This window comes from Sceloporus occidentalis, unplaced genomic scaffold (assembly GCF_023333645.1).
Source record: "Sceloporus occidentalis isolate IW3139 unplaced genomic scaffold, rSceOcc1.0.p SCAF_1, whole genome shotgun sequence".
Lineage (NCBI taxonomy): Eukaryota > Metazoa > Chordata > Lepidosauria > Squamata > Phrynosomatidae > Sceloporus > Sceloporus occidentalis.
Window position 1 is genome coordinate 213998205 of NW_028316981.1, and position 278076 is coordinate 214276280.

The 278076-nt window shown below is 41.6% G+C and overlaps 3 protein-coding genes and 1 pseudogene across 4 annotated transcripts; 2 read left to right on the forward strand and 2 right to left on the reverse strand.

Annotated features, from left to right (window-relative positions):
* The first annotated feature begins 13560 nt into the window (after nucleotides 1–13560).
* Nucleotides 13561–117538, forward strand: LOC149323362 (poly [ADP-ribose] polymerase tankyrase-1). The gene is made up of 27 exons (XM_089488838.1): nucleotides 13561–14232; nucleotides 24683–24907; nucleotides 26960–27055; nucleotides 45027–45063; nucleotides 45720–45795; nucleotides 64740–64834; nucleotides 66313–66379; nucleotides 67616–67802; nucleotides 72849–72970; nucleotides 74571–74662; nucleotides 74764–74842; nucleotides 76902–77073; nucleotides 87834–87913; nucleotides 88652–88797; nucleotides 90713–90878; nucleotides 97515–97734; nucleotides 97905–98014; nucleotides 99038–99226; nucleotides 100008–100245; nucleotides 101609–101691; nucleotides 104208–104328; nucleotides 105412–105509; nucleotides 106685–106759; nucleotides 107414–107519; nucleotides 108512–108698; nucleotides 109450–109606; nucleotides 110817–117538. Exons 1-27 carry the CDS (start codon nucleotides 13725–13727, stop codon nucleotides 110901–110903), a joined length of 3819 nt encoding a protein of 1272 aa, XP_089344964.1. The 5' UTR covers nucleotides 13561–13724; the 3' UTR covers nucleotides 110904–117538.
* A 2118-nt stretch (nucleotides 117539–119656) lies between these two features.
* LOC149323363 (dual specificity protein phosphatase 4-like) lies at nucleotides 119657–132494 on the reverse strand. Its single transcript, XM_089540110.1, has 4 exons — nucleotides 132077–132494; nucleotides 125069–125199; nucleotides 122762–122981; nucleotides 119657–120696 (listed from the first exon to the last, which is right to left on the reverse strand). The coding sequence occupies exons 1-4, from the start codon at nucleotides 132492–132494 to the stop codon at nucleotides 120311–120313; spliced, it is 1155 nt and encodes a 384-aa protein (XP_089396236.1). The 3' UTR covers nucleotides 119657–120310.
* Nucleotides 132495–163762: 31268 nt separating this feature from the next.
* LOC149323364 (speedy protein 1-B pseudogene) lies at nucleotides 163763–164370 on the reverse strand (annotated as a pseudogene).
* Nucleotides 164371–182373: 18003 nt separating this feature from the next.
* LRRC14B (leucine rich repeat containing 14B) lies at nucleotides 182374–189747 on the forward strand. Of its 2 annotated transcripts, XM_089511007.1 has the most exons (3): nucleotides 182374–183361; nucleotides 184010–184060; nucleotides 187484–189747. In XM_089511007.1, exons 1-3 carry the CDS (start codon nucleotides 182457–182459, stop codon nucleotides 188127–188129), a joined length of 1602 nt encoding a protein of 533 aa, XP_089367133.1. In that variant the 5' UTR covers nucleotides 182374–182456; the 3' UTR covers nucleotides 188130–189747. The 2 variants fall into 2 exon arrangements, with proteins under 2 accessions (XP_089367133.1, XP_089367142.1); XM_089511016.1 differs by lacking the exon at nucleotides 184010–184060.
* The last annotated feature ends 88329 nt before the right edge of the window (nucleotides 189748–278076 follow it).

A 278076-nucleotide genomic window follows, 5' to 3' on the forward strand; every position in this document is an offset into this window, starting at 1 on the left:
AAAAAACTTGCACAAGCAGCACGTAAATGGGACCCGTGATCTGCGATGTCTCTACACTAATGCACAGAGCATGGGAAATAAGCAGGATGAACTCGAACTCCTAGTACAACAAAGCAAATATGATATAATAGGCATCACTGAAACATGGTGGGATGAGTCTTATAATTGGAATGTGGAAATAGAGGGGTATAACCTTTTCAAGAGAAATAGGACAAACAGGAAAGGAGGAGGAATAGCACTATATGTCAGAGATATTTACACCAGTGAAGAGATCCAGGACATCAATACTGGCAGCCAGGTGGAGAGCATGTGGATAAAAATTAAAGGGGAGGGAAACAACAAGGATATTATTGTGGGAGTCTACTACAGACCCCCAAGTCAGACTGAGGAATTGGATGATGCCTTTCTAGAACAGATGACCACTGTGGGCGGGGCTGGCGCCGCAGGCTGCATGTTGGGCTCAGAAAGGGGAAGTTCTGACCCACGTGCCAAACAAACTCCCCAGGAGCACGCTTTTGCTGCAACAGTGTTTAATTCCCAACAAACTATTCTTCCCTTCTGCCCAAGTATATAACAACAAACAAAGTAAACAAGTCAACCAAGGTGTTTCCAAGTCCTGAAGTTCAAGACCTTAGCTTTAGGTCTCTCCGACCCCGGCGTCTCCTGGGGCGCTCCTCCTCTGTCCAGCGGAGTGCTTTTCTAGCGGCTCCCAGTCGGCCTTGTCCCGGTCTTGTGGAGGAGGGCCAATCTCCCACTTCTCCCCTTTAGGGTCCCACCATTCGTCCTCGAGGTCCCTGCTGGGGGGTCCTTTCCACACCTCCTCGTCCAAGTAGGCAAAATCCCCTTCCGTACAAGGATGCCTTAACTCCACCTCCTGGTGGGGTCCCCTCCTTCGGAAGCCGGGCTGGGCTTGCAGGGAGACCGGGACCCCGTCCCTCCCTGGACTTCTCTTTACCTCCACTGCCCCTCTCTCGTCCGCAACTCCCCGACCTCCTCTTCCGCGGTGTATCCCTCTCCCCGAGCGCCACTCTCCCTTCTCTTTTATCCCCCTCTCAGGGCACCTTGGCTCCTCCTTCTCTAGCTCCGCCTCCTCACCAGTTCCTCCCTCCTTTCCCACCTGGCTCACTTCCGCCCCCTCAGCTCTCCCTGTCTGAGGGCTCCCCTCACTACATACACACACTCAGAAAGGAAAGATGTAGTAGTGATGGGTGACTTCAACTATCCTGATATTTGCTGGAAGTCAAACTCAGCCAAATCCTCAAGGTCTAGTAAATTCCTCACTTGCCTGGAAGACAATTTCATTGTCCAAAAGGTGGAAGAGGCAACAAAGGGGTCAGCTATTTTAGATCTGATCCTAACCAACAAGGATGACTTGGTTAATGGGGTGCAAGTGGTGGGATCATTAGGTGGAAGTGACCATGTTCTCCTGGAGTTTGTTATACAGTGGAAAGGAGAAGCCAGGCATAGTCAAACACACATTCTAGACTTTAGGAGAGCGGATTTCAGCAAACTTAGAGAAGTATTGAGGGAGATCCCGTGGTCAGAAATACTAAAAGGGAAGGGAGTTCAGGCTGGATGGGAATTTCTCAAAAGGGAGATACTGAAGGCACAATTTCAAACAGTTCCAATGTGGAAGAAAAATGGGAGAAGTCTCAAGAAACCAGGATGGATGACTAAGGAACTTTCAACCGAGCTAAGTTTGAAATGGAACATGTATAAGAAATGGGAAAAGGGGGAAATCACGAAAAAGGAATTCAAAGAAATAGCAGGCATGTGTAGGGGTAAAGTCAGAAAAGCTAAAGCGCAGAATGAACTCAGGCTTGCTAGAGAGGTTAAAGACAACAAAAAGGGTTTTTTTGGATATGTCCGCAGCAAGAGTAAGAAGAAGGAAATGGTAGGGCCACTGCGTGCAGAAGATGGCAAAATGTTAACAGGGGACAGAGAAAAGGCAGAATTACTCAACACCTTCTTTGCCTCAGTCTTCTCAAAAAAGGAAAAGGGTGCTCAACCTGAGGATAATGGAGCAGAGGACAGAATAGGGGAATTTCAGCACAGAATAAGTAAAGAGACAGTAGAGGAACACGTTGTTAATCTAAATGAATTTAAGTCTCCGGGACCAGATGAACTCCATCCAAGGATATTAAAAGAACTGGCAAATGTAATATCGGAGCCATTGGCAATAATCTTTGAAAACTCCTGGAGAACAGGAGAGATCCCAGCAGACTGGCGAAGGGCAAACGTTGTCCCCATCTTCAAAAAGGGGAAAAAAGAGGATCCCAACAATTATCGTCCAGTTAGTCTGACATCAATACCAGGAAAGATTCTGGAGCAGATCATTAAACAAAGAGTCTGTGAAAATCTAGATGACAATTCCATAATCACAAAAACTCAACATGGGCTTCAGAGAAACAAGTCATGCCAGACAAATCTAATCTCTTTCTTTGATAAAATTACCAGCTTGGTAGATGAAGGGAATGCTGTGGATATAGTATATCTTGATTTCAGTAAGGCCTTTGACAAGGTTTCCCATGACATTCTTGCATACAAGCTTGTAAAATGTGGGCTAGACAAAGGAACTGTTAAATGGATCTGTAATTGGTTGACCGGCCGAACCCAAAGGGTGCTCAACAATGGCTCCTTTTCATCCTGGAGAGAAGTGACCAGTGGGGTCCCACAGGGCTCTGTCCTGGGCCCAGTGCTATTCAACATCTTTATCAATGACCTGGATGACAGAATTGGGAGCATACTTATCAAATTTGCAGATGACACCAAATTAGGAGGAATAGCTAATACCCCAGAGGACAGGACCAAGATTCAAAATAATCTGAATAGACTAGAAAGCTGGGCCACAGCTAACAAAATGAAATTCAACACAGAGAAATGTAAGGTATTGCACTTAGGGCGGAAAAATAAAATGCACAGATATAGGATGGGGGACACCTGGCTGAATGAAACTACGTGTGAAAGGGATCTAGGAGTCCAAGTAGACCACAAGTTGAACATGAGTGAACAGTGTGATGCGGCAGCTAAAAAGGCCAATGCTATTTTAGGCTGCATCAATAGAAGTATAGTGTCTAGATCAAGAGAAGTAATAGTGCCACTGTATTCTGCTCTGGTCAGGCCCCACCTAGAATACTGTGTCCAGTTCTGGGCGCCACAATTCAGAAAGGACATTGAGAAACTGGAGCGTGTCCAAAGGAGGGCGACAAAAATGGTGAAGGGTCTGGAAACCATGCCCTATGAGGAACGACTTAGGGAGCTGGGGATGTTTAGCCTGGAGAAAAGAAGGTTAAGAGGTGATATGATAGCCCTGTTTAAATATTTGAAAGGATGTCATATTGAGGAGGGAGCAAGCTTGTTTTCTGCTGCTCCAGAGAACAGGACCCGGAACAATGGATGCAAGCTACAGGAAAAGAGATTCCACCTGAACATTAGGAGGAACTTCCTGACAGTAAGGGCTGTTCGACAGTGGAATGCACTTCCTCGGAAGGTGATAGAGTCTCCTTCCTTAGAGGTCTTTAAACAGAGGCTGGATGGCCATCTGTCAGGGATTCTTTGATTTGGATTTCCTGCATGGCAGGGGGTTGGACTGGATGGCCCTAGTGGTCTCTTCCAACTCTATGATTCTATGATTCTATGGATTTGCATGATGGCTACACCTGTTAAAAAGTCAGGTATAGCTTAAAAAACCAATCTGTATTCTGTAGTTTCTATGGTATATCATTTTCACTGGAAAACGCTGCTTCTGTTCTGGTTGATCAGAGAGCCAGCTTGGCGTAGTGCTTTGAGTGTTGAACTATGACTCTGGAGACCAGAGTTCGAATCCCAGCTTGGCCATGGAAGCCCACTGGGTGACCATGAGCAAGTCACACTTTCTCAGCCTCAGAGTATGGCAGTGGCAAACCTCTGAAGAAACTTGCCAAGAAAACCCCATGATAGGGTCGCCTTAGGGTCACCATATGACAGAAATGACTTGAAGGCACACAACAGCAAATACATCTGTGCCTCTCTGACCACTACATTAGTACTACTGTTGAGTCCACAGACATGGGCCTGTTACAGACAGCCAAAATAAAGCTGCTTCGAGTCACAGTGGAGGTATGGTGTTTCAATGATGCATGCGTCCTAAGAGTCCAGAAGTTGCACCAAAGCCACACTCCAGCCCTAAGGACTGGAGTGTGGCTTTGGTGTGGGTTCTGGACTCTTAGGACGCATGCATCATTGAAACACCATACCTCCACTGTGACTCAAAGCAGCTTTATTTTGGCTGTCTGTAACAGGCCATGGTGTCTGTGGTGGCAGCAATGATTTAAGGGAGGTAGTATCTAGTTGTGAGAGTCCAAGGAGAGTGAGTCTCACACAGAAACCATGAGGACACTTAGAAGGTCCACACAAGTAGTGTTGGCAGCAGTGGGACAAGTGGAGATCCCCTTTGGTACCATAGTGGTGTGATAAGTAGAAGTCTTCATATTAGTCCATGGCCGAGTGTCCACTTTGGATGTGAAACAAAAACTCCTTGCATGTAAAAGTCACCTTGACACAGAGAGTAGCGGGGAGGGAGTGCTCGGTTAACATCCTTCTTTAAGACTGTTGGGTTGTATAATCATTCATATATATATATCACCACAGGTGATATACATATAGGCCTAAACTATAATATAAACAGCAGATATTATTTTACAGTATCCCATAGTTTCTTGGCTTGAGATATGGTGTGCATGCCTGAGAATAGTTGACTAGGGGAAGGGGGGAAGGGTCTGAGCAGAAAATCACTGAATGGAAAAACTGAGGCACATGCAGAAACAGAGATTCTCTCAGACAAAGCTGTGCCACTGTTTAGAAATGCTGCAGGGACTCTGACACACAGCAGAAAGGAAAGGAAAGGATTGTCTGAGCTTTGGCTGTGCCTACACTTAAGGAATGCCTCCGATTGCCAATTCAATATTTACCTTACTGTAATACCCATAGGCCCCACTGTGCTCCACCCTGTGTAAACAGCTAGCAAGGGCCAGCCTCTCCACTTTTGAAACTGCTAGGTATAGAATATAACTACCATTGTAATTGCCTCCCTTGGGTGGAGAAGGAATGTGTCAGGGGACCAAAGAACAACTGCTGAATGACTGGGGAGTTAGTTGGGGGTTAAGGTAGGGAGATCCCGCATGAAAAGTAATAAGAGGATCCCATGCTTTGGTGTTAAGGACCAGAGGCGTGGGGAGAAAACCCGACTCATGGTTCACGAATGGTCACCAGAGGTCTGGGGTTCATAGCTTTGAGAAGGTGCCTTTCAAACATTAGTGAAGGCAATTCAGCACAAACACTGCTAAGGAACGACTGGCTGTGTCCTCCCTCGAGAAATAATCCAGGTTGACACCACTTTAACTGTCATGACTCAGTGCTATGGCATTCTGAGAACTGTATGTCCTGGAGAGGGAGGACCCACGGGCTTGATCCAAGCATGGCAGGGGGCAAGGGGGACCCCCAGGGATTGCTGGCAAGGTTGGGGGGGACCTCCAGGGGTCCTTGCCATGTTTGGATCGCTGGATCCAGGCACGGCAGGGGGTGAGGGGAACCCTGGGAGATCCTGTCCAGACCCCTGCCACACTTGAATCGCTGGATCCAAGCATGGCAGAAGACAAGGGGGACCCCCAGGGGAAGTGGACTGGGGACTGGGGAACAGAACATGCAATGTGGAAGTTGGTGGAGGGAGCCAGGATTAGGAGGAGGAGGACAGGGGAGACTTATATATATATATATATATATATAATATTATAAATCCATATATATCAAAATTAATTGCAAAATCGATAGAATGGCTTATCAGCAACTTGTCTTTGCAAGTAGTTGCTTTGCTAATCTATCAATTTTGCGATTAATTTTATTTTAAAAAAAAGAACCCAAAAAGACAGCACTGGTGTGTGTGTGTGTGTGTGTGTGTGACATCTCTGGGGATGGATATCACACACCCCTCTGCCATTTGTCCCTCCCTCTGAAAGAATCAATTCCAATCTGACATTCCCAGTTACTGGAAGTGCATTGGAATCGATTCCTTGCAAAAGAACCTCAAAATAACTGCAACCAAAATAGCTTGGGTTTTTTGTGTTTGCTCCGCTTTCTTCCTACTGGAATCAATCAAATAAGGATTGGAATCAATCTCCAGTGGGAACTAGGGGCATATACACTGAATCAGGATTTGGAGCTTATCATAGTGTGAACGACCCCAAAGAAACCATCACTCCTTTTACAACCATTGCTTGTATTGAAACCATCACTTCCTTTATAGCCTATATTCAGATGTAAGCACCTTCACTTCTGTAGCCACAAAGCAACGTTATAAATCCACCTGTTGTTTTGTTAACTGCCATCAAATTGACTTCGATTTACGACAGCCCTGTGAATCAGAGACCTGTAAATCAGTCTGTCAGCAGCAACTCTGCTCAGGTCTTGCAGACTGAGGGCTGTGGCTTCCTAGATTGAGTCTATTCACCTGTAATGGAGGTCTTCCTCTTTTCCTACTGCCTTCAACTTTGGCAAGCTTTTTTCTTGCCTTTTCTAGTGAATCATCTTTTTTTATAGTATGTCCAAAATATGGCAGTTTCAGTTCAGTCATCATGACTTCTAGGGAGAGTTGAAACTTGATTTGCTCTAGGAGTCATTTATTTGTCTTTTTAACAGTCCTTGACATTCACAGAAGTCTCCTCCAGCACCACATTTCAAATGAGTTAATTCTCTTCGTATCACCTTTCTTCACTGTCTAGCTTTCACAACTATACACAGAAACTGGAAATAAAGTGGCATGGACAATCCTGACTTTGGTATTAAATGATATATCTCCAGACCTGAGGGTCTTGTCTAGCTCTTCCAAGTATTCTTTTGATTTCTTGACTCCACTCTCCATTAAGGCTGATGACTGTGTCAAGGAATAGGAAGTCTTTCTCTATCTCTTCATTGTCTGCTTTAAAGTTATGTAAATCGCCTATGGCCATATTTTTTGTACCGTAAAACTGCCTTTGCACTTTCTTTCTTGTCTTTCTTCAGTAGTTGTTCCAATTGTTTGCTATTTTCTGTTAGTAGTATGGTGTAATCCAAAACAGCATTGGGAAAATTCATCATGATATGGGTTGAACAATTTCATGTAAAGTTCAAGAAAGAAATGTCAATTTATCTTCACATTTCTAGTTAGTAATTTTGAGTAAGAACTATTTTGCAGAGATGCCACAAATGTACACACTTCTGAAAAACTTACATTTACGTTTTTCAGCATAAGATCCTATGATCTAAAATCGTCTTTTGCTGACCTTTTGGCTACGTTGCCTTCCCTGCATTCTGGCCAGTCTTACGTATCATTTTTTCCCTTCTCATTGCAGAGCTACAGAACTGAGTGCTGGATTTGTAAGATGTCCCCGGGCCTCTTGCGCTACGAAGGTCACTTGAAATTAAAGGGGGAAAACAGACTGTCTTCATTGAAGAAGCTGAATTCCAGCCCATACACTGCTGGTCAGGGAGAGAAAAGCAACCTTGGAGGCTTTTGCATTCTGAAGTCCCACATCTTGACTTTCTGTCACTTTTGTGTACCTAACCCTGGGCACCAGACTGCTTAACAGAGAGGTATCAAATTCCCTTCTGCCTTTCAATTAAATAAGATGTCGGCTGCTTGGAAAATTCTCAGACGAAGCTTTTCTGGGCTGTATTTGATCTGTCCAGGAATGTTTCTTGTGTAGACACTTTAAACCAACTCTCATTTTCAAATTTCTATAAATATCCGTAGAAAGAGCAGTTTCAAACTGAAGTCCACTTGGCTTGCCGAGCCACATGTAGTATTGGATCCCATAAAATAAATTAGTACACACACACACACACACACAGGTTGGCTGTTGGTTGTTCTAAAAATGCATATCAACATCATTGGGATAATAATAGTTTATCTCCTATTATCATCAAACTAATTGAGAAGGACTTGAAAGGGAGGTTTTTCAGGATTTTTTATATTACCCTTTTGTTAGGGTTGCCATGTTTTCTGGAAAGATAGGTCAACAGGTTGATCTGTAAGAATTGTTGTTGTTGACTACTGTTGAGTCAAACCTGACTCATGGCGACCCTGTGGATAACACATCTCCAAGACTCCCTGTCCTCTGCTGCTCTGCTTAGTTCCTGTAAATTCATGCCTATGACCTCCCTAATAGTCTATTGATCTAGTGTGAATAAATCAGGGGTCAGCAACCTCCGGCCCGCGGGCTGGATCCGGCCCCCGGAGGCCTTCGTTGCGGCCCCCGGGGGCAGTTGCCGCCGCCGCCTGATGAAAAAATAACGGCGCCCAGAGCGGCAAAAAGCCGCGCTGGGCACCGCCATTTTTTCGCCCAAAATGGTGCTGAAGTCTTGCGCAACCTTCTTTGAGGTCGCGTGAGAGTTCAGCGCCATTTTTTCGCCCAAAATGGCGGTGCCCAGAGGCGAAGTCTCGTGCGACCTCAAACAAGGTCGCGCAAGACTTCGGCCTCCAGGAGGCCCGATGCCGTCGCTGGCGCCCTCAAAGAGGGCTCCGACGGCCGCATCGGGCCTCTGGAAGGCCCGCTGAATCCGTCGAAGCCCTGTTCGAGGGCTCCGGCGACGGAATCGGGCCTCCTGGAGGCCCAATGCCGTTGCTGGCCCCCTTGAACAGGGCTCAGATGGCCGCATCAGGCCTCTGGAAGGCCCAATGCCGCCGTCGCAGCCCTATTCGAGGGCTCTGGCAGCGGCAGCGGGCCTCCTGGAGGCCCGATGCCATTGGTGGCGCCCTCCAACAGGGCTGCAGCGGCGGCAGCGGACCTCCAGGAGGCCAGGTGCCGTCACTGGGGTCCTCCAAGAGGCTTTTTTGCCAGCTTCTGACAGGGCCTGGGGCCCCGTCAGGGGCCTGAAAAGATGGGGAGGCCTGGCCCCCGGAGGGTGAAAGCTCCACCCCTGGCATGTGGTCCCGCCCTGGAGGGTGGAAGCTCCACCCCCGGCATGCAGCCCCGCCTGCGGAGGGTGGAAGCTCCACCCCCGGCTTTGGCCAGCGACGGCATCGGGCCTCCAGGAGGCCCGATGCCGTCGCCGGGGTCCTCGAATAGGGCTCCGACAGCTTCAGCGGGCCTTCCAGAGGCCCGATGCGGCCGTCTGAGCCCTCTTTGAGGGCGCCAGCGACGGCATCGGGCCTCTAGGAGGCCCGATGCCGTCGCCGGGGCCTTCGAACAGGGCTCCGATGGCTTCAGCGGGCTTTCCAGAGGCCCGATGCGGCCGTCGGAGCCCTATTCAAGGGCTCCGGTGGCCGCATCGGTCCTCCTGGAGGCCAAAGTCTCGTGCGACTTTGTTTGAGGTCGCGCGAGACTTCGCCTCTGGGCGCCGCCATTTTGGGCGAAAAAATGGCAGCACCCAGAGTGGCAAAAAGCCGCTCTGGGCGCCGCCATTTTTTCGCCCAAAATGGTGCCGAACTCTCGCGCGACCTCAAAGAAGGTCGTGCGAGACTTCGGCGCCATTTTGGGCGAAAAATGGCGGCGCCCAGCGCAGCTTTTTGCCACTCTGGGCGTCGTTATTTTTTCGCCCGGCGGCAGCGGCAAACACCCCCGGGGGCCGCAACAAAGGCCTCCAGGGGCCAGATCCGGCCCGCGGGCCGGAGGTTGCCGACCCCTGATCTAGAACTTTATATAATCCTCTCTTCTTGTAATTTACATGACTGTCCAATTCTTTATTCAGACGTTGTTTCTTTTTAGTGTGACTATGCAAATAATCTCACTTGCACTTTCCAGTTTTGTTATTCACACTGTTTTATTCTTGGAACTGCATCTCTCTGCATCTCTGCAAGTTCGGTTGCTCACATGTGTCAGCACTGCGAATAAAGATGGAGTTGATGATGCGGATGTATTCGAAACACTTTCAAAGCATGCAGAGTTTTATCCCGGGATCTAACTGCATCAGTTATTCACACAGTCGGCAATACAAATCTTTCAGAAAAAACACCCCAAGATCAATTATTCTGGGTTTTGTGGGGTTTGGGCAGCCCCCCCCCCCAAAAAAAACTTAATCAGATACGTTCAAAATGCATGAAACAACAAAGATTCAACCCGTATTCCACCAGGATTATTTTCACCATCGGGATAATCCCTGTTTACAACTGAATTAAGATGAGGACAAAGGGGAAAGTAGGAGAGAGAAAGAAACTTGCCAAGAAAATCCGATGATAGGATAGTGATAAGTCGGAAACGACTTGAAGGCACATTACAACAACACACAGCAGAAACAAAATTTCGACAATGCCACTAGATGGCCATCAGGAATCTAGACTGACTGTCATCTTAATATAAGAAAGTATGTCAACAAGAGAATTAGGACAAGTGGCATATCATTAGATACTATTCAAAGAGGAGATTGGTGATGGCTGCATCTGCACTGCAGAAATAATCCGGTTTGACCCCACTTTAACTGCCATGGCTCAATGCTATGGCATTCTGGGAATTGCAGTTTGTTGAGGCACCAGATCAGAGCATGGAGAGAACCAGACCTTGAAAATGACAGACTAAAATTAATGTCATGACCGGTTTTTGTTTGTTTGTTTGTTTTCATAAAAAGGGGTAATCTTATTACTTGAAAATGTCTTTATTTTAAAAAGAAGCAAACAAAAGACAAGAAAGATGAAGGTAGGTTAAGGAGAAAGGATTAAGAACTTGAAGGCTCTGGTTGACCAAACAGAGATCAGAAAATGGAGCAAGGCTGCCTCCCTGTGGTTACCAAAGTAGCAGAATTACAGTGGCATCCCAATCGACATTTGATACCGATGTGCCCCAACTTCTTTGGCTGCATCCACACTGCAGAAATAATCCTAAATAGTCCTTCTCACAATCCCTGTACACTGGATCAATATTTTCATAGAATTATCCAACTGTGCTGGAGGAAATACAACTAGGTTAGAGGAGAATTTTTAAAAAGAAGACAACTGAGTTGAGAAAGGATAGAGAGCAAAAAAGTATATGTGTCAAATTCAAGCGGAAATTGAATACATGTTTGGAGTCACTGATCTACTTTTCTCAAGGTTTTATTAATATTTATATATAATAAGATATATAACAACTATATACAGATGCATGTATAATCACAATGTTTTTCTTTTTTATTATAATTATTTGCAATTATATATATACACACACACACACATATCCTAAAAGTATAATAAATAGTTGAACCATTTAAAAAGTTACACCCAAGACAGATAACTGTAGTGTATTGTTGGTCCTCCATATCCAGAGATTCTTTATCCATGGATTTAAGCATTTGTGGTTTGAAAATGTTCAAAGAACATATAAATCCCCAAAAGCAAACTTTGATTTTGCCATTTTATTTAAGGGATACCAATTTATTGTGCCATTGTATATGCAGTCAGCTCTCCACATTTGCGGCTTTGACTTTTGCAGATCTGATTATTCATGGATTTGATTAATATGTTCTTTCTAGAAATCTCTAGGTTTTCCAGTGTGACTCTGTCGTCAGGGTGTTTGTATGTCGTCCAGCGCAATTCTATGGTCAATCTCTGGCAGATGTTGACTACAGAGTTACACTGGAGGACCAGATATTCCTACTAGAGAGATGCTCTCTCAGCTAAAAATATAGCATTTTTTAACATTTGCGGTTTTTCTACTTTTACAGGGGTCCTGCAGGTCTAACCCTAGCGAATGTGGAGGGTCCACTGTAATGGGACTTGAAGGTCCACTGTATTTTGGTATTTGGTGTGTGTGTGTGTGTGTGTGTGTGTGTGTGATGGAACGGATACCAAGGGCCCACTGTATTTTGTATAGGGCTTCCTCTGAAACATCAAGTACTGTAATACAAAATGCAGCACTTCTTTAGTCATGTAGATATATGGCCTTCCATTGTGTTGATAATACTGATTTTTAAAACCTTAACCCATTGAACAGACTTCACTCACGTGTGCTGTGCACATCGGATGTTGTGTGGGGTTCAACAACAGTGATCTTGGTGGGCAAGAGGAATGGCACCCCACCTTCACATTTGTGGTGCCCAGGCAGGAAGACATGAGAGATTCAGCTGGTCCTCTCTCCATTTCACTGCTGGTGAAATATATCCAGGGTGAACAGAAGTCTTAACTGAAAAGGACACTGCGAAACGTAGGACCTTCAAGAAAAATATAGGACACTGCAAAACAAAAGCTAGAAATACTCATACAAATATTTCATGCTTCTTAGTGATGCTCAAAATGGAGGATATTTTGGAATTCTTCCTGGACAGAAGATTGAAACATAGGACATGTCCTGGAAAAGGAGGGTGTCTGGTCACCCTGAATATAACCCTTTTGTGGAGAATTCAAAGACATAGCCTGAAAATTAGTCTGGAAAGGGATCTCCTAGCATCTTTGAGACTATCTGGAAAAGTTGGTAGCATGAGCTTCAGTAGACTTAAGCCTGCTCCCAAATCCATCTGAGGAAGTAGGTTCAAGTCTAGGAAAGCTTGTGCTGCCAGCTCCTTTCTTTCATTTAGTCTCAAAGGTGCTACAAGATCCCTCTGCAGACTGATTTTCCAGACTAATTTACAGAATCCCACAGCATGGAGCAAAGGGAATTAAAGCAGTGCCAAACTGGATCATTTAATGCGACGCAATCCTGGGAACTGTAATTATGTGAGACATTTAGCCTTCTCTCTCAGAGACCTCATGCCATAACAAACTACAACTCCCAGAACCCTACAGCATTGAACTATGGCGGTGCCAAGCTGGATCGCTTAATGTGATGGAATCATGGGAACTGTATTTTGTGAAACCTTTAGCCTTCTCTGTCAGAGGACTCTGTTGCCACAACAAGCTACAACTCCCAGAATCCCACAGCATGCAGCCATGACAGATAAAGCAGTGCCAAACTGAATTATTTAACAGAATGGAACTCTGGGAACTGTAGTTTTCTGTGACATTGAACCTTCTCTGTCAGAAGAACTCTTTAATCCGCCTCAGGCTGCTGCTCCAGCCAAAACCTTTCACTTAACTAAGGTCCAAAACACACTGCAGAAATAATCCAGTTTGAGACCGCTTTAATTGCCCTGGCTCAGTGTTAGGGAACCCTGGGGACTGTAGTTTGCTGTGGCACCAGAGCTCTTCCTGACAGAGGAAGCTAAATGCCTCACAACACTACACTTCCCAGGATTCCTTAGCACTGAGCCAGGGCAGTTACAGCAGTCTCAAACTGGGTTATTTCTGCAGTCTGATTTGGACCTAACTCCCTCAGAGTAGATTCCTGTACTTATACTCTTATCATATAATATTGTATTATAAAATATTATATTATGATATAACATTATATTATTATAATGTTATTATACTCTCATAGCATTGCTAGTCCACTTTCTGGCTGCCTCCTGTTGCATGCCGGTATTTGTAGTCCAATGAGGCCTGGGGCCTCTGCGGCTGAGCGTTCCAAACGCGCCGTTCCCTAAACCACAAATCCCAGGATGCAACGGGTCGGAAGCAGAGCGGCGCTGTTAAAGAGCGTAGTGCCGTAATCTCCTCAGAAAGACACTGACACAGAGAGAGAGAGAGAGAGAGAGTGTAGGGGGGCAAGCAGAGACGCCACGGGGTTTCCAAGCCCTGGCAAACCAAGGGCGAGCTTCCCTTCCTTTGCGTCGCCTTCAGGACGTATGACGTCAGCTCCGGAGAAGCCGGCCTCTGATTGGCTGCGGGGAGCGGAAGCGAGGGCGGGCGCCCTGCCGTTGACGCAGTGATGGGAACCCAGTCTCCCAGGGGCTGGGAAATGGCGGCGGTGCCGTCGTCGTCGAGGCGCTCCCAACAACAACAATCGTCTCCGCCTCGGAGCCCCAGCCTCGCCGCCCCTCAGCCCCGGCCTCCTCTCTCCGGGCCTGAGGGCGCCGCCACCGCCAACGGAGGGCTCTTCTCCCCGGAGGGCGAGGCCTCAGGGCCGCCTCCGCCGGCCAACAGCAGCAGCAGCAGCAGCTCCGCTTCTTCTTCGTCCTCCTCGTCTTCCTCCTCCGCTGCCTCCCCTGAGAGCCCCGAGGCGCCCCCTGCTGCCGCCGCCGCCGCCTCCGCTCCCCCTCCGCCGCCTCCCCCTCCGCCGCCTCCTGCTCCTCCGGTGGGGAGCGGGGCCTTCCGGGAGCTGCTGGAGGCCTGCCGCAATGGGGACGTCACCCGGGTGAGGCGCCTGGTGGACGCCGCCAACGTCAACGCCAAGGACATGGCCGGGAGGAAGTCCACCCCGCTCCACTTCGCCGCAGGTGGGCGGCGCCACCTTTGTTTGTGGACACACTGATATACGTGTGTGTGTGTGTTATACGCACAATGTGTGTATACTTATACACACACACACACACAATGTATGTACTGTATATGTAAAAGTGTGTATATACACACACACAAATGTGTGAATATTTATACGTGTGTGTGTGTGTATATATATATATATACAGTGGTACCCCGGGATACGAATTCACCGCGTTACGAAATTTCCGGGGTACGAAAAAGTTAGATTTAAAAAAACTGTTCCGGGTTACGAAGGATTTTTCGGGTTACGAAAATCTTTTCGGCGCAAAATTCAAAGCGCGGCTAGCGGCTAGCGGCTTTCCAGCGGCTTTTCGGGTTGCAAAATGTATCGGGTTACGAACGGCGCCGCGGAACGAATTAAATTTGTAACCCGAGGTAGCACTGTATAGTGTATGTATATGTACATGTGTGTATATGTATAGTGTGTGTATATATACATATAGAAACTCGTTTATATAGTGTACGTATATGTACGTGTGTGTATGTATATACATACACAAACGTGTGTGCATATATATATATATATATATACACATATGTATACAGGGTATGTATATATACATGTGTGTGTGTGAAAGAGAGAGGGAATGTGTGTCATATCTATCTTGAGTATAAATGGGAGAACACGTCTGAAAGGGCCCCAGGCTTAACATCAATAAGGCCTTGCTGTTAGAGAGTAAGGATTGGTTCAGAGGAGGGGTTTGGGCTTTTAAAAATTGCCTTCCTCTGAGGCTGAGAGAGTGTGACTTGCCTGTTGTTGTTGTTGTTTGACTTCAAGATATTTCTGACTTAGGGAGACCCTATAATATATCATGGGATTTGCTTGGCAAGGTTTGTTGGGAGGCATTTGTGCCCTTGCCTTCCCCAGAGGCTGAGAGAGTGTGATTTGCCCTTTATTTACTTACTTGGTGTGTTGTATTTATTTACCACCCCCCCCCCCCCAAATGCTACCACAAAGGCTGTCAGGGAAGCATAGGCATTTTGAATTAGACTTAAGATCTAAAAAAGGGCATGATCCAAAAGGAGAAAGGAATGGCGGTGGGGAAGAGGACAAAGTCCGGCAGGTCCTGCCAGTCCTTCTTTCCTTCTTCGCCCCCATGGTAGTCTCGCCTTGGGGTCACCAGAAGTTAGAAACCACTTGAAGGCATAAAGCAGCAACAACAATGTACTTGGGGTGAGGCCTAAATATCTTCAAGGCCCCAGATTTTGGAAACTAAGCAGGGTCAGCCCTTGAATGGGAGACCACCAAGTGCTGTATGCTATATTTCAGGGGATGAACCTGGCAAAACCATCTCTGAGCGTCCCTTGTCTAAGAAAACCCTTTGAAATTAATGGGGTCACCATAAGTCACTTGCAACTTGGAGGCACATAGACACACAGTGGCTTTGGGGATAGGCAAATAGGTCTATGATATGCACCAATGTGAAGACATTCCCTATTCTGGACTGCTTCTGGAACTACTGTTTTATTATAGCTTTATAACACTGTCTCTGCCTCAGGGGAAGGCAATGGCAATCCTCCTCTGAACAAATCTTGCCAAGAAAACTCCATCATAGGGCAGACAAAATTTGGGAATCGTTTGAAGGCACACAACAACAACAACATATAAAATGGCAAAATCAAGGATTGTGTTTTTGGAATGTATGTCTTTCTGGAATGGCCTTGGCTGGTTGAATCTGTGGATAAGGGATCCTTGAATGCGGAGAGCTGACTGTACTAATTCTCCCCTGTCTTTGCAGGGAATAGCAGGGGAGCCTAGGTCTTTGCCTCTGCCCAGTTGCTAACCTTCCTGCCGTGCCCTGGGAGGGGACACTGGCAAGGGAGGCTTAGTTGTGGCTGTGCTGGAGAGGAAGAGGTTTCCTCAGGCCTTTTCTCAATGCTCAGGGTGAGAGTCTCCTGATTGAGAATGGGAAGTTAATGGTGCCCTCCTACGAATGGCTGGCACTACTTTTTGTTTCCTTTTCCATTCTCCCCAGGGGGCCACAGTGGGGACAGTTGAACCTATTTGAGGCCATTTGCCAAACAAGTATGCAAGGGGGAGGGTTAGCTGTGGCTACTGGTTGGAGGAACAGCTACTATCTCTGCTTCCTGTGGAACAGCAGGGGAGACTGGGCCTTTTGTTGCTGTTGTTGTGTGCCTTCAAGTCATTTCTGACATATGGCGAGGGAGTATACCATTGCCTACCTTTGAGGCTGAGCACATGTGAATTGTACAAGGCTTTATGGCTGAGCTGGGAATCAGATCTCCAGATCAAAGATATAGCTGTGTTAGTCTGCAGAATCAGTATGTAGAGAGATCTTGCAGCACCTTTGAGACCAACTGAAATATGTTGGCAGCATTAGCATTTGTAAACTTCAGTCTAGTTTTTCAGATGCATTGAAATCTTGCTACAAACTGGTCTCCAAAGTCATAGTCCAACACTGGCTCTTTGCAAGACTTAAATGTTGCCTCTGTCCAGTTGTTCACCTTCTTACAGTGCCATGCAAGGGGCAGTTGGTGAAGACTTGACTCACTGGGGCTCTCCATAGAGAATGGCCATTTCTGCATACTAGATACAAATAAAGTTAGGGAAAGAGGCATGTGGCTGAAGACCCTTTAAAGGTGAGAGAAGTGAATGGTCACTTAAATGCATTTTCTCTTTCTCTGGGTGTCAACCTGAGGAGAGTTGGACTCCACAAAGTAGGTTAGGCAGGAGGTAGAAGGGGCTCTTGGTATCTGCTGGGCTTTGGTTCCAGGATTCTCCACACACACACACTAAAGTCTGTGTGATGTTGAAGTCCTATTAAGTACAATGAAGAACAAGAAAAAGATGTCAGGTTAAAGTTTCTGTAACAGTTCCTAGTATGTTGATATTAAGAGGTTAATCATTTAGAACAGGCCGGCACAACTTGGCAGTAGGTAGGGACCAACATTAAAGTAGGCTAAACGTAGGCCTACAGATAGTTTTTTTTAAATATTAATGCCCTCCTCCTCTGCCCAGCCCTCTCCTCAAGAGAAAGCCAAGCGGTGGAGGAACCTTGTCTGTCCTCCTCCTCCGCCCAGACTTCTCCTTGAAAGAAGACCGTGTGGTGGAGGAAACTTGAGAGGCAAGTGTTTGCCCCTCTTCCTCATTTGCTGTTTGGCCTTCTCAGAAGAAAGCCAGGAAGCCTTGCAGGTAGGGTTGCCATAAGGTAGGACCTCCAAACCGGGACAAATGTAGGGCCACATTTTCAAATGTAGGACACGTTTTTTTAAAAAAGGAGGACACATGAAAAAATTGATATATATTTTTTAAATGTTAATATAAATGCATGTTTCTTAGGCATGCTCAAAATGGAGGACATTTTGGCATTATTCCTAGACAGAAGGCTGAAATGTACTTCTCTTTCTGGCCAAACACCCCCCCCCCCCCCCAAATTCTACAAGAACATTTCCCACTCCCAAGCAGGCATAGCATTTGCAAGATCACAGGCAGTCCCTTGTGCCATTGAAAACTACATTTCCCACTTCCAAGCCTTCTTAGGAATTCCCTCCTTCCTCCTTTTCCTTGCCCCCTCCAACCCCCCCAAACCCCTCGCCCCCTCTTTTTCCCAGGTATGTCTCAACTTAGGAGGGATTTATGGGACAGATCCAAAGCCTTTTTCCTTTTCTAATGGGGGCAAAGCCTTGAGAAGCCCTGGACCCCTGAGAAGAAGAGGAGGGGGGCTTAGAGAGAGGAAGAAAGAGAAAAAGAAGAGGAGGAGGGGGAAGAAAGGAAGAAAAAGGAGAGGAGGAAGATGAGGGGAAGAGGAGGAGGAGAAAAAAAACGGAATAACAAGAAGAAGAGAAGGAGGGGAAAGAGAAAGAGAAAGAGGGGAAGAACAAAAAGCAACTTGCCTGCAAAGCCCTCTCCGCTTGGAATTTGGAGCATCATGCCCAAATAAGGAAGCAGAGGGCTGGCCAATAGAGGCAGGGCAGTGCAGCAGACCCCGCTCCTGCTGGTTTCAGTCGTGCTGCTGCTCCAGACAAGCTGCATAGGCAGCATGCTATAGAAGGCAGGCAGCAGCCCTGGGAGCCCAGAGTTGGGCAGCCACCCGGGAATGGGGGCGGGGGTGGGGCGGGACCGGGCACGCCCCCCAGGGGGTGGGAAAGTCCCGCCCACCACCGTGAAATGGCAACCCTACTTGCAGGGTGAGCACTTGCCTGTCCTCCTCCTCCACCCAACCTTTTCCTTGGGAGAAAGCAGAGCAGCAAAGGAGCCCTGCAGGGCAATGTTCACCCGTCCCCATCCTCCACCGTAACCTGGCCTTCTCCTTGGGAGAAAGCTAGGCAGCATAGGATCCTTGAGGGACAAGTGTTTGCTTGCCCTTCTCCTTCACCACCTGGCCTTCTACGTGAGAGAAAGCTGGACAGCAGAGGATCCTTGAGGGGCAAGTGTTTGCCTGCCTTCCACCTCTGCTGCCTGGCCTTCTCCTTAGGAGAAGGCGTGGCAATGGAGGAACCTTGAAGTCATTCCACATTCTTGTGGGCCACCCAAAATCCTTTGGCGAGCTGCATGTGGCCCTGGGGCCGTATGTTGTGCAGGCCTGATTTAGAAGATGGGGAGCTTTGTGTGAATAAATGTTTCTTCAGAATTTGTTATGTTGTGTTGGGCTGGTGGGTGATTAACATAAATGAAGCAGGAGAGTCCCATTATTCTGCTTTGCACCATGAAATGGGACTGTTTAATGATAATAATAATAATAATAATAATAATAATAATAATATGTTTTATTTATAGACCGCTATTCCGCAATGATCATAGCGGTGTACAGTAAAAATTGCAATACAATACAAGGTGACAGTTAAAGGAGGGAGAAGTCTCATCCTTCAGGCTGTCCTTGATGTTGCTGGGTCTGCCTGATCACTCCCTCTGAGGCCAAGATGACAGTTGAAGGAGGGAGGAGCCTATTCCTTCAGGCAGTCCCTGATGTTGCTGGGTCTGCCTGATCGCTCCCTCTGAGGCCAAGATGACAGTTGAGGAGGGAGGAGCCTGTTTACTGTAGGCTTGGCCTATTGAGAAAGGAAGAAGCAGACTAATAAAAAATTGAAGGTATCTTAATGGAAAGGGATGGTGGCATCATTTGGCCTTGGTATGGAAGGTAGATTTCCTGTTTTACTCTTGAGATAAAAGGAAATCTTATTTGCTTGGAAGAATCTCACTCCTGATTCTAGGGTTGGTGTACAAGCTTTTCCATGAATGGTCTAACAATGTTTATCAGGATTATCAAAGGTACTGTATATACTAGGCTATGAGTCGACCTCATGTATAGGTTGAGCGAACGTTTTAGGGCCAGAATGATGGATTTTGATATGACCTGTGGATAAGGGTGAAAGGGGCATGTAACAAAGCATGTAAAGGGCAAAGCAAAAGTAAATAATGCCAAAGAAATAAAAGATTATGGCAGGTAATAACTCTTACGTGCCCATGCTAAATACTGGATTAGAGGAAGTGGGAGCTATGATAAATGGTCACTGTATGATACGTGAGGGAGGTGACTAGGTCCAGATGGGGCTAAGGAAACGCACAGATGTCAGAAAGGATGCAAATGCAAAATAAAGAAAAAATGGTGACTACATTAGCAGTAATTACAGCCTTTAATTTGATACCTTTGCCTGATTTTAACCCAGAAAAACTGACATACACAAACGTCTCATTCAGGTCCTTCAAAGATAAGAGCCATCTTGGTGTTCCTTTGAGAAGACATGCCAAGGGTCTGCCACTGCTGCCATTTTCTTGCTCTGGCATTCAAAAATATCAAAAGTGTTATTGCAACAGAGAGAGTAGAGAAGGTCCATGTTTCTTTTAGGTGCTTCTGGAATGGACAAGCACTCACTTTTCACCATTACCCAGAGAAGGGGGTGGTTCCTTTTTTGATAAGAGCTAAGGTACAGTGTAGGAGCCAGCGTAGTGTGGAGGCTTGAACATTGGACTGTGACTCTGAAGAGCAAGGTTCAATCCCCCACTTGACCATGAAAACCCACTGGGTGACCTTGGACAAGTCAGCCCTCAGCCTCAGAGGATGGCAATGGCAAAAACCCTCTGAAGAAACTTTCCAAGAAAACCCTGTGATAGTGTCACCATAAGTGGAAACAACTTGAAGGCAAACAACACACAAGGTACAGTATTTACCCATGAATAAGGTGACCCAGGATTTTGGGTCACTTTTTAGACTAACATTTCTAGACTTATACATGGGTATACTGTATATAGTACTGTATATATTAAACCCTATGAATAGGGCCACTGTTTTGGAAATAACTTGAAGGCACACAACAACTCACATATTGGTCTAGAAATTTTAGTTTAAAAATTGATTTAAAAAACCTTTAGTTGACTTACCCATGGCTCAGTGTAATTACTGTACTTTAATTCTTATAAATAAAGGAACCATCCCCTGGCATAAAGCAAAGCAAGAGTGTAATCTGTCCTGGATTACACTCTTATCTCTCCTCTGCTCTCTCATCCAGCCAGCATTTATGGTGAACGCAGACATTTATGCCTGCCTGAAGTTAGTAAGTTCTTTGGCCTTGTTTTCCTTTGCTTCGTCCTTTACATCTTTTCTTACAAGCTCCTTGGTTTTACCCTCGACTTATCCATGGGTCATATTATAATCCATCATTTTGGCCCCCAAACCTGCCTTCAACATATACGTGAGGTTGGCTTATAGTTGAGTACATACAGTAAATCAGTTCTTTTATTAGGCTAGGCTTTTGTAGTATGTATGGTTTCTCCTATCAGTGTATTTCTGAGGAGATGAATACACTCAAATGTTTAAGATGAGGTCTTCAACTACTACATTTTGACAGTTTGCATTTCTTCCTGTGTCTCAAGTGTGTATGATTTAGTTTTATTTAGTATACATTTAAGCTCTAGATTTTTGGCCATGGGTGACCAAGAATTGCATGAAGATGAATATGGGGGTTGGTGTTCCAAATGAAAGAATATGGTGGGTAGGTGTACAAAATGTTGGTAACCAGCAGGTTGTTATAAGGAAGATACCTATTCTGCATAAAAATACAGCTCACCATCATATCTCTACTATTTACCTGAAAGGGAATAAGAAAGTTGCAGGCTTCTACGTTTTGGAGAGTCATTTGGAAAACTGGAAAATATAACATCGTAGATCAGGAGAGAGTAACAGGCAAGATGCATGCTGCTTTTGGCTATCTGTTACCCACATTTGCTACCACCAAAACACTAAAATGGTTGTCCACCATGTTGGCAAAACCACAGAAATGAAACATAGGGATGGCAGTTAGTTTGTTTTTGTAAACACTTCCAAAAAGGAATATGTTCTGCCCTCATACTTTTTGGGATTCTGTAGTACAGGAGGGAGTGTCCCCAAACCAGAAAGAATATTAAATTCTGGCAGCAGTTGTAGAAATCTTGGTGGCAGACACTGGAAGACCAGTGCAGGTCACCTCTGAAAACTGCTCACTTGTTGTAGGGTCTCCTTTGGAATCGTAGTTGGCATTAGCCTAGACCAGAACAGGATTTGTACAGCCTTCCAGTTACTTTTGAACTTCAATTTTCAGGATGCTTTGCCATTGGCTGTACTGGCTAGTGTTGCTGAGAGATGCAGTCCAACAGCATCTATGACTTTCATCCAGTCATAGAAACTTGTAAAAGTTTGCATATTCAGGATGTAAAAATGTATGTAATGGTAGTTTTTAGAGCATGATTTGTTCTCAGAGATCTTGAGAGTGAGATGAGAAAATGCCTGTGTTCTATATGGTATATTATCCGGTGCAGCATGGCAGTAGAATCTACTAGTCTTGCACCTAAGGAGGTCATAATCATTATTGTAACCCGGGCTGGATAAAAATGGATTACAGTGGGGGCCCTTGGTTCTAACACACACGGAACCCCATGGATATCAATATCTGTGGATGTTCAATTAAAATGGTCTCTCTTATATAAAATGGCAAAATTATGGTTTGCTTTTCAGAATTTGTATATTTTGAATATTTTTTAAGATGTGGATGCTTGAATTCATGAAAAAAGAATCCAGGTTACGGAGGGCCAACTGTACAGTACAATCCCTGTATCCGTGGGATCGGTAACCACAGTTTTACTTACCCATGCCCAGAAAAAAGGTGTTTCTAGCTGTCTGGACATCTTCCAGTGCAACTCTGTGGTTAAAAAAATACAATTAAAAATACTAATTACAGTCTGACCCCTGCATTTGTGGGATCAGTAACCACAGTTTCACTTAACTGTACCCAGAAATTAGCTATCTCTAGGCATCTGAAGGTCCTCCAGTGTGACTCTGTGGTCAACCTCTGCTGGAAATACAGCATATGCTGTTAACAGTGGTTTCCACTTACCTGTGGCCACCATGGGAATGGATGCCCCACAGCAGGGGTCGGCCCGCGGAGGCCTGGCGGCTGGCCCCTGCCTCCTGTTGCCGCTGCTGCCGCCGCCGCAGCAGCCACCCGTCACGGCATTTCGCCGCTCTGGGCGCCGCCATTTTGGGCGGCAAAATGGCGGCGAAGTCTCGCGCGACCTCCCTCGAGGTTGCGCGAGACTTCGCGGCCATTTTAGGTGAAAAAATGGCGGCGCCCAGAGCGGCCTCTGGGGCTATGGGCGCCGCCATTTTTTTCACCCAAAATGGCGGTGCCCAGAGCGGCGAAAAGCCGCGATGGGCGGCAGCGGCGGCGGGCCTTTGAGAGGCCCGCTACCGTCTCTGGGGCCCTCCAGCAGGGCTCCGAAGGCGGCAGGGGGCCTCTGGGGGGCCCGCTGCCGTCCCTGGGGCCCTCCAGGAGGGCTCCGAGGGCGGCAGGGGGCCTCTGGGGGGCCGCTGCCGTCCCTGGGGCCCTCCAGGAGGGCTCTGAGGGCGGCAGGGGGCCTCTGGGGGCCCCGCTGCCGTCCCTGGGGCCCTCCAGGAGGGCTCCGAGGGCGGCAGGGGGCCTCTGGGGGGCCTGCTGCCGTCCCTGGGGCCCTCCAGGAGGGCTCCCAGGGCGGCAGGACGCCTCTGGGGGGCCCTTTGCCATCCCTGGGGCCCTCCAGTAGGGCTCCGAGGGCGGCAGGGGGCCTCTGGGGGGCCCTTTGCCATCCCTGGGGCCCTCCAGGAGGGCTCCGAGGGACGGCAGGGGGCCTCTGGGAGGCCTGGTGCTGTCGCTGGGGCCCTCCAGGGGGCCCTCCAGCGCTGGTGGCCCCCACCAGCTTTTTTGCCGGTCTCTGACGGGGCCTGGGGCCCCGTCAGGGGCCAGCAAAGGTGGGAAGGCCTGGCCCCCGGAGGGTGGAAGCTCCGCCCCCGGCACGCAGCCCCGTCCCGGAGGGTGGAAGCTCCACCCCCGGCACACGGCCCCGCCCCGGAGGGTGGAAGCTCCACCCCCGGCTTCGGCCCCCCAGTCGCCTGAGGGACACCAACCCGGCCCCCGGCTCAAAAAGGTTGCCTACCTCTGCCCCACAGATACTGGTGTCTGAGTGTAGATTTTTTTAATTGTTTTTAAAATACATAAATTTCATTGCTCTTATTTTTAAAAATTGCAGTTACAGCATATACTTGACTATAGGTCGACCTCTTGTATAAGTCGAGGGCAGGCTTTGGTGCCAAAATTAGGGATTTTGCCACAACCCTTGGATAAGTCAAGTAAAACTTCCAGGCCCCTTCAGTGTGCGTGTATGTATGCGCCCAGCAAGAGGGACTCTAATTGAAGTTTTGCGTTTCAACGTTTCAGTTTTGTAGTTTTTTGTGGGTTTTTCAGGCACATTTGAATCTCTGTGTTTTCTTTTAAAAAGAAGATGTGCTGTGTTCCTGATGATCCCCTGCTTTTTGCCCTGTTAAAATATTCTTGCAGGATTTCATTAGGATTGTGGGAAGAAAGAAAGGCTTGAAAACAAATCCCTCCTGGTGCAAATTGTGACACCCCCCCCCCCCCCCGTTGCTCTTTTTTTTAAAAAAAAAACACCCTAACAACTACTGATTGAAATGTAAAGGCTTTAAATACAATAGATAGTTTAATCTTTCCTGTGCAGGGATGCAGGGATTAGTACAAAATAGTTTACCAGCAGGATACTAGCAATAAGACTTCTCTTTATGTTGTTGTGTGCATTCAGGTTTTTGGGATTTATAGTGACTTTAAGGCGAACCTTGACCAGTTTTGGGGGAAGGGGACATTTCTTCCCCTGAGGTTGAGAGAGTGTGACTTGCCCAAGGTCACCCAGTAGGTTTACGTGGCTGAGCCAGGATTCGTATGTGGTCTCCAGAGTCCTAGTCCAACACTCAAGCCACTACTCTACACTGGCTCTCAGTCTCTCTTCTCTTTATGAAAATGCCTTTTTCTGTCTTGGTTTTCTGTATTCCGGTGTATTATAGACCATATGGAATATATGAATTGTACTTTGTTCCAGTAGTTGTGTGTGTTTTTTTACTTAGCAAAATTTACTTATTTTTGCAGGTTTTGGAAGAAAGGATGTAGTGGAACATTTATTACAGACAGGAGCCAATGTCCATGCTCGTGATGATGGTGGCCTGATTCCTCTTCATAATGCCTGTTCCTTTGGCCATGCTGAAGTAGTTAGCCTCTTGCTGTGTCAGGGTGCAGATCCAAATGCCAGAGACAACTGGAACTATACTCCTCTGCATGAAGCTGCTATCAAAGGCAAAATAGATGTTTGTATTGGTAAGTGTATCTTTGTTAAAGTATTTTAAAATGTTAAAGGTTTGATAGAACACATTGTTGGGAAATAATAAAAATAGATACAGTGCGCCCACGCTATATACGCCATTTGAGCGTATGTGTTCAAGCCGCGCAGGAATGCGTGGAGTGGGACAGTGTGTCCCATTCAGATGAATGCGGCACGCACCCGTGGTGTGTTCCTGCACCGCCATTCACACGAGCCCCATTCAAATGAATGGGGCTCCAGCATAGGCGGAATTTGCCTTACACTGGGGGGGGGGGGGGAGGTGTCCGGAACGGATCCACCGTGTAAGGCAAGGTTCCACTGCACCAAGTAAAAGTACATTCCAGATCACATTCAGATATACCACTATAAAATATGTACATATCTTTTAATGTCAGTTTGTTTACTTTAACAGTTAGCCTGGTCTGGGGAATTTTACCTTTTCAATTAAAATTTAATTAAAATTGTGATAGTTAGTTAGGGTCCCTCCCCCTCAGATGTAAGACTTTGGGTCCAAAACACACTGCAGAAATAATCCAGTTTGAGACCACTTTAACTGCCCTGGCTCAGTGCTAGTGAATCCTGAGAATGGTAGTGTATTGAGACACCAGAGCTCTCTGACAGAGAAGGCTAAATATCTCACAAAACTTCAGTGCCCAAAATTCCCTAACATTGAGCCAAGGTGGTTAAAGCAGTCTCAAACTGGATGATTTCTGCAGTGTGCTTAGGACCTCAGTCTTGTCTTGAAACCAAAGGAAAGGATAATCCATTTCTATGAAGAGTAATACCAACTTTACTATTGGGTTGAAAAACAATTCAGTCTGTTGAGTAAACATACTAAATTTTGTTGTTATAAAAACATTTCCTTTACATTTAGCCAGGTTTTTATTGACTTGCCTTTAAGCTCATTATCACATTTTGGTAGGTGATTGTGTAACGAAAAGTTTTTAAAAGGCATTGGGCAAGACTGAGGTAACACATTCAGGATCCTTCTGAATGGGAGTGTGGCAGGGGAATTTCAGTATTCTCTACTGCCCTCTCAACTTACTATAGCAGCCTTGGCCAAAGGAAGGAGTGAAATGGTGGGTATTAAGTATGAAAAGAAATTAATCTTAAATTTTGTCCCTTTATGGTCCCTTTATTTGTCTAATATTGCAGCAGACAACCATTTGTTCCTGTTCTTTTTAAAATGGTAAAAGATAGCAATTCTTTACTTGTGTTATGAAACCCTCAGAAGTCTAGTCTTCTGTGGTCCTTGTGTGTTTTATGTTCTCATCTCTTTGTAGAGGTTTTGTTAGTATTTTTCTATACCCTAAAGATGAAGAAGGTTGAGGGAAGGAGAATGATTTTCACTTTATGGGATTTTCAAAAAGTAAGTGATGCAGCTGTAGACTGTGTGTTGTGAAAGTACATGGCTGCCTGCTAGAATAAAACATTGCATAATACCCTGCATAACACTGCAGTTTGAATTCTGAGAATTAAATAGCATGCAGTATTTTGTCTAGATGGGTGATGGCTCATATATGAAGCAAAATAAAATTCAGTGTGTTTAGAGATCCAGAGTCAGAAGGACTTTGTATGGTTTCTCTGGATCTGTATTATGTTAATTTTAAGCAACAGACCTCCTTGACCTCACCTTTGTTCCATAGCAAGTTACCACAGAAACAGATATTTCAGAAGCATTTACAGGAGATAGGATATATGCACCTAACTAGGGTGTGTTGGTAATCAGGATTAGTTGTTTGGATATGTAAAACTGTTTGCAGTTTTACAATACCCATAAGCATACTGGTGGATTGTTTTGCATGCTAGAAACATCTTTATGAGGCTGGTCTGTACTGTGTCAGGGGCAATGGGCTGCTGTCCACAAGGAGACATGTTAATAGCTGAAAATTCCCTTGAACAAAAGGAGCACTTTGAAGTATGGCCTTTATTTTTTTTTTAAAGGCAATATATTCCTTTTTTCAAAATTTAGTTAATGTGTGTGTTTGGGGCAAGCATTCGTATTTTATATGCCAGAGGTTTGAGAGCTGTTTCTTTTTCTTACATAGTACTGCTGCAGCATGGAGCTGATCCAAATATTCGGAACACAGATGGAAAATCTGCCTTGGATCTTGCAGATCCTTCGGCAAAAGCTGTACTTACAGGTGAGAAATACCTGGGTTATGGTTTTTTCAGCATGTGCAATCAACCTCTTACATTTCTCTGTCTAGTTTTTCTTCAATAAAAATAGCAGCAGTATATATGTATATATATTGTTGATTGAATATGGGACTAATTGATGGCCAAGTGTAAATGAGCTGCATATTGTACATATTTTAAGGTAGTGAATAGCATTCTCCTACTACTTTGCAGTTTTGTGTTACTGGCTTAATTGCATGCACACACACGCACACACACACACACATCCCTATTCTGATGTGGAAAAGATGCAGTAACAATATCTGAATGGTTTCTCTGCATCTGTATTATGTTAATTTTATAGAAAGCATTTTAATCCTTTACAGTGCAATTAATTATGGGTAATACTACAGAATAGATAACATGTCTAAAGGATGCATGCTATAATTTGAAGGTTAATGAATTTATTAATTATCTATATGTTCTCAGAGGGTCTGAGAAAGAGGTATATCTTGCATGAAGCTAAAACCTATATAATGATTTGTTATAATAAAAAATGATTAATTTCCTAAAAGAAATTGCTAAAACTAAAACCTATAATAAACCATAATATATAAAACCTATACTTTGGGTTATTTCATGAAGTCGCTATTGTTCTCAAAAAGTTCTTACTGCATTAAATGCTTTACCTTTCTCTTCTTTCTTCATTTACAAACGTGCAAAAATACCCAAGACTTACATATTAGAAATGAGAGACAGCCTTTTGTACATGCAAGACAGATATTATAGTTTACTTAAACTCTTTTTTATAAGTTGACTCGTGTCTTCAGCAGAATGAATCACCGATAATCTTTTTTCTTATTTAAGTGCAGGTAAGTATGCAGCCCTAAAATTGAACAGGTGCAGTCATAGAGAGACAGTCCTAGAGGTGATATAGGATAAATTGTACAGATTTCTCTACTTTGACAAATAATTCTGTTCTAGAGCTTCACATCCTAGAATTGGAGAAGGTGCAGAAAATGGCAATCAAAATGATAAAGAGTGTGGAGTATCCATATGAGAGAACATTACAACTTTGGGAGCTTTTAAGGAGCTTTCTCATTCTCTCATAATACTAGACTCTGTGGTAATCCAATGAGGCTCTTGATTTATTTAATTTATATTCTCCTTTCCTCCAGTGCAGCTCACAGTATAAGTTAAAACATAATATAGCTGTAACAATTGATAATATAAAAATTACAAGTAAATAATCATTAAAACATTTATTTAAAGCATTTTAAAAGATCATTAAAAATAATGATGAAAAATACAGCACGTTCCAATTAAGAGATCTTTAGCAACAACAAGTCAACAGTCAAAAGGCCTGGATAAACAAAGATCTTTGCCTGCTAGCAGAAAGTGGGAAGGGGACCCTCTTCTAAGGGTCTCAGAACTCGGGCAAGTTCATATCAGAAGATATGGTCTAGACCCAAGCAATTCAGGGCTAAGTCATAGCCAGCATTTTGAGTTGTTTCTGTAAATGATTTAGGAACCTCTGAAGCTGTTTTCAACAAGACAGTTTTCTGTAACCACTCTCAGTCTGACTGGCAGCATTATGTACTCACCACAGTCTCTGAACAGTTTCCAAAAGCAGCCCCCCATAAACCATATTAACAATAAACCAGGATGTAATCAAGGAATATTTCATTATGTCCAGCTCTCACATCTCAAGGAATCAACACAGTTGATGCACTAGCCTGAACTGTTTGAACAAATTCTTAGTCACTGCAGACATTTGAGCCTCAAGGTTAATTGTTGACTCCAAAAATATAAGTTAAGTAAGTAAGTAAAATTTTATTTATATACCGCCTTTCTCAGACCAAGGCGGTTTCCAACATTCCACATAACAATATAAAATCACAGAAAACATAGCATTAAAACCTTATATAATAAAAACAATAAAACAATTAAAACCACCACTCATGCCAGCCTAACATGCTGACAAAGGGGGCGAGGAGAGAATCCACGTTATGAACTTGGCCTTTCACGCCGGACAGAGAATACAACCCCATCCTGCACAGGTTGTATCTCCATTCCTTCAAAATGGTGGGAGGCTCTGGACAGATAAAAAGAATTACACAGTATATGGAATACAGTGATGGCTGCCAACATGGATGGCTTTAAAAACAGATTAGGTAAATTCATGGATTATAAGGCCACTAGTGGTTACTAGTCATGCTGGCTATCTATAGCATCCAGTATTAAGGCCGAATGTCTCTCAACAGCAGTTACTGTAGAATATGAAAAGGAGATTGTTACCATAGTTTGTGTCCCCTTGGGGGCTCCTCTTAGATATCTAATTGGCCACTATGGGACTAGCTAGGCCTTGGTGTGATCCAGCAAGGCTCTTCTTGTGTTCTTGTGTAATTTTAATAAGACACACTTGTTCTATATATTCATGCACTTATTTGTCTGCCTCTGAAAACTTCTCTGCACCAGGAATTTCCAAATTTAACATTTTACAGACTGTGGTATCTTTCAAAATGGAGTGCTTAACCAGAATTCTCCTATTGCCATCACATCATTTTTTATTTCAGTCTGTCTTACATTGCATTATATATACAGCTGCATAGTTTGACTCAACTATCAACCTATTGGGTACAAAACCTTTTGAAAGGTTGAAGTTAAAAGAAACTGAATTCTGACAAGATGGAGGCTGTATGGATTGCTGATGTCTGATCTGTGAACTGGTTGAGCAACCTGTTCTGAGTGGGAAGGAAGAAAGGACCCTGCTTGGGGAAAAAATTACTACAGTAGGCCCTTGGGATCTGCAGGAATTCTGTTCCAGCCCTAGCTCCATGGATTGGAAAAACATGGATGACTGCACATCATATTATTATATGGTGATGATATGACATGCTAAAGTGTGTATGCTCATGGTTTGTGGACCAAAACCATGATGAAACTACTCCCCTAAGTCCCATTTAATATCGTAGATTCAGAGCCCACATTTCCAGAAGACTTACTGTATTCCTGCTCCATCACAGACAACACAAATTGGTGAAGGTCTGGATGCTTGTGTTAAAAAGACAGCCACGTGGTAGTATTTAAAGTAAGGGCTGGGAAAGTGCAGGTTGCATGTCATTTGTGGCCTCCCAAAGCTATTCCTTTCCTGGTTAAACAAAAGGCTCTCCTGGACTTGTTTGAGGGCCAAAAATTCCACCCCCATGTCTCCTAGAGATCATGGAACATGTGTGAATATTTTTTTTACAGGTTTTGACAAGAGTGTGGCTCTCTTTTGTCCAGCAAGAGTCATGTAGTTGTCCACCTCTAGTTAGGTTTTACCTGGTTTATTAAGGAATGGGGTTTCTTTTGGTTGCATTAGATTAACATGGCTAGCTGTGGAATGTCTGTGTTAAACTTGTTAAAAATGTGGAATTACCTCCATGGAAGGCTTGGTTGCCCCTCCCCCCCCCCTTTCTCTTTCTTTCAACAGAGAGACAAAGACCCATTTATTTAGAGAGGACTTTGGCTCTTAGTTCATGTGGCAGAACATTTTTAATGGGATGTGCCATGGTTTTACCTTTTTTGGTTGTTATTTTGTGTCTTCAAGTCATTTCTAACTTATGGCGACCCTGATGCAAACCTATAATGGGGTTTTCTTTGGAGGGAGTTTGCCATTGTCATCCTTTTGAGGCTGAAAGAGTGTGACAAGGAGTGGGTTTCCATGGCTGAGCAAGGATTTGAACCCTGCTCTCCAGCATCATCATCCAGCACTCAAACCACTACACCACACTGGCTCACTTTGGTTTTAAATGTATTTTAAATTGTTTTTCTGCTTTTAAAGAATTGTCTAATTGTTTTTAAACTTTTGTATTATTAAGATTTTCAATGTATTTTGTTTTAATTTGTAAGCTGCCTTGAGTCTTGTGTCAGGCGAAATAAATAAATTAAATAAATAAATACAATAACCATAAAGATCTGGAGGACTGCTTCCTGCCTAGTCAAGTCCAGCACAGAAAGCAGACGTACAGTATGTTTGCTTTGCGGAGAGCAAGACGATGGGAGAAACAAGAGGAGCCTATTCCACTTGTGGAATTTGTACCTCCTAAGGCAGTGATGGGGAACCTTTTACAGACCGAGTGCCCAAACTGCAACCCAGACCCCACGTATTTATTGCAAAGTGCCACGGTCCTCTGGCTTTCTAGTAAGAAACTCTGTCCTAGGGCGACAACATGTGTGCCCACAGAGAGGGCTCTGAGTGCCATCTTTTGAGAATACAGCTTACAGCTCTTAGTAATTATTTTAACAAGCAGTAAATAACTGATTGCAACACGCTTTAAGCAAATAGTGATGGGGTTGAGCAGTTTGGGGAATTACAAAGACAAATGCAGCCCTTCAGCCTCAGTTACAGATTGTCAGGCAAATCATGTGTCCTGTATATTTGCCATCACAGTTCTATGCAACTAGATGGTAGCAAGATTTGTATGCAGAGCTTTGGAGTTTCTACACCAAATCTTAAACTCTGAGTCTTCTGTTTTTCTGTTTGACTGATTCCTTCATAAATGGTAAATATATATTAATTAGTACAGTCGGCCCTCCGGATCCACAGATTGAACCATCCACAGCTTGAAAATATATATATTTTTAAAAATCCAAAAAGTAAACTTTTTGCTATTTTACATAGGAGAGCCATTTTACTACATCCACTGTATGTAGGGTTGCCATAAGTCAGGACCTCCAAACCAGGACAAATGTAGGACAACAGTTTCAAATGTAGGATGTGTGTTTTTTAAATGGAGGACATGCAAAAAAAATTTGATGATTTTTTCAAAAATGTTAATATAAACGCATGTTTCTTATGCATGATCAAAATGGAGGACATTTTGGCATTTTTCCTAGACAGATGGCAGAAACGTACTTCCCTTTCTGGCCAAATAATAATAATAAAAATAGCAAAAAATAAAATCAAAAACAAGGGAAACTTGGATATTAATAACAATAAAAATAGCAAAAAATAAAATCAAAAACAAGGGAAACTTGGATATTAATAACAATAAATATTAACCAAAAATAATTAAAAAAATACATTCAAACTACTGCACCACACTGACTCTCTTAAACAGGCTTGCCCTGAATAAATAAATAAAAAAGGGAGACCTGAAATGGCCACTCACCTCCCCTTCTCCTGCTGCTCCTGCTCCTTTTTCTCTTTGTATTTGGCACCAGAGCCCTTTCCCCTCCCTCTGGCTCAGAGTCTGCTCCGCCTCCTCCTCCTCCTCTGCTGAGCCTCCGCCTCCTTAAGGGGACCAGGCCCCTTTGGAGGCTGGCGCGCGGCCAGGGCCCAGCCACACAAGCGGGCTGATTGCGCGCTTCCACCGGCCGGGCACAGAGGAGGAGGAGGAGGAGGTGGGTGGCCAGCCGGGCCCCATGAGCGGCCGCGCACAGCCATGTAAAAGGAGCGCACGGAGGAGGAGGAGGCGGCAGAGGGCCCGCTGGCTGCATGACTGGCCGTGTGCGGCCATTCTGAAGCAGCGCGCGAGGGCGGAGAAGGAGGAGGAGACAGAGGAGGATGGGGGGAAGTGGGTGGCCGCTGGCTGCATGAGCAGCCGCGGCCATTAGGAGGGCACGTGGGGGAGCGGAGGAGGAGAAGGAGGGTGGCTGTGGGCGGGGCAAACCCTGCTTTTGGAACTAGACCGGGACCGGGACCGGGCCAGGACCCCCAAAAGCGGGATTGCCCCGCCTGCAGGCGGGATATGGCATCCCTAACTGTATGGGACTTGAACATCCACAGATTTTGGTGTTCATGGGGGGTTCTGGAACCAAACCCCGGCGGATATCAAGGATCCACTATAATATATTCATTTGATTAAGTATAACAATTTGTACGCTGCTCTGATAGCCTTGGCTGAAGAGCGGTGTATAAGTAAATAAATATTATTATTATAAAATATAAGTATAAAATGATAGATTCTTCATAGTCGGTGCCTATGAATTGTGATTCTGCCTTCACAGGCCTGTTTGTATGTACATTCCAAACTGAACTTGAGGTTAATTAAGAAAAAACAGAAAACATGTTTATTAATTGTCAGGTTTTTTGGTCTGTTAATCTGTAAATCTGTAATTCGTACAGCCTCATCTTCCCAGAGTGCTGTTGATTATTGTCTTCCTTCTGCCCCTGTCCATGCGAAATATAGTATCTGCTGTTTAATATACAGTAGATTGTTAGAACATTTTTATTGACCAACTAGAAAATTACATTCAAGATCATTAGATCAGCTGTAAATCATGTGCTATATTTGGCTTCATAGTCACAAATTGTTTTATGCTATATACAGGCAATGGCTATTGCCATATGTTTCAAAAATAGTTTATTATTCACATGACAAGTTTAGTATCAATGGAGAAGGGGATTTTTTTAACACATCTGTTCAGAAAATGGTATCTGTTTTAGTATTGTTCAGTAGAATCTACATAAAAGAATCTAAATGCTTAAATTTGCAAAATATTTTGTTTCTGTAAGTTTTGATTTGCTAAAGGTAGATGCCCCTATTTGCACTAGACTATTCGGTAGTGTAGAAATGCAATAGAAGTATTATGTTAGGGTCCTTCAAGGCTTAATCATCAGAGGCTTTCCAGTGTCTCAGGACTATCTGTTCAGTTTCTTAATGCTCAGTTCTTTTAACTGAAATCCAATTAAGCTAATAGTTGTAAGGGCTTTTGTTGATGAAATAATGTGAATTTTAAAACTATAGTTTTTTGTGGGTTTTTCGGGCTATGTGGCCATGTTCTAGAAGAGTTTATTCCTGAGGTTTCACCGGCATCTGTGGCTGGCATCTTCAGATGCTGGCGAAACCTCAGGGATAAACTCTTCTAGAACATGGCCACATAGCCCAAAAAACCTACAGAAAACTATGGATACTGGCCATGAAAGCCTTTGACTTCAATATTAAAACTGTTTGGATTCTCAAGACTGGAAATCTAGCATTGTCCTTTTAGCAGTAGCCCATCACAACCGATTAGCAGGCACAAAATTGATAGCCAGAACTTATTGAGGGACCTTCCACACTATACAGTGGGGCCCTTGCTTTACGCGGGGGATTTGTTCCGGACCCCCCCTCCCCCGCGTAAAGCAAAATGTACTTATGCTCGAGCCCCATTATATCCAATGGGGCTCGAGCTCGTCCTGTGGCTGCACGCACACTCCCCGGTCACGCGCACCTTTCGCGAGCCCCATTGGATATAATGGGGCTCGTGCTTTTTGTGCAGCCATGTGCACATGCCACGCATTTCCCCCTTTCTAGGCAGCTTCAGCGTAAGCTGACAACCACCTACAACGAGCCCGCGTATGGCGTGGGCTCACTGTAAAATGGAGCACTATACAGAGAGAGAGAAGGAGATAGAGGGAAATGGGAAGGTTGGATGTAGGGTGTGTGTGTGTCTTTCTGAGGCAACACACTCCCGCCTTTTTTCTTCCCTGGCTGCTGAGGGGCCCTAATGGTGGTGTGACCACGGGCACATGCCACCATTGGGGACAACTGGGGGTTTGCCATCTGTGGATGCTGAAATCCTCGGATGGCAAGTCCGCCAATAAGGAGGCCTCACTGGTTTTTGTTTTTTTTTTTTTTGCTTTATCTTTAACTTTAGATTGAAGTGAACAAATTTATTGCCTTGTTAAGTGAATGATCGTGTGCCATTTGCTAGTATATGCCTTTTGAAAGGACTGCTTATAAAGGAAAATGCTGTTTGATTTTTCTTCTCCAATAATGATTTTTCTTCTTTTTCACACGGTGTATGATTTGTGGGATTTTTTAAAAAAATCTTTATAAAGTCTTAAATATAAAATAGTATTGCTCAACATGGTGCTACCTTTCCATGGTGGTGGGACTGTGTGTTTCTGTGAGGCAAGAAACTATGCTGATTGTAGACACGCTGTACTGTAGTGTCTCACATGTTGGATATATTTTTGTGGTGTAGACAGATTAAATGTGCCAAACAGCTACAGTGCATGTGTGTGTGTAACACTTTTGGTGGAGTCCTCAGAGACAATGGTAGTATCACCATAGTTAATGCTTGTTAGCACTGTGCAGAAGGAGTCATGGAAAACCAGTCCTTAAAACATCTACCTGGAAAATACAATGGTGAGACAATCCAAAATGTAAAAAGAAATGAGCTACTGGGAAAGCGCAGAGGAAAAGTACGAATAGTGCTGTGGGTAATAACAACTAGACTGAAGCTGAAAGGATGTTCTCCTGTTGACATGCTCAGATATGAAAGGCAAATCTGAAGCTGCACAGAATATATTATAGAAACATGGATTGTGAGAAGTATTAATCAGGATAAGCTAGATATTGTAAAATAAGAAATGGAAAGTAGGAAAATTTCAGTATTCAGAGTGACCAAGCTAAAATGGACAGGAAGAGAACATTTTCAGTCAGATAACTGCACAATGTTTTATTCAGGGAATGAAAATCTAAGAAGAAATCGGGTGGCATTAATAGTGAAGAAAGGCCCTGGACAGACGGGCCCTTTAGCATGTCCTGGCGATGTGCTACGGTTGCCTCGGGGCGCCATTTCCAGACACTCCGCAACCCTAGGACGTCACCAGGACATCATCGCTGCGCGGCGCCGTATACATGGCACGTGTGGCGATGATGTCACTGCTGCGTGCCGTCCAGATGTGCTTGTGCCACAGCGATGTGCTTGTGCTGCTGCAGGCAAGTGGTGCTAAAAGGAGCCGCTTTTCAGCGCTCCTTTGTTTTCCGCGTAGCCACGCTGCGCAAAGAGAGCTCCCGGCCACCTCTTTCTGGTATTCTGTACTCCGCCAAAGATAGAAAACATAGTCAAGGGATGCAAAGTCTGTCAGAATAATATCAACAAGACTTCAGAGAAAACTACCATTATTATGTTCCAACTAACAGATGTGGAAGAGATGGAAATGGAAAGAATTGTATGCTGGAGTCCAGAAGGAAATTGATCACACACCAAAATAGAACATACTGATAATCATAGGCAATTGGAACACAAAAGTAGGAAACAGAGCAGAACCAAACAGTATAGGAGAATTTGGCCTAGGATCAAGAAATGAAGCAGGAGAAGATTTGATTCTCGTGATGTCAGCAGTATGTTCATCGCAAACATATTCTTCAGGCAACCCAAGGGGCAACTGTATACATGAACATCATCTGATGGCCAGTATACAAATCAGACTGCATGCAGATGGAGAAGCTGAAAAGCAAGACTAGAAGCAGATTGTGGCACAGACCATGAACTACGAATAGCAAAAATTAGAATAAAACTAATGAGGAACACCAACTCAATCCTTGTGCCAAAATACAACCTGAAGAATATCCCTTTAGAATTTAAAGATAATGTATAAAATTGATTTGCACTGTTAAACTTAATTGACCAGAAGCCAAAAGAATTCTGGACTGAAGTCAGGAACATTGTGAGGGAAGAATTCAAAGACTATCTCTCTTGTTGTTGTTCAAAAAGATAATACTGTGTTGTTGTTGATGATGATGCTGTTACTGTGGCGGTGGCAGCATGCACCTTTAAGTTGTTTCCAATTTGTGGCAACCGTAAGATCAACCTGCCAAAAAGAAGGAGACCCTATGATAGATGAAACTTCAAACAGTTCAGAATAGACTAGAAGCAAAAGGACTTCAACAGCTTGTGCACAGGGGTGAAGATAACTATTTTAATAATCACTGCAGAGAAATTAAAACAAACACAACAAAAGGTAGCACAAGAGACTTTTCCCACAAGACCTGAGAAATCAAAAGGAAATACATACCAAGAATAGGGATGCTGTATGATCAGCAGGAGAGCACAATGCTTGAGCAAGAAGAAATAAAACGATGATGGAAACAATACACTGAAGAACTAAATAAAATGAAAATAAGATGAAAGAATGATAGCTCATTCAGCAAACAGAAGCTACTCAAATTCTAGCTAAAAATCTGTCAGCAAATGTGTGAAACAAAAGAATAGCCCACAGATTGGAAATGTTCAATATACATTCCAGTTGCCAAAAAATGAGACACCAGGGATTGCACTAACCACCGGACCATTGCAATAATTTTCCTTGCAAGCTACCTGATGGTCAAAATACTGCAATAAAGACTTTAACCATGTGTGTAATTGCCAGCTATCCGAGCTGGGTTCATAAGAGGAAGAGGCACAGGAATCACTTTGCAAACATACATTGAATAATGGAGCACACCAAATAGTTTTACAAGAAAATCATCCTGTGTTTTATAGATTATAACAAAGCCTTTGATCGTGTAGATCACGAAAAACTATGGATTGCTCTTAAAGAAATGAGTGTGCCACAACATTAGATTATCCTAATGTGTAATCTGTACCAGGAAAAGGGGCAACCATTAGGACAGAATGTGGAGAAACGGTGGTTTTGAATAAGCAAGGGTAAGGCTGTGTTTTATCACCCTATCTTTTTAATTTGTATACTGAATCATATTGCAAAGCTAGATTAGACTCTTAGGAAAGAATAATTTGGGGTCCTCTGTGCTTGTTTACCTTCTTTGGGCAAGTTGTTTCTGCATGCTACCAATTCAACGTAGTGAGGGCTCTGTCACCGTTTTGAGCTTGTGAAAATCTTTTACAAACAATTATTTTCTTTCCTCTTTGGATGACAAACTGTGAAAACTGGACTGCATCCTACTTGTCTCTGTGCACTTAATGTGGCTAAAAACCTGATAGTGGTTTCAACCCCTCCTTCCCTGTACAGCTGTTAGCAGAGTTACTGTGATGTCATAGAATTATCACAAATGCACATTTTATTCAGCTTTGCAAGCAATACCTAAAACACCTTGACTCCCTTTCTACCACAGCCTTTCTCTGTCTTGCTGCATACCCTGCATTGTGGCTGTCTTTCTCAACATTCTACAGCACTGTCTCAGTTGTCTCCTGTTTCCCTTTAACCATAATCTCTGAGCCTGGTTTTAAAGACGGAGACAATTATTCTTTTCAGTCAAGAGGGCAAAAGTACTGCAGAAGCAGAGGTTGACATAAATGCATGTTACCAATTTTGTTTAACTAAATTGTTTACTCAGGTAAGAGAAATTATTTTTGCTAAAATCTGAAAACTTTCTGTCACCAAAACCGCCTAATGTGTTGATCATGACATAAATGTTTTTACATTTGTGTAACAGTTGCTGTTTCCTAATTTGATTGTGACTGTTGCATTACTGTGTTTGCTTTGTCTTTGTTGCTGATACAATAAAATGAAATGTCAAAACAATTTTACTTACCATCATTTGTTTTCCATATTTGGTGCTAGAAAGGAGATGTCTGAAAAGTGCTATTGCATTTATATTTAAATTTGCTAAAAGATACTGATCAGTTTGACTTCTAAAATACAGTGGGCCCTCCACATTCACTGGGCCTGGGGGTGCATGACATCTGTGAAAGTGGAAGAACTGCAGGTAAAAAAAAAAAACCCACTTTTTTTATTTGAGAGACCACCTCTCTAGAAATGTCTACATCCTCCAGTGCATATCTACAGTCACCCTGGCAGAAATTGACCATAGTATAGCGCTGGAAAATCTAAAAATGCCCAGAGATGTGTTCTCTCTAGGAATCTCTAGGTCCTTCTAGCAGAAATTGGCCATAGAATTGCGCTGGAGACTTAAAGATTCCTAGAGAGAACATATTAATCAGATCCACAAATAATCAGAATTACAAACGTCAAAGCTGCAAAGATGGAGGGCTGACTGTACCTTGTCTACAGAATGTGTAGTTAGGATTAATTCAAAATAGTTTGGTAATAAGATGCCAGACTGCAGAGGTGATGAATGTAAGTGATACATTTTTTCCCTGAAATGCTTTTGTATTTAGAATTTATAGGTTTCTGTTTGTGTATTTGTTATTGCCTTCAGTTTACGATGCCCTAATGAATGAGACACCTTCAGGAGGCCTGGTCATCAACTCAGGGCTGTGGTTCCTTTATAGAATCAATCTTTCTAAAATGTTGTGTTCCTCTTCTCTTACTACCTTCCACTTTTTAAAATGTTATCATCTTTTCCAGTGAATGATGTCCCATGGTAGTCCAAAATGCAATAGCTTCAGTTTAGTCATGTTGTCTTCTAGTGAGAGTTAAGGCTCTCTCCAATTTTTTTAAGTAACTTCTATGTTGCTTTTGCATTGTTTGAAACAGTCTGCAGCAAAGTAAAATCTATCAAACTAAATTCACAAAATCAAAATTACCATTGATAGCAGTAATTAAAAGCAAATATCCTGTTCTACATTGGAGAAACACAGAGCATACAGGTGTTTTCTTTAGCAGATTAGCCCTCTTGAAAAATCAGAATTTCAGTTGTAGTGAACACAGGATGTAGAAGGTCATTCCATAGCCTTCAGGCTACATCACTCAAGGCTCTGTGTTTAGTTGCTGATGTCCTGACTGTTTATTAGTGGTGGATAACTTCTTTTGAGCTAGACACCGGAGATCCCTCTAGAGAACCTACCATGGAATCCCTTTTGCACCAGTGAATTTGGCCTAGTGAAAACCAAGTTTCCTCTTTATTTTTATTGAAAACAAGCTGCATGTGACCCAACAGCCTTCCTTGTTAGAGGCTGAAAGTGCTAATAGTCTTATAAACAAGATGCATGCTTCTTCCTCTCCCACCATGCTTCCTTTGTACCAGCATGAGTTGTGCTTTTAGAAACTCAATTAGCCTCTGAGGGAAGGCAGTTAGATTGTATACGGCTTGTTTTCCTGTTTAAAAAGAAAGCAAGTTAGTGTATGTTGCTGTGGTGGCAAATTCGATGGCTGAGGTTATATAGAAACCTTGGGGGGGGGGGAGAGACTTGGGCTGAAAGAAAGGATTTTTTTTTAAAAAAAATGAAAGGATGAGGGATACATGCCTTTAATTGCTACATCATCATCATCATTATTATTATTAACCTTTATTTATGAAGCGCTGTAAATTTACACAGCGCTGTACATACAATCTTTTTAGTTAGACGGTTCCCTGCCCTCGGGCTTACTATCTAAAAAGACATGACACAGAAGGAGAAGGAAGTGGTGGAGGGAAAGGGTAAGAGGTCCAGCAGTTCCTCTCTACCTCCAAGGCCAGGACCAAGGCAGATGGACTGGAGGGAGGGCTTGGCTTCATAATGGATGGTTATGGTACATGGTATGGGATTATGAAAAAGGCTCTGGAACACTGATCTGAGTTGGGACATATAGAGAGAAATAGCAGCCCCTCAGTACCAAGACAGCTTGGGAAACCTTTCTGTTTTTTTACCCCAAAGATTTTTTTTTATAAGGGTTAGACATTCACCCATTGAGTGTTCATATAAGCATTAAAAAAATAACCAGGATGTAGTTGAAAGCACAATTATGTATGACACTAAATAGGTCTATATCTGGTCAGTTTCTGGATGGAAGGCCTCTTATGTATCACACTTGAGCCTCCTTTGAGTTCCCTAATAGAAGACAGGTTGTATATAAATGTCCTAAATAAAAGAATGCTATACCATGTAGCTGTGTTGCCTCATTTCAAGAAATCCCTTCTTTTACTGTAAAGAACATGTTTTCCTTTCACCAATTCAGGAGCACATATCACATTTTTTAAAAAAAACCGGAATGGCTCTTCCCTTCCTGCACACCTGTCACTTTCGCAAATGAAGTGCAAACACTGTTATTGTAGGATTGGGCAGTCCACTGTAGTGTCAAGGCAGACATTGCACAGAGCCTTTGCTGTGTCTTTTAGTGCAAGCCTCAAAGCCAGCAGGCTCTTACTCCATTTGTTCATACAAAATCACTCATTTCATAGTCTTAGGATATACCTCTCTTTAATCCCAAATATTCAGATAAATTAATTTCTCCATTTACAGCCACACCCGTTCTGATTAATTTATGTTATGCATGTAGGTATTGGGAATTTTCTGCAGGCAAATAAATTAAATAAAGAAGCTTGTGCATGTTGCCATTTACCCATACGTCAGTAAAGATAACTGTGAAGTTCTTGAGTTATCTTCCACAGAGAGAAAGAGGGTTAAGATAAGTGGAGAAGACTATAGAGGAGAGATTCTGGTCCAAACTAGACTGCAGAAATAATCCAGTTTGAGACCGCTTTAACTGCCCTCGCTCAATGTTAGGGAATTCTGAGAACTGTAGTTTTGTGAGACACTTAGACTTTTCTGTCAGAGTTCTGGGGCCACAATAAACTACAATTCCCAGGATTCCCTAGCACTGCGCCAGGGCAGTTAAAGCAGTCTTAAACTGGATTATTTCTGCAGTTTGTTTTGGACCATTGTATGTGTGTGTTTGTGTGAGAGATTCAAAAACACACACACACACACACACACACACACACACACACCCTCTATCGTCTTGTGCACCACCCCCATGATGGTCTAGAGCTGTGTTTCTCAAGCTCTCTGATGTGGGAGAGCTGTAGTCTGTGCCCATTGCTTCCACTTTTTTTATTTCTTTCCTGGAAACTTGCCACAAATGGGCAGCTGCTGGCTTATGAACTGCCACCAGAGTATGGAGTACCACTGTTCAAGAGGGCCCTGGTCTGTCTGGAGCAGAACTGTGCAGTGAAAAAGGCTGCGAGGAGAGAAAGGATCGGTAAAAATTGCTTTTTCACCTCTGCTGCTGGCAGAGTATCTTGTGAGTGAAAATCAGAGGAGGGATGGTTCCACTGATAGACTGTTAATTAGAATCCAGGCCTAGGAGGTGAAGCAGGATGTTGTTGATAGTTGTTTCGTCTGGATTCCCAAAGTGAAAAGTGTATAAAAACTTTCCCATGAATCCCTATCATAATGCAGGAAGAGATCATATACACTAGATGCAGAAGGTTATTAGGATCTCCAGTTGAACACTGTTCAGCAGCCAAGCTGGTGAGAATCTGTAGCTGAGGCTTGCCTCTGAAAAATTGACTACCTGCTTGGCATAAGGAACCTTCATATGCAGAACAGAGCAGAGGACAGACTAGGGGAATTTCAGCACAGAATAAGTAAAGAGATAGTACAGGAATATCTTGTTAATCTAAATGAATTTAAGTCTCCAGGACCAGATGAACTACATCCAAGGGTATTAAAAGAACTGGCAAATGTAATATCGGAGCCATTGGCAATAAGCTTTGAAAACTCCTGGAGAACAGGAGAAGTCCCAGCAGATTGGAGGAGGGCAAATGTTGTCCCCATCTTCAAAAAGGAAAAATGAGGATCCCAACAATTATCATCCAGTTAGTCTGACATCAATACCAGGAAGGATTCTAGAGCAGATCATTAAACAGAGAGTCTGTGAACATCTAGATGGCAATTCCATAATCACAAAAAAATCAACATGGGTTTCAGAGAAAGAAGTCATGCCAGACAAATCTGATCTCTTTCTTTGATAAAATTGCCAGCTTGGTAGATGAAGGGAATGCTGTGGATATAGTATATCTTGATTTCAGTAATGCCTCTGACAAGGTTTCCCATGACATTCTTGCAAATTGTAACATGTGGGCTGCACAACGTAACAGTTACATGGATTCGTAATTGGTTGACCGGCCGAACCCAAAGGGTGCTCAACAATGGCTCCTTTTCATCCTGGAGAGAAGTGGGCTCTGTCCTGGGGGCCAGTGTTATTCAACATCTTTATCAATGACTTGGATGACAGAATTGGGGGCATACTCATCAGATTTGCAGATGACACCAAATTAGGAGGAATAGCTAATACTCCAGAGGACAGAATCAAAATTCAAAATGACCTTAATAGATTAGAAAGCTGGGCCAAAGCTAACAAAATGAAATTCAACACGGAGAAATATAAGGTACTGCACTTAGGGCGGAAAAATAAAATGCACAGATATAGGATGGGGGACACCTGGCTGAACAAGACTACATGTGAAAGGGATCTGGGAGTCCAAGTAGATCACAAGTTAACATGAGTGAACAGTGTGATGCGGCAGCTAAAAAGGCCAATGCAATTTTAGGCTGCATCAACAAAAGTATAGTGTCTAGATCAAGAGAAGTAATAGTGCCACTCTATTCTGCTTTGGTCAGGCCCCACCTGGAATATTGTATCCAGTTCTGGGCACCACAATTCAAAAAGGACATTGAGAAACTGGAGTGAGTCCAAAGGAGGGTGACTAAAATGGTGAAGGGTCTGGAAACCATGCCCTATGAGGAATGACTTAGGGAGCTGGGGATGTTTAGCCTGGAGAAAAGAAGGTTAAGAGGTGATATGATAGCCCTGTTTAAATATTTGAAGAGATGTCATATTGAGGAGGGAGCAAGCTTGTTTTCTGCTGCTCCAGAGATTAGGACTTGGAGCAATGGATCCAAGCTGCAGGAAAAGGGATTCCACCTCAACATTAGGAGGAACTGCCTGACAGTAAGGGCTGTTCGACGGTGGAACAAACTCCCTCGGAGTGTAGTGGAGTCTCCTCCTTCAGTGGCTGGATGGCCATCTATCAGGGATGCTTTGATTGAGATTTCCTGCATGGCAGAGGATTGGACTGGATGGCCCTTGTGGTCTCTTCCAAATCTACGATTCTATGATCCTATGATTCTGCGAATGCAAAATCCTGCAAAAATTAAGAGGACACGCTTCAGAGTTCCGGAATTCATGTCAAATATTTCAACTTTGACTATGATCCAGATTTAGTCATGGTTAGAGAAGAGCTATTGAAATCAGTGGGAAATGTTAGTAACCATTACCAAGACCCATTCATGTCAGTGTTCTAAGCGTGACTGAATTGGGAATTGGCCCTCAATCTACAGATGGCTGCAGTCGTATGGTAAAGGGAAGAGGGATTTGCCTATTTTGCATAGATGGTTTGAGGGACATGTTGTGTGCCTTCAAGTCGTATCTGAGTTATTTCCAAATATATATTTTTATTGGTTTCCAAAAACATTTAAAACAAATATACGTATAAGTCCTCTTTTTGAAGTCATATCTGAGTTATGATGGCCCTGGCCTATGGCAAACCTATCATGAGGTTTCTTGGTAAGATTTGTTCAGTGGAGGTTTGCCATTACCTTCCTCTGAGGTTGAAAGAGTGTCACGTGCCCAAGGTCTCCCCATGAATTTCAATGGCAGAACAGGCTTTCGAACACTGGTCTCCTTAGTGTTGCTGATCTTACATGATTTTGTTCTGTAAATATAACAAAGAGAAACAGCAGCATTCACATGGCCTGTAGTAAGATTAGTTACACTGTTACTTTAAATCCTTGAGTTTCTGGCTTTTACATCGAGGTATCTGTATTTTAGGGGAAGTTGAATGAAAATTATCTGTTTCATACATGTTTTATCTGGGATTTTGAAGATCAGTAGGTTAGTGGAAATTTTCAAGGCAAAATTTTTTAGATATCTAGTGGAAGACTTGGCAATAGGGTATAACAATTTAGGGCGTGAATTTAGAATTTTGCCCTAAGACAGAAGAATAGACAGACCTTTTAATGGTGGATTTTAAGTGCATCTGTCAGAATGCTTTTGCCCTTTCCCTACTGTTTTATACTGATGCATTGCTTTCCTTAAGGCTAGAAACGTACTCTAATGAGACAGAGGCTAAGACGCTCTGGTGAAAAATATTTTTGCAGAGACTTTCAACTAGAAATGGCTTCAGAGTCTGGAGGTTTATATCTTTTCCCCTTAAAATCACTGTTTTAGGGTTGTTGATCTTTTAATCCTATGCTAGTGAGTGGTGGTATTGAGCAGGAAAGGTGAGGGAGGATGTATTGTATTCAGCTGCCATGCTGTTATCAGAGGGATTGTTTCTGGACATAGGTTTAGCATTCATTGGTTGTCTGAAAAAAGCCACTTCATCTGAGGATTGGACAAGAAGCTGCGTCAATTTGCTGCCCGTCTCCAAGGCACTGGTGATGCTGCCTCCACAAGCTGGCTAACGTCACAGCTCCATCACCCAGCGGGGTGTGGGCTTGCTTGTTCCCCCCCTCTCCTATTCTCTGTTTAATTCTGTATTTGCTTCCTGCTGCATTTCTTAATCTGTCTTCTGCCAAATGCTAACAGCATGATATTTTGCAATCATTTAGGTGAATACAAGAAAGACGAACTCCTGGAAGCTGCTAGGTGAGTGCTGTTCAGAATACAAATTGGTTGTTTTTAAAGAGCGGTGATAGAGAGCAAGAACAAAAAAACTGGCTTTTATTATCTGTCATTCTGTCATTATCATTTTATGATATGTAGATGAACAAGGCTTGTTAGCATAGTGTCTTTGGATTTAAGCCAATGGCCAAAAAAGCAAAATAGCGTGTTTATTTGTGATCATGCAATATGGTGGTGGTTGGATTTTTGGCATAATGTATTCCAGATTTCATTGATATTTAGAGAATGATCATTTTAGCAAGAAGTGGTTTAGGGTATTTTCTTTTTCTCTCTATTTTACAGCTTAAAGGCATATTTTACATTTTTAAAAAAATTAAAGCTTATAAGAAACCTTGAGCAAAAGATTTGAAGCTATTTATAGTGTCTTATGGAATATAGCAAAAAAGATATGTTTGGAAAATGCCTTTCACTATTTGCAATCTAATCTAAAAGATTATTGTCATGTTTTTACATTGTAATCTTACTCTTAATGCATAGGTTTCAGGGTGGTATTTTTGCAGTTTCAAATGCATACTGTTGGTGGTTCTCTAAACATGCCAAATATAAAGCATTAATGTGAAACTCTATATCAACTATTTGATGAGGCATTCCTCCCACCCTATTTCTTATTCATAATGCAGGAGTGGCAATGAAGAAAAACTAATGGCTTTGTTGACACCTTTAAATGTGAACTGCCATGCAAGTGATGGGCGAAAAGTAAGTCTGTGCATATTTAATCTATTTGCGGGTTTGTTTGTTTTTTACAGCTAACCTGTCAATATCCTTAACCCCAGTTTTCTAGAGGTGCTGTAATTTGTGTGTCTTCACCATGAAATTAAATGATATGTCCAATATTGACAGTTTGTGACAGATTGATTGACTCGGTGAAGCATGTACTTGTAGTAATACCATTTGTTTTAAATGCCAGCTGAGTTATGCTTTGGATTGTTTGGTAATAAAAATAAACTCCATGTTTTAGTTGATAATGACTGTAAAATAATCATTCATCTAGTGTACTTTTTTCCTGGTATTGTTTGCTGAAGACGATAGGATGCTGTGCCTCTGCTATTTGACTTCTTAGAGCAAATTTCAGATCTGCATTAGTAGCTACTGATTATTAACTTTTAACATTTTATGCTTTCAGTGTCTGTCTACAGCTTTACATAACAGGGTTGCTGAATGAAATTGATTGGGTTAGAAGTGAGGGAAGGGGAAGAACATACAAAGGCAGAGTGTTGGCCAGACCTCATGTCATTTCCTCTTAATTTACATAATAAGTATATGACCATTATTATTATTTTTTGCTTACTTGAAAATATTTTAATTTGGTATCACAAGTCTGGGCTTGTTCATATAGCAGATTAATCTTATCCTTCAGTGACTACTTTTACTGTTTGCCAAAATCTTCATAGCAGAATCTGAAACCGGACTGAGTAGCTACTCCTGTGTGTGAGACAGGATTCTCCCCAGTCAAGCTGGTGAAGAGAAGAGACACAGAATTGGGGGCAAATTGTGGCTCGTATATGACTGGTTGGCTGTCTTGGACAAAAACAGTTTTAAAGAAATCCATTAATTCTAATGCAGTAAGAATCTATTTAAATTTTGGGGACATGATCCTGACAAAGCTAAGCACATTCTTTTCATATATTTCAGTGTTTACAGTTCTGAAAATCACCACTACTTTGGATCTTTTTAGCATTGCTATCTGTATTAATTTGTAGTGTACTAAAATGATGGGCCCAAGTCCTTGGTTTTAATTAATCAAGGTATACTTACTTTTCAGTGGTGACATAAAGAGTATTTTAAATTATTGAGCTCATGGAGATTTAAACCTTAGCAGAGACAATATAAAATATTTTTGTCACTATGCATTTCTGAATCTCCTTAGAATAGACTGCAAAAGCATTTTGTATTTAAAAATTACTGAAATTGTATATAGTGTTCTTTTTGGGGACATTCTTGCTACTGTCTATGTGTATGAGAGAGAGAGAGAAGAGAAGCTTGTTTTGTAAGCACTATTCTTAATATAAAGTACTGAACATAAAATCATTGCATTTTTGAGTAGCTAAAAACCCATAATTAGATACCACCAGAGTAATATATCATCAAGTATCCTTTTAATTGTTCAGTAATATAATATTTGAATGTTCTGAACTGCAAAATATTTATAAGAGGAAGAAGCTCAAATGTTGCAGCTTTAAAACTGTTGAGATGTAGCAACATATAAATTGATCTGAAGGATGGATTTCCTTTCAAGGTAGAAGAACAACAAATAATGATGTTTGTATACAGTGGGCCCTCCCCTTATGCGGGGATCCGTTCTGGATCCCTCCACATAAGGGGAAGTCCGCCTATGCTGGAGCCCCATTGGAAATAATGGGGCTTACGCCTGTGGCGCATGGCGGTGCAGCAGTGCATGTGCGCCACGGATGCGCGCCCCATTAATTCTTCCAGGACGCACATCGGACTCTTTCGGTGCGGCTTTCAGAGTATGCTGAAAGCCGCGTATGGCACGCCCGCGTAAAACACAGGCGCACTGTAATTATTAGGTTTGATGGCTGCTCACTATTTAAAGACTGAACCTTGTTAGTCTGAAATATCAGTATGCATAGGGATCTTTTAGCACTTTTGAGACTAACAGTGCGAAAGAAGTTGGAGCATAAGCTTTCATAGACTTGGACTGTTTCCTCAGGTGCATGCATCTGAGGAAGTAGACCAAGTCTGTGAAAGCTTGTGCCCTAGCTTCTTTCTCACAGTTAGTCTCAAAAGTGCTACAAGATTCCTTTGCATACTGATATTTAGAGTTCTGCTCAATATTCAGAGCAAGCCTTTCCAGTAGACAGAGTGAGATGGCCAGCCTTATATGGCAAAGATTGGAATACCATTACAGGTATACAGATTGCCAGTTATTTTAGTATGTATGCATGCATGTATTTTAGAGTATATGCCCTACTCCACAAAGATTCTCAGTGCAGCTTACAAATTGTTGATTAGACAGTACTCTGCCCTCAGGTTTGCAATTTAAAGAAATCACAAACACACAAGGAAAAGGGGATGACAGTGGGGGAAGGGATTAGGTCCAGCAAGTACTACCTCCTCCTTCTCCAGGGCAAGGCAGTGGTAATTGGGATGGAGGGGAGGGCCTTTCATCAACTTCTGGGCCTAGGTACAATGGAGGTATGCCTGCTTCTGGAGCTAGGCACAATGGAGGTATGCCTGCTTCTGGAGCTAGGCACAATGGAGCTATGCCTACTTCTTATTTTCCCGCCAAGGCAGTGGCAGTTGGGATGGAAGGAGGGTCTTTCATCTGCTTCTGGCTCTAGGCATGTGCCTGCCTCTTCTCTTCCTCTGATGTCAGGACTGTGGCAGTTACTATAGGTTTATTCAGATAGTTTGGTGCAAAACTGAATAAGAATAGATTTACATTTTTCACCTTTTCCCCCTAATCATCTGGTACTTTTGGAGGAGCACCATTTGGATTTTCTTCTTTAAACACTTAGGCTGCTGCACACTGCAGAATTAATGCACTTGCACACTGCAGAATTAATGCACTTGACACTGCTTTAACTGTCATGTCGCCATCCTATAGAATCCTGGGATTTATGGCACCAGAGGGCTCTAAGTAAGATCTCACAAAACTACAAATCCCAGAATTCCATAGCATTGAGCCATGACAGTCAAACTGCATTAATTTTGCAGTGTAGATGTAGCTTAAGTGTTTGGTTCATCTCTATATATTTTGATATTACTTATGCAAAACTCCAAAAAAAGTTCTGCTCACAGAACTCTACCTGTGTAGTGGCTGTCCTTACTCTTGTTAGGGAATAATTTTATTTAACTGGGAACAGGGTTGTACCCACTGCTTTTGATAATTTAATTTTGACTAAGGTGGAGGCCTCCTGGTTTCAGTATTCACTGAAGGATAATATTTAAGGCATAATTAAATATGATTATGTGATGCTACTGGAAAATGGCCTAGCAGTTAAGAAACTGACTCTGACAATCACAAGGTTGGCGGATCTGCAGTTTGTGGTCTCTTCCAACTCTATGATTCTAAGTACTGCATGATGGAATGAGCTCCCATCACCAGTCCCAGCTTCTGTTAGCCTAGCTGTTTAAAAGCATATAAAAGTGCAAGTAGATAAATATGTAAGTGCCACTTTGATGGGAAGGTAACAGTGTTCTGTGCAGTCATGCTGGCCACATGACCACATACTCGTCTTTGATAATGCTGGCTCCCTCGGCTTAGGAACGGAGATGAGCACCACCCCCTGCAGTCAGATACAACTACACAATCTTATCAGAAGGGAAACCTTTACCCTTTTACTGGAAAATCTGTGTACCTTTCCTTATGCTGGTACCATTGAAATTCACTGATAATTACTACACACAATGGCACACATAAATGTAACTAAAATGATTTTAACACCATCTATTTGGTTTATATAATTGGCATGTATACTATGTGTAGTTACAGAAGACGTCTAGCAACAAGCAGTGCCTTTCTGATCAAGTTTTCTGCCAGAAAGAATTGGAATGCCGCAATGGTTCCCTGCTTGAGGAAGGGGTAATGCTGATTTTCACTGATTCCTCCTTCACCTTCAGTCAATAACGTCATCTCACATCCTGTTTTAGAAGGCCCTCAAGATATAAAAGGCTAAGAGAGATTCAGTGAAACTTACCTCCCTTGAGTCAACCTCAACTTTACTGACCTTGAGTCAACCTCGACTCATGGTGACCTTATGGGTGAGACATCTTTCACTGCTCTGCTTGGGTCCTGCAAACTCAGACCCGTGACCTCCCTGATCATGTCTAACCATCTGGTATGTGGAGAAGAAGAGGCAGACATATTCTTAGGCCCAAAAGCAGATGAAGGGCCCTCCCTCTATCCCCCTCTCTTTCTACTCCCCCTACGTTTCCCAGCATCATTGTACTTTCTAATGAATCGTGCCTTCTCATGATGTGGCCAAAGTATATCAGTCTCAATTTAATCGTCATGACTCCCAGGCAGAGTTTAGGCTTCATCCTATTCTAGAACCCATTAGTTTGTTTTCTTGACCATCCATGGAATTTCCTTCACTCTTCTCCAGCACCATATCTCAAATAAGTTGTTTGTGGGTTCTGTTTCACATTGCTCTGGATCCAACTTAATATATCTCTGCACATATCTGGTTTAATACCTAGAGATAATTTGTACATTAAGGCTGAAACAGAAAACCATGTTTTGCTGTACTCCAAAACACAGCAATAACAACAACAATATAGTTAATAAATAGTGGCTGTTATGGATCTCCATCTTTTTAAAAGCTGAGAAGCTCCATGCATAGTATCTTACACAGTCTGTTAGTATATCATCTTGTAATATTTCCTGTTTTCAGCTTTCCTTGTAAAACAATGTTAAGATGAAGTGTGATTTTTACCATGAAGTTATGACCAGATAAAACCTTCAAGGCTTAATGTTCCATGGACCACCAGTACCATCAGTACTGTTGACTTCGTCGTTAAAACCCATTTTTTACTGAAGTTGTAGTATTTTATGGTTTTTCCTAATTGATGCCTGCTAAAGACCATCTCTCGTTTGGTCTTTGCAGGGAGAAAAATAACTGCGAGATCTCAACAGGCACAATTTCTTTTTATATATGCTTGAAAAGCATATATCTATCTGTATTACTGTAATGTGTCTTCTATGTTAGTGTCTGGCATTGATTTTAACTGTAAATAAGGCATTGCACTACACTTGTAGGTGAAATGAAAATTCCAAATATGTTGACAGTAAATCAGTGGCTAGTATACAGGTCAAAGATAAATACACTGCATATTACTATCAGAAATAATAAGTTCAATTTACATGGTAATTCAGTGAATTAAATTAAATAGTGTTAGCCATTTAGCACAACAATAGGGAAGGAAATGATACAGACTCATAGATTTTACATTATCAAACAATTGTTACAGTGCTGCATTAAAATAAATTGCCTGTGCAGTGTACTTCATTACTTCTTCTGTAGTTTTTTTTTTGGTTTGTTTGTTTTTTCAGTGCTTAACTGCCTTTAGTGTTACAGAAGGGGAATTGGCTTATGGTAAGCAACAGAGCCAAATTTCACCTCTTAGAAGTACTGTATATACTCGACTATAAGTCAGCTTCATGTATAAATAGAGGGCAGGTTTGGGGGCCAAAATTATGGATTTTGCTATGGCCCAAGCATTGGTTGAGGGTAAAACCTAGAGGCATGTAATAAAGGATGTAAAGAATGAAATAAAGGAAAACGATTCAAAGAACTTAGAAAATTCTGGCAGGCATGACTTGTTTGCGATTACCCTAAAGGCTGGGTGGATGAGGAGGGAACTACAGTAAATGGTGGCTGTGTGATGTGTGGAGGAAGCGACCAGGTGCAAATAGGGCTAAGAAAATGCACACATGTCAAAAAAGATGAAGAGGCAATGCAGAGAAAATGATGACTATGGTCAAAAATACACTACAGAAATAATCCAGTTTAAGACTGCTGTAACTGCCCAGGCTCAGTACTAGGAAATTTTGAGAACTGTAGTTTGGTGAGACATTTAGTCTTCTCTGTCAGAGAGGTCTGGTGCCACAATAAACTACGACTCCCAGGATTGCCTAGCACTGAGCCAGGGCAGTTAAAGTGGTCTTAAACTGGATTATTTCTGCAATGTGTTTTGAGCCTATGTTAGCAGTGATTATAGCGATCATCCACAAATGTTTTATTAAAATTCTTCAATACCCAGTTCCTCTTGGCACACCATTGAGGGGAAGCACCAAAAACCTGCCACCACTGCCATTTCCCCACCCAGGTGTTCAAAAAGGTCAAAAGCATCACCATGACAGAGAGAGCGGAAGGGGCAGTTCTACTTTTAGTTTTTATGAATTAAGGTACAGTAAATACATTGATCCATAGATAAGTCAACCAAGGTTTTTTGGGTCAGTTTTTGATTAGACTTACACATGACTATTTACAATAGTTCTACATTGTGTATCACTGTGATACTCTGAGGGTTCTTCCAGTCCTTATCCTGTCAGTCCTAGCTGTTCACTCAGACCAGGAGCTAGTTATTTTAGCTCTTTCAGCAATTTCTCAAGACCACCGTAAAACCTGTAACTCAGAGGCAACCTCTGAGTTACACGTTTTACAGTGGCCTTGGGGAATTGCTGGAAGAGCTAGAACAGTGACTCCCAAACTCTGGCCTTCCAGGAGTTTTGGACTTCAGCTCCCAAAATTCCAGACCATTGACCAAGATGGTTGAGGCTTTTGGGAGCTGAAGTCCAAAACTCCTGGAGGAACAGAGTTTGGGAGTCACTGAGCTAGAATAACAAAAGTACAGTGGTCCCTTCCCTCCTCTCTATGTACTGGGATGGATGGTATTTCATGATGGTACATTAAATTATACAGTTCTTCTTTTTCTGGCTTTTCTGCCAGAATAAAACCTACTTGAAACACAAATTAATGTCCTTTTAATTAACAAAAAGCCCTTCAACAAAAGTGAAGGACCATAGGGATGTGCTATGCAAAGGTTTGTGTGGGGAGGACCCACCTCTTGGTTTTTTTCAGATTGTCACTGGCAGGAGAGGGAACCATTTCATCTTTTGCCCATTGTACTGGATGACCTGAACACACAATGCTGAAATAAGGGTTAAAAGTGTTGCATGTTGGAAGCAAGATAAATGAGAATAAAGTCCTGTTTCCCCTCTCTTGTTATGTTATAAAAATATAGTTATGTATTGACACTCCCATAATTTTTCATATGACATAGGTGAAAAAACCCAAGCACACCTGTGCTAGAGAACACTACCAAGCATATCTGTGCTTTGGACACTATTAATGTGTTGAATAGAAAATGTAACAAACGCATATTCTGTTTCTCTCTATGGTTCAAAACACACTGCAGGAGTAATCCAGTTTGAGACTACTTTAATTGCCTTGGATCAGTACTAGAGAATCCTGGGATTTGTAGTTTATTGTGGCACCAGAACTCTGCGAAGGCCTAAATGTCTCACAAAACGACAATTCCCAGAGTTCCCTAGCATTGAGCCAAGTCAGTTAAAGCTGTCTAAAGCTGTATTATTTCTTCAATGTGTATTGGAATTATGTTTTTTTTTAATACCGTCCATGTCTCCTCTACATCTGTTATATACAAATAATCCTTATACTGCAGTTTGTGTATCCATGGTTTCTTTACTGTAATGTATTTATGTCTTGTTGTCTGCCATCAAGTCATTTCCAATTTATGCTTGCTGATCCCCTATCTGGAAGCAACTAGACTCTGTTTTGAGTAAGACTTTTTGTAGGCCTGAAAGGAGCCATCACAACTGAAATGGAGCGAATTGCCTCTTTGTACCCTGAAAAGGGCAATTAGCTTTCTTTGGACAAAACCTGGGCAGGGGGCATAGTGGCCTGGGGTTTGTGGGCTATATTGACTGACTCACAACCAGCGCTTGGCCAACGCTGATTTAGAATAACATACTCTTGAAGAGATGAATGGGATTTTCTTTCCAAAGCTGTTCTAGTCTTTGGGTTTGGTGGAATTTTTATGGCATGCTCAAAGCTTCTTGAAGCAAATATTTTATCTGACCTTTATATCTACTGAGCTAGACAGGGAAAGCATGGTCCCCAAAGTTAGTCAGAAGATTACTAGGAAGACAACTCTTTCCAGAGAGAAAACACAAGTTAGTGCACGTGATACATCTGAAACAGCTGACAGCAGGACATGGTCAAAGTTCCTTTATAAAATAAAGCCTAAATGTAGAATGTGCAAGCCTGTGCTTCATCTAGAACAGCGATTCCCAAACTTTGGTCCTCCAGGTGTTTCGGACTTTCAGCTCCCAATTTGCCCAATAGTCAGGAATTCTGGCAGTTGAAGTCGAAAACATCTGGAAGAAACCACTGCTCTAAAGGTTGTTGAGTATCATGCACACTTGTTCTCATGCAATATATTTAGTTATTTCAGTTTGGATGATCTGGTATGTTATTGCTATAAGATTTTCCTTCAGGGCTATACAACAAAGATCCTCATACAGAGATGACTGTTTTTCTGAAAATCTTAATTTGGCATGTAGGATAACCAACCTGTACATAGTACAGCCTGGAATGTAGAAGATGAGGATGACTTGCTATAAATGTAAATTAGTTGCAACTGCTTTTCTTGTTCTGGTTTTGCCTTCCTAAATTGGAGGCAAGAGCTATGGTGATACTTGTGGACTGGTTTTGACTAAAACAGTTTTAAATAGGCATTTGTATGCCAGGAGAATTCAGTAGGCTGAAACTGTTGTCAGAAAGGCAAGCACCTAACCATAAAGTGAAACCTAAACCATTAATCCTGAGAGGAAAGGTTAAGACATTTTTACAACTAGCACAGGGAGGTCACAGACATGAATTTGCAGGAACTAAGCAGAGAAGTGGAGGATGGGGAGCTTGGAGATATCTCATCCACGGGATTGCCATGTGTTGGGACCAACTGGAGGGTAGCTGACAACAACAAATTCAGACAGCGAACATTTTATCATTTTAAGGGTCTACAAAGTGTAGCCTACAGACCATATACAGCCCTTGAGGCTGCAAGGTTTGGCTCCTCAAGCTTCCCAAAGCCCCCAGACCTTTTAAAAAGTTTGAAATTTGGCTCCAACACACTGCAAAATGCAGTAGTTTTTGCTCACCGGAAAGTATAAAGTACTGTATATTGCTACCACATACCTTAAAAACCTGGTAGAATGCCCCAGAATTGGCTGAAATGAAAACTGGAAGTAACATTGCTCACCTTCTCGTTCAGTTTCAGTTGATTTTTGAGCATGGGTGGGGATCTGGCAGGATTTTAAGATTGCATGAGGGATTTGGAGTAGCCAAATTTTGATCTGTTTTGAGAGATTGGGGAGGGAAATCACCCAGTGTATGTAAGTTGGGTGCTTTGCTGTGCTCTCCCCCACAGTTGCTCACCTCTGTTCTTTAGCTGGATAACTAAGGGAGGAAGACCAAATATTTTATTTCTTACCGTTCCTTACCTATTATTACTACTATTATTATTATTATTATTCTGAAAGTCCTAATCAGCTGCTTTGGGTTCCTTCCTTAGAGAAAGGCAAGTATATAAATGAAATGAGGGGAAAAATCAGTAGCTGAACTGTATCCTTAAACTAATCATTCTCACATTGAATGTCAGAGGCTGTGGCTTTGGTATTCAGTGCATTTGCTGTATACACAACTGAGAGAAGAGAATGCTCTGAACAAGAGATAGTTAGCTGAGCCTCTTTCACACAAGCAAGGCCCTAAAAGATTAGAACCTTGCGGAATATATTTTTAAAAAAACATTTGAGATTAAAAACACTAAAAATTGTAGCTTCTATTTAAAGGGTTCTTCAAATTACATTTCTGTGGTATTGCTTGGCATGGTAGTTCTGTAATTTGTAAGCAACTCAAAACAAACTCACATTGAAATGTCCAATGTTATTTTGTACTTGCCTTTAGCTTTTGCACACAGGCAGTTGAAAGTTATTTTAGTCCCAGTGCCAGAAGCATAATGCTTGCTGAATAGGCAAACAGTTTTCTCAGAAGATACTGGTTAAGGTTTTTTTTTTTAAATGTATCTTGAATTTTAGAGAAGACTGAAGCTGGTGTCAACTATGAGCAAAGATGTCAGTTTTTCAGAAAATTTTCCCATGCTCTAAAGAATGTTAACCTGATTTAGCACATTTGGTTTAAATGTTATATTCAAGAGAGCCAGTGTTGTGTAATGGTTTGAGTGTTGGACTAGGACTGTAAGAAACCATACTCCAAATCCTTGTTCAGCCATGAAAACCTACCCGGTGGCCTTGGGCAAGTCCCACTCACTCAGTCTTAGAAGAGGGCAATGGTAAATGCCCTCTGAACAAATCTTGCCAAGAAAACCCTGTTAGGTTCGCCTTAGAGTCGCCATAAGTGAGAATTGAAAACACACAGAAACAACAATTATATTCTCATATGTGTGTGTGTGTGTGTATGAATGAATTTTTTTGGACACAAGTATAAAATTACATAAAAGGAAAGACATAGGGCAGAACATAAAACACGTATGTACAAAACACGTACAAGACAAGACATGAAATAGCAGGAATGGTAAACCGTATGGCCACAATCAAGGGAGTAGGCATTTACTAAAATAAATGGAAGGTTTTGTCATTTTTAAATCTTTCTTTTAGGTTATCTGTATTGGGTAAATGGTCTCCATGGTATTTGTTTTTAGTGGGATGTACACAGAGTCATGCTTTTGTTAAGTCAGTGATATTTTATTTTTGAAACATTGCTTTAGCTCTGAATGCTGTTTTTGAACTTTCCTCAAATTAAAAGCAGTTTGCATGTAGCACTGAGGGCTGTAGTTTTCATGGGGAAAAAGGCTAAAACCTCTTGATGCTCATGAAATTAGTTTTATTGTGGTTTGCATTCCAGGTTGTTTCTGAATGGATCAGTATGAGTTTTACTCCTTCAGCTTACACGTCTAACACCATGTCTTCATGCTGGAACTTTACAATATATTTTAAAAAATATTATTCAGTTTGAGGAAATACCTCCCAGGCCACAGTCTCTGTAGCATCTGTCATGAAGAATAACTGGCATCGCCATTTACAAAAAGCAAATTTTGCAATTTTGTATATTAGTGCACTAATGGGATTCTAAGTGCCATTGCTCTGGTAGTTTTTATGACTCCAGAATTTCTTTTTATTATACTTTTTTAAAATGCCATGAACACAATATTGATCAGACTGGTAGGTTCTAATGTGCATCTCTTAAATGTTTAAAATGCTTTATGTTTTAAAATGGTAATCCTGGCTGCTCAATCCACAGCTGTGTAAAAACAGTTTGTCAGACACAACAAAGGAATGTCCCATTCTGTCAGACGTTCATTCTGAACTGGTGATGGACTCCAGTAATTGATAGCCGTACCAACACTGTGCTGTGGCAATCTGCTAGCCAAATTATAAATGAGGAAATGAAAACATGGGGGGATCGCTCGGGGTGTATAGGAAGGCTCTCAGGCCAGTAAGGGAAAGAGCAGGTGGAAAGATGGACGGAAGATATGGTAGCTGAGTATAGACAGAAGACAGATATGAGTATAGACAGGAGACATTCACCACAGGCGGATGGTGTGTGTGTGGGGGGGGGGGTTCCCAAAATTTGGTCTTCCAAATGTTTTGGACTTCAGCTCCCAGAATACCTTACTGTTGCCTAGAGCCTCTGGGAGCTGAAGTATCAAACACCTGGAGAACCAAAGTTTGGGAAACACTGATGTAGAGTATAAGCAAGGTGTAGTAGGGCTTGTGAGAGACAATGTGGCCTAGTAGTTTGAGTGTTGGACTATGAATGGAGACCAGGTTCAACTCCTGCTTGCCCATGAAACCCACTGGGTGACCTTGGGCAAGTTGCATGCTTTTAGCCTGGGGGAGGGCAATTACATCCCTACTGTCAATAAATCTTGCCAAGAAAACCCCATTATAGGGTCACTTTAGCATCGCCATAAGTTGGAAACGACTTAAAGGCACAGAAAGCGCACGCACAAAGACACACAGTAAGGCTTAAAGGAGGAAATGGGAGCAAAAGCAACAAAGTTCTAGACTTTCTCTCCAGCTGCGTGAATCGACAGAAGAAAAGAAGAGATTGGGCAAAACTACTCCCCAGTCATGGATCTTAGGGTGAGGGGTAAGAATGAGGAAACTGATCAGAGCAAAGGAAATGGAGAAGAGCCTGGACAGTGAGAGAACTGAAGCTGGCTCTTCAAAGCTTTGTGAGGAAAATCCTCTTTAGCCTAAGAGTAAAAATTTCTCTCCTTGGGAAATTTCTTCGGCAGTACATTTTGCTCTGGCGATAGTTGCAGTGATAAAGATCATATTAATTTTGCCAATATTATCTAAATTGTGAGTAAATGAGAGGATTTTTTTCAGTGGAATAGTTGTTGATTTGGAGGATTGTTTAACCTTCTTCAGGTAGGGTTGGGGTTTTTTTGAAAAAAATGTTCACTAAAATCTATGTTATTTTCTGACTCCAAAGATAATTTCAATGTATTATGGTGTGTAAAACTGTCCCATGTCCATGGGAGCATTTGTGGGTGCAGAATCAAGAGTATTCCAAAAAATCCAAATACCCAGAGACAGAAAACATATGTTCTCACAAGGGGAAGCATTAGTTTTAGTTAGCTGTCAGCAGTATCTCCCTCTTCCCTCCTACTCCCTACCAAATGTAATCCACTCCACAGGACTTGTGCATCTTAAAAATACCACTAATTTTGTCTGTCTGACTGATTCCATATCGGTGGCTGAAACTCAAGGATATTATTTATAACTCTTCAAAGGACAATATTGTAGAATGCCTAAATTGTTTGTTTGTTTTTTATCTCTCAAAGACTAAAATGTCCCATCTGCTTCTGTACAATCTCATTTGCATAAACTGTATAGATCTTTTAGTATTTCTAGGTCTTTTTTGCGGTCCAATTTGCAGGATTTGTATATAACTTCTGTGGAATATTAGTATTTTGGATGCTTGGGCTAAAGCAATCTTACAGCCCATAATCCTCATCTCCAGCTGAAATGAAGGCTGGAGTGGTGTGGTATGGATAGCTGTCTGCTCTTATTTTCTAGACAAAGACACCTCTCCTCTCATCTGCGCGTATTTTTTGTTAATGTATATTTCACCTTCCCCTGAAACATTGATACTGGCTGGACTTTGAATTGGGTTTTCATTTGCAGAATTTAAGACATGAAATGTAGATAGTATTTTTATAAAGCATAAAATATAAATGTGTATTGTCAAATGTATATGTGTGTCACTGAGAGAATAGGCACTGACTAGTTCCAGGCATAAAGCCAGCCTAACTATAAATAATGATAAGCTGGTGGAAAAAACCATGAAGAGTGAATTGGCTTATAATGAACACAAGATAGATGCAGTGTACTGGCTGATGTAATTGATGGAAGACAGCGAAGAACCAAGTGGTTCTGTCATATTGCATCACCCTAAGACCTTTATTGTGATTGGAAGAGATTGATTGTTTTATTTGAAATATTTAAATTTTAATATTAAATAATAATAATAATAATAATAATAATAAAGATTTATTTATAGCCCACCCAATCACGAAGAATCCGGTCGGGTTACAACAATAAAATACATCAATTACAATACAGTTAAAAATCAAACCCTACCTCCCCCCACCCATACCCAGTACTAAAACAGAATTAAACAATAATAGTATAAAAAACATTAAAAACATTAAAAGCATTTTTAAAAAAGCAGAAACGTAGGCGGGGAAGAATAGACAAATATCTCTATATCTCTGGGAAGGGTAACTGTTGGAAAGGCCTGTTGGAAGTTATAAATTAGTTTATATTTATTATATTTATTATAATTTATATTAGCATTTTAATATTAAATTGAAACATTAAAATATAAACAATAGAATGTATTGTTAGATAGAGATAGAAGGTAAACAGAATGTGAGTCACCCTTTTCCTTATAAAGACAGTTGTCCATGACAGCTTTTATACTGAAGTCCTGGCTGATCACTACCCAGACAATGCTGGTGAGATCTGTGCTATGCTAAATAGATATTTCATGTTATAATTTTGGATTTTGTTGTATTTTACATTTGAATGTAACGGATACTGCTAGACAGGTATATTAACCCCTGGCTGCCTGTTAAATCATCCCAGCAGTGTTCAGAGTGGCAGTCTTCCTCTATGTAGAACCATAGAGATGCCTGCTGAGGAGAGATAGAAAGGTTTAGCCCTTATGAAAGTGCTATATTCTGTAATGCCATGAGTGTATGATGCTTTACATGTAATGTAATGTTATGAAAATAATGTTCCTAGACATTGAAAAGTTGTGTTTCTCCCTAAGGAGAGTGTGAATGCTTGTACAGTATATCTATAACTGCATATCATGAATAGACTAAAAGATCACCAGAGAGCCTGTTCATTGTCCCACTTCCAGTACTTAGAAATGTTTAAGCACAGCATTGCTATTAACTACCTGCTTGGACTTTACTGTGATTCAAGAGTTCAATACCCAGACAGCTGGAATTAGATAAAGGGGACCTCCAAACAGATGCTTACCTGCTGACAAATAACCCTCAATCCCTCAGTCTAAAGAGAGAGAAGTGGGGAATCGTACCTGTTTCAACATGCCCAGGCCTTCTCAAAGTAGCAAAGAACCCTTCCCTCCATATGGATTAGTATGTAAAATAAACAGGATCACAATAAAATCAAATTAGATTAGATTTTTAAAAACCCAGCTAGTTAAAACATAATTAAATTAAAAACAGGCATATAAATGCAAAGCAGCAGAGAGAAACTAAGCTCAGCATGCCAAATGTCTTTTTAAATAGAAAGCCTTTTGCCCTCTTGGAGAGAAATTGTCAGTAGGGGAGTTAGACAAGGTTTCCTCAGTAGGGAGGATTTCCAAATCTGGTGATAGGCCCTGAGATGTTCTCTCAGTTTCCTTCCAAATGCAATGGTAGGTGTTGATGTTGCAGGAAAAAGAAGCTCTTTGTAGGATTTCAGCACTTACGTCATCTCAAATAGGAGAAAGCAGTCCTCATATAGCTTGAGTTGGAGCTACTGAAGTTGTCTTTAGACATCAGTCACCCTTTGAACTGTGGTTAGAACAGGACCAGTGGTCATTGCAGCTATTTTAACCTGGACATCACAGCCTTCCTATATCAAGACCCAGTTAAAATCATAACTGCAGTATTTTTAATCATTAAATTTCCAAAGGCTGCTCCAAAGAGTGTGTTGCACCAGTAATGCAGTGAGATGTATCCAAGGAATGCATCACTATGGCCAGATGGAACGCCTCTAGAAGTGGCATACTCTTGGCCACGACCTAAACATGGACATCATAATTCTAGGTGAGAATCCAGCAGTATCACCAAACGGTGTCCATCATTTTTCAAAGGAAGTGCAACCCCACTTGACGAGTGATGTTTTCTTTAATTGAATAATTCCTGCCAGTCACTATGTTCCTGTCTTATTAGGTACATACAGGTAATACAGTGCTTAGGATCACAAGGCTTGTTGACTGTTGTTCCAGGATAACCTTTACCAGCAATCTCCAAGAGTGAGGCACAGACCTCTATCAACCTTAGGTCGTTGTTAGCAACATATAGGAAGAAGTGATTCTTCAATTATTATGACCACAGAGCGTGGAAAGCTTTATAGGTTAATCTAGTAATCTTAATTGAACCCAGAAACTAACCAGGAGTCCACTGCCCCATCTGAATCAGATGAAAAGGGGAAGGACAGTTGTGTGTCAGTATCATCTTGAAGGCCCTTAGTGCAACTAACTGCATTTTTAGTAAAACCCATCCAGTAGTTTCACTCAGTAGTAGATATTATTAAATAGCATGGGAGATAAGCTGGACAATGGGGTTGGGGCGGTCCTGAAGCATAACTGCCATAAGGCCAAACAGAAGTTCCTCAGCTTCTTTTGGAAACAGTCAGCCAGGTGAAAGCAGAACCACTGCAAAGCTGTACCAACCATTCTGAATTTGGACAACCCTGGTTATACCTTTCCTTACCTGTAATATTCCCCTATCAGTATTTTGTTAACTTAACAAGCCCAATCATTGTAGCTTTCGGGACCCTTCTAGCATTTAATGTTACATTTTTAATTAATTTTATTAGCCCTGTATTTATGTACTGTCTAAAAGCCATATATTTATTTAGCCAAATTATCTCATGTACAATATATTCAAAGAAAACACATGGGTTCCTAAATTTTGGGGGGGGGGGCTCATGAGGGATGGAAGTTACTTAAAAGTGTTGAGGGTACAATTTCAAACAGTTCCAGCAAGCAGGAAAAATGGGAGGTGTCTAAAGAAACCAGGATGGATGTCTTTCAGCTAAATGAGACTCAAAAGGGACATGTAAACGAAATGAATAAAAGTGGAAATCACAAAAGAAGAATTCAAACAAATACCCAGCTTGTGTAAGGAGAAAATCAGAAAAGCGAAAGCACAAAATATGCTCAGGCTATGCCCACAGCAAAAGGAAGAACATGGAAATGGTAGGGCCACTGCCTGGAGAAAATGGCAAAATGCTAACAGGGAACAGAGAAAAGGCAGAACTACCCAACACCTTCTTTGCCTCAGTCTTCCCACAAAAGGAAAAGGGTGCTTGACCTGAGGAAAATGGAGCAGAGGACACAATAGGGAAAATGCAACACAAAATAAGCAAAGAGATAGTACAGTAATACCTGATTAATCTAAATGAAGTCTCCAGGGCCAAACGACTACATCTAAGGGTATTGAAAGAACTGGCAGAAAATAATCTCAGAACCACTGTCAATAATCTTTGAGAATTCCTGGAGAACAGGAGAGGTCCTAGCAGACTGGAGGGGGTAAAATGTTGTCTCCATCTTTAAAAACGAGGGTGGGGGGGAAGAGGACCCAAATAATTACTGCCCAGTCAGCCTGACATGTGTACCAGGAAAGATTCTAGAATAGGTCATTAAACAGATAGTCTGTAAGCACTTAGAAAAGAATACTGTGGTTACTAATTGTCAGCATGGGTTTCTGATCTCTTTTTGATCAAGCCTCAAGCTTGGTAGCTGAATGCTGCGGATTTAACATATCTTGATTTCAGTAAAACCTTTATAAGGTCCTCCGTGATACCTTTGCAAAAAGGCTAATAAAATGTGGGCTAGACAACGCTACTGTTAGGTGGATGTGTAATTGATTGACATGAACCCAAAGAGTGCTCATCAATGGCTCTTTTTCATCCTGGAGAGAAGTGACCAGTTGGGTCCCATAGGGTTCTGGGCACTGTGCTATTCAACACCTTTATCAATGACTTGGATGATGGAATACAGGGCAGGCTTATCAAATTTGCAAATGGCACTAAATTAAGAGGGGTTCGTAATACCCTAGAGGTATTACAGAATTCAAAATGAGGGAGAAGTGTAGGATACTACATTTGGGCAGAAAAATGAAGTACACCGATATAGGATGGGAGACACCTGGCATGACAGAAGTACTTGTGACATTTTATTGGACCTAGCTGAACGTGAATCAGCAATGTGATGTGGGAACAAAGAAAGCCAGCGTTTTTCTAGGCTGCCTCAATAGAAGTATATTGTGTAGACTGAAGCAAGTAATAGGACCACTGTATTCTGCTTTGGTCAGAACTCATCTGGATTATTGTGTCCAGTTCTGGTCACCACAATTCAAGAAACATGATTCAATATGTCCAGAGGAGGGCGACCAAAAGGGTAAAAGGTCTGGAAATCATGCCCTGTTTCGAGTGGCTTAGGGAGATAGGTATGTTTAGCTTGGAGAAGAAAAGGTTAAGGGGTGACGTGATAGCCATGTTTAAGTATTTGAAGGGCTGTCATATTAAGGATAGAGCAAGTTTATTTTCTGCTGCTCCAGAGGCTAGGGCATGGTGCAATGGATTCAAATTTGAAGAAAAGAGATGCCACCTAAACACTAGGAAGAACGTCCTGACAGTAAAAAAATGTTCAACAGTGGATCATGCTGTCTCGGGGAGTGGTGGAGTCTTTGGAGATTTTTAAACAGAGATTGGATGGCCAACTGTCAGGAGTTCTTTGATTCTATATTCCTGCACAGCAGGGGTTTGGAATAGAAGGCCCTTGTGGTTTCTTATTATTCTAAGTTAATATTACTCTTATTCATGATTTAGTTACAGATGATGAGGCTGATTTAGGATGTATAACTGAGATGAAGATAAAGCTCAGCACTTGGGACACAAAAGACTGAAAAGAGAGATTGTTCCATTTACTGGGAAAATGGACCTATGGATGGGGTCCCTGCCAAAAACTCTTCCAGTCGTCCCTTTTGTGCTGGTGCATGACTCGTATGTATGAGTAACAGAATCCAAGAAAAATTAAGTGTTTCTAAGAGGTGTTCTCTATAGGTATTTGACTGACCACTATGGGAACAGAATGCAGAACAAGACTCATCTTTAGTCTGATCTAGCAGGACTCAGTGTTACGTGAAAATTCATAGAAAAGATTTTACGTTCAATTTCTTGTTGCTTTTAGAGAGAGAGTCATAGATAAATAATTAATCAACAGTATTTATTAATTTTTGTAAAGGGATGCTTTTCTGTATAAATATGCAACAGTGTTGTCATGTTAAAAATTGTTTAGAACTATATTGACAATTCTGCTTTTTCTTTTTTTATAGAATGTATTTTTTATATGTATTGGTTGCTATTTGCATGCAATTTTCAAAAAGGTTTTTTCTTCAAAGTCAATTTCTAGATTACTTCCTGTGAAAGGAATGGTCTTTCTTGAACCTAAAACACTCTGGTGAAGATATCCCCCTGTTCTTTCTAGGGATGTTGGGGAGCATTTGGGAGCAAAAAGAAAAAAAGTGTGTGTGTGTGTGTGTGTGTATGCGTGCGTGCGTGCGCGCGTGCACTATTTGAGGATGATTTTTTTATTTTTGTTTTTTTAAATTTCCCTGGTGGGCCTACCCTACAGACAGCATATGGGTCACGCATTCTGCACACTTTCTTTAAAGTAAATGCATTTAAAAATAGGAGAAGTTTTGTACTTGCTCTTAAACTAGTATTTGTCTTTGCATTTATAATATTCATTAATATAAAAATTTAGCTCAACCTTGAAAACAGTGTTAATTTCTGTTCTTTTGTTCTTTTGTTTCAGTCTACTCCATTACATTTGGCTGCAGGATATAACAGAGTTCGGATAGTTCAGTTGTTGCTTCAGCATGGTGCAGATGTCCATGCAAAGGATAAGGGGTATGTGATATTCTTTAATGAAGTTCTTGGTTTTAGTACAGTAGGTATGGACAACCTCTGTGCTGTTGTTGTTATTTTTAATATATATATATATATATATATATATATATATATATATCTTGATTTTAATGTGAAAAACCACAGCCCACTTAATTACAGTTTACTGTAGTGGAGGTGCTGCAGCTTTTAAAAGAATTCCATATCTCTCTGGGTTAGAGCAATGGTTTCCAAACATTCTGTATTTCAGAAATGCTTGTTCCTTTGCCTCATCTGCAAATGAGTCTCACAGCATCTGCTGCAGGATCTCAGTATAATACAAAAGATTCTGGAACATGTTTTAAGGACACAAACTGACTACCACTTTGGGCTCCCTAACAGGTGTCATAGGCTATATATTTCAAAAGGAAGGAACTAGCAAAACCACCTCTTACTATTCCTTGCCCAAGAAAGCTCTATGAAATTCATGGCGTTACAATAGTAAACACAGTCCAGAGGCCCCTGCAACTCCATCTGTATGCCAGTAAAGCTCTTGTGTAATTTTTGGTCCAAATTTACCTGGTGTAGCTAGGGAAAAACACTTTGCTACCTGAGGCAAAAGTATGTCTTCTACAGCACCTGAATACTCTGAGGACACTGGACAGACTTTGTGACATATCGGCCTGTCTTCCAATACCGTGCTGCAGCCTGGTCACTGTGCTCCCTGCCATCCAGATAGCCAGCAGCTGCTTTAGCGGCCTCTCTCTGCTTTATGATAGGTCTGTACCTGCAAACACATTTCTGAAATTCAAGAGAATTGCAAAGCCAGATATGGAAGAGAATCACAGAGATAACTCTCTCTGAGATAGACTCATAGAATCACAGAGTTAGAAGGGACAACAAGGGCCATATCTATTCCAGCCTCCTAGCATGGAGAAATTCCCAACTAAGCCACTGCTGAGAGAAGGCTATCCAGTCTTTGTTTCTCTATAAAGAGGAAGAGTCCACCACCCTCAGGGAATGTATTCCCCTGTCTAGCAGCTCTTACCACAGAAAGGTCTTCTTAATGTTTATGTAAAGTGTCTTGTACAGGTAAATTGAATCTATTGATGCATGTCACATTTTCTTGAGCAGCAGAAAACAAGCTTGCACCATTTTCTATATGATAGATAGGACCTGCTTTTTCTGCTTCTTTCAAGGTCTATAAGGATTAGAACATCTGAGATGCTATTCTGGAGACTTTGAAGTGGTAGTGCTTGAAGAATTAGTTTGGTACCCTTCCCTGACCCTTTAATCAAATCTGAATCTACTTAAATAGATTATCTGTGTTTATTTTTACATATGTAGATTTTTATAAACCTGAACCAACTAGAAATGATTATCTTAAATTTTTATACATATATTGCTGAAACTTAAAAGTTTAAATGACTCCTTTATGATGAGTATGGTCCTACATTCTGGATGTTTGAGGTAATATAATTTAATATTGTTATTTATTGTAGTGGGCTTGTACCTCTCCACAATGCATGCTCCTATGGGCATTATGAAGTAACAGAACTCCTGTTAAAGGTATGTTAACGGAAGGTTATTATTTATTTTATTTTATTTTATTTTATTTCACTCCTGGATGTAACACTGTGTAATATGTATATGCAATAATTAACACAATATAGTCGATCCTTTGTATCCGTGGGGGTTCCATTCTGGACCCCCACCCCTCCACACACACACAGATGACAAAAAATGTAGGACTTCAAATTCTGTTCTTCCCAGTGGTGGAGAGAATGAGCCAGAACCGTCCACAGATACTCCAATTCGCGTATGGCATGCCCACAGTTGGAGAAGCCCGCAGTTTACTGCTTGTGTGTTGTGCAGGTAACCACAACGTATAATGGCATAAATCCTGTTGTTAGTGCCAACTAGAGTAGATCCATTGAATCTACAGAACTTACATGAGTTCAGTATATTTTCTCTGATTCCCTAGTTAGGACGAACAAATCAGTTTAGTCTAATGTGTTTAGTTGAGTTTTGTTAGCAGACTAAATACTGTGGGTTGAAAGATGGGATAGAAATATTTAATAAATAGTCTTTATTCTGTTTAGCATGTATTCAAGACCAACACTTCATGTGTGTCTTTTTCTGATTAGAAAGATAAATAAATAACAGTAGTTCAGGGAACTCCATTCCCCTTCAGAAAGGTCCGTTTTACTTAGAGCTGCACATTCTGCTCATGATTAACTTGAAGTCTTCGTTTATAGTAACATAGCATGAATTGCAATGTTAATCTCCGAAAAATGTTTAGAGCATTCTGTAAGAACCTGTTCTACTAAATCACTTTGGCCCAATTTACTGAAGTCTGTAACCCTTTCTGTTGTGCCATTTTACTAAATAGAAAGGCAAAATGATAACAAAGTTGGCCCATACTCTAAGGTTTGGTTGTATAATCTCTCTTGTTACAGATATTTGCCCAGGGCAAACATTTTGCTCATGGATGATCCTAGATTTGAATTGGTCCTCTTTTACCTTTCCTGTTATGTAGGTTGTGCTGAAACTGTATTTTAAAAAATAAAATACCCACAATATGTTAACCTCATTTTCTGAGACAAATTTCAGCTTCCAGTGCACATTTGTAGCAAATGTTAATATTCTTCTTATGAAGTACTAATTAAATGACATGAACATATATTATTATAATATATCTAAGGTGCCATTTTCATGAAACAACTTGCTGTCTTTAACACAAAACATCAACCACAGTAATATGTACCAAATTTTTTACTCATCTTATATTCTTTCCTTACTTAGCATGGAGCCTGTGTAAATGCAATGGATCTTTGGCAATTTACTCCATTACATGAAGCTGCTTCCAAGAATCGTGTGGAAGTTTGTTCTTTGTTACTCAGCCATGGTGCAGATCCAACATTAGTCAACTGTCATGGCAAAAGTGCTGTAGACATGGCTCCAACACCTGAGCTGAAAGAGAGACTCACTTGTAGGTATCGCTAGCATGGAAAATGTTGTCATTCAGATCTAGACAGGTTTTTGTGCATGCTGTAATTTCTGGAAAGGGTGCAGAATGTGGGGTTGCCAAGAAAATTTAGCTTCTTGAGAATTACTACTTTTATTTTGTTTGTTTTTAAAGCAAGGATAGTTGCAATGATACTGTACACTGTGGCCATTCTCCATGGAATATCTGAAGCTAGAGGATTTACTGCATAAGATTTCAAGTAGTCCCGGAGGGAGGGAAAGGTTTTCAGTACCCAAAGTAGCTTCTTCTCTATCCACTTGACTAACTGAAATGGAAAAAAGTATTTAAAATAATAATATATACAGAATTGGAAAATATGTTTTATGAAGACCTTTAGTGGATCAGAGTTAATACTGATGTAGTCATTCCTGAATTATCCATCATCCAGATCCATGTAATAATGCAGAATTGTAGTACTGTGAAAGAAGGGAGAGGGATATTTCCTGTACACTTTCTCTATGTTATGCATAACTTTATATACTGTTTTACCATTCATCTTTGCTTGCCTTTCCTCTCATAATTTCTTAATCATTTGTTGCCCTTTCAGCACCATTTCCCTGTTTATCATATAAGTGGGTTTTTAATCTTCAGCAATCCTTTTAAAGGCCTAAACACCCTAAAGGCACCGGATGCGATCTGATCTTGGGAGCTAAGCAGGGTCAGCCCTAGCTAGTACTTCAACTTGCTGTAGACTATATTTCAGAGGAAGGAACTGGAAAAACCATCTCTGAGTATTCATTGTCCAAGAAAACTATATGAAATTCATGGGGTCACAATGGGTTGACAGACAACTAGAAGGCACATGCACATGCATGCATGTGTGCGCGTGCGCACACACACACATACACAATCCCTTTTAAACTGTCCTGACAAGAACTGTACACAGTATTCAAAATTACATGATAAGATTTATGTACAGGCATTAGATAGTGGTAGCTTTCTTTTTGATTCCAGTTTTCCCAGTAGATAAGGGAAGAACATCTTGTAATTTGGGTTATGATCTTCCCACTTGCTCCAGATAGGCAGAAAAAAAGAAAGACCTTACAGTATCCCCATGTGGATGGAGCTAACCCCAGAGCTCTCAACCACACCCTTGGGAATCCTGTTCTGAACTGGGACAGGACCCTATCAGATTCATGTATAGTTTATGGATGATGAGGTGTTTTTGTTTGTTTGCTTGCTTTTGACTAAATGTGAATGATTAGATTTGCTTACCAGACCATAATTGAACATTTTAGAGGTTTTTTTCTCTGTTGTGAGAACTGACCTTTTATTCTTATTTCATCATTTCTGTTCTTCAATTTGTTTCTGATCCATAAGAGGTATTCTGCTCTCATCCTGTGAGTACAAGGCTTCCTCTGTATAATTTGTTTGAAGGACTTTAGCAAAAGCATTTGACAAAGTCCAGACAAACAATGTTTTATTGGATTACCCATATCTTCATTCTTGTTGACAGTCTCAAGTAGGTCTAAAGGGTTCGTGAGAAGTCATGTTGATTAATCTTCGACAGTACTTTTACTTCTGTGTGCATTATGACTATCTTTAAAAACACCTTTTGCTAATATACTGAAAAAACATTAAGCTAAATGACTTGTAATTTCAAATACCTGTTAGTTCCTTTAAGGGAAAAAGTTGGAATTCTGTTTGCTGTTTTCAGATTCTCTGGTTATGCTGTCCCATCCTAGCAAGATTTTATGTACTTTGGATGCCAGCTGTTTTATATATGAATTGTTTAAGAACCTCTAAATGAATTCTGTCCTGAGTCAGTGATTGATAGTATTTTGTGTTTGGTTTTTTCCGGGCTGTGGGGCCATGTTCTAGAAAAGTTTATTCCTGACGTTTCACCAGCAGCTGTGGCTGGCATCTTCAGAGAATGCTGGCATGGAAGAGAGTGGGATAAATATACTGTTGGTTGAGAGGAAGTGATTTACATGTTGATCTGTCTATTGTTCTGTTCTTGAATGGCAAGGCCTCAAGTTATTTAATTAATGATCCATTGTCTGCTGGGTGGTTTTCATTCGCATTTGATGGGTCTTGATATTGGTGTTTTTCAGGGCTGGTAGCCAAACTTTGTTTACTTTAAGGGTTTCTTCTTTCCTTTTGAAGTTGTCCATGTGTTTGTGGATTTCAATGGCTTCCCTGTGCATTCTGACCTAATAGTTATTGGCATGGTCCAGAACTTCAGTATTTTCAAACAGTATTTTATGCCCAGGATGGCTTATAACATATTCTGCTACTGCTGATTTTTCTGGCTGACCCAGTATGCAGTGACTCTCGTGCTCCTTAATTTGTGTTTGAACACTGTGTTTGGTGGTCCCTATGTAGACCTGTCCACAGCTGCACGGTAAGTGGTAAACCCCTGCGGCTGTGAGAGGATCTCTCCTCTCCTTTGCTGAGCACAGCATTTGCTGGATTTTCCTGGTCAGTTTATAGACCATTTGGAAGTTGTGTTTCCTCACCAGTTTCCCTATTCTGTCTCTGACTCCTTTGATGTATGGTAAAAAACCTTCCCTTTAGGTGGTTATTTGACTTCACTCCTGTGGGTTTTTCTGGGTCTGATAGCCGTTCTGATGTCTGAGCTGGAATAACCATTAGCCTGTAGCGTCCAGTCCAGGTGCTTCAATTCATCTTCCAGGAAGTGGGGCTCACAGATCCTTTTTGCCCAGTCTACCAGTGTTTTTATTGTGCTTCTTTTTTTTCCTCTTTGGTGATTGTTAGAGTTCTTGTGTAGGTATCTGTCTGTGGGTGTAGGTTTTCTTTATACTGTGTGGCCCAACCGTTGGTTTGGTCTGTGGATGACCAGGACATCCAAGAATGGCAATTTGATTTTGTCAGTGAATTTGTCTCTTATCACAGATTTTTCCTTGAGTTCCTCATATTCCTTTCTTGAACATGTTGAGTTATGCACAAATATCTAATTTACATTTTCTCAAGGAAGGCAGAGGTAGAGAATTTTTTCAGTTTTTCGGCAATGCACAGATGCTATGTTACAAGGAAGTTACGTCCTGATGTATAACCTGTACCCAAGACAAGAGGCTGTCATAAGAACTTGTTATAGGCTGGGGTTTGCTTCCAAGCTCCCCATGGATAACAAAAACCCATGGATGCTCAAGTCCCATTAAATATAATGACATAGCAAAATGGTGTCCCTCATAAAAAATGGAAAATCAAGGTTTGATATTTGAAATTTATACTTTATTTGAACATTTTCAAACCATGAATACTTGAATCTATTTATAAAAAATCCCTGTATAAGAAGAGCCAACTGTACAAAGAACTAAAATGGTTCCCAGTAGGCAAAGAGCATTTTGCATTTATCCTTTTGGCCTCTTCAGCTCTCTATTTCTACTTTGGAAGATTTTTTCTCCTTCCCTATTTGAACAGCCAGCATTACTTACATCTTATCCCTGAGAGATATTCAGCCAAAACTGGATTGTCCCCAGTTTCTACTCTTGTTTCCCATGTTTCATTGTAAAGCAGGAAAAGGAAACTGGTTTACAGACACAATGCAGCCTTTGTAGTTGTCATCCCCTCAGCATTCTCTAGATCAATCTCTTCCCTGAAGTCTTAATATGAAGTGCTGCAGCTGGTGATCTAATGGTCATGGCCAGGCCAGACACCATTCAGCCTGTGGACAGCTGTGCGGGGTGGGACAATAAGCCCCCACCTCCCATTTTGATTCTTCATTCTTTTAAAAGCTCCTCTGCCCTGTTTGGGGTTTTAAGCACAAGTGATTCCATATTGATTCAGGTGGATCCTATCTTTTTTATACAGAGCTGGTTTGTCCGAAAATCTTCTTCAATGCTAACTCCTCTTCTTTACACCACTAACTATCTGCTCTGTACAGTGAGACCCCAGAGCTTTGCTTTTAAGCTGTCCCTTCATGTGGAGCGGCTACATTTCAGAGAAAGCTGCCTTGTCTTTTCTGGCTTTCAAACTCCTACCTAGGAACCTAAATTTAGCTTCCAGGACTACAAGATTATATCTCACACCATTGTTATTGACATACACAATAACTGCTGATGCCCAGCACTTTCTGCCAGAAGAGGGGAAGGAATGACTCTTCTGCTCTTCTTATACTGTTACAAGACTCAGTTAATTGTTTAATTCACTTGTCTGTTCTTCATCTTATTATGGAAAATAAGAACAATGGATTTGGCTTGGTCACTTTATTTATTTATTTAAAACACTTCATAACAACTATCTCTTAATATGAAAAATAAGATACGGATTGAACGTTCAGATGCTGCTTAAAAATTAGGTAATTGTGGGACACATTTTTTATTTTTTGTCAATAGTACGTATGCCTATTCTTGACCATCTGTTCTAGACTCCCAATTGCTGGTCAGAGAAGTGAGAAGTATTTCTAGAAAGTGACTCCTTTTTCCAGTGATTGTTCAAGTAATCCTTTCACTGGAGATCTTAAATATTCTTTTAATATATAAAGCATGGTCACTGCTGCCTGATTTGAATATTTTGACAGAAAAACAAAATGAATTCACCATATCATGAAGAAGAAGAAACATACACACGCACACATATACGACATACCTAGATTTTTGCAGATATTTTGGTGAACTCACCTAACTCACATTGAACTTAGGTTTTAGCTCCATATATGCAGTGGAGATGCATGTATGCAGGCTTACCCAACCCTGCAGTCAGTGCAGACATTTGTGAAATGCCTTTATTTCAAATTCATATTCCTCTCTTACTGTTCTACCATGTTTCGTCACAGCTCACATTGTGGAAATGATGGTATAAATATATCATAGGCCCACTCAAACGTTTTAGTGGCCTAATTCTTTGAGTGTAATTTGTTTGTTATTGAAACAAGGATCACTTTACCTCTAACCCAGGACTATTATTTTACCCTTACAAGTGTCTCTTGGATGTTAGGGTAATCATTATAGCTCACTGAGGAAATACATTTCTTCTATTGGTGATATGTTTTCCTAAACTTATGTTGTATGTATCTGACACTTAGGAGTATTATTTGTTTTCCTGCAGATGAATTTAAAGGACATTCCTTACTACAAGCAGCAAGAGAAGCTGACTTGGCCAAAGTAAAGAAGACACTTGCCTTGGAGGTCATTAATTTCAAGCAGCCGCAGTCCCATGAGACAGCATTGGTGAGATCATGGAGTCATTTTGCTTTCTTTGGGCAATAGTTTAGACTTTTGTATACATAATTGCAGTTGAAGTTATTCACAGTTACATATTCATCTCCAAGGCAAATTTAGTTCAATCTGTTGCAAGTGAGACTTGTTGCTTGGCTTGCCCATGACTTCCTCAGTGCTGAACCTAAGGAAGAACATATTGGAAGGATTTCCTTTGTTATTCACCCAGTTAGAGCTTGGATATGAGAATTCTGCCATTCAAAACTTAGGTTTCTCTGGCTGTTTCCTTTCAAACAAGCAGTGCAGCCCTTCAAATATGTTGTGTCTTTTGGCAACAGCAGTTGTTTCAGTAGCCTTCAAAATCTGCTGGAGCAGAAATAGTCTACTTGTCTCTTGGGAAGAGATGACCACAGAAGGTCAGTTCTGAGAAAATATTATTTTAACAGAGTTGAAATGGAGAATAAGCTTGAAGAATCATGCTGTCTCACTTTTACCAAACACTATCCTTTGATGTGTGAATCCTTTACTGTTATTTAAGGTTCATTGGCATTGCCAGAGATCATACTGAATTCTAAATAAGATTCTAGCTTATCCAGGCACTGCAGAAGGAGTGGTTTAGGACAGCTTTTTTTGCAACCTGGTGTCCTACGAATATATAGGACTATAGCTGCCCTGGCTAACATCTGCTGAGGAATTATGGAAATTGTAGCCCTGTAAATTTAGAAGGCAACATGTTGGGGAAAGCTGGACTAAGCAAAAGGAGCATATGATTCTTTAACCCTTGGCTGGGCTAACCTGCTGTCTAAATCTAGCCTACAATATCTAAACCCAGGTGATAATTGCTGTTGTTCCCTTATTTTGGAGCTGGCATTCCTCTGTAGTGATTAAAATAGGTCTGGCCTACTGGGAAATGCTGCTGAGGCCCATTAGTTTAACTCACAGTATTCCTGGCCTCCAATGAAATCTTGCTGGCTATCTGGTGGCTTTTTCACATTACACAATTTATAGCACTATGGTTCCACTTTAACTGCCATGGCAACACCCTGTGGAGTCTTGGTATTTGTATTTTGTTGAGACACTATTGCTTTCTGAAAGAACTTCTTAATGTCCCCCTCTAGGGGCTAGACAGTAAATAATGGTTGGAAAGGGAATTTGCCTAACGTTTGTAACACCATTTGCTACTAGTCTGGATAGAAACAGGCATACAAGGCTAGAAGAGAAATGAAAGAAAGAGCAGTTATGTGTCAACACATCCCCAATAGCTGAGCACATAATGGACCTTCGTTTCCTGACCTATAGCAGCAGTTTGCATTACTCAGGAGGGAAGCCCTGGTTCTGTTTACAAAGCACCTTGCCCTTTTGACATAGGGAATTGCTCTGATGCAGAAAAGAATCCTTGGGCTGTATGCTGTTTTTCTCCCACTTGCTCATATCTCTTCTTTGGATATCCTGACAAGAGTCCTGCATCCAAACAAGCAAATTATTTGTTGTGCACCCTTAAATTATGCAGGTTAACTGGCACTTTCTCAGCTTATATTTCCAGTACCTGTTGAGTCTTAATTTCCTGCCCTAGACTTAAATTTTCCTAGATTGTCTTTTGCTTTTTTTGCAGCACTGTGCTGTGGCTTCCCTTCACCCTAAGCGGAAACAAGTAACTGAGTTATTGCTTCGGAAAGGAGCCAACGTTAATGAGAAAAACAAAGAGTAAGTCCATCCTTTAAAGTCACAACTTTTGTAGTTATGTGGAACAACCAAACTTCGAAAGCTGCTTACCTGTATCTGAATCTTTCTCATTTTCAATATAGCTTCATGACTCCTTTGCACATTGCTGCTGAACGAGCTCACAATGATGTAATGGAAGTTCTTCATAAGCATGGGGCAAAGGTAAATACTGAACTGTATCTTAAATTATCCCATGTAGCAAAAAAGTGGTCTTGAGTGTTAGTCCCACAGGTATGCTACATTAGGGAGTATTTTCATAGTTAACTTCAGTGAAAAGGGTGGGTGTTCAGCACTTTATCTGTTCTCACACAGCCAGATGTATTTCATAACTTACTGTACAGTGGTACCTTCCCTTATGCGGGGGATCCATTCTGGACCCCCGCGTAAGGGAAATTCTGCGTATGCCCACATCGGCTTGCGACACAGGCACACGTGCCATTACTCTTTCAGTTGCATCATCTGTTAACTGGCAATGTAAGCCTGAGGGCAGGGAAATGTCTACAGTCATTAACAATTTGTAAGCCGCTCTGATAGCCTTTTGGCTGAAGAGCGGGGTATAAATAAATAAATATTACATTATTATTATTATTATTATTATTACTACTACTACTACTACTACTACAAAAGTGCAATTCATATGCCCATTCCAGAAAAGTATTACATAACCTTGTAAGTTCAGATGCCTCTCTTTTCTTAACCAGTTATTTCTTCTGCATACATCTGGGGAAATTGGCCTTCCAAAACTATCCATCTCTAATAAAACATCTTCTACAAAAGCTTATAATTGCACATAGAATCCAAAATTCTCCTGACTTTCTCTTTTCCCCATGCCTTCCAAAACTCTTTACTGACTCTTCCTAACATCTTCCCCAAATTTGTGATTGCCAAGCTTGATGTCTATCAGCATTTTCTTGAACTATCCTACTTTACTTGACTGAGTTTATCTGATTCAGCCTATATGAGAGTACCACTTTATTGCTTTCTGCTCCACACAGCTTCACAAGCCTAAGTGGAATAGTCACTTTTACATCCCAGTGCTAGGTGCCCTCTTAAGGAAATTTGCCTGTAAATTTTTGTTACACTCATGCACGGAAGAAGGAGAGTTAATGATGCTTGACCTTCATATGATCCACAAATTATAGTGTGCAAAAGGCTTGGCAGAGGAGTTGATGATAGCCTTTCACTGATTCTTCCTCTCTTGTTAAGGTTTCCCCATGTACAGTTCATAGATATATCTATGTTATGACTGGAATATCACTATGCAAAGGGAACTTGTAGAACCTTTTGAGACCAAAGCTGTGTCCACACTTCAGAAATAATCCAGGTTGACACCACTTTAACTACCACATCTCAGTGTTGTGGAATTCTGGGAACTGTAGATTGTTGTAGCAACAGAGCTCTCCAACAAAGAAGACTAAATGTCTCACAAAACTACAATTCCCCAAATTCCATAACATTGAGCCATGGCAATTCAAGTGTTGTCAAACTGGAATATTTCTGCAATGCGAACACTGCCCAACTATGCAAAAGAAGTTATAGATAAGCTTTCATAGACTTTTTCTACTGAGAAAGTAGACCAAGTCTGTGATAGTTTATGCTACAACTTTTTTTTTCGCAGTTATTTCCAATAGTGATACCAAATCCCTTTGCATATGTACAGAGTTTTTAAAAAAGATAATATTTTCTCAATCCAAGAGATTCATTTTCTTTTAACTGACATTTGGGAAATGGAAGTAGGGAGGTCTTTTCTCCAGTATAAAAATGGGGACCACCTTCCCAGAAGAGGGGCCTGCCTTATCAATAAGCTGTCTTCCTTCCCTAAAGAACAGAACTCCATAGTAAAGTTCAGGATTCCTGTTTCCATTTGTTAGATTAATTGCATGTGATTTAATTTTTCTGCAGGACTGGGGAGCATTATTCAACTGCAAAACAAATAATTTCTGCAGCTCCATTTTTATCTCAGTAACAATTTCACTTAATTACCTATTTCTTATAGAATAGATGTCCCTTCAAACTAGTATGTTGGGAAAATTATTTCATCCTATCTGAGCCTATGGTATTTATATCGCAACGCAGTAGGGGCAGTAATAAAATCAGTCTGTTGCATTTTCTTTCTTGGTTTCCTTCCCAGAGAGCTTTCAAGGAGAAGTAGGTTTACAGTGTAAAACAATTGCTAATATTCGATATTAGTAAATATATGTTTTTCTGTTCCTCCCCCCAGATGAATGCACTAGACACACTTGGGCAAACAGCTTTGCACAGGGCTGCATTGGGCGGTCACCTGCAGACTTGTCGACTCCTGCTGAATTATGGTTCAGACCCTTCAATAATCTCTTTACAAGGTTTTACCGCAGCACAGATGGGCAATGAAGCAGTACAGCAGATACTGAATGGTGGGTATTCTGCTGGTTGGTATTAAGTGATGAGTAATTATGACTTCCAGGGAATGTTTTTAATTAACATTTTTAATTAAATGTTCATTTGTTTGTCAGCCTCAAGGCAGCTCCCAGAGTAGCAAAAATATTAAAATAATAATAAAGCATTATAAAACAAAGCAGCAGAACAGCATAAGGCAAAAAAAAAAAAGCCTCTCTTTCAGACTAGATGTTAAAAGATGTTCACTTAGTGCCAAAAGGAAATCAGAATCAGTGCCATTATACATTTATCAGGAGAATATTGTTTACATTCAAACAACGTCTAGCTGGCAAAAGCAGTTTCATGATACTCAGGTTCAGAGCTACTTGGGGCTCTAAAAGTTAAAACCAGCATTTTGAATTGTGCCTGGAAATGGAACAAGAGCTTGTGTGACTGCTTTCACACTACTTTTGATATTCCTATCCTCAAGTCAGCAATTAGGTTCAGTAGTTTGAACCAACTCCAGTTTTTAAATAGAGCATGGGTAATCTTTGCTAAGATGTCACCATCCAGGAAGGGGGTGGGGTGGGGGGCTTACAGATGCTAACTGATGCAAAAGAAGCTTCTAAAAACACAAGTATAGTTTATAGCACCTCTAAGGATCTGGTCCTGTAAACGAAAGTACAACTCTTATCTAATATAGAATATATATAGCTATCTGTCTAGGTGAAATAGGTGAGAGAAATATATATTAGGACTGCTGATAATATTTACCAATTTTATTAAAATCAAAAGTAACCCATTGAACAGATTACTAGGAAGAAATGTTCGCTTAGCATTGTGGTATCCTTCTTTCTGATGTGCTGGTGCTTCCTGGCACTAGTTTCCTTCGTCTTAACTCTCCCTATTCTGATTCTCATTTGTCCACACTGGTGTTTAAATCTATAGGCAGGCCTATAGCTAGGGCAGTGTGTGTAAGTGAGACTCGGCATAGTGAGGGAAAAGGACAAATGAAAATAATAGAGAAGAACAGTACTAAAATGGTAGTAATATTTTTTTCTATGAATGTTGAAATTTTCCCAATCTAAAATCATACAGACTTCCAGAACAAGAGATGCAGAGTGAGGCAAGATTATCTGTGACCTTTGATAGTTCACTTACTTGTCTTTCTTTCCACCTAGGATTTACTTCATTAATTCCCTTTTCAATCTTATACTGGTATTTGCCCTAGGACTAAGCAAGTAGTAGGTTAGAGTTAAATTAATATTTGAATGCTTGTTTTGATGTTTTATGTAAATGGGCATTATAGGGACATAGGTCACAAAGGCTAAGAATAGAAAAGGCTGGGATAATTCACAATTCAAAGAAAATGGCCAGCCATCTAAGATGAGGTAGTTAAAAGCAAATGAATTATCTTGCTTCAGGGCATCTGTCTCTGAAAAGTAGTTTGGTAAATATGTCTAATTATCAAAGAAAAATGAAATACAGTTCTCCCTCCGTATTTGCGGGTGTTAGGGGAATGAGACCCCCGCAAATATGAAAAAATCATGAATCACCCCCACTCAGAAGCCAGTTAAAGGGAAGGGTGAGCGGGGGAAGAGGGGCAGGAGCTCCTTTCTCAACCCTCCCATCTCTTTAATTGGCTCCCTGCCCCTTCTCCTCCCCACCTTCTCCTTGGGCAGACCATGGAGAGGATGGGGAAGAGAAGGCAAGAGGTGCCTTGGTCCCTCCGAAACCCTTCTCCCCAATCCTTTCCAAGGGCATCCCAAGGAGAGGATCAGGGAGAAGGCAAGAGGTGCCTTAGCTCCTCCAAGACCCTTTTCCTTCCCGATCCTCTCCTTGGGCATCGTGTCACAAAGGTTTCTACTCGTTCACAAGCAGCAAGAAAACAATTTGGGCAAGAAGTATTCTTTTGCCTTCCACTGCCTATTCCCAGCCTGCAACTTAAAGATCTTGCTCTGTTCCGTGGGTAGCCAGAGTCACTGTTATCAAGATACAATGGGGGCAGGAAGAAAATTAAAGAGAAAACAATGGCCCCGTTCCAGGAATACTTACAGGGCATGAGCTTGGGAGTATTGCCCTTGAGCAGCGTGCTAGCCGCATTGTAATTCCTTGAATGAAGGGTCTGCGATTCTCATTGCAGGGTGGGAATAGGCAGTGGGAGGCAAAATAGGAAAGCCCTATATTAGAGTGAGGAGATAATTGTGGTAGAAATACTTAAAATCATTACCTGAAACCATGGAGTTGCAGCTGTGTCAGCGAGGCTTGTTCTATAAGTTTGGATCCCACCCTTAGTGTCTTTGTTGGCCATCTTGTAAAATAAGGACATTATTGTCCTAATTTACAAAGTTTAAGAATAAAATTAATAAGCCTTATGAAAATGCATTAGAATCTAGAACTAGTATGTTATTTGCTCTAAGGTAAATGACGGACTCTGAAGTTTTAATTTTTCACATCACTTACTTTTATTCATTGAGATCATCATTGTGAAAAATTAATATTGGAACAGTTTTAAAACAGTTTCTGTTTTATCTTTTTAAAAAGTAGTTTAATAACTGGTTTCATAGTGTAAACAGTAATAATGATTCAGTCTACTGGAGGGTAGCCATGCTAACAGGCGCTGGGAAGTAGTTGTTTTATATCCTACAGAACAGATACTTGGCAGAGAAGGAGGAAATGGGACTGAGTCTAGGGGCTCTCCCTGTAACAGACATAAGATGTTCACATTCACCTAGCCCAGGGGTGGGGAATCTACAGCAATAGCAATAGCAAGTACATTTCTATACCACTTATCAGTGCACTTAAGCACTCCCTAAGCGGTTTACAAAGTGTAAGCTAATTGCCCCCAACAAGCTGGGTACTCATTTTAGCGCCCTCAGGAGGATGCAAGCCTGAGTTGAGTTTGAGCCCTTTTCCTGGTATTGAACTCGCAACCTTATGGCTTATGAATAAGTGGCTGTAGTACAGGTATTTAACCACTGCACCACTAGGGCTCTCCAGGTTCTGACAAACTAACATTCCCATCATGCTTCACCACAAACCAAGAAGGAAGTTTTAGCCAGGCTCATGAGGGCTTGGTTGTAATTCTTCGTACCATCACCATAAAGGGAGAAGCTGCAATCAAGCCATCGTGAGCTTGGCTAAAACTTCCTTCAGTTTGGCAGATGGTGAGGCATGGTGGGAATGGTAGTTCGTTAGAACCTGGAGGGCCTAACAAAACCAAACTGTGAACAGCTCTAGTTGGAGAATCAGAAAGCTGGAGGATCAGAATGAGGAATGATGCATATAAGATATACTTCCTGTCAAGTTAGGTCTGGATATAAATTACTACATTGTAATTTCTAGCTATATAAAGATCAGCATCATTGAAGTATTGGCTATTATTTTTCAGGCATTTAGTTAAATTTATTTTCTCTTCAATACAGTAAAAACACCCATTTACATCATCATAAATGAACTAACTCTTTTTGTCCAGATATTTGAAATGTTGGACATGACTGTGCCACTTCCCTAAATTGGATTATGCATGATAGTACTTAAGGATATTTAAGGATAGTATTTACCTTATACATAGACCTCTGACTGGAAGAGTCAGTGTACTATACCTACAGAGGGGCTATACCTAAAGATGGGCTAAAGGTAAAGGTAGTCCCTTGACATGAATGTCTAGTTGTAACCGATTGTAGGTGTGGTGCTCATCTCCATTACTTAAGCCTAAGAGCCAGCATTGCCTGAGGACTACTCTGATGGTCATGTGGCCAGCATTGTTACCTTTCCATTGAAGTGGTACCTATTTATCTACTTGCATTTCCATGCTTTCAGACTGTTAGATTGGCAGAAGTTGAGACTAGTGATAGGAACTCACCCCTCCATACAGCATTCAGGCCTCAAACTGTCAACCTTCCGATCTTCCGATTATTGGAATTAGCGTCTTAATCACTAAGCCACTGCATCACAGATGGGCTATAGACTCACCTACTCTTTCTCCCCTTTAAAAGAGAATTTCTCCCTGCCTGCCTCAACTATAGGTAGCCATTATGTTAACCTCACCTTTAACTATGATTGACAGTAACCAGAGTACCATCACAAGCAGAATTTGAAGGAAAAAAACAAAATTGATTTTTTAAAATTTATATCCTGCTTTTTGTTTCCACAATCAAAGCAGCATACAACCTTTAAAAAATACAATATATTCAATTCCCCCCCCCTTAAAAAAGGATTAAACAATTCCATCCATTAAAATTACAGACGATAAAAATCTAAAAACAATACTACAATAATAAAATAACGGTGGGCATAGTCTTCACTTGTATATGACTGTGGGGGGAGCGTTACATGGCCGGGATCTATTCTGGGAATGCCTGCCTCCACAAATCTGGATAAAAACAGTGTGTTTAGCAATCATAGTTTAGACTTGTTGGGCAGTTCCATTCAAGAGGGAAGAGATTGTAATTAGGCTACAAACCTCAACAAAGAGAAAATGAAAATTAAGGGATTTAACACACACACGTTTCTATTTAGTAACAACATTATCTCCAAATAGAAGATGGGGCTGAGGCTGACAGATACTGACTTGGTTGCGGTCATCCCATGATCTCACAGGAGACATGAAATTTGAACCAGGATTCTCTAGTTTATAGCTGACATTACGATCATGCAGCATTCTGATTTTGAGAGAGAACAATATTTCTTCTTCGTGGCCTCTGCAAATCACACAAATGGGTTTATTCTGCGCCTGCGCAGCAATCCTCGGAAACTTCTAGAATCTCCAGGCAGAAAGTAATGTATCTTTCTGCAACTTTTTGGCGGTAGCCCCGCCCCCCCATATATAAGGCCCCTGGTGGCCCGCTCTTCTTCAGTTCCTTCATTCCGCCGCGCTAAGCAGCTCGAGGAACTTCGCTAGCACTTCGCTTGCTCTTTGTGTATTGGAATCTCTGACTATTTGACCTTCGTACTTTCACTGACCATTCTTTTGGACTTTCCCTTTGGCTTGACGACTTTCTCTGATTTACAGCTTGACTTCGGACTGGTAACGGACTTCTCTTACCATGGCCTCTTTCAAGCAATGCACTAAGTGCGGGGTGAAAATCCCCAAGGCCGACGGCCACGACAAGTGTGTCCTCTGCTTGGGGGAGGCACACATTCTGGGCAGTTGTGCCCACTGCAACGCCATGTCCGCCCAAGCCCTCAAGAACAGGGACCGGACACTCAAGGCCGCCCTCTATGAGAGGGTTCTCAGCCAGCCTGGCGGCTCTGGAGCCTCTGGGGATGCGGATGCCCCCAAAGCCCCCAAGAGGAAAGGGGATAAGCGCTCCGACCGGGACAAGAAGCGGGCTCGCTCGTCCTCGCCGCCTTCTAAGAGCCGCCGTAAGGGGCCCCCAAGCACGGTCTCAGTGCCTCCGCCTGAGTTGAGGCCAGTACCGTCGACATCACCTGTTGCAGAGCCGGTGAAGACCCCGACTCCGTCTGTACTGGCCCCTTCCCGGATGGTGCCGCTTGAATCCAGAGTCCTCCTCACCAGTCACCTCTCTGTACCAGCAGACAGCCTACAGATCGTGACCGTGGACTCTGAATCGGAGGGAGAGCTCCATGACTCTGATGCTCCACTCTCTCCTCAGAGGCTGAGGCCGAGATCTCCTTCACCCTCACCAAGGAGAAGGCCACGCTCTGCCTCACGGGACTGGGCTACGCTGGGGACGGAAGCAGACGAGGCTCTGGCCACAGACCATCGTGCCCCTGCAGGGCATGATCGGGACCTCTTCCAGGCATTCCCGGATCTCGTTCACAACCAGCACACGGGACAGTACCTCATCCCGGTTGACCCGTCCCACCTGCGTCGTAACCTCTGTGCTCATTCACGGGCCCGTCGTCCGGATGTTGACACCTTCGACCGGGACGACTTTGGGGCGTCCGATCTTCTCCTCAGACAGCAGAGCCCATCTGCTTCGAGGTCTGCCTCGGGCTCTCCTCGTTCCATGTCTCCCATCTCGGATGAGGACGCCTCGTTTGCGCCCGAAGGCCCATCTGTCCCGTCGCCCACGGACGATGTCCGGGCCTTTGCCGACAGGGTCATACGGATGGCCGATGCTCTCAAGCTGGAAGTCGCCCATCCGGAGGATGATGCCCTTGACCTGGTGGAAAGGAGGATCCACGGCTCTGCTCCAGCTCCACCACCCCTGGCTTACCTCCCGTCCCTGGAGAAGATTGCCAAGCATTCTTGGGACGCCCCAGCCACCATCCCGTCGACTTCGTGCAGGATCGAGGACCTGTACCAGATTACTCCGTCTGCCCCGTCCTGGCTGTCAAACCATCCCAAGCTGAATTCAGCTATTGTAGAGGGAGCTCAGTCCACCTTCGCTCCCAAAACCTCATCTTCGCCTGTCGACAAGGACAGGAAGAAGCTGGACGGCCTTGCAAAGAAATTCTACGCCTCGGCGGCTCTCGACCTCAAGATCGCAAACTACGCGGCTTGCATGGGGGCCTACGTCCAGTTCCTGGTGGAGAAGATGGACCCCACCATTGCTGACTTGCCTGAGGACAGGAGGCGTATGATGGCGGCTCTCAGGAATGAGATCCACCTGATGGCTGGGCAGCAGATCATCTCCGCCAGACACTCCACGGACTGCGCATCCAAGGTCCTCTCTGGCTCCATAGCTCTCCGCCGCTATGCATGGCTCCGGTCCTCAGACCTCACCCCTCAGGCGAAGGCGGCTATTGAAGACATGCCCTTCGACAACTCAGGCCTCTTCAATAGGGACACGGACGAGAAGCTTAGCTTCAGGTACCGGATGAAGACCGCGGCTAGAAAGCACGGTATGTCTTCCGCACCATCCAAGTCCCCCCACCAGAGGTACCCTGGTCAGCGCCCCTGGCACCCAGGAGGCCAGTACCGCTTCCAGCCCCAGGACCGTCCTTACCACCAGGACAGTAACCCTCAGGGCCGATCCTCCCAGTCGCCTGCTCCCCCACCAGACAGGCGTCAGTCTTCCCAACCCAGATACCAACAGGGGTATAGGAAGAAGGATGGCCGGGGCAAGAAGAGGTTCTGATGTGTTCCTGCGCACCTCGTCACCTCCAACAGGCTGAGCCCTTTCTTCAACACCTGGGCCGCCATCACTATGGACTCTTGGGCACTTAACATCGTCCGCAGGGGTTACGCCCTAGAGTTCTCTGAGCTCCCACCAACTGGAGCTTTTGTGTCAACTGTCCCCTCGGACACCCTTCTTGACGAAGTGCGCACTCTTCTAGACAAAGGCGCCATTGAACCCGTCTCCCCCTCTGAGTTCAAGCGGTGCTTCTTTTCCAGGTACTTCACCGTACCGAAGAAAGACTCGGGCCTTAGACCCATAATGGATCTTCGGGTCCTCAATGACTTTATTGTTTACAAGAAATTCAGGATGGTAACCCTTGCTTCTATTTTACCACTCCTACAGGAAGGCTACTGGTTTGTGACACTAGACTTAAAGGATGCCTACTTTCACATAGCGATCCTGGAGGACCACCGCAGGTTCCTCGCTTTCACTGTCGGGCACCAGGCATACCAGTACAAGGTCCTTCCCTTCGGCCTTTCCACAGCTCCAAGGGTCTTCACCAAGTGCATGGCACCCGTGGTGGCATACCTGCGTCAAAGGGGAATCACAGTCTTCCCATACCTGGACGACTGGCTCTTTGCAGCGTCTTCCAAGGACACTCTGTTCAAACAGCTCGAGTTTGCCCTGTCGCTCCTTCAAGCATTGGGACTACAGGTCAACTTCAACAAGTCCAATCTGACTCCTACCCAGAGCATCGACTTCATAGGAACCACGCTGGACTCTGTGTCAATGAAGGCATACCTTCCAGAGGCAAGGTTTCGGGCCCTCCGCGCATCACTGCAACCTTGCCTGCGTCAAAGGCGTCTGCAAGCCCGTGTGGTACAAGTCGCCATGGGACACCTAGCCTCTACCACCTTCGTCACACCATGGGCCAGGCTAAGGCTCAGGCCCCTGCAATCCTGGTTCCTATCCGTGTTCGACCCCGTCCGAGACACGCCTACCAAACTGCTCACCATCCCAAGGACCGTACAGAAGTCCCTTTGATGGTGGCTCCAGCCCGACAACGTCTACGTGGGAATGTCATTCCTACCCCCGCAGTCGGACCTTTCCCTGACCATGGACGCCTCCCTGCAGGGATGGGGTGCCCACACTCTGGACCTTACAATAAAGGACAAATGGTCACCGGCGGAGGCCACTCTCCACATCAACGTCTTAGAGATGCTTGCCGTGGAAAAGGCACTCAGAGCGTTCCAGACGGTCCTCACAAACAAGGTGGTGCTTCTTCTCACCGACAACACCACGGTCATGTACTACCTCAACAAACAAGGGGGTACAAAATCGAGGACTCTGTTGGCAGTCACTATCCGCATCTGGGAGTGGTGCATACAGCACAAGATCCTGCTGCAGTGCATCCATCTGCCCGGCGACCAGAACGACCTTGCAGACCAACTCAGCAGGTCATCTTCCACTTGCCACGAATGGAGGCTGCATCCAGAAGTGGTGGCCCGACTCTCCAATCGCTGGGGTCCCCCTCTCCTGGACCTGTTCGCCTCCCGGCTGAATACTCACACACCGAGATTCTGCTCACGGTACAGAGAGCCTGGATCGGAAGGGGATGCCTTCCAACTGAAGTGGACTCAAGGCCTCCTGTATGCCTTTCTCCCATTCCTCTGATCACTCGGGTGATCTCGAAGATGTTGTCGGACCACACGGACGCAATCCTGATAACTCCGTGGTGGCCCAGACAGCCGTGGTTCGCTCCTCTCCTACAGCGGGCACAGGAGCATCTCCGACTGGAACACCGGCCCGACCTGCTCTCGCTTCACGACAGGCGAATCCACCATCCCAAGATGCAGTCTCTCCCATTGGTGGCATGGAGGATTCGGTCCTGAGCAAACTTCCATCCGGTGTTCAGGATATCATCAAAGCAGCACAAAGACCATCTACACAGAGGTCCTATGCCTACAAATGGGATAGGTTCCTTGCCTTTCTGCAGACAAAGGGCATTCCACCATCCCGTGTCTCCATCCCTGTGGTCCTGGACTTTCTTATGACACTGACAGAAGCAGGTCTCTCCTTGAGTTCTATCAAGTGCTACCTGTCTGCCATTTCGTCACATTATTTGTTTCAAAACTCTCTCTGTTTGGGGACCCTCTCATAAAGAGGTTCCTTAAAGGATTCAACAACCTGCATCCACCTGTCGCAGACCCTTCACCGCAGTGGAGTTTAGACACCGTCCTGGCACAGCTGGTGTCTAAGCCGTTTGAGCCCTTAGCTACCACGGACCTGAGGCTCCTGACCTGGAAAACAGCCTTCCTGGTAGCTATCACGTCAGCCCGCCGGGCTGGTGAACTGTGTGCCCTGAGGGTGGACCAACCTTTCCTCCGTTTTCATAAGGACAAGGTGGTGCTCCGTACAGACATTACTTTCTTGCCCAAGATGGTGTCTGCTTTCCACATCAACCAGGACATTGTTTTGCCGACTTTGGCTCCTAATCCGACCACGGACTCTGAGCGCCAGATCCATGCCCTGGATGTCCGCAGGGCACTGGCGTTCTATTTGGACAGAACTGCTGCGTCCAGGCGATCGGAGAGACTTTTTGTATGCTACTCCGAAGCCAAGAGAGGGCTGCCGGTCTCACCGCAGAGGTTTTCTAAATGGGTGGCCAACACCATCCGTCTCTGCTACGAACTGGCCAAGAAGCCCTTGCCAGGTCGGGTTAGAGCCCATGCAACTAGGGCGGTAGCCGCATCCTCAGCCTTTTTGACGGGGATTCCCCTTGAGGATGTATGCAAGGCTGCTGTCTGGTCCCAGCCATTGACATTCATAAGACATTACAGGCTGGATGCCAGGGCCAGGCAGGATGCAGCCTTTGGGAGGGCAGTGTTACTTTCTGCCATTCAATAGACCTGTTGCACTGTTAATAAATAACACAGTTGTTTGGTTTACATACTTTATTGGTTAGGTGATTTATTGGTTATTGACACTCCCTCCTCCACTGACTACAGCTCGCTAGTCTAAACCCATTTGTGTGATTCGCAGAGACCACGAAGAAGAAGAACAGGTTGCTCACCTGTAACTGTGTTTCTTCGAGTGGTCATCTGCGAATTCACACAAACCCGCCCATCCATCCCCTCAGTGTCTGCTCATTTGACAACGCTTGTTGCCGCGCTGTTAGCGGCTCATTCGGAACTGAAGAGGAGCGGGCCACCAGGGGCCTTATATATGGGGGGCGGGGCTACCGCCAAAAAGTTGCAGAAAGATACATTACTTTCTGCCTGGAGATTCTAGAAGTTTCCGAGGATTGCTGCGCAGGCGCAGAATAAACCCATTTGTGTGAATTCGCAGATGACCACTCAAAGAAACACAGTTACAGGTGAGCAACCTGTTCTTTTCTACCTTACTTACAAGCAGTGGTGTCCCTGAGATTCATGTCACTTGGTGCGGTGTGTGTGAACTACTTTGCCTTCCCCTCCGCCCATACAAACCACTGCAGCTTCCCCAAAGGCCTTCAGGGTCCAGTCTGGCTGCAGGCATGCAAGACCCTGAAGTCTTTCCCCCCTTCCCCCAGCAGCTAGCGCTACTGAGGGAAGCCATGCTGTGGCCTTTGGAGGGCTCATTTAGGGTCCTGTGCAGCTGCTAGGCGAGCAGGAAAATGCCTTCCATTCCCTCTGGATGCCACCCAGTGCAGGCTGCATTCCCCGCACCACTGCTTACAAACTGTTCCTATATATCCAAAATGCTTATATGTTTCTTGTCTCATGTAGAGAGCACCCCTATACACACATCTGATGTTGATTATAGACTGTTGGAAGCCTCTAAAGCTGGAGACTTAGAAACTGTGAAGGTATGTTGGGACAACTAAATTCTGTTGTGTATTATATATCACTGACATTTCTTGTACTGCGTAGAAAGACCAATATTTTAGTTTGATCAAAATTACCCGTTTGCTATCTATCGTGGTTGCACATTGGATGTATTTTGTTATATAGCTTGATGATAGGCACGTGTGGGTAACTGCTTAGAAGACCATTGATAAACACTTTATTTAATATGATATTGGGGTCAGATGGAACTGGATTAAGCCTGGGGGGGAAGTTAAGTAAAATCTGTCAGTGCTTCTTATTTTTGGTGGAAATATGAAAGTGAATTACAGATTATTCTTTATATTAAACAGCAGAGCTGAGTAAGTTGAAGCATGGGGTCTATAATAATATTCCATAATAATTCTTATGAGATATTTCTTTTTTCTTTCAACTCAGTCTTGTGCAAGTGATTAAAATGGTGCAGAATTGCAACCATTTCCATACCTTAACTTTCCTGCTGTCTGAATTATTTTTGCCATGTTGGTGCATTTTTATTTAATGCATTTATATATCCTTTCAAGCTTCCATAGTAGTTTACAACTGTAAAATATAGAACAAACATTTTTAAAAAACAGTTCTTTCTGGTTCATGGCAAGAGCTTCCTGCCCTGAGCTTCCTCAGGCCACACAAGTGTTAAGTAGGGGAAAATAGAAGTTCATATATGGAAAGCAAGAGTGATTCTATGATGAATGTCTTTCTTCTTTATTTTCTCCTGACAGCAACTTTGCAGTCCCCAGAATGTGAACTGTAGAGATTTGGAGGGGCGTCATTCAACCCCACTGCATTTTGCTGCAGGTTATAACAGAGTATCGGTAGTGGAATATTTGCTTCATCATGGAGCAGATGTGCATGCAAAAGATAAAGGGTATTTATAACTTTCCATTTATTGTTTTGTGTGTGGCTGGAATGGTTTCCTTCTCAAACTCCTTTTCAGGCTCTGTGGCTGCATTCCAGAGATCCTCTGTAAATGCCACATTTCTTACAGTCAACAAAGGAAAACTAGTCTAAATTTAAACATGTTAGCTGCTACCCATTATCGAAAGATGCTATTTTGGAACCATGATTGCTGCCCCAACATTTTATGTGGGAAGTGGGTATGATCAGCATAGTGATGAAACCTGACTCCTCAAATTTGAGACAGCTCTTCCATTTTCTTCTGACAGCTTTAACATAAATATTAAAGAGAAAAGGTGATGGAATAAGTTTTTGCAGTTTCCTGCATGTTGGGAAGCGATCCTTCATAACTGTCAGAAATTGAACCCTTTAAAATGATCCCTGCCAAATTTTGTAAGTAGCAGAAGGCAACTACATTTAAAACAGTGGAGAAGAATATTACTGACTTTTAAGCAAAGTTGGCCCTCTTAGGCTGCAGAACAGTGTGACCCATGAGCAAGCACTACTGGCATTGTATAAATCAATTTTTTAGGCACAACAGGAATATCTGGATCTATACTTCAACCATACATTCCGTCACCTTTTGCTGAAAGGGGAGATGAGAAATAGATCAGTAATTAGAGTTAAGTATTAGACTCACATTACATGACCTTTCTTTCCCTAAAAGGGAAAGTAAGAAACAGATGAGCAATTGGTGTGAATATTAGAATTGCTTTCAAAAGTGGCCCAAAATAAAAGGAACAGGGACCCAACAGCAGCATAGTTTTGCCTTTGTCATAGTGTATTACAGTAGGGGAAGGCAACATACAGCCTATCAGCTGTATGCACTTCACTCCTCACACCCAGATTTTAAAGCCCTTGCTGCCAAATGCCAGTGATGCAGTATTAGCGACCATAAAACCAAAGTGATCATTTTTACTCTCAGTATTAGATGCACAGGGATTTAAAGGAGTATCATGCTCAAAGAAGCCTCATAGAGGTGCAGTTCTCCTTTAAAATAATATGTGCCTCCTCATGTGCCTTGCTTAAGAATGGGATATGTATTATTTTTCTTTATTGAAATGAGCTGTTAATCTACAGTTGCTGCTACACTACCAGATTTCTGCAGAATATGACAGCAATGGAGGGGGTAATCATTCTTGACTGGTGCAAGGGAGGAATTGGCCCCTAGACCCACTGAGGTAACCCATTCCTACATACAAGGAGCAGACGTCAGAACATGGTACAATCTGGGAAGCTGCTAATGTCATTGGTATCTTGGATTCTGCTGAACCCTCTATGTGTAAACCACTATTCTTCATTATGGTGTTCTGCAAATGTTTTGGACTGCAACTTGCATTAGCTTCAGGCAGTCTGACTAGTGGGTCAGGATGATGGGAGTTGAAGTCCAAAGTCATTGAGTTGGGAAAAAAGTAATCTAAAACTGAAGCCATGAACCTGTAACTAGGCTTTCACCTTTCAAATAAAGCTTATAGGATGGCAGAGACAAGGACACATTTTAAAATTATTCTCCACACAGAAAGCTATCTTGTCAGGGTATAGTTTCTCATTGTTGCATGACAAAATACTCATGTCATCATTACCCTGTAAACTGCTTTGCAGGCTGGATTTGGACTTAATAACTCACTCACTGCCTAGACCTGCTCTGGTGTGCAACAATTGGCAGATGCACAGGTGCAGAAAAATTATTATCACAGACATGCAATACATGTGGTAACTGTTTCTTGCATTACCTTGTCTTTAGAGTACTCATTAGGATCTGATACTAATTTAATGCATGTAGTTTCTACAGAGTGTTAGATAGGTCCTTAATGATATCATTTGAAAAGACCGGCTAATTATCTTGAAAGATAACTGCAATTTCTATATTTCTCTGTTTAATTTAGTGGCTTAGTACCCCTGCATAATGCCTGTTCGTATGGTCACTATGAAGTAGCAGAGTTACTGGTGAGACATGGAGCTTCTGTCAATGTTGCAGACCTCTGGAAGTTTACACCACTGCATGAAGCAGCAGCAAAGGGAAAATATGAAATCTGCAAGCTTCTTCTAAAAGTATGTGGTTTATAGATCTAGAGCTAGATAATTTAGAATTTTGTTATGTCTTCAGGCATCTAGCTTTGACTTAAAAGGAGCTGGTGCAGTAGCACCCTGTCCAGCATTTCTGTAGAATTTTCTTGAAGTTAGTACTAACACTGTTGTTAAAAAATACCATATATACTTGACTATAAGTAAAAAAAATATCCCAAAAATTAACCCTAAAATCCTGGGTCAACTTATATACAACTCAATACAGTAATACTGCTTAGAAAGGTCCTGAAAGAAGCACCATTCCTGTGTGCCTCGGCAGTGATTTCTGAAAGAGCTGCCCAGGCAAGAGTGTGCGTGTGTGTGCATGTAAAAGAGGTGATTCCCTTCCTAATCATATGTTAAAACCTTCTTTCCCCATCAAACACCCCATTTAACTCCATTTCCTTCCCTTCACAATCCCATGTTAAAACCTCCTCCAACACTGGGAAGTGGTGTTAGATGGTCAGGAGAGGTCCAGAGAAGAAGGAGGGATGGAAGTGATATTTCCCCTTTAGATCCTTTATTACATGCCCCTAAGTTTTACCCTTGGCTAATCCACGGGTCATATCAAAATCCATGATTTTGGCCCTAAAACCTTCCGTTGATTTATACATGAGGTTGACTTGTACACAAGTACAGTTGACCCTTGACATCCACAGGGGTTAGGGGCACAAGACCCCCCCCCCCCGATGAAAGTTCTGATTCGTGAATAAAGTGGGGATGAGAGCAGTGCGCGCCCCCATCTCCCTTCCGAAGCCTCAAACAGCTCTAGCAAGCTTTCTGAGGCGCTGGAGGGGCAGGGGAGCTCTCTGAAGCTTTGGAATGGCAGGAAGGAGGGTGCATTTGCTTTCCCCAAACCCTTTCCCAAGGCAGAGAGCTGTCTGGGGAAAGAGGCAGCTCTCCGTCCTGGAAAGGGGTGGGATTGGTGTGCACACCCTTCCCAGCTTCTTCCTCCTGGGAGAAAAGCCCTGGAGGGATGAGGAGGAGGAGTGCATGTGCAGCGGCCTTGATCTCGTGAATATTCGAAACCGTGAGTGTCAATACTGCAAATGTTGAGGGACAACTGTATATACAGTAGTGCTTGTAATGATTAATAAATGCATTTAGTTGCTTGAAATTAATCAGAAATAAATCTGTTTGGCATTGAAGAGATGAGATAATTAATTTCTAAAGCTGACTAATCTCCAACTGTTCTATACTTTAGTTGTATGATAAACATCTTATGATTATTGCCTCATGTGTAACTCCAGTAGCCACCATTGTGAAGACAAGCAGAGGCACATGCTAGTTTCTTTTGTTCAGGCTCCTGGCTTAAAGTAGTGTTTTTCTATTATTACATGGAACTAAGAATTTGATCGGAATTTGATGCCGGAGTCTACAGAAGTAAAACATTATGTCTTGGGGAAACTTCCTCATTACAATCCTGGCATTTTGGATTCAGATTACAATGTGAAAGTTCTGAATATGTCCACTTGTAACAAAGCTTTGAAGTGCTAAAATAAATGAGAGCTGGAACAGACCGGCTCTATAAGCAACCATCCGAGCGGCTTGGGAGCATGGTGCTCATACGCCGCATGCTCCCACGCCACCCTGAAGCCGCCTTGATGTTGGGTGGCCGCCCAAATGTGGGCGGCTTCAAGATGGTGCGACATTTAGATGCCACACCCGCTGCAGTGTCCGGAAGCCACCTTTGGGCCACGGCCCCAATCCATCTTCAGAAGGGACAGCTTCAAGCCACCCCTTTAGCCCGTCTATTTCGCCCCTGAGTTAGGAAAGTGAAAGGTGAAAGTAACTGATTACTTGTCTTCCATCTATGATGTTAGAGCACAGGAACATAGGATATGCAAAAATCTCAATGGAAAATCTCTGAGTCCAGTACAGGTTCTTTGCAAATATGCAGAGAGGTTTACTGGATTCTTTGTCTTGATTTTTTCTCTGGATTCTTCGTTTGTCATAGGAGAATAAACAATTCCTAACCTAACAGTGTTTAATCTGACCAACATTTTGATTCCTAAACTCTTACCATCCAGATAACTCTGGGAAGCTCATAAATAGAATGTATGTGGACATAGTCCTTCCCTCTTCCCTTCACTAGTATTGACAGGGACAATGTTAGTCCACCTGTGCCATTCATTTGATGTTCATGGTTTGCTAATTGTGTGAATTAGAGGTAATTTTTTCTGGTACCTCCCAACAAGCACATTTTGGAACTAATTTTGTGAACCTTATCTCTTCAGAAGCTAGTTTTGCAGAAGAAATTGTCATAATAGGATAGAGATTGTCTGCTCTATCAAATTATCTACACAGTTCCTTCTGATGTGAAGGTGTGGCACTATCCATTTAACATCTGGATTCTTCAGTATGCTGAGATTTATTAGTTTTTCTGAAAATCAAAACATCTGTATTTCCATTTGTAGCTGGCAGCAAGTAATTTCTTACTAAGGCTTTTCACTTGCTGCCATGGTATCAGAATTCCTGTTCTGGAAAGCATCTGTAGCCATCAGTTAATTTGGTGTTTTTTTAAAGGACACTTTTGATATGGACAATTTAAAAAATTGTATTTACTACTGGATCTGTTGAGGGAAATCAGAATTGGGTTTTTTTTAAGAGAACAATCAAAGAAACAACTTTCTTTCTTTCTTTCTTTCTTTCTTTCTTTCTTTCTTTCTTCTTTTCTCTGAATTTTTGTATACAGTGCTACCTCGGGTTACGAATTTAATTCGTTCCACGGCGCCATTCGTAACCCGATACATTTCGCAACCCGAAAAGGCGCTGGAAAGCCGCTAGCCGCGCTTCACATTTGAATTTCGCGCCGAAATGAATTTCGTAACCCGAAAAATCTTTCGTAACCCGGAACAGTTTTTTCCAATGTAACTTTTTCGTACCCCGGAAATTTCGTAACGCGGTGAATTCGTATCCCGGGGTACCACTGTAATATACTCACCTTGATCCAGCAAGGAGGACAGACTAGTATGCAGCTGATTTGGGTGTCTTTCCAGACACAATATTCATCTCATCAATTTAATGCTGCGTTTGCTGTAGATGGTGCTGCATATTCACATCTAGGGACGACTCATCACATGCAGTAAAGTGTTCCTAGAGCTGGAGCAGGGCCAATTCATTTTAATACCACTGAGCTGCCTAATCAGGCTGAAAGATGAAAATAATTGAATGGTTTAAACAGGAAAAAGCTGATTTAGTTCTCTGCAGAAAATGCATTTCAGGCAACGGGAATTTCACTGTTTAAACCACAACATATTTAAAGAAGATTTGGTATGATAAAATACAATGCAGTGAAGGCTCATGTCTTCCAACAAAAGATATTTTGATGATTAAGTCAGGCTATGTGTTTCTAAGAGGAAATATTGAGGAGAGAAGATTGACAGGTAGTGGTGGATTTGAACTTAATATTGGACTTGAAACTTTTCTGAGTGAGAATGATTTTATTGTTGAAGAATTATTGACTGGAGATTTCACTGGGCTCATGAGCCTCAAGGTAGACAGAACAAGAGATTAATGCTGAAACACAGTGTGCTAAACATGGGTTTAAGAGGTGAGTGATAGAGAGATATTTATTGGGTTGCGAGAAGTACTAGGACTATCTGTTTATCTTGGATTTATTTTTTTACATATTAAAATAGACCCTGCTCTGAGGATCTTAGAGTGGCTTACAGTAGTGTTAATTAGAACAGTCAAAAAGAATCTGAAACAGTAACACTAATTTAAAAGGCTAAAAACATTTAATTTAAAGCTAAAATGGTTTAATTTAACATACAAAATAGAACAGTTCAAGAAAAGACATTCAAAATGTGCGCATTTGGACAAAATCAATAATGCCTCTAAAGCTTTAATAAATAATCACGAATGACAGCAGCATTGGCACTGAATGTACTGTGTATATACTGTACTTGTCTATAAGTCTAAAAATTTATACCCAGTATTGACCCCTAAATCCAAGGTCGACGTATTTATGGGTCAATATGATGATGTGATAGCAGCTCTTTTGGATTTCCCCATTCAGTGGAAGATAGTTTCTTTTTCTCTTGAGCCGAGCAGAAAGTGTCCTGAGTGATTAACTGCTGTTAGACAAACAGAGACCCAAGATAATTAGTTTCTTTTTCTCTTGTGCCAAGCAGAAGGAATCCTGAGTGATTAATTGTTTTTAAATAAACAGAGACCCCCTCCCATCTGTACTGGCTGGCTGAAACCAATGTTACAAACAGCCTCAATTAGAGTCTTTCTTGCTGTATGCACACATACACACACTGAGGAGCCTCCAGGTTTTACCCTCAACTCATCCATGGATCATTGCAAAATCCATACTTTTGGCCCCAAAACCTGCCCTCAACTTATACATGAGGTCAACGTATAGTCAAGTATATATGGTATATGATAAATAAATAATAAATATATAAATTTGGGGTCCATACAGACAGGCCAGAATAAAGCTGCTTTGGGTCACTATGGAGGTATGCTGTTTAAATGATGCATGCGTCCTAAGAGGCCGGAAGCTGCGCCAAAGCCACACTCCAGTCCTAAGGACTGGAGCACAGCTTTGGCACTGCTTCTGGCCTCTTAGGATGCATGCAACATTTAAACAGCATACCTTCAAAGTGACCCAAAGGAACTTTATTTTGGCCTGTCTGTATGGGCCCATATTTCTTTTATACATTGTCTTTCTTCTGGTATGTACCTTCTCTGCAGAGATTGTTCAGTACATTTTTTCTGTTTTTGTAGTGTTGGTTAGTTTATATCTTTTTTTTCAGGATGTGTTTTATTATTTCTAATATAAGATTAGATTTTTGATTGTACAGAGAAATGATTTTTATTGTTGTTGGCCATGTTGCTGCTAGCTTTCTTTCTTGTAAAATGATTCCAACAACATTAAGGCAGTAACTTCTTTTAGTGATCCAGATTGCAGTTGTGTATAATACAGATCAAATCAATATATGTACTTCCTAATTCTGAAATTTGCCCTGCTTTTGCTTTTGCTTATGTTTTTGTTTTTCTTTAAAAAGGCAGTTAAGCATAAAATCTAACCCATCCTAAATTTACTCATTCTTGTTCTAATAGCCTGTTATCCAAATATTTCCCTATGCAGCCTATTTTACATACATAAAGCTAATATTTGCAATTTTCCACATATCACTGAACTCCAACTCCCTGACCATCTTGAATTTATAGAAGTTGAAGTCCAGTAGCAAGTGGAAAACCCTGTCTTCCCATTCTAGCTTTAAGTTAACTTTTTAAATAAAACTTGGCCCCACAGATGCAGTCTCATATGTTGGCTATTCCTGAGAGCATGTTAACCTAGAACTATGTGATTGGGAACTAGACCCAAAAGAGAGCACAGTTTAGGATTACTAATCAATGTGTCTCCTTGCATGTTCATGGGTGGCATATCTCCCAGTACAACTTGCTCAAATTTGAATAATGGGGAAAATGAGGACTGTTACTATTATGTATTACTGGGGGCTCTGTGGGCATAGCTGTCTGACCAGCACTGTTAAAAAAGGATATTGCAGAAGAAAAGCCTCTGATCTTTTCTTGAATATGCTGCCATTGTAGATTAGTTTCTCTTTTGAATAATGCCAAAAACCTAGCGACAGCACTAGCTGCACACCTCCAAGTACTCATCTTGCATCACCTTCCCCAAGTAGGTTTTGTACTGAGAAGACATCTTTCTGCTGAAGAATTTATAAGTACCACTTCTCAGAGATACCACTTTTGCAGGAGGCTGGTGTATAAATCATAATAATACTAAAGCTAAATTAAGTTTCCTTTTTGCTCAATTTACATAATCTGAATTTACATAGGGATATGAGCTGACAAACTTTCAGGTGTTGGAGAAGAGCAAAGATCTACTTTTCTACCCCTAGGACCACTGCAGGTTTCATCCCTTCCCCAAATTTGGTTTCTTAAAAATGTTCCTGGAGTGGGAAACAAGATGCAGGGGAGCTGTGATATATTTTAAAAGGGAATCACTCTTCTCATGGGTTTCTGGTTATAATTTTTCTATTAAGGTCTAGAGTCCACAGAAAGTGAGGGTCACATGTTGCCTACTTTGGCTGACTGTAATTTATACGTGAACTTCATATATCTTTATATTTGGACTTAAATTAACTTAATGGCCACATTTGTGAACTTCGTTTTCCTCTTTCAAAGTTTGTAGAATTTAAATTTATGAATCTGTGCACAAGATGAATTGTGGCCTATGTTTTTAGATATGAATGGGATTCCTCACTACCTATCTGCCCTTTTGGGGGAGGGGAGAATTGGCTTAAATTCAGGTACATTTGTGTATCTGGATGTTTGCATAGCCTCCCCTCATCCACTCTGTCTGAATTTAGATTGTACATTTTGTGTTAGGACCTGTCTTTCTTTTTCTGCTTAAAGTGCCATGTGTGGAGAATCTACAAACTTTGAAAGAGGAAAACAAAGTTCACAAATGTGGCCATTAAGTTCATTTAAGTCTAATATAAAGATATATGAAGTCCATGTATAAATACTAAAGTACAGATGGCACATACCATTTTGTTTGCGAGAGTAGGACAGGGAGAAGAAGGAAAACCAGTCTGCTTTTGATTTCTGCTAGTAAACAGTAGAAATTGTTGTTTATAGCATGGAGCAGATCCAACAAAAAAGAACAGAGATGGCAATACACCACTAGACCTAGTGAAGGAGGGAGACACAGATATACAGGATCTTCTGCGAGGTGATGCTGCCCTACTGGATGCTGCTAAAAAGGGTTGCCTGGCACGAGTTCAGAAACTGTGTTCACCAGAAAACATCAATTGTAGAGATACCCAGGGACGAAATTCCACCCCACTGCATCTTGCTGGTAAGTAGTTGCATAATTTATTCACACAAAATTGCCTTAGAAACTGTCACATCCACCCAAACAGCCATATGATGAATGTAACAGGAAATGAGAGTTTAAAAATTCCAGTGATTTTATTTAACTGCTGAGTTTTCTGTTAATGCATTGTTGTTGTTGTTGTTTTAATATAGCTGGTTACAATAATTTGGAAGTTGCTGAATATCTTTTAGAGCATGGTGCTGATGTCAATGCACAAGACAAAGGAGGATTAATTCCACTGCATAATGCAGCATCCTATGGGGTAAGCAGTATTTGCTAATGTTTTATTTTCAAGGTTTGTTTCCTGTCTTTCTGTAATCAGTGCAATTTAGTGCAGAACAGTAGAAAAATAAATAATAATAGCCATTAGTAAAACAAACAGCAAAGAAGGCAGCCCTAAGATAAGCTGTCTACAGAAGTTTGCCAACGTAAAATTTTGGTGTCAGCTGGCAGCTTCTAATTACTACCATTCTTCTTGTAAATTAGCATGACTGTCAAATACCAAATAAATTTCCCCACCATAACTATCCCACTGAATTGAAATAAATAGGCAATTTACCAGTTGTGGAGAGATCTTGTAGCACTTTTGAGATTAACTGAAAGAAAAAAAATTGGCAGCCTGAGCTTTTGTAGACTTCAGTCTACTTCTTCAGATGCATTGGTGCTCTGTAGTAGTGCAACAATTTGGTAGGCTTCTGGTTGAGAATTTAATAATTTTGTCAGAAAACAGAGCAATTAGATATTTGTCAGGAAGCAGACGAATGAGATATTTCTCACTGTTTAGCAGAGTAGTAGAGAAGACTAGTTTAAAGCAGATCCATGAATACTTTTTGAATTATTGAAGATTATTTGTTTTCACTTATGACCTGTGTTGAAACCTAGGACCAAATCAGATTTTATGGTGGTGAGAGGGATTCCTGGCCTCCTTCATAATGTTTCTTAATTGCATTCAAAGTGCCATCATTATTCAGTGTCTGTTGAGGAACATTGATACAGACAGGTGTATCCACCTGCATTAGTTGTAATTGTAACCGAATAACGTTAGAGGGGCACAGACAGTTTTAGATTGTAGTGTGCTGTACTTTGCATAGTGCCTTTGTACTTACATGTGCATATGTTTATTCATATAGGTGTATATAGTTGCAATGCCTTAATAAGTTTTCAGCGCTGGAGCATCCATCTATCTTGGAGTTCTAAATGCATAACAAGTCAACTGAGAATTTTAACTTTTACTTTTTACTATGAATGTTACTATACTCTTTGTTTTATTCTTCCCCTCCCCCAGCATGTAGATATAGCAGCTTTGCTGATTAAATACAATACCTGTGTAAATGCTACAGATAAATGGGCATTTACACCATTGCATGAAGCAGCACAAAAAGGAAGGACACAACTGTGTGCTCTGCTACTAGCTCATGGAGCAGATCCAACAATGAAGAATCAAGAAGGCCAAACGCCTTTGGATCTGGCTACAGTAAGTTCTTTTTGAAAACAAGCAGGAGCTATTTCCATACTGCTATCCAATAATTGGTGTAGTGCCCTTTTATGTACTTTTATGTCCTGATACTTATCCAAGGAGCTCAGTGGTGGCATATGCGGAATTGAACTGACTCTGTCCCCTTAGGATTGTTTATTTAGGCTGAGTTTGTGTTATTTATTCAGCATTAGTCTGGGCCTCACCAGACTAAATCTGACACTTCATTTGCTACACTCTGTTGGCTATCATGTTTAACATTATTGGCAAGGTAGAACTGTGAAGGTTTTTTTACAGCCTTTCACAGATTTTAAATTTTGCCTATGAACTTTTAACAAATACTGGTGATAGTATGATGTGCCTTTTATTGTACTGGACAGTTGCTCCCCACCTGAAATTAGATTTTAATCATTTTATTTGAACTTCTTTTTCAACAGTAAAAACAATGTCATCGCTTAAAATGTTAGCATAACCAACCTAATAATGTGTTTCTTTGAGAAAGCTAAAATGGATTTTAAAATCATTCATCAAAATATGAGTTTTCACACTGCAAGATTTTCAAAAAACAATAAATATCTTTCCAAGTCCAAAACAGTGAAAGCATCTATATTTAGCATCAAAGCTTGGTGTTACTGATGTTCACCCACTTAAACCCACTTCAAGAATAATGCCTTTTTCTGAAACTGAAGTTATCTATTTTTCATGGATCTTCAAGAAACAACTGATCATTCATTTCTGTTTTTTAAATGCTACTTTCTTAATAATCTTTTTTTTTTTCCAGGCTGATGATATCCGAGCCCTGCTAATTGATGCAATGCCACCAGAGGCTTTGCCAACCTGCTTTAAACCTCAGGCTACTGTAGTTAGTGCCTCTATCATTTCACCAGCATCAACTCCTTCCTGTCTTTCTGCTGCCAGTAGCATAGATAACCTTGCAGGACCTCTAGCAGAAATTGCAATGGGAGGTGCATCAAATGCTGGTGATGGAGCAGCAGGAACAGAGAGGAAGGAAGGAGAAGGTAACTTTGTTGATTCTGCAAACACACTGAGACAGCAATCTTAAACACATTTACTTGGAGTCAATGCCTATTACATGAGTGGGCAACTTGCCCTCCAGATGTTTGACTCCAGTTCCCATCAGTCCTATCCAGTGTAACCTGTAGTGAGGAATCATGGGAATTGCTCTCTGACAGCTTGGGGGGAAAGTTACCCTCCCCCACCCTAGTTTACCATGGGCCTGACACCTGAAAACATATATAGAATTGCACTGTAAGTACTGCAGTTTCTTGCGTTATCCTTAAAGGTGTCTTTGACCATGTCCTTCAATGCATTGCCCAAGTATGTACATTCTTGCTGGACTGCATAGTTCAAAGCTGCATTTGAGATGAATGACTTACAGAGAAATGTATACAGCCCTGTTTAATGGGGGAAAATTGAATCTCTTTCTTCCCAATATATTTTAAATGATGAGTTGCTGATTTTGGATTTTAAATGAGTAAAAAAAAACCTACATATTTTCTCCTTGCTGCCTGTATGGGGAAATTATTGAATATATGGAGAACTTGTAAAACATTTTTTAAACAAATCTTCTGATGGTTGTTTAGAGGGAGCCAATACATTTTTGCATGTTTACTTTGCTGCCAGCCATTGGAAAACACTCCTCACATGTGAGTTGATATAAAGTCACAGGAGGATATTCATGGAAGAGAAGGGGGCACTGAGTATGCAGAAATTCCATATAAAGATGCAGTTACTTAGTCTTCTGTGAATAACTTGCTCCAGCATTATGTTACCTATGTAGTCCTTTGAGTGGCTAAATACACCAAGTATATAAATCAGAGTTTTTGAAGAATTCATTAATAATTTGAATCTATATTATGAAAAAAAGAAAAGGGGAAAAACACTCAACAAAAATAAATCTTGTATTCCATTCTTTATATTTTTATCTTAGTTGCGTTTTAAAGTAAAGTTTTTCAAATTATAAGATGGTTTCCTCCCCCCCCTTTTTAACATAGCATAAATATATGCTGGAGTAGTTATGTCAGATGTCATAGTTGTGTTACCAACTGCACAAAAGGCATCACATCCTCAAGTTCATCCATTATACAATGATAGTTTGATTTCTAGCCACCCAAAAGTGAGAAAGGGGTCTGTGTGTGTCTTGGCAGAGCAGTTCTCTGCACTGGAATTGCACTTGTGTAACCTGAGAAAGCACAATCATTTGCACAGTGGATTTTGCACTAGTGTAGTCCCCTGACCAAATCCCAACCATAGGATTTAATGTGAAATGAGAGAGGTAACAGGAGTCCATCTTTGGACATTTGTTTAGTATGTGCCCAGTGTCTCTTGTTAAAGGATACAGTGACATGTCTCTTATTCTAGTTGTTGGACTTGACATGAACATCAGCCAGTTCTTGAAAAGCCTTGGTCTGGAACATCTGCGGGATATCTTTGAAACAGAACAGGTACAATTTATTGTACTCCAAATCACTGTTATTTTTGTATACATATTATGTCTGGAATAGATATAGTAGGAGATATTGGCTAAAAGGGGCTGGTCCTACCATTGGGCAGAATGAGGTGGCCACCTGGAACGATGAATATTGCCAGAGATAGAGAGAGGTGCTTGTGGGGTTTTCTGCATCATGTATTAGAATAATTAGGCTGGCTTTGGAAGTGTGTACCTTGACCTGGGAAGAGATAAGTTCTCTTATCTGAAGAAAGAAGGCTTTGAGGTTTTAGCTTCTCATTCAGTAGCATCATATGCTTTCCAGACTGAGGCAACATTCAGCAGCACGTGATTTGGTGCAACACCTGGTTTTCAAGACAATAAGTGAAAAAACTAAAAGAACAGGTCTTTGAATCCCAGCCATTAGATTGAATCCAGGCTTGTGCTCAGCATAGCCCTGCTTTTGCTAAAGGAAGAGAATGAAATAGTAGTGTTTGTCAGGATTTGCTCTGCAGAGTTGAGGGACCCTGTGGGACAGTATGGGTGGTAAAACTGGAGGCTGCAGAGCAAAGTGCAAATTGGTGAGAGTTGCTGCCTTACTACTCTTTCTAACTAGAGAGCATCTGCTAGAAGCCAGTTTTATCCATGAATGAAGGGCTCCCATTCAGAAGGACATGTCTCCTCATTGCATTTTGTTTATATTGATGGAATTTAAAGAGCCAACAGCATATAGCATGAGGAACAATAATCTATTCCAGCTGTTGCAGAATATGGATCAGTCTACAGTTGCCCCTTTGAACTCGCGTGGGATCCGTTCCAGATCCCCCCGCAAGCTTAAAATTCGTGCACATTCAAGCCCATTAACATGAATGGTGGTTGCCCCTCTGCAGATTTCCAAATCCGCGCATTTCAAGTCTGTGGAGGGGCAACTGTACTTTCATTTCTCTTTGTTCCAAAATTCAGGTAGCATCTTAATCCTCACTTAAAAACAAGAATAAATTACAATTAAAAAGTGGCATGGCTTTTAATTTCATTACCTTTTTTTCTTCTTGACATTAAATTCAATAGAGTGGACAACAACTAGAATTTTAAAAAATACATCCAGATGCATAGTTCTGCTTTTCAAAAATAATTCACCAAGCCAGGAGTACAATACTGAACTTGATAGCAGGATTTCCAAGCCATTTCCATCGATTACTCTGAGCCTATATTGATAGGCCTTATTCCCATTTATATATCCCACTGTGATTTACTTGTTTATTTAGCATTCAGCAGGTGATGGGATGGATCTACTCTAATTGGATTTAAGCCACAAGTTTTCATACATACATCCAGATGTCAGATGTTAACACACTAAAATCTAAAAAAGTAGATTCTCCCCTGGAGTCTTTACATGTTGCTTTCATTTGTATGACACTATAATAACAAAAGGTATTTGTGTATACACATCTGCTTAAATATGTGTTTGGAATGTATGCCCTTCCTTTAAAAAAAAAAGCAGCACTCAAAGTACAAATAAAGAGATGGATCTTTAAAAAGCTTACACTGACTTGGAAATCTTCCCATCAATAATCAGCAAGAGAAAAAAATGAAATCAGGGTTAAGAGTGTCCATTTAGAATTTAATCACATGACTCTGGTCAGTGGAAAGAATCTTGAAATACTAAGGACTGAACACCCTATGTTTGATAACTTTTCAATAAATCCAGATTTTTAGTTGGAATACATTTTGCAAATTAGGAAAACATATTTTGCAGAATATTGGTTTCTTTATATTTAAAAATCAAAAGTATAAACATTTCATCCTCTCTTGCTAATAAAACATTAAGCTCCTTAAAGTAAAACATGTATTAGTGGACTATATTCCATGAAACAGTGAGTCTAAGGCATCTTTTTGGTCAAGCTTCAGGAGCTTTCTTGGGTATCAAGTCAAGCTTCAGGAGCATTCTTGGGTATCAAGTCTAGCTGTTTATATTTTGTGTTTATCTCGGCTGATTATTTGGTCATTTTGTCCCACAGGTTACTGAAAACAAGTTAGACCAAATAAAATGTTAAGGAGCCCACATCGGTCTACAAAATAAAATTGTAGAATTTAATCTGCTTCCATCTGCAGTCTCTTGACACTGAAATGTATTTTTTTCATCAGAGTGTTTGAGAAATGAAGGTGTTGCATTATTTAAATGGCATAGTTAATACTTATACAAGAGTTTACAAATACCTGTTTTGGGTCAGTATCTAGAAGCCAGTAACATACACTAATTTGATGATAATAAAGTACCTGTGAAAAGTCAGTAATAGTAGTATGCTGCCATCAATTTACATAGCATTTAAAAAATAGTCCTTGTCCAGGGTAGATAAGTCTAAATTCTGACAGTGGAAAAGAACACAATGCGATGGGAAGAAAAGGGAAAGAAATGGTAATAGAGGATGAATGCACTGAATTATTGTACTAAAAATTCTTCATGCTGTTTTTTAAGGCTCATAATGACTAGTGTTACATAATCATCTGCTTTTGTTACTCTGGACTATTCAGATTACCTTAGATGTATTGGCAGACATGGGACATGAAGAGCTGAAAGAAATTGGCATCAATGCCTATGGTCATCGTCATAAGTTAATAAAAGGTGTAGAGAGACTTCTGGGTGGGCAGCAAGGTGAGTTTCTTAAGTCATCTTCCAATGAAGATTAACATGGCAGCTCCCCATACATATTAACAGAAACCTTTAGGAAAAGAAAATTTAGTCAGGGATAGCAAATTTCAAGGTTTGCAGAACTAGTTTGCTCTCCCCATGCCCTTGATTTTTAAAAATATAGAAAAATTTGGGCCAAAATAGGATCTCCACCACCACCTATAAGGCATACATGAACTACACAAGGTTTGCAAGGACTTATATGCCACTTCAGACCGAGAAGAATCCTTTTTGACCCCGCCCCCCAGATATTTGGCCCCCTCAAAAATTGCCTTAGGGAGACTCATGCAGCCCATGTACCTCCGACTTAGGTGAAACATTAACTGTTGTGGATGTTTCTTAATTTGGATCATTTTAAAAAAAATATCTCCAGAAAACTTTGGCTGGAAGCAACAGCATTTTTCCCCAGTGGATTTGGAAAGACTAAAGGAATTAAAAAAAAAAACCTCAACATTTAATAAATAAAATGAAACAAGAGTTTTATCTGTACACTGGGAGCAGTTTTCCTTACTCTGCCCTCCATCTTATGTGAGCCTGCATTGGATAATGGTTTAAGTGTTGAACTAGGTTTCTGTGAGGCCAGGGTTCCTGGTGCTACTCAGCTGTCAAAACCCATTGGTTGACCTTGGCCAAGTTATATTCTTTCAGCCTGAAAGGAAGACAATGACAAATCTCCTTCCAAGTAAATCTTACCAAGAAAATCTTAGGATAGAGTCACCATATGTTGCATCTACCTCAGCCACTATTGCTCAGATTTATGAGTCTAACCCCAAGGAGTTACCAGCATTTCATACCTATTTCTAAGGCCTGTTCTGTTATCAGTAGTTATCTGCACTCATTGTGCCTCTTGTACAGTCATCATAGACAAATATAACTGAAGGTCTTTAAATATGAATTACTGATAGAAAATTAAATATATTTTAGTAAGAATTTTTAAGTCTCTAATGATTTACTCACACTGTTCATAATCCAGCAAAACAGAGGTTTTTTGTTCTTTGTGGGTGTAGATATGAAGAGCTAATTATTTGTATATTTTTCCTTTTTCAGGCACCAATCCTTATTTGACTTTTCACTGTGTCAGCCAGGGAACTATCCTCATAGACCTTGCTCCTGATGATAAAGAGTATCAGTCTGTGGAAGAAGAGGTAAATTATATCTAGAAAGGCAATTAAAAGTGTCATATTGTGCCAGCATTAGAGTAGCTCCACACCATTTAGAAGGTGAAAATTCAGTACACGTGCAATCTAGCTTGATTCATTTTGATAGAATAAATCCATGTTACTAGTCAGACCACTCTAAGAACATTTTTATCTCTCTGTTGAAACATGGCTGTTTAAAATGTTCTTCAAAGTGGTTTTGGAGAGGGGAAATATTCAGCAGGAAAGATGTTAAATGTGTCCCTCATCTCTGGCCATAAACCTACTCAACCATTTGGAATGTCCATTGCCTTACATTGCATTCATTTATATGTAGGGCGTGATCTGTCAATGACCCAAATGTTTAGGGTGCTTATATACTGATTATATATTAGAACCATGAGAACTGTGCCAGCTTGTAGAGAGCAAGTCATTCATAAAGTTTTTCTATTTACTGAGTGATAGAGACCAGACCTTATTGACTAAAAGCAAAGGTCAATTTGTGCTGGAGTTATTTCTTCATCACATATATTTCTGCTTAGTGTCAGAGGGTCTACAAAAAGAGAAGGGAAGCAATTTCACTAATATGCTGTTAAACCCAGATATTAAAAACATGACTATTATTTCCACCCTGTGTAAGATGATTCAGGGTAGATTATTCCAGACAGAAGATAAGAAGTTTCCTTTTTTTCTATGAGCAAATTCTGACTTAAACCCTATTGTTAGGCATGACCTGAGTAAATCCATTAAATCAGTGACATTTATCTACATGTTGATCACCATTCAGTAGTTGATTGAATGCTCCAGTAGTTGGGAGTAACCAACTCTGTGTTGCAGATAATCCCTATTGCCTCCTAATCATAGAAGAAAATCCCTTTCTTCTAAGAAGATTTCTGAGTTCCTGTTTCTCATTGCTGTTTCCTTTCTGGGATGAGCAGCAAGAAGAGCAAGCAGAGCATCTTCACCATTTCATATTCCTTCCCTTCTTTCCCCTTCTTTCAGAAGGTAGAAAGGGCCGTAGATGGGAGAGATGCATCTTTCCTTCTTCCTTCTTTGCTTCTTTGAGAGCTTCAGTTGCATCTAAATGCTAGACCAACAGTACCCTTTCAAATTAAGATGCTTGTAGGATTTCCAAAATACAACATTCTGGGAATCTTACACTGTACCCTTTAACTCATTTACAGATGCAAAGTACCATCAGGGAACACAGAGATGGTGGTAATGCTGGGGGGATCTTCAACAGATACAATGTCATCAGGGTAAGTTTCAAGAACTTTGCAAGGCCATACACAAAATAATCATCAGTTTTGCTAATAAATTAGTTTTGCAAATAGAACTAAGATAGAAAGGACCTCCACTAAGGCACTTAAACAGATTGATCCCAGGAAAAGAAAGCAGGATTGAAGACTGGCTTTGAAGAAAAAGCCTTAAATTAGGATGTATATTATTTTTAGGCTTTTGTGGGGGATAATTAAAGAGGATTAAAAAAGGATTAAAATTGATCATGTGGGGGAGTTTAGATGTTCATTTGCAAGACTGATATATCTCCTATTCAAGAGCTTCTATGGTAATAACATGCAGTGCTACTTCAGACCCTTTTTAGTTTTGTCTTCTGACAACCCTGAGAGATCATTCACCCAGTCGGAAAGAGTGCCTGTTGCATTTCTCTCCATTGTCCATAAAGTAAAAAGAACCGCAGGTTTGCATCCCCTACTTTTCCTGCTAAGGAAGAGAATACGACATCAGAAGATAGTTACTATGTGCTTCTTCTCACAAGGAACAGACTCACTTTAGTCTGAGAGCTGGCAAGTGGCATTTTCCTTACAGAAACCATTGCATGTGAATGAGTTTAGCTTACATGTAAACATTTTCTCTTGCAGATAATATTTCTCTTTTTTAAAATCCTTTGATAGATTCAGAAAGTTGTAAATAAGAAGCTGAGGGAGAGGTTCTGTCATAGGCAGAAAGAAGTGTCAGAAGAAAATCATAACCATCACAATGAGCGCATGCTGTTTCATGGTATGTAGAGTTGCCCTCTTTGAATTTCTTGCTAGAATGCCACACACTATTAAAATTTGGCCCAAATGTTTTTCTCATTTACTTCCTGATTATTCAGTGGATTTTAAGTTGTATCTGCCTAATTTGTTGATGCTCTTCACCTAGCCCTTCATACACACAGTGCAGCCCCTGCTATGTTACAGCATGGGCTATTCTAGAGGGCATTCCAGCTGGCAAGCAAAATTGGAAGTTGAATGCCAGAAGCTTCAGTGGGATGAGCTACTTGAAAACCCTATTCTGTAACCAGCCAGCCTTCTATCGTACAACATTGTATCCTACACTAAATTTACAGTCCTTTGCTTGGGCATAATGTCTTTCCCCTCACTCACCTATTCCCAGACTCATAAAATGAAAAAGAAATAGGTTCTTGGAAATGGTAAAGCATTAAGGAGAGAATTTGTCTTCATATAGGATATGCCCATCATTCTGGAGAGTTGTCTTAAGAGTCCTAGTAGGAGCTGGTAGTTTAACAAGATTATCTGTGTCCCCCTGGCAGTCCCTATCAAATGAAGAGATTGGTTGAGTGTTCATCCTGCTGTGCAAGTGAGGACAGTTCAGAAGAAGGGCTGCACAACAAGGCCTTTCTATGGAGAGAAGCCCAAACTCTCTGACAACTTGCCAAGAAGAAATGTAATAATAATGCATAACTGTCTTAAGTGGGAGGTCTGTTTATTCACAAATAAGGCATCAGGAAGCTAGTCTGTTTAGCCTTTCTGTATATTTAGCACAATCTGGATTAGGCTGTTTGACATTTTGCTCAGATATGTGGAAATCATAAACCATAAATCATGTACTTGAGAACCTGTCAAATTTCTGAGGCTTGGGAAATAAATACTTGAGTATTTATTGGTTGAACCTGTATGGCTAAATTTAAATACATTTATTTACATATAATCACCACACATAATTCCTGTATCGTTTGCAATACCAGTTTTTTTTATGTTTTGTTTTAGGATCACCTTTTATTAATGCTATTATTCACAAAGGGTTTGATGAAAGACATGCATACATTGGTGGAATGTTTGGAGCTGGCATTTACTTTGCAGAAAATTCCTCTAAAAGTAACCAATATGTGTACGGAATTGGTGGTGGTACAGGGTGCCCCACGCACAAAGACAGGTCCTGTTACATCTGCCACAGGTGAGTTTCTGGTGAGCTCTGTTGATACATTGCTTGCATTTTGAATGCTAAATGGAAAAAAGAGATTGAATCTCAAGATAAAATGGAAAAAGAAATGCCACAAACTTTTTCAGTCTTTAACTTGAAAGAATATTAATGCCAGAATATCTCTGTGATGTTAGAATTGGGTAGTCTCACAAGAGTTAAACACAGACAGCTTCTGACTCATTGCTAGCTTTTCTTTTTTACCAAATGAGCCTATTGGTGATACAGTTTTGGCTTCATTGCCCTTCAGTCTTAATGCAGTATACAAACAGGAATGACCTAAGGAAGGCCCTGCTTTTTCATTAGATCAATTACTTAGCCCCACATTTTCATAAGACAGCAGATTTGTTTCCCTCTGTCTTAAATAGTCATTGGTTCCATTCCAGATAAAATCAGGGCTTTCTCCTGGCAACAAAAATGTGGTATTCATTCATTTGTTTAAACAATGCATTGGCTAGTCAAAGTGGTGGTACCTGGAACAGTGCCAGTCCCTGAGCCATTTGCGGCAAGTTTCCAGAAAAGAAAGAAACATTTTCACTTAATGGGCACAAATATAGTGCCAGATGTTGGCACATGGGAAAGAGGAAAAAAATGAAAATGTTAGAAAACCTAAATGAATAGAATCCAAAAAATTCAGTTCCCCATTTATCCAACACATGATTTTTGTTGTTGTTGTTGCACATGAAATTACTTTGTTTTTCATAGTTTTTCTCCTGTCTTCCTTTAGACAAATGCTTTTTTGTCGTGTGACACTGGGAAAATCCTTCTTACAATTTAGCACCATGAAAATGGCCCATGCACCACCTGGGCATCACTCTGTTATTGGCAGGCCAAGCGTAAATGGACTTGCATATGCGGAGTATGTAATCTATAGAGGAGAACAGGTAGGTTGCAAATGAAAACAGTTTATGTGTCATGGCATTGGTAGGTCCAAACAGTTAGTATATGTTAATCAACATATATTATCTGTGCACCACCACTGTCAGTCAGCACTGCATCATGATTTACAAAGCAAAACCTGCATCCTCCATGTATCACCAGCATGCAGGTACTACACTGGTGTTTTCCATGACAGACGTATAGAGTGCATTTCTCTCTTCACTTGATCAAGATGCTTATAGATATTTAAATAGAAATGTAGCTTCTATACTTCACAAAGCAGAGATGTTTGTTACTTGTTTCTGTTACAATTTCTAGCCATGAAGGCATAAAATGTGGAGCTACCCTCAATTTAATTATCTTGAATGAAGAGCACAAGCATTAATGCTACCTGATACCCTTAAAGCTTCTTAATTATTTTGATAATATGTGCAGTAAGATTGACTTATGAATAACACAGGGGGGTATCTGGCCAAAATAGGAAACCTTATTTTATTACAATATTTGAGAGTGGCGTAACTAGTTGTTCAGACATGGACTGGGGAGACTTGGCTTCAGATCTGTGCTCATCTGTAAGGTTCAGTGAGTGGCCTTGAGCCAGTTACACTATAACTTATGTCATATATTGCTTCTGTTTGTTGTCACTCTGCTCCATGAAGAGAGTCTGGGTTATACATATGTTAAATGCCATCATTACCTTTTCAGTATGACATATTAGTATGTCTCTCCTATTGCTTCTGAAACACTGCAGCCTAGTAACTTATGGAGGAACAGATGTTGCCAACTAAACCTTCAACATCCTATGATATTCTTTTTTCTTTAATAGCCATCTTTACAGAGATCTTGTTTTGTTTTCTTTGCATCTCCTGCCCATCCTATCGTGCCATTCATTGGAGGCAAACTAAATAACAGATATGGGAGATAGTGTGTTATGGAACAGAAAAAAGAAAGGATCCTTTTCCACATAAAGGGTACGGTGTCAGGAAGTGTAGCAAATACCATCTGCACAGGATCATATTGGTGCAGTATGTAGTAATAGAGAAGGACAGAAGAACCAAGAATATCAAGCTATTGGATGATGGTGGGGAGATTGACATTGGGGATGCAGGTGACTTGCAATGCATTGTCCTCCTTTTCAAAGTATTTCAGCATAATGTGCAAATACCCTCATTTGCTACAATGTCTTCTAATTTCGATTTCTTTACCTCCTCTTAGGCTTACCCAGAGTATCTGATTACATACCAAATTGTAAAGCCAGATACTCCCTCACAGACAGCAACAGCCGCAGAGCAGAAGACCTAGTAAATGCTGCTTCAGAGAAACAAATGACGTGATTTAAATAACTTATGGACTGGATGGATGACATTAGTTTCAAAACATCAGCAGTGTATGAAATTATTGTCACTCTGGAACTAAGCTGTATGTGTTTTATAAAGTATTGCTCTATTAATGAATATGAGTAACTGATACATACTCAATTGCTACTATTCCTTTTGAGGAAATGTTTACAAAGGTTTGCCTTTTACCAACATATCTCAGGCTCACTTTCCCTGCAGTTGCCATGTGTGTAATGACATCATTGCTTCAAACTGGATGTTTGGGAACATTATTTAACAAGCAGGGCTATGTCATAACCGTTTTCTTTCTTTTTTTAAAAGAAAATAATTTCTGATGCCACTTGGTTTGGTTTAATAGTGCATACCAGCGGTACTGAACTCATGCCACATTCTCAACATTCAGCATTGATTTGGTTTTGTTTTGTTTTTTAAGTCCTTAGTTGGCTATTTCATTTTTCCTCCTTTTTATTATGAAAATGAGCCAGGCCCTTCTTGGGAATATTTTTGCACAAAGTCAGGTCGACTAAAATCAATTAACAATGCAATAGGAATTTCTTACCCAAGAAGGTGTTAGAGATCTAGTTCTTTGGTCTGGGATTCTTTTTGCACTTTTTATGAACTCTTCTTTAGGTTACTAGGAGCATAAATGTTTAGGGTAGAAACTCATATTTTGTCCTTGCTGACTTCCTCTTTGTCTAAGAATTCATACTAGTGTTTATTTAGAAACCTCTTGGAAGGATCTCTTCATTCTGGGAATGTGTTCTGCTTTCTCCTAGCTAAAGTAATAATAGCCTTGTTGATAAAAGACTTTGTGAGAGAGCTTAGGTAAGGACACATATTTTGAAAGTATCTGATAAAAAGCAAAAGGAATTTGGAAAGCATTAAAATGAGGAGGCAAAATTACCAAAGGCACCTGCTTAGGAAAGTCTGCTTGGACATGTTTTTTGCTCTAGAAAGAGTCCAGGAGTTTGTTCAAGGCCACTTGCACCCTCACCTGTTTATACCGCCACTTCCCTTCCCTTCTCTTCCAACTCCTCCATGATCACAGAGAGTATACAAGCAAAATCAAAGCCCTTGTGGTTATCTGAACGTGATATACTCTTCCCCAAAGTGAGGAGCAGGAGAGAGAGATTTTGAGCCAGATGCCTGTCTCAGATCTCTTGCTGTGTACAATCCCAGAAAGAGAATCTTTTCCACATAGACTTGAGTGGTGTCCATTCTGCTTGATTTAGGGCCTTTTCACTTTCAGTAGGAAGAATACATTTTGTATTATATTGTGCATGGATTCAGTCACATGCTGTATCAGCAACAGTTTACTGAATTAACATGCAAGTATATTTTCTCCAAAGCAGATTGGTTTTTAAATGCCTATAATAGGGGGTAGTTTGCATTACACTTTATGCCAGAAGTTCTGCTAGTTACTTTCAATCTATTAATTTCTGTCCCCATAAATTTTATGAAAAAGCCCCTTTATTACCATCTATATAATATCAGAGGTATAACAATGAAAGTTTAATTCTTCCCAAGAAACGGCTTTTTTTTACAATGCAATAACAGTAGAAAAAAACAAAGTTGAAAATTAAGTAGTAATAGGGATTTATAAATAGGAAATGTAACACAGAGAGAGAGAGATTACAATATTAGTAGAAATACAACCTTGCAAAATCTTGTGAACAGCCAAAGGATTGCTCAAATTACAGATCTTCCTTAAAGCTTTTTATTCATTGAAGATAAAAACTAAACCGTTCCAATGATTTTATGAAATATACTGGCATCTGCTTGGAAATGGGGACAAAAAAATTACCTAGCGACACCACAAGCACAACAACAAAACCCAAAGATGTTTTTGGAAAAATGTCTTTGCAAGAATAATCATGTAGATTTTGACAGTTGTCAAGCTCAGTACTCGACTCAGACTGGCTAAATGCCTTCTGATGTTACTGGAGAGACCAGATGTGACAGGTTTCGACAATGGTGAATCTTTCCCTTTTGTGTCTGCTGTTCCTGGCCACTTGCTCCAGTTGGGCTTGTTGGCTTGCAGCGCAGGGCTTTGGAGTTCAGAGCTGGCCAAGCTAGTTTCTGCATTAGTACATGTCAAAGTTGTGAAGTTCATTGTTAAAGTGAACGAACAGTGGCGTTCACTGTTAAAATGTTGGAGTTCATTGTTAAAGACAGATGAACATTCATGGAGGGATTTCTGTTTTTAACTGCAGTTGGGGTGTGTGCCAATTGATTGCAAATAAATGTGAAAGTCTACATTCTGCCAGCTTCATGTAGATGTTAATTGGAACACAGCTGTCTTTATAGTTAAACCAAATGGTTAACATGGATGTCAAAATTCAGTGTTTTTCTCCAAGGGATGATTCTGTGGTTGTCTTTTTCCTCCAGTGTGCTAGTTGAACTAATGAAATGTTTTAGGTTTCATCTAAACTCCCAGAACCTCGAACTGTGACCCTGATCTTTTAAACTGCCAGTGTTTTGTAACTGATGTTTTGTGCAGAGTAAAAGGTGCTGTGCGAGGAATTCCATTTGCAGTGGCTTTTGTCTTGTAGTAATGTAATTCTGTTAACATGTCCCTAGTCAGACCTTGAGAAATATGCCTACGTTTTTGCTTAAATCTTCAGAGATCCCAAAGCCTAACATGGAGAGCCAAGTGTAAGATACAAATATAGTATTATCTGTCCTTCAGAGTAACACAGTAGTCACATTTCCCTGATATAGGAGTTGATATTGGGGGGGGGGGGGGGAGATCTCCCAATCCAATTTCTAAACACACTTAGGTTGGAATAAATAACCCAAGAACCTAGTCAGTGCTTTGGGCATATGTGCACACTTTTGCCATAAAAAACAAAAGTAACAAGATTTGGGCTGTGTATCTGGCATCTCCCCACCAGGGCAGGGAAAAAACCCAAATACTTTCTGGGAGTAAGGCCACCTTGGATCCCAGTTCTGCCCAATCAAATCAAATGCTAATAAGCTTAGTACAGCCAGTTCACTTCTTGGTTTTCTTCCACAAAAAGTAAAAGATAAAGGTACAGAAGACCTGATGCTCCTTCTTGGATTTCAAACAGGATGGGCAACTGTTTGAAGCAAGATGGCTGCATTAGTTCCCCAGGAGACCTTGGAAGACAGCACCATCCTCAGAAAAACCACACACAGCACAATGTCCTATGTGGCATGTGGGGCATATTGCCACATCCCCCCAGGCTGTTTTAGATCCCTGACATGCCTTTTTTACAACAGAAAATAATCCAGAAATCACTTCCTGATCATTATTATTTTTAATCTTCTTGTGGACCTAAAGTGGCAGAGGGGCAGAAACATGATGAAAATGGCTCCCATATCTGTCAAAGATGTTTGGGGACAAAAAATTGTTTTAACCCCCCAAGGGCCTGAGGACCACAAAAATGGCCCAGGAGGGCACACTTTACCCAACCCTGTTTTAGATTTGTCCCTAGAATGTAACACCATTGGTTTGCAATTGTTCTTGTGTGTATGTTGTGAGTGCGCCTTCAAATCACCTGTCCACTTATGGCAACTACATGAATTTCATAGGGTTTTCTTTGCATAATTGTCGCCTTAAATGCATTGATCTGTTGAGGGCTATTGCTCACAATGTGCAGCAGGAAATAGTTTGCCACAAAAGGTGTGAATTTTGCCAAGGAGCCATACCCAATTCCAGCTCTGTGACAGGAGCATTTATATGGAGCATATGTTTACAAACAAACATTGGTCACATTGCATTTGACATTTCTGGGTATAGAATTACATATGTTTGAAGAAATTCATAAACACATTTCCCCATTCCAGCTTCCAAAATGGGAGGGGAATTGTAAAATTCAGATTTTGGGGGGAGGGGGTGTCTGAATCTCTGTCCAGTTGTATGGAGGGCTTCATTTCTTTTTGGTACAACTGTTCTGCTGCTCCAACTATATTAACCTGTTTGCTAACATTGGGATCTGCAAGCAACATTTTTAAAGATGTGCTTTTTTGTCCATGTCAGCTGGAATATTTGTTAAAGAGGAGATTGATATGTTTAGGAATCTGCATCACAAAACAGTTATTCAGTGAACACTCAATCTGGGGGAGCTAAGAATTATCTTAATTTTCTTATCCAACAAAAACATGATAGAAACTGGAAGTTGGGAGTGAAATACAAGTAAAGATCGTTTGTTTTTTTTTAAAGTGTTAAAAAGATTCTTTTCAGGGGGCTTCTAAAAGAATTCCTTTCCTGTGCAGACATTTCTGAATTCTCTGGGTATGTTATTTATTGACTTGAAGTTTCAACATGTGCAGAGATAGTGCTTAATTCGGCTGTAACTATACTACAGGTTTAAACTGCTATTATACCTACAGCAGATTAAACATAACTGTCTATATTGTGCCTTTTTCCCATACTGCAGGTCCAACAGTGGCTTCATAGGGCAGGGAAAGGATTAAACCCACTTCAAAGAAACTATTGTTTTAAAAAAAAACTTTTAAAAAGTGATTTAATTATTCTTTGGCACTGGGAGTTTGGTCTGTGGGTACATTTTTAGTTTTATTATTTAAATATTCTTTAAATATAAGCAGGAGAGTTTGCTAGCAGGATCAACTGTGTCATCAGGTAAGAGAGACTTTGGGTACCATTTAAAAGGCAGCAAATCATCAGTTATTTAAAAACCCTTCTTAGCCTATTAAGATGCCAGTTGAAATTTCTACCTTGAGCACCAAAATGTGTTGGGCCCATCTGCCTGCCAGGATAATGAACTTGTGCCCTGGCACTGTGAAAACTTAGGACACTCTCCAGTTCTCCATAATATATATTTGTGAGGCCGATTGCTTGCTGTGATAAATGTGAACAAGCTACCATTTAGTGCTTCAAGGTTATTATAAATATATAAATATAAAGCAGAACCCCATAATAGGGTCACCATAAGTCGGGAACAACTTGAACGCACCCAACAACAACAGCATAGAGCATAACATGAACCAGCAAGGATCAATTCACATTTACAATACATTTCTTACTGCTGGATTCAATCACAGCAAAGCCCTACAAGTCTTGTGTGATAACAAGTGGCCAGCACATTCCTGATCTCCTCCTGCTGGTGTTTATAATTGGGCTGCTGTAAAAGTGAATAAAGCCAATTAAACTAGTCAATGGCTATCACATTTTTGGTAGAATTCAGAAACATTTTATGTTTCCCCAAATGTCCACAACAATACGAATTCTCTTATTTCCATAAACATCTGATTGTATCCATTACCAATGACTGCTGTTTTGACTTGTTTGCAACCAAGCAAGCGACCTTTGTGGTGGCATCATCTGAACAGGTAGGCATTTCATTTATAGCTCTTGCTGAAGTCCTAACAGGTTTTTGGAAAGGAGTTATCTGTAGTTTGCTTTCCTTACATGTAAAAATTCTTCCCCAGGATTGCAATCAGTAGAAACCTAGATCTGCATTCTGCTCAAAAATTTGCTTAATTTTTACTGGGCACAGAATTTTATTTTTGAGCAGAATGGAGATTAGGTTTTGTTTTCTTCTGCCTAACAATTTTGTGGAGCATACAGAGTTTTATTGGATGGGTAAACCATGACTTGTGATTAGTTTATATGAGAAAAAACAATTTCCAGAGAGAAACAATGGCAAGTCTTATGACAACCTATGTATTGTGGCATAAACCTTTGAGGACCAGAAGTTGAACATTAGTATCTGTCATGTGTGTTGGGGTTTAGGGCTCAAAATGTGGAAAGCGGTAACAAATCATGCATTTAAGCTGAAATGTCTATGCCACTGAATAATGGTTTGGTAGTATATTCATATGCTATTTATATGGGCATTTTTGTTGTACCAGTTCTGTTCAATTACTAGTTGTTCTTATGTGCCTTCAAGTCTTTTACGACTTATGGCAACCCTAAGGAGAACCAATTACAGGGTTTTCTTGGCAAGATTTGGTCAGAGGAGGTTTGCCCTTGCCTTCCTCTGAGGCTGAGAGTATGACTTGTATAAGGTCACCCAGTGGGTTTTTATAGCTGAGTGGCAACTCAAACCTTGGTCTCCAGAGTCATAGTCCAGTGCTCAAATCTCTGCACCACACTGGCTCTTCAGTTACTAGAAAAAATATTTTAAAGGCTTGGGGGTTTTATACAATGCAGTCTCACTTTTTTTGTATTTCTTTGCAATGTTTTCAAAAGTTCCAGCAGGTTTTTAGAATTGGCAACTTTGTTTGCTGTACCATCAGCCTGTGTATCCTTTGTGATAATTTTGACACCTGGTTATTTCCATAGACACTAAAGTACTGGCTTTGCATCTTAAGAATTCTTGTGTAACTTGCTTCCATAGCTAGCCTTATGTTCTTCATACATATTGGCCACAGAAGAACATAGAAAGTCCCGCTATGACCTTTCATTGTCTGTGACCTGGAACTGGGATGTTACTTCTTTTCTCTGGCTAAAAGAGAAGATATTAGATTCTCTTCACTTTAACCAATGTGATTGAATTTTGCATAAAGCCAATGTAACAACTGAATTAGATTTTACTGTGCTTTGACTTAAATGTCTGATGTATAGTACTTGTGACAGATCAAGATTCAATAAACACTTTTTAAAAAACAAAATTTGATTTTTCTTTCTTTGGTGATGCTTCAAAAGCAGGACCACTGACTTTCTCCAGTAATTTCTTTTATTTACTCAAAGGCGTTTGTGTTTGATCTTTCTGCATAGAAAATACATTGAGTTTCACTTCTTGTAATGTTTCTGGCCCTTATAAGTCAGCAGTTTTTTCAGCAATGCCTACTGAAGCCTCAGATGACAGGGAGATAAATAAGATGTTAGAAGGATGCAGTGTCTTGTATCGCTCTTTGTAATGTCATGATGTTAGTCACAGGCCTACATTTTGTCTTAGATGTTCTGTTGTCAGTTAAGATGCTGACAGATGTCATTCCCCTTCTTGGTCCTGAGAGGACCAGAGATAAAGGGCAATAAAATGCCAACTCCATTAGCAACAGAAAAGTAACTTCCCTTGAGATCCAGGCTGTCCCTGTCCTGTGCAAACCTAAGTACCCATTTCTTAGGCAGAGAGCATCGCATTCCTCAAGACAAACTTACTTGCTGTATAGGTAAATACATTGGAGTTGGTGTCACCACCCCATTGACCCAGAAGGACTCCTATCTTAAGTTACATTGGGGGGAAAGAACCCAAGATTGTTTTACAGCGGCCTCGTTAAGACACATTTAGAAAAGCAGTTAAAACCAAGCTTTTTAGCCGAGCATACCCAATCTGATATGAATTACCCCCCTGATATGAATGACATGCCCTGTCTGTGTATGATCCCTGCCTTGCTTGTTGATGCTATTATTGTCTGATGTTGGATATTTTATTGTTTTTAGCTGCTTTTAATTGAATTTTATGTAAACACTTGTGCTTTTATTAGTCTGTAACCCCGCTTTGATCCACCAGGAGAGGCGGGGAAACATAATTTTATTATTATTCTCATCTATCACCAGTGGCATCACTAGGACTGGCACCACCTGGTGTGGTAATTCACGGTGTCACCACCCCATTGACCATGGGTGACTCCTAAGCTACATTGGAGCCAGATGCATACTGTATATACTCAGATACTTTTATCATAAAACGAACCATCCCCTGGTGAAAGACAAGAGTGTAATTTGTCCTGGAAGCACGGATCCCGCTACTCTCTCATCTATCCAGCCTTTATTGAGAGCACATAGTTACGCCTGCTGGAATTTTTCAAGATCTTTGGCATTGCTTTCCTTTAGATCTTTTGTTACATGCCCCTAAGTTTTACCCTCAACTTATCCATGGGTCATATCAAAATCCATAATTTTGGCCCCTCAATTTATACATGAGATCGGCTTATACTCGAGTATATAGTTATCATTTGTTACGTAACACTGTCTTACCATTTATTTCTGTATCATTAGGGTTGGCATCACATGGTGTGGTAACTCGCAGTGTCACCACCCATTGGTCTCTTCCCAAACCACACCATACAGAATCCTTAGTAATGTTTTTGGTACTAATGTTACTCAAATTGTAATTCCTGTATGTCACTGAATGTAATGGCAATAGTTGTGACATGCACAACTAGCACATTTAAAACAATACCTGAGGTCAGAATGATGAACACAAGGTGGATGCCTCAATACGACCTCAGAACGAGTGACCCATGGCGTTGGCACATGCCAGGCAGCTCAGCAGGACGCCCATGCCGACTGCTGCCACAACACAAAAACAGTATTCTGGACCTTCCCAGAATCTTCTCTGCCTACGAATGGAGCAGCTAGGTTTCCACAGTAGAGAGACAACCTGGATCTCAAGGGAAGTTACTTTTCTTGCCAGAAGATCCAGAGTACCAGGTAAATAGTATCTTCTCCTAAGAAGTGGTAGAAAGCAAGGACAAAATACTAGAACCCTTGTCCTGCCCATATAAACTCTGGGGTGACATGACACAGTACTAGGTACTTGGGGCCACAAAAACTCATACAACCAGAATCCCAAAGCCCAATTCAAAGATGAATTTGGTTTTCCCAAAAAGCATTGCAGAATCACACTGGTTCTGCAAACATAACCATGAGAAATTCCCCACAGGTAGTGGTGGGGATGGGGAACAGAAATCCCATTTCTACCCTTGCATGTCCTAATATCTCTGTTAAGACAAACAAACAAAACACCAGAACCATTTTTTGATCTGATTAGTTTTAATCAGAGCTTCAACAGATGCATTATTTATGAAACCTGACAACTGCTGTACAACAAAATGTCTACTTTTCATTTGTTAAAAACAATAGCAGTTTGGAATCTGTAACATAATCCATCAAGAAATCAAAAGCCAGGCACTTTGGGAAACTGGCCCCAATCCAAAAACGTATAACAGCCAGCCAACCATTCCAGACGTAGGAAAACATCCCCATTTGTACACTCCTCCCTCTCTCTCACACACACACACAGTTCAATAGGGCTCAGGTGAAACAATGATGTGCAGCTACTTTGGCAATATTCACAATTCTCTCCTGCTCCAAGGAATGTATCTTTCACTCTCCCTCCAGACCGACAAACATACACACAGAGAACTAAATCCAAAAAATTACTAGGATTTCACAACATCTATTTTTATATTATTTATACATATATATCTTAAAAATGAGGTAAGACATCCTGCCCAGAGAAGACCTTCTGGACCCTTCTCCCCAGCTCCCAAAAGTTCCTTTCCAGCTGCGATGGCAGCCATTATTGCTCCATCTTTGGATAAATTCTGACCATCTGCAAGGCAGGCAGAGTCCTTGGTTATTGCCATTAATGGTGGCCAAGGAGACTGTGGGATTTTGCTCCTTATCATCCCAGGGTGCAACCCGTGGAGGCCAGTCTAGCAAGTAGGAGAGGTGGTGATGGGGCTATGGAGGTAGGGAAGGCTGCCAGGAGTGGAATGGACAGCCACGGAGACAGGGAAGCTGAAGACAAACTGAGATGTTGGGGTGGAAGTGGTCTTCCCTCTTTCCCTCAGTGTTCCCGAAGGGCTGGCAGCCTCCGCAGCACATGATGTGGCCAGCACCTGGGACTCAAACTGAAGCAGCTGTCCCATGAAGCTGAAGTTGGGAGAGATGATGCTCCGGCGTTGCTTGACAAACTCAAAGGCCTCCTCAAGCTTCACACGCTTCTTCATGATCAGGTAGGCTAAGCAGATGGTGGCTGATCGAGAGATGCCAGCGTGACAGTGTACAAGGACCCGGCCGTGGCACCCCTTCACAGAGTCTGGGGAGAGCACAGAAGAACCAAGGCATCAGCATACACAGCAAAAAATCAAGCCCAAAGAAATCTGACTTTTGCCAAGGCTTTCTGGGCATGCACCATAATTCTATTAAGTGGGCAATAAAAAGCTACAGAATATGACATTGGTCACTGAATTCATTCTCCTGAAAATACACATTTTTCAGGGTGGCTCTGTGAGTTTTTGATGCCAGTTTTAGTCCTGTTACGAAGATAATCTGAATGTGACCAATAACCAGCAATATTTTTGCATCCACTGAAAACTGCCAATGGTAAGGCATGCACTGAACTTCAGCTCCTCAAACAAAAACTGTGTGTGTAACAGTTAGGTTAGAATAAGCAGCAACAGTGGCCCTCCAGATATCTTGGGCCTACAACTTCCATTAGCTAATAGCGACGGATTATGAAGGGACCACAGTTGGAAGGTCACAGTCACCTCCCTCTCTCTCATATATACACACACACACATATATGAGAAAATGTGTGTGTGCGTGCTCTATCTTACATGTATTCTCTCACACACGTGTCACATTAAAATATCCATATATATATATCCCTCACTAACAGGTATGGCTAATGGAAGTTAGCCTTACACAACACACACACACACACAATGGCAAAGTAAAATGCTGTACCTTACACAAAATGGCAAAGATCAATATTTGCCTTTTGGAATTTATGTATTTTTAAAATATTTGAAAATATTTGAATATTTTCAAGCCATGGATACTTGATCCATGGGTTAAAAAAAATCCATGGCTGACTATATATGCATGCATACCCAACTGCTGGTTCAAGTGATGAAAATTCAGCTTTTGTTGCCAACTGGAACACAATTTTATTTTTAGCTTCATTGTTTTTTTTATAAAGTATGGCTCACACAGCTTTGGCAATAGCTAGGTATAAATATTATTTCATTTGTTCACTGTCTTATCCCTTGAATTCATCACCTAATGATGCTTCTCAGATCAGTGCAAGCACCAAGAAGTATTTTTTTATGAATGGCCTTTGATTTTATACAAAGCATCCATTTGTGGCAACTGAAGCACAGAAGGAAGAGGTCTTCTGTTCATCCGATGCCAAAGGGTCAGTATGAGATAAATATGAAGTAGCCCAAGGTTGGCTGCCTATCCAGCATTTTGCACTGATCATTCAAGCTGCAGGAGCTGTATTAACACTAAGCAGCAATAGCGATGATTTATTTCATCATGCTTGGGGAAAAGGATCTACCTGCTCAAACAGGGAAACTCCTTGATTTATTCAGAAAATCTCTTTTTTAACCTAATGCAGCCCTTGGCATGCCCCCCATGATGTCTACGGAAGTACAAGACAGTCAGACCTCTCCTACCCACCCCCTATATTTACCCCACTGCTACATTTATGTGGCATGCACCAAGATCACCGGGAAATGTATTTCTTAGGACGACTGTCATGTATCAGTAGTTTTGAGATAACATTTTCCCCTAGTGGTCCTGTTGCCATAGCAATGTACCAGGCACCAAAGGAGAGGCTTTTCTATGTTGCTGCCAAAGCAGGGAAGGGAGGAGAGTCAGGAGAAAGATGGAGGAAGGGAAATCAAATTCTTCTCCACCTCCAACTTTAACCCAAAGCTGGATAGAAGGTTCAGGGCCACAAAATACTGAATAATCCAAGCACTACAATGCATTCCCTTTTGTACTTCCCATCTGAAAGCCATAGGGACCAAACCTGGGGGTTTTGGCGCACAAAGCAGGTGCTCCACTACCACACAGAGATAATATATACAGTGGGCTCTTGTTATCTTCTGGGGTTTGGTTCCAGAACCACCCGTGCATATCAAAATCCGGATATTCAAGTCCCATTAAATACAGTCGGAACTCCATATCCATGGCTTCATTATCCACAGATTCAACTATCCAGGCTTACACACAAGTGGAATACTTAGCCCAAGGTGTGGCTTATATAGGAAGAAGACTTGCTTTAAAGTCTTCCTCTAGTACTCATTTACTCCAGAATTTAGAACTGAATTCACCCACTATCCAAGCTTTAACCCAAGAAGTATAAAACGTACCTATGTATTCGATTGCTTCCATGAACCAGGAGCTGATGTCAGTTTTGTGGTTATCTTCCACCGGAATACATTTGTACTGAAAATGTCCTTCAAAGTGGTTTGGGCAATCTGATGAGACGTTTAACAGGGCTGTGATCCCCAGCGTGTCCAGCATGTCCCTCCTAGCAGCATGATGCGCGCTGCCGAGGAAGAGGAAAGGAAGGATTTCCACCGGGCCACCCTGAAGAAAGAAAGGCATCACTAAGACACAAGCATGGATACAGGATTTCTTGAACAAAGATAAACCTGACAAAACGAAGTGAAAGAGCTGTTGTGGCCACTTTCATGATTTCTTCTTTCAAGGAGTGAGGATATATCTTTAAAAACATTTTTAGAATGCATTAGGATGATCCTTCACTTACAGAGAAAGTAGAAAAGTGCTGTTTTATCATTCCACTGGATTCTGAAAACTAAATTCTTCAGATGTTACATGTTAATACCCTTCAGGGACTTGCATATTTTAGCTTTTCTGTGGTTTTTCGAAATTACTCAGAAATTTTAAAATGTCACAAAGGGGAAAACACAAAGTCTCTAATGCATTTTCTCAAAAAGAAACCTCAACCTCTGCAGCAAGGCTACCCACATGCTGGGGCAAGAAAAGCTGAGGTCTGCATCTGGCATACCTTATAAAGATTAAGGCTATTTGTTCTTTTTTGCAGCTCCTTTACCCATTTTTGAGGGAAAGGCAAGGAGCTCACGAGTGCTATTCACTCAAGAAGTCCTGCAGTCGCCTAAACTTTTATGATTTCATCAAACAGGGCTCACAGACTTTCTAGTGCTTCTCACTCACAACTAATGAAGGCTAGAAAATTGTTTCTCTAAGGGGGGGGGGAGATTCTCATTGTATGTTGAATTTTGAATTTCTTCAGTTTTTCCAAATTTTGCATTTGGACAAAATTGTCTTCTCATGTAACATGTGCAGATGCAGGGCTACCCATAATTCTAAACACAGAGACTGCTACGATTATCAGTCCCTACAGATGCCAACAGTGACATGTAGGCCACCGTCCCATTTACTTTTCCACAGTGACTCCCAGTAATATCTCCTCTAAATTCTGGATGTTCGCAATCTTATACTTTAGGTTTTCTGACTTTTTATTCATTTTGCTCCACTAACAGCTAGCAATAACAATAGCATGTATCTTTCTATACTGCTTATCAGTGCACTTAAGCACTCAGTGTCTAAATCAATTGCCCCCAACTAGCTGGGTACTCATTTTAGCGACCTCGGAAAGATGCCAGGCTGGGTTGACCCTGAGCCCCTGGCTGGAACTGAACTTACAACCTTGTGGTTTATGAGTGAGTGGCTGCAGTACAGGCATTTAACCACTGCACCACCAGGACTCCTAGGACTTAAGACCATAAAGCAAAACAAGGTAACACAGAAAATCTTTGTCTTCTCTCATTCAGGGATTCCAATATCAGCTTGCCTAGTCAATGCAGTCAATACAGAAGCTCTGATCTGGTTTTGGACATATGACTCTGCAATGTAAACCACTGTCCTAGAAAACTCTATCACTTGACAAGACTTTCTGCAAGTTCATTTTATCATTCTGACCAGACGGAAACCTTCATGCATTGAATACAAATATATGGATTTAGAACGACAATACTGGCAAGCAAAGATATACAGCACTTCAAGCCCTTTCTGCCGAAGATTCCGCTCTGTTTCCTGGTTGTTTTGAACTTGCAACCATTCAGTTTCAGGTTCTTTCTTCTTTGATCTTTTGGCTTCCATGAAACAAGAACCATAAAGGGTTTGAAGTTGGAAGCCTCTAGTCAAAAGGTCACCAAATACCAACAGGCACACATAAGCCACTTACTCTCAAATTACAAATTGTATCACTTTCAGAATGTTAGAATATCAACACATCAAAGTCTTGAGGGAGAGAGAACTGCAGATGGGCTAGAAGCCAAGTTTTCTGACCCAGGACCACTGGGGGCCACATTGATGGCTAAAACTGACCCATCCAAAATCCCAGCAGAGTCCTGGAGCCCATTTCTGGTTTTGATAAACAATTATCTTTTATGTTAAGTTGTACAGGAGGGGAGCTATTTAAGAAGTGGCCACTTGCTCCTAGAAACTTCTAGGAGAGGCAATTTGATCTTTTCTTACCAAAAGAAGGATATTCGAAGAGTCCTGAAGGGTTAAGGGCCACAAAACAATCTTGGGGTCCACCTGTAGCCCCAGGGTAAACTGTGCCTACTCCTGCTCTTAGCATTTATGGGCCCTATGGTTTAACTGGGGATAAACATAGAAAAACCAACCTGGTCATGCTGTGGTGTTCTACAGGAACTGCAGCTATGCTCAAGATGTTCAACAGAGGCCAGCATGGAAGCAGGAGATTTTGTCTTTGAACAGAATTCTGGATACTCTGAATGAAATCTCTCATAGCCACCTGAAAATAAAAGCCATTGCAACTTTTTACTCTACAGCATTGTGTTAGGCAGCCACAAAGTACACTGTGGTACATACAAGAGCCTGGTCAATTAAGTCAAGGAAGAAAATCTCATGCAGTCTGAGCACCACCAACTCAAAAAGGATGTTGAAAAGCTGGAGTGTTTCCAGAGGAGGGTGACCAAAATGGTGAAGGGTCTGGAAACCAGGAAGTCCTATGAGAAACAACTTAGGGAGCTGGGTATGTTTAGCCTGGAGAAGAGAAGGTTAAGAGGCAATATGACAACCCTGTTTAAAGATTTGAAGGGGTGTCATATTGAGAATACAGAAAGCTTATTTTCTGCAGACTAGGACACGGAGCAATGGATGCAAGCTACAGGAAAGGAGATTCCACTTAAACATTAGGAGGAACTTCCCGACAGTAAGATTGTTCAACAGTGGAAGACGCTGCCTCAGAGAGTGGTGGAGTCTTCTTCTTTGGAGGTTTTTAAACATATTGGATGAACCATCTGTTGGAGCTGATTTCATTATGTGTTCCTGCATGGCAGACATTGGATAGCCTTTGTGGTCTCTTCCAACTCTAGGATTCTATTATTCTTGGTATTGCAAGCCTTAGTTTTGTAACTCCCACCACCCCTTCCAGCAGCTTGTCCCTCTTCTGTCAAGAAAAATAATCTGCATCTTAAAGTCAAAGCCAACTCAAAGCACAAGCCAGGGGCATCACTGGGGGGTATGGATCGCACCAGGTGACAACCTAAGGAGGGTGACAACACTGCTCCCCAAACATCTGCCTTTTGACATTTGCCTGCATACTTTTAAAAGGCTGTAGAAATGGTGTAAATGGGGCAAGTCTCAGTGGAAGGTGAAAGGAGAGGCCCCAGGTTTGGTTTTTTCCCCAATCTAAAATTATTTCTGTAATGTGGATGCAGACTATGTATAGAAAGCCCCGTGTAGAAGCAGATGCCATACCTTATATCCGCATGTGAGTGGATGGAGCAAGTACCATTTTATTGGCTGCTTCCAGGGTTTTCTAAAATTTCTCTACCCTCCCTCTGTGGCAATACCAACCTCTTGAGACCTGGCTAACATTTATTTTTATTATTCCACTAGGAAGCCAGAGCTCAATTATAACCAACAGTATGAACCAGCTCTCTATTTCCAGAATTCTCCAAGGGACATTTGGCAAGAGGCAGCTTCATATTTTCCTCGCAGCCAACAAGTAAGACAGATGCTAATGACTACCTCCTTAGCATCAAAGTCTCCAATGCCATCAGCACTTATTTCCCTTTGGAAAAACAAACAGTTTTTGTCAACTCCAAAAACTGATCTTACTGCTGTTGTTGTGCCTTCAAGCCATTTCTGACTTCCCCTATGGCAAACTGAACCTATCAAGGGGTTTTCTTGGCAAATTGCTTCAGAGGGAATTTGCCACTGCCATCCTCTGAGGCTGAGAAGGTGTGACTTCCCAGGGTCATCCAGTGGATTTACCTGGCTGAGAATAGTATTCCAATCATGGTTTCCAGATTCATAGTCCAGCACTCAAACCACTACACTATGCTGGCTCTCACTGATCTTACTAGAATTCATAGGTATAAACTGTGTTAGTCTAGAAAATCAGTATGCAAAGGGATCTTGTAGCACCTTTGAAACTAACTGAAAGAAAGACATTGGCAGCAGGCGCTTTCGTACTTCTGAGAAAGTAGATTGAAATCTACGAAAGCTCATACTACTAACTTCTTTGTTTCAGTTAGTCTCAAAGGTGCTACAAGACCCCTTTGCTTACTGATCTTACTAGTTATTTTACTGGTTATCTGCAAAGCCAGCTGTCAGGTATTCAGAAACTCTCTATGCTTCCTTTCTTCCACTTCCCTTGGAGCAGAGTTGAGCAACTCTGTTCTTCCACATGTTGTTGGGAGTCCTAGCCAGCATAGCCACTGGAAAGGCATTATGGGACCAGCAGTCCCAAACCATCTGGAGGAAAAGAATGACTCACTGCAAGGGTTCCTGCCATGGCCCCGCTAAATTCACTGCAAACTACCCAGAACTTGAAAGGGGAAATAATCTTCTTGGGTACAAAAAGGAAAGGTACACACATCCCACCCACTGGAAGCATGGGTTGGCTACCCTGCCTTCCCTTGCCCAAAGATTCCCTAACATGAGAAAAGAGGCTACCTACAGTGAAGGATCCCCTCTTCAGGCCAGCCCCACATTTCCAAATCCTTGGCCTCCTATGCTCCCTTAAGATAAGGCATATCCTCCCTGGACAAGGGTACTTGGGCCTCACAGTGATCCCTATACAGATGTGAGATGCAGGTGGAGAGAAGGATGTGAAAACCTTTTCTACAAGCAGAATGACTGATTGGTCCCTTAAAAGTCCTGTAAGGCACACTGAATTTCTGCACCATAAATAAATTTTGCAAACTGGGCAAATTTCCCTAATTAAGTGTCATTTCAACAGTCACCGACCAGAAGAGAAGACTTTCAGATCCTGCTAATCTCAGCAGGCATTCTTACAGTAACTGGGTGACAGTACTAGAATATAAGGGGGGGGGGGGGGGGGGGCGGGGACAGGCACATTTTTAATTTCTCTTCTTTAAATTACATGTACTCATAAAACCAGCAGGCTTCATTTAAAAAAAAAATACTTCCCTTCCTGTGTCACAAACCATCATAGTAATAACAGGGACCACAAATAGGATAGCAAAAGCTCCAGAGACACTGAGTACAAGGCAGGTGTTTTCCAGGGCAGAGAGCATAGGCTCAGCTCAATTTGATTCATTTCTTTCTGCCTTACCAAAAAGTGAAAACATTTCTTCACCACCCTCCACACATAAAAAAGCAAGTGCTGTTTCCTGCACCCAAAAAAGGCACATATTTAGATAGCAAAAATCCACTGAAAAACAATGCAGAATAACCCTCCACCTGAGAAGTTGCTGCAATGAGAATTTATCCAGCCCTTTGTTGTTGCACTGCAACCCCCAGCATTCCTCACCATTGGCTATGCTAGCAAGGGCGTCTAGGACTTGCAATCCAACAGAGCATTTGGAAGGAAGGGCCACATGATTCCCACCAACTTCTTCAGATGGTCTTAACTGACTCCATTTCATCTCAAAAACCTGTACATGGCAGCACCTTTACCAACCAACCTAAATGGGCAAACATGTTTGCAAAGCAGTTGAGATTTCTAGATCTCTTCAACTGGAAAGACATTAAAAACAAGGTTTGACTATCCCAGTCACTTACATCACGTTAATGATTACAAACTATATGCAGTCTGGTATATGAAACCCACTGGTGACTTTGGCCAAGTCATGCTGTCTCAGCCTCAGGGGAAGGTAATGGCAAACAGACTCTGAACAAATCTGGGCAAGAAAATCCCATTATAGGTTTGCCTTAGGCTTGCCTAAAGTTGGAAATGACTTGAAGGCACACAACAAACAAAACCACCTCTGAGTATGGTGTAGTGGTTTAAGTGTTGGACTAGGATACTGGGAAACCAAGGTCCGAATCCCAGCTCAGCCACAGAAATCCACTGGGCAACCTTGGGCAAGTCATACTCTCTCAGCCTCAGAGGATGGCCACACAAATCTCCTCTGAACAAATCTTGCCAAGAAAAAGCCTTACGCCTTAGGGTTGCCATAAGTTGGAAATGACTTAAATGCACGTAACACACATACATATATTTCAGAGAAAAGAAGTGGCAAAAGGCCATCTGACTAATCCTTACCCAAGAAAAGCCTGTGAAATTCATGAGATCATCATGAACTGAAATTCATGGGAATACTAGGCAACTGGAAGGCTGAAGCACACACACTTTTAGGCACAAAACAGTCCTATGGAGTTCAACAGGATTTAACTTCCCAGGAAACATGTACAGGATTACATGTTCTGGGGGAGTGTTCCTTTCCTGTCTCTAGTCTCTCCAAGTGAAGCAAATGCTACAGCTTTGCTTTCTTGATGCAAAACACAGAATACTGAGAACAGCAACACTTTGAACAGACGGAAAAGCAGCCATAGTGCTGTTTATTGGCATCCTTAAGACTCACTTAATTCTATTTGTCTGTATAGTGGTTTGAGTGGACTATGACTCTGGAGACCAGGGTTTAATTCCCAGCTTGGCCATAAAATCCATTGGGTAACCTTGGGCAAGTCATATGCTCTCAGCCTCAGGGGATAGCAATGGCAAACTTCCTTTGAATAAAATCATGCCAAGAAAACACCAGAGGATATGATTTGGACTTAGAATCATAGAGTTCGAAGAGACCGCAAGCGCCATCCAGTCCAACCCCCTGCCATGCAGGAACTCCCAATCAAAGCATCCCCATCCAGTCTCTGCTTAAAGACCTCTAAGGAAGGATACTCCATTACACTCTGAGGGAGTTTGTTCCACTGTCGGACAGCCCTTACTGTCAGGAAGTTCCTCCTAATGTTGAGGCGGAATCTCTTTTCCTGCAGCTTGCATCATATTGCTCCTTGTCCTGTTCTCTGGAGCAGCAGAAAACAAGCTTGCTTCCTCCTAAATATGACATCCCTTCACATATTTAAACAGAACTATCATATCACCTCTTAACCTTCTCTTCTCCAGGGTAAACATCCCCAGCTCCTTAAGTCGTTCCTCATAGGGCATGGTTTCCAGACTCTTCACTATTTTTGTCGCCCTCCTTTGGACACGCTCCAGTTTTTCAACATCCCTTTTGAGACTTATGGCAACCCTATGTGTTGTGTGTTGTATTCTTTCAAGTCATTTCAGACTTATGGTAACCCTGTGTGTTGTTTGCCTTCAAGTCGTTTTTGTTGGAAGGTGTTTTGCATTCTCTCTTCCCCTCCTTAGATAGGTCTTCCTGCATGCAAAACTTGCTATCTCCCCTCTTGCAAACATCCAGTTTGCTCCTACTAAATCCCAGGATAGTGGGTTTCCAAGATCCGGCCCCAGAGAGCACTCAAAACCTCACCTTCTTCCACCAGGCAGCATCTATGGAGGAGATGATAGGACACCTCCAGTAGCAGCATGCCTTCAAGCTGTTTCTGACTTATGGCAAACCTTGGGCAAGTAAATATTGTGATAGTATCTTTATTGGGAGGAGCCAGCCTGGTGTGGTGGTTTGAATGTCGGACTACAACTCTGGAGACCAGGTTATGAATCCTGGTTTGGGTCACTGAGTGACCTTAGGCAAGTCACACTCTCTCAGCCTCTGGGGAAAGCCATGGCAAACCTCCTCTGAACAAATCTTGCCAAGAAAATCCCAGGATAGGTTGGCCTTTGGGTTGCCATAGGTCAGAAATGGCACGCAACAACAACTAGCCCCAGAGATAACTTTTTCAGGCCCTGGGGATTTGATTCTTCCTCTTTTGGGGGAGAAAACTGGCTAAAAGTTTGGACTAAGAAACCGGAGCTAAGAATTGAACCCTGATCTCCAGAGTTGTAGTCCAATACTCCAAAGCACTACCCCATGCTGGTTTAGTGTTGTGATTGTGTGCCTTCAAGTTGTTTCTGACTTAGGGCAACCCTAAGGCAAACCTGCCATGGGGTTTCCTTGGCAAGATTTGTTCAGAGGGTTTGCCCTTGCCTTCCTCTGAGGCTGAGAGAGTGTGACTTGCCCAAGGTCAGCCAATGGGTTTCATGGCTGAACTGGGATTCGAACCCTAGTCTTCAGGCACTCCAACACTCAAACCACTACCCCCCTGCTTTTCTCCAAAGGCAGGGAAAAGGCCCAGTAAGGAAGACCCTGGAAGTCCCCAGAGAAACCCAACAGCCTCCCCACTTTTCTCTCTGTCCCCAGGAAGAAAGGTTCATAGCCATCTCCATGCTTGAACCCCACTTTTACTGTAAGGTGTTTTGCCTCATGACCAACCAATGCTTTTATCATGTGGGGTAGTGGCTTGAGTGTTGGACTAGGGCTCTGGAGGCCAGGGTTCGACTCCTGGCTCGGCCATGGAAACACACTTGGCGGCCTTGCACAAGTCACACTCTCTCAGCCTCAGAGGGAAGCAACGGCAGAACCCCTCTGAACCAAGCTCACCAAGAAAACCCCAGAACAGGATTGCCTTAGGGTCACTCCATAAGTTGGAAACGACTTGAAGGTACCCAGCACACACAGAACTGGGGCAGAAGGCAAAGGCATGCTCAGAGGCACTCTTGTCTCAGTCCTCCAAGGTTCTCGCCTTGGGAGGGAAAGAAGGGAGAAGGGGGCACAGGACCAAAACAGGAGGAGGAAAGCTGAGACCAAACTAAAACCTTGTCGAGGTGCCTGAGGTGAAGCTATGATCATGGGGTTTTCTTGGCAAGGTTTGGTCAGAGGCTGGAGGGAGGGAAGGAGGGAAGGAGGGAAGGGAGGGAAGGGAGGGAGGGAGGAAAAGCAGGAGGAAAGGAAGGGATGGGAGGGAGGGAGGGAGGGAGGGAGGGAGGAAGGAAGGAAGGAAGGAAGGGAGGGAGGGAATGGAGAAAGAGGAGGGAAGGCTCAAGGAAGGAAGGAAGAAGGAAAGGCAAAGAGGGAAGGAAGGAACGAAAGAAAGAAAAGGGGAGGAAGGGAAGGGAGAACGAGGAGGGAAGAGGTGAGGAAGGAAAAGAAGGAAAGGAGAAGAGAATAAGTTGGGAAAAGGGGGAAGAAAGGAAGAGAAAGAGGATTGGAAGAAAAAAAGGAGGACGGGAAGGGAGAAAGCAAAGGGGGGCGGAAGGGAGAAAAGAAGGGAAGGGGCAAAGAAGGAAGGGAAAGAAGAAAGAAAAGGAAGGAGAGGAGAGAAGATGAAGAAAGGCAAAGAGGGAAGTGAGGGAAAGTAAGAGGGGAGGAGAAAGGAAAGAAGGAAGGAAGGAAAGAGAGAAAGGGAGAGCGAGAGGGAGAAAGGGCTCCCAAAATGGAAGGGAAGGGGGGGGTGCTGACCTTTGAGGCGGAGGATGTCTGGGGGTGGCTGGGGGGCCTCCCTGCGGAGGGCGGCCAGGGCGAGGGCGCTGCTGCTGCTGCCGCTTCCTCCTGCCGCCGCCGCCCCTCCTCTCTGGTCGTAGAGGACGACGGCGGCGCAGCGTCCCCTGCGGAGGGCCTCCCTGGCCTGTCCCTCGGCCTCGGCCTGGGCGCCGGGCAGGATCTGCTCGAGGGAGACGGCGCCCTTGCTCCTGCGGCGGACGATGGAGTTGCAGCGCACGTGCAGCGCCCCCGCGATGTGGCCCGCGCTGTGGGCCAGGAAGGGCCGGCAGTCCAGCACCAGGCAGCGCCCGGGGCCCAGCGCCACCAGCAGCCGACGCAGAGCCCCCGGCTCCAGCTCCCCCAGAGCCTCCTCCTCCGCCGCCGACGCCGCCGCCATCCGCCCAGCAGAGAGAGCAACGGCGGCAGCAGCAGCAGCAGCAAGGGCAGCGGGCTCCCGATGGCAACGGACAGGCTCCGGGGCTGTGGATGCGGCTGCGGCGGCTGCTGCTGGCTTCTCCCGGCCGCGGGGGCGGGGCCCTGGCTTTGAGGGCCAAGCCACGCCCACTGCCTCCTCTCGTTGAGAAAGGCTCACCTCGCCTTGAATGGAACGCTGACGTCACAATGGGGGCGGACAGGCAGGGCTCCGCTTCATTCATAAAAACAACAACAACACAGGAAGGAAGGAAGGAAGGAAGGAAGGAAGGAAGGAAGGGGAGGAAGAAATGAAGAGGGAAGGAGGCAGCAAGAGAAAGAAGGAAAGGAAAAGGAGAGACAAGGAAGCAAAGAAGAAGTAGAAAGGAGGGAGAGAAGGAAGGAAAGAAGGATGGAAGGACAGATAAAGGAAGGAAGGAAGGAAGGAGGGAGGGGGAAGGAAGGAAGGAGAAAGGAATGAAGGCTCAGGGTTTACAATATTTATTTAATTCAGAGAGGGAGGGGATTGTTTGTTTGTTTGTTTAGAGAGGCTGAGGGCTCATTCAATCATTTGCCTCTTAAGCCCCCAACACAAAGGAATCCTGTGGCGTCCATTGGAGCCTTAAGAGAAGAAGGCATTTGTAAGAAAACGTGCCCTGGACTGGAGTCCAATGGAAGGGCATCCGCCAGAAACTTCGGTCTCAAAAGGTGCTGCAGGTGTGTCTCCTTGTAGCATTTCCAGGGAGAGCAAAGTACACCCAAAATCCACTGAACAGGGATACCGTTTTAACTGCCCTGGCTCAGTGCTAGGGAATCCTGGGAACTGCAGTTTGGGGAGGCATTTAGCCTTCTCTGTCAGAGGGGTCTGGTGCCACAATAAACTACACTTCCCAGGAGTCCCTAGCACTCGGCCAGGGCAGGTAAAGCAGTCTCACACTGGACTATGGACCATTAAACATGTCTTAAGCAGACACTCTTGTTGTGGGACAGGCTGCAGTGTGTTTTGGACCTCTCACCTTTTCTTTTTCTTTACTTATTTCATTTCATTTGTATGGGACCAAGGGGGCTAAAGCGTTTACAAAGCTCAGTAAAATGCAAAACAATTAATATAAAACCACATGAAAATATACAAAGGTTAAAAGCATGACTAAAAACAACCCTGATACCAATTCTATATCAAACCCCTGTTTAAATAAAAATGTCTTGGCTTATTTGCCTCATTCTTCCTCACCATATATATATATATATATATATATATATATATATTTTACAAGGCCTCTCCCTGACAGCGGCCTTTTTTAAAGCTGCTTTTGGGGGAATTTGGGCTGCTCAATGTTTATTTGGCACTCCAACGGGAAGACATATATAGAGGCCTTGTATAGTTAATCTCAAGATTTCACAGCGTTAGTTTTGGAACCAGCCTGGCAACTCTGATCATAAGCCAAGTGTTTATTTTGGGTTTGCTTTTCCTGAAGGTGCACCTCCACCTTTTTGTTCAGGCAATGGGAAAGTGCCGGGTGGTGTGTGTAACAGTTACCCATTAGGAAGGCATGCGGATTGCAAAAGCGGCACACTACTACTCTCTTGTACACCCTACATAGTAATTACTTCAGGGATTTGTACTGAATTTCACAAAGCAAGGAGTTCCCTTCCCACACCCAATAATTATAGCGTAAGTTGAGCTCACCTCCGTCTTTCAGGGAAAGTAAAAGAAGGCAGGTGTGGGAACGCAGGTGACGTTCCCTCACAGATTTATGCGGAAGAGGAGACCTGTTGAAGTGAATGCACTCACAATTTTTCTGCATCAGGATAGCTGAAATGTGAGCAACAACAACAATGTGTCAATTGTTGTGACATATATACATACACTGTTACCCACAAGCAATATTGAATAATAACAGTATGGTGTAGTGGTTTGAGTGTTGGACTCCGGAGACCAGGGTTTGCTTTCTAGCTCAGCCATGAAACCACCTTGGACAAGTCATACTCTCTCAGCCTCAGTGAAAGGCAATGGCAAACCCCCTCTAAAGAAACTTGTCAAGAAAACACCATGACAGGGTCGCCATACGTTGGAAACTACAGTACTTGAAGGCACACAACACACACACGTTTAATATTTAATAACATAAACGGAGAACTGGAGCCAACGCAAATGACTTTCAAGTCTCATCCATCTCAGCTGGTGCATTGGGGTCTCTTCATTGTTTGTTACAATTATATCCCCTCCTTTTCTCTGAAGGGTTCAGAGTGTTGTACACTGTTGTGTTCCTCCTCCCTTTATCCTCACAACAACAATCCCATGAGGCAGGCCACACCAGGCTGGGAGAGGGTGACTATCGCAAAGCTGCAGTTTCATGGTTCAATAGGACTTGAATGTTGACTTCCCAAGACCTTGGGGATATCCACCTTGCAGAAATAAATCAGTTTGACACCACTTTAACTGCCATGAATCTATCCTACAGAACCCTAGGATTTGTAGTTTGGTGAGGCACCAGAACTCTCTGACAAATAACCTCTTCTTGTTGTGTGCCTTCAAGTCATTTCTGACTTAATGGCAGCCTTAAGGCAAACCTGTCATGGGGTTTTCTTGACATAACTTGTTCAGAGGAGGCCCGCCATTGCCTTCTCCTGAGGCTGAGAGCATGTGACTTGCCCATGGTTACCTTGTGGGTTTAATGGCTGAGCTGGGAATCAAATCCTGGTCTCCAGAGTCATAGTTCAACACTCATACCACTATACAATGCTGGCTGTCTTTCAAATACCTCATAAAAGGACAAATCCCAGGATTCCACAGAATGGAACCATGACAGTTAAAGTGGTATCAAACTGCTTTATTTCTGCAGTGTGGAAGAGCAACCAGTCAAGCATGCAAACCACTGCTGCACCACATGGGCTTTCTTCACTGCCCACTCCCTCTAAATTTTAATTTTGATGAGAAAAATTACAAAAGGCTTATTGACAGCATTCAAAGTCAATTAATGCTATTTAAATTGCTTAGTGCATACCATTCTCTTTCCAATCTATTTTCAAAAAGGCAGGCATGCAGGTTCACAATGCGAAGCATGGTACGCATGAGAGGAAACATTTAATACTGAAACACTGTTTCATACCTTCAGATTCAGTGGGCCTTTGGTATCTTCTGGGGTTTGGTTCCAGGGCAATGGATGCTCAAGTCCCATTAAATACAAGGGCACAGAAAAATGGTGTCCCTTATATAAAATAGCAAAATCAAGGATTGCCTTTGGGAATATATATTATTTTTGAACATTTTCAATCCATGGATGGTTGAATCCATGGATAAAAAAAAAATCCATGGATGCAGAGGGCCGACTGTATTTAATCTAAGAAAACTGGGAGACAAGCAGATGACCAACATCAGAGTGTGGTCAAATGGATGTGGCCAGACAACAAGAGGGCAAATGTTATCCATTAGGAAGCACATAAAACTACTATTTGAAGCAGAGGAGCCCTCAGATTAGGAAAGTCTTTTTAAAAGGAGAAGAAAACAAGCCAGAAGATGGACACTACTTGAAGACACAACAACAACAACAACAACAACAAATTATTTCAAAGTGCACCATGCTTGCTGGGGAATTCTGGGATTTGTAGTCCAAAACAAGTGACTTCAATTCTGGGAGATGTATAACTTTTCCAAACCCTAGGGCAGTGATGGTGAACCTTATCGAGGCTGAGTGCCCAAACTGCAACCCAAAACCCACTTATTAATTGCAAAGTGCCATGTCCCTCTGGCTTTCTAGTAACAAACTCTGGCAAACTCTGTGCTGGGGCGATGGCACATGTGCCCACAGAGAGGGCTCTGAGTGCCACCTCTGGCACGCGTGCCATAGGTTCGCCATCACTGCCCTAGGGAAAAGAGGATGAAGCTGCAGAAGAAAACATAGGAGTCCGGATTTCTATATACATTCTGTATGCCTTCCAAACTTTATTTCCACATGTCAGCCTAGTAGCTTCAGCTTTATCTCAGCAGGGTTTGTTGCAATAATAACTAAATAATTGAGAGCCAAGTTCATACTTCATTGTTCACAAAGCAAACCTGGCTACTGTTCTTGCCATTGTGTAAGTAATCTGTGTGAAATTGTCCCTGTACTGTGATAACCTGGGGCAGTTTCATGACACCTTGAAGCACCTTGCCTTGATCAACATGACTTTCATGCATTTTCTCATACCATACACTAGAGATCAACCTTGGCACTAGTTAGATGATATTTCTGCGCTGTGTTTTTGACCGGAAAGACAATATTCCTCCAGTATTTTAACCTTGTATGTTTTTACCAGTAGGTTTATGAGCTATAATATGTATCTGTTCTAATTTTTATAAATTGAATCCTGGGATTGGGGGGAAAGGATGATGAGGGTGCTGCCAGTTCAATGTCCCTGTCAAACCTCCTCCACTCATACATTGGAACTTGGAGTTGTTGAAGGGAAGAGTGGGGCCTTGTCTGCTTGCCCCCTCCCTTTGTCTTTCTGGTTTTGCCCTCAAATTTTGTGATTAGCACCAAAGGCCACCAACACATGCACAACTCGACTTGTACTTAATTGAGAACTCTGCACAACTGGGATCACAGCTCATGTTGAACACCTATGTTCATACCACCGTATGCATATTGGTGCCCCTTTTCAGACTGTTGCATCTGCATTACCTGTGAAGGGGTAGTACTGTGCTAGGGCAAGTAGGCAGAGCTGGCACAAACTATTTCCCTACCCAAAGCAAAGAGCAATATCTGCCATCTAACAGAGATGTTAGATGGCAGATATTAACCTTGTTCCTTGTTTTAATAATTGTACTCATTATTTATATAGTGGTCAGTTACCAAAATAAATTGTTGTTGTTGTTGTTAACTCTCCATTTTCTGTCAATACCTATGTATCGGTCTCTTGGACCACAGCTTAACTTAGGTTTGCCAGTGCAGACACACAAATGCACAGAACCAGCCACAAGCCAGTTGAGGCCATTTCTCCTTCAGCTACCATAGAAAGAAAGAAGGGGTTTGCACAATCTCCCAGCAAGCAGAAGACTGCCTTGGTTCTGCCTGAGCAGAAATACCAATTTCAAAACCTGCCACCTAGCCACACTTTCTCTCCCTGTTTCTCTTCACTTCTGTGTCTTTTTAAGATTGGAAGGGACTTCTTGTCTCCTCCTTGTAGATGTTTTAGAAAACCAAAACATCCCAATCCCAGGATTCAAGGCAATTTACAAAAATTAGATGTTCCCGTAAAGTTCTACAAGGCTGGAAACCTGACAAAAACACAAATCCTAATAAATTAGAACTCAAAGGAAGCAGTAATAAAATCCTTGATGGATGTCAGGATGTGTCCTCATAGATATACTTCCACTAAACTTGCAGATTCCATGTGTCTAATAATCACTGAGGTTCCCACCCTCCATTAATTTCTCTAAATATTTCAGAGCTAGATAATATTCCCTTCTTGTGTCTGCAGGTTAACATTTTTAAATGCCACCTCACTAAAAATATTTATGCAGCACAGTGAGCCAGTGGTCTCCTATTGTGAACATTACAAATCAGACCCTGTAGTACAGCCTGATATGCAAAACGGCATGTCTATTTTGCATGCATTTTTGGCATACTTAACATATGTCTTCTTCTAGTGTAACATATGCAATGCAGAATCCTGGAGCTGCTCCATTTGTATGCAGATCTAACTCTTCCTGTGAAGCATTCCCATTACTGCAGCAGAACTCAGAGCAAATTTATCTAAACGGATGTGAAGCAGAACTAATCTAATCCTTGCAGCAGAGAACTTGATGGGAAAGTTGATAGGAGGCATCTATCAAGAACCACTCAACACAGACACCGCACTCTGTCTTTACTTTATCATGGACACAAGGAAGTTTGCAGGACAGGACTGGTAGATAAGAGGGCAATTGCCCACAAGTAATGAATGAGCACATGCCTGAGAACAACAGCCAACTCTCTGATGGGCTAGTTTGCTACATGCAAGCCGTTACTTTTCCAGAAGGGCATTCAGAACTGATAATATGTGGTTGCGTGCCTTCAAGTCCTTTCTGACTTATGGCGACCCTAAGGTGAACCTACCATGGGGTTTTGTTAGCAAGATTTGTTCAGAGGAGGTTTCCCATTGCCTTCCCTGAGAGAATGTGACTTGAACAAGGTCACCCATTGGGTTTCATGGCCAAGCGGGGAACCAAACCCTGGTCTCCAGAGTTGCAATGCAACACTTAAACTAGCCACGCTGGCTATTCCCAAAAATAGGACTTGTACTTCTGCTGCCACTTTCTCCATTAAGTGCAGAACAGTCCATAATGGCAACTTCTCTGTGCTGTGGCACCAATGAGATTTTATGGGAAATTCCCTTGTGTACCAACAAGGTCTTTATAATCCTAATGGAGAAAAGGTTCCCAAAAGGTCATCCCTGGACCCAAAGCTGTAAAATTCAAGCTGCAAAGGAAGTGGAAGTTTTGTGGGCTCTTTTCACCAGCATTTGACTGGCAATTAGTGCAAAGGAAATGCCCTTTTTATTTTGTCTGCAGAATAGCAGAAGTGCCACACAAAAGAGGTTCAGCTGGCACATCTTCACCCTCTGAAAGTGTTTAACTGCTCTGTAGATACAATCTTAAACAGTCTTCCAGTCTTTCCCAACCTTACTAGCAGAGTTTGGAAAATTACTGTTTAAAAAAATGATGCAACTAATTGCAAAGTCTCCCCAAAGAAAGTTAACAAAGGAGTGTTAAAGTTGCTTCCTCCTGAAAAATAATCAACTTTTTATATTGGTTGTTACTTTGCTGTTGCTGCTGCTATGTGCCTTCAAGTCATCTCCAACTTATGCCATGACTATATCCTACAGAATCCCGGGTTTTGTAGTTTAGTGAGGCACCAGAGATCTCTGACAGATCTGGCCAAATGCCTTCAAGTCATATCCAATTTATGGAAACCCTCAAGTGAACCTATCATGGGGTTTTCATGGCAAGATTTGTTCATAGGAGGTATGCATTGTCTTCCTCTGAAGCTGAGAGAGTGTGACTTGCCCAGGGTCACCCAGTGGGTTTTGTGGCCGAGCTGATAATCGAATCCTGGTCTTCAGAGCCAAACACGCAAACCACTATGCTACATTAGCTCTTGCTTGTTACTTACTATTCCCCACCTAAAAAAAAAAAGGGGGGGGCTTGATAAGAAGATGGTGTAAAACATGAGGGTGGGGGGAGATTGATTGATTGGTTAAAATGCTCTGAAAAGTAACAAGAAGAGCAACCAGAAAATATTACTTATTAAACCGCACTTGTTACGACGAAAAGTAAAATAGATATTGTCCACATTAACCCCCTAAATAACTTTTTGCAGTTAAGTTTGTTCCTTGTAACTTGTTACACCCAAGCTCTGTCTAAAAAAATTAAAAGCAAATTTATTTGCCCAAAAGGGCACCTCATCAGCCTGAATAGCTGTCCTAAAGCATCAGATTCATTTCCTTCACAGCTCACATCCAAAGATCTGTCTGTTATATTGCTCCTGCCAGGGAGGCAATCAAGGAAGGAGTTTGGGGGAAATGAATTGTCAAGGCTGGAAAAGATTTGTATGATGAACTGTCAATAGATCCCTTGAATTAAGGCAGAGAAATGCAGGCAGTTTGTAATTGTCAGCCTGATTCACAGTCACGGTCTTGGGTCTGTTGACTGGCCCCTCGTACGGAATAGAAGTCCCTCTGATTTTAGTATAATTTATTTCTAAGCATTAAAAACACAGTTTCAATTCTAGTGTTGCAGATTAAAACCTTTAAATCAAAGAAGCATTTGAATTATAAACTTTGGAGTTACTCTAGGCTTCAAAGGCCACATCCACACTGCAGAAATAATCCAGTTTGACACTACTTTAACTGCCATGGCTCAGTGCTGTGGAATTCTGGGAATAGCACTTTGTTCTCTGGTGCCACAACAAACTACTGTACCATTCTCAAAATTCTATAGTATTGAACTATGGCAGTTAAAGTGGTGTCAAACCGGATTATTTCTGCAGTATGCAGCCAGAGATACCTCTTTTGCCTACAGTATACGTTCTGGAATGCAATTGGAATTAATATTTGCAAGCCCAAAGAACTGGTATAACATCACACTATGAGCTGGAGAGGCAAATCTTACTTTTGAATTTGCTAGAAGGCTTGAGGCAAAACACACTATCATAGCCCGTCTGTCCCTGTTATTTGCAATATAATAGTATTAATGGGAAAACAATACTGGCCTAAGTAATGTGGTGGTCGTTAAGATCATGTGTACAAATAGGTCTGAAACATGCTAAATCAGAGCCTCTTCATGTGTCTAGATGTGGCAGGCATGAGCTTGCAAACATGTTTATCATGCAGGTACACTGGTCGTGGAACTGAAATGGATAATGGCAACTTTTTCCATTTCTATTTAGTGGCCATGGCAGAGTTTGGTGATGTGTAATTGATGCAGTTTTTGAATGTTGGACTATAACTCTGGAGACCAGATTTCAATTCCCTGCTCAGCCAGGAAACCCACTGAGTGACCTTGGGCAAGTCCCATGCTCTCAGCCTCAAGAGAAGGCAATGCCAACCTCCTCTGAACAAATCTTGCCAAGAAAATGCCCATGAAAACGCCTTAGGGTCACCATAAGTTGAAAATGACCTGAATGCAAACAACACACACACAACTGTATATAGGAGCCCTAAACCTTTCCAACTCAAGGCCAATTCCTACATGAAACACTGTAGTACATACAAAGTAGTTGTGGGACGCCTTCAGACTTCTTTCACATAGGCACATGAAGAAGAGTTAACCGGACAAGGGGCATTCACAGGAACTGCTACAAGCTTTATCCCACTCTGCCTAGTTCATCTATAGTTGGCCTTCTATATCCGTGGATTAATTATCCACAGATTCTTTATCCACGGATTCAAGCATCCACGACCTGAAAATATTTTTAAAATATATTAATTCCAAAAAGAAAAGCTTGCCATTAGCTATAGCATTTTACAGTAAATAATGGGACTTGAGCATCCACGGATTTTGGTATCCACAGGGGGTCCTGGAATAAAACCTCAGCAGATACCAAGGGCACACTGTATAATGGTGTCCACATAGACACATAGCCATCAATGCATGAGATGGCCCAAGATATTTTGCTCCTGGCAGCAAAGGACAAGATGGCAACTTACTCCCTTCTGTGCACAGAAGATGACTGGACACACAGTTGAACCTTACAGTCATGGGATAGGTGGGTCCTCTACCACCGTGTTTCATAAACTATCTGATATGCAGGACCATCAGGTTCTATTCCAAATGTGCCAACAACTGGCACCATATTTGTTTCCAGGAGGCTGGCCATGGAAGGGCTAGAGTACATGAACTTGCTATTTGAATACCTTACCCTGTTTGGCATCATAGATCACATTTCCTTGGACCTGAGTCTAGACTATTACAGTGGAATGATCTACCAACAAGATGGCCACTTAAAATAATCTCTTTATGTGGGCAGTGTGGCTGCAGGTGAGCGCTATGATGGGCTGGTAGCATCATTTGATTCAAAGGGACAAAAGATACCCTATGTAGGAGTCAGTGTTGGTGTTGAAAGGATCTTTGCTATCGTAGAACAAAATACTGAGAAGATGCGCACACCAGAAATTCAAGTGACTACGACTGTGTCTTTCTTTCCTGGAAACTAACTCTCCATAGTCCAGCAACCAATAGCTCCTGCATTGGTGTATGGGCAGCTACTTTGGGCAGCATTGCTGTATTGCATCTGAGGACAGTTTCCTGGGTGCTAGGCAGGCTATATGGCACACATAGGGAAGGCCAGAGACCTCGAGGGTATAGCAAGACATCTGTGCAGGGGTTAAGCTGTTGGTTGGGGAGTGTCATCTGCTTCCAGAAGCAGCAGATAAAAGAATCTTGTGTTGTTGTACATGTAATTTATTGTGGTTATAATAATTATACAGTAGCTACAAACTCTACACCTCCCTTTGCTTGCTCTGCTTCAATAAAGAGTTGTTACCTTTTAAAGAAGTTGTTTATGCCAGTGTGGCATAGTGGTTTGAGTGTTGAACTGCAATTCTGGAGACCAGGATTTGATTCCCAGCTCAGCCATGAAACCCATTGAATGACCTTGGGCAAGTCACACTCTCTCAGCCTCCAAGGATGGCAATAGCAATACTCCTCTGAACAACTCTTGCCAAGAAAACCCCATTATAGGGTCTCCGTAGAATCGCCATAGGTCAGAAATGACTTGAAGGCACACAACAACAACAACAACAACAAGCCTCATGGTAGGGTCAGCTTTACAGGTCATGTGTATGCAGAAGAAAACCTTGTTGTGACACTTCCCTCAGTTTGACCAGCTTCTCTTAGAATAAGTCAGGATGTGGGAATGTTTCATTCACACATTGTTGTAACTATTGAGAGGACTTGTGGTACCCAGATGCTGATTTTACATCAGAACAGAGGCACAAGATTACATGTTGGGGGGGGGAGCAAACTTTGGTGCCCACACAAGTGGAAAAATTAGAGCGGAAACCATTTTGCAACCCCCAGAGTGAAGAAATTGGTTATTTAAAGAAGGATATAGGTCCAGCCTAGGCCTAAGGCAGGGGTAGGCAACCTTATTGAGCCAGGGGCCGGGTTGCTGTCCCTCAGACAACTGGGGGCCCGAAGCCAAAAAATAAATAATTAAATAATTTTTAAAAAATTTAAATATATAAATAAACCAGGACAAATGTAGGACAAAATTTTCAAATGGAAGACACTTTTTTTTAAAAAATGGAGGACACGCAAAAAAATCTGCTGATTTTTTTAAAAATGTTAATATAAATGCATGTTTCTGAGGCTTCTATTGACAATTGCCCCCCAAAGGCCCCGGCAGCAATCGGTGGCAGGACCGGGCTGGGGCCTACCCCTGGCCTAAGGTATCTTTCCTCTTGGAAGGGTTTTTCCCAGCAAGGGAGGGAATGTGACTTCCTGTCATGCATCTGCTTTCTGACTCGTGACAGGTAGGCAGTGTTGCCAACAAGCCACGAAGATAATTCCCGAAAATGTTTGTCCAAAACCCGCTGAATCCCCCCAGATCACACAGAATATTCAGTCACAATTCCTGGAAAATTCCCATAATGTTCAAATGGCAGATGTTTTGCAAATAAATGTAAACATAATTGAATAAAAATAATTGTAACTTATTTCAACTCTCAAAATCACCACTGAACCAAACAAAGAATCTTTCAGTCCTTTTAAGATATTTATTTTGACATGCAGGGGGTTCAGGAAGCTTTGTGCCAAATAGAAATGTGTTTGGCTGCAACCGCACTGCAGAAATAAATCTAGTTTGACACCCTTTTAATTGCCATGGCTCAGTGCAAGGGAATCCTGGGAATTCTAGTTTTCGGAGACATTTAACCTTCTCTCTCAGCAAACTCTGGTGTGACAACAAACTACAATTCCCAGGATTTCATAGCACTGGGCCATGGCAGTAAAAACGGTATGAAACTGGGTTGTCTCTGGAGTCTGGAGTGACGATGCAGCCTGAGTTAGGTCCAAGACACACTGCAGAAATAATCCAGTTTGAGACTGCTTTAACTGCCCTGGCTCAGTGCTAGGGAACACTGGGAAGTGTAGTTTTGTGAGACATTGAGCCTTCTTTATCAAAAAGAGCTCTGGTGCCACAACAAACTACAATTCCCAGGCTTCCCTAGCACTGAGCCAGGAGAGTTAAAGCGGTCACAAACTGGATTATTTCTGCAGTGTGTTTTGGACCTTAGTTATTAAAAATGCTCAAGGTCCAATCCATACTGCAGAAATAATCCAGTTTTGAGACCACTTTAACTGCCCTGGCTCAGTGTTAGGGAACTCTGGGAATTGTAGTTTTGTGAGAAAGAGCTCTGATGCCACAATGAACTACAATTCCCATGCATCTGAGGAAATACGCTTAAGTCTAGGAAAGCTCATGCTGCCAACTTTTCTTTCAGTGAGATTCAAAGGTGCTACAAGATCTCTCTATCATCATCACCATTATTATTATTATCATTATTAAATCCAAATGAAGCTGAAGAAGTGGACTTAAACTGGCAACACTGATATCCTGTAGACTCATTCTCTGGGGCTGTGATCTGGAAGCGTGGAGGCAATTCCCTTGTCAAACCAGGGAATCCTGGGAATTGTAGTTTGTTGTGACATGTTGAGACACTGCTTTTACCGGCAGCCAGGGCTCCATGCATGAAATTCTGGGCTTGGTGGTTTGTTCTGCCCAGAATCCCATAATCGCAGGGAGCCTTGCAGTTAGTGCCAAACTGGATTATTTCTGCAGTATGGATGGCAATGGAAAAGGGAACGAAAAGAGAGCCACAAAACAAAATTCTGGGAAGACAGGGCAGGGATGCCAACTGACCAGGTGCTCTGCCCATGCTCAGAGGCATATTTAATCACTAACACACACACACACACTCTCAGGGACATCACATTCACATGATCACACAGCACAGCAGCCACTTTGCTTTCCCCTGGAGCCTGAGAATGCCTGGGGGGGGGGGCAATCACTGTCCTCTCTCTGATTGGCTGAAAACTATTAGTGTGATTCCTCCAAACGGTTGGTTGGTTGGTTGGTTTGCTCTTGCTCGGTCCTCGCTCTCTCAGAGGGAGTCATTGAGAGAGAGAGAGAGAGAGAGAGTTTTTTCTCCAGCCCTCTCTCTGATTGGCTGAAAACTGTTACACTCCAGCAGTCTGGAGCTGAAAGGGCCAAAGTCACGGAAAAGGCACTGAATTAGAGCCAGGCGCGAAAATCACACGAAAAGCTCTGAAAAGTCCCCGTTTTCGCGTGAAAGTCACGAAATTGGCAACATTGCAGGTAGGCTTGCCATATTCCGCCTGGGGGCGGGACTTTCCTGGTTTGGGGTGGGTCTGCACGGTCCCGCCCTGGTTTGGCCCCGCCCCCGGGATTGCCCCCACCCCCGGGCGAGATATGGCAAGCTGAGGGAGGCTTTCCCTCGCAGCTTGGGCCAAGGCCTGCAGGGAAAGCCTCCCTGAAGGGGAGGAGTCCCTCCATGTTTGGGCTCCGCCCCTGCCGAGGGCAGGGCCCAGGCCCAGAGGGAAAGCCTCCCTGAAGGGGAGGAGTCCCTCCCTGCCTGGGCTCCGCCACCACCAAGGGCGGGGCCCAGGCCCAGAGGGAAAGCCTCGGAGGCTCCTATTGAAATGTAGGGCACAAAAAAAGTATCCTACATTTGAAAATTTTGTCCTACATTTGTCCCGGTTTGGAGGTCCTGATGAATGGCAACCCTAGTGACAGGTCTAAATGGCCTTCCCAACAAAACAACTAACTGGTTCTTGTGAAAAAGTTCTCTCTGAAAGAACGGAAAGCCTGACTTCTGAAGACAAGGGCTAGAGAATCGGTTGCCCTACAGATGTTGTTGGACCAAAACTCCTATCATCCCTTATAACTGACTGTGCTGGTTAATGCTGTTGGGAACTATAGTCTAACAATATGTAGAGAGCCACATGTTCTTCAGCTCTGCAAGAGGTATAGTCTTCGGGCAAGTGATTAGGTCCAAGGGGAATGTGTGGTCAGGAGAGTACAAAATGCAATTTCAAATACTGTATTATCAGAGCTGCATCTGCACTGCAGAAATAATGAAGTCTGACACCACTTTGACTGCCATGGCTCCATCCTATGGAATCCTATGAACTGTGCTTTGTTGTGGCACCAGAGCTCCCTGACAGAGAAGGCTAAATATCTCACAAAACTACAAATCCCAGGATTCCATAGCATTGAGCCATGGCAGTTAAAGTGGTGTCAAACTGCAGATACAACCCAGGTAAGGCTATGGCACATTGCCTCCCATGAAAAAAGCTGTGCTTTGATAATAAACCTTATTGCTTTTCGGTCTGTGATGGCTCTTTCACACACATATGCATTTTCCAACTAACAATCCAGTAAGAGGAGGTACTTGGCAGGATCTGGTCATTGGTTCTATGATGCGCAATCCAGGTTATTTAATAATAATAATAATAATAAAACTTTATTTATATACCGCCCTTCTTGAAATCAGGGCGTTGTACAACAAAACCATACAATAATACAAGAAAAACAATTTCCGATCAGCCATGGAAACCCACTTGGTGGCCTTGAGCAAGTCACATTCTCTCAGGCTCAAACGAAGGCAAAAGGAAAGGCAAAAAAGCTTTTGAACAAATCTTCCCAAGAAAACCAAATTACAGCGGTGACATAAGTGGGAAATGACCTGAAGGCACACAACAACAACAACAACAACAACATACTGATGATTGGGGCAAGTTCAGCCAGCTGTCTCCAAACATAGCAATTTCCTGAAGAGGAAGGATCATGATGCTCTCTTTTGGCCTCCATCTGCCTGAGTGATCTGAAACTCATGTTGTTCCAGACACTGCTAGCCTTGTCAAATCTTACAGAAGCTTAGTATACTTTTGTTGTTGTTATTGTTAACTGCCCACAAGTCAACCTTGACTCATGGATGAGACATGTCCAGCCCCCATTATCCATTACCTCTTTGTTCAGGTAGTGCAGTCTCAGGCCCATGGTCTCCCTTATATTGAGTCCATCCATCTAGCATATGGTCTTCCTCTCTTCCTACTACCTCCTACCCTTCCTAGCATTATTGACATTTCTAATGACTCATGCCTTCTCATGATGTGGCCAAAGTATGGTAACACTGGCTTCCAGGGAGAGTTTTGACTTGATCTATTCTAGAACCCATTTGTTTGTCTTTTTGGCTATCCACATGTTCCTCAGCACTCTTTTCCAGCACCACATCTGAAACTACTTTAATTTCTTTCTATTAACTCTCTTCACTGAGCCGCTCTCACAAACGGCACTCCTTGTAATATATGTTCCTTTTTCATGGCCTCTGGGAGTCCATAATGGTGATGGGCACCTTAAGTGCTCAGTTGTATAATAATAATAATAATAATAATAATAATAATAATAATAATTTGTTTTATTTATATACCGCTATTTCAAAGATCATAGCGGTGAACAGCAAGTAAGCTAATTAGCAAGTAAGCTAATTTGCCCCCAACAGTCTGGGTACTCATTTTAGCGACCTCGGAAGGATGCAAGCCTGAGTCGAGCTTGGGCCCTTTTGCTGGTCTTGAACTCGCAACCTTGTGGTTTTGAGTGAATGGCTGCAATACAGGCATTTAACCACTGCGCCACCAGGGCACTTTAAGATATTAAGATATAGGAGATTATCGCACTGCGTTCTGAGAACGTTCCTATCATCACGTGATGAGAATGTTCCTGGAACAGATATTACTGCATTAGTAAACTAGAACGTGATCAAAACGTGATCAGAACTGCATTTTACCGCACAGCGATTCCTGAAACCGTTCCGAGAACATATTCCACCAAGGCCGCCTCCGTCTCCTGATTGGCTGAAAGAATGACAGGCAGGGAGGCAGTGAAGCAGGCAGGCGAGCGACTGCAGTGAGGGAAGGGGTGTGTGTGAGAGAGAGAGGGGGGAAAGGAGGAGGGAGGGAAGGGAGGGAATAAGGAGGGATCGGGAGGAAGGCAGGGAGAAAGAGAAATGGGGAGAGATGAGCCTTGCAAGTTACATCCCAAACCTCCTTTGCAAGGCTGGGAAGAAGGAGGAGCTCCATGCAGGTCTCTTCAAGCCGAAGAAAAGCAAGTTGCCAGGGAGGGGACTGGGCCAAGGGCAGAGCCCCGGCAGCCATAGCAGCTCTTTAAACCGGTTAGAAAAGAAGAGTCCTCTGCTGTCATCCCAATTCCCCATTTTGGCTGCTTGTCAGCCTTTTGCCTCCTGTGTGTGTGCGCATGTAATGTGTGCCTTCATAGAATCATAGAATCATAGAGTTGGAAGAGACCACAAGGGCCATCCAGTCCAACCCCATTCTGCCATGCAGGAAATCACAATCAAAGCATCCCCAACAGATGGCCATCCAGCCTCTGCTTAAAGACCTCCAAGGAAGGAGACTCCACTACACTCTGAGGAAAGAGTGTGTTCCACTGTCGAACAGCCCTTACTCTCAGGAAGTTCCTCCTAATATTGAAGTGGGATCTCTTTTCCTGGAGCTTGCATCCATTGCTCCGGGTCCTAGTCTCTGGAGCAGCAGAAAACAAGCTTGCTCCCTCATCAATGTGACATCCCTTCAAATATTTAAACAGGGCTATCATATCACCTCTTAATCTTCTCTTCTCCAGGCTAAACATCCCCAGCTACCTAAGTCGTTCCTTGTAGGGCATGGTTTCCAGACCTTTCACCATTTTAGTCGCCCTCCTTTGGACACGCTCCTTTTTTAATTGTGGTGCCCAGAACTGGACACAATATTCCAGGTGGGGCCTGTGAGCTTCCCTCCCCGCTTTAATTCTTGTCTGGCTCTTTGCTATGGAATTCTGGGAGTTGTTTGCTTGCTTTTGTGTGTTGCTCCAAACAGAGGAGCTTTTGTGGGTTCCTTCCTGGAGGGAAGGAGGAGAAGGTCCTGGGCATCTCTGCCATCCTTGCCTCCTGCAGGCTGCCAGCACAGGAGCCCCGCTGGACATGACACTAGAGGCCCCCGCAGAAGCAGCCAGACCCTCTCCCTCTTGCTCTCTGCTCTGGCCCCCCTGTTTCCCTCTCTCTTTCTCTCTCTTTCCCTTCTTTCCTCTTCTCTCACTTGTCCCAACTTTCCTCCCTTCCCTCCCTCACACACACACACCTTCCCTCACTGCAGTCGCTCGCCTGCCTGCCTCCCTCCCTGCCTGTCATTCTTTCAGCCAATCAGGAGACAGAGGAATGCGAGAACGGATTTGAGAACACATAAGAATATCGCACACACTTCTGTTGGAACGTTCTCATCACGTTCCAGCTCTCTGGGAACACATTCATATCTGTACCCTCCTGGAACACATTTGGAACGCATTTAAGCGTTCTGAGAACCCGATTGGAACACATACTGTGCGGTATACTCAAATGCGTTCCGTTCTCATCACGTGATGAGAACGGTCTCAGAACGCAGTGCGATAAACTCCATTGTCTAGTTGTTTCACGGCTGCCCTTCCCATTCCTAGTCTTCTGATTTCTTGACTGCAGTCTCCATTGTGATCAGTGTTTGATCCAATATGTATGGACAGCTTAAGCTCTCCAAGCAAGCCAGGGTATTTATAGCATCTGTGCAGGTTACCCTTGCATCTTGCAGTTGCGAAAAATGCTAATAATGTTGTCCCAGGAAAGTGAAGAGGAAATGATGCAAGGTGGAAAGTTCAAAAGAGGAAGTAGGTGGCAGATTATCTAGCCCTGCATGGGTGTATGTGTTTTACCACACCTTCATTATTCATGTTAAATTGAGTTCATTTAGTTACTCAAAATAAACTAGCTTTCGCCTTTACCACACAGATTATGATACAGAGGAGGAGTGATGGTTGGATTCTATTTATTGATATCTCGCCCTTTCTCTAGAACTAGGACTCACAAAAAAGACCATCACTGGGACTATGAAAAACATATATCACTTTAACAGACTTTCTGGCTTAGAGCCCTACAAGTACATAATTTGTCTTAGTTTTGTAATTTTTTTCTGACATAGGATACATGCATGCAGGACAGTCTGCACATGAACAGAGTTATGGGGATGCAGTGTGGTTTTGTACCCATAGCATGTGCATGCAAGATCCATACATGAAGTCCAGGCTGCCCAATTTTCTAGGAAACTGCTTGAGTAATCCATCAATCACGTTGTCCCTCTGTCTGTCTGCTGCACTCTCTAGGATGGCGCGGGCACTGCATGTGATATATGCATCTCAAGGCCATTTTTGTGGTCTCTGGGAGTCTCCATGCCTGCCTAATTTGGAGGACCAAATTTGTTTTGCCCCCAAATGGACCAATGGCACCACCACCCCAACCCTCTAGGGGTGCTCCTGGCTTTTTTCCACTTTTCCTTCTAACTGGATTGCACCAAAACCATCTACATCATGAACAATGTGTGGTTTGTCGCTGGCTACCTGAAGCCAGCAAGGAAATTCCTACAAAATTTGACCCTGAGAATTCAGCACCTTTCTCTATTTCTTTGACTTCCAACATTTATATGTCAGTTTTTGGCTGTATAAGTTCTCTGAGTAATTCATAATGGAGAATTAAAACAACCATATCATTATATATAATTATAAACCAATTTATAAAACCTGACAAGAAAAAGAAGCACAGAGACACAACAGCTGAAAGAGCTATCTAAAAACAGACAACATTATACATGCCCTCACTTTTCCTGTCTTTGAAAAACAGCAAGGGAGGAAGAAGGCACCACGGGACCTCCCTTCAGAGGAAGGGCATCCGAGGACAGTCCAGTTTCTATGATCGTCACTGGAAGGCCTTCCTGCCTCTCACCCAGCATCTGAAAAAGATGAAACCTGGAGCAGCTAATTTGATTGTAAATTGTCCCTCTTCTGCTTTATGCAATATATCAGAAATGATGCAGTCCAGAACAAAAAAAAATATTTGTAAGGGGTGACTTGGAGCCTTCCTAAAGAGGGATCTGGAAGTGCCAATAATTAGATTTTACATGAGCTCAGGCAACAATTGCAGGCCATCTGCAGTCCAAGACTTCTGGTGCTAATTATATGGTGATCTAAACCAATAATGGGCTACTAAAGGAAATGTCTTCCCCCATTGCTACAGCAGAGGGATGATCAGCTATGGCCAAGATAAGATCTTTTGCTTTTAAGCCTTCTTACATGAGGCATAAATCCAACCACATAGATTTTTCAAATGTAGTGGAAGTGATATGTTACATAAGCACATAATGGTGTCATTTTGAGAAAGAGAATGTGTCGTACCAGTCTTATCTGCTAATCTTCATAGACCTCTCCACTGAAGACTGCCTAGTCTAGCCATTCATGCTTGCCTTCAAAGTCTACGTACACTTACTACGTTTTGTGAATGATGATACTCACAGTATTGCACTGACTCCCATTTTATGTCAATGGACCCAGTTCAAAATCCTGCTGCTGTCTTGGTGCAGATACTTGAAGGATCAGCTAATCTTGAACAGTCTGAGTACAGGCCAAGTACCTGTGACAGCTGGGATGGTGGCACTGGTGGGGTGTTGTGCGACCTCCCTCAGCAACAAGCTAGTCAGAAGAAGGGAAGGTTGTGAGTCTTTATATGCTCATGGAATGTCTTCTAAGACCACCAGACCTCCTTGGCCAGAAGAAGGGAAGGCTGAGAGTTTTTATATGCTCATAGAATATCTTCAAAAACCACCAGACCTATTTGTCCAGGGGTGGGGGGGTGGGGATGGGTGGTGGTCATGAACCAATGTTAGATACACTGGAGTTGTCCAGTTGTTACCATTTTCATGCAGTAGTCCCACTGGGTCCTGAGTAGTATAATGGTTTGTGTATTGGACTATGACTCTGGAGCCCAGAGTTCAGTTCCCAGCTGGGTGACCTTAGGCAAGTTACATGTTCTCAGCCTCAGGGAAAGGCAATGGAAAACCTTCTCTGAATAAATCGTGCCGAGAAAATCCCATGGCATGTTCACCTGAGGGTCACCATAAGTCAGAAATGACTTGAAGGCACACAGCAGCAACAACAACAAAACACCACTGGAACATGGAAACAATACCAATCCCCAGAATCCCTAGAATGAGTCCTGTGATGTGTGGCATATGTCCCTCTAGGTCCTGCTTCTCCAAGTGACAGTAACCCTGTGTTCTCACTGAAACAGACTCTGCTGCTTCAGAATGCAAGTGGTAGCTGATAGAATCAAATGTTTATCTGTACGGAAAACAAAATGATTGCCACATAAAAAACTGGATAGCTGGGAAGAGGATTATAGGGAGCCTCCTTCTTCATATGAACATGTGCTCTGTGTACAAATATTTTTTCTTTGTAGGAGTTCCCACATGCAGTCTGAAAAGATACAGTCCTCATTTAACCATGAAATGTAAGATATGCTGGAGAGACCTTGTGCTAAGTACTACTGTTATCTGGAGCAAGGCACAAGCCCATACCCTCCAATTGCCCTGATTTGGCAGGGACAGTCCCACTTAATCCTGCCATTCTACTTTTTCAGCTACCTTTCAAATGTTTCCCAGTTTTCCCCTCCTTCTTTTACTTTCTCTCTTTGTCCTCAACTTATTTCAGTTGCTGCAAATTGAATTCAAAGTATAAAAGTAGTTTGCCCTCATTAAATTCAGTGAGAGAGAAGAGGAGGGCAAAGACTCTTCTCCTTCCCAGTAGGTTTGGGAAAAACAAACTGCTATGGCATTTCCTGAGAGCCAGCGTGGTTTGAGTATTGGACTATCTGGAGACCAGAGTTTGAATCCCACCTCTCAGCCTCAGAGGACGGTGAGGGCAAACCTGATCTGAACAAATCTTGCCACGAAAACCCTGTGATAGGTTTGCCTTAGGGTCACCATAAGTGAGAAATGACTTGAAGGCACACAACAAATGGCATTTCCTATCTTGCCTGTTCTTCACCGTTTATAATGTTTGTCATTGTGGCCACATGCTGATGTTGGTTGGCCATACATGTCCCAGTTTTCCTCTGTGAAATGTCGAAGGGTATGCTGGATCTCAGCCTCAGGTGAAGGCCATGGCAAACCTCCTTTGAACAAAGCTTGCCAAGAAAATCCCTTCAGAGTCACCATGAGTTGGAAACAACTTAAAGGCACACAACAACAACAAAAGCAAAACTGTTTAGTGATAGCATGGCGTAGTGGTTTGAGACTGGAGACTGGGATTCAAATCCTGGCTTGGCCATAGAAACCCACTGGATGACCTTGGACAAGTCACATTCTCTCAGCCTCAGAGGATGGCAATGGCAAACCCCATTTGAAAAAAAAAATACCAAGAAAACCCCATGATAAGGTTGCCTTAGTGTTGTCATACGTCAGAAAGAACATGAAGGCACACAAAACAACAAATTCAGGCCTAGGAAGGGCTGGACATTTTGCATTTTCTCCCATGAAAGCCCATTTAGATAGCTAATTAGAAATACTTTTGTACCCTCAGATGCTCTTTCATTTTATATTATTTTTTAAACAAGGTTAGGTAATCTTGTGATTGCCTGAAGTTCCTGTTTGTCTGGGATTGTTTTATTTCTTCTATTTATCTGTTTAATTTGCAAGCCATCAAACAGGGCTGGGAGACAGGATATAAATTTGTAACAAAGCAACAAAGAAATAATTATCAGTATCACGTATTGACATGACCGCTGCAGGAATGTACTTATGGAAACATTTGATTCATAGCTTCAAATCCTGTTGGCTTACTAAGCCAGCAGTGGAAAGAGGAGACAGCCTAGTTCTTTGGTGTCCTCCTTTCCCTCCTACCTGTTTTCTCCTGTTGCCATTACCTTGGCTAGCAGTTACTTGTGTGTAACCGACAAAAGTCTGGCCATTATTTCCTTTTTTATAGTTCTTAAAATCCATACTGAGGCTATACCTTATTGTTGGTGTTTTGTGCCTTCAAGTCATTTCCGGCTTATGGCGACCCTAAGGGGGGGCCTATCATAGGGTTTTCTTTGCAAGATTTGTTCAGAGGAGGTTTGCCATTGCTTTTCCTTGAGGCTGAGAGAGTGTAACTTGCCTGTGGTCACCTAGCAGGTTTTCATGGCCAATCTTAGGCCATCTATAATGGTGCAAAATTATTTGGGCAAGCTTTGAAAACTTAAGTTTCTTCATTAACCAAAGATGGTTTTAAAAAGCATTTAGGGGGACAGTATACCTTCCAGCTATATTGATTTGGAAGGCACAGTTCCACCCTCTTTTCTCCCAATTAATCCACTTTATCAGCTGTTTTTAAAATATCTCCAATTTTCTCTCCTCCCTCCACTTCTGCCTTTGTCCTCAGCTTACATCTATTACTGTAAACTGAGTTAAAACTGCAAAGGTCGTCTCACTAGGGAAAGGCAAAGTGCTGCAGCTTCTCCTAGTTGCCTGCTTTTCCTTGTTCATAACTTTTACCATCCTGACTATACTCTGATGTTGGCTGGTTGCATGTCTCCTGGTTTTCATTTGTGAAATGTTGGAGGAAAGGAAGACGTCTGGTCATTTTGCCGCCAGGCTTTAAAGGACAACACCCCCAACTATGCTAGCATGGCGTAGTGGTTTCATTGTTGGACTACAACTCTGGAGACCAGAGACCGATTCCCAATTCAGCCTTGAAACCCACTTTGGGCAAGTCACATTCTCTCAGCCTCAGAGGAAGACAATGGCAAACCTCCTCCGAACAAATCTTGCCAAAAACCCAGGATAGCCTTAGGATCGCCATAGTTAGAAATGACCTGAAGGCACACACAAAAATCAACCCCCACTGCATCCTTACCATGCATATTTGCCCCATACAGTTTGTCAAAAAAACCAAAAAAAAAAAAAAAAACCCACCCTCTCAGAACAGTGGGGGTCTTTTTCTTACTATGATTTTAAACCAGGAGAGACCCATTTTACAACATGAAATGACTAGGAAGTCATTTCCTAGTGACTTACCATTTTTTAAAAAAGGCATTTCATCTCCTGGCTTTCACTTTGTCCAACCATACCTTAAAGAACCTGGCTGTTCCAGTTTTAACATTCAAGCACTTTCTAAGTGTCTCCTCTAGCTTCTCTCTTTGCACCACAGGGAGAAGGAAAACAACGCAGAAAGATCAACACACCTCAGGATCCACAACAGCCTTCAAACTGACAACTGGTAAGGTAATAAAAACAGCACTTTCAAATTAGCCAGATGGCAGCTCTGTGACATCCTGTGCAATACAAGGTAGGTAAATAAACCAACAAGGAGGAAGGAAATATTTGCAGTGGTTCAAAGAAAGGCCATGAAAGGATGGAGGATGCATGTTATAGAGCTCTTCCTATTTTATATTTTAAGTGTACAGAAGTGTCTAATGTAAGACTGATGTGTGTATTACACCAATAAACACAACCAGGGAGCTATAATTACCTCACTTTTCCTTAAGAGACTTATGGTTAAGAGCATAAGGACAAAGGAAAAGCTTGTGCTGAATCAGAATATTGTTGTTGTGTGCCTTCAAGCCGTTTCTGACTCATGGCGACTGTATCATGGGGTTTTCTTGGCAAGATTGGTTCAGAGGAGGTTTGCCATTGTCTTCCTCTGAAGCTGAGAGGCTGTGACATGCCCAAGGTCACCTGGTGGGTTTCCATGGCTGGCAGTTTGAGGCCTGGGTGCCGCATGACGGGGTGAGCTCCCATCACTAGTCCCAGCTTCTGCCAACCTAGCAGTTCAAAAGCAGGCAAATGCAAGCAGACAGGGACATAGCCGGGGGGGGGGGGTGGTTGTTGGGGTCTGGACCCCCCCTTCCATTAGAAAAATGAATGGTGTGTGCTGTTGCACCGCCGCACCCAAGCCCCATTATAATGGTGGCACTTAGTCTGGACCCCCCTTCCTAAAATCCTAGCTACGTCCCTGAAGCAGATAAATAGGTACCACTTCGGTGGGAAGGTAAACAGCATTCTGTACAATCATGCTGACCACATGATCACAGAATAGCCTCTGACAACACTAGCTCTTCGGCTTAGTAATGGAGATGAGCACCACTCCCTATGGTCAGAGACGACTTGACAACCTTGTCAATGGGGAATACTTTTACCTTTAGTATGGTGTAATCTGCATATTTTAGATTGTTGATCTTTCTTCCTCCTGTCTTTACTCCTCCATCTTCTGAGACCAGATCTGCTCTTTGTATGATATTTCCTGCATACAAGTTAAACAGAGAGGGTGACAGGATGCATCCTTGCCTGACCCCTTTGCCAACTGGAAACCATTCTGTTTCTCCTTATTCTGTTCTGACAATAGCCTCTGGTCCAAAGAACAGATTGCTCATCCAGACTATCAAATGTAGGGCACTTTCATGTCTTTAAGAGCATTCCACATTTTTTGTGATCTATGCAATCAAAGGCTTTGCTATAGTCTATGAAGCACATGCTGATTTTCTTCTGGAATGCTTTGGTTTGCTCCATTAACCATTGTAAGTTTGCAATGTGATCCCTAGTGCCTCTTCCTTTCCTGAACCCTGCTTGTATTTCTCAGATTTCTCAGACTGGAGTCTATGTAGCAGAATTTTGAGCTTAGTTTTGTTTGCCTGCAAAATCAGTGCTATGGTCCTATAGTTGCTGCAGTCTTTTGTGTCTCCTTTGCGAGTGAGATGTATATTAATCATTTCCAGTCTGTTGGCCACTGTTTTGTTTACCATATTTCTAAGTTCAGATCATAGAATTGTAGAGTTGGAAGGGACCACAAAGGCCATCTAATCCGACCCCTGCCATGCAGAAATACAGACTTAAAACACTTCAAAGAGATGCAACCTCTGTTTAAAGACCTCCAAAGAAGGAGACTCCACCACTCTTCAGGGGGATCTATTCCACCGTAAAATAGTTCATATGATCCGAGTTTGATCACCAATGAACAAATGAAAAATCCCATCCTAAGCAGTTACTGAGCCATAATCAGATCCATTTCTTTTACTTAATTTGCTTAGAGGTTTTCGCTAAAGGGGTCCTGATTTATTTAAAATCAGCTTCTACACTATAGGAAACAAGCCTGAGCTTATGTTCAAGAGGAATAAAAAAAGGTGTAAATTGGAACCTTGTCCCATGGCAGCAGGTGGCCAAATATATCTATGGGTTGGACTAAAACCTGATTTCTATTATTCTTGTACTCAAAAACAAATCAGGAATTAATACAAACATCAAAACAAGTATTACCTAAAGTGTGAACACATACGCAGTGGAGTGTACGAACACCCCCCTTGAATCTCCCAAGAATATGAAATATCCTTCAATTAAGACTTCCAGGGAGATGGTGTTAAGTCAGGGTTTGTGTTCTTTACATTTTTGTAAGAAGGAAACACATTCCTTAAGAAACTTCACTTTCTATTCTAAGAGCAAAAAGAAATATTCTTGGGGGGCTTCAATTCCATCGGTGAGGAAGTGCAATACATATTAAACCATTAGCTAGACCTGGAAGACTAGAATTTCCAAACTACATCTGGAATAATGTCTATTTGTTGTGTTGTGTGTCTTCAAGTCATTTCTGACTTATGGCTAGCCTAAGACAGAACCTATCACAGTGATTTCTTGGTAAGATTTGTTCAGAGGTTTGCCTTTGCTTTCCTCAGGTTAAGAAAGTATGACTTGACCAAGGTCACCTACTTAGTTTCCAGGGTTGATGGGGATTCAAACCCTGGTTTTTAGAGCTGTAATCCAATGCTCACACCCCAAACCACACTGGTTTAATAATGCAACAACTGTAGTTCCCTGCAAAGTACAATATCATGCCAAATCCACAAAACAGTAATACCTTTATTGGACCAGCCAAAATGGACATTATACATGTTGCAAGCTTTCAAAGCTCCACTGGCTTCTTCATCAGGCATCGGGGGGGGGGGGGTAAAATCATACAGGTAAAAGAAGGTGGGGGGGAAGGATTTGAGACAAATGATCTCAAAGGCAGTAACTTTTTGGCTTGCTAATGGATTTAAAGTTTATTTGCTGAAGTTTAAAAATCTCCCAATCCCCACATGGCCAGAAGGAGGAGAGGTCTGCCTGAATGAATACCCCTTCGTACTATCTCAACTGAAGACAACAACGCAACATCTTGACTAAATGCAGACCTGTGACTAACATCGTAATGATTTTTTCTTTCTTTCTCCTGTATGATTTTTAACACCTTTGCCTGATGAAGAAGCCAGAGGAGCTTTCAAAGCTTGCAATATGTACAGTTTCTGAGGTTTGGTTCCAGGACCCACCATAAATACCAAAATACCAAAACCTGTGGATGATCAAATCACATTAAATACAGCGCCATTGTAAAATGGTGTCCTTTAAAATGGCCAAATCAAGCTTTGCTTTTTGAAATATACATATATGGGGAGGGGGGGTATATTTTCAAGCTGTCGATGGTTGAATCTGTGGATAAAAAAAATCCATAGATATGGAGGGCCAATTGCATAATGTGCATTTTGGTTGGGCCCATAAAGGCATCCCTGTTTTGTGGATTTTGGAAGACACTGTACTTTGCTATATGGCCAGCAGGGCTGCCCTTGTATATATAGTACCCTCTAAAGTATTTATAGGTACTTAAGACTGATTGAAAAGCCATTAACTAGGCAGAATGACTAAAGCCAGACCTTGTTGCCTAGGTGGCAGACAGGCAAATACACACACCAAGAGGACTGGCAGCCACTGTGGAGTCTGGAGCACCATAAAACACATCATAACTGGTCCATTGAATATACACAGCTTCAGTCTAGGACATATTCCCTCAACAAATGGAGTGGAGCAGATCTCCAGTTTTTCTTTTCCTGTGTGTGCTTCTCTGTGTGAATTCATGCCAGGATGTATCAGGATGTGCTCAAAATTAGATGTGTTACTAATACGGCGAGAGCAATTTTCTGCTTCATATTCCGTTTCCTCTGTTCCTGTCATATCGTCATCTTGATTGTCTCATTTTATGTGAAAAGGTCATTTGTACTCTGCCTGCAGCTTGTGATGGATGACAGGGATAGCTTGGAAAGACCACACTTGGACTCAAGATTTTAAAATTTGATTTATTGTAAGATGATGTTGTTAATTACCTTTATGGCAAGGGCTATAAGTGACCATTTGCTGCAACACTTACTGTTCACCTCCCTTTACCCTCCCTTTTAAAAAGCCAATAACTCTTCATTGGGACTAAATGGCTCCATTCATGAAAACTTCCTGAACTTGTCGATATAGCTTTGAAAAATGCAAAGGTATGCTTCAACCAAACCTAAGCAGTTTCTATCCACTGATCATGATAAAGGAATTAAATTCATTTTTAATTTTTTTTTCTCACTGAAAGTGATGAGATCGAAAAGCATTTACCAAAGGCTGGCTCATCAGTACCAAGTTAGCAGAAAACTCAGCATCTTATCATCATTAGATTTTTTTAAAAGTCCCCATCAAAGAATACAGTTGAGCATATGAGTATGAAATCTCTCTTCAGTTGCAACTGCACTGCAGAAATAATCCGGTTTGACACCACTTTAACTGCCATAGTTCCATGCTATAGAATTCTAGGGAGTGTAGTTTGTTGTGGCACCAGAACACACAGAACGGTGCCATGGCAGTTAGTAGTGTCAAACCAGATTATTTCTGCAGCCACTGTGTGAGAAAGGAAAAGACCAAACACCAAAAAAGGGAGAGAGGGAGAGAAGGAAGGAAGGAAATAAGATAAATACACAAGCAGGTATCTTTTTATTGCATGGTTTTATATTTTAAGTTACTGGATGGATTGATTGATTGATCATTGCTAAAATTGAATATTGCTAAAATTAGTCCATTTCTCTCAGCCTCTACTGCCAAGACCCTGGTCCATGCCCTGGTGGTCTCGTGATTAGATTATTGTAACCTCCTCCTGGCAGGGCTTCCTCTCTCTCACCTCCGTCCGCTGATTTCTGTCCAGCATTGAGCTGCACACATTATTACATCTTATCGCCACTCTGACCATGTTTCTCCTCTATTATCATCCCTTCACTGGCTTCCCTTCCCTTTCCGTATTCAGTTTAAGCTCCTGTTGTTGACTTTTAAAGCCCTGCATGGGCTGGCCCCTCCTTATTTATCTGAACTTTTTTCTCCTCACCTTCCCACTTGTACCCTCCGTTCTGGTAGTCAAGCCTTGCTGTCCCAGCCTAGGATTTCCATTGCCCTTTCCTGGATTCATCCCTTCTCACTTGCTGCCCCTCACTCCTAGAACCCCCTTCCCCCATGAACATGGGTCTTCACTTCTTTAACCAGTTTCAAAACCCAGTTGAAGACTATATTGTTCAGGGAAGCATTCCCAGGCACTATGCGATTGTTTATCCAATTGTTATTTGATATTTGCTTTGAAAAGTGATATTCGATATTTTTAATTTGTTGTCTGCTTTTTTATCTAATTCTATCTTGTGTTATTATCCATTGTTTTATATATATTTTGTAGAATGTACGCCATTAGCAGGTTTCATTTTTATCGATTTTATTCTTTGTATGTACAGCGCTGTGTAAATCTACAGTGCTATATAAATAATAATAATAATAATAATAATAATAATAATAATAATAGATTGGATTTATTTTGTGCCTTTTTCCCAAAATGGGATTAAAGGAGATTTCAGAATGGGATGCAAGTGACTAAGATATCAGGCAAGGTGGGGAAATAAAAGGTACAAACCAGCTGGTATTTGGGGAAAACATTCAAGGAGGAGGAAGGAAGGAAGGAAGGAAGGAAGGAAGGAAGGAACCAGAAGGGTATGACAAAGAGTGCAGAGGTAATTGGTAAAATGGGTTTAAGGATGCAAATCTATATATCTGGCGATAATCTTAATTTAAGTCAGCGGGACTTACCTCTGAGTAAACATACAAAGGCTGCTCATGATTTTGCTTGAATATTTATTAAAGATTGTACAGTATCACCCAAAATCCACAAAACATTGACACGTTTATTGGGCCAACCGAAATGCGCATTATGCATGTTGCAATCTTTTGAAGCTCCACTGATTTCTCCATTGGGTAGAGGTGTTGAAAATCATACAGGAAAAAGAGGAGTGGGGGGAGCTTGCAACATGTACTGTATCATGTGCATTTTGGTTGGCCCCTAGAGGTCTCTCAGTTTTGTGGACTTTGGGTGATACTGTACTTTGCTATATGGCCAATATGGCTACCCCTGGACATACATTAAAGGCCTCATTCCCATTTACAAAATAAAGCGGTTTGTGATTCTAATTGATGGATCGATTCGACAGTGGAGCATGGTTCCCACTACATTTCCCCGATCACCTTTTTTCCCCTATAAATTAACTGACTTGTGGTTCATATTCACAAATGAATCAGTTCACAAATGACCTGCTCCAGCCAGCCAAAGAGCAAATTTAAATCTATTCCGATCCGCATCTGGTTCACACTTGCACAGAATCGATTTGCGTTCCAGTTTAAAAGGTAGTGGGAATCAGGCCAAAGATTGTGAACGTTAATCAGCTCCTTTGAGCAGGGCTGTTGACAAGAGGTTGAGATTATGACAAGTTGCTTACAGAACTTTTCTGTATTCAGTCCAGGGTGGACAGAACATCTCCGACTTCATTTTGCAGCTGTATGTGATGTACTCACTAATAGGCAACACAGGCAACTAACTGCTCAGTAAAACAGCTGAGGTTTTTAATATGTCTTTCCAGAGCTGTTGAATTTTTTGAAATGAAACTGCTAGCAGCTATATGTTCCCAGGCTTAATTCAGAGTACTGGTTATGGTCTTGCATGGCTTGGGACCAGAAGGACCACCTTCTTCTACAACAGGTTGCCCACAGTTAGGGTTGCCATAAGTCAGGACCACCAAACCGGGACAAATGTAGGACAAGTGTAGGACAACATTTTCAAATTTAGGACAACATTTCTAAAAAATGGAGGACACACGAAAAAAAATGGTGATTTTTTAAAAATGTTAATCTAAATGCATGTTTCTTAGGCATGATCAAAATGGAAGGCATTTTGGCATTATTCCTAGACAGATGGCAGAAATGTACTTCCCTTTCTGGCCACCCCCCCCCATTCCAAACAGCACATTTGGGCATTGAACATGGCTTTACTTAACATGGCAATCTCTTGCATATTTCAGAGTCTTATTCCATAACCAAACCCCTTGTTGGGTTTAACGCTTAGCATGGTTTAACATGGCTATGCATATTGAACATGTTAAGGTGGTTTCACAAAAAGTGGATTTGCCATTTCAGGTTTCTTGCCCCAAGTGTACTTCTCAGAAGTGTGTACTTGGTCAAGGGACTGTGGTTTTTCTTCACTGCGCATGATATTGTAAAAATCACAGCAACTTACATTGGCCAAGCCTCAGAGGCTTGCTGATATCAATATCACCATTAAAGAACCAAAAACACACAGAAAACGCACTTTGGAAGGTGACACTCTCTCAGCTTCTGAAACAGTGCGTCCATGCCTCTGAAGCTGAATCATATCATCATCATCATCATCATCATCACCACCACCACCACCACCACCACCACACTATCATTGTCAAAGCAAGGGAGACTTGTTAGCATTAAAAGCACCCAAAATAAAATTAAAAAAAAACTTGAGGCCTCTGGCCACTTACCACCACCACCACCACCACCACCTCCTCCTCCTGGCTATGGAATCCTGGGAACTGTAGCTCTGTGGACCATTCAGCCTCCTTTTGTCAAGAGAGCTCTGGTGCCACAAGAAACTACAATTCCCAGAATCCCATAGCACTGAGCCATGGATGTTTAAGGGGGGGGTCAAACTATTTCTGCAGCCTTTTGCTACCCCAAAGCCCTTCCTATTTACAAGCAAGGCAAAATCTCTTCCTTCACCAAGCCATTGAAAACCAACCCAAATGGAGGGCTGATTGCTTCTTTCCCATTGGTCAGCTTTGGGAGAAATTTGCATATTACAAGTAAAGGTGTTTAGGGCCTCAAAAACAATCCTGTGATAAAGAATTACAAGAATACTGACGCGGTATACATTTAAAAGATGAGGCATTTAGACTCCCAGTGAAACATGAAAGATTTATGGCCTTTTTTTTCTTTTCTCACTGTAACCTGGAAAGTAAGGCCTCTTGCAGGGCATATATACCAACGTGGGCGGGCAAAAGTTCTGAGTTGCAGGTGTCCTGAAGACCTGCTCTCTAAGCTACGCCACGCAGGGAGGTGGAGAGGGTGGCGCACAGCCCCCTCCAGGGCCTCGCTGGGGGGGAATCCTGGGGGCGGGGGCAGGACCGTGTGGACCTGCCCCAAACTGGGAAAGCCCCGCCTCCAGGTGGGATATGGCAAGCCTATGCACAGTGGAACTGAAGAGCTCCACCAAGAAAGGCTCATCCACTTTGATGGTGTTTTCCTGGAAAAACAAAAACGTTTCTCATCAGTAAAGCCTTCAGCCAGAACTTGGACAGTTACATTTAATTAATTCTGGTTCAGTGGTGAAGAAAGCAGTAGGTCCCTGGAGCCCTGGTGGCGCAGTGGTTAAATGCCTGTACTGCAGCCATTCACTCAAAACCACAAGGTTGCAAGTTCAAGACCAGCAAAAGGGCCCAAGCTTGACTCAGGCTTGCATCCTTCTGAGGTCGGTAAAATGAGTACCCAGACTGTTGGGGGCAAATTAGCTTACTTGCTGTTCACCGCTATGATCTTTGGAATAGCGGTATATAAATAAAACAAATTATTATTATTATTATTATTATTATTATTATTATTATTAGGTCACTGGTGGGAATATCACTGGTTGAAGAAGTTATTTCAGGATCTTCTAGATCAAATTAACAGAGAAGGCAGATTGGGGGCATTACACCAGGTCCTTAGGGAACAAGTCATTTTCATTCTTCAAGCCATTTTACACTGTGGTGGATTCCTTGTTCATTGGACCAAGCCCAGAGAGATGGTTTCCTCAACAATCTCTTATCACAGCATTGCCAGCTAACAAATACTCTGTACTTCATTTTAGCCCCAAAACCATCCCACATTTTCAAGAATTCTGGGATTAACTTTCTCCATTTGTCCCCAAGTGCCCAGGGGAAGATCTCATATTTAGTCTTCTGGATCTTCTTCCATGTCATTTGCTAGGCCCAGAGCTACAAAGAGATTAATCCATGTGTATTCTCTTATAGTCAAGCCAGCACATTTGAAGTACATCATAGTAATAGCTATAAGATATGTATCTGAGATTCTGTAACATACATTCATTGAGATGTGTCTTGTACTGAGATGTATCTTGCATGAAGCCATCCTCCAGGAGGCCGAAGAAAGCCTCTTGCTCTTGTCTGTGCAGAAGAAAGAATGGCTGTTGTGAAATTGTCAGGGCTGTCAGGAAAAGGTCTCCCCTGGGGCCTTGTTGTTTGCCACTGCTAGGTACCCGAACATCATGCATGTTGTGACACCACCACCTTGTGCTCCCTTCTGGTGACCGCGGCAGAGATGTTAAGCATTCTTGTTATCTCTAACTTTACCTTTTCAAGTGGTGACAGCAGAAGCTTAAAAGTTACCTTTCCAGTAGACTTCGCCTCTCAGAGGAGCATGTGGGCCACCTTTCATTAATTAATTGTGCAACTTCTTGCAAAACTCCTCAGAATTAATTTGCAACAATTACCATCTTAAGTTGGACTTTAAAAAGTAATTTGTTGCATTAAACATTCTGTTACTCCTTTTTTCTTTTGGCTACTTTTTTTTTGGCAGAGGAGAAAGGAATCAGGATTTATTTTAAAAAATGCATCAAAGTTTTAAAATTCTGCTCAAATGCTTCTTAATGTCCTATTTTAAAGCAAATCCAAATAATTAGGTAATATTACTCATTACACACTCCAAAAAGTAATGCCACTCTCAAGCATTATGCCACTTTTGACACTTGGTGTTTGTTGTGTGCCTTCAAGTCATTTATGGCTTATGGTGACCCTAAGATGAACCTATCACAGGGTTTTCTTGGCAGGGTTTTGACTTTGCCTCCCTCTGAGACTGAGAGAGTGTGACTTGCCCAAAGTCACTCAGTGGCTTTCCATGGCTAAGCAGGGATTTAAACTACTGCTGAAGGAACAGGACCCAGGAACCACGTCACCACCCCTACAGGTAAAATACCAATCATGTGGGGGGTTTTGGCCTGAGGAGGAGAAAGCATCAGTTGACCCACACATGAGCAGATGCTTTCCTTCTTTATGCTTGGGTCTGTTCATCTCATAGCCCAGGAAAGCTGTGTGCAAAAAGGGTGAGGGATTTCTTTCTCAGGATTTCTCTGAGACAGCTGTGTTCTGACTGCCAAAAAGTTGTCCTAGGGGAGGGGAAGGAACACACCAGATCCTGATTCTTAGCAGCTTGTTGAATGTTTTATGGTCCTCTTTTATTGCTCTCATTTCCTAGTGGTAGGTTGAAGGCTATAAAACACCAAAACCCAATTAAAGTTACCACTTGGAGTAAGGAGGCAAACATTCATGTCTAACAAAGACCCACCAGTGGCTTGAATTTAATTAGATGGATTCCCTGTTCAGAGGCAGCACAATAAATACCATCCAATTACTGTGCTTAGAGAACTTCAGCTACTCAAGGAGATATATATATATAGGCACAGTAATTGGATAGTATTTATTGCACAATATATATATTGTAATGGGAATACACTCAGCCCTCCATATTTGTGACTTTGACTTGTGTGGATTTGATTAATATGTTATCTCTAAAAATCTCTAGATCTTTCAGTGTGATTCTTTCAGAGATTGACCATAGAGTGGAGGAAAAAAAACACTTCTCTAAACATTTGTAGACCCTCCAGTATGACTCTGTGGTCACTTTCCACCAGATGTTGACCACAGAGATGCACTGGATGACCTAGAGAGTCCTAGTCAAGTGGGAAAAAATAGTGTTTTTAGTTGCATTTTTTCCACTTTCATGCGGTCCTGTGCTGCTAGCCCCAGCAAATGTGGAGGGCCTATTGTACTATGGTGTCACCCTTAAATGATTCTCTTTTGCATAGCCTGATTCCTTGCTGTTAGCACTGATGGTTAGCAGGAGGGAAGGAACCCATATGAATTACCAAGGTGCAGCAATCCAGAAGGAGCCCCTGGGACCTGGCTGTGTTCCAGATGAGTTTGTTCCCTGCCTACCTTCCTTGCTACTGGGAATGATGGAGGTACACCCACTAGGAGGCCCTCTGGGCTTCAGAGACCCTTTCTGGCCCACACGAAGTCAGGGAGGGGGATAGGAGACCTTCTTCTTTGGAAACTTCCCTTCACACATAGCTGGTCCTCATTTCTGCTCAGCCCAAAGGTTCTTAGCTGACTGCCCACCCTGCAGTCACCCACCATTGACCCCTCAGGCACATGGATCTGCTACTGGTGAACAGCATCCCCTTAAAAAAAAATCACCAGATCCCCAAACCACTCTTGACAGCCCTGATGGTCAGTTGCCTCTGAAACTGGTACTAGAATATTGTTGTTCTTGTTGTTAACTGCCTCTGAGTCCATCTCGACTCATGGCAACCCTATGGATGAGACATCTCCAAGACCCTCTGTCCTCCACTGCTCTGCTTAATTCCTGCAACCCCATAAAACCCGTGATCTGCTTAATAGAGTCCATCTGTCTAGCATGTGGCCTTCCTCTCTCTACTTCCCTCTACCTTTCCTAGCATTGTTGTCTTTTCCAGTGAGTCGTGCCTTCTCATGATGTGGCCAAAATACATCAGCCTCAACTTGGCCTTCAGGCTTGATATTTTCAAGAACCCATTTGTTTGTCTTTTTGCACATCCACGGTACCCTCCTGCACCACATCCCAAATGCATTTATTTTCTTCCAGTCTATTTCCTTCATTGTCCAGCTCTCACATCCATACATGGTAACAGAGAACACAATGGCTTCTACCATTCTAACTTTCATGCTCAGTTGTATGTGTTTGCTCTTTAGGATCTTTTTAGGTACAAGAACTACCTGGTGGTTTTTAAGAGCTAGTGCCTACCAGCTAGTGTAATTTGTGGCCTTACTCCTGTTCATATTTCTCATTTGTGTAATTCCCATTTTTAATGGGCAAAAGGGTATGTATTGCATTGCATTTCAATAGTTTAGGAAATAATAGAGCATAGGCTGAAAGCTGTGAATTGAGAAGTCTTCAGTCCAAATGTTCCTTAAGTCATAAATTAATTAGCTGGCTTATTGGCAAAGGGGTCAGACAAGGCTGTATCCTTTCACCCTATCTGTTTAACTTGTGTGCAGAATGTATTATAATAAGAGCAGGCTTGGACACAGAAGAACAAGGAGTGAAAATAGGTGGAAGGAATATCAACAATCTAAAATATGCAGATGACACCATACTACTAGCAGAAAACCTCACAGACTTGGAACAACTACTAAGGAAGATCAAAGAAGAAAGTGCAAAGGCAGGCTTAATGATGAACATAAAGAAAACAAAATAATGACCACCGAGGGCCTACACAAGCTCAACCTAGACAATGTAGAAATAGAAATAGTAAAAGAATTCCCATTCCTGGGATTAAACATTGATAGAAATGCGGACTGCAAGTCAGGAAATCAGAAGAAGATTAAGAATTGGGAGGGTGGCTATGAAAGAACTAGAAAAGAATCTAAAATGTAAGCTATACAACTGAGCACAAAAGTTAGAATGCCACCATATTCTCTATTTCCATGGCTGGATGTGAGAGCTGAACAGTTAAAGAAGATAGGAAGAAAATCCATTCATTTGAGATGTGGTGCTGGAGAAGAGTGCCGAGGATCCTATGGACAGCCAAAAGGACAAAAATGGGTCCTAGACCAGGAAACTTCCCTGGAAGCCAAGATGACAAAACTAAGGCTGTTGTACTTCGGACACACCATGAGAAGGAAGGATTCATTGAAAAAGACAATAATGCTGGGAAAGGTGGAGGGAAGAAAGGATGCTAGATGGATTCTATTAAGGAGGTCACGGGTTTTATGGGGTTGCAGAAATTAAGCAGACCAGTGGAGGACAGAGGTTCTTGGTGATGTCTAATCCATAGAGTCGCCATGAGTTGAGATCAACTCAACAGTTATCAACAACAAAAGCTGATCTCTTACCGCCAGATCATGTGAAGTATTTTGAAATTATGCAATATATACTCCGAATGTTAAATGTTGCTTTTTTTAAAAAAAAATATTCATGCCTAGTTAGAGGTTAATGATAGAAACTATCTGACTGATCAGGAAAGAGCTGTGTGTAAATATAGATTCCACATTGTTCCCAAACACCAGGAGCGTTCCCAGGATATAAACGCATCCTGAGAGCCAGTTACCCAACATACCCTCTCACAGATATCAATTTAAATGGATTTGGATTTGGCACTCCTCCAAGCATTGATTTTAGCCTCCCTCGGTGTTGTCATCTAGCAAAAGATTAGATTCAGTGACAAACATATAGCCTCCACAATTGCAGAGATCCTGCAAATTGCATGGAGATGCAAGTTAATACTTCCTGGACTAGGTGGTGGTTGCAGTACCAAACAATTAAAGCATGAAAGTAGTAGTTGTTGTTGCTACTGTATTTTTGGTGACCTTTAAGCAGAGAAAAGAAAGAGAGGCCTGGTATTTTTTTTATTTGTGGTTTTTCCACATTCATGGGAGTCTTTCACCCCTAACCCCTGCAAATGTGAAGGGACCACTGTATTTTATTATGTGCTCAACCGTATTTGTCTGATGCACTTATCTTCGTTAAAATCTTCCCTGGTTTTCATCCCTCTAGACTATCTGTGAATTACTCTTTATATTGATCGATTCCTTTGTGATAAGGAAGTTCTAGAAAATTCTCCAGCCACTGATGAAGACTTGCTCTCGAAATGCATTTGTCTGTAAATAGTGGTGGACTGTCATTGACAGAAGCCAGCAGACTTCATTCTTCCCTATCAAGTCATTTGCTAGAGTCGTTTGTCTTCTGAAAGACCCTTGCACCATTTGAGATTGCATTCATATCAGTTATTTGCCCTCAAAAAGACCTTTGCATCTTAAAAGATTGAGGTCTCACTACAGAACTTTGGTTCTTTTTATTGTACATTCTATCTATTGTTTTATTGCATGGTGCATTTGAAAGTTTTTTTTTAATACACACACACACACACACACAAACACACAAAGTTTTAGAAATATTTCTATGGTCTGATATTTTGCACCAAATCCTAACCTCAGTTGTCCTTTTCTTTTTCTAACCTTTATCATCAGGATCAGAGACCATATGCCTCTTTATATCAGTTGCTGGAGAGTATAAAATATTTAGCGCCATTACACCCATTTCTTGTTAGTGGGCTTCCCATAGACAACTGGCCACTGTGTGCAAAGAATGGTGTACTAGATAGTTCCTCAGTTTAATCCAGCGTCATTGTTCTTAGGCTCTTAAATCAACCCGAAGATCGAAGAATCAAGAAATGAATCAGTAAAGAACTCTTACTGTACAACTAAATAGAAAAAATCAAGTATAGTGGACTCCATATTCGCTGGGGTTAGGGGCAAAGAACCATTTCCATCCCCTGAAGCTGAGAGCATGTGACTTGCCCAAGGTCACCCAGTGGGTTTCGTGGCTAGGTTGGGGACAAACCCTGGTCTCCAGAGTTGTACTCCCACATTCAAACAACTATATCATGCTGCATACTTAGAAGTCTCCTCTATGCAAGCTCCAGTGTTACTCCTAAGTAAATGTGCATAGGATAGACTGAATGCAGACTCTTGCCCCTCTCTCTGTATATGGAGTCAGTCCTCTATATCTATGGATTCTTTATCCATGGATTAAATTATCCACAGATTGGAAATATTTAATATATATATATATTCCATAACGCAAACCTTGATTTTTGCTATTTTATATAAGGGACACCATTTTGCTATACCATTGTACATAATGAGACTTGAAGCACAGTAGTTTTTATTTACTTATTTATTTGTTTTATTTATATGCCACCTTTCTCCCAGGCTGGGACCCAAGGCAGATTCCATAACACATTAAAACATTTACAAAAAGTATCCAGCTTCTTCATTTGGGCCTGAGTTTGCAGTGAGATAGTTGTTGTTGTATGCCTTCAAGTTGCTTCCGACTAATGGCAACACTAAAGCAAACCTATCATTGGGGTTTCTTGGCAAGATTTGTTCAGAGGAGGTTTGTCATTGCCTTCCCCCAAGGCTGAGAGAGTGTAACTTGTGCAGTCACCCAGTGGTTCCACGGCCAAGCAGGAATCCTGTTCTCCAGAGTCATCATCTAACACTCAAACCACTGTGCCACAGATACACACTTGTATATCCCATTGAACTCAATGGATATTACTGCAGACTAGACATACATGAGATTTTTCTTTGACGAAGTCCTTAAAAGGAATTCCCAGCATCTTTCTACAATCCCATGATTGACCATGGACAAAGAGAAAAAGACTTTTTGATAAATGCTAAACAGGGTGTATTTATAAGATTAAAGCTAGGAATCAGCTGAAGAGTTAAAAGATCTAAGCCAGAAAGGCCTGAAGTCCAATGTTTCTCATCTTTTCATCCAAGCCATACAAGTATGCTCTCAGTCACAGGTTCAGCCATGTCACTGTGACTTTTACTCTGCTAGCAGTATCTGCATCCATTCAGAAGCTTTGCCAAGGGACATGATTTGGTAATGTTTTGAAACTAGGGCACAGTTTTCGTATGGCAGTGTTGCTTAAGAACAAAGCTCTTATTTTGAGATTGTTCTGCTACTGAAAGTTCCTTTGGGTTTAATTGGATTCCTACCAACAGCAGTTTTTTAAAAGAGGAGGAGGCTGAGACGTAAGCAACTGAGGTATGCCTGTCAAATAAATCAATTTCTACCTTCGGTTCACAAATCAGCCTCATTAGGCATTTATGTACCACAAATAAACTCACTGTCTAGTTCCCATGAACCCTTAATTATTGTCTCTCAATGAAGAATGACTAATAGCTTTTGGAGCAATTCATTTAGGTCTATTAATTACTCAACAAGCCATAGTAACAGCTAATAATGGTATTCACAGGGCCATATCTAAAGACATAATGATTCACCCAAACGTAGACAAGGCTAGGAATTGGATACCAGTATTTCTTTCAACTAGTTCTTAAGGGGTTTACCATTTCTACACTAGTGGAGTGTAGTTCTGATATTTGATGGAGCTAAGTGCTCTGGTATCATATTGCCATACTGATCACTCCCTCCACTCAGAAAACAAAACAAACCCAGAGCTTGGATGTGTTATTTTTGTTTTTTACTGTTGTTGTTGTGTGTTTTTTCTGACTTATGCCAACTCTAACACAAACCTGTCATGGAGTTTTCTTGGCAAGATTTCGTCAGAGGTTTGATATTGCCATCTTCTGAGGCTGAGAGAGTATGACTTGCCCAAAGTCACCCAGTGGGTTTAATGGCCAAGTGGAGAATTGAACCTTGGTATCCAGAGTTGTAGTTCAATATATGTCTATGCCACACTGAATCTACATTTTTTACTACAGTTCCCAGAATCCTCTACACACAAAGACAAAGATCCCTCTAGTTGGGACAGTCCAAGAACTGTAGCAAACAAACAAACAAACAAATAAATAAATAAGAGAACTTGCATTGGGAAACTGTCTGGCATCTTTGAGAATATTATAATACAATTTTGTGCAAATTCAGTCAATTAATTGACTCCTAAGAGAGATAAATAATACACGGTTTCCTGAACTGTGTGACAGTTGGATCTGTTCTATTGGATCTGTTTCAAAACCAACATGTGTTTTCCTGCCCTTCAATTGAGCTTGTGGACAGTGGGTTGTCTATATCAGTGATTCTCCACCCAGGCATTGTTGGATTTCAACTCTTAGAAGCCCTGATCAACATGTTCAAAGTCAGGGTTTCTGGGAGTTGAAGTCCATATTAACCCAAGGTCTGGCTCTCTGCACCCCTCCTTTTTTCTAATATCAAATTGATAACAAAAGGGATCTTTTAAGCATGTAGCTGAGAGGTCACCCCCTCCCCCAGTGCAGGAGACTAGCCATGATATAAGGAGATTTAATTGGCTCAGCATGGAGGAAAGCTAAAAGCACATAGCCAGGTTAGATCGATCAAGATCTGAATCTACATAATCCCTTCATTGATAGAAGTGATGCTGGATGATAGAACCTGTACTTACAAATTAACAAAAACCCAAGTACACTTCTCCTTTGCCTAGAGGTATTTGCACTGATTGTGTTCTTTTCTCATTCTTCCCTCCTGGAAACTTCATTTTAATTCCAAAATCTGCCTGGGATACGCTTTGCCCTATAAATATTTGCCCTATAAATAGGCCTGCTCAGGCACCTCCAGTTCAGTCTCAATTGAGTTCAGACAGATTCTCTGTCAGTATCCCAGCTGACTCCTCAGCAACTGCTGAACCAATTCATTTCACAGAACCCCCAGATTCAAACCTCTGCTTCTGGAATCGGTACAGTATCTCCATTTGCAGTCCTGAAAGTCACTATCTGCTACCACCTTTTATATCGTTAGTTCTTGTATGTATATGCAAGTGAGTGTTTTTGCATGATTGGTAATTCCCTTTGATCTACAAATAAAACTACATTTGGACCTTGCATTCTGGAATTCTGTTTCTTGAAAGTGATATACACAGTCTTGATCCCCACTTTTAACTGCCCAAAGCCCTCTCAGCAGCTTTACTTGAGCTATTGAAATCTCCCTGTTAAATATTGGTTGTGGGTATTCTCTGGGGGTACTAGTCAACCTAGACAATGAAGAAACAGAAGTAGTAAAACACTTCTCATACCTGGGATCAAACACTGGTAGAAACAGGGACTGCAGTCATGAAATCAGAAGAAGATTTGAGGAGGGCAGTTATGAAAGAACTAAAAAAGATTCTAAAATGCAAAGATATACAACTGAACACGAAAGTTAGAATCGTACAAGCCATTGCTGTCCCTATTACCATGTATGAATGTGAGAGCAGGACAGTTAAGAAAAAAGATGGAGAAGAGGATTCCATGGACAGCCAAAAGACAAACAAATGGGTGCTAGAGCAGATCAAGCTAGAAATCTCTCCGGAAGCCAAAATGACAAAACTGAGGCTGTCGTACTTTGGACATATCATGAGAAGTCACAACTCATTGGTAGGAAAGGTGGAGGGAAGCAGAAAAAAGAAGACTGCATGCTAGATGGATGGACTCTTATTAGGGAGATCACGGGTATGAATTTGCAGGAACTAAACAGAACAATGGAGGAAAGGGAGTCTTGGAGATGTCTCATCCACAGGGTCCCCAGGGGTCAAAATTGACCCAAAGGCAGTTCATATCAACAACAAACCCTCTGGGACCCTGGCCTTTTGAGTAACATCCAACAACAGCTGGTAGCTTCTTGGCTAGGAACCCTATATGCTTTCCAAGCAGAGACCAGTTCTATGCTACTGTTTCAGCTGCCTCTTTAGAACTCCTTACAAGCCCTTGCTTCTCTGATTCTCAAGAACGGGACCAGGTTCATTTGAGCACCAAAGGCAAGGGATGAGCTGCCCTTTCCCAGTAGGGCTGGAGCAGGAAATCTGGCTCCTATTAGATAACCAAATAAGCTTCTCTTTCATGATTTATCTGTGAATATCTTTTTTAGCTGGACATGCACAGCAATTAGGCCTACGGATGAATCAATGCCTCTGCACTTAGTGCTAGATGTGAGAAGGAGGGGGGACACCCTCAAACAATCCAATCAGATTAGTTCATTATACATTGCACTGGTTACTGTTTTGAAGAGGGGACGGGTTTTTTAACAACTGCCAGAAAAAAATATTACAGAGGTATTTTAACATGCATGACAATGAAGCTTTCTCTGGCCCTTAAGTCTAAGGGCTTCCAGCAAACACTGCTCATCCTCATTAAAACAGATCTCTGGTGGTTTGCTTTAATTTAACTGCTTCCTGTGTCCCATTTTGGAAGCCTGGTTCAATTTCCAACCAGGCCCAGCACTATTGAGCTGATTGGGTCTGATACACTCTTGTCCCAGGAGCTTGACCAACAGGAGGACCTGCATCTCTCACAGGTTTTGATGGGGTGGTGGGGTGTTGTGATAATTTGGCTTCTGTTCTTGGAGCTCCAATTGAGATAGTGCGGGGCATGGGGAAATATAGCAGTAGGAGTGTGGAATTACAATATAAGCGAAGGCATGATCGATGTTTAATACCTATCCTGCCTTCCATCCACCCTGCTAACCCAAAAGAACCAAGGGTCAGTCCAACCGTACCACAGACTCTGTCTCTGCTCCTATGCAATGCCAGGTCAATCAAGAATAAAGCCCACATAATACAAGATCTTCTGGTAGAGGAAAAACCTGACCTGGCTTGCATTCCAGAGACCTGGCTGGGGGCCGAGAGTAACGCAGTGTGGGCACAGGCTCTCTCAGCTGGGTATACCGTTAAGGAACAGACCAGAGCATGTGGGCAGGGGGGAGGGGTTGCCACAGTCCATAAAAATACTCTTACCTTGACTAGGAAACCCATCCGGAAAACTGACTTCATTGAGTGTATTTACCTGACACTGAAGGCTAGGGATAGTCTGGGGATCCTGTTGGTCTACCGTCCACCCCATGGTCTAACAGACTCCCTAGCCAAGCTGTCACAGCTGGTCTCGGAGTCTCCCAGACTTCTTGTCCTGGGGGACCTCAACATCCCTTTCGAGGCCGGCTCACAAGATCTGACAGGTGCAGCTCAGGAGTTCATGGCTTCCAGTTAGTCTCGGGTCCAACACATTGCGCAGGTAATACACTCGATGTGGTCTTTAGTACGGATTGGGAAAATCCGTGGGCAGAGGTTCTTGGCACCTCTGCTCTGTCATGGATGGACCATTTCCTAGTCGAGGTGTGACTTAAGGCAACTACCCAAGTTCTCTCCGGGGGTGGAGGACCTATTAGAATGGTCCCCCCTCGAAGGCTGATGGAACCCAAAAGGTTTCAAGAAGCCCTAGAGGGGTTTATGGTTGGAACTGATGGCGACTCTGTTGATGCCAGAACTCCAAAGCTAATTACCAAACAAGATTCACAGTTCCTATAGTCCTTGATCACAAGATTCTCAGTTCCTATAGTCATTGATCATCTTGCTTAGCAATTGCTTTAGAATTGTAGTTCTGCCTGCTTGTAGTGGGGGGTGTTAGGGCTAGCTGGTGCATGGGAATGATTGCTGCTAGGGAATGGAATGTGATAAGGCCGAGACATCTGTAAGCGTCTTCAAGGCCACAGTGTTGGCTTCTCAGGATTCCTAGTCCTGGAAGGAGGGGGGAAAGGGCTCACAGGAAAAAAGGTGGGGAGGAGTAGCTGTTTTAACTTAGTGCTTGGGGCTTGGCTCGCCAGATTCTGCTGAAAAGTTTGTCTAGTCACATCTACCTGTATTTCCAATAAAACTTCACTGCTTTGAAGCAAGTTGCTGTTGTGGATTTCTGGTGGAGGTTGCTGGGTCTTACAGATATCTGGGATAATGATCTCTCCAGGGCTATACACAGTATCGTTCCCAAGCATCCTTTCCGGCCCACTTCTAATAAGGAAGCCTGGTATATGGAAGATCTTCGGGAAATGAAGCTGGCTACACAATGACCAGAGCGCTGCTGGCGGAGACACCAGCGTTTATCCGACAAGACACTCCATCAGACCCTTTTGAAGTCCCACGGAGTGGCAATAGGTGCAGCAAAGAATTCTTTCAATGCTGCACGTATTGCGTCTGCAGAGTCACATCCAGCAGAGCTGTTCAGGGTCGTGAGGGAGCTGACTCAGCTTCCTCCCACTCTGAACCCTATTTTAGAACCAACTAAGGCCTGCTGTGACGATTTTAACAACTTTTTCGCAGATAAAATCTCTTGGATAAGGGCTGATCTTGACACCAGCATTATAGCAGAAACAATAGAAGCATCCAGAGCTTCCGTGAACTCCATTAAACTGGATCACTTTGAGTTTATACATACTGATGAAGTGGACAAGCTTCTTGGAAGTTTTAAGAAGAAGACGTGCTCTCTCGATCCCTGTCCCTCTTGGTTGACCACCCAGGGTGGTGATGCAGTATCATCATTACTTCAACTTATAATTAATGCATCTTTCAGGGATGGTAAATTTCCATCTAATTTGAAACTAGCAATAGTTAAACCTCTTCTTAAGAAACCCTCCCTGGACCCCCTGTTGAGAAATAATTATAGACCGGTCTCCTTGTTGCCATTCTTTGACAAGGTGATCGAGAGAGAGGTTGCCTTCCAACTCCAAGCAGTTTTGGATGAAACCGATTATCTGGACCCATTTCAAACCGGCTTCAGAGCAGGATACGGAGTTGAGTCTGCCATGGTCGCCTTAGTCGATGATCTCCGTCTAGGCATCGACCGGGGAAGTGTGACCTTGTTGGTGCTCTTGGACATCTCAGCGGCTTTCGATACCATTGACCACGGTATCCTTCTGGAACGCCTGAGGGAGTTAGGTATTGGGGGCACTGCGCTCCAGTGGTTCCGTTCCTACCTCTCGGGCAGATTCCAGATGGTGCAGTTGGGGGACATTTGCTCCTCCAAGAGGGAGCTGACATCTGGCATCCCTCGGGGAGCTATTTTGTCCCCCACTTTGTTTAATATTTACATGAAACCGCTGGGAGAGATCATCTGGAGACACGGGGTGTGGTGTTATCAGTACACTGATGACACCCAAATATGCTTCTCTGTGTCTCCGACTGATGCAGTGACTAAGGATGGCGTCTCTCCCCTGAATGCCTGCCTGGAGTTGGTAATGCGCTGGATGAGGGAAAACAAACTCAGTCTGAATCCAGAGAAAACGGAAGTACTGGTGATAGGTTCCCCAGGTCCGGGGAAGGAAATTTATCACCCTGTCCTGGACAGGGTCCCACTTCCCCTGAAGGACGAAGTTCGCAGTTTAGGAGTACTTCTGGACTCGTTCCTGTAGTTGACATCTCAAGTAGATGCGACGGCCAGAAGTGCTTGCTATCAATTTCGGTTGATACTCCAACTGCGACCTTACCTGGGCCAAAGGGACCTTGAAACAGTGGTACATGCTCTGGTAACCTCTCGTCTAGATTTCTGTAATGCGCTCTACATGGGGCTACACTTGTACCAAGTCTGGAAGCTTCAGTTAGTACAAAATATGGCAGCCAGATTGGTCACCGGAGGATCTAGGTTTGACCATATAACATTTAAGTTGAAAGATCTTCACTGGCTGCCCATTCGCTTTCGGGAACAATACAAGGTGTTGGTTATTACCTATAAAGCCCTACATGGCTTGGGCCTGAGTTATCTGAGGGACCGCATCTCCCCATATGATCCGCCCCACACACTTAGAACATCTGGTAAGAATTTATTGGAAACACCATTTTCCAAATATGTCTCCTCATCTCAAAAGGCCTTTACAATAATGGCCCCGAGGTTGTGGAATAGTCTTCCTGACGAGCTCCATCTCACAACCCCCTTGGAAACATTTAAAAAGAGACTTAAAACTCTGCTCTTTCATCAAGCTTTCCCTCCAAGGAGTGATAACCAATCTGCCTGTCTGACAACGATATTCTGCCCTTGCCCTTGGATGTCTGATGGTTTGATAAGCTATTGATGTTATACTGTATTTATTCTTCGTATTTTATAAGATTGTTGTATGTATTCTGATTTTAGTAGCCTGTAACCCCGTTTCAATCCATCAGGAGAGGCGGGGAAACACAAATACGTATTATTATTATTATTATTATTATTATTATTATTATTATTATGACTGTGGGAATATTTTATCCTCCTCTTTTGTTGCTTGATCTAAATCTGGACACAATCTAGGAAAAGTCTAGGGCCTGTTACAGACAGGCCAAAATAAAGCTGCTTCGAGTCACTTTGGAGGTATGCTATTTCAATGATGCATGCGTCCTAAGAGTCCAAAAGCCGCACCAAAGGCACACTCCAGTTCTAAGGACTGGAGCGCAGCTTTGGTGCGGCTTTTGGACTCTTAGGACACATGCATCATTGAAATACCATTCCTCCAAAGTGACTCAAAGCAGCTTTATTTTGGCCTGTCTGTAACAGGCCTAGGACTCTATAATTAGAACCTATGAAAACAGAGATTCCGTGGATTGGGGTTTGTTTTCTCGAGAGATCTTTGAGTGCTTTCATTATGAAAAGGTAGTAAATCATAGAATCATAGAGTTGGAAGAGACCGCAAGGGCCATCCAGTCCAACCACCTTCTGCCACGCAGGAAATCACAATCAAAGCATCCCCGACAGATGGCCATCCAGCCTCTGCTTAAACACCTCCAAGGAAGGAGCCTCCACTACACTCTGAGGGAGTTTGTTCCACTGTCAAACAGCCCTTACTGTCAGGAAGTTCTTCCTAATGTTGAGGTGGAATCTCTTTTCTTTTAGCTTGCATCCATTGCTCTGGGTCCTAGTCTCTGGAGCAACAGAACACAAGCTAGCTCCTTCCTCAATATGACACCCCTTCAAATATTTAAACAGGGCTATCATATCACCCCTTAACCTTCTCTTCTCCAGGCTAAACATCCCCAGCCCCCTAAGTCGTTCCTCATAGGCATGGTTTCCAGACCCTTCACTATTTTAGTCACCCTGGCTTATTCCAAATGAAGGAAGGTATTCTATGGGGCAAGAGGGAAACAATGTTAAGTGCTGTATATATGGGCCTTCAAGTTCCTGTAAATTTATGGCAAACCCACGAATTTCATAGGGGTTTCTTAGGAAAGAAATCCTCACAGATGGTTTCGCCAATTAAAGTACAAGAGCCTTCTGATCCTGGTATTCGTTGGCAGTCTCCTGTACAAATACTAACCAGGACAGACCCTTCTTACCTTCCAAGATCAGACACGATCCAGTGCCTTTGGAGTATTTAGGCATATATGATTTATGTGCTACATCAACCTCAATTAATAATTTGTTGCTAAATGACAATTTGAAACTGACACAATGTTGGGGTCTATTAGATTCTAGTTCTTTGGGTGTGATAAATGTTGATTTAGCCACATCACTTATAATCTGCCCCAATGACCTTAGGGTGAAATCCTCAAATTTAAAAGAACCACACCTCTAACTATAAAGATATAGCCATGTTAGTCTGTGGAATCAATATGTAGAGAGATCTTGTAGCACCTTTGAGACTAACTGAAAGAAAGAAATTAGCAGCATGAGCTTCTGTAGACTTCAGTCTACTTCCTCAGATGCATTGGGAAGAGAATATATAGAGTCTGAAATGGCATGGATTATGAAGATCTTCTTCACATACCTTTATCCCCTTTTAAGGTGCAGGTAAGGACTAAAGTGTGTAGGAAAGTCAAGAACTTACATATCACAAATTGTCATCTCATAACCTCTGACGCAATGATTCATTTTTCATTAACTTTCCTACAGTTTCTTCTGATTGCCAACATTGATTTCCGCTTATCATGGCTTTGAACTTCAGGAGGATCTATTGATGAGCAAATATTGAATCATGTACCCAAAGGCATGGAAGCTGTTCGGGCTGTAACCAAAACGTTTGTCCACATTGGCTGTGCCTTCATACCAAACAGTTTACTCAAGGGTTAATCACACATCACATTCCCTCTCACTGACTTTCTATGGTCAACCTTTGTTGTCAGACCTCGCCTCTTACTCAATTATCTTTGAATGTTTATAGTTAGTTATTGTAGCCCTGCATACAAGTTGTGTCCAGGAAGTGGGTGGTGGGGCAGAAAAGAAATTTAGAGGACACCTGGCACATTTAACTCCAAGTTCGTCTTCTAAGGTCTGCAGGATCAAAAGACCACAAGTGACTCACAGGATACAATATAGAAAGGATTGCCACATGCACAGAGGGTTGGAAACTGAGTAAACCTATCAGAAACGAACAAAAGTATGGCTACCAAGTAGCAACCCTTTTACTTTCTCTTGTTACTTTACCCTTCGAATCCTCCCTTTATTTTCAAACCTATGGCCATGAGGAAGCCACATCTAAGGAAAAAATTCTATTGGGCCAGACGAATGTGTGCTAAGTCTAGTACTCTGTGCTTGGCACCCTGTTGTAAGCCCCAACTAAAGTAGACCTCTTCAATCAATTCTTGAAAGTGAGTTAACACATAGATAAAACGGATGGATTCAATAGCACTACTTTTGTTGTTGTGTGCCTTCAAGTAGTTTCTGACTTATGGTGGCTCTAAGGTGGCCCTATCACAGGATTTTCTGAGAGAACGTGACTTACTTAAAGTCACCCAGCAGTTTCCATGGCTGAATGGGGAATCAAGCCCTGGTCTCCTGCATTGAACACTCCAACCACTACACCACACTGCCTCTCAGATCTACTCTATGCAGGACTAAAGCAAAATTTAGCTCTGTGTCTAACAGTGGCCTGCCACATGCATCAGGGCAGGCCTCAAACAGGACATTCCCACAAAATTTGGAATTCAAATGAGGCTGCTCACAGGTGAGGTTGTTTACAGTGCTCCTGAAGGTTTTAGCTTTTCCAGCCATGGCTTCCCCCATCACTGAGGGCATCAATTCTGCCATGTCTCTGCTCTGGGTGTGACTGGATCAGTCATTCCTATGATTCAGAGCCACAAGAGAAATGTTCACTTACATCTGTCCATTGTACTCATACATGAGTCACTTCTGTGAGCAGGTGTCTTTCCTGATAGATCTCAGGAGTGAGCAATTTATGGGCCTCCCTATGTGCTTAGAGTGCTACTTTCATTAGCCACTACAATCAATGGTGAAGGATATTGGGAGGTTTAATCCAGTAACATCAAGAGAAGAGAGTAATGTGGTGTAGTGGTTTGGGTGTTGGACTACAACTCTGGAAATCAGGTTTCAAAACCCTGCTTGCTATGAATAGCCACTGGGTGACCTTGGGCAAGTCACACTCTCTCAGCCTCAGGGAAAGGCATAGACAACCCCTCTCTGAACAAGTCTTGACAAGAAAACACCATGATAGTTTCGTTTAATGGTTGTCATAAGTCTGAAATGAGTTGAAACCACATAACAACAACATCAAGAGAGCCATATGTTGCCCACCACTATGCCAGTGTATGTATGGCCCTTACAATAAAAAATCAAATCAAAATCCATATATCTGCCCTCCTTTCTGGATTTCCTAACATCTGGCTGATCATTCATTACCAGAAATGGCCTGCTGGACTAGACACAAGGAATCTTCTTGCATTCTTATTCATATGACATTCATATGGTATATTAAAGTCTGATGGTAAAGCAGTCAAACTTGGAAAAATTATTCTCAGAATCCCCCCCAAAAGCAAAGCAAAAGCCATCCTGACATAGATATTCTGAGAGTTGTAGCTGAAAAGATTAACTTTTTTCAAGCTTTCAAGAGAGACTTCAGAAAAACAGATCCTAAGGCAGTGAGGGCAAACCTATGGCACGCGTGCCAGAGGTGGCACTCTGAGCCCTCTCTGTCGGCACACACTCAAGTCACTCCAGCACAGAGTTCACAAGTTTGTTACTAGAAAGACAGAGGAATGTGGCACTTTGTGATAAATAAGTGGGGTTTGGGTTGCAATTTGGGCACTCAGTCTGAAAAAGGTTCGCCATCACTGTCCTAAGGATTATTACAACAGTTTGCTGCATTCTTACTGAAGAGAAGGTAGACACAAACAAGTGAAATTTAAGTGTTCATTTTTCTGATGCCTTTTTTGAGAGCTTAGGATAAAATAATATTTTTTAAAACAAGTCAAGCATGATGGTGACGATTTTCTTTATATTTCTTTACCTTTTTTCCTATAAGCATTATGAACATTACAAACATTGTCTCTCTTTTTTGTATTTCTTAATATACTGCTATAATACATCACACATAATAATGTTTTAGATGTTACAGTTATTAGAGATTATCGCTTACTTGTGATGGTACTACGGATGCTTATTCTCTGTTATGATTGTCATGTTTTATTATCTTAAAAGTTATTGTTGTTTCTGTATTGTGAAATTGGAAATTGGAAGTAACTTTGGGGCTGTACAATGGGAAAAGGGAGTCCAGAAAAAGGAAATTTATATCTATTGTCCAATGAATATAGTGGGCCATTGGTATCCACTGGAGTTTGGTTCCAGAACCCCCATGGATACCAAAATCAATGGATAATCAAATCCCATTAAATACAACAGGGTAGTAAAATGGTGTCTCTTATATAAAATGGCAAAATCAAGGTTTGCTATTTGGAATTTATACTTATTTTGAATATTTTCAAGCTATGGATGCTTGAATCTGTGGATAAAGAATCTGTGGATATGATGGGTCGACAGCAAATGAATGCGATTCAGTTGATCCAGCAGGTTTTTAAAGATTGCATTCACAAGACATTTGAAGAGCCTTTGCATAAACTGAATGTATTAGAGGCATCAAGTGAGAGCTTGACACCAAAATAGCAACCTAAGTTCAGCATGTGACTGCTGGTTTTACCTTTCCAAACAGACTTCACTCTCTCCCTACAGCAACAGCAGCTGCAGCTAAAAATAGGGAATGATAAGGCAGAGAAAGAGAGAATAGACCCTGAAGAACAGAAAGAATCAGAAGACAGAAATGCATTCACTGCGGTTCATAAGTGCTGAGGCCTTGGTGACCAATGCGCAGGTTGTCAGAGAGAATCTGGGCAGCCTTGCACACAACCTTTTCCCTCTTCTTTTTAAAGCGAGTTACTTACAGGAGCAAGGCGAAGTGATTCACAACCTGGTGGAAAACTGGCCGCTGCCAGAACTCAACATTGGAAGACTGTTGGGGAAAACAACAGATCACCAGGAAGACATCAGCAACAGAGCTTGCTCGGTGTGTCTGGCCAGCTGCCTGACTGGCCTGAGAGACTATGTATTGAATTGTTCATCTCCGTATGCAAAGAGACTCAAAAGGGTAGACTTGACAGGCATAAAAGATGTTGAAGTTCAGCTCTGCAGGTGTAGGAAGACTATGGGACGGTGGGCCAGAACAGAGTTCCTCTCAAAAATCTGCTACGATCTGCTTGTTGACATGCACAGGCTGCAGCTCAGTCCAGATGTCTTTGAGATTTCTGTTGATGTCTTCATGGACATCTTTGTTACGGAGCAAAACTATGAGCTGGTGGTCCAGGCCTTGCTAATGAGGTGCCATTGCCCACTGAAAATCCGTTGTGCGGCTTTTAGAGTGGACAACCTTGCCCTCAAGAAGCTTTTCTACCTCACAAAGCTCACAGAGCCCTCTTCGCTGGGCAAATTCGAAGTCATCCACAATGTTCGGATGGAAATGGAACATTTGCTGGTGTTGTTGAATAATGTCCAGTTTCCTCAGCTGACTTCTCTCACACTCCCAGCAAGGACATTTGACGTGAGAAGGTTCACACCAGAAGATGATGCCACTCTAGCAAGGGTCGGGGACAAGCTGAGCCAGATGACTCGGCTGACTGAACTGAGCCTGGCATTTTCCATCCTCACAGGAAGGATCCGTAAACTGCTCAGGTAATGCCTTCTAGATAATAATAATATCATTTATTTATATTCTGCCTTTTCCTTGCGGAATCAAGGCGGATTACAAAGACAGTCCTTTCTGGTGAAGCAAGTTGTCATGTATGAGAACAACTATTCCAGGAAAATGTCAGGCCATAGACATGAAACTGTAGTTGAGAAAAGGCTGCAGTGATGTTGCAGAGCATTCTTTACAATGATAGCTAACATCTTTATATTGTTTTATTGAATCGGTTTACTAGGCCAGTTAACTCAGTAGTGTGTGCTCTGACTGGGAGTGGGTATCTTCATGGTCTTCATGGTCCACTGACAGATGTTATTCCCAACCTTAGGGAGGTGTGTAGCCAAGCTGTGCCAACTGGGATCCTTACTAACCGGAGATGTAAGGGCTTAAACCTGTGATCTTCTGGATGCAAGACTGTATTTTATTCATAATTTGCCCTTCTTTACCATAATCAATTTCTTCATCTCGTTATACATAACATTATTCCTATAATACAGAACAGTCTCTGTGAAAGAGATCATAATGTCCCGTACATTTCTTTTATTATATATAATATCATAGTAACACTTGACGTTCACTGTGACTAATTAAATCTTTTATCTTGTTCTTTTGTAAAAACCTTATTATTTCTGTCTCAGCAAGGAAAAACTACATCAAATCTCAGAAAGACCAACTGTGTCATTCTTCTGGTAGGTTTCACTCTACAGGTAGTGAGATCCAAGCAATAGCAAAATATTGTTTGGATTGCAGGGGGGGAAATAACAGGATTTCCCAGGCTTATGCTCCTCATTTTCTGATTTATTTTGTTGGTTCTTTCCAGAAAAGTTACTTTTTAAAAGTAGTCCCCTTGGCCTATTTATTTATTTAGGAAAAAACAAAAGGAACAAAATAGAACAGATACAATACAATACTTAAATAGTGGTGTTTTCAAGTGCCAATCAGTTAGTATGATTCTTAAATGCAGCATATTTCAGTTCATTGTGGTGTCTTGCTTGTGGTGTGGGTTGTGTAACGTTAGATTTGGGCATGTCCAAATCTCTTACCCATTACATTTTTCCTCCAGGTAGCCTTGCATGGTCTCCTTCTGTTTCTCTTCCAAAGCCCCCTCACATTTTTTTTTATTATTTGAATCATAGAATCAGAGAATAGTAGCGTTGGAAGAGACCAAAGGGCCATCCAGTCCAACCACCTGCCATGCAGGAACTCCCAATCAAAGCATCCCTGACAGATGGCCATCCAGCCTCTGTTTAAAGACCTCCAAGGAAGGAGAGTCTATCACCCTCCGAGAGAGTTTGTTCCACTGTCGAACAGCCCTTACTGTCAGGAAGTTCCTCCTAATGTTGAGGTGGAATCTCTTTTCCTGCAGCTTGCATCCATTGCTCCGGGTCCTAGTCTCTGGAGCAGCAGAAAACAAGCTTGCTCCCTCCTCAATGTGACATCCTGACAGTAAGGGCTGTTAGACAGTGGAACACACTTCCTCGGAGTGTAGTGGAGTCTCCTTCCTTGGAGGTCTTCAAGCAGAGGCTGGATGGCCATCTGTCGGGGATGCTTTGATTGTGATTTCCTGCATGGCAGGGGGTTGGACTGGATGGCCCTAGTGGTCTCTTCCAACTCTACGATTCTATGATTCTATGATTCTATCCCTTCAAATATTTAAACAGGGCTATGATATCACTTCTTAACCTTCTTTTCTCCAGGCTAAACATACCCAGCTCCCTAAGTCGTTCCTCATAGGGCATAGTTTCCAGACCCTTCACCATTTTAGTCGCCCTCCTTTGGACACGCTCCAGTTTCTCAATGTCCTTTTTGAATTGTGGTGCCCAGAACTGGACACAATATTCCAAGTGGGGCCTGACCAGAGCAGAATAGAGTGGCACTATGACTTCCCTTGATCTAGACACTATACTTCTGTTGATGCAGCCTAGAATCGCATTGGCCTTGTTAGCTGCCGCATCGCACTGTTGACTCATTTGGGGGGGGGGGAAATCTCCAGATGATTAATACTAATTTTGTAACATTTTATGGTAGAACTGCTGTGGTTTTTTTGCCCTCAGAATGAGACAACACACAGTCATACACCATGTGAAATGAAGCATTGGAGGAAACTGGTGATCAGATAAGAGAGTATGCATGCGTATGTTTGTGCGTTGTGTGTCAGGGGTAATTTTCCTCCAAGGGAAAAACACAGTGAGGCTGCCATAGGAATTTATAGAAAATTAGCACTAATCTTCCAGAAAGAATAAAAAATAATAATTAAAAAACTGCAAGGAGACATTGATGGCCACAGATTATTTATATCACTTGGAAGCAGATGATGAAGACACTGAAACAGTCAAACATTTTTTATACCTTGGTTCAGCCATTAACCACAATGGAGACAGTAGTCAACTATCAAAAGACACTCAAAAGTCAGTTATGAAGGAACTAGATAAGATATTAAAGTGTAAAGGCATATACAGTAATTAAATACTAAAATCAGAATAATCCATACTATAGTAGTTCCAGTTTCTGTGTACAGTTATGAAAGAAGGACAGTAAATAAAATGAACAAGAAAAGAATACAAAGACATAACCATGTTAGTCTAGAAAATCAATATGCAAAAGGATCTTGTAGCACCTTTAAGAACTGAAAGTAAGAGGTTGATAGGAAGAGGTTGGTAGACTTTCGTAGACATGCATCTGAAGAAGAAAGCTGAAGTCTACAAAAGCTCAGAATTTTTAAAAATTAAAATTTCCAATTTCAAAATGATTTTAAAAAAAAAATTGAATTAAGAAAAATATTATTTTAAACACATCCCATTTTAACCTGATCTTCACTATGTATATGTAAATACATGTAGGTTGTATGTATGATATTGTACTTTGAAGGAATACTTTTAATTTTGCTAATAGTTTATGTCATAGCTGCTCGCATTACATTCAGTGGTATATGGGAATTACGATTTATGAGTACATTAGTGCAAAAAAGCATGACTAAGGATTCTGTATGTGTGAAATGGGAGGAGGTGAGTGGGGTGTGTATGACACCATGAGTTGCTGCATAGAGTGACACCAACCCTATGGACACCACTTGGTTGAAGGCAGCAGGAAAAGAAGTGGATATAGGTGGATAGATTGATTCAAGGAAATTATAGACTTGAGTCTACACTACTTAAGGTCTGTTAATAAGTCTTATAAAGTCCCTATACATTGAAGGCAATTAGCAACAAATTGGTGGACAAATAAAGGGAGACCACTTCAGGACTGTAAAGTTGAAAGACATGTGGAGGTAAATGGGTTAGGGGCAAAGGGAGCGGGTATCACCCATCTAACATTACAAGCAAGACGCCCACAGATGAACCAAAATGTGCCACCGAGACTTAGAAAAAACAATCAGGAGAACAACAAGAAACAATATTACATGCCTGAGGCACATGTACAAAATAATATGACTGGAAGAAACCTCAGGCCAAAACACAGCAGGCCCTAAGTCATTTAGTAGTGTTTTTGGCCAAATAGGGATTTGAACCCACATCTTCAGAGACTCAGAGCTGTATATTATCCTGAGGAGAAATGAAGATATGTCCTATATTGCTATATGCCTTCAAGTCATTTCTGGCTTATGGAGAACTTACGGTGAACCTGTCATGGGGTTTTCTTGGCAAGATTTGTTCAGAGGAGGTTTGCCATTGCTCTTTCTTTGAGGTTCAGAAAGTGTGACTTGCCCAAGGTCACCCCCAGCAGGTTTCCATGGCTGAGCAGGGATTAAAACCCTGGTCTCCAGTCATAGTCTAATGCTAAAAACATGACGCCACATTGGCTGTCATATTTTATCATATACAAAAAGATACATCCTACTCTCCATTTACAGCAGGGCTGGATTATGCCTAAATATTCTGAAATTGTAACAGAAAAGAAAAGAAAAGAAAAGCCAAATGTAAGAATCTGGTCATTTTTAAAGGCTTCATCATGGCTGTAATCCTTCCTTTAGTTTTCCATGTTCAGACCCTGCTGAAGTCAAAGAGAATTCACCCACTATGGTTATACACAAGCATCTCTTGGTTGTTAAACTGTTTGATAATACAAATGTAATGATATAATTATGCACTTTGTTTTTATATTTTACTCTCCAGCCCACTGAAAACCCCACTGAAAATGCTGGATGTTTCTAACTGCTCCTTAAACCACGTAGACATGGCCTATTTAGCCAATAGCCTCCATTCCAATCACCTGGAAGTTCTTGATATGAGTGGGCATGATGTGGCTGACCTGTACCCATCTACTTTCTTCAAGCTTCTGAACCATTCATCCCACACACTGAAGAGTCTCACCCTTGAGGAATGCAACATCCAGGACACGCACTTGAACATGTTGATTTTGGGGTTGGTCCCCTGCCGGAAGCTAGAGGAATTCAAGTTCCTTGGAAATCCTCTCTCTTCTCGTGCCTTGAAATGCCTTTTCAATGTTTTCACTGATTTCCCTAGACTGAAATACATCGAATACCCAGTTCCAAAAGACTGTTACGCAAATGACATTGGTTACCCGATCAATGAAGCGGATCTTTCCAAATTTGATCACCAGAAATATGACAGCATAGCAGAAGACCTTAACATGATTTTACTGCAGGCCAAGCGGGATGACATTAAAGCCACTACACCTCTCTTTGGAGCTTATGATGCAGCATTATATGAAACGGGCAACGAACTGGGGAAATCCTTGCTGCAGTCTTTCAGGGAAACTCTTCAAAACTTCAGCACGGCTCTTCAGCAAATGAGCTGAAATCTGAAGTTGAACCGGAAGAGCTTTTCAAATTCATTCATCAAACTCAAGCATCAATTTATTGGAATTGTTTAGACAGCACACTGAAGGCTTATTCTGTTTCTGGATTATATATCACCGGAACCTGGTAGTTTATTCTCTCAGTTTTCACCTTCTTTGGTCACCATGTACGGCTGTCTACCCAGCTTGGCCTCTGCTGACGTTGTTTACTTTGTCCAGCATATAAAATGATCTTCAGCCTTATCAATATAAAGACTGTCTAGTTAGTCACTTCCACTGACAACGGAGTTGGGAGAGTTCTGAGTTTACAGTGGAGTTGTGTATTTGCAAAATGAAGAATCCAGAATTCATTCATTACTGCTCACAGTAAACATAGGGTTTACACTAGCGTGGGTGAAATCCAATTATTCTCAAATCACCTGGTGAGCTCCATTTGAGTGTCTGAAGACTCTTTATCCTCATAGCATCTCAAGACAAGTTACACACCATATGTCTCTAAACCTGCATCCTCATTGCAGAAATAATCCACCTGACACCGTTTTATAGGCCATGGCTCCAGGCGACCATTCGCCTGGAGCCACAGCTGCTAAAGCGGTGTCAAACTGGATTATTTCTCCAATGTGGATGGACTCCAAGTCTTATTCTCTCCACTATGCTCAGACTCCTTTTTATAATATCTTGCCTAAGAAAAAGATCTAGAGATCTCAAAAGATTGTACACATTGTTATGCCTTTCTGGTTGGCCTAAGAAAGGTATTCCCCCTTAGACCGGAAACCTATTTGTTAAATATATTAGACTTTGATTTAGAAAAGGAACATGGCAGAATTATTTTCCTTTTGATTACGGCGGCAAGATTAACGTTGGCTCGCAGGTGGAAAGAGGAGAATATACCAGAGATGAACGAATGGATCACAAAGCTATACGAACTGGCAGAAATCGACAAACCATCACGCTTACTGAAGAACGAAAATCTGGATGAATTTTATAGAGACTGGAAAAATGTTTTAAGTTACTTACAGCAAGGAAGAAGTGATGTGTTTGTAGAGGGTTTAAAAAACTGAATAATCTAGATAAGTAAATTACAACTTTTGTTCAATCTGTAATAAGATGTACTTTATGACTTCTCTTATAACAGCCTCTATAAATATACAGCAGTTAATTGCAAAATATAACTTTAAAACAACTGCCTAAAAACAGAACAAAATTGGGGTTATTTTTAGAATTGCAAATAATTAATAAGTAGCTAACACACTCTGGTTTTTTTCCCCTATATACTATATTGTTAGTAATAAGGAAACAAAGGAAATATTGAGTAAAACTCTCATGCACAGAGTAGGAAGAACTGTGTAGTCTTAGTCTAATATTGTCATAGTTGTGTTTTAGATTTATGTTTAGAAATATAATAATAGAGTAATATAGTAGTAAATAGACACTATTTTAGATAATGATAATATGTAGTCTGTACCTTGATAGCCTTTTTTTGAAATAGATATCCGAACATTTTTAAGAAAGTGGACTATGAAAGAAGTATGGTAAACTAATACTCCTGTATAAGGCTTGGTTACGAAAATCATTTGTACTTCAAAGAAAATCTTTTTTCAATTTTAGTGTTTTTATGTATGTGCTGTTATGTGTTTATATGTGATTCAATAAAAGTATTAAAAAAAAAAAGGTATTCCCCCAATTTTAGAATTTTTCTTGACACCTACGCACAGCTACCTCTGCTTTGATGAACAGGGCTCCTGGAGGTGTCTAATTCAAGGGGTTTCCATAAGACAGAGTCAGCTTACCAGCAAAGAAGAAGAAGAAGATGGGAGGATGAGGCATTCTTCTGTTGAAGCCCAAATACTGAGGAAGGACTGCTGCACGCTGTTCAAAGCCACAAGTTTTGCATATTTCCTCCTTTTCCTCAACAAATTTTGGGGGAAATGTTAAAATGTTCCTTTGTTCATCATGTACTGCAGCCTGTAGGATGCAGCAGCAAGTGGAAGCCTTTTGCTTTTAGATAAAAGCTGAACACTGAGGGTCGATTTAGAAGCAGATGGGAATTTTGTGGCCCTCCAGATCTTGTTGGACTGCAACTCCCAGCAGTCGTAGGCCAATAGAGAAAATGACAAAACATGATGCAAACTGTGGTTCATCAAAATAGCGGAGGGCCATGCCTTTACCACCCCTGGTGTAGAATATCACATCTAAGAGGAATCTGCCTGCTTGAGTCAAATTTCATGTCAATATAATTCCCAACTCCTTACACAGATAGATAGGTACTCAGTATGGGGGTGAGGTTGTCATTAAAAACCTCCTCCTTTCCCCATTTACACAAGATTTTATTCTTTCAAATGTTCTTCTTCCGCAAGAAAAGGAGACCTGCATGTGCTTGTGAGTGAAGAGATTGTTGGTGATCTTTAGAACTGCAGTACAACAGATCTTCAGTTGCATGAGCTGAGTTTATGCAAATAGAATAGGATGATTTCTGTTTATTTTCTTTCTGTTTTTCTCCCTCTGAGTTTGAACTGTTCTGCTGTCTGAGGACAGCATGGCATAGTTCAAAGCAGTTGAAAGCAGGACAATTGAACATGTTGAATAGTTGAATGAAGATCAACATATAGGTAAATCTCATTGGTAAATCTCAAGACTAACAAGAGGATTTAGGCTGTTGTCTCTTAGGGTCCTAGAGCAAATCAGCCCTGAACACTCCCTAGGAGCAAAAATGACTAAACTGAATTTGTCTTATTTTGGCCATATCATGAAAAGAAAGGACTCCCTAGAAAGACGACAATGCCTGGTATAGTGAAAGGCAATAGGTAAAGAGGAAGACCACCTTCCAGATGTATAGATTCAGAGAAGCCACAACCATGAATCTGCAACTGTTGTGGAAAAGGGGACTTGGCCGCCTCTCATTCATAGCAGTCACCATGGGTCCAAGTTAAATTGAAGGCAGTTAACAGCAACAACTCCTATGACTATTGTGTTTTGCCTGTTTTCCTGTTCTCTGGTATGTTGTTCTCCTCTTCCTTCTCCTTTGTTTCTGTTCCATTTTCACAGGGAACTGCTGGCTAAGGAAGAGGCAGAGGACACAATCCTTGACTTGCAGCAGCCTTTGTCCTCTTCTTCCACTTTCCTTGTCCTTTTCACCTGCTTCTGTGCTTCGTAGGCATGCTAAGGGATCCTGTGCAAAAATGAGATTTAAAGTGAAAAAACCTGCAAAAGTGGGTTTATTATCAGACAACCTCCAGGTTAACCCAACATTAACCCGGACAGAAGTCTAGCCGGTTTAATGTTGTGTTAACCCCGATGTATCTGAAAACCAGTCACTCTTTTATGTGTCTTCTTAGGTTTCTTCGGGTTTTAAATCCCATTTCTGCACAAGATGCCTCCCGTGTGATAAACACTTTAGCAAGTAAGTACCATTCTCAGCAGAAAGTTTAAGAGTGTTATGTGCAGAAGTGTGTATGTGTGTGTTTTCTCTCTGTTTGTCTCCTTTTTGCTTCTAGTCTGCCTCCAGCAGCCAGCGATCTCAACTCCATTCCACTCTTGGGTCACAGCATTCCAGGCTGAGCAATGTACAAGGATGTAGTGGTTTCAAAATGAGAGCCACGACTCTCTCAAATAAGACTTTTCCCTCCCCCTGAATTTTTCCCTTCAGTCCCAACAATTCTAACATTACATGGAATGAGACATTGGAAACTATCCATAGAACTCTTCTATTTTGTAGCCGTGTTGGCCATGAAGCAAAGTACAATAACATCCAAAATCCACAAAACGTTGATACCTTTCTTGGGTCAACCAAATGCCAAACTAACTAACTAAATAAATAAATAACATGTTGCAAGCTTTTGAAGCTTCACTGACTTCTTCATCAGGCAAAGATGTTAAAAATCATACAGGAGAGAAAAAAGAGACAATGTTAGTCCCAAGCTTGCATTTTGCCACATCGCTTGAATGACCCTCCAGAACCATCCGAACTGAGAACAGCCACATCTTGACAAAATATAGGCTTGAGATTAACATCATCTTAATTTTTTCTTCTTCTGCATGATTTTTAACATCTTTGCCTGATGCAGAAGCCAGTGAAGTTTTGAAAAGCTTGCAACATGTTGTTGTTTGGCATTTTGTTGGCCCAATAAAGGTTTCACTGTTTTGTGGATTTTTGAATGAATATTTTGTGTTTTTAAATTCCCTCGACAATGTTGCCTTCTTTTCTTCGGATGCCTTAAACTCTCTTTCTAAATGTTCCACTGATGTCACATTTATTTATTTATTTATATTTATTTATTTATTTATTTATTTATTTATTTCATTTGTATGCCGCCTTACTCCCAGAAGGAACCCAAGGCAGCTCACAGATAAAAAAAAAAAACATGTTTAAGAAAATACAATAAAATTTAAAACTATTAAAATAATCTTAAAGCAGTATGCAATTACACATATACAAAAGTTAAAAGCATGTTTAAAAAACACCTACTCAGTTAAAAAAAACACCACCCTGATATGATTATATATCAAACACCTGCTTAAACAAAAACGTCTTGGCTTGCAATGCTAGAAATTTCGGGACTGAAGGAAAATTTCATCAGAGAACAGAATTCTTACCTGGAAAGGGAAACCCTTATTTTGTCCCACAATAGATACAGCCCTGCTTCTGGAGGTTGTTGCACTGCACTGCAATTCCCAGCATAACACTATACTTACTATGCTGGGGATGCTGGGAGCTAGACTAGATAACAGATTAATCTTCCATTTCCGCAGTTCTTGGATTCTGTGGACTTTTTGGGCTGCATGTTGGCCACCATTTCACTAGACAGACATGGTTCCTATGGTGCTATGCCTGGGCCTAAAGGAGACCCATGAGGCTGGAGAACTGGCTACTAGTCCAAGGCCTTTGGCTCTTAACATCACGGAGGGAAAGAACATCAATATGGGCAGTCATGATGCAGAGGGCCAGGAGGAAAATGGGCACACAGACTGAGAGATTCCCAGATAATGCTGATTGTGCTGCAGAAACAAAATGTTCTTCCCAGACACTATAGAGTCTTGCTAATATCTGACTAAATGCGTATTCGAGTCAATTACTGATTAACAAAGGGATCATTATTCCTAATTACGCCTCAAGTCACTTTCTTAACCAAAAGGGAGATGGCACAGCATATAAAGCAGAAGGGCCTGCATAGGGATCTGGTTTTAAACTGCATTGTTCCCTGAGTCATCATTTAAACCTAAGTAAAGTGGAGGCAGAAAGGAGAGAAAGCTGGGACAGCTGCTGGGACACACAAACACAAAAACAGACTGTAATGGGAACAGGATTTAGCACAGATTCTAAGCAGGAAAACAGTTTACTGCTTCACATCAGACAGTGAATAGCACTGTGTGTGTGTGTGTGTGTGTGTGTGTGTCATGTGCCTTCATGTAGTTTCCAGTTTATGGCGACCTTAAGGCAATCCTGATTGCCTTAGATTTAGAGGCATTTTTGTAGGTTTTTCAGGCTATGTCGCCATGTTCTGGAAGAGTTTATTCTTTGAATGAATATTATTTTTAGTTATCATATTAACTATCCATACAAACAATAAATTTCAGTTCAAAACATACAATATCTTGGGTCATTTTCTTTTCTTCTTAGTAGTATCTTCATCTTCTTCATCATCTTCCTCCATCTTCTCTCTCCATCCCTCTCCTCCTTAACTCTTCTATACATTAAACTCCCTTTCTTTTACCTTCTGCTACATACTTTCTCCTTCCTTCCATCTCTCTTCTCCTTGGAAAAGTTTATTCTTGACGTTTCTGAAGATGCTAGCCACAGCTGCTGGTGAAACGACAGGAATAAGCTCTTCCAGAACATGGCACATAGTCTGAAAAACCCACAAAAAACTATGGATGCCAGCTATGAAAGCCTTCGACTTTACATTGTTTGGAAGAGGTTTGCCACTGCCTTGCCCTGAGGCTGAAAGAATGTGACTTGCCTAAGGTGGAAGGAAGAGGTGTGAAGCCTGGCTAGCACCTGATCTCAGTATGTGTGTTGTGCCTTCAAGTAGTTTCTGACTTATGGTGACCCGATAATGGCATTTTTCTTGGCAAGATTTGTTCCGACAAGGTTTGCCTCTCCACCTGTGTGTCTGCCCTTTTCTATCTGTGTGCTCCAAGCATTGTTGTTGTTGCTTGACTTCAAGTCTATCTGAATTATGGCAACCCTAAGGCAAACCTATCATGGGTTTTCCTTATTTATTCATTCATTCATTTATTTATTTTATTGGCACGATTTGTTCAGAGGAGGTATGGCATTGCCTTACCCTGAGGCTGAGAGAATGTAACTTGCCCAAGGTCACCCTGTGGGTTTCATGGCTGAGCTGGGAACCGAATCCTGGTCTCTAGAGTCATAGTCCAACACTCAACCCATTGCACCCCTTAAAATAAAGTTTGATAAGAGACCTAAATCAAATAAATAGCTACAAATCCCATTTGCCAAAAAAATGGAAAGAGTAGTTGCAGATCAATACCTCTCCACATTTCATTCTCACAACTCTGTGAGGTAGCTGAGGCTGAGAGAAAAGGTGACCTGGCCAAGGGCACCCAGGAGTTTTTATGACTCAATGGGGACTGGAATCTAAGGCCAGTACGGTGGATGTTCATCTCAGTTGCGCACTGTAATCAAGTTGAATTGATGGGAAATACATTCTAGAGGATGCATTCACTTTCACAAGGGACACTAGCATGACATGTCAGAGCTCATATTTGTTGTGCAGAAAAGGAGAAGACACCCCTGAACCCACCCAGTGTATTTCAGTAGAAAGAACTAGAAGGCATAGGGAAGCTGTTTTTCAGGGATGGTTGCCTGCCTTTCCTGATCTGATAAGGTTTTGAGAACTCCAGTGCTCTGAAAGACCATTTGAGAAACACCAGTCTGCAATCGAGGGCTTTATCTGCACTGCAGAAATAATCCATTTTGATACCACTTTAACTGTTATGGCTCAATGAAATGGAATTCTGTGAATTGTAGCTTGTTGTGGCACCAGAGCTCTCTGACAGAGAAGGCAAAATGTCTCCAAAAAAACTACAATTCCCAGAATTCCAAAACACTAATCTATGGCAGTTAATGTGGTATCAAACTGGATTATTTCTGCAGTGTAGATTCAGCCTCGAGCACTACATGATAAACCAACATTTCAAGGGAGGAAACCATTGTGACTGAAAAAGGTTTGTACTACAAATTAGGATGACAAATCCTCTCCAGGTGCACAAATACAAAGACGTTTGCAATTCATTCAACAGCAATGTTACACGTTTGATCATTTGTGACAGCAGTCAACATTTGACAGCTGGTATTGTACAATGTCTGCTAACAGCCGTATGTAGGACAACTAGAAGTAAATTTTCTACTGAGAACATCAGAAAACTGGATCAGATCAAGAAGCCACTTGATCTATTCCCCTGGGAAACTCAAAGCAGGACGTGAAGATACTTCTCTCCTTGCTCACACCTTTCTGCTTTTCCTAAACATCTGGTGAGGGTGATAATTTGCATCGGAACATGAAAGCTCCTTTATGGCTAATTTCCAATGACAAATCTGTCAATGACTTTGACTTTTTAAACAACATCCAAGCTCAAGGCTTGGCACAATTTGTTCAGCCGGCTTTGCCTTTGCCTTCTTCTGAGGCTGAGAGCATATGACTTGCCCAGGGTTGTGTGAATCGCACTTGTATGAATCACACCAAACAGTTATAGTTTTTGCAGTTCTATTTTATAATATTTTGTGTGCATACATGCATATGTGTGAGTATGCCATTGAGTAGGATTGTTCTCTGCAGAGCTCAGAATTTAGAAAGCAAATTTTAAAGTAATTTGTTCCTTTTAAAAAGAAATCTGTAATTAGGATGTAATTACAGTGTACCAGTAGAAGTAGCTACGTAATTACAGTTTAGTAGTAGTAGTAGTAGTAGTAGTAAAAGAGCCAGTGAGATGTAGAAGTTTGAGTGTTGGCCAAGGACACTGGGAGGCCAGGGTTGAAATCCTCACTCAGTCATGGAAACCCTGGGCAAGTCATCTGCTCTCAGCCTCAGAAGAAGGCAAAGGCAAAGCTGGCTGAGCAAACTGTGCCAAGAAAACCACACAATAGGCTCCCCTTAGAGTTGCCATAAATTGGAAATGATTTGAAGGCATACAACAACAAAGTAGAAGCAGCTGTGATTATTCATTACAGTTTTTTAAAGAGTAACTCATTGCATTGTTTATTGTGTAATCTGTTTTTTGAAGGGGAGGTTAAAATTACTTTTGGACTTTACAAAAATTACTTTTAGACCTTACAAAAATAATTTCTATGAGAATGGCACAAAACCTGGAAACATCCACTCTAAATACCCTTAGTCACTAGGGAAAGTATTTAGGAAATTTAGGAAATCCCATAATAAATAATAATAATAAAAATTTTATTTGTATACCGCCCTTCCTATGATCAGGGCGGTGAACAACACATTACAATTACATACAGACATATACAATAAAACAAACTATTAAAAAAGCTAAAACCCCATCAACCAGCTACCATTGCTGTCGGAAAGGGGAATGCCAAACAGAACAGGAAGGTTTTCAATTCCTTCCTGAATTGGGCCAGGGAGGTGGCCGAGCGGAGCTCTATGGGCAGCGTGTTCCAGAGGGTCGGGGCAATGATGGTATATGCCCTCCTTGTTGTGGAGGCTAATCTAGCCCCAGGGACCCTCAGTAGTTTCTGCCCAGATGTTCTGAGTGTGCGGGGAGTGTGCATTACTAGTAGGGACCTTATCAGAGGCAGGGCGAAACGTCATCCAAATGTCATTCAAATGTGACAGAAACATTGCGGAAACCCCAGGGATGTGATCATCCATGATGCTTCTAAAGTGTAATTGAGGCTTCCCGCTATGTTCCCGTCATGGAATCGTTTATGAGGAAGCTAGGAAAAGCCATTTTCTGAATAAGGGGATAGCCGTTATTTTTGACCGACAAAAACCTAAATGACCTGGGACCAAAATATCTGAAAGACTGCTTCCTCCCATAGGAGCCTGCCAGATGTTTGAGGTCTTCAGAGGAGGCCCTGTTGCATGTCCCAACACCTCATGAAGTTAGGTTGATGGGTTACATGTAACAGGCTTTCTCTGTAGTAGTGCTTGGACTGTGTAAATCCTTACCCAAGGAAGTAAAGCTGGTCCCATCTCTTTTAAACTTCCAACAAGCAGCCAAAATGGTGCTGTGCCACATGCAATTCAATGTTTGAACTGACTGTTTTAAAACTGGATTTTAAAATTGTTTTTAGACTACTTTTGACAGTTTTAAAAGAGTATTTTAATGTGTTATAAAGCTGTTTTATCTTTTTATTGTTTTAACTGGTTTTTATTTGTTCATCATCTTGGGAGCCCTTGTGGGCTAGCAGGCGAGACAGAAATATTTTAAATAAATAAATATTGCTAATCCTTTTCATTGTTAGCTTGGGTTCTGTATTAGGAAGGGGATGTTACTTATTTAAGCACTTGAGAATTATCCCCTTAGGGAAGTGGCAAACATCCAAAGTAGCTGAATTCAGTCACTGTGACTATATTTGCACTACCCTGTTAAAGACGTTTCATCCTGTGTTAACTATCATGGTTCCATCTGGTGGAAACCTGGGATCTGAGGTTTGCTCGGGCACTTAGAATTCCTTGCTAGAGAGTTCTAGTATAAACTCCCCTGAACTACATACAGTTTAGAGAATTCCAAGTACTGTACCTTACCAAAATACAAATCAAATAGTTCCCATAGGAGGGAACCATGACTGTCAAAGTGGAATGAAACTGCTATAACTGTGTAGTATGGAAACGATCTATGTTATTTGTGTAGAACTCTAGCAAAAAATGAAGCAGTAAGCAACATGGTTCAATGTTATTCTTAACAGGAGCATCCAAGCTTAATTCTCGCTCTTTTGCCTTGGGATGACAATGATTAATATGATGTCTGAACAAACATTTTCTCTGCCCTGACGATAAAGTACTGGCCTAAGTTTACAACTCCCCCCACCCCATGAATTCCATATTACCTAAAGGCTGTGTCAGTGTGAGTCAAATGTGAAAGCACAGAGTAATTATAGAACATCTCCTCCTAAAACAGTCTCATTCCTCAGCAAAAAAAATGTTATCGATTTTAGCCTAGACATTTTGCTTCCCTAATAGATATTGATTGACCTAATTGATTTTACTAGCCACATCTACAAGGTCAATTAGGTCATAATATTATTACTGGGAGATATTATGGTACTATGTGTGTGTTTGGGCTTTTGACTGGCCTGTCGACTTCAAGTAATCTCATTAATTTCATAGGATAGTCATAGAATCATAGAACCATAGAAGAGACACCAAGGGCCATCCAATCCAAACCCCTGCCATGCAGGAAGACACGATCAAAGCACACCCAACAGATGGCCATCCAGCCTCTGTTTAGAAACCGCCAAAGAAAGTGACTCCACTACTCACCGAGGCAGCATGTTCCACTGTCAAAAAGCATTTACCATCAAGAGGTTCATCCTAATGTTTAGGTGGAATCTCTTTTCCTGTCATTTCCATCCATTGCTCCGCATCCTACTCTCTGGCACAGGAGAAAACAAGCTTGTTTCATCCTCAATATAACATCCCTTCAAATATTTATACAGGACTAGCATGTCACCTCTTAACCATCTCTTCTCCAGGCTAAACATACCCGGCTCCCTAGGCCACTCCTCATAGGATGTGGTTCCCAGGCCTTTCACCATTTTGGTTGCCCTCTTTTGGACAGCTCAAGTTTGTTAATATCCTTCTTGGATTGTAGTGTTAAGAATTGGACAGAGTATTCCAGGTGAGGTCTAACCAAAGCAGAATTAAGTGGCACCATCACTTCCCTTGCTTTCTTCTGCTACTACATCACACTTTTGATTCATGTTCGACTTGTGGTCTGCCAAGACTCTAGATCTTTTTAGAACACACTGCTATCAAGCCAGGTGTCCCCCATCCTATTTCTGTCCATTTCATTTTTACTGCTCAAGTATAGTACCCAACATTTCTCCCTGTTGGTGCTTTTGTCAGTTCCTTCCTCTGAAATATAGCCCAAAGCACCTGGTATTCATTGGCAGTCTCCCATCCAAATACTAAGCAGGACTGATCCAACTTAGCTTCCAAGATCAGACAGGATCTGGTGCATTTAGGGTATTTAGACCTTCTGAATCTTTATACTTTTCCTGAAAGTGGAAATTTTCTTTCTCAGTGCTTCAGCAAACTGAAACTGGCCAGACAGCCACAGTTCTTTTTAACTATGCACCTCTTTACCGAACTTCTAGCCAGCCCCAAGAAAAGTGATATTTCAAAGTTAACTTAAGAGAGATGCTGATTTCTACTGTGCTCCCAGGAGAAAATGTAAATTTGTTCCAGTGGTTTGAAATAGCCTTCTGATGCTCTGATAGATTTGGTTCTATAATGTATGTATGCAGCTCTAAGCCTATGCTGTATCAGGCATGCAGAAAAAGTGATTCCAGGAAAAAAATAATGACAGTTGCATGGTTACTGTTCTTATCAGTATCCAAAAAATAGAAACTGTAGGCTGGAATGCTGAATTGTTCTGAAGGATATTGTTTCATGCTTCCCACGTCCCAGAATGGTTGAGCTAATGTGACAGGGCTCATTTCGTGTAATTTTTGAAAACATGTATCTGTTTATTACCAAGCGTACATCTTGAATAGATAAATAGCAGTTATGTCCACCAATAGGACTAGTTGGCCATATGGAAGCCATTAATGAAAGCAACAACAGTAAGGGAGGAAACGGGACCTTAGTCTCAATTTTCCCTTTATTGCTAAGCCTCCTCCACTTCCTTCTCCCAAGTCACTTCCCAGCCCACTAGAAAAGTTGTAACATTTCTTTATTAGCAGATCCAAAGGTTTCAGGTACTCTTCTTGAACTATAAAGGAAATATAAAAAGAGACAGACATCCGCCCACCCACTGGTGAGACAAAAAACTGATCTAACCCACCATTCTTGTATCCACGATGCCAGCTATTTGCCTACAAGGAGGACATTGCCAATTGCTTTCTGCTACTTGTGTCTTCTCCACTGGTATCCAGAGCCTGACTGTGAGTGATAACTGCGATTAAGAGAGCCAGCATGGTGTAGTGATTTGAGTTTTGGACTATGACTCTGTAGACCAGAGTACAATTCCTGCTCAGCCATGAAACCCACCTTGGGCAGCTCGCATGATCTCAGCCTCAATGGCAAACCTCCTCTGAATAAATCTTGCCAAAAAAACCTCCATTATAGGTTCTCTTTAGAGTCACCATAATTCAGAAATGACTTGAAGTCACAGAACAACAAGAAGAAATAACCATCATGACTGCTAGCCATTGGTAGATTCATCCTCTCTGAATCTCTGTACTCAGAGGATGGCAATGGCAAAATGCCTCTGAATAAATCTTGTCAAGAAACCCCTGTGATAGCTTTGCCTTAGGGTTGCCATAAGTCAGAATTGAGTTGAAGACACACAACAACTCTTAAAACCAGCCAAGCTGGTGGCCATCATTGGGTGTTATCACACAGGAGGAATTTCTCTTAATTTCAAATGAAAAGAAAATGGGGCCAGAACGCATTCACGTGAATTCGCTAGTTCAGCAAATTTATGTCAATTTGAATTGCATTCGAACTGACTCCCCATTGCCCGAAAATAGGTTGCCATTGCCCAAAATTGCATGTGATCACTGTAACAGTGAACAGTGACCAAATTATCAATGGGGAATTTAATTAGCTCAAGGTCACAAGAGGAGGCCTGTTACCACACCTCAGGGATCACCCCTTCGATCTGTATACCAGGAACTAGAAATCCAGAAATGAGGCAGAGGCTCTAAGTACAATCAATGTCTCTTTTATTGGAAACAAGGATTCAAACATACAGGCACATACGCTCAGACATTCATACAAGACTCAGGAAATAACGTAGTAAATGTGGGATAGATATTAGGCTTTCTAATGGAGATACTCACCTAACGTAGAAGTTGGTGGGTGCAATTTGTTTGTGTGTGAGTTTGCAGGTCTGGTTTAGCAGACAAGTCAGAGAGAGAGACTGGTCGCAGTGAATGGCTGGCCACAGTGAATGGCTGGCTGGCCCCCTCCCTAAATTTAGGAGACCTTTTTAAGGGTTTAACAGGGTCTCTAGACAAAGGGTAATCAAAGGAGACTGTTTGATGTGTATTTCACATCTTAACCAAATGTTTTGATCTAACTCAAATGTTTCTGCCAGAGTAGGGACCCAAATGGCTATGCAGATGCCATTCCTTTGATTCAAATGGTTCCCCCTCAATCACAAAGAGAGACACTTCCTTAAGACATTTGATAGCATCTTTCCTGATAGCACTTAGCAGCTCCTTGCATAATCTCATCCAAGCTGGGAAAGGAAATTCGTTTACATATCAAAAACTCATGGCTTCCCTTGTTTCAGTGGGAGATCACATGCTAGGGCCATTTGGCTACTCAGGTCAAGAGGCACTTTTGATATCAAGATGCAGGCCAGAGATTATAATTTAGATATATTAAAAAGGTGTAGATCAATGCCTATCATTTCGTAGATCAATGCCTATCATCACTTCTCACGCAATAACGTGAAACCCCATGATTGTATTTAGACTGACTTCCCATTGCCCAAAATTGCGTGTGGTAGTCTATCACACAATAACATTAAACCCTATGATTGCGTTCGGTTTGCCATCGGATTATACTTCCAATTTCCCTTGTCTGATAAACTCCATTGTGTTTTGTGTTAGCAAATATCATTGTTTACCAATGTGCTGTATGTACCTTCTGCCCTGAAGAGGATCTCTTTCTCTCTATTCTGCCTCTGGGGTCATTCAAATGTTGTTGCTTTCAGTATTACAATGCAAATAATCTCACTCACACATTCCAGGTTTGTTGTTTACACTTTGGAACCACATTTATGTATCTCTGTGAGTTCGGTTGCCCACACGTGTTAGTACTTGAATAAAGATGGAATTGATGATGCGGATGTATTTGAAACACATTCAAGGCATGCAGAGTTTTATCCTGGTTTATCCCTGGTCTATTTGCATCAGTTATTCACTCTGTTAATGTGAATCTTTTAGCAAAACCCATGCATGTTGTTCACATGCATTTTGAATGCATCTGATTAAGTTTTGGCAGCCCCCCCCCAAAAAAACAAAAAACAAACCCTTAATCAGATGCATTCAGAATGTATGTGAACAACAAAGATTCAGCCCATATTTTACTTGGATTATTTTCATAGTCTAAATAACCCTCCACTCTCCTTTCTGTTAAACTTCTATTATGTCTGTCCTTCTTATTCACCATTCTAAACTAAAAGCATAGCTAGGAATAATTACTGTTGTTCCCAGAAACCTATGGTCAGCACATATGTTCAACACATACACAGCCACAAAGGTAACTTTTCCAGGCAGGTGGGAAGGATTCTGGGAGTTGTCATCCAAAAAAAGTAACTTTTCTACCCCATTTCCAGTGCTCTGCACTCTGTATGGATGAAGGGGCTCAGTGGAGGGACAAAAGAGTCTTCAGTCTCTTGGATCAACATCTGCTTTCCTCGTGTGATGGGGAACTGACCCAGGTCTTGCAAAGCCTCTTGGAGGCTTGCTGGTTCCACAAGGTAGAAACTGTACTCTGGACTACTTGAATCATCCATGGTTGTTAATTGATGCTACCTCAGGATTACAACCCTAAGAAAAATGGTTGCCCCTTTTATGCTTTTCCTACAGCTTGGTGGAAAACAGAGAGCTCTGGCAACCAGCAAAAGACTTGCTTGAGAATATAAGAGCTTGGATGACTTTTGGATTCAGTTACCTCTATCCCTGTCATCTCAGGGTGAAGAGATGTCATAACCACAAAGGAGGACAAGGTATCACAAAATGTAGGACATTACTAAATAAAGGCTAAAAACATTTATGTAAATATAAATTTATGCTTCTTACTCATAAATTCATGCTTCTTAGTCATTCTCAAAATGGGGGGCATTTTGACATTCCTCCTGGACAGAAGGTTGAAATGGAGGACATGTCCTGGAAAAGGAGGATGTCTGGTCATCCTGTGTTGTCTCCTGGAGCTCTCCCAGGTCCTGCATTATTTTATACAAATACCTTCTGCCATTTCTTGTTTTTTGCTGCTACCAAATCTTGTTGCCTGCTGTTCCTGGTTGCTTTCCGCTCCACAGCTTGGCTGGAACCAAGCTTAAAGAATATTACCTGATGTTCCCTGTCATGTCTCTATAGTATGAACACATCTTCTGTTTCTCTGCATGTAAAATTGTGCAAATCTCCTCTATTGTCATCTATTGATAAATCATTACCAAGACCTGCCTTCCCAATGAGTTGAGTGGAGGTAGCCATCTGAGGCTAGGGAATGCAGAGTGGTGGCAAGCAGGTGGAGCTGTATTTGGTGTTGTTGTGTGCCTTCAAGTCATAATGGGTTCGGACTGTGTAAACTAGGACTGCATCTGCACTGCAGAAAGAATGCAGTTTGACACTACTTTTAACTGTCATATTTGGGATTTATAGCTTATTTAGCCTTTTTGGGGGTTCCATAGCACTGAGCCATGGCAGTTAAAGTGGTGTCAAGCTGCATTAATTCTACAGTGCAGATACAGCTGAAGAAAGCAGTTGGATAGCTGAACATGAGGCAATGTGAGTAATGCTAAGAACTGATCTTGGATTTTGAGGTGAGTGGGGAGCTCATGGCATTTTTTTACATTTGAACTTCCACCTGTGCGCAACTTGTATATTTTTAAATAAAGACGGGGAGGATAAGAATAATCCATGAGCTCACCAAGTATCTCAAAGGAAAACAAACTTTGGGTACAACATTGTCTTCCTCCCCATAACCCTTCACGGCTCAAAGAATTGGGGCACTCCCATACATATCATTCTAGATTTCCTTTAGGGATAAACAGATGGAAAAAATGTTCCTTTTTAAGCACCCCTGAATACCGCAGGCTGTATTTTGGGGGCCTCATATTTTCATATCTCATATCTGGAGATAGCATGTTTTTGAGAGATAGATGACCTTTTAGGAACACTATGTCAGGTTCCAAGGAAAAAATAAATGTATCCCCAAGTTTTGTGTACATCCAGGTAATGAAGACAGTCAAACATTAAGTGCTCCCTCCTTCCGCTAAGTAATCTACATTTCCTCTCAAAACTTGAGACAGAGGATCTCTTTGCATCCAAAGCTGTCAGCCAATCTCTCTGCCTGCCTCCTGTTGTGTTCCCAATGAACCTTCCCTGTTCATCTGTCTCAGGGACACTGTTTGTGTCACACTAAGATTACAGCCATCAACAAGTCCAGAATCCCATTGTTGTTCCTCGGGAAAAGGCATCAAGCCTTTTTTACCTGAACAGATAGCCCATCACTTGGGGCGAGTTTTCAGGTGTGAATATGGTTTCAAAATCTAACCTCTGTGCACACAGTGGGCATATACACCTGCATTCTGTGTATGTTCGGTATCACCCTCAGAACTTCCAGTCTGAGCTACTCCAGCTTTCCATGATTTCTCTTCGGACAGGTACTTACTGCAGCCCTTAAAATGCCACTGTCCCATTTCCATATTTCCATTTTGGTTACCTCTGGATACTTGTTGACCTCTTGTTGCCTTAATCCAAATGGGAAAGGAATACAGTGTCTTTATTCTATAACATTAGTATTTTTTTTAACCCTGTCGCTTCTTTCAAAAGCATTCCTATTCTGTTCTCCAGAGCCAATAGTAAGTGAAAATACATAATATATCTGTGATTGGCAAGTTGTCTACAGCATGATGAAATCTGAATGTTTCTGGGCCAAATTGCCTATCCAGCTTCCGTTAGTCCACCTCCTTTCCCTGCTGGAGGGGTCCATGTGGATTGAAGATGCAGTTCTAGGAAGTCCCAGCCAGTAATAAATGAGGTTTTCTGTTACAAAAAGATCTTGGGTTTTTGCAGTTGTTTGAATGAATCTCTTCTTTGCTTACAAAAGGAATATATTTCTTGCCATTGCCTTACTAAAGCAAGCTGTTATCAGTATTAGTAGCAGCTGAAATCCTTGCCACTCTCGTAAAGGAGACTTCCGTTAGGCATGCTGGAAATGGCAAGAAGTATATTCAGGAAAAGGTTTTATTTAGAATTATTTCTTTCTTTGGATGGTGGTCCTCTTTGTCTTTTGAATGCCATCTTCCAGGCAGTGGAATGGATAGCAAAGTTTAAGAAAACTGCATGGCATGGCAAAGTGATCCTTCTAAAATTGTTTAAATGCCCATCTGCAAAAAGGTGACATCTGAACAATCTGTGAGGTATGTGGAGGAATGTTTTTTAATACGTACCAGGCACCACTCCAACACAGAAGAAAGACATGTCAGTGTATGCTACTTATCAGGGAAGGATGGAGCAAGTGGCCATTTTCTACTGTCTCTGCTCCAGCACTATATAGTGCTACATCAGCACAATTAATGTACACATTGATGTGTGTGTGTGTGTGTGTACTCATTTTCCATACAGTTGTGAAACCCAATACTAAATGCTAAAGAAATACAGAGAAATCCAGCTCCTCACAGCAATTTGAGGAGGTGAGACTTGGTTAGAAGAAAATGAAATGGAAAGTTCTCCCGCTCAAATGAAATGAAATATAGGTTGCTATCCTCCAGTGCACACAAATCCATGAGTACTCCCATTGATTCCAAAGGCACATATTTGGCTACCATGAGACTTAACCTTGATATGAACAGCACTATAACCAAACTTCCCATCTACTGGGACTTGGATTTGAATAAAGGGATGCAATTGGGAAGTTTGGGACTGACCACCAAGCAAGATTTCATACCAAGCCAGATTGCTTCCAATAATAGGGCTGACAACAGCAATAGAAAATAGTGTGGCTGAAAGCCCAATAGTGTGGCTGACAATAATAATCAACAACCAACAATTACAAACTGATCATAAAAGTATAAATTGCTTTTTGTAGTTTGCAGTGGGGGAAGAAGAAGATATCTGACTCTCTCTGTCCTCAGCCCCACCTAGCTGTTTCAACCGCAAGCAATGTTCAAAGAATCCAAGCAAAAAAGGCCAAGGAGTCAATAATTAATTTTCAATCAGATTTATTTTTCTTTTATTATCTCTTATTCCTCCTTTTAATGTTGGTTTGTCTTTATTTCTATATTATTTGTATTGCCTTCTTGAAATGCTAATATTTACTGAACTGAATGTGCCAACTAACCTCACAAAGTGACTCCTGCTCAGTGCCCAGGGGAAGGCGAAAAACCTCCAGGATCTCAGGCCAATCTGCCCTGGAGGAAAATTCCTTCCCGACCCCAAAAGTGGCAGTCAGCACTCGCCTGGGCATGCCATGAGCAAGAGCCATACACAAGTGTCCCCTGATACTCCTTCTCCCCATTTATATATAATTTTATTGCTTTCTTGAAATGATATTATTTACTGAACTGAATGTGCCAACTAACCTCACAAAGTGACTCCTGCTCAGTGCCCAGGGGAAGGCGAAAAACCTCCAGGATCTCAGGCCAATCCACCCTGGAGGAAAATTCCTTCCCGACCCCAAAAGTGGCAGTCAGCACTAGCCTGGGCATGCCATGAGCAAGAGCCATACAAAAGTGCCCCCTGATACTCCTTCTCCTCATCACTGCTTCTTCCCCATACCCCCATTGCTGTGCTGTAGCCCAAAGGCCAGCCTTGTAATATCTTTTGCTTTTCTCCATGGAAAAACAACCAGAATGGAGGCAGGGCACAAAGGTTACAATACCTTTCTCGTGCAGCCATGGACTGAACTGATAAAAAAGCCTGAGCATTGACTCCAAAGGGTCTAGCTGAATTTCTTCTTCAGTATTGCCCCTCAATAGGAATCCTTCCTACTATTTGCCTTTCCAATTTGTTCTTGAATAGTCATGACTGATTCTGCTTTTCTTTTTTCATTGCTCTTTCAAGCAAAGATCCTACATGGAGTGGCAGAGCTTAAAGCTCCCACTGTGCGTTGCATCCCATTGCAGAAGGCAGCTTCCCAGCACCGGAGCAATGCCCATATCTATGTAGTGGCTAGGGCTGGATAAGCAGTGTGCAATTGCAATTGTGCATCCTGCATATATTGGCTCTAGGATGCTATCTTGTGTATTTTCGCAATTTCTCAGAATGCTCAGAATTTCCTGATTATACTTCTAAATAAATTTCATAGCTCTTTCTTTTGAAAAGAGGGTATCTTCCTTACACTATGAATTCAGGGGGTTTCTACTGGAACCATTGCTTCCTTCCTTCCTATACTTATCGTACTGTAATTATTAGCATTTCCAAAAGTAGTAATTGCAGCAGTAAGTACTTACAGAGATGATACATGCCTTATTCTTTCTTCTTCTCAAGCCTGTCCCCAAATCCAGAGTAACAGATGAAAGGAGTAACATCTCTGCAAAAAGAAACTCTTTAAACTTGTTGTAAGGATTGATTTGTAAAGACAAGAAAATGTGACAAAAGTAGCTGGGGAGTTGGTAAAAAGAAATCTAAAGAACCTACCTCTATGCTGGGAATCTTCCACATGTTGCTGTTGCTGAATTAGAGCATTCTCAAGCTCATGTTTCCCATTGCACACAAGACATCCTGTTATGAACTTTTAACGTTTTGATCCAGTAGAAAAAAACCAATTCTTTCTGCTTTTCAACATTCCCTCTTTAAAGATGCAAATGATTACCATTTGTCAGCTCAGTCCCTGCAAAGAGGTCACTATATGATCAGCCAGAGAGATATTCATGATCATTGTTTCAACATGTCATCCATGAAGGTTTGGGAGACTAAGGATCATTCACTGCCACACAAGGTGCCTCTTTAGGCCTTACCTGCATTTGGGTGATATTCATTAAAGCAGAGCAATGCATTTTGTTCCTTACTTCATCGTAGAGCCCTTTTTGGTTACTTGTTAGTTTCTTTATTAACAGTGTTGAAATCCATGCATTTTCTTTGAGCTTTTCAATTCACTGTTACTTTCAGGAACTACAAGGATACAGTTCTTTTAAACTTGGAAAACCACTGTCAAGTCTGCAAAGAAACTATAAGACAATCAAGTGGGTGTTTCAATAAACATAGTTTAAATAGTCCCACCAGCAAGAAAAAGGACCAAAGACTTACCTCCATGTCGGTAATACTCACGTCTATCTTCGTGAAAGATGTTATGTTCCTTATCTCACTTCAGCACTTTCACTCTGAATTTGTTGCTGCTCTAAGCTTGTGAGAAACAATCAAACGAAGGCCTATTGTTCATTTTCCAATTCCAGTGAGTTTTTCCAGGCTGAAGGTATTAACTTGACTCGAGAAATACCATCGGTTCAAAGAGGCCAAGAAGAACAGGGAAATAGTCAAGCATCTGTTTCCTTTTCTACAAAGGACCAACTCTTAAGTACTTACCTCTATTCTGGTGATAAGGACTTACCTCTATTCTGATGTTAAAGGATTGTGGCTATTCTTTCATGACCATTTAGAAGCATGCAATGTTTGCTTACCCCACATCAGGTTTTGTCTTGTATTTTTAATTTATATGAGTTGGTAAATTTCTTGCTCTGAAGCTTTCTATACTGAAGATTTTTTATCCACAAAGTTTTCTATAAAAGTCCAAAAGTGAAGGTCATGTTCAACTGATTTTATATTTCCAATTTTCAGTTTAGGAAAAGTGAAACAAAATGAACAAATCAATTCCTAAACATCACTGTTCTTTGGTAGAGATTTGAATAAATGGGGAGACAAACAGAAAAAGAGATAAAGTATCTGCTTTTTTTGGCAATAAACACATCTACCTAAAAGTTTGTGATGTTTCTCCTTCTGCTTTGTTTAGAGATGAAGTCGTTGAAGAAGAAATGTTTCTTACCTCACGTTAGGTTTCTTCTTGTGTCTTTATTCTATGTAATTATAATTGTCCAATTCTATCATTAAAGAATGGCTCAACTGCAGATCTTTTTGCATTGTAGTATTACTTCCAAATGTGCAAAGAAATTACTGTAGAGTGAAATAAATGCTTAACCATCACAGTGACATCTCCAGCGACTGGTCTTGAGTCAGCCAGCCTTCCAGCCAGCCATGGGAAATGATCTAAGAGCTCTCTCTGCAACAGAGGATACCATTTTAGGCCCTACCTTCACATTGCTGATGTTTATCTCTAAGATTTTCATATTTCCCTAATCTTGAAGGAGTTCAGCCAGTGACATCCCTTACGTCACCTGAGACCTTTCTATTATTCATTTCTAGTTTTCTTAATCCTATTAAAATCCATATATTTCTCTTTTTCTTATCAAAGAACTGATGGGTTACAAGTTAATTCTTTTTTAACTTGAAAAATCTCTTTCAGACCTGAAAACAGATCAATAGATGACCAATCGAACATGTAAACATCATAGCTCGTTGGTGTGGCCAGTCGACAGAAAAAGAACAATAGCCAATGTATCTGATTTCTTCTAAATAAAGGGCTTACCGATTCTTTCTTAATCTTATCATTCAGAACTACTTTCTCAATCTTATTAGGAACTAAAAACATTTATAATTTTCTAGGAGATCCCTGAATTGAAGGTCACCTTTCTGCTGTAGTTTGCTTCTTTTCTTCTTTTCCAGATATTATCCCAAATACAGGAATAAATAACATTTCCCTGTAATAATCCCAGCTACGTATTATTTAGAGACCCTGACAGAGCAGTTATGGGATAAAATTTAGCAACTGGAAATAGTTGAAATACTCACTTCAGCTCCCGGATTTCTCTATTCCAATTTAAACATTGGATACTGAAATTAATGAAATATGCAACTCACTGCTGAATATACAAGTCTTTCTTTTCTCCATTTTACAAAATGGATGGGTTTCCAAGTCTTTTTGAATCTGAAAAAATCCTTTTCAAATCTACAACATTATCATTTACAAAACACTGAAATAAACCTTTACCCCTCCCAGTTATTTTCCAGTGGTTAGTCTGAAGGGTCTGTTAACCAAGAAAAATAACAAAGAATGATATTATTTTTTTGTCAGGAACTTGGCAAAGTAGAAGTTAGACTGTGACAGTTGGAAAGACTGAAAAACCCTCCTCACCTGCTGCGTTCCTTTGTTCCAGTCTCTTTGAGAATGTGAAACGATTCTAGAACTGGAGATGCTACTTGAATCTCAACTGCCAACCTTACCATAGCTCTCATATATGGCACAACATATATATATATATATATATATATATATATATATATATATATCCTTCACGTAATTGGGTCTCAGTTCTATAACTGGTGCTAGTAGCAGCACTATTGAGCTTTAACCATGCTCAATGTGGATGTTTGGAGGTCTTGATAAGAAAATAAGTACTTGGTTTGGACACTGTTTTTTTTTTTTAATCTTACCTTTTTTTAGATAATGTTCATTCATTCTTCTTTCAGAAACTTTGCTACTTCCATGAAATCTTCCTTCCTCCTCTGCCTCACTGTCTCTGGTTACTGGGTTTAACCCATCACTATGAGCACCTTGAGCACATCATAGTGGAAGCATCATAGATTTCATCATAATCACCATATCTATGCAAGGGCTTAGTGCCATCTTCAACATAATCTCTGGATGGTGTGTTTTTATGAAACCTATAAGGGTCTTTCTACATCACAAATATTTGCATATCTTTATATCAACCCAGTTTGGAGAACAGCTATTTGACAAGACTTCTGGGAATTCTCTGTTAGGTTTTGCCATTTCTAGGACTTTAAACCTGTAGTACATATACACCACTTTCTTAAAATCCTGACATGTCTTGGGAGAAAAGAGGTTAGAGTTTCACTGGATACTCATTTGAACTGAGTATCCTTAGATGTAAGGACCTTATCGCACACACAAATTTAAACGTTCTAGGGACTGGAGGAGGACGCTCGTGTGCGCGCGTGGCCGCCCAAAAACGGATTTTATCGCACACAATTCAGTCCTCCAAGAGGCCCCGTTCCGTCCCCCGTCACGCACCCGTTCGCGTCCAATCCTGATGGGCGTGATTTTTGCCTGACGGATTACCTTCCGTCGGCAAAAAATGGCACCCGTCAGGACTGGACACGAACGGGTGCGCGTCGGGGGACGGAACGGGGCCTCTTGGAGGACGCCTTCGTGTGCGATAAAATCCGTTTTTTGGCGGCCGCACGCACACACGAGCGTCCTCCTCCAGTCCCTAGAACGTTTAAATTTGTGTGTGCGATAAGGTCCTAAGTGTATTCATGTGTGTGCCAACACATGCCCATGTGTGTTTCTTATTCCAATATCATCACCAAAGAAGGCAGAAGCTGAAACGTTTGGTGCTTTGCACAAAAACCTGTTTCAATCATTTGAAATTTGAAATTTAAAATTATGTTCATTAAATCAATTTGAATTTTATAATATCTTTGTCAGGATAGTATCCTAGTAGGAAGCAGGTTCTATCAGAAAACAGTGCTGGTTTTTGCTTTTATGGGACTCAGAGTAAAAACTGCCATCCTGAACCCAAAATCATTAAGTTTCATTGCTTTAAGACATTTTCCACAGTTTACCTCTGATATTAGGGTCAGATTTCAAACAACTCATGGGATTAAAGTAGTGGAACATGAATATAAAGGAGGAGTGTATTTCACTCCCTGTTTCTGTTATGTGTCTTCAAAACAACTCCAATCTATAGCACCCCTATTTTAGGGTTTTCTTAGAAATATTTGTTCAGAGAAGGTTTGCCATGGCCTTCCTCTTAGAAGCTTATCACACTCACAGTTTTCCCGTTCCATTCCTATTAACAAAGGGATGAGGACTAATGCTAACCCATTAAGTGTTCTTAACAATAGCTTAGCATGATAGAATGACTGCTATTGCACACCATTAAATGAGAAGATGACCTGTTATCGATATCACCAACAGCCAGGTCCCATCTGAAGCACGTCCTGTTGTGGTTTCTTGGCTTTCCAACTATATACATATCTTATCTATTTACCCATCCAGCAATGATATGCAAACTACACAGACCCCATTCTTTTATATACACCTGGGGAAAACTGCTTTTTTTAAAAAAAATTCAGGTTGGCAAAAGTGGATTGACACAGACCCTTGGGACAAAATTATTGAAAGGAGGCTAATAAGACTTGTCTGGCAAATTGATCTGCTTGGTGTAAAAGGAAAGGAAAAATTGTTTACTATGCCATTTGAAAACAAAACAATTCAGTAATAGTACTGTCCTTTAGCAGACTCCAGCCCATGTTTACTTATGTCACTGTTCCTATGCCAGCTGCACATGAGTCACCATCCTACCTCAAAGGGGCACAGAAGAGCAAGTTACGTCTCTGCTTTTTGTAAGTTACGAGAGCATTTTTGCTAGAGAAAGGCATTTTTCTGGCCTGCCAAGTCAGAACACTAAGCAAATATTCTAGCATGGATCTGCTAAAGTTGGTACTGAATGCAGAATTTCCCTGTGTGAAAGTCTCCCATTAAGGAGATGGAAGAGTTCTGCATTGTATCTCATGGTTTCCTAAATACATAGGGGGCAGAGCAGTTATGTTCCAGCAATCTGTTGTTGTTGTTGTTGTTGTTGTTGTTGTTGTTGTTGTTGTGTGCCTTCAAGTCTTTTCCAACTTACGGCAACCCTAAGGCGAAAACTTATGTTTTTTCCATGGCAAGATTTGTTCAGAGGAGGTTTGCCATTGCCTTCCCCTGAGGCTGAGAGCATGTGACTTGCCAAAGGTCACCAGTGGGTGTCATTCGGAGTTGAGCATCGAATCCGGGTCTCCAGAGTTGTAGTCCAACACTCAAACCACTATGCCATGCTACCAAACTATTAGGGACTAAAAGACACAAAGTTAGGTTATGTGAGAAACACCCTCACCAGCATTGGCAGTGCATCCTGCCACATGAGGGGCAGGAAGGGCAGGACAGAAACACATTTACCTTTATGTCCGTTTCTTTATCTATTCTATCTGTTTGTTGTCTTTGGGACGTGCTCAAGGCAGTGGGTTTCATGGCTGAGCTGGGATTCGAATTGGTGAAAGTTGGCCCCAAACATCTGGAGGGTACTAAAACTAGAAGAAAGCTAACTTCAGGAGGTGTAACATCAGTGCCAACAGTTCCATTGGTGTAGTTGGCATGAACTGCTACTTGACTCCAACTGGAATCTGTCAAGATCCTTTCCATTTAGCTCCAGCAGTCAGGAAATGCACGGAAGCAGGGCTCATTCCATTGAGATCTTGCCCTTTTTCTCAGCCTAATCTTCACAGAAAATAAATATAAAAATGAGAGGTGAGAGAATGTTGTGTGCCATCATGAATATCTTGGAGGAAAGGTGATCTATAAATACATGTCTAAATCCAATCGGTAGTCCCAATTAGAGTAGATCAATTAAATTAACTGAACACTACTATAGTTGAGACTAACAATTAGATTTGGCTCAAAATAAATGAAGATGAACAATGATGACTCATGGATTGAGTGGAGAGGAGATATATCCTTGAACACGGAGTGGAACAACACTTTCCCTGCAGAAGCTGCCCATGAAAATGAAATATTATAGGACTCCTTCTCTCTCAAATCTGTCTCCAGTTAGACACTGTGAAAACAATTTTAAGAATGGTTTAATTTTATAATTTCAAAAGCTAATGCCTGGCTTTGTTTGTTTGTTCTTCCTTGTCCTTTTGTGTTCCGTTTATTAGACTATAAACCTGTAGACATGGATTTTTTTCCACTTAATCTTTGGGAAGTACACAAAACATGTATGATGTTTGGTAAACTGCTACTACTACTACCACCCCTGCTACAACTACTAGTTGTTGTTATTATAGTCGGCCCTCCATATTCAAGGATTCTGTACCTACAAATTTAATCATCCACTGCTTGAAAATATTTTTGTTTAAATTCCAGAAAGCAAAACTTGATTTTGCCATTTTATAGAAGGGACACCATTTTACTATGCCATTGTGTACAATGGGATATTCGTACCCATGGGAAGTCCTGGAACCAAACCCCAGCAGATACCAATATGCCTTCAAGTCAACTTGACTTATAGCAACCCTCTCCTACAGTTTTCTTGACAAGGTTAATTCAGAGAAGGTTTGCCATCACTGAGGCCGAATGTGGCTTGCCCAAGGTGACCCCTGTGGTTTCTGTGGCTAAGCAGGGATTCAAATCCTGATCTCCTGGAGTCCCAGTCCAACACTCAGAAAACTACACCAAGCCAGTTTTCACAACTATTCTCACTGCACATAATAGTAGCAGGAAGAGTGCTGATGAATTAACCTGGCCTATTTTAGGATCTGGAGCTTTTTATTGTTCATATATTGAATACCACACTGCTTGGCTTTAGACGATGGAGAGAGGGGGAATTGTATAACTACCAAAGGAACTTTTTTTTAAAGCCCCTCTGTAGCTTGCTCTCCTTCAGAAAATTTGTAATTTATTAGAGGAGTCTGTTAGACTGGGTGAATATGTTAGCTTGCTAGCTTGTAAAATTACACTTCCCTTCTTATTATGACTCACCATATAGGAAGGCTTACAACACACAAATCACATCCTAACAATAAAACCAAAAATATATCAAATAAAGTACAGTAAACCACAATACAATGAAGACAGGCAGAATACGTTAAAAACATCTACTGGAGAATGGAAATGTTTACCAGGCAGTGGAAGGCAAAAAGCAAAAGAATCATCTATATTTTATGGCTCAAACTGTTTCATAACTTGGATGCTGCCACAGATAAGACCCCATCTCTTGTCACAGCTAGACTTGTTTCTTCTGCTAGGACAGAGAAAAGTTTTTTGTTTTTCTCCCATCAGATCTCAAGCAATTGTGCATACAGGTTGGTACAGAAGGAGATGGTTCATGAGGTTTCATCATTCTTCTGTAAGCACATGGTTGAGTCAACCATGTGGCGCAGTGGTTAAATGCCTGTACTGCAGCCATTTACTCAAAACCACAAGGTTGCGAGTTCAAGACCAGCAAAAGGGCCCAAGCTCGACTCAGGCTTGCATCCTTCCGAGGTCGCTAAAATGAGTACCCAGACTGTTGGGGGCAAATTAGCTTACTTGCTGATTAGCTTACTTACTGTTCACCGCTATGATCTTTGGAATAGCGGTATATAAATAAAAAAAACAAAAAACAAAAAACAGTGAGCCTGCCATTGACCAAGAAAGGTGCCATGAAGCCTCTGAATTCACTTGGAGCAAGAGAAGTCACCTGTAGAGGATTTGGAGAAGGAGTCCCAATTCAGCAATGATGGGATTAGTTATCTACTCTTTCCCAGAACTGAGGAAACCAGCAAAGAAGGCAGCTGAAGGAAAGTAGAAGTGGAAGAGGTGATACAGCCTGGCTGGAAGTCAGCAGACTTTTTGCCACAAAGACTTCATTGTATAGCCATGTGTAGTGTTTTCTGTCAGGGAGAAGGTTAGGAGGCAAGGAAGTCCAATGATTTTGTGCAGTATTGGGTAAAAAAAAGAACTTAATTTTACAGTCAGCCCTCCACATTTGCGGCTTTGACTTTTGCAAATTTGATTATTCACAGATCTGATTAATATGTATTCTCTAGGAACCTCTAGATCCTCCAGCACAGCTTCCAGGTCAGTTTCCACCAGAAATTGTGCTGGACGACCTAGAGATGACTAGAGAGAACACTTCTCTAGGCATTTGTAGATCTTCTTACACAAGTCTGTGGTCAACCTCAGGCAGATTTTGACCATTCCACTGGAGGATCTAGAGGCCTGTTACAGACAGCCAAAATAAAGCTGCTTCGAGTCACTTTGGAGGTATGATATTTCAATGATGCATGAGTCCTAAGAGTCTGGAAGCTTCACCAAAGCTGCACTCCAGTCCTTAGGACTGGAGCGTGGCTTTGGTGTGGCCTTTGGACTCTTAGGACGCATGTATCATTGAAATACCATACCTCCAAAGTGACTCGAAGCAGCTTTATTTTGGCTTAACAGGCCAGAGATTTCTAGAGAGGTGTTCTCTCTGGTTAAAAAAATTAGTGGGGTTTTTATTTGTGGTTTTCCCACTTTTAGTGGGTTTCCTGTGCCCCCAATACCAGTGAATGTGGAGGGCTCACTATACATGTTTATTTTAAACAACAAACCAAATGTATGGTATTATAGCTTTAGGAAATTGGAGGGGGGAAGAGCAGGTAGGAAAAATCATCATCATACTACTACAGTTGGCCCTCCAAATCCATGGATTTTTATTCATGGATTCAACCATCAACAGATTGAAAATATATTTTTTAAAATATACATTCCAAAAAGCAAACCGTGATTTTGCAATTTTACATAAGGGATAGGATTTTAACATGCCATTGTGTTTGATGGGGCTTGAGCACCCACAGATTTGGTATCCATGCAAGGTCCTGGAACCAAACCCACAGATACAAAGAGCCCACCATACAGGATCAGTATTACAAGTGAACTGTAATACAGCCATATATCTGCATGTGCAACTTTCAAACTTCTCCCTTGGTTGAAATTTTACACAAAGTTTCAAAATGTGAAAGATTTTAAAATATTGCCAGCTTTGTTTGTCAAGTCCATTTTCTCTCCATTGACTGGATTCTATTCCTTCTTTTTCCGAGGTGGAGAGATTGTTGAATAAGCAAACCATGGAATGAACAGAGTCTTGCTCCCTTTGGGACTTTATCTCTTGAGACCACTGCATCTCTGCCTTTATGTTTCCAGGCTTTCCCTCCCCCACTTTCATTCATGGGGGTTAAGATAGCTGCTGGAATATTTCTTTTTTAACAAAATGGAACTGAGAAAATCTTGACAAGGGAAAGGAGCCCTGTATTATGTGTATTTTACAGCTGGTGGCGTTACTAATGTTATGCCAGTTTCCAGAATACTTTTCAAGCTTGCCATCTTTTCTGCTATTCTGTTTTGGCCATAATAATACTAAGTAGGGAACAGCCTGTGACAGAGGACAGCCCAAGAAGATATGTCCAGATTTGATGTGACCAAATGCTGTATGTGATAAGAAATGCTGCTTTTACCCTGCCAAATTGTTGACAGATGGGGAAAACAAGAATATGCAAAGTGTCCTCACCTCCTGGGTGACAAACTGAGACTTGACACATACTTGAGCATAGATGGCCCACATCACAAGTGACATGGGAGACCCATGAGCAGCCTCTGGACATGTTTTTTTAAAAAATGAAATGTAACTGTAGGAATGAGCTGGGGGAGGTTGTTTCTCTTTCTCTGCGTATCATTTTTCCAATAAAAGGGGCAGTTGTCAAGCTGCTTTTCCATCTGCTGAGGAATATATGCAGTGATGAATCTGGTAATGATGGGTGCAGCTTGAGGTGCATTTGTGTGTGGATTCTGATCAGAAAAATTAAAAGTGGCAAAATAGCTAAGAGTTTCTCTGTTGTTGTCGTTGTTGTGTGCCTTCAAGTTGTTTCCGACTTATGGCAACCCTGTCATGGGGTTTTCTTGGCAAGAGTTGTTCAAAGGACGATTGCCCTTGCCTCCCCCTGAGGCTGAGAGAATGTGATTTGCCCAGCGTCACCCAGTTGGTTTCCATGGCTGAGATGGGAATCGAACCCTGGTCTCCAGAGTCACAGTCCAACACTCATAAAGCCTCCAGTTCACTCCAGTTGCATGTCAGTGTTTTATTTTCCTTTTTAATGCCAGGATGCTATAGGTGGTGGTGATGGTTGTTGTTGTTCATTTACATAGCCCCAATGATGTACATGGCTCTTTCCAAGTAAAACATCCAAAAACAATGGGTCCTGCCAAAGGTGTACAATCTAAAGGTCTCCTACACCTTGCTAAGCTTGACCTTTTAGTATTCCAGGAGGAGATTCTAAAATTACTCTCTCTCTTTCTCATCTTTTCTTCAGCTTTGGGTAAGGAACTTCTTCCCTTATCACAGAGATATTTTGCTTTCCGAAATAACCCAGTGAGACTAAAGCAAATCTGACCATGCCAAGCTAACCATGCCAAATGGAGCCCACCAGCTTCACAGGCACTCTCATAGTTAACTTATTCAATTTGCTTCCTGTGACAGGAAAACCTAAGTGCTTGGTGACTGTTGGTAGGCTGTGTTTAACTTGGTGAGTCATAAGTTGAGGAAGGCTGAGCAATGATTTTATCATATCAGCCCACTGAAGGTGAATCAGTCTTCCATGTACACATCCCTCAGCTAGACTGGGACCAGTATGGGTGAACAGGTGCTGCCTACTTAATTCCTCCACCATATTTTGTTTCCTAGCAGGGCCAGGCAACAAAACTTTGCTGCCTGAAACAGAAGAGCCCATGCTACACACACCTCAAGTGTGCACACTCCAAAACTCAGTTCAGTTGTAATCTAGTTAAAACAAAAGCTATAAGTATTATTTTAGTGTGCTGATTTTCTTGGCCTAAACAGGGAGCGCATCTCTCTGAGTAAGACAGATAAGATGCCTGCCTTGAAATGGACTTACTCCTTCAGCTCTTCAAAGACATTGCTCTGTTAGTCTGGATCAGTATGCAAAGGGATATTGTAGCACCTTTGAGACTAACTGAGACAAAGATGTTGGTAGTGTAAGCTTTCATAAACATAAGTCTACTTCATAAGGTGCATGGACTGACTGCAGCAAAATATATCCTCGCCATCATAGCATCTTTACTAAGGACTGAAACAACATGTAGGCATCTGACTAACATCTCCAGTAGTTGGTTTGTAACATCTTGCCTGATGAAGAAAACCATGGAGCTTTAAAAGCTTGCAAAAAGTATATTGTGCATTTCGGTTGGCCAGTAAAGATATAACTGATGGAACTTTGTTTGTATTGGAAACGATAATAATAATAATAATAATAATAATAATAATAATAATAATTTGTTTTATTTATATACCGCTATTCCAAAGATCATAGCGGTGAACAGCAAGTAAGCTAATTAGCAAGTAAGCTAATTTGCCCCCAACAGTCTGGGTACTCATTTTAGCGACCTCGGAAGGATGCAAGCCTGAGTCGAGCTTGGGCCCTTTTGCTGGTCTTGAACTCGCAACCTTGTGGTTTTGAGTGAATGGCTGCAGTACAGGCATTTAACCATTGCGCCACCAGGACTCCTTATATTGATTATATTGATTATATTGATTATAGTTTTGCTTTGTGCCTCCAAGTAATTTCCAGCTAGAGGTGACACTAAGGTCATCATAAATCATGGGATTTTCTTGGCAAGATTTGTTCAGAGGGGATTTGCTTTCTTCTGGGGCTGAAAGAGTCTGATCTGCCCAAAGTTACCCATTAGATTTGCATGACAGAGCAGGGATTTGAACTCTGGTCTCCAGAGTCCTAATCTAATGCTCAAACCACTATACCTTGCTGGCTTTATATAGCCAGACATGTATGCCCATAAACGAGGGGTGTGTTTGTATGGATAATAGGAGAAATGCAAAACTTGTGGGTATGGTGACAAGGTGACAAGTTCAGCTTTAACAAGTTGGGGGACAAAGGAAAGGAGCTGTGATAAAATGGGCAACAGAGCCCTCATAAAGCTGGGATATTAACTAGAGTTATATATCTATAGTGTGCCAGGAAACTACTGTTTCTGTTCAACCCATTGTCAATGGCCTGGAATTTGTGGATATATCCCAATTCTGCTGTTTCTCTTTCCAATCTTCCTTTGAAGTTTTTTTTTGTTCAAGAACTGCTGTTGTGAGGTCCAAGATGGAATGTCTAAGAAGACTGAAGAATCCTGCAACTGATTTTTGTCCGTTTATCTTCTGGCACAGAGACTGGCTTGTTTGCCCAATGCAGTTGTGTAGGCATAGTTGTCATCTGGGTTTGTGACAAGGCCTTGCACCCTTCTCCCCATCTATGTTGTGTGTCTTTCTGTAGGTAAATAACTGTTTGATACTGGGAGGCTAGCTACAGGTCTGCCATTAAGAACCCTTGACAGGACACCATTATTGTCCAGAATAGGTTGTATTGCATTGGTCATATGCCTTGTGGTCTCAGATGGGAGCTGTATAGGACCACTAGTGGGATTCTGCCATTTCCTCTCTTTGGTCTGTTCTCTGATAGATTAGTCTTGGGTACAAATCTTGCCTTGTTTATTTGTAGTTGTTGGGTTTGGGTGTTTGCTTGGTTTTTTTAAAAACTTAATTTTATGTCCACTCTTGAATGAGTAGGACTGGAAGATTTTCCCCAGCATATTCAGACCTCCCAGAGGGAATCTCTGTGCATTTGCCATCTGTCCTTCTCTTTTCCCTGTGGCTCTGAGGAGCATATTGAATCTCCTCACTGGAATTGTCTTCTGACTAGCACCACCTGCCTTTATTAATCAGCATGATAGTTCAATGATTTCCCCCATTACCTCCTGTGAGTTTGAAAATTTTTGATTTCCAAAGTCAAAATATTCTTTGCAAGTGGTGCCCAGTGGTTTCAGATGAAGTAAAAGATACAAACACAAATAAAAGGTACTGACCCATGCAACATGGAATTATTTGAATATTCTAAAACCTCTTTCTTTTCTGGTGTTCTAAGTGCTCTGACACCCTTTTCCCCCCTTCTTATTCTATTCCATCATTTAGAATTGCAGAATCCTTAACTCAGAGGGTTAGAAATCACCCCAAGGCTAACCCGACAGCTAAAGCACCTTGAAATGTGGCTATCTAAGGGACTTGACAGATCACCCCTAAGGGGCAGCCTGCAGCCACCCCTTTTGGTGCTGGATCGGGGCCACAGCAATTACATGCCGCAGCCCCAATCTCCACTTTCTGTGGTGCAAAAAAGGCACCATAGCTGCCAGTATATAGCTTTTTCACTCTCCTTTGGCACTGCATCATGCAGATGCAGAACCAGAGGAGCATCATGATGTGGTGCAGTGTGCAGCATCACACCGGCTGGGAGGTGGAGTTGGGGTGTGCATCATGTGGACTTCACCCCCAAACTGGCCTTTCCCGCTGGTCTGTACAGCCCCTAACGTCCTTTTAAAAACCTCCAATGAAGCACAATGGACCTTCTTTTGAGGTAGCCTATTCTAGTGTCAGTAGACTAGGTAGAAAGGTGGTTGGTTGTCCCTCACTGGAGATTTCAAAAGGAAGCTGGACAGCCACTAAATACCCTAAAGGCTGATTTTGGAAAGCAAAGTCAGGCCTGATCAGTACTTGGATGGGAGACTGCCAAGGAATACCACGTGCTGTAAGCTATATTTCAGAGGAAGGAATTGGAAAAACCACTTATGGGTATTTCCTGCCCCATGAAATTCATGGGGTCATCATAACTGGACAGGTGACTTGAAGGCAAGCGCGTGCACACAATCCAATGTCAAACAGTTCTTATTGTCTGGAAGTTATTCCTAGTGTTAAATGAGAATCTCCTTTCTTGTAATTTGAGTCCATTGGATCCTTTTTAACAGCACAAAACAAGCTCAGGACATTTTCCAAATGACAGCCCTTTTGATATGTAAAGATGGCTATCGCATCATTTCTCAATTTTCTCTTCTCCAGGCTAAACTTATACATCTTGCACAATCATTCCTCTGTATATAAAAAAATAATAGATATAGAGGTAGTTCTTTTCCTGTTTTCCCAGTTAAAATAATTTTAATATTTAATAAGTTTTATCAAACTGCACATGTGTGCCACAAAATCTGATATGCATACTCCATAGGGAGCATTCTCCACTGGTTGAGAATCTACATTTTAAAACTACTGTTTAAAATTACGATTTATCCAAAAGGTGTTTGTCATCTCATTGTTATTACAGTCAACAATTACTCTTGGCACATGTTCTAGGGTGTTACAAGTGTACAAAAATGTCCAGATTTTTATGAGGGTATCATGAGCGAGCGTGGCTTTGCATGATGGGGATCAGAGATATTTTGGATCTTGCCAGAAAAAAATTAAGGAGAAAACCTTTGGTGGGCTAAAGATATACGAGCACATTTTGAGCACTCCTTAGTAGATTTTGAAATAGATTATTGTGTAAATAGCAGCCTTTCCATTTGAGTTGCCAGCACATTCCATCATAACCCAAGGGTTTTGTCAGTTTGGGAGAATCTTTGGATTTGGTCCATGTTGGGTCTGGAATGAATTTGGGTTGGGCAATAATGGAGCAAGGAGGCCATGATATAATTCTCAGATGAACCCAGGGGCCTTTCACACTATTCAGTTACAACACTACAATTCCACTTGAACTGCCATTGTTGCGTCCTATGAAATTCTGGGGGCTCCCTTAGGATGCAGCAATGGCAACTGAAGTGGAATCATAGCACTAAAAAAATCACTGTTGTATGCTTTTAATAGTACTGTTCTTTTAATACTGTGAGCTGCTTTGAGTCCCAGTTTTGGGGAAAGAGTGGGATACAAATTAATGCAGCAACAACAACAACCACAAAACAATGTAGTGAAAGGGCCCTGTTTGTGTTTGCAGCAGTATGTCAGAGCCTTCAGACAAGCTTGCAAGTAACCCTCACTCTAAAATAGTATCATTAAACTGCCACCAGAACTTGGAAAGTTTCTTCTTAAAAGGAATCATTATCATTATTGCTGCTCTTTGGGGGGAAAGGAATTTGCCATCATTACTCATTTTCCTTGCTAGTTGTTATGCTACTTGTTTCTTTTCCTAAAGGGACAAAAACCACACACACACACACACACACACACACATATGAGTGTGAGTGTGTGTGGAAGCAAATGGCTTGAAATTTGTGAGGAGGAATTGCCTCAAAATCCATTATTATTATTAGTAGTAGTAGTAGTATTAGTATTATTTTAATTACAAGTATACCTCAGTTAAGGATTACTTCTGGATTACTTCTTTACAGAATACCTGGTACCAGAGGCAGAAATAACAAGGAAAGAAGAGGGATAAGTTCTTGGACCTATCACCAAAAAAGAAGGAGCATGTTTAAGCAAAACTTTTTATTCAAAACTAACAATATGCACATGTAAAATGGAAGAACTAACATGCTCTCTCCTTTTCCTCCCTCTTTTGCTGTTCATGCATGCTCTGTAAGATGTTCTGAAGGCACTGTTGTTTACCTTGCATGTTGTAAGCAGGCACACACAACTACACTAGGATCAGCTGGAGCAGAACCTTATTCTTTCCCAGCTCAGCTTTATTGAATTGCTTACTGGAGACATCCTGTTGTAAGCCAACACCAAAAGTTTGTGTTTCTCCAGCCATCCTTCATCCTCCCAGTCCCGATTCTTCTTATAAAGGCAGAGGACAGTAAGGTAAAGAGAGGTGGGCAGGCATAAAAGTATTTGGTAAAAAGATGCTCCTTTGTCAGAGCTTTTTTAAAACTGGAAAGAATTACTAAAGAAAGTCAAAGAAGAAAGTGCATAGGTAGGCCTAATGGTGAACATAAGAAAACAAAAATAATGACCATGGAGGATTTATATGCAACCTAGATAATGAAGAAATTGAAATAGCCAAAGATTTCCCATACCTTGGATCAAACATTGGTCAGAACGGAGACTGCAGTCAAGAAATCAGAAGATTAGAAATGGGAAGGGCAACTATGAAAGAACTAGACAAAATCCTAAAGTGTAAAGATATACAATTTTTAGCACACTCAGGATACCCCATGCTGTATTCAGGGTTCTCATATTTCATATATGGAGCCAGCATGTTCTTGAGAGGTCACAGTGACCTTTTGGAATATCAGGTCAGGTTTCCGGGAGAAAAGGAACAAGACCCAGACTCAAGGCAAGTGCGCATCCAAGTAATAAAACAAGCAGAGCTGTTATATTCCCAGCCAACAACTGGGCCCTAGAATAAATCACCCTTGAACTCCTCATGGATGGAGGCCAAGATGATCAAATTGTGGCTGTTGTACTTTGGCCACATCATGAGAAGGCAGGACCCATTGGCAAAGACAATAATGCTGGGAAAGGTAGAGGTCAGTAGAAAGAAAGGAAGACCATATGCTAGATGGACAGACTCAACCAGGAAACGCCCGTTCTTTCAAAAAGTGCTGGAGAAGTACAGATTGGGTACAGGTGCCAAGATGGGGTACGCGATGCCTCCAGACTGGGCATGGAAGTGTGGTGCAATAACACCCATTTTTGAAAAGCTTTTAAAAGCTTTATCCCGTGCTGAGGCTGGGAGGAAAGGCAGTGCGATAATTTCCAAAATCTACTCAAATGCAGCTGACAACAACAAAATGCCAGTACAAGCCATTAGATTATTATTGCAAAAAGTTATGCCCCTGTTATGCCCAAAAGATTGAGTATTACAGGTATGATGTGATGCGTTGCAGTGCCTGACAACTTATGAACTCTAACTGGAACAGATATGTGACACATTCTATTATTTTGCGCTACCAGCACCAAGAGGTTTAGTAGTGATCATGCCTCATGCAGAGAGCACAACTCAACCACAGGATTACTCCAGCAAGCTCTCAAATCATCATCATCATTGTTGTTGTCTGTTGTTGTTTTTGTTGTTATCCTGCTTCCCCCCCCCCCCCAAACTGGGATTCAGAGTGGCTTACAATTTAAAAGAACAGTACAACTAAAACCATACAAAAATATTGCGTTGAAATAGAATTAAATTATTACAGTATTAAAATGGAGCGAGAGGCTTAGCAATTACAACAGACTTGCAAATATGATCCATATTTTTTGGCTTGCTTCCCTCACCTTTCCTTCTTGGGACTTGACGAAATCATATTTTCCTAAAACACAAAAACCATATGTGTAGATGATTAAGAAAAAGAGCAAGAGGGGTCAGCAAGCAAGACATTCTGACACACTATACTGGGTAAGAAAACTGGAAATGCCAAAGCAAAGCAACCCCTAGAAAAGATAACTAAAGCCCTGATGGGCCTCATCTTTCACACTGTTTCAAGGTCACTTTAATCCTACAGCAACAGCAGAAGCATCCCTGAGATGATTTGCAGGGAGGGGAATGTCAGCCAGGGATAATGGATTCAGCCTCTGATCTGTTAATGACTTTCTGGGTGAACATCAATGGAATGAATGGATTTTGTCCACTACATAAATATGAATGTTAATTCACTAAGTGGAAATTACTCAGTCGACAATTAAACGAAAGGATTCAGGAGGGGACACAGTAAAGATAAGAAAATGGCTCTAAGGTTTGAATGGCCCACAGATGGGCATAAGAGCTCACTGGAAATGCCACATTCATAGGCACTCTGCAACCAAGGGCAAGTGCTCAGGACTACTGGGTACAAACAGCAGCTGCCCTATGTGAAACTGCAAAAGATTTCATGGCTTTATACCTTGAAACAGCAAAGACGCTTAGCAGGAGCGGCTTGATGATACGTGATGTTCTTTCTCTCGTCACTGAAAGTCAGGAACGTCTCATGAACTTAATTGCAATATGCAGTCTATTCCCACATGCTGTGATGGTGGCCTGTGGGTGCTTAGGCCTCACCTATGCATACAACAAAATGAATGATGGAGGCTCAAGTGGCCTGGGCTACAGACTTGGGATCACAGACATGGTGACCAGATGGCCTCCTTTTCCAGGACATGTCCTGCATTTCAAACTTCTCCAGGAGTAATTCCAAAATGTCCTCCATTTTGAGCACACTTTTTTCCCCGTTATGGGAACTGGAAGGGGACAACCAGGAAAAAACAGATTTTATCACACAGCAAATCGTCCTCAAAAGGTCCCCATCCCCATTCAGTGCTGAGGGGCGCCATTTTTCTCAGTTGGAAGATTTCCGACCAGAACATTTAATGCTCCTCAGCACTAAATGAGGACAGCTTGGCGCTGGGGGATGGAATGGGGCCCTTTTGAGGATGATTTGCTGTACGATAAAATCCTTTCCCCCCCGTTTGTGCTTGGCCCTGAGAGTCCCCTTCCAATTCCCATAATGGGGGGAAAAAGTGTGCAACAAACTTCTAAGAAGCACATTGAGTAGCACCACCTTTGTGTTCCCCTTTGAGAAATTTGTCTACTTGGCAGCCTGTCCTCAGTGAAATTGGAGGATAGGCTGGATCCCTCTATGGTTCTTTTTTGCTAGGAGTAGCAGCAAATAATATTTGCCCTCAGAGCTCAAAGCATGTTTGTTTCTCAGAGGGGAAAAGGACAGCAAAAACATTAGGGAATGAGCTGCTTGAGCATGTAATGCAGATGTTGAAAGGTTTCCCCCTCCCCCCCCCCCCTTAATTTCAGCACAATGGAAAAAGGAAAGGAATAATTTAAATGTAGATTCAACCAAGGTTTGGACAGTTTTGAGCATTTGTCTTGCTCAAGGTTCTATAAATGCATTGCAAGGCATTTTAAGGAAGATAAGTTTATCAGTAAAATACAGTTGAGTCCATAATAATAATAATAATAAACCTGTATATGTAATATAGCTGTAAATAAAGCATATGAAATGAATTTATACATATAATAGGTTCACCACCTTTTATTTCATAATTCCTACATTTTTCTTGCATTCCCTACATTATTTTTTTAACATATCATTTTTTATTGGCTTATATTTACAGATTTGACAATATATATTGAAAACATTAATCTGTTATCAGTTTTAACATAAAATATACTCAAGAAAAAAAACCTAGATCTACATATTTTACAAGTAACTAAATTTATACTTTACATCTAAATTCTTTGCTTATTTCTCGTATATAAAAAAATATCTTTGAGCTTTAAATTTCTAACAAAAAATTCCACTTAAGTTGACATTGCTGTGAAGATTTACCATTTGCTATCATTGATAGATTATCCATTATTGCAAAATCACGAATTTTGGTTTCCCATTCTGTAATTACGGGGCTTAAGGATTTTTTCCAATACCTTGCATATACAAGCCGGGTGGCTGTTATCATATACAATATTTTACTAGTTTCATCCGGATTTAATTTCAAATTGTTAGTATCAGTTATATTCAAAAGCAATAGTTCAGGAACAAAAGGTATACGTTTTTGCATGTATTTAGTGATGTACCTATGAATATTTTTCCAATATTTTTGTACAATTCTGCATTGCCACCACGTGAATAAACATACCAGAGGCTTTTTTACACTTCCAACATTTAGTGTTACTAGATCTCTTAATTTTAGCTAATTGAAATGGTGTAACATAACATCAATAAAACATTTTAATATAGTTTTCTTTTAGTATGGTACATTTTGAGGATTTATGAGTATTTATCCATGATCTTTCCCAACTATCCATTGGGATTGTATTTCTAATGTTCTGCATCCACTTTATCATATTGTTTTTGACTACTTCATTTTCCATCTCCATTTCCAATAGAATCTTATAAAGCTTTGAAATCATATGTTTTTCTTCTCCTTTCCATATTTTGTCTATTTTATTCGATTCTACTTCTATCCCATATTTCACTGAATCGTTTCTAAAGTCATCTACAATTTGGATATAACTGAACCAGTGGATATCAAATCCTTCCTTCTGTAAGACCTCCCTTGATTTTATCTTAACACCGTCCCGCTGTTTACATAATAGATCCAATGTTGTCTCTTTAGTTTTTGGTGTTTATATAAAGCCTCTTGTGCAGAGTGCCATCTAGGGATTTTTCCATATTTTTTTTTTTTTATAAATAATCCAAACTTTCAGAAGCGGTTTTCTAAAGATATGTTCATTAAACAATTTTTTATCTTTACATTTCTCGTAGTTTAGATATGCGTGCCAACCTAGGATTAAATTATAACTTTCCAAGTCAATTATTTTTTTATTTTTTAGTAATATCCATTCTTTAATTCAAGTTAGCACACATGCTTTAAAGTACAATTCCAATTTTTTTAATCCTAGACCTCCCTTTTCTTTATCATCACACATTATTTTAAATTTTATTCTAGATCTTTTCCCCTGCCACAGAAAATTGGATATATCCTTGTTCCAAACATTAAATGGTTTCTTATTACATATTATTGGCAATGTTTGGAACAAAAAAAGCATTTTGGGGAGTACGTTCATTTGTATACATGTGATTCTACCCATAAGTGATAATTGTTGATTATTCCATTTCTTCAGGTCACTTTTAATCTTTTTCCAAGAGTTAGTATAATTATTTTCATATAATTCTGTATTCTTTCCAGTTAGAGTTATACCCAAATATTTAACTTTTTTTACCATTTTAATTTCCATTTTGCTCGTTAACTCAGATTTTTCTTGAGTCGTTAAGTTTTTAATCAAAATACCACTTTTATTTTTATTAACCATACAACCTGTTATCTGCCCGAATTCATCTAATATTTCTTGTAGTTTGTTTATGTTCAAATTTGGATTTTCTAGAAAGACTACCAGGTCATCTGCAAATGCACAAAGGTTATATACATGTTTGTTCATCTTGATTCCCTGAGATAATAATTTGTTCCTTATTCTTCTGTTTAGTATTTCCATAACCATTAGAAATAATAATGGAGATAGGGGGCATCCTTGCCTTGTGCCTCTGCAGATGTTACAAGGTCTTGTTCTTTCACCATTCACAATTACTTGGGAACTTTGTTTATTATATATCACATTAATCCATTTCATATAAGACCCCTGAATTCCACATGTTGATAACACCTCTTTCATAAAGTCCCGATGTACTTTGTCGAAGGCTTTTTCTATATCTAGAAATACCAAACCAATTTTTTTATTCACATTTTTATCACAGAAATCAAGTATATTTACCACAGTTCTTATATTGTTTTTCAGGTATCTTCCTGGCAAAAAGCCTGCTTGGTCTTCTTCAATCCATTCATTTAGAATCTTTTTGAGTCGGTTCGCCAAGTTTGAGGCAAAGATCTTATAATCTTGGTTTAACAAAGCAATGGGGCGGTAGTTCAATAAAAAGGGGTCTTTTTCTTCTTTTAATATCAAAGTAACTACAAAGATTGTTCCCAGGATTTAGGATATTTTCCTAGCTCTATTTCTTGGAAAGTTTTATATAAGGGAATTAATAAGATTTCTTTAAAAGTTTTATAGTATTTAGCAGATAGTTCATCTGGACCGGGGGCCTTATTATCTTTTAGATTATTTATTGCTGTATCAATTTCTTGTACTGTAATTTTGGTATTTAAGTCTTCTAAATGTTTAGTTGGTATTAAAGGAATCTTATCCTTATTTAAGTATTCCAAAATTATTTTATATCTCATATCTTTGTCTGTTTCCGCTTGAAATTGTTTTTCAAAATACGTTGCTACAATTTCTTTCAGTTCTTCTTGCTGGACATATTCTTTTGAGTCTACTATAAATTTGACCATTGAATTTCTTTCTTTATTTTCTTTAAGTCTTTTGGCTAACCATTTTCCAGTTTTGTTAGCGTTTTCGAAATGGTAATGTTTAATATATTTAGTTTTATTTAACAAATCCTTTAAAGAATTTTGATTTAGTTTATGTCTCAATTTTTGCCATTCTTGAGCAATTTTTCCATTCTGGGGTGATCTTTTCATTTCTTTCTCTTTTTGTTTGACTTTATCTATTAAATCTTTCTCAATTTTACGCTTTTCTTTATTTTTTAATATTTCTTGTTGGTAAAGCAATCCCCTAGCAACTGCTTTTCCAGCATCCCAAATAGTACGCATTTCTATTTCTTCTGCTATATTTTCTTGAAAATAAAATTTTAACTGTTGCTAGATTTTACTTACTACCTCTTCGTCTGCTAATAGATATTCTTTTAATTTCCATGAATATTCTCTTCTAAATTTTGTAAGTGATAGTTCAATAGGACAATGATCAGTTAATAATTTCGGTAGAATTTCAACTTTCTTGATTTCTTTACACATTAATTTAGATAATAACACAAAATCAATTCTTGACCAAGATTTATATTTGTTCAAAAAATATGTATAGTCAGTATCATTCCTATGAGTTATTCTCCAGATATCCTCCATATTTAAATCATGCATTAGTTGAAATGCAGTTTGGGGAAGTTTAGCTTGAGATTATTTTTTCCTCCGAGATAATCTATCTAAATCTGGGTTGATTACCCCATTCCAATCACCAGCTATAATCAATTTTTCATATTCATATTCCAGAATTTTTTGATGTAATTTTTAAAAGAATTTTGACGTATGATCTTGTGGGGCATATATATTTAACAATAATATCTTTTCTTTTTGTATTTCCACTTCAACAGCTAAATAATGACCCTCTTTGTCTGCGAAAATCTCTTTAGGGTTATAATCAATTTTTGCATAAGTTGCCACCCCCTTTTTCTTATGTTTTTCACTTGCGGCTACAAAAACTTTACCCAATTTTGTGTTTTCTAAATACTTTCTGTCTTTTTTCTTAATATGTGTTTCTTGTAAGCAAACAAAGTCTTCTTTAAGTTTGTACAAGAAATAAAAAATCTTGCTTCTTTTAAACTTAGAATTTAGTCCATTTATATTCCAAGATAATAATTTACACGACATTTTTTATTTTTTAGAAAATAAAAATAGAAAAGAAACTAAGAAAAGATAGAATTAAAAATTGTTATTGGGCAAGTTACCTCTACACTATACAGTTAATTAGAGAATTTATCTTTTCCCCTTTTTCTTTCTTGTTTTTTCCCCAGTATTCTGTTTTTTGCCCTTATTTTTCTCGCATTCTTTTGTGTCTCATAAGGAATGTTCTTCTGATTCCAATCCTGATTCTTCAGTATTTTCCTCTAGCTCCCCTTCCTCTGATTCATCTAAGTCACTTTGTTGATTGTTATTTTTCTTCTTTAATTGCATGCTCTATATTTTGTGGTGCCTTATCCCCTTTTGCGGTTAGGGCATCTGGTCGCCCTGGCAGACACCTTTTAAAAAATATTTTCCATGTACTTTTTAAAATCTCTTGCAAAAAGAAAAACTAACACACCAGGGGGGAAATGCTTAAGTCTAGTTCCCTGGTATACTGGTTTTCTACTTGCAGAAAGCTTTTCTTTTTAATCTGAAGAGAAATATCAACTTTGATGTGTGTTCTGAAATGGTACAACCCTTTTTTTAAGCATGGAGGATGGATGTATCAAGAGGTCATTTGCCATGTCAACGAAGGCTGATGGAACCGGTTAAGTTCCAGGAAGCCCTAGAGGGTTTGATGGTTGGGAACGACAGCAATTCTGTTGATGCCCTGGTTGATACCTGGAATAATGACCTTACCAGTATCACTCCTGAGTATACTTTCCAGCCTGCTTTGAATAAAAAAACATGGTACACAGAAAACCTTCAGAAAATGAAGTGGACTGCGCAACGACTAGAGCGCCGCTGGCGGAAACATCAATGCTTACCTGACAAGCCAAGCCATAGAGGCTTCTTGGATTCCTATGGAGTGGCAATAGATGCAGCAAAGGATTCATTATATGCTGCACGTATTGCATCTGCAAGGTCTCGTCCAGCAGAGCTGTTCAGGGTGGTCAAAGAATCAACTCACCTTTCTTCCACCCCAAACTTATTGTTAGAACCTACCAGAGCCTGCTGTGATGCTTTTAATGACTTTTTCGCAGATAAAATCTCTTAGATAAGAATTGATCTGGAAGCTGGAATTTTAGCAGGAACAACTAGAGAGATGTCCAGAGACTCTGTGGACTGCATTAAACTGAATCACTTTGAATTTGGAAATACCGACGACGTGGACAAGTTTCTTGGGATGGTAGGGAGGACAATGTGCCCTCTCAATCCTTGCCCATCATGGTTGGTCGCCCAGGGTGGGGATGCAGTAAAAACATTATTACAATCTATAATCAATGCATACTTCAAGGAGGGAAACTTTCCATCAAAATTAAAACTAGCAGTGTTTAAACTGCTCTTTAAAAAACCCTCCCTGGACCCCCTGGTGAGGAATAACTACAGACACTGGTCCCTTTTACCTTTCTCGGGCAAAGTCATCGAGAAGGCAGTTGCCTTCCAACTCCATGTTGTCTTGGATGAAGCTGATTATCTAGACCCATTTCAAACTGGCTTCAGGATGGGCTACGGAATTGAGGCGGCCATGGTCCCCTAGTCGATGATCTCCATCTGGGTATTGACAGGGGAAGTGTGACCCTGCTGGTGCTCTTGGACATCTCAGCGGCCTTCGATACCATCTACCATGGTATCCTTCTGGAATGCCTGAGGGAGTTAGGTATTTGGGGGCACTGCGCTCCAGGGGCTTCATTCCTACCTCTCGGGCAGATTCCAGATGGTGATGCTGGGGGACAGCTTCTCTTCTAAAAGAGAGCTGACATCTGGCATCCATCAGGGCGCCATCCTGTCCCCCATGCTGTTTAATATTTACATGAAGCCACTAGGAGAAATCATCTGGAGACATGGGGTGTGGTGTTATCAGTACGCTGATGACACCCAAATATGCTTCTCTATGCCTCCAACTGCTGCAGTGACTAAGGATGACATCTCTCCTCTGAATGCCTGTCTTGAGTTGGTTATGGGCTGTATGAGGGAAAACGGAGGTACCCCGGGTCTGGGGAAGGAAACTTGTCCTGGACAGGGTCACACTTCCACTAAAGGAAGAACTTCTCAGTTTGGGAGTACTCTTGGATCTGTCCCTACAGTTGTCTTCTCAAGTAGATGTGGCGGCTAGGAGTGCCTGGTACCAACTTCGGTTGATACACCAACTGCATCCCTACCTAGATCGTAAGGACCTTGAAGCGGTGGTACATACTCTGGTAATCTCTCCAAGACGATTTCTGTAATGCGCTCTACATGGGGCTACCCTTGCACCAAGTTTGGAAGCCTCAGTTAGTTCAAAATATGGCAGCCAGATTGGTCACCGGTTCTTCAAGGTTTGATCATATAACACCAATCTTAAAAGATCTTCACTGGCTGCCAATTAGCTTCCGGGCGCAATACAAGGTGTTGCTAATTACCTTTAAAGCCCTATGTGGCTTGGGCCCAAGTTACTTGCAGGAACGCATCTCCATATATAATCCACTCTGCACTCTCAGAACATCTGAGGGAGAATCTGCTGGAATTACAAACGACCAGACTAGCTTCAATTTCCCAAAGAGCGTTTACTGTAGCCACTCCAACATTGTGGAATAGCCTCTTGGAAGAGATCTGTCTTACTGTCTCCTTGGAGGCTTTCAAGAGGGCAGTTAAGACTGATCTCTTCTGGCAAGCTTACCCACCTGATCTCATATAAAAAACACTGTTCCATCTATTTGATTAGGATCGGAATTTTTTACCACACCGCCGCTTTTGATTGCTTTGTTTTAGTTGTTAATTATTTATGTATTTTATTGTTGTGCTTTGAGTTTGTACACTCATATCAGGCTGTAACCCCGCTTCGATCCACCAGGAAATAAATTCTAATTTTTTTTTTTAAAGGAAACCTGTGCAGAGACTGAATTCTATTATTACTATCTGCCAGGACAGAAAATAGAGAAAGCCCTTTGCCTTCATGCCCTGTTTGTAAACTTTGCAGAGGTATGCCACTGGATGCTGTTAAAACCTTCTTTTCTTACCTTCTTACCTTCTGGGCTGTGTGGAGAACCAACTCAGGAAATGGATGCAACTGTTGTCTGATACAGAAACTGCATTTGGAAGGAGGTGATATTTACACCAAAGCTCATTCAGATAAATTATTACACTAATTCTGAGTATCATCTCAAAGCAACCTGAAAGCTACTTGAATGACTTCAGATTTATATCACTTAAAGAGATGCTAAAACCTAGTTTTAGCACCATCTCTTTGCAGGCATCAGCCACAGATACTGCTTGACAAATAAGAGGTGAAGCTCATAGCTCTCTGCAGGGTGACAAGGGTAATTTCTATTCTAGACTGACCCTTTAACATTTCCCCAGGTCTCCCCTTATAAGAGCTTTTTCTTGACACAGATAGAAGGCTAGTGATCTTTCAGAGTTACCCTGTCAGCAGTCTTCATAGAGGGCAGAGAGAGAGGTCAGGAAATCGCCTGATGAGAGAAAGGGGTAAATGATTCCAATGCCATAACCAGAGTAGACGGTCATTTAACTTGTACATTCATTTAATCAATTTCTGCATTAAAAGCCAAACCTCTAACAGCCCAACTAATTGAGCCCAAGGTCCCTGTGGATAGAAGGTTAATGCAAGGGCAGCGAGCAGCACTTATCCTGGCTGTAAGTCACTTGCTATAAATTATATGCATACGCAGGTGCACACAAATGCTTCACCATCAGGAGGCAGAAGACCTCCAAGCGATGCTAAAAAGCCAATGAGGGATGTGGCACATCCTCAGTGCTTTTAGTCTTTTTCCTGTGAAGAATTAAATGCAAGATTCCCAAAGGAACAAATCCAAGTGTCCACTTGGGAATGCCTTAGTGAAACAACATGCTCACCAATGGCTACTCTTCATCCTGGAAAGAAGTGACCAGTGGGATGCCACAGGGTTCTGTCCTAGGCCCAGTGCTATTCAACATCTTTATCAGTGACTTGGATGAAAGGATAGGGGGCATCTCATCAAATTTGCAGATGACACCAAATTAGAAGGAGTAGCTAATACCCCAGAGGACAGGATCAAAACTCAAAATGACCTGAATAGATTAGAAAGCTGGGCTAAAGCTAACAAAATGAATTTCAGCATGGAGAAATGTAAGGTACTGCATTTAGGGCAGAAAAATTAAAAGCATAGCTATAGGAATGGGGAGGGGGGCGCACATGGCTTAAGGAGACTACGTGTGAAAGGGATCTAGGAGTCCAAGTAGACTACAAGTTCAACAGTGTGATGTGGCAGCTAAAAAGGCCAATGCAATTTTAGGCTGCATCAATAGAAATATAGTGTCTATATCAAGGGAAGAAATAGTGCCACTGTATTCTGCTTTGCTCAGGCCTCACCTGGAGTACTGTGTCCGAGTCTGGGCACAATTCAGAAAGGATGTTGACAATATGGAGCGTGTCCAAAGGAGGGTGACTAAAATGGTGAAGGGTCTGGAAACCATGCCCTACAAGGAGCGTCTTGGGGAGCTGGGGATGTTTAGCCTGGAGAAAAGACAGTTAAGAGGTGATATGATAGCCCTGTTTCAGTATTTGAAGGCAATGTTATATTGAGGAGAGAGCAAGCTTATTTTCTGCTGCTCCAAAGAATAGGACCTGGAACAATGGATGCAAGCTATAGGAAAAGAGATTCCATTTAAACATTAGGAGGACTTTCCTAACAGTAAGAGCTGTTAGACAGGGGAAGATACTCCCTCGGAGAGTGGTGAAGTTTCCTTCTTTGTGGTTCTTTAAACAGAGGCTAGATGACCATCTGTCAGGGATGCTTTGATTGAGAGGTTGGACTGGATGGCCCTTGTGGTCTCTTCCAACTCTATGATTCTATGAACACTGGAGATTAGGGGAATGAAGTGTGCTCTTGTTGAGTCTCCTGGACTTGCTGAGATGGAGCTGGAAGCTGTTGTCTGGGAGCTCTAGGGGGTGTTCCCACTCGCTTATACACCAGTTTACAAAGCGAATCCAGGGTGTATCGTTCTCACTCAATTCTGAGTTAACTCTAGAACAGTTCTAGATTTACCCTCTATTGTTCCCACAGTGATTCGAATTTGATTCGAATCCAAACATTTAAACCGGATCAGAAGCCTATAAACCGGCACAAAAAAATAGTAGGTTTTAGCCTGGGTTATCCCTTGTGCCGATATAAGAATCACTGTATTTAAATGGGAACGTTTCGGCGTCTGATTCGGGTTCCACAGGATGGGAGGAGCGGAGCGCGAGGGGCTGGCTTGGGGGAGTCGCCCTTTCTTTTTCCCCATCCGTTGTCGCTGCCGCCATCTTTCCCTCCCTTGCCGACCTGCTGGCAAGATACGATCAGCGCTAATAACAAAAGTAAGAGACACCAGGAAATACAGACTCTTAAGAGCTTAAGCGCCTCCTCGTTGGCTCTTTAAAAAAAACGCGAAATTTAATACTAATTAAAAACATCCCCGTAGTGGGAACACAGGTACAGGCTACATCTATGCAAGTTACTCCGAAGTATTGTGACGTCATGATGACGTCGCTTTGATTGACATGACATTCATAGCCGAAACAAATGAATGTGAACGAAAAAGTTACAAAACCGGTTTAAATATACATCGATTCATCCATGAATGGGAACGATACTGTGTCAATTACAGCAAAACAAAATAAAATGTTACGTAAATGGAAACAATACAAATAAAGCGATTTGAAAAGCGGAATAACACTCGCTGTATTTTGAGTCATTTTAAAACAAATCGCTGTATTTAAAATCATTTTAAATCACAAGTGGAAACGCCCCACTAGGCTTCAATGATAAATTGGTCCCAGGAGGGCTGGTGCTTCATCCCATGGTTGTTGGTGGGGTGGAACTGTGAGGTTCCATCATGGTGCCCATTTGGCCCTGTTTTAACATCTCTGGGTAAGCCCATGCAGAGTTCTGAATGAATGAAGATTTGGGACTAGAAAAAGACATGGTTTGACCCAGCATGGCTCTTCTGCTTTGTAATTCTGCAAAGGGGAGAGGCGTACAGAGCAATGACAGCACCCTTGCTACTCTACTTTTATACCCTCCAAATGTTACAATTTGGCAAGAGCAATCCTAATTGTCCCACTTTCTCAGTTTCATTTAAAATGTTCCAGTTTCTCCCTCCTCCTCCTCCTCTACTCATAAGCGTTTATCAGACAGGGTTTATGCAGCCCAGATCTGGGGCTTCTGCGGATTGAGCAATTCGAAATGACATGTTATCCAGAATGTATTTCCATACCTGCTTGATTTCAATGGGAGCCCCATCTGCGGGGCTTCCGCGGGGCTTCCAAACTGGCTCCTCATTTTGGCACGTTTTGGCCAGTTTGCTAAATAAGGGGATTGACGGGAATCGCATTGGGGCTCTGTATGATCTCACTGCAAATTGGTCTGGTGTGGAATCCCAATTTGCTTGTTCTCCTAACCACCATTGCAAAGACCCCCAGGTTGCAAATCTCTCATGATGCCCTGCTGCAAGTTGCCTCACTTGCTTCCGCCGGGGCTGGGGAGCAATCATAGCTCCATCAAGGCTCTCTCTCTCCTTCCCTCTCCTTCCCCACTGCAACTTCTCTCTCTCTCTCTCTCTCTCTCTCTCACACACACACACACACATATTTCAGCCACATCTATATCTACTTCTATCCTCCTGTCATTCTCATCTATTTCACATACACACACACACACACATTCATACATACATACATACAGACACACACACACACACACACGGGGGGGAAGGTGCCTGATGGGAGCTCCGTTCATGCCCTGCCTTTGGCCTGACCTGAACTGACCCTTTTCCTCCTGCTGACAGGTCACTGAGGCTGAGAGAGAGTGACCTGTCAGTTCCAACTAAAGTAGACCCATGGAATAAATTGGGAATAAAAGGGAAATGCAGCGCAGGCATATAACACTAATAATAATAATAATAACAACAACAATAATAATAAAGGCTCTTAAGTTCCAGGAGGTGACATTTGCAGCACTCATTGGGCATTGGAAGTCTGCTTCCCCCTCCTTTAGAGCCAGACGCCAGGATGCGCAGATTCTGTAATCAGATTAAAAATCTCTGGGGTGTGTGTGCTTGTGTTGTGGTCATTTGGGTCTGCCCTTGGCCCCATGTTCAATCCCAAAATGCAAGCTAGTGCCATCTCTGTATCCTGCCTCCCACTCCCTTGCCACCCCAGAATGCCTCATACACAGGTAATAATAATAGTAATAATAACAATAATAATAATTCCTCACCTCTGAATGCCAGAAAAGGATGCATTTTTTTTCTTTCCCTAGGCTCCCCCACAATTTCCTTAGAGACAATAGTAAAAACTGTATCAATTTGACAATCGGCCAAATTGGACAGAGAAACATTTTTAACATTCGGATTGCATTGCAGCAATTGATTCCAAGCAGCTAGCCACATTCTATCTAAATATAGATCTACTCATTGCAAAAAATATGAGCATTAACATAGAATTTTTTTTAAAAAAAATTAAAAACCAAAGGGAAAGGTCCCTGCTGGAGACCAGAGCCTTGCTTTGCTGTGCTCCCCTGAACTGGCCTGAATTGACTCCATCAGTCACCCCCTTTTTGCCTCCTGTCACCCTTTTGCCTCCTGTTAGATTTCCCTTTTTTGCATTCCTCCTTCGGCTCTTTCCTCTCCTCCTCCTCCTTCTCACTCTCGGATGAAGGGGAGGGAATGCTCTGACCTCTATCCCTTCCTGGATTTGCCCCGATTATGATAAGAGACGGCAACTGCTACAAAGGGAAGGAGAGAACTCCCAGAATTCCATAGCATTGAGCCAGGACAGTTAAACTGGAGTTAAACTGAATTATCTCCCCAGTGTGGATGCAGCCTAAGAGAAGGCAACTGAATGACAGGAGGATGGGGCTCTGACATTGAATTTGGCTGCCAGGGAAGGGAAACTAGAAGGGAGAAAGAAAAAAGGGGGAGCTGTCATTGACGTGAGGCTAACATTCGCATGAAAGTGGAGGCAGGCTCCCTTCTTAGCCCTGGAAGTGCAAAGGTTCAGGATGCCTTCAGGACCCCACTGGGCATGTGCAAGGGTCCCAATTCGAATCGTTGGAACCCCCATGTTATGCACCAGTGTGGAACTACCATTTGCACTCACTCCGCTTTCCCTGAATCCGCATCACGTGACTTCCTTCAATTTGATTCCCCCCCAGTTCGGAAGGGTAACGTAACAGCGACCAGGTATGAAAATATATTCTCATTATCACGTCAATGCGAATGGCCCAATCTGCAGAAGCCCCTGCAGAAACCTCATCTGATAAACGCCCTTTTTACTCAGCTTACTTCAGTTGCTGCAAACTGAGTTCAATTTGAAAAATTAATTTGCACTGAATTAACTCAGTGGAAGCAGAATCTTGGTCTTCCTAGTGGATGCAGGCAAAAGCCTCTCCTAGCTTGTCTGTTCTGCCTCATTAATAACTTTTGTCATCTTGACCACTACACACTGCTGCCAGTCTGCGAAATGTTGGAGGTATTTACTTTGTATGTGAAGAAAAAGCTGTATGACAGAGCAGCATGGTTTGCATGTAACCAATCCCATGTTTAATCCCTAGAATCTCCAAGCAGGGCTGAGAAAACTTCTTTCCTAAGACTGTGGAGGAATGCTGCCAGTCAGTGCCAGTGCCAGTCACTGTGCGGCAAACAGTGCCAAACTATAAAGACCACTAGGGGTTACCACAGGGGATAGCCCTCCTTCACACCTAGTCAAGCTTTGATATGAGCTTGAAAATAAAAGGGATGTTTGGTCACGTAGCCACCGGAGTTGCCCGAATGTGAGAGCAATACCCTGCCCAAATACAGAGATCTTGTAGACTTGGCTTCGGAGTGCTAGCACATGTAGACATGATAAATTCTTTGACACTGGAATCTGCATAATCCCTTCACCCAGGTGTGTGATGGAGGGCAATACACCAGGTACTTGCCAAAAGGTTGGGAATTAAAGGGCATTTCCCTCTGGAGATGACATCTTTTTTTGTGTGAGACATTTAGATTGATTGCTTTGCCTTTTCCTCCAAACCTTTAACCATTCTTCTTCCTAGAATGATCCTCTCAAACTCCCGAGAAACTGCCTCAGGTCACCTTTCTTCCTATAAGTATGACTGTTTGGGACTGTCCCAATTAAATTGAGTATGGACAGCCACTCTAACCATTTCTCCCTTGGCTAAAACCCTGCTAAAACCCTCTGAAATCATCATCAGCTTATCACTTTTTACATCATTAGTTCTTGTGTGCGTGTGTGAGAGTGCTTTTGAGTGAAAGTTGATTTCCCCTTGTTGTTATAAATAAACTAACAATCGGGTTGTTCCCACTTAAGATTTGAAACGATTTAAAATACAACGTTTTTAATAAAATCGATTCAAAATAACACTGTTCTTATCCCGCTATCCGAATCGCTTTGTTCATCGTTCCCATCTGGTTGTTTAAATCGAAGTTTTTACCTGCAAGCGTTCCTACTTGGCATGAAATCGGTGTTTAAATAAAGCGATTCTTCTCCTCCATACCTTATTTGGAGCTGTCAATCAATAGTACGTCAGAATGACGTAATGTTAATCCGGAATATTTGGAAGCGATTTATCTTTTGGCATCGTTTCCATTTCATTGACAGCCAGGGAGAATCCCTTCAGAGAGCACAGAGATCAATGGGAGAGGCTTCTGGCAAAAAGCGAAGCTCTTTCCAGAGGAACTATGGGATAGGTTTTGGAGGGCAGCATCCTGTCTCCCAAGACAGCCAGGGAGAATCCCTTCAGAGAGCACAGAGATCAATGAAGGAGGCTGCTGGAAAAGCAGGGAGGGAGCACTCTTCCCAAAGATTCTCTTTCCAGGGTTGGAGGAGAAGGCAGATTCCATTTGAGAAATGGAGGGAGAAAGGCTCTATCCCCCCCCCCCCCCATTGATCAGAGCCCTTCCTTGCCTGGGCGAGATCAGATGCCTCCTCGCAAGGAGCTTTCCCTTCCCTGCCTGGGTGAGATCAGATGCCTCCTCGCGAGGAGCCTTCCCTTCCCTGCCTGAGTGAGATCAGATGTCTCCTCGCAAGGAGGCTTCCCTTCCCTGCCTGGGCGAGATCAGTGCCCAAGCGGGCAGGGAATGCCTCTTTGAGAGGAGCCTTCCCTTCCTGCCTCTCCTCCGTTAGAAATGGGCTCTCCCCACACAGAGGGGAGGTTGCAATCCACCGGGGGAAGCCTTGTACTCCTTTGGCAGATGCAGGCGCTTGAGCAGCCGGGACTTCAGGCGCTTAAAGCGCTGAAGAGATTAAGCGCCTGTAAACCATTAAAATAAAAAATAAAAATAATCCTTATCTCTTATTGAAAGACCACAGCGGACAAAGGGGTGAGGGAAGCAAAAATGGCGACAGCCAGACGGATGGGGACAGAAAGGGCAACTCCCCCAAGGACAGCCCCATCGCACTCCGCTCCTCCCATTCATCTAACGCAATTTCAAAGGCTGTCGTTCCTATTTAAATGCTCCGGTTCCTAAATCAAATCAATGGAAAAACGTAGGTCAGACGCTAGTGTTTTTTTAACACGCGTTAAATGAGGAAAACTCGAATTAAAATTTTATTCCGCTCTACAATTCGATTTGTAGTGGAGACGATTGCGGGTTGCTCTAGAACCGTTCTAGGTTTAAATCGGATCCTAATAGGAACGCCACTCCTTGGATTCGATTCAGAACGCGGGGTTTCACCTAGTGAGAACAACCCCTAATTTGGAATCTGCCGTCTGGAGTTTTGGTTTTGGAACCGTTATACATAGGCTGAAGTCCCAGCTTTTAAAGAATTACCTATTGAGCTAAATCAATCCCTCACTGAAGTCAGTTGTGGGTGCTCTCTCGGGGCCCCAGCATTTTGGTTAACAAGGCCATCTCTGCATAAAGCAACATCCTGTGTTCTGATCTCCAGAATGGGAGAGGGTTGGGGTGAGGTGGGATGAGGAACCTGTGGCAGTTAACCTGAAATGAAACTAATATGGGTTTGTAGGGTAGTTTGAGTCAGTGTGGTTGAAAAACATCGTTTTTCATGCTGGTTGTCCCCATATTTCAGGCTTCTTGAAGCAATGACTAACATAACCTTTACTGCCATCCCATGTGCTGCACCCTCAGAGAATTAGATCACCATCAATTATATCCTCCACCATTCAACAGGGTTCATCAAGATACGTCTGGTGAAACAGCAGATAGGTGTCTCTAGGGCCTAGGCCACCAATCTGCAATCATGTTTGTGAAATGTTTTGAACACTGATCAGCACCAATGTTCTGAGTTGTTATTAGACATACAAAAAAGCCTCTGTTTTGTTATGGGGAAAGTGGTCTGATGGGGAAAGCTCATATTACAGAACAGAACAAACCCTCTCTGGAGAAACTTGCCAGGAAAACTGCATGATAGAGTTGCCATAAGTCAGAAACTACTTGAAGGCACACACCAACAACAGCAGCAAATGGAACTACAAGTTCCCCTCCTTTCTCACAGATTTGAGGTCTGTGGTCTTCAATAGTCAAGGAGGAGTATTTTCATAATTTTCAATGGGGCTTCCCCAGTGTGCCTTCGTGGGCATGTGCCCCATTCAAGCCTATGGGGCTTGAGTATTGGCGAGTCTCCATTTTTGTGAGGAGGTCCAGAACGGATGCCCCATGAAAGCAGAGGGCCAACTGTCAATGGTCCAGCTCCGGGTAAAACAACTTCCAGCATTCCTCCGCATTTCTCCTTCTCTAAGGGAGGGTTGTAAGGGCAAGCAAGAAGAAATATAATGTTGTTAAGGACAATAATAGAAGCCGGAAGGATAGAGCAACAAAACCAGGAGCTCCTGCAAATGATTTTCTTTCATTCTTACAGTACTACTGTTTTAAATATCTGAGTTTTTTGCCATCAGTTGGGGGGGGGGATGAAAAGGACACAGACTAAGCAGCACGCTGTGCCCCTGCAGCGAATGGCACATTCTGTTCCATCTCTTGCAACAGCAACTCACTCACACAATGTCCTTGGGGTGTATGATGTCATCAAGCTCTCTCCAGTGAATCACAGCCTTATAGTCTCTTTGGGGCCACACATTTTTCCTTTCCATGCATTACAAAGAGCAACACCTTGCAAACTGCCACTGGAAAAGAGTGGATTTTAATGCTTGCCCATTAAAGTTCCAGTTTTAACAGTAAAGCAGCGGGGTAAGTCCAACAGAAAGGTGGGAAGGGCTGACCAAATATTGAAAGTACTCTATATCTCTGAAAAAGAAAAAGAGATGTAATCATATAAGCAAATAGATTATAATTGAACATAAAATCATTTTATCATGACAAGAGCGTGGAAATGTTACTTTCTGGAGTACAGCTTCCAATGTCCCCCCAACTAACCTGGTCATATGATCAGAGTTTGGAAAAGTAATCTTTGGACTACAGTGCCTAGAATCCTCAAAAAGCACATGGCTTGAGTGTCTTGGAGCTGGGAATCCTTTCTCCTAAAATGGTTAAAGTGAAATGGTTAAAACAGTATGTTAAAACATTGCAATTGAAACATTGCATAATACATCAGTAAAAAGTATTAAACAAATAATTATACTAAAACATTATATCAGAACAATTTAAAAAGGGCTTTAAAATATAGTAATGACACTCCAGTTAAAAGATCTCCTGCAATGGACAGTTTCCACCATTGAAGGAACTGGCAAAACCACCTCTGAGTGGTTAATAATAATATAATAAAAGATTTATTTCTAGCCTGCCCTATCATGGAGAATCTGGGCGGGTTACAACAGTAAAATACATCAAGGTTACAATAAAATACAAAAAAGGGGGAAAAATCTATCCCTATGCCCACCCCCCCATCCCAATGCTGAAACAGGATTAAACCAGTAGACCAATAAAAATATTTGATTAAAATTTGGAGGAAAATAGGCAGATGAGGAGGCATTTTCGTAGTCTTGATCATAATAATAATAATAATAATAATAATAATAATAATATGTTTTATTTATAGACCGCTATTCCGCAATGATCATAGCGGTGTACAGTAAAAATCATAATGCAATACAAAATACAAGGTGACAAAGGAGGGAGAAGTCTCGTCCTTCAGGCAGTCCCTGATGTTGCTGGGTCTGCCTGATCGCTCCCTCTGAGGCCAAGATGACAGTTGAGGAGGGAGGGGTCTCTTCCTTCAGGCAGTCCCTGATGTTGCTGGGTCTGCCTGATCGCTCCCTCTGAGGCCAAGATGACAGTTGAGGAGGGAGGGGCCTCTTCCTTCAGGCAGTCCCTGATGTTGCTGGGTCTGCCTGATGACTCCCTCTGAGGCCAAGATGACAGTTGAGGAGGGAGGGGCCTCTTCCTTCAGGCAGTCCCTGATGTTGCTGGGTCTGCCTGATCTCTCCCTCTGAGGTCAAGATGACAGTTGAGGAGGGAGGGGCCTCTTCCTTCAGGCAGTCCCTGATGTTGCTGGGTCTGCCTGATGACTCCCTCAAGTTCATATCCAACTCTCTATATCCATATCTTCCATGTTACACCGCATAATTAATACATCACTGAGGGATGGGCAATTTCCATCTAGCTTAAAAATGACCACTGTAAAACCATTGCTAAAAAAAGCCCTCCCTCGACCCCCTGATGCATAATAATTATCGGCCAGTATCGCTATTGCCATTTTTAGGGAAGGTGATCGAGAGGGCGGTTGCAATCCAGCTTCAATCGATCTTGGATGAGACGGATTATCTAGATCCATTTCAAACCGGCTTTCAGGTGGGCTACGGGGTTGAGACTACCATGGTCTCCTTGGTCGATGATCTTCGTCTGGGCATGGACAGGGGTAGCGTGTCCCTGTTAGTGCTCTTGGACATCTCGGCGGCTTTCGAAACCATTGACCATGGTATCCTTCTGGAGCGCCTGAGAGAGTTAGGAATCGGGGGCACTGCACTCCAGTGGTTCTGCTCCTACCTCTCGGGAAGGTTCCAGATGGTGCAGCTGGGGGATGTGTGCTCCGATAAGAGGGCCCTTACATCGGTTGTCCCTCAAGGAGCCATTCTGTCTCTATGCTTTTTAACATCTACATGAAACCGCTGGGAGAGATCACCCGGAGACATGGGGCGCGGGGTTATCAGTACGCTGATGACACCCAAATAATCTTCTCTATGTCTCCAACTGATTCAGTGACCAGGGATGGCATCTCTCCTCTCGTTGCCTGTCTGGAGTCGGTAATGGGCTGGATGAGGGAAAACAGACTCAGTTTGAATCCAGAGAAAACGGAAGTGCTCGTGATAGGTTCTCCGGGCCCGGGGATGCCGGTGTTTCCACCTGTCCTGAACAGGATCACGCTTCCCGTGAAAGACTCTGTTCGCATTCTGGGGGTGCTCCTTGACTCGTCGCTCCACCTTAGACCACAGGTGGATGCGACAGTCAGGAGCACATGTTATCCGCTTCGGTTGATACGCCAGCTGCGTACCTACCTGGGCCGGGAGGACCTTGAAACGGTAGTACATGCTCTGGTAACCTCTCGTTTGGATTTCTGCAATGCGCTCTACATGGGGCAACCCTTGTACCATACCCGGAAGCTGCAATTGGTGTAGAATATGGCGGCAAGACTGGTCACTGGTACTTCCAGGACCAGTCATATAACACCGGTCCTTAAAGACCTCCATTGGCTGCCTATTCGCTTCCGGGCGCAATACAAGGTGTTGGTTATTACCTATAAAGCCCTAAATGGCTTGGGCCCAGGGTACTTGGAGGACCGCCTCTCTCCATACAATCCGCCTCGCACACTCAGGTCAGCCGGGAAGCAATTGTTAAGGGTTCCAGAAGCTATACTACCACCACCCAGAGGGCCTTTTCTACCTCGGCCCCCAAGCTCTGGAACTCGCTCCCTGGTGAGCTCCGCTCGGCCGCCTCGCTGGACTAATTCAAGAAGGGGTTGAAGACATACTTGTTCCAGCAGGCATATCCCTGACCCCTGAAGTACTCCCCCCTCCCCTCTCAACAGCATTGGAAGCTGGCTTGAGATTTTTTTATTTTTTGGGGTGAAAATGTAACTGTGTTTTATCCTGTTTTTATTGTTGATTTTATTGTATTGTGGATGATTTTAACCTATGTTGTTAAACTGCCTTGATCTTTGGAAAGGCGGTATATAAATAAAATATTATTATTATTATTATTATTATTATTATTATTATTATTATTAATATCTTTGCCTAAGGAAACCCTATAAAATTAATTGGGTTGCCATAAGTCGACAAGTGACTTGGAAGGCACATACACACACATCTGAAAAAAATCCTGACTGGGGTGTGCTTTTAGCAACCGTGAAAGCTAGGGTGAAAAGCATCTCTCACGATTGGCTCAATCCTTCAACACTGTCAGGTGTCACTCTGCCATGGTCCAAGCAGAAAAGAGGCCCATTCTTCATTGGACTGTGGATCAGTGCGCTGCTAAAAATGTATCTAGGAATTGGAACCACATGGGACACATTTATTTCCTACCTCTCTTTCCCTTAATGACCTTCGTGACATATGAAGTTGCCCATCATCTGTTACCATGTGAGCAGAAGACAACGTGGGCACATAGGCGTACCCATGAATAACTATGGAATGCCCTCAAAGAAAAGAGTACCACTACTTGATCATCCTGATGCGTAACTTGTGCTCAAGCCAAGAGGCTGCCATCAGAAACAGTACGGAGAAACAGAATGGTTCCCAATCAGCAAAAAGGTTCATTCTATCGCCCTACTTATTCAACCAATATGTAGAAAACATTGTATGCAGCTCAGGCTTATTCAGAGGCAATAGGAGTGAAGATCGAGGGAAAGAACATTACCAATCTAAGACATGGAGACAACACAGTATGACTAACAGAAACCAACAAAGACCTAAAGCAATTCCTGAAGAAGGTCAAGGAGTAAAGTGCCAAGGTAGGTAAACTGTAGAACATTAAGAAAACAAAAATAATCTCCATGGAAGAGTTACAAGAATTCACCCTAGATAACAAGAGCATTGAAATAGTCAAAGTATTCCTATACCTTGGACCAAATATTGATCAGAACAGCAACTACAGCCCAAAAAATAGGAAGACTAGGATTGGTAAGTACAGCTACGAAAGAACTGGACAAGATCCTAAAGAGATTGTTCCAGCCAATGTATTCCCAATCGCCATGTACGGATGTGAGAGCTGGAAAGTGAAGAAAGCAAAAAGAAAGAAAATAAACTCTTCTGAGATGTAGCGCTAGAGGAAGGTTGTTGAGGATAATGTGGACGGCCAAGAAGACAAATAAATGGGTAATTGAACAGATCAAGGAAATTGTTCTGTGTGGTTAGATCCTTTGTTATCCTCATACTATCTGTCCATTATGATCATGTCAGTCATAAACACCGTTCCATCAGTGAGCAATCCAATGCTGAAGGGCAACTCCCACAGGTCAGGACATACAATTGTCAGAGATGATGGCAGTTGCAACCCAACAACATTTGTTAGGCTACATGAACCAAGTGGGATGCTGTTCATTACTAACATGATCAGTGATAGGATTTATTTCCAGTTTGAGTCTTCAGGAAAAGCTATATTATAAATAATCATTCCCCCCACACATATTTTAAAATGTGCGTCAGATACAGGAGTCACAAATTTCACTGGAAATAGTGTCTATGCTTATTTTAGGACAGAGTGTGTGTATCTGCCAAAAGAGTGGCAAAATCACTGTGTAACAGTTCAGATCAAGTGAATCATATCTGTCTAGATCGAAGTTCCAAATAATCATAAATGGGAGCAACCGCTACTCACTGACTTGGGACAGCTGTTTAGAGCAGGGATAGGCAATCTTTTTGAGCCGGGGGCCGGGTTGCTGTCCCTCAGACAACTGGGGAGCCGAAGCCAAAAAATAAATAATTAAATAATTTTAATAAAAAATTAAATATATAAATAAACCAGGACAAATGTAGGACAAAATTTTCAAATGGAAGACACTTTTTTTTTAAATGGAGGACACGCGAAAAAATTTGCTGATTTTTTTAAAAATGTTAATATAAATGCATGTTTCTGAGGCTTCTATAGACAATTGCCCCCCAAAGGCCCCGGCGGCAATTGGCGGCAGGACCAGGCTGGGGCCGGTCCCAAGGCCTTGCCGGGCCGCATCCAGCCCGTGGGCCGCAGGTTGCCTACCCCTGGTTTAGAGATTCTTTTGCCCTGGAAAAGAAACCAGTAGTTTGGAATCATCAGGACCAGTGGCTTCAAGGCCAAGCAGGCACTGAGTTGGAAAGCAAGCAGCAGGACTGACCCTACCTGGCAGCAAGGAGAAAGTAGGCTGGACTTGGCTGCTGGAGAAGAGTGCCAAAAAGACAAACAAATGGGTCCTTAAACAGATCAAGCCTGAACCCTTCCTGGAAGCCAAGATGATTAAATTGAGGGTGTTGTACTTTGGCCACCTCATGAGAAGGCATGAATAATTGGAAAAGACAATAATGCTTGGTAAGGTAAAAGGCAGAAGAAAGAGAGGAAGCCCACACGTCAAATGGATAGACTTAATACAAGTAATACTGTTACTCTATTCCGCTTTGGTCAGGCCTCACCTGAAATACTATGTCCAGCTCTGGACACCACAATTCAAAAAGGATATTGACACACTGGAGTATGTCCAGAGGGGGGCAACCAAAATGGTGAAGGGTCTGGAAATCATACCTTATGAGGAAAGACTTAGGGAGCTGGGTGTGTTTAGCCTGGAGAAGAGACACTTAAGAGGTGATTTGATAGCCCTGTTTAAGTATTTGAAGGGGTGTCACATTGAGGAGGGAGCTAGCTTGTTTTCTGCTGTTCCAGAGACTAGAAAGATTTTCACATGAGGCTGTTAGTGTTCTTAAAACGTTGATATATCAGAATTCAGCAATTCAACTGTTTTGAAATCGTTTTGTAATCATTTATTGCTGAATTCTGATATATCAACGTTTTAAGAACACTAACAGCCTCATGTGAAAATCTTTTAGGACCCGGAACAATGGAGGCAAGCTACAGGAAAAGAGAGTCCACCTCAACATTAGGAGGAACTTCTTGACAGTAAGAGCTGTTCCACAGTGGAACACACTCCCTCAGTGGAGAGTGGTGGAGTCTCCTTCTTTGGAAGTCTTTAAACAGAGGCTGGATGGCCATCTGTCGGGGGGGGGGGGGTGTTGTTGATTGTGACTTCCTGCATGGCAGAAGTGAGTTGGACTGGATGGCCCCTGTGGTCTCTTCCAAATCAATGATTTTATGATTCAGTCATGGAGGTCAAGGGCCTGAAATTGCAGGACCTATACAGAGCAGTGGAAAACAGCTGGACTTGGAAATTTCTCATCCACAGGGACCCAATGAGTCGAGGTGGACTGGAGGACAGTTAATAACAAAACCCTTTCAGAGTCATCTCACAGCAAGCAAGAGCAAGGTGACCAACAATCTTTCTATCAAACAAATGGTGGTCCAGAAAGTGAGATGCCTGGATCAAGATGTCAGGATCCCAGCTAGCAATGCCCCTTACACCCCACAGTCACAGGATACACTTCAGGGTCACAGTCCAGCAGTAACTATCCATTTTGCTAGGTGTATCTGCCAGATCTCCTGAACCAAAGACAGGGAATGATCTATAAAAAGCAGAATGTTTGTTTTTCTGAACATATGGTATAAACAACACCAACAGCCAGAATTGATATCCTGCCCCAGATAGGAACAATTCTGAAGACAAGGGGCTCATTCCCACTACGAAATACAGCAAATTGCCGATCGAATTATATGACCCTCGTTCCCATTTGAAACCAGTTCTGTTCCTGGTGCGATCGACTGCAATAGCAATGAAGTTAGCGAAAAGCAAAAAACCCACTTTTTTCACAGAGTAGTTTCTATGCGGTCCTTTTCAGAAGAATCGATTCTGAAGCGAGTTCCAGAAATGGGAACGACAGATCAGAATTGATTCATTCTGGAGGAGAGGGACTATGGCAGAGGGGTGTTCACCATCCCTCACCCATTTTTGACAGATCCACCACCGCACCACCACCCTGGTGTTGCCTTTTGTACTTTAAAATAAATAAATAAAATTGGTTGAATATGCAATAGATTGATTTTGCAACTACTTGCAAAGTGGCAAAATCAATCTATCGAAAATTCAATCAATTTTATTTTTAAAAAAAACACATTGTCACCCCTTTCATCCTCTGTCCCCGGCTCCTTCCCTGACCTTGCCTCCTTTCCATTCCATGGCCTGCTCCTTCCCCGGCCTCGCCTCCATTGCCTTTGTTTTCCCGGCTCTGACCCTTCCTTGTCACACTCTCTCAGCCTCCAAACCCCCCCCCCCCATTCCAAGTCAGGCTGCCTGGGCTGCCACTGACATCACATATGATTGATAGGGGAATTTGTAAGCGGCGATATCAGTGGGGACGACAATCGTGGCAAATAAAGTGATTACACAGGGGTAATGGAAAGAAAAACCTTTCATAGTGGGAACAAAGGGCCTTTTGGAATCGATTTCCAAAACGGAGCAAGGGCGAATCAGGAATCGCTTTAAACTGCAAGTGGGAATGACCCCTGGATTATGGGAAGAGTCAACAGATAATTCTGAAATGCCAGCTGCTCCCCCTTGTGGTTGGGAAAGAATGCTTTTAAAATCATGAGGGAGCTATGCTGAAGCCTTGCATGATGCATTTTCTACATTTTGGTTGCCCAATAAGGTAAAGCTCTTTCAGCAAGGAGTACAGGTCAGAAACCCTGTAGAAATGTGTATCCAAAAGAGGGATAAGAGATACGAGATTCAGTCATGCCTGATCCTGCCCGATCTTGGACGCTAAACAAGGTCTGGTCTGGTTAGTATTTGGAAGGGGACAGCCAAGGAACACAAGGTGCTGTAGGCTATATTCAGAGAAAGACATGGGAAAACCACCTCTGGCTAGTCCTTACTAAGAAAAACCTCTTGAATGTATGGGGTTGTTGTAAGTCAACACAGCATAAACATACAAACACAAGTGTTGGGTTGTTTGTAATTTCCCTGAAAGAAGTCCTTTATCTGTTTCCTTTACTTTTTATTGTGTAGAAATTATATTGAAAGAAAAATTGAAAATATAGCAATGAGAAATTATCTATACATACATGTCTAGGGAGAGAAATGACCAGATATTTAAATAAGTGTCCATGCCAAGTTGATAGCTACATGCCACAGATTCAAATGTTGGAAAGATTATGAGATTATCTGTCTAATGAATAACAGAGGATGAGTAATTGTATTTCCAATGCTGCAATATAAGGTGTAAAATAGATAGTATGCTCTTAATAGTTATATAAAAGGCTGACAATTCCCAAGTGCGTTTCTCTTCATCTCCATCCTTTCCCTGTTGTGCAGGCCAGCTTAACTGTGCTGTTAAACTATATGTCTGCATATTGGGAATTAAGATTTGGCTGGTGGAAATGAAGCCCTTTTGGTGACTCAGGTCCAAAACACACTGCAGAAATAATCCAGTTTGAGACCGCTTTAGCTGCCCTGGCTCAGTGCTAGGGTATCCTGGGAATTGTAGTTTATTGTGGCACCAGAGCTTTCTAACAGAGAAGGCCAACTGTCTTACAAAACTACAGTTCCCACCATTGAGTCAGGGCAGTTATAGCAGTCTCAAACTGGATTATTTCTGCAGTGTGTTTTGGACCTGAGTCACCAAAAGGGCTCCAAATCCACCAGCCAAATATTAATTTCCAATATGCAGACATATAGTTTAACAGCACAGTTAAGTTAATCTGCATAACAGGCGAAGGATGCAGATGAAGAGAAATGCACTTGGGAATTGTCTGCCTTTTACACAACTATTAAGATCATACTAACCTTTCATACAGCAAGACTGTGCCAAGCCTACTTAAAAGGAGGGAAGAGCTTTTAGCCTTCTAAAGAAATGTGTGAAGAGTCCTGTGAAGAGTTGAGTAAATGCAGCAGGGGGTATGATGGCAATATGTCAAAGGAAAGACAGGGGGCTGCTAAGACGCCCTGAAAGTAACACATTATGATGTGTTGCAAACAGTCATCCCCAAACTGTTTACCAAAATATTAAATAATCTTAAAGATCTGAACTCTTTTACTCCTAAAGATCTTTAAAGGTCATGCCACCATGTCTCACTCATGGGATTCCTCTAGGTACCACCTGCCTATAGGAGTGACAATTTAAGTGGTGGCTAGGAAGATGTGGAGAACTTGTTATAAACAAAAAGTTATATAGAAATGGTATAAAAAGATTTCAGTGAATAAAAACTAATCTGAAATGCCATATTCTGGGAGCAAGCTTCTTGGTGCAAGACAAGGCTAAATGTTACCATATCAAGGCAAGGCAGAGACCAGCCAGGTAAGTCAGTTCTGTGACTGAGAAGTGTGACAACCAATTTTTGTCTTGTCTTGAGGGAGATTTTTTTTTTAAGGGGGAGATTTTTAGCAGTGATTTCTTTCTGTAAAATCCAACAATTCACAACACCTTGCAGCCTGGGAATATTTAACTCATAATATATATACTCATGTACAAGTTGACTTCATGTATAAGTCAAAGGAAGGTTTCAGGGTAAAAATCATGGCTTTTGATATGACCTCTGCATAAGTCGAAGTTAAAACGTAGGAGGCTATAACAAAGGATGAAAATGGGGAAACACCACTTCCGCCTCTCCTTCTTCTCTGGACCTCTCCCAACCATGTAACACCACTTCCCAGGTGCTGGAGGAGAGGTTTTAACATCAGATTGGGGAGAAAGGGGAGTTAAATGAGATGTTTCTTTGATGGGAAGAGAAGGCTTTAAAATTGGATTGGGGAGGGAAAGAAGTGGAGTTAAGTGGGGTGTTTCTTTGATGGGAAGAGAAGGCTTTCAAATCAGATTGGGAAGGGAAAGAAGTGAAGCTAAAAAGGGTGTTTGATGGGAAGAGAAGGCCTTAAAATTGTACACACAAAACTCCCACCTCAAGGCACGAACAGTGGGTAAGAATGGGCCATCAGACCATGCTTGTTTCAGGACCTTTCTAAGCAGCATTAGTGCATTGACCCATATATATATATATATATATATATATATATATATGTCAACCCAGGATTTTAAGGTCAATTTTAGGGCATAAATTTCTCAACTTAAAGTTGAGTATATATGGTAAATCAACCTTTGCAAACCTGGTGCTTTCAAAATGTTTTGGATTACTACAAGCACCAGCCCCAACCAGCACTGGCAATGGCTGGTTATGATGGGAAATGTAGTGCAAAACATGTTGAGAGCAACGTGCTGAGAAAAGGCCAGTGTAACCAATCATTCTTCAGTGAAATGGCCCTGCTGCCTTGCTATTTATGTAAAATTCAAATTGATTTTCCTTTTCTGAGAAAGGTGGGGACAGGATTTGCCTCATTTGAGAACAGAAACCTTGTTGGGTTTTGGCACTGCAAGCGATGTTTTCATATCTGTCAGCTCAACAAGACACCTCAGAGAGATGTATCTCTGCTGCATCTATCACATGGACTCGGTGGAAGAAATTCCTGTAATTACTACCCTGTGCTTTTCACTGAAACCATATTTAGTATTTGCATTTCATTGGCCCTCAATTCATTATCTGTTGCCATGGTGACCATTGCCATGGCATCATGAAACTCTCATCCAGAAGACGGATCAATTTTATTCTAGTAATGTGCATCAGCTTGTCCCCCCTCCCGCAACTGGCACTCTTTGGATGGGTTGGACTACAACTCCCTAGATCAGCGGTTTTCAATCTGTGGGTTGCAACCCCTTTGGGGGTCAAATGACCCTTTCACAGACCACAGGAAAACACATATTTCTGATAGTAACAACAAAAATAATTTTATGGTTGGGGGCCACCACAACATGAGGAACTGTATTAAAGGGTCGTGGCATTAGGAAAGTTGAGAATCACTGCCCTAGATAGTGGAGAAGAGAGTTGTAATCTAACACATCTGTAGGATTTCAGGTTCAGGAAGGCTGATATTAATAAACATAAGAACATGACAACCTGAGACTGGATCCATCCCACTGTTTCCAGCAGTCAGCCATATGTCGTTCATAAAGAAAGCAGGCTTCTTCTCTTTATCCTCAGTTTTTGATATTCAGAGACATACAGACCTTTTAATATGAAAGGTCTACTTGGCTCTTGCGACTAAGAGCCATTGATAGGCTCATGCTCTTGAGTTTGTCTAATCCCCTTCTAAGGCTGACATGTTCATCAGCACATCTTCTGACAGTGAATGCCAGAAACTGAAAAAAGTTATCATGAACTGGGCTTATGATGGATGTGATATGAGCAGTTTCCATTCTTAAAAGGGCAAAGGATCAGATGTTAAGGAGTCAGCAATCATTCCAGCCTGTTCTGTTTCTTATAGCGATTACCTTGTCTGTTGTTAAGACTACCTCAGTCACAACTGAAAAATGACTGGTGATGGATGTTTTTGAACTCTGAAATGGCCTGAACAAGGACTTGGAAAAAAATGACTGATTAAGAATGCAGTCTAATCCAGGTTTACCTGAATGTTAGTCCCTCTATGTGCACAGAGCCTTATATTCTTCTTAAATATAGTAAAGACTGCAGTCTAAAGTATCTTTATGGCTTTAAATCACTATGGGGAGAATTAAGTGTGCACTTTAACCAACTTCTGAAATCTCATCTTTTAGCATTAATGCTGGGGAGAGAATCATACAGATCTCCAGAACTTGTAGCACTGTAGCATCTAGCATTCATCAATATTGGCTAAAATGGCTAAAGCTGCTGAGATTTGCAATCCAACAATATCTAGAGCACCATGAATCCCATTCATATACTAATGTGCCTATAGGTTTGAACTATTGCACCTACCTGTGCTTAAACAGTTTACAGTCAGCCCTCAATATCCACAGATTCTTTATCCACAGATTCAACTGTCCACAGCTTGGAAATATTCAATACATAAATTCCTAAAAAGCAAACCTTTATTTTCCCATTTTGTATAAGGGCCACCATTTTATAATCCACTGTACTTAATGGGACATGAACAGCCACAGATTTTGGTATCCATGGGAGATCCTGGAACCAAACCCCTGAGGATACAAGGACCCACCATATAGTGCTATATAATATAGATAAACAGATATTTTTGTTTCTACAAGGAAAACTAACAATTTACAGAAAGCTTAGAAGGCAGCAAGAAGTTCATTCAATATTAAGCATTAATGCTGCAGTGATGTGAATTGATGGTTTACTGGTAGTGGGTAGGCATAAAAGTTGTTTTTAACTGTACTGTCCAGTTATATACAATCAGGAAGATGGGTGAGAAGTCTCCTTTGGCACTTCATCTCCCACATATCTTATGTGAAGAGCAATTGTTTTTTGTCTGTTCAGAACCTATTTACAGTTGGTTTAATTGGCTGACACTTGTTGTTCTTATGTGCCTTCAAATTGTTTCCGACTTATGGCGACGCTAAGGTGAACCTATCACAGGGTTTTCTTGGCAACTTCTTCAGAGGGGGTTTGCCATTGCCATCCTCTGAGCTGAGAGAGTGTGACTTGCCCAAGGCCACCCAGTGAGTTTCCATGGCTGAACCAGGAATCAAACCCTGTTCTCCAGTTATACTGTCATGGCCAGCCAAGATGAGCTCGAGGAGGATGAGCCTCCTCCAGAGCAAGGGCTGATTGAGGCTACGCCAGGTGTTAGTTCTACTCTGCCAGGTCCCAGCTGTGCTTCCCCAGCCCCAGAGCAGGAGGTCCAACCAGGTCCTAGTGCTGAGGAGAGGCCTCCTATGGTGCCAAAGCCTAGTGGTGACTCTGGAGACGAGGCTTGCCTGCAGGTGTCTTCTTATCAAGAGAGAAGGGCCAAGAGGGCTTGCAGGCGCAGATCCAGGAGGATTACAGAAAGACAATTAGCAAACCAGCCTCAGGTGGCTCGAGGGAGAGTTTCCCTGATTTAAGTGGGAGAGAGGCTTGAGTGTGTTGCTAGAGTTTATTGCATGAGCCTTTGGTGTGATTGCTGTCGCTCTAGCTCCTGACATCTTGTTACCTTGCTACCTTGTTATCTTGACCTCGGACTGGACCTTCGTTATCTCTTGGCTGTTGTGACCTCGGACTGCTTTGACCACGCTACTTTCTGGCTTCCTGACTTCGGCTCGTCTTTCGGTACATTTAACTTTCTGGAACCCTGACATCGGATTGCTTCCTCGGCCTGCTCTTAGACTGCTTCTTCACAAGGTTTGTTTTGCTTGCACGTGTTGGCTGAAGGCTTGGTTATCAGCATAAGTCAGAGATTGCTGGCAGCAATCCCGGACAGAATAAACTCTAGCAACACACTCAAGCCTCTCTCCCACTTAAATCAGGGAAACTCTCCCTCGAGCCACCTGAGGCTGGTTTGCTAATTGTCTTTCTGTAATCCTCCTGGATCTGCGCCTGCAAGCCCTCTTGGCCCTTCTCTCTTGATAAGAAGACACCTGCAGGCAAGCCTCGTCTCCAGAGTCACCACTAGGCTTTGGCACCATAGGAGGCCTCTCCTCAGCACTAGGACCTGGTTGGACCTCCTGCTCTGGGGCTGGGGAAGCACAGCTGGGACCTGGCAGAGTAGAACTAACACCTGGCATAGCCTCAATCAGCCCTTGCTCTGGAGGAGGCTCATCCTCATCTTCCGAGAGCTCAACTTGGCTGGCCATGACATAGACTGATACTCAAACCCACGCTGGCTTTCTGGCTGACACTAGATACTCTTTTATTAGGGAGGAAGCACTTGGAATGAAGCTAGAAGCTCCTTTGCTTGAGGACTATGATTTGCCCTGAGTTTCCTATACCAGTGCAGTATAGTGGTTACAGCACCAATGGGACTTGTAAGATACAGGTCCTAATACCTACTGAGTCATGGAAGACACTGGATGTCCTTGAGGCAGTCAGTCTTTTTCAGCCTGATCTACCTCACAAGGTTGTTATGATGCTAAACTTTGGACAAGGTGACAGGTGGCACCCATGTTCTAATGGCAAAGGAGAACAAGGCACAACAAAATGTAAGAAATTCAAGAAAAATGTAGGCCATAACCAAAGAAAAGATAAAAACATTAATATAAATATAAATGAATGCTTCTTCATCATACTCAAAATGGAGAACATTTTGGAATTCCTCCTGGACAGAAGGCTGAAATATAGGCATGTCCTGGAAAAAAGGAACATCTGATCACCCTGAGTATGGAAGCAAAAAGGCAAATCTGTTACCTTGGGCTCATTGGAGGAAAGGCAGATGTAACAGCTAGCATTAGCCCATTGCAGACGGCTTACATAAATGCAAGCAGTCTGGAGCCCAAGCTATGTATATCCAGCAGAGAAATTGACTCTATCCCTTGAGATTTACTCCTAAGTAAATGTCCATAGGCACTGAGTCAACTCTTCTAGGCAAAGTGACATAGAATTAAACTGCATATTTCTCAAAATGGGTCAACAGATCCAGGCAATGTACTGAAGTTTTGCCTGGTCAACTCTGTGAGTCAGGGGTGACTCACACTTGTTTTTGAAGGGCAAGTAGATAGACTTCATTGACAGAGAATGAAAAGCACAAAGGTTACGAATACAGGTTATCTTCAGAATATCCTGAGTCTTAAAACTGTGAGAATAAATTCAGTTCTCTTCAATTGTCTTTTATAGCCTTGGTATTTTCACTGTGTGCACAGTGATATTTAGCTTTCTTTTTAAATACAGCACCTAATTCTGAGTCAAACTGGATGTCTAGCACTTATTTTTCAAAACGAATATTCCCCCTTGTAACGAACAACATCTCTTTGTCATAGCACAATTTTCCTGAACTATGTATCTTGCATTTAGAGTACATACATTGTTTTGTGATTGGTCCTTGGAAGGTTAAAAACACACTTAATTGACCAGCCTATTTGCTGATGTGCATAAATGTACCCAAACATCCATATATCCTCTAATGTCTTGCTAAACATTCTTTCTTCCTAACCGTAACATTGATGTGTTAGTTACACCGCTTCAGCTCTCTGGTTTGTTTAGACACAGACGAGAAGTAAGGTAAGTTTGTCTGTTTGTTTGCTTGTGATTTCAATATATTACCCAAATGTCAAGTGTCCTTGAGGGAGTTCACAAATATAAAACCAAAAGCAAAATGAAAACTAATAAACTAGGCCAAATTGTATCAAAACACTAAATATTAAGGATAATATCAGGATATTAAGAGTCAGCAATAAAACGTCAAGAGCAAAAGCAAAAATAAAAAAATAAACATCAAGGATCAATTGCCTTCCAGAAGATAATTGTTTTAACCTGGCATCAATAGTCTAAATCTAATCACTAGTTCCAACTAGAGTAGACATAATAATAGAGTTGGAAGAGAGCACAGGGGCCCTCCAGTCTAAACCTCTAACATGGAGAAATAGAGCCGCCCGACTTATTGGGCTGGCTCTGTTGATGCGGGAGAGAGAGCCAAGTTTGGGACCTCTGCTGCTCGGTGGAGCCCCAGTATGCCTTGTGGGGCCTGGCCAGACAGCCTATTGGCTGCTTGGAAGGGAAGGGGTGGTGCTTCCATTCTCCTGGTGCTGGGACTACATCTCCCGGCGTCCCTTGGGGAGCAAAAGCACCCCCTGATTGGCTGTGACACAGCCAATTGGTTGGGAGCCGAGGAGGGAAGTGACTCCTCGACTCAGGATTAGATCTCAGCCCTATTTAAGGGCCATGTGGTGCTGGTGCTCTGCACCATTCTTGCTCGGCTCTGCATGCCCTCCCTCCCTCCCTATGTTTTGGGGGATGTGCTGTCACAACTTTCAGGGAAGTAGAATAGGTCTTGGATCTGGTAGGTGTGGTTTCTAGGACTGCGTAGCACTAAATCAGGAGTCCTTCGGGGACCTGGGAGAACTGGGAGCATGCAGTGTCGCCATTGCAAGGGTGACATCAGTTCAGCATCTCCCAGTGACTAGGGGCAGTAAAGAGAGCATCCGATCTACAGGTTACCTGGTGCAGTAGGGCGTTTAACCAGTGGCCCCTATGTCATCCCAAAGCTTGGCTATGACCAAGCATTTTGGTTCATTGCTCAACAAGGGGTTGATTAATGACAGATCCAGACCTCATGCTTTGGTGCCAACCCTATTTTCTGCTGTTTTGGGTTCATAAAGTTGTGACCTTTGCTTCCAAACTATTGTGTGTTGTATTTATTGGTGACACTCCTCTGAGGCAAAATATAGCCATCTAGCTTCTGTTTTAAAACCTCCAAAGGAGACTCCACCACCCATTGAGAGAGTGTGTTCCACTATCAAACAGCTCTTACTGTCAGGAAGTTCTTCCTCATGTTGAGGTAGAATTTCTTTTTCTGTAGTTTGTAGTAGTGAACCAACTACTGAATGCTAAGTTAACACTTATGTAAATCCCATTTATTCATTCATCTACATCAGCTGGGGAGCCAGCACATTGTAAGCTTTGAGTGTTGGACTATGATTCAAATTTCTGCTCAGCCATGGAAACACCATGGGTGTGATCTTGGGCAAGTCATACTCACTCAGCCTTAGAGGAAGGCAATGGCTAACCTCTAGATAAATCAAGCCAGGAAAACCCTATGAGAGGGTCACCATAAGTTGGAGCTGCCTTGAAGGCACACATCAACATCTAGCTGGGAGTTACGTCAAAATGCTACTTGTTGGGTCACCCAGTAAGATCTCCCTAGTGGGAAATGTTCTTCAGCGGTGGGCCTATTCCCGAGAAAGCTCTTTTTTTGGTATCCGCCCATTTCACCAATGTGAGTGGTGGCACCCATGGTTATATATGCCTGCATGTGAGCAAACTCATGCCACCTCAACTGGCTTTCATTTTAAAGGGAGTGGTGATGAAGGACAAAAAGACTAGGGAAATCCTGCTTTTTCTTCATGGAGGCATGCAGAAAAGATGGCTCATACCAGTGAAGGCTGAAGCCTTATCTTTGCAGATAAGGACAAGCACCACATGGGTCACCTGAGCCTCAGCTGAACAATACAGCAACAACAGCAACAGCTTCCTTAATACAGTGGGCCCTTGGTGTTTGCTGGGGTTTGGTTCCAGGAACCCTTGTGGATACCAAATTCCATGGATGCTCAAATCCCATTAAATATAATAGCATAGTAAAATTGTGTCCCTTATATAAAAGGGCAAAATCAAGGTTTGCTTATGGGAATTTGTATATTTTTAAAGTATTTTCAAACTGTGGATGCTTGAATCCATGGATAAAAAAAAATCCATGGATAAGGAGGGCTGACTGTACTTGAGGCCACCATAATGTTGCCTTCTCAAGTGGTGTTGGCAGATGTAAGAACAACAACATGGGAAGGTTCATGACTGCACTTAGAGAAAAGAACATATGAATAGTTGATGATGGATTGATTTCAGAATCCTTGTGTGTCTGTGTTTGTGCCTTCAAGTCACCTGCCAACTTATGGCGACTCCATTAATTTCATGGGGATTTCTTAGACAAGGTTTTGCCAGTTCTTTCTTCTGAAATAAATCCTTGGCAGGTATTACCTGGCCTTGCATACCCTTTCATTGGACATATATAAGATAATAATTAATATCTAGCACAGAGAATGACTGGAAGTCATGATGAACAAATGATATGTGTTTTGGGGGCTCACAATGATCCTGGGCAGCTAGAGAAACACCACGCTCATTAGGCCATGCCAAGCATAGACAGAACAAAAAGACAATCAGCATGGGTGATAATAAATAGGACAGGTTCCCCTACCTGCTTATTTTGCGTTGCCTAGAGCTAGCATGGTTCAGTGGTTTGAGTGTTGGTTTGTGACTCTGGAGAGCAGGGTTCGATTCCCAGCTTGACCATGAAACCCATTGGGAGACCTTGAGCAAGCCACATGCTTTCAGCCTCAGGGGAAGGCAATGACATACCTCCTCTGAACAAATTTTGCCCAAAAAAACCCAAGAGGTTTGTTTGCCTTAAGGTGGACATAAGTCAGAAACAACTTGAAGACACACAACAACCATGGGAGAGGAAATGAAAGACAGCAAAAGGAAGGCATTTGTTAAGATTGACAGAGACCAGACCTCTATTTTCCTTTTGAAGTTTCTCCCCTAATTTCCCCTGCCTGTCTGATCATCAAAGGTTTCTGTCAGATCTTATCAATACAAATAACACCGCAGTGCTAAAAGTTTTCTGGAAAATTTGTCTATTCCCAGGAAAGCATTCATTCATTCATTCATTCATTCATTCATTCATTCATTGTATTTATATCCTGCTCTTCTGCCACAAAGGCTCTCAGAGTAGCTTACAAATTATTAATTAGACAGTTCCCTGACCTCAGACTTACAATCTAAAAAAAGCCATGACACATAAGGTGAAGGGAATGGGAACGGGATCATGTCTAGCAGATACTGCCACTTTTTCTGTCCGTCCGAAGCCAGGGCGATGGCAGTTGGAATGAAGGGAGGGGCCTTCATCTGCCTCTGGGACTAGGCGTTGTGGAGCTATGCCTGTCTCTTCTTTCCCTTTGGAAAACTTTTTAAAAACACTTTGTGAGTCCACAAACACATGCCTTTAGAAAGGGGGGTCTAGGCATGAGGCAGATTTCCTATTGAAATCTCAATGGATTACAGTCAGCCCTCCACATTTGCAGCTTTGACTTTTGTGGATATGATTATTCACGGATTAGATTTATATGGGGCTCTCTAGTTCCTTCAGCATGACTCTATGGTCAACATTCAGCAGATGTCATGCTGGAGGACCTAGAGATTCCTAGAGAGAGCACTTCTCCAGGCATTTGGCGGTCCTCCAGCACAATTCTATGATCACTTTTTTGGCACATGTTGCGCTGGAGGACCTGGAGATTTCTAGAGAGGTGTTCTCTCAGGTAAAAAAAAAAAGTGGGGTTTTTATTTGTGGTTTTTCCACTTTCAAGAGGGTCCTGTGAAATGTGGAGGGTCCACTGTACTGATAAACCAGACTCAAGCCTCCAGCACTGGAGATATAGACGTGGGTAGGAACCCAGTTTGAGAGCCAGTGGGGTGTAGTGATTGGAGTGTTGGACTACAACTGTGGAGATCGGGGTTTGATTCTTGGCTTGGCGATGAAACCCACTGGGTGACCTTGGGCAAGTTACACTCTCTCAGCCTCAGGGGAAGTCAATGGCAAACCCCCTCTGAATAAATCCTTCTTTTCAAAATGTCTACACATATGTATGACATTTGTAGTTTGGTTTTTCACACTGTTGTTAGAGGTAAAGAGTAGTCCCAGGAGGAAAGGCTAGGAAAGGAAAGGTAGGAAAGACTGCAATCAAGAAAACATAAAAAGACTAAGAATGGGGAGGACAGCTATGAGTGAATTAGAAAATATCCTAAAATGTAAAGACATAACTGAGCATGACAGGTAGAATCATACAAGCTGTTGTATTCCCTATTACCATGGATGGATTTGAGAGCTGGACAGTTAAGAAAGTGGATAGGAAGGGAATGAATTCATTTGAGATGTGGTGCTGGAGAAGAAGCCAAGAAGTCAAACAAATGGCTCCTAGAGCAGATAGAACCAGAAATCTCTCTGGAAGCCAAGATGAAAAGACTGAGGCCATCGTACTTTGGCCACATCATGAGGAGGCATGACTCACTGGAAAAGACAATAATGACCCCATACAGACTGCCAAAATAAAGCTGCTTTGGGTCACTTTGGAGGTATGCTATTTAAATGATTGCATACATCCTAAGAGTCCGGAAGCTGTATCAAAGCTGCACTCAAGTCCTCCAAAGTGACCCAAAACAGCTTTATTTTGGCCTGTCTGTATGGGGCCAATGCCAGGAAAGGTGGCGGGAAGCAGAAAGAGAGGAAGGCCACATGCTAGATGGATAGACTCTATTATGGAGGTCATGAGTCTGAATTTGCAAGACCTGAGCAAAGCATAGGGAGTCTTGGAGATGTCTCATCTACAGGGTCGCCATGAGTGGAGACTGATTCTAGAGTGGATAACAACAACAAAGTAGGAAAGGCAAAAGACAAAAGGCTCCAGGGAACGAGTCCTTCTCTTGAACCAAGTCCTCAAAATTCCTGTCCTGTGTGCTGCCCACAGGTTGGTTTGTTTGGTTGTTGTTGTTTTGTGCCTTCAAGGAGCCTGTAAAATATCACCTGAATTCACTGCAAAGGTAAAGGGAAATGGGAGATGGTTGGAATAGCCAAAGCATTCTGCATAAAGAACAAACCAGGATAATTATGTTAAAAACATCCTGTCCCCACTTGGGAGTATCTCCTGAACAGTCTATGGAAGTAAATGACTCAAGCTGTGAAAGCTTTTCAGAAAACTGAAAAGTCAAGTTGAATCCATCAAAAGCAGCTTCCCAAGACTGGTGACCTGCTTCAAGATGGTGAATAATCTACCCCAGTGGAGGCGGCAAAAGGGGGAGAGGAGCTCCAGCTTTTTCCTCTGAGTCATGCAAAAGCAGTTTTCAGAAAAAGGTGCTATAACTAGGTTACATATTTCTTCTTTTAAATGGGTTTTTAAGCATTGTCCCCATGCACACAGACTTATCGCATTTGGGGAAAGGAAATGTTTATATCCAGTAATGTTCCAAAATAACCAAGGATGTCTGTGCACATGTATAAGAGAAATGGATCAAATTAATATACAGTCAAGCAGAACTGTTGCAAAGATACCTCCTTTTCTCAACCTCCACTCCAAAAATCCTTATTCAGATGGTGAAAATAATCCTGGTAGAATCTAGGTTGAATCTTTGTTTATTCACTTGCATTTCAAACACATCCGGTTAAGTTGAAGGGAGGGCTGCTGAAAAAAAAACACGTAAACCAGGATAATCGATCTCGGGGGTTTTTTCTGAGTTTTCCTAAAAGATTTGCATTCTCTGCTGTGTGAATAACTGAACTGAACTTAGCTACTTTAAATCAGGATAAAATTCTACATGCCGTGAATGTATTTCAAATACATCCGCATGCATAATCGACTCCATATTTATTAGAGTGCTGACATGCGACTCCAATTAAAAAAAATAGTATGAACAACAAAACAGGAATGAGTTAGCAAGATTATTTGGATAATTGCACTAAAAACAACATCTGAATAGGGCCTGGTCTCCCAGAGAGCTTTGTCCCTTACCTGGCAACCCTGATTGAGGGAGGAGTAAAAGCAGCCTAACTATGGAGCTTATCGCATGGCACTTGGAGGACCAGGAATGGAACGGAACGGAATGGGGGGGGGAAACAAGTGTTACAGCACGGGAGAACGCCTCCAATGCCACCGGGAGTCCCCAAGCCATTCCATGGCAGCTGATTTTGAAGGACAATTTTGAACCGTTCTTGAAAATCGACTGCCAGGCTTGGGGACTCCTGGCAGCATCAGCAATGTTCTCTCATATGGTAACACACACACACACACACACACACACACACCATTCCGTTCCCATTCCTCCAAGTGCCATGCGATAAGCTCCTCTGCGTTCTCCCTGCTCAAAACTGGTATTTCAAAGCAGGAAAATTCAAAGTTCTGCTACATTTGTCTGGAGAGGTTTGACAAGAGCATTTAGCATCTCAAGCACTCTTTCTTCTTCCTTCTGGCACCAGGTAACTAGATGTCTTTACTGCAAAGGAGGACAAGGCTCCATAAAATGTCAGACATTTCCAAAATTAAAGATAAAAACCACTCATATCAATGTAAATTCATTTCCTTTGGTTTATTTACATTTATATTACATATATAGCTGGCCCTCAATATACACAGGCTTGTCATCTGCAGATTTATCCATCTGTGGTTGCCAAGCCCCATTGCTTTCAATAGGGATGTGTGCACATGGCTGCATTAATAGCCATGTGCATGTCGCATCTGTCATTGAAATCAATGGGACTCAAGGATCCACAGTTTTCTTTATCCGCGGGGGAGGGGGTCCAGAACGGATCCCCCACGGATATGAAGGGTGGACTTACTGTATTTTATTAGGTACTCAACCGTATTTTTCTGATAAACTTATCTTCATTAAAATGCCTTGTTGGCTTGCAATATACTTCTAGAATTCTGAGCAGGACAAATGCTAAAAATTGTATTTTACCAGCAACACACCCTTGACTGCATCTACATTTAAATTATTCCTTTCATTTGGAATCCTGGGAATTCTAGTTTGTTGCAGAGCTCTGGTGCTACAACAAACTACAGTTCCCAGAATTCTGTAGCATAGAGCCATGGCAGTTAAAACGGTGTCAAACTGGATTATTTCTGCAGTGTGGGTGCAGCCTAGCACATGAGATTCATTATTGTATGTCATTGCTTGCTCAAACAAAAGTGCTGAGGCACTGCTGCAGAAATTGCTGGTCTGTGATGTTCAGGGTACAGCTCCCAAAAGTCAGTCTGGTGAGAAACCAGTGCCATAAATGTATCCCCAAAATTAATTTCTTTGGGTGTTCCAAAAAGATAACACCACTCCATCCTGTGAAACACCTTCAGGGCACCAAGATGGAGACATATACATAACAACAAGCATTTGTAATGTAACAAGGTCTGTGACATGTCTTTACCTGAGATTGACATAGACTGTTATACATAATAGTGTTCCACAAATATTACTATGATAGGAGAAAGAACTCAAACCTTGTGGTTGAAACAAGGCCTGTGACATGTCTTAACCAGACATTGACACAGTTTGATCATAACAAGAAATCTACCACCTCTGGTAGACATATGTAAACATTGGCTTGGCATAGAGGTAGTGCTGTCACTGTGTGCACTATCCAAAGTGCTCCACAAATCTTACGTTTATAGCAAAATAACTAACTAAAACCTTGCTCTTGAAAAAATGTCTTCACCAGACATTGCCACAGTTTGATTAGAAGAAGAAATCTACCGCCTCTGGTAGACAAAGTGCAATAGTGCTTTTAAAAATTGGCTTGGCATAGAAGTAGTTTTGTCACTGTGTGCACTATCCAAAGTGCTACACAAATGTTGCTTTAATAGCAACATTACTTAAACCTTGCTGTTGAAACAAGGTCTGTGACTTGTCTTCACCAGACATTGCCACAGTTTGATCAGATCAAGAAATCTACCATCTATGATAGACATATGTAAACATTAGCTTGGCATAGAGGTAGTGCAGTCACTGTGAGCACTGTCCAAACTGCTTACAGTTCTTACGTTGATAGCAAAATAACTTACTAAAGCCTTGTTCTTGAAACAAGGTGTCTGACATGTCTTCACCAGACATTGCCACATTATGATAAGAACAAGAAATCTACCACTTCTGGTAGACATAGTGCAATAGTGCTTTTTAACATTGGCTTGGAATACAGGTAGTGCAGTCACTGTGAGCACTATCCAAAGTGCTCCACAAGTCTTACGCTGATAGCAAATCTACTAACTAAAACCTTGCTGTTAAAAGCAAGGTGTGTGACATGTCTTAACCAGACATTGCCACATTCTGATAAGAACAAGAAATCTACCACCTCTGGTAGACATAGTGCAATAGTGCTTTTAAACAATGGCTTGGCATAGAGGTAGTACTGTCATTGTGTGCACTATCCGAAATGCTCCACAAATCATACGTTGATAGCAAACTAACTAAATGAAACCTTGCTGCTGAAACAAGGTCTGTGACATGTCCTAACCAGACATTGGCACAGTTTGATCAGAACAAGAAATCTACCACCTCTGGTAGACATAGTGCAACAGTGCTTTTTAACATTGGCTTGGCATAGAGGTAGTGCAGTCACTGTGAACACTATCCAAAGTGCTCCACAAATCTTACGTTGATAGCAAACTAACTAAATGAAACCTTGCTGTTGAAACAAGGTATGTGACATGTCCTAACCAGACATTGGCACAGTTTGATCAGAACAAGAAATTTACCACCTCTGGTAGACATAGTGCAGCATAGTTTTTAAACATTGGCTTGGCATAAAACTAGTACAACAGCTAACTTTTTGTAAGTGAAATAACATTGCAAACCATAAAACCTATAAACAACTATCAACAGTAACAACGTTAACATTAAAAAACTTTTGGTAACATGACAACATTTTCAATTTGCCAGACTGGCCAGAGTGTGGGCAGCAAACCAGGTCTTCAGGTTGTCCACTTCCTCCTGTAACTTTCTGACTGTGGAGAACAGTACAAATTTAACAATTAAGTACTCGCCAACCCATCGCGTTATATTCTACATGTAAAAATGGCTATGGGTAAACAATACGTACAAGTTTCAGGGGAAGGCAACATCGCAATATGTTGCTCCAGTGCCTGGACTCTTTGCTCCAAAGTCATATCTGTGGCAATGATATATAAGTAAGTCTACTACATTTGAATCAGCAGTATTTCATTCATTAATATCCTGTGCAGATTGATACTCACGGCTATTTCCCGGACTGGAAACCTGAGTCTCCATCACTGCAACTCTTCTCTCCAAATCTGAAGAAAGCATACAATGTTATGATTAAGCCTACACATATTAAACAAAATAAAAAAATAATTCAATTTTTTATTAACAACATTGATAGATGTCTGACTAGCAAAACTGAACAAGTGAACATTCTGTAAGTCATGCAACAGGTCATGCTGGCCTTGTTTTTTTGTGAAATGGAAGCCACAGAAGGTCAAGCAGGTTGGTAGTATCAACATTTTCCAATGGATATTTTCCCCAATTAATGGCCAATCAAGGCATTCCTCCCTCTGGCAGCAATGAGATGACAAAAGAGGTAGCATGCTTGCTGGACTCCATGGCAATGATAACCAGAAAGCAATTAGATAACAATGAAAACAATTTAACCCATGTTGATGTATAATATGCAATGTTTATTACATGTTACAATGGCATATATTCACACTACAATGTATCATTGTGGAGAAGTTACACAAAACAATGGTGACCTTTGTCCACTGCATAGGTAAGCCTGCAAAGGTCAGGAGTCATGCCATTTAAGCAATTAGTAATGGTTTAAATGTTGATTCTTGCAATCCCTGCCTTAGGCATATTTCAATTTAGTAATGTCATGTTGGCCCTAATCTGACCTTTATCAGGAATTGAAGGATTGGAAAATAAAATAACAATGTAAAGTGATCCTATCAGGCCTACATGTATAATGTAATGGAAAATAATGAGACAACAGTACTAAACAATATTTATATAAATAGCAATATGCATATATGCACTAAAATGAAATGTTACCAAGACAGTCCTTGCTTAAAATATGAACTAGTGCATTATTATGTACTACAAAGTAATGAGACAACACTACTAACCAATATTTTTAATGATAGGAGTATGTATATTTGCATTAAAATCCAATACCATTAATGCATGTTCTATGTGATATATCAATTAAAAAACATACCATTATCATCCTCCAAAGCTGGGATGGATGATGGGGCGGGAGAAGGTTGCTGCTCATCACTCATTTCTACATAGGAATGATAATCATGAGTTTGATCAAAAGGAAATAACTTCACATTTTAAAAATCAATAATGAATGCTATCTACAAGTTAGTAAACAAAATTATAAGTTCTGTAAGGTGAGTATGATTCCTAACTTATATTTTAAACAGCCAATGTAATTTAGCATAACCTATTATATATTTCACCTCTTTTTTTGGAAAATTAATATACACTCACAAATACACTCACACATATGTAAATGTTAAACTTCTGAATACAGGAACATTGTTGTCTGTTAATATTGCAATGAATGTATATTTTATTTCTAATTTATAATGTAGGATTTAACTTTTGGATTATTTGTAAATTTAACAATTTAAAGAGAAGGATAACTTACCCAAGTCTCCCTCAGGAATTTCCTCAGGAGCCCTGGGAGGAGGTGGAGATGCATTCCTCCCTGCATTGTAAGAAATTTTGTAGAGGTTGTATATGGTTTTCATTTAATGCAATTTTTATAAATTAAAATAAATCTGCATAGGCCGTGACTATGTGACCCATATGCTATGTAGTCCTCTAATTGGAGGAACAGACAGCGAATAACATGGCTATGTTTCCTAATAAATGTAGGGACAGCATGTGAAATGTATTTAATGGTCTGTGGTTTTAAAAAAATACTGTAATCTAGTGATGTCTTTAGTACAGTAATAATTATAATTGAAGATATCAATTGGGATAGTAACTTGATTGTCATTATTAGTAATGAAAATATTAATAATAATATTAAGTAGATGAGCTTAAATCATGTGCTTGGTAAAAGCACATTCAATTTTCAATAATGATATAATAATTGTTTTCTGTAAACAATATTGATCCAAACCATGTGTATGTGATGATATATATATATGTGTGTGTATATATATATCTACATTAATACATCAGTGCAAATTTAAAGCCCCAAGGAAAATTATTTCAATGTACTAAAAGAAATGAAATTAGTTGAAGTAGAAGTAATTAAATTAAATTTGAACTTCTACTTCAATTTAGGAAAAGTTATAAATCATTATTAATTAACTGTAAATATTATTAAAAAAATTACCTGCAGGAAATCTCTCCCTTGGATGAGGTCTCCCCGCAATTTCCCACAATTCCCTCATCTTTTGAAAATGAGGGAATTTTTGAAGCTCCGAGGGTGGAGGGTCTTGCCCAAAGCGATCTATAAGGGCATAAAATGCCCCTTTTAAATATTTAAATTTTCTTTGGGCCATGTGCGCGTCCCGCACATACCCTCCCTGTGCCCTCAGCCCAGCAGCCACTCTCCGGAAAATATGTATATTTTTCCGTGGAGTGGACTGCATGAGCTGAGGCACCACTGCTGGGGTATCCCTAAGGATACCAAGCATCAGTTCTACCTCCTCCGTCCTCCAGTACATCAATCTCCTCACTCCTTCCGCCGCCATCTTCACTACCCACAAGTCCAGACCCTGGAAACAGCCCCTTATATACTCCCCAGGGAAAACAGCAGGAGGTAGCCGAAAAGGCAATACTTAATGTGTAATGGGGCAACTTCGCCTTGCAGCGCTGGCTGGGAGGAAAGAATTGTTATGATGTTGGTGCTCCTAGTTCCAGGAGAATTAATTGCTGCAAAACAGATTATAAAGGCTCTTGAAAGTGCAGAATATTAAGCTATAAAACACATATTGGAATGGTGCTAACGGGTGTGCTGTTGTTAACGTAGGGTTCATGAAAGTACAAAGCAATATGTATGAGGCGCTTCATCCCATAAGAGATTAAGCGACCATTGACCCGTTGCATTCCAACAGAGAGTGTGTGTAACCAATAGTAAAGCGCGGCGCTTGCTGGCTTTGCCGCGAGGGACATGATGCGTTTGAAAGGAGAGGAGAGGTGGGCTGCAAGCATGGATGGGTGGTTGGATAGATATATGTTGACGTGTACATGTGGTCTACTAGTCCTTATTAAAACTATTGAGAAAGTATGGATAACTCTTACTGCAATGTGTAACAGCTGTAAGTAAATGTATAGTTCAATGAAGTTAGACAACTTGCAATTACGAACATAACTTTATTTTCATGACCACAAATATGTGAAAATGCACTATACAAGGAGATTATCATAGGCAACACCTGAAATTTTTTTTGCTTAAGTAAATTTAAATATAAGATATTTAATTCTTCAGACAACTTGCGATTACAAACATAACATTATTTTCATGACCAGAAATATGTGAAAATGCACTATACGAGGAGATTATCATAGACAGCACATAAAATGGTTTTTGTTTAATTAAACTGCCATGAAACATTTTTAATACTTTAAACGATGTTATGAATTAAAATACTCCACAAAGGCATCTCTAATCCTTTCCCCCTTTTCCCTCTCCTGTTGATCAGTCATATAAGTAGTTGGGTCAATGACATATGTCTCAGGAGAAGTGTTTTGTCACAGCAGGACATCTCCATTGCTCTCTATTATGTTATGCAGAATACAGCAAGTTAAAATGGCAGAAGGTAAATTTTCAAGAGACAGGTCTAGACCTTTAAGCAGTGCTTGAAATCTAGATTTCAAACGCCCAAATGATCTTTCAACCACGATCCTAGCTCGAGATAATCTCTTATTATAAACTCCCTCCCTCCTGGAATGCCCGATCTTAAATGGAATGAGCAAGAAAGGCTTTATGGGATATCCACCATCGCCCAAAAGAAGCGGCCTGACCTGTTGCCCTTTAATTGTCAAAGTCGGACAACCGGGAACATACAGTCCAGCTTTTAATGCGTGGTAGATAGGGGATTCCTGCAGGACATGACTGTCGTGATTTATTCCTGCATGTCCACAGAAAAGATCAATAAATCTTCCAGTGTGATCACATGTTGCCTGTAGAATCATAGAGTGTTGCTGTTTACGATTTATGTACTGCGGTCCCTCGTGAGCAGGTGCCTTAATCGTGATGTGGCATCCGTCAATTGCTCCAATCACCTGGGGAAACCCCAGCGCTTCAAAGCCAGACATATTCTGTGATTGCAAAAGAGACCATAAATATAACATTAGTAATATAATAATCACAGTACATGTTTTAACTCATCTAAAATAAAATATTTAAGCAGATAGATAGATGGATAGATAGATGGATGGATAAAAAGACACAACGACAGGCAGGCAGGCAGTCAGAGATACTAGCTGAGACAATGACAGACTGGTATGTATAGATAGATAGATAGATAGATAGATAGATAGATAGATAGATAGATAGATAGGCAGACAGTTAAGTGGATGGATGGATGGATGGATGGATGGATGGATGGATGGATGGATGGAAGGTTAGAAAGACATAAGGATAGATAGTCAGACAGACAGAGAGACTAGCTGAGATATTGAGATGAATAGAAAGATAGATAGATAGATAGATAGATAGATAGATAGATAGACAGACAGACAGACAGACAAACCTTTCTATAGTCTCCCAGATAGACAGCCCTCCGCAGTAGAACCATTTCCATACACAGGAACACCTCAATGATAGCCTTGTATGCTGTTGACTTTCCAACACCGAAAAAAGTTCCAACTGTGGCATATGAGCCACCATGAGCCAGGTACATTATCGCCATGGCAATTTGCTTTTCTACAGGAACTGCCTTACGGAACCGTGTGTTTTGCTGGGAAAGATGGGGACGCAGCTCGTCAGCAATCATTTTGAAAACCGCGCGTGGCATTCTGAAGAACTTCTTCCAATTAGAGTCAGACCAGACAGTTCTAGCATAGACGTTCCAGTGAACATCAGTCTTGGGGTATATCCACCACCTTCTAGCCATCGGCTGAAAGCAGATCTGGGTGCCTTGCCGAAAGAAAGGAAGCATTTCATCCAAAATTAAAAGATAACTTCTCATTTCTGCAGCATGCTCTCCGCTGTCACACAATGTCAAAACAGCTCCGCATTGGACCATAAGTTTCTCAATAAGCAATATGATCAAGGAAAACATATACTCAAATTTCTGACGACGATCCATGATTGCTGAGATGTCGAGCAAAGGTAAACCAGGTACCAGTGGGAGGGGAAGGAGGGAAATGTATATAAGGCTAACAGCGCTTATGACGTTTGATCGATTAAGCGCCCTGATTGGTCCACTTTTTTTAAAAAAAACGCCAAAAATAAATCGATTTACAAACGGTGAACACATGTGGAAACGATGCCAAAAGATAAATCGCTTCCAAATAATCCGGTTTAAGCTTACGTCATTCTGACGTACTATTGATTGACATCTCCAAATAAGGTATGGAGGAGAAAAACCGCTTTATTTAAACACCGATTTCATGCCAAGTAGGAACGCTTGCAGGTAAATACATCGATTTAAATTGCCAGATGGGCACGATAAAAAAAGCGGTTCGGAAAGCGGGATAAGAACAGTGTTTTTTTGAATCGATTTTATTAAAACCGTTTTATCTTAAACCGTTTCAAATCTTAAGTGAGAACACCCTCATTGAGTAAAATAAATAGAGAAAAAAAATCAAGCCCCACCATTTGTGAGGGCTATGTGTAGATAGATGTGTGTATAATTATGGTATTATATATATGTATATGGAAAACTCTCTCTCTCTCGCTCTGTCTCTATCTCTATATATATACATATACATACATACGTATATACAACACATATATATATATATATATATATATATATATATGAAACATATGTGAAATATGTAATAAATAGAAAACATGTTTTATAAATATATATATATACACACACACACATATACATGACATCTATATAGATTAGTAAATTATATCAATGTTTGTATATATAGATAACTGGCAATATAGATGTATATTTATATATTATATCTATATTACATATATATGTGTGTGTGTGTGTGTGTGTGTGTGTGTGTGTGTAATATATTATATATATATATATATAATATATATATATATGTGTGTGTGTAATATATATATTATTTATATATTACATATTTGTGTGTGTGTGTGTGTGTGTGTTTGTCTATATGTGTATATAAAAAATCAAGGCAGTGTTTGAAAACAATTTTTTTCTGGGAAATCCTTTCCTTCTGTGCATGTGGTACTCATGGACAATAATACACTGTATGTCATCTTTATGTATGGTCATAAAGATGATTGTAGTAGTTTTTTTGCATTAATGATTAGTTGTCACAATACATGATGGACGAGATAATAAATAAAACAATGTGGTTGAGGTATCATTTCAGTAACAATGGGCCAAAACTTAGTACTGCAGCAAATAGGTCCAATATGATCAAAAGCTGTATTACTGGTATGTTGTACGTGGTGCGTAAAATATGTAAAGTGTTGATGATTGTTGACTTCTTATCTTGCACCTTTCTTAGATTTTCATGTCATCCATAATATGTAACCTTATCTTAGTAGTTAAAAAGATCCTGACATGGAGCTTTTTGTTAGGAAAGTGAAATTAACTAAATTTATCGCAACAATCCTCAAGATGAATTGTGTGTTAATGGATGGTCATGACCACGGTATTCCCTGATGACATGGATCAGAATACTATGCTTTCATTTTAAAAATAGAGTTTTTTGCATGTCAAGGAGGGAATATAATAATGTAAGGTTGAAAAAACATGAGCCAGCAGAGGCCGGTTACAACAAAATTGTATGGGGACGTTATATTTTGTGTCTTTTTAATTCATTCTTCACATCCATAATGAAGCATTTTCTAGCATCATGGAGTAGGAAGAGTCCACAAGGGCCATCCAGTCCAACACCATGCCATGCAGGAAATCACAATCAAAGCAACCCTGACACATGGCCATCCAGTCTCTGTGGGAAGAACTCTAAGGAGAGTCCACCACACTTCATGGGAGTAGGAACAGTAGAATGATTACGTCATCATTACAAGGTCCTCCGAAATAAATACACATGCGCGAATATTGAAACGTTCTCATACTTATCACACTTCCTATAAGGACAAATGTGGTAAATTGTGTTCCCGTTGCATTCTCGGAACGCTTTACATTTTCGAATGTGATAATATCCGTTCCCATAACGTTACCTCTTGAAACGTTTTGGGAACAGAATAGAAACATTTCAGGCACTGATGCGATAAGGTTCAAAGACAAATTTTAATATCTTGATTTCATTAAAGGCTATAAGCAGGGATGACTTGAGTGGCATCCCCTGGTTTTGAGATAGCTTCAAGTTTTCCAGCTAAGCAACACAAAACAGCCTTCTAAAATGTCACTGAATAGTCTGGTTAAATGAGGAATAATCTGATCACTAGGAAGCTTGTATAACATCTCAGAACCCATAATTGATGGATTTACCAGGTTTCAGCTTTTTAAAAATAATTGATTTTACTTCATCTTTGGGATCAATTGTTTGAGGATAGATTGTTGTGACTCTTTAGTTAATGTTTACAGTTTTGATGAATTCATTTTTGATGAATTAATTTCTCTCCAATTTTGTTTATTTTAATTAATTTTAACTTGTATTTTATAGTGTTGTCATTTTTAAGGTAGAGAATTATGTAATTTTTAGTTATGTATGTACTGTGTATTTTATGTATGCAATTTATTGTAACCCACCTAGATCCTTCTGGAGAGGTGCGATATAAATAAAACCTATTATTATTATTATTATTATTATTATTATTATTTAGGTTGGGGAAGATTCAGACTTGTGTAAATGCATGCCTCCTCCCGGCCAGTTCTTGAGGTTGTCTTGATTCCCTTAGTTCATTATTTCAAGTGCCTTGGAAGAATGGACAAGTAAGGACTGGGGACAGAACCCATACAAAGGTTTTGGAGGAGGAATGGAGGAAGAAGGATAGTGCCTTCTGTTCAGACAAGCCTCAACTGGAATATCATGGTGGTGCTGGTGGTCCAAGAAAATCTTTCCTGTCCCATCCCATGCCATCCTGCTAATTTTTAGACATTCCTCTCCCCGTGCCCCCATGGACATCAATCTGATTTACTAAAATCCCACAGAGCCTTTGGAAGGGCTACCTCTAGAACAGTGGTTTCCAACCTTTGGTCCTCCAGATGTTTTGGACTTCAACTCCTAGAAGCCCAGTCAGCTTCGCCAACAGCTAGGAATCTGGAAGCCAATGTCCAACGTCTGAAGAACCAAAGTTTGGAAACCACCGCTCTTGAAGACTTCCCCCTCAGTCACACTTTCCATACATACCTTTCTCTTGATCAGTTGTTTCTTCTGCTGCCACTGCTACCTTGCGAAGACCTCACCTGCCACCTGCAGGACAAAGTCTGAGGTTTCAGCAGATGTCCAGAAAGGAGAAAAGGAGAGAAGAAAGAAGGAGGAGCACAGCTAAGTCAGGGCAAAGAAAGAGAACAAAGGAAATTGCACAACTCATTTGGTGCAGGTTGACCAGATCTCTTCCTTTTCCAGGACATGTCCTGCATTTCAACTTACTGTCCAGGAAGAATTTCAAAATGCCCTCCATTGTGAGCATCATTAAGAAGCATGATTTTATAATTATATTAGTGTTTTTAGTGTTTTGTACTTTTTACATTTTTATTTTGAAGAAAAATTAAAACAAAATATTGAGTGCATGTTATCTTTACATTTTAGATTGACATTCATCCTTGCCTTCTTAACTTCCCTACAAAATTTTCTCGATATCTGACATAATCCTCTAAGATAGCATTTACTCCTTAAAATTTTGTACCTCTAATTCCTCGCTTAATTAATTCCATATTTGATCTGATAATAAAATCCCACTATCATCAATAAGGAATATAGAAATACAAAATGCATAATTTCTTTACGTGTGTTTTGTATTTGACATATGCCTCAGACAAAAATGTTCCTCCTGTGATAGGTTCACAAGTCCCTACCTGGTGCACTTTTTAGTCAGCCCTCCATATCCATAGATTCTGTATCCATGGAGTAAACCATCCACAGCTTGAAAATATCACACCCAAAGAATTGCAAAATATCACACCCAAAGAATTCCAAAAAGCAAACCTTGAATTTGCCATTTTATATACGGGACACCATTTTAATATGTAATTGTATATAATGGGACTTGAGCACCCACAGATTTCAGTATCCATCAGGGGTCCTGCAACCAAACCCCATTCTCCTGCCTCCTCCTTATTTCTGGCCACCTCTAACCTGGGGAGAGGGGTGTCCTTGGGACCGGTACTGTAAAATCTTCCAGATGTGATCCTGTCCTCCCTGCGCAGGTGCAAACACATTACTTCACAATAAAAAGCCAATTGGTATGTACTCATGTGACGATTTCATTTGCATTCACACTGCTTTCTCTTTTGGATGGATGCTGTTTTCGTCTTTGTGTGTAATGAGCTAGTATGTAATTTTGTGTATTTTCACATTGGCCCACTTTCTTCTTCTTTCAGGATGGTGATACATTCCTCTGTGTGAAAAAGTCCTATGTGTGAAAGGGATCTAAGAGTCCTAGTAGACCAAAAGTTGAACATGAGTCAACAATGTGATGTGGCAGCTAAAAAGGCCAATACAATTTTAGGCTGCATCAATAGAAGTATAATGTCTAGGTCAAAAGAAGTTATAGTGCCACTCTATTCTGCTTTGGTCAGGCCCCACCTGGAATACTGTGTCCTCCAGTTCTGGGCACCACAATTCAATAAGGAAGTTGACGTGCTGGAGCGTGTCCAAAGGAGGGCCACCAAAATGGTGAAGCCTGGAGAAGAGACAGTTAAGAGGTAATATGATAGCCCTGTTTTAGTATTTGAAGGGGTGTCACATTAAGGATGGAGCAAGCTTGTTTTCTGCTGCTCCAAAGAATAGGATACAGGGCAATGGATGCAAGCTACAAGAAAAGAAATTCCATCTAAATATTAGGAAGAACTTTGTGACACTAAGAGATGTTCAACAGTGGAATGCACTCCCTCAGAGAGTGGTGGAGTCTCCTTCCTTGGAGGTCTTTAAAAACAGGCTGGATGGCTATCTGTCAGGGATGCTTTGTTTGTGATTCCCTGCATGGCAGGGGGTTGGACTGGATGGTCCTTTTGGTTTCTTGCCACTCTATGATTCTATGATTTTACGACTCTGTGACTGCAATCTTCATGTAGCCAAAATGACATCCACTATTCGATACCCAGGAGAGAGGTGTCAGCAAACGTAGGAAAAGGGTTCGTGTGCACACAGTCTCTCTGGAACTCAAGAAAGATGGTTTGCATAGCATACATTTTGGGACATGTTGCCCCACTTAAATTGATGGCCTTCAGAGCAGATCTGACCATTTGAATTTTTTAAGCAGTTGATGCGCAATCCAGAACCCTAGAATTGGCACAGACACATTGCTCCCTGCCAGTCTATACTAGGCCACAGACTCCTAGAGCTGGAAGAGACCTCAAGGGCCATCCAGTCCAATTCAATTCTGCCATGCAGGAACTCACAATCAAAACACCCTGACAGATAGCCATTCAGCCTCTGTTTAAAAGCCTCCAAAGATGCAGACTCCAACACACTCTGAGGAAGCTTCTTCCACTATCAAATTTTCTGTCAAGAAGTTCTTCCTAATGTTGAGGTGGAATCTCTTCCTGTAGTTTGCATCCATTGCTCCGCGCCCTATTCTCTGGAGCAGCAGAAAACAAACTCCCATTATGGGAGAAAGGTAGGATATAAAATAAATCCTTGAAATAAATAAATAAGATGTGAAAAACCACCATGGAGAGACACATGTTTATTCTTTCCACATCATATTTTTCTGGCATATGCCTAAGATGTGCAAGAGTGAAGAAGCTCTTAGTGGACGACCGGTTTTTAAGTGAAGCACACGTTCAATACATGTGAGATGTAGCCTTCCTTTCCAGTGCAGCTGGATTCATCCAGAGTGATGTGCTTAGAAACATTTCTCTTGAATGCACTATTTGCCCTGCCCTCTGCTTTTGACTCACTTTGGCTTTGTACAGGCATAACATCCCCCTGGGCAATTCCCCACTACAGCATCTCTCAGCCTTGTCAAATATTAGTAGTTTGACTGACAGGCATGAAAGAGCAGTGGATGGGAGTCCCTTGCTTCAGAATGGGATAGTCTGGCTGCAGGGGTGGGGGAGCAAATTGTGTGCTTCTTTTAGAAATAATTTTAAACCCGGGAGGTAATAATCCTAACACTGGAGAGAAGGAATATCAGAAATGATGTCCAATAAATTAGAAAACAATTTTGAGGTTGTGAGACACTGCTAAGAGGAAGTTAGCAGTTTGCTATTTTTTGCTTTGAAGAGCTGCTTGCTTGCTTGCTTGCTTGCTTGTTAAACCAATATCCCATCTTTTTCCCAACATGGGACCCGAGTTGGCTTACAACAAGATAAAGCTTAAAATATAACAAAAGTAAAACACAATTAAACAAGCTATCCTATTAAAACACTCTTGATTTCAAAAGTCA

What these genes read in the sequence shown, in the direction of transcription:
- LRRC14B (XM_089511007.1), top strand. Translation starts at nt 182,457, where the DNA reads ATGCATTCACTGCGGTTCATAAGTGCTGAGGCCTTGGTGACCAATGCG. An exon ending in AGGATCCGTAAACTGCTCAG is followed by an intron (nt 183,362 to 184,009) that starts GTAATGCCTTCT and finishes TTTCTGTCTCAG; the next exon opens with CAAGGAAAAACTACATCAAA. An exon ending in CCAACTGTGTCATTCTTCTG is followed by an intron (nt 184,061 to 187,483) that starts GTAGGTTTCACT and finishes TTTACTCTCCAG; the next exon opens with CCCACTGAAAACCCCACTGA.
- LOC149323363 (XM_089540110.1), bottom strand. Translation starts at nt 132,494, where the DNA reads ATGGCGGCGGCGTCGGCGGCGGAGGAGGAGGCTCTGGGGGAGCTGGAG. An exon ending in AGACATCCTCCGCCTCAAAG is followed by an intron (nt 125,200 to 132,076) that starts GTCAGCACCCCC and finishes TTTTATTTTCAG; the next exon opens with GTGGCTATGAGAGATTTCAT. An exon ending in GAACACCACAGCATGACCAG is followed by an intron (nt 122,982 to 125,068) that starts GTTGGTTTTTCT and finishes TTCTTTCTTCAG; the next exon opens with GGTGGCCCGGTGGAAATCCT.
- LOC149323362 (XM_089488838.1), top strand. Translation starts at nt 13,725, where the DNA reads ATGGGAACCCAGTCTCCCAGGGGCTGGGAAATGGCGGCGGTGCCGTCG. An exon ending in GGCAAAAGCTGTACTTACAG is followed by an intron (nt 27,056 to 45,026) that starts GTGAGAAATACC and finishes GCAATCATTTAG; the next exon opens with GTGAATACAAGAAAGACGAA. An exon ending in AGTACAGCAGATACTGAATG is followed by an intron (nt 77,074 to 87,833) that starts GTGGGTATTCTG and finishes TGTCTCATGTAG; the next exon opens with AGAGCACCCCTATACACACA.